Here is a 288,358-nt window from a genome sequence, read left to right on the forward strand (position 1 = left end):
TACTAGGCTTCTATCTTTTGAATCCATCATGGATTATCAGGGGGTTTCCCTGGTAGCTCAGTTGGTGAAGAATCCGCCTGCAATGCAGGAGACCCCGGTTTAATTCCTGGGTCCGGAAGATCTGCTGGAGAACGAACGGATAGGCTACACACTCCATTATTATTGGGCTTCCCTGGTGGCTCAGCCGGTAAAGAATCCGCCTGCAATGCAGGAGACCTGGGTTCAATCCCTGAGTTGGGAAGATCCCCTGAGAAGGGAATGGCTATCCACTCCAGTATTCCAACCTGGAGAATTCCGTGGACTGTATAGTCCATGGGGTTGCAAAGAGTAGGATAGAATAGACTGACTCTCACTTTGATTATCAGGTGACATGATTTAATCACAAAAAAATCAGAGCAGGCAGAGATTGGACACAAAAGAGCAGGCACAATTTGCAGCATAGCAACCCCACCCTTGACTGAGGGTCTGGTTTCTTGTTCTTCAGGAAGAACCCTACTTACAAATGTCAGTTTTCTCCAAGGCCTTGGGCTAAGGCCATTACAATTAAAATTTCTTATGTGCTTTTTACCTTCCTAAGACCCAGGAGAAAAAAGGAAAACTTTATCTTTGTGTTACTTGAAAGAAAATTTAGTGCAAATAAAGATAAACTATTTCTTTACCAAATCCTGATAACCACTTACACTGTCTTGTCATTAATTTTAAATAAAATATTTTAATATGTGCAAGAATAAATATAATAATATTCAGTAATGGAATTCATAGTCAATGAGTGACATCTATTTCACATTTTAACTTTTTCAAAAGTAGAGTAACTTCAAAATTAAAGAGTAATAGAAAAATTTAAGAAATCTCTTTTAAAACTACTTACTTAGATTTTAAGTTTAAAACTCTTATTAAATAACAGAATGAAACTTTTTAACCTATGTTACAGAGAAAGGGTAATTTATAATTTGATGTAAACAATGAGAACATTATTTTGTTAATATTATAAGTCAACTGTGCAAAATTATGATTTTGTCATAAGGTGGAACATGTTGGATTCACATGTTCTCCTTTGACGTCATTTAAATTGATGCCAAGTTTGGAAACTTGTCATTAAGATTGCAATAGTATATACTTATGTTTACTTTAAAAACTCACCAAAAGACTAAGTTTTATACCATTTTTTTTTGCCTTAAAACGTGTTATTACAACCGATTAGTGAAAAAATGTTACAATAAAAGAGATGCTTCTGCAATTTGTTAATATTTCATTTAAAATGTTTCAGGAATGAATACTAAATGACAAGAAAAAACTGAAAGGATGTATCACTGAAAAAGAAAGAATACAATAAAAAAAAAAAAGCTTCTTATCTATACATAAATAATGGCTAAGCTGTTGTATCCTACCGTTCCTCATAAAAGGAGAGGTCATTTTTGTACATATTTTCTGACAGAATGAGGGCAGTCATTTTATCCCTGATTAGTTGAATAATGCCTGGTGGCATTTTCTTCATCGATGCAATGTAGCAATGACAGCCTCATCTGCTGTTCATCCTGACCTTCTTCCCACCCACCCCTTACTACAGTCCTTCCCTCTAACAGACTTAAGGAGATCAGTATGTTCCAAAGTCTAAAAGTAAAATGCAGTTTTCTTCTGACTTACAATACTAAAATGAGACCATTTTCATTAACATTCCCACCTACATTATGCTTTTTAAATGTTCTTTCTAAGAAAGTTATTAAATCTTATAAGAATTAATTCCTCACTAAGTAAAATTTTTGTTTAGATTAAAATTTTTTTTGATTAATAACAACCATATCTCATTTAATAGATGTCACAAATAGTTGTTAAATTTCAAAACTCCATTTTTTGTGCAAACAAAACATAATTATAAGAAGAAAAGGAATAAAAAAATCAAGAATATTAACCTCAATAAACAGCCAACATCATACTTAAATGTGAAACTCTAGAAAATACACTTCACAAATGCTGCTACATAGTGCACTGCTAATGACTGTGAATGGTCAAACTTTTAGAAAAATTTGACCTTTTTTCTCACCTATGCTGGAAGAAGCACAAGCTGGAATCAAGACTCCCCCAGGAGAAACACCAACAACCTCAGATTTGCAGATGACACCACCCCCATGGCAGAAAGTGAAGAGGAACCAAAAAGCCTCCCGCCGAAAGTGAAAAAGGAGAGTGAAAAAGCTGGCCAGAAGCTCAACATTCAGAAAACTAAGATCATGGCATCCGGTCCCATCACCCCATGGGAAATAGATGGGGAAACAGTGGAAACAGTGCCAGACCCTACCTTTTGGGCTCCAAAATCACTGCGGATGCCGACCGCAGCCACAAAATCAAAAGACGGTCACGCCCTGGAAGGAAAGCTATGACCAACCCAGACAGCATACCAAAAAGCAGAGACACTACCAAGATTTAATTTTAATTATATTTTACCTTGATTATATATTTGTATATATAAACTGGATCTATGCTGCTTTTTTATTTTATATATATTTACTTAATTTAATGTCTAAGTAGCAACTATGACTTTGAAGGATATTTGTAAGAGGAAAATATATGAAATTAATATTCACTTAATGATAAGCTAAATACCCATTCAAAACATATCTTTTAATTTTCTTTTTGCATCATCGAAACAAAAAAAGGTAAATTTGAGAATCTTACATATACATAATAAAAGTAAACACATTGTTTTCACCAAAATGAAAGATGTTACTATCTTGAGTTATAGTGGAATATAGCCTGCTTTCTTGAAAACATCATGTAATAACCATTTAGAATAAAGGGTCTTTCTATATAGTCTGAACAACTGCAAGAAATAGATGAAGTGGTCACATTAGCAATGGAAAGATAGCCTAATAAATTTCCCAAAATATGTCTCATGGTCTATTAGTTGTGTTGAATGTTTCATATATGGCATCACGGATTGTTTTTGTTCCTGTAGATTTAGAAAGTACTGTATGAAACAAACTCAAATGCATTTACTTATGTTTACTTGATCTAGCAACAGTATTTAATGTGCATTGTGATTCTTTCATACTTCTAAAATCTAATGAACATGAAACATTTTCCCCAGAGGAGCCCATGAAACTAATTCTCTAACCACATATTCTTCTGGGAAAAAATAATTTAATATATCTTAGGATTCTTTAAAATGATAAAGAACAGCCAAATAAATGGAAACTCAAGGAAGAAAATTATAGTTAGCACATAACTCAAATAATTCATTTCCAAGGTAGAAACTTCATATACTTGTTTGTTGTTGTTCAGTTGCAAACTCATATCCGACTCTTTGCGACCCCATGGATTGCAGCATGCTAGGCTCCTCTGTCCTCCACCTTTTCCCAAAGTGTGCTCAAATTCACATCCATTGTATCAGTGATACTTTCTAACCATCTCATCCTTCATTGCTCCATTCTCCATTTGCTTTCAATCCTGCTCATTATCAGGGTCTTTTCCAATGAGTCTGCTCTTCACACGAGGTGGCCAAAGTATTGGAGCTTAGCTTCAGCATCACTCCTTACAATGAATATGTGGGGTTGATTTCCTTTACAAGTGACTGGTTTGATCTCCTTGTTATCCAAGGAATGCCCAAGAGTCTTCTCTAGCAGCACAATTTGAAAGCATCAATTCTTCACTGCTCAACCTTCTTTATGGTCCAACTCCCAGCTCTGTACATAAAGGCTGGAAAAACCATAGCTTTGATTATGTGGACTTTGTCAGCAAATTGATGTCTCTGCTTTTTAATACACTGTCAAGATTTGTCATAGCTCTCCTTCCAAAGGACTCTCAAGAGCCTTCTCTAGCACCACAGTTGAATAGGATCTGAAGGTCATTTTTGCTTTAGCCCAGGCTTTTCATTCTTTCTGGAGCTCTTAGTAATTGCACTCCACTCTTTCCTGGTTGCTCAGTCGGTAAAGAATCTGCCTGAAATGCAGGAGATGTGGGTTTGATCTCTGGGTTGGAAGATCCCCTTGACAAGGAAATGGCAACCCACTCCAATATTCTTGCCTGAGAAATTCCATGGACAGAGGAGTCTGGCATGCTATAGTCCATGGGGTCACAATAGGTGGACACAACTTAGGGACTAAACCATCAACACCACTTCCCCAGTGGCATATTGGACATCTTCTGACCTGGGAGGTCAGAAGATTGGGGGCTTATCTTCTGGTGTCATATATTTTGCCTTTTCTCACTGTCCATGGGATTTTTCAAGCAAGAATACTATAGCAGGTTGCCATTTCCTTCTCCAGTGGACCATGTTTTGTTAGAACTCTTCACTATGACCCATCTCTCTTGTGTGGCCCTTCATGACATGTCTCATACCTTCATTGAGTTATACAAGTCACTTCACCATGACAAGGCTTTGATCCATGAAGGAGATATTCTTGTTTACAATGTTTGAAAACAGTATCACCAATATCAAGGAAAAAAAGATGTCAGTGTATAACCATCTGATGGCTTTTGCAACTGTCCTTTGTACCTGTAAATCTAGTGGCTAAAAAGGAAGGCAAAGAGCAAACAAGCAAAAGTAAATGAGCATTGGAAGGACTGATGCTGAAGCTGAAACTCCAATACTTTGGCCACCTGATGAGAAGAAATGACTCATTTGAAAAGACCGTGATGCTGGGAAAGATTGAAGGTAGGTAGAGAAGGGGACGACAGAGGATGAGATGGTTGGGTGGCATCACCAACTCAATAGACATGAGTTTGAGCAAGCTCAAGAAGTTGGTAATGGACAGGGAAGGTTGGCTTGCTGCAGTCCATACGGTCCTAAAGAGTTGGATATGACTGAGCAACTGAACTGAATTGAACTGAAGGAAGTCATCTCAAAACTCACTTCTACCTCACAAACTCAAGTGAATGCATCTGTTTGCAAGGGCTTCCCAGGTGGCTCAGTGGTAAGGAATCTACCTGCCAATGCAGGAGACACAAGTTCAATCTCTGGGTCAAGAAAATCCTCTGGAGAAGGAAATAACAATGCACTACACTATTCTTGCCTGGGAAATCCAATGGACAGAGTAGCCTAGCTGGGCTATAACTCACAGGGTCACAAAAGTTTAGAACACAGCTTAGCAACTAAACAATGACAAGAGGAGTCTGGCCTACAAGAGATACTTAAAGCTTTCCAGGCTCTGCAGTGAAGGGCACACAGGAGAAAGGAGGGAATATATGAGGGAGTCTATCCACCATATGGAACACAGCAATAACCAAGATAGTGCAAGTTCATTATTGAATGCAAATATAACATAGGAAACAATTATGGGTTGAACTGTCTCTCCAAAATTCACGTATTGAAGTCCTAACCCCCAGAACCTCACAATGTGTCCTTATTCAGATGTAGGGTCTTTACAAAGGAAATGTAGTTAAAATGAGATTATAACCTAATCCAACACGACTGATGTCCTTTTAAAAAGAGGAAAATTGAACATAGAGACATTCTTAGTAGGATCATGATATGAAGAAACAAAAGTAAAGACAGCTGTCTACATGTCAAGAGGCTTGAAGCAAATCCTTCCCTCGTTACCTTCAGAGAAACTCAACCTAGCTAACGCCTCATTGTTTAGACTTCTGGCCTCCAGCTAAAACAATACAGTTTTGTTATCTAAGCCATGTTATCTGAGCTACTTCGTTATGGTGGCCCTATGAAACTAGTACAGAAACTCACAACCCACTTTTTGCTATTTTATTTAGGTCTACATTGTGAGCAAGCACATATCTAACAGTTAATAGCTTTTTTCTTCATCTACTTTACGTGTTGTAATATTTCATAATACAATTAAATGTTTGAATTATAAACCATTTCCTTTTACTCTATGAGGTTTCTGAGAAGTGAAAGTCGCTCAGTCCTGTACAACTCTTTGCAATCCCATGAACTATAGAGTCCATGGAATTGTCTAGGCCAGAATAATGGAGTAGGTAGCTTTTCCCGTCTCCATGGGATCTTCCCAATCCAGAGATTGAACCCAGGTCCCTCACATTGCAGGTGGATTCCTTACCAGCGGAGCCACAAGGGAAGCATGGGGTTTCTAGGTAAGTCAATTAAATCTAATGGTAGAATATCCTTTTTTCTTTGATTATCAGTTTATTCTGTAGCTGTGTGTTTGTTTGCTGTGTTCTTTTTAAATGCTGGGTGATTTGTATGTCACTAAGCTAAAATAACAATTTTCCCAAATTCCAGGAAACATACAGTCTAATTAAGCTATGTTATAAGCAAATAACTGAAATATAATTTAAAATAACATAAATTCAATGAGAATAATTAAAAAGAAAAAGGTTAAATTTCTGTAGCAACAAAGAATGAATGATGAATATGAATTGTATTTATATATATAAAGAACAAAATGTAACCTTTCACTTTTTTAATTTAATCATTGAAAAATAAATCAGTGGTATATCTTAAGATTTACTTTCACTCCTGCTGGTATTCTTTTCACACAAAATCTGTGTGTATTAATATATATGAATTAGTTTTGACTCAAGGTCTATAGGTTTGTTACTATTATGGTGATTCGTAGTATGTATTTCATTAATAACATTGCTGTTAATGGTTGATTATAAATAATGAGTCCTTAATTTATAAAAACAATATAGTACTAAAAAATTCCATTGAAATGTAACACAGTCACATTGTAATTTAAAGCCAATCTGAATTACAGATTTAATGTATTAGATTTTTCATTTAAATGCATATACTTTTATCATTTAACACAAATGGGGAGATGATACCAAAATAAAATATACTCAAAAGCTTATTCAGATAACCTGACATATAAGAAGACAATTCATATTAGACAGGGTGTGTGTATTTAAGTGACAAGTTATCACGTTTATCAAATGATAACTTCCAATAATTCTTGGGAATGTTAAGATAGGCTTTATAAACACACACAAATACATAATTTACAGTAATTCTTTTATTATAGTTTAATCTTGGAGATGAGGTTAGGGTAATCCCTACTTGTATCTGTATTGTACACTTTGTTTTCTTACTAAAACTAATTTTTAACCAAATTCATATGATTAAAGGGCAAGATGGATAAGCATATGATAAATGATAGGCGGATGTATGGATAGATAAATAGAAGTCATGCTTTTGAGATTTAAAGTTTACATAATTCCACCATGAAGTGCTGTCAATATTTGCCTGATGCATTTATGATCTCAAAAAAAATTAATTGCTAGAAATGGTATGGACCTAACAGAAGCAGAAGATATTAAGAAGAGGTGGCAAAAATACACAGAAGAACTGTACAAAAAAGATCTTCACGACCAAGATAATCATGATGGTGTGATCACTCACCTAGAGCCAGACATCCTGGAATGTGAAGTCAAGTGGGCCTTAGGAAGCATCACTACGAACAAAGCTAGTGGAGGTGATGGAATTCCAGTGGAGCAATTTCAAATCCTGAAAGATGATGCTGTGAAAGTGCTGCACTCAATATGCCAGCTAATTTGGAAAACTCAGCAGTGGCCACAGGACTGGAAAAGGTCAGTCTTCATCCCAATCCCAAAGAAAGACAATGCCAAAGAATGCTCAAACTATCACAGAATTGCATTTATCTCACATGCTAGTAAAGTCATGCTCAAAATTCTCCAAACCAGACTTCAGCAATACGTGAACCATGAACTTCCAGCCATTTAAGCTGGTTTAAGAAAAGGCAGAGGAACCAGAGATCATATTGTCAACATCCACTGGATCATCGTAAAAGCAAGAGAGTTCCAGAAAAACATCTATTTCTGCTTCATTGACTATGCCAAAGTCTTTGACTGTGTGGATCACAATATTCTGTGGAAAATTCTGAAAGAGATGGGTGTACCAGACCACCTGACCTGCCTCTTGAGAAACCTATATGCAGGTAAGGAAGTAACAGTTAGAACTGGACATGAACTGGTTCCAAATAGGAAAAGGAGTACGTCAAGGCTGTATCTTGTCACCCTGCTTATTTAACTTATATGCATAGTTCATAATGAGAAACGCTGGCTGGAGGCAGCACAAGCTGGAATCAAGATTGCCAGGAGAAATATCAATAACCTCAGATAAGCACATGACACTACCCTTATGGCAGAAAGTGAAGAAGAACTAAAGAGCCTCTTGATGAAATTGACAGAGGAGAGTGAGAAAGTTGGCTTAAAGCTCAACATTCAGAAAACTAAGACCATGGCATCTGGTCTCATCACTTCCTGGAAAATATATGGAGAGACAGTGGAAACTGTGGCAGACTTTATTTTTCTCAGCTCCGTAATCACTGTGGATGGTGATTGCAGCCATGAAATTAAAAGACACTTACTCCTTGGAAGGAAAGTTATGACCAACCTAGATAGCATATTAAAAAGCAGAGATATTACTTTGCTAATAAAGGTCCATCTAGTCAAGGCTATGGTTTTTCCAGTGGTCATGTATGGATGTGAGAGTTGGACTGTGAAGAAAGCTGATCGCCGAAGAATTGATGCTTTTGAACTGTGGTCCTGGAAAAGACTCTTGAGAGTCCCTTGGATTGCCAGGAGATCCAACCAGTCTATCCTAAAGGAGACCAGTCCTGGGTGTTCTTTGGAAGGACTGATGCTGAGGCTGAAACTCCAATACTTTGGCTACCTCATGCGAAGTGTTGACTCATTGGAAAAGGCCCTGATGATGGGAGGGATTGGGGACTGGAGGAGAAGGGGATGACAAAGGAAGAGATGGCTGGATGGCATCACCAACTCGATGCACGTGAGTTTGGGTGAACTCCAGTAGTTGGTGATGGACAGGGAGGCCTGGCGTGCTGCGATTCATGGGGTTGCAAAGAGTTGGACATGATTGAGAGACTGAACTGAACTGAATATTGAAAATAATGTTAAAACTCATTTTGATAAATCAGATGAATATTATGACTAGATTGGGAAATAAGTTACTAGTGGTGAGGCAAAATAAGCTATGAAGCTAAAGATATACAAAGCAAGGTTTGGAAATCCTGAATATATTCTTAACTATTTATATCCAAAAATGTCTAATGAAGCAAAAGCAAATAATTTACTTGTATATGCTCAGTTGCTTCAGTCACATCTGACTCTTTGCAACCAATAGAGTGTAGCCTGCCTGGCTCCTCTGTCCATGAAATCCTCCAGGCAAGAATACTGGAGTGGGTTACCATGCCCTCCTCCAGGAGATTTTCCCCAAACAGTGATCAAACCACATCTCTGGCATTGCAGGTGAATTGTTTGCCACTCTGGTAGGCTGCAGCCCAGGGGGTCGCTAGGAGTCGGATATGACTGAGCGACTTCACTTTCACTTTCACGCATTAGAGAAGGAAATGGCAACCCACTCCAGTGTTCTTGCCTGGAGAATCCCAGGGACGGGGAAGCCTGGTAGGCTGCCGTCTATGGGGTCGCACAGAGTCGTACATGACTGAAGTGACTTAGCAGCAGCAGCAGAGCCACCATGGATACCCATCTACTTGCATAATGGAACTCAATTTCTGGTATTATTTAGAATCATCAGTGAAGTTATTAAGAATGCAAATACTGAGTCCTCACCTGATTATTTTGTGGTAAAGAAGATTGAAACGGTAACCCACTCCAGTATTCTTGCCTGGAGAATCCCATGGACGGAGAAGCCTGGTAGGCTACAGTCCACGGGGTCGCAAAGAGTCGGTCACGACTGAGCGACAGAACGGAACGGAAAGAAGATTGAATCAGGCTAATAGTATATGTATCTTTATCAAACTTCTCAGATGTCTGTGTTACTACTAAAATTTAGAAAAAGAATCATTTGTAAATAATGTCTCTTATGTATATTTTTATGAATCAATCTATAATATTTATACATACATTTTCACAACTGGCTAAAATTTAAATTTAATTAAAATTTAAACATTAATTTCACTAGTACACTGGAACTAAAAATGAAGAATTTCTTCTAATACTGAGATAGCTTACAAAAACCAATCAAGGATTTATAAGATAAATATCAGTCATTAAATGTAAACAGAGTCTGCTTATGTCCTCTGAAAGAGATTATGGAGAACTGATAGAAATTATTACTTAAATGAATGGTAGAATTCACCAAAAAGCCCATTTGGGACTTGTGCTATCTGTTTTGGAAGATTATTACTTATTATATCCACTTATTTAAATGATATTAGCTAATTCATATCACTTATGTATTCTTGTGTTGGTTTTGTCAAACTGTATCTTTCAAATAATTTGTCCATTTCCGTCATGTTAACATATTTGTGAACATCAAGTTGTTCATAGTGTTCTTTTGTTATCCTTTTAATAGCCATGTGACCTGTAGAGATGTTCCTTTCATTTTTGATGTTAGTAATTTGTGTATTCACTTTTTTTTTTATCTAGCCTAGTAGATATTTATTGACTTTATAGGTCTTTTCAAATTTCAACTTTGTTTAAGTGTTCGAGTCACTTTGGTTTGATCTTTGTTGTTTTCCTTATTTAGAGTAGTTTTCTTATTCACTTTAAATGCTATTTGTTTTACTTTCTCTTGATTTCAATTTTAGGCCACCTACTGGTTGATTTTGTTTTTGTTGGAGGAGTTGTGGATGTAAAACATCAACACAGTTCCAAAAATAATAAAGCAGCAAGAAAAATGCTCAGACAAGTGTTGTTACTTCTCATTTATATCTATGACATTCTTAACACTCATTTCTTCCATCGCAACCATTCCTTCTTTAAGTGGCAGTCTGCTGTTGGTATAAGAGAATGACTAATAGACCAATGCTACATATTAGTGAGTCCAGGAGTAGGAACAAATAGACACACATACATGCATGTACATGTACACTCAGGTATTTGATCATTTGTTTACCAAAACTGTATTTTTTGGAACAGTAGAAAAATGATGCTTTTATTAAATAGTGCTAGATCCGTTGAATATACTTATGAAATACATCAGTGAATATAATTTCTACTTAACATCAGTATAAAAATTACAGATAATTGCAGATCTAAGTGAGACAGATACAACAGCAAAATATTTAAAATATAGAATAGAAATATATCTTAATTACTTGAGTGAAGAAAATATGCTTTCCACTATAAAAAACACTAACCATGTAAGATTGATAAATTTGATTTCTCAACATTTTAAACTTTTGTTCATATGAGAATACGAAAAAGGTAAAGCCATTGATTAAGCAATTATACTTGTAATACATATATTCACAAAAATATTGAAACCAGAATATTTAATAAGCTTCAACCAATGAAAGTGAAAACAACTGAATGCCCTCATCCCATCATGGACAGAAAAAAGAAATTTCTTTTTTTTGGAAAGAAAATTTTTTAAATGCACTTTACAAAGTAAGATATAAACTGTCCTATATATATATATGCAAATGTACCAAAATTGATAACAAAAGATAAATGTAAATTAAATGTCATGACATATGAAAATTAAATGATATATAACACAGAAAATTAAAAATTAATCGGGATTTAGAAAGAATGCAGAGTAATTGTGCTTATATGCAGTGAAATGGAGGTATAGTTGCTACAATTACTTTGGATAATGACTGACCCTAGTTAGAAAAGCAGGACAGAATTTGAAACCCATAGTACAGAAGTACCCCAACTGGCCATTATCAGTAGAATATATATATATATATATTACACATTTTAACTGTAATTTTATACAAGGAAAAATGACTGATTTTTGCAACAATAAACAGTATGTTAATATCTCTCAGAAAAATCAGCAAATAATGTCAGACACAAAATCTATTTCTCTATGATTCATTCTTTATAAAACATTCAGGAAGAAGCAAATGTAATAAATGGTGATAGAAACTTGAACAGTTTGGGGGCAAGGAAATGATATGATCCAGGTTTCTGAAATGCAAGTAACATTTTATGTCTTGTTATGTTGGATTGTTATAAGAGTGTTTTCCTCTAAAGCTTCATTGAGTAAAAAATAACGAATTTTTTTCTTTAGGTATGTTATTTTGCTTTAGGTATGTTATTTTTCTTTAGGTATGTTATTGCTTCGATAGTTTATTTAAAAATAAATTGGGCTTCCCTGGTGGCTCACTTTATCCTCAGAGGATAAAGTGTCTCCCTGCAATGCGGGAGACCTGGGTTCGAACCCTGGGTCAGGAAGATCCCTTGGAGAAGGAAATGGCAACCCACTCCGGTACTCTTTCCTGGAAAATCCCATGGACGGAGAAATCTGGTAGGCTACAGTCCATGGGACCGCAAAGTGTCAGACACAACTGAGCGATTTAACTTTCACGTTCATGAAATAAAACTAAATTAGAACTTAGATAAAATAACTTTATATAAACTTGTGTGCTTAATCACTTCAGTCATGTCTGACTCTTTGTGAGCCTATGAACAGTAGCCCGCCAAGCTCCTTTGTCCATGGGACTCTCCAGGCAAGAATACTGGAGCCATTTCCTCCTCAAAGGGATCTTCCTGACCCAGGGATTAAGCCCCCATCTCGACTGGCAGGTTCTTTACCACTAGTGCCATCTGAGAAGCCTTTATAAAAATATAACAGGAATCAAATAAGATTATGAAATAATGAGCTGAATGGTCAACTTAGAATATTGTGAAAAAAGAAAAGTATTTCAGGAAATCTAAAATAAAGAGAAAGAAATATTAAAGAAAAAGGTAGGAATAAATGAAACAGAAGAAAATAGAAAACAGATTATTTGAGAAGATTAGTAATATAAAGATATAATTGGCATCACCTAATACAGAAGAAAAACATTGGTTATAAGTATGTGGTATAACTTGTACTGTCATTCAGTGAGAAAAAGAAAAAAAAAATATTAGTATGTGATGCTGTGAAGAATGGCTGAAAAAAGGAGGAAACCAAAACTAAACCAGCAAATTGTTTCAGAATATCACATACATAAGTCAAATGCATATGTATTAATAATAGATCCTAAATCTGAAAAACAATAAAAGAAAATGTATATTTCTGTGATACAGCTGTGCAAAGGGGCTTTATAAATAATTCTTTGTAACTGTCACGGATAAAAGGAATATAGTTACCAAACAACTATTTCTGTTTACTTAAGAACACAATGTATAAAGTTAATGAGCACATGAGATACTGAAAGATAACTGTAGTGTATGAAAATAACAAGAGAATGATGTCCAAAATGTACAAAAATAACCAAGTAACATAAAGAAAACAAATGTAATCAAATCAAAAGGACTTAAAGTCTTTTCTATTGACAAAAGAAAACAAACAAGCTAAAAATGTGATGCCAGGATGAAACTAGTTAATAATTAGAAAAATGAGAGAATGAAATATTACTTACAATGCTAAAACAAAAAGATTGAAAACGAAATGAATGCCATCTGAGAACATACTGCACAATTAAGATATTTCCAGAAGCAGCCTTTAAGGATACATTTCAGAGTGAAGGAAGATAATTCCTGAATTATAATTTAGAAGGCAAGAAGGAATGAAGAAAGCATGAAGTAGCATGCATCTGTTGTTATTTAAATGACTCATTGTATGAAATGATGACAATAAGTTTATAAAATTTGAAAGTTTTACATTTGTTTAAAATTCTTGCCAAAATTTCAGATTTAAACCTTACAAAATATGAAATATGAATTTCAAACCAGAAGAGTAAAAATTTCAAAGTAAATGAAAAATTTGAATAAAAGAAATTAAACTCCAGACTCACAGTGTTAACTCACTATAAATGGGATAAAATATACAAATAGAAATTGTACAAATTTGAAAATAAAATAAGATGAGAGAAAAAAGCCCAAATACGTTAACAAGTATTACAATTGCAAACTGTGTAAAATTGAACTGTGGTGTTGGAGAAGATGCTTGAGAGTCCTTTGGAAAGTAAGGTGATCAAACCAATCAATCCTAAAGGAAATCAGTCCTGAATATTCATTGGAAGAACTGAGGCTGAAACTGAAGCTCTAATAGTTTGGCCATCTGATGAGAAGAGCCAGTTCTTTAGAAAAGACCCTGTCGCTGAGAAAGGTTGAAGGCACGAGGAGAAGGTGATGACAGAGGATGAAATGGTTGGATGGCATCATCCAACTCTATGGACATGAGTCTGAGCAAGTTCTGGGAGTTGGTGATGGACAGGGAAACCTGGTGTGCTGCAATCCATGGAATTGCAAAGAGTTGTACATGACTGAGTGGCTGAACTGAACTGACAGTTGCAAATAGACTAAATGCAGAATTCAGAAAATTAAAAATAATTGTTTATCAGAAAATAAAATCCAGCTGTGTTCTGGCTATCACATATACCCACACCTTAAAAGTTGGAAATAAAAATATTTAAGTGTATATTCTAGGCAAATATAAACATAAGCCTTACATGGCTATATGAATGCCTTTAACATTTGCTTCTATGCACAGCATTTATTAATAATGAATGGAGTCACCCAGGAGAGGGGAAAAAACGGTATAAACATTTATGTTCCTTACATGATTGTCCTAAATATTTATAAAGCAAAAATTCATTCAACTGCTGGTTTGGGTGAATAATAAACACCCAACTAATTGACTGTCCTTCATACAATAACTGAAAGTCCAAATTAAATATAAAAACAACTGAACAAACAAGATTTTGGATATTGAACTAAAGCTGCCAATTTCTATAAAGCTGTCAAAACTTTAAAGAAGGGTTGATGAAGAACTAGTGTTAATAGGTACAGGGGTTCTTTTGGAAATAATGAAAATATTCTAAATTTTGATAGTGCTGTTCATTGTACCATTCAGTGAATACACTGGATACCATTGAATTATATACTTAGTAATTTTATTCATTTATTTATTTGTTGACTGTGCTGGATATTTATTGCCTTGCAGCCTTTTCTCAAGTTGCAGCGAGCAGGGGCTACTCTCTAGTTGTGGCGTGCAGGCTTCTCATTGAGGTGGCTTCTCTCGTGGGGCATGGGCTCAAGGGCACACAGGCTTCAGTAGTTGCTGCTCCCAGGCTCTAGAGCGCAACAGGATGAATGCTTGTGGCACATGAGCTTAGTTGCTCTGAGGCCTGTGGGATCTTCCCAGATCAGGGATCCAACCTCTGTGTCCCATATTGACAGGTGAATTCTTTACCATTGTGCTACTAGGGAAGCCTTGAATTATGTAATTTAAAATGGTGAATACTATGGACTGTTAATTATAATATAATTCAATAAAACTATTCTATATACATAAAGAAAAAATTGAGGACAGGATTGACATAGGATAATTTTCTGTTTTTCTTTGATTTCTAGCCTGAAGTTGGGCCTCAGCTGCAGCACTATATGGGGCAGATATTTTACCCTGATATTTTACAGTGGGCCTAGACTCTGCCCATATTTCTAATTTAGCTCTGAAAGATACAGGCATGAAGCACACAACAATGAGCCCACTGAAGGGGAAAAAAGAAAAACAAAACAAAACAGAGCTAGGATTTGAGCCAAGTATCAATCAAGAATTAAGAGGAAAGAAAGACATTTTCTGGTCTTCCCTGGTGGCTCAGCTGGTAAAGAATCCTACTGCAATGTGGGAGGCCTGAATTAGATCCCTGGGTTGGGAAGATCTCCCAGAGAATGGAATGGCTACCCACTTCAGTATTCTGGCCTAGTGAAATCCATGGACTGTGTAGTACATGGGGTTGCAAAGAGTTGGACACAACTGAGAGACTTTCATTTTCAAAGACATTTTCAGATAAAGGAAATCAGGAGAATCTATTACTGGGAGATGTACATTATTAAAAAATAATTAAAGACATTCTTTAGATGAAGGAAAATCATATTTGAGAGAAAGTCAAATCTTCTGGATTGAATGAAGAATATCAGATATAGCATGTATTGTGGTAAATATAAAAGGTTTATTTTTTCCCTTAGTTCCAGTAACATCCATATATCTTTTCAAAGCAAATTTAATAGCATTATGTGTATGTGGGCTTCCCCAGTGGCACTAGTGGTAAAGAACCTGCCTGCCAATCCAGGAACAGGGGTTCAATCCCTGGGTCGGGAAGATCACCTGGAGGAGGACATGGCAATCCGCTCTAGTATTCTTGCTTGGAGAATCCCATAGACAGAAGAGCCTGGAAGGCTACAGTCCATGTGGTCACAAATATTCAGACATGATTGAAACAACTTAGCATGCACATATGGATACAATACATATGATGTAGGTGGCATAAAGGTCAATGAGATCAGAAAATGGAAATGTAGGGTAACTATATTTTACATAAGACAGAAAAAAATTAACTATTAATGCATTATGATGGAGAAGGAAATGGCAACCCACTCCAGTACTCTTGCCCAGAGAATCCTGTGGACAGAGGAGCCTGGTGGGCTGCTATCCATAGGGTCGCACAGAGTCGGACACGACTGAAGCGACTTAGCAGCAGCAGCAGCAAAGAAGATTTATAGAAAGGAAGCAGCAGAAATACATTATGAAAAGTTAAGGATGCATGTTGTAATACCTTTAGAAATGAAGAAGGAGAAAAAGTAGAGGAAGGGGTGAAAGTAGGAAGAACAAGGGAAAGGGAGGATAAAAGCAGCAAATAGGTGTATTTAAAAATATTAGTAATAATCACAAAAGAGGCAGAAAAGGAAGAAGAGAAACAAAACATGGGATAAACAAAGGGAATTTTTAAATGGTAGCTGTGAATATAGCTATATCAATAATTACACTTAACATTAACAAAATTGTCAAAAGGGACATAAAAGCAAGTTCCAACTAAATACTATATATATTAAATGCATTTAAAAAATAAAAATAGATGTTTTGAAAATAAAAAGAAACATGATATTGCATACAAATCAAGGGAATAAAAAGAATGGGATAATTATATTAATATAAGATAAATTTTAACACAAAAAGTAGTTCCTGAGATAAAACACTTTTTATAATGATAAAAGGACCAGAAGAAAACTAACTTAGAAAACTTTTCTACCGGACTTCAAATCCTATTATAAAATTTTCTGAGTAGTATTAGCAGATGAGTATTAACATAAAGGTTGACATATAAATCAATAGGCTAGAATAGAGAACCTAGAAGTAAATCCTCATGTTTATGATCATTTGATTCTTAGAAAATTTGCCAACTCAATCCTATGGAGAAAGAAAGAACATTTCAGCAACTGTACTGCCATAATTGAATGCCCACAAAGAAGAAAACGGAACAGAACAAAATAATACTTTTACTCTACTTTATACCATACCTCTCAAAATTGAAGTTAATTTAAATATAAATTAGCTATAAAGATTTTAAAATAAAACAGAAGGTCCTAGTTATTTGGAAATATGTTTGGAAAAATTTGTTTCCCAAAAAAATTTGAAAAATTTTCCTGGAAAAATTGCAGAAGAGAAAATTCATATTTGTTTTCCTTTTAATTGATAAATTATTCCTCATTAAAATTGAAACCTTTTGGGTCATCAAACTATACCACTTGGGAAGTTTTAAACACATGCCACATACTGGAATAAAAATATTTACAGAGACTAGATTTGATAAAGATTTACAGTACATAGTTATTTATAACATATATTTTGAATACTTAAAATCAATAACAGTAGTAGTAGTGTTCATCACTCAGTCATGTCCTACTGTTTGTGATCCCATAGACTGTAGTCTGCCAGGTTCCTCTGTCCATAGAATTCTACAGGCAAGAAGACTGGAGTGGGTAGTCATGCTGTCTTCCAGGGGATCTTCCTGACCCAGGGATCAAATCTGGTTCTCCCAGGTTGCAGGGAGATTCTTTACAGACTGAGCCACCAGCGAATAACAAAATCAATAATAGCAAAAGAAAATAGTAAAAGAAAAAAATCCAGTTAAATAATAGGCAGTATTTTAACAGATATTTTATCAAAGGATACAAATGCCCAATAAGCACAAGCAAAATTACTCAACATGATTAGACATCAGGAAACGTGAAGTAAGACTACAATGGGATACTACTATACACTCATCAACATTACGAAATGTTGGTAAATTTCCAACTTCTAGAAATGTTATAGTTTTTGGGTGTATAAAAGTTCCTACATCTTTAGGAAACATTTTAATCATTTCTTATAAAACTCACCCTGTGAACGAGCAATACCACTTTCAGGTAGTTTCCAAGAACTACCTGAACTTCAGGTAGTTTTTCCAAATGCAAAATGTATTTCACAATAGATTCATACGAGAATATTCTTAGAAGCCTTATTTTAATAGCCAAAACTGAAAATTATTTTGTTATCCAACTATATGAGGTGGGAGGTGTGCTTAAGTGGAAAACACATAGCAAACTGAATGACTCTCAAAACCTTATGCTGACTGAGGTAAACTGAGATAAGCGAATATTGTGTGTTTCCATTTATACAGTTTTTAAAATGGCCATTTATGTAGTAAATTGTTCTAACTAAATTTGTAAATGTGCTCATTGTATTTTTCAACTTTAATAAAGTTTAAATATTTTCGAAGTAGAAATCTTATAAATTGGTTATAAAGAAACAACAAAGTAGATATTTCTGTAACCATGTGTCACATATGGATTGCCAAACAAAGAAAACAGAATATTTGTTTCAGTTCAGTTCAGTTCAGTTCAGTCTCTCAGTCGTGTCCGACTCTCCGCGACCCCTGAATCACAGCATGCCAGGCCTCCCTGTCCATCACCAACTCCTGGAGTTCGCTCAAGCTCATGTCCACAGAGTCGGTGATGCCATCCAGCCATCTCATTCTCGGTCATCCCCTTCTCCTCCCGCCCCCAACCTTTCCCAGCATCAGAGTCTTTTCCAGTGAGTCACCTCGTCTCATGAGGCGGCCAAAGTATTGGAGTTTCACCTTTAGCATCAGTCCTTCCAATGAACACCCAGGATCGATCTCCCTTAGGTCTCATCAATTTTTATCTATAAGCAGCATTTAACGTTGACACTCTTGGCTGAAACATTTTTTTAACTTGCTTTTTAATGAACACATGGGCTCTTTCTTTGTTTTTTTAAAACATTTTACCAAGCCCATCATAATTTTCTTTGCTGAATGATCTTGTGTTTTTGACCGTCACTGGAGTGCCCCAGAATCAAGAGATTTTCTTCTCTCTTCTGTTTACAAACATTCTTTTGGTGCACTCATTTTGTCTCTTGCTATAAAATACTAGGTATGTATTTTCAACTCACAGTTGTACATATTTTGACCATACCACTCTTCCAAATTCCAGAATTTTCATACTTAGTACCTCCATTTAGAAGTTGAATTTTGTCCAGAACTTATAATATCCAAATACTGAGTCACTGTAATTTTCCAAAACATTCTATATCTGCATTTAGTTCATTACATAATCATTATTCCAGTTGGCCAAATTAAAAAAAAAAGACTCCTCCTTTATTACTCTTTCTTTTTCTCTAATACCCAGTACTATCTACTAGACTATTCTATTAAATCTGTCTTCAAAATATATTCAGAACGTCGCTGCTTGTCTCAATCTCCATTTCTAGGACCGTAGTTCTAGTTACCATAATTTCTTCCTGGATTTCCTGCACTTGCTTTATGGTTGCCTTTTTTCCACCAAGTCTATTCTAAGAGCAGATAATCCCACTAAAACAGAAGGCAGAGAATGGTGAATATGTTATAACTCACTATTTGATAAGAGTAAAAGCTCAAACTTTACTCCATGATTTAGCTCTATGTCTCTTCTCTGACTTCATCTGCTACAACTCTCACTCAGGTTTGACTACCTCTTTCAGGTCATAAGGTCATATTTGCTATTTTTCAAAACTACTAGGGATATTCCTAAATGAGGGGAATTGTACTGACTGTTTCCTCTGAGAGGGAAGAGTACCTGTTTGAATCCCTCCCTCCCATCTATGATGTCTGTGTACAAAAGTTGCATTTCAATGAGGCCAAGGTTAACCAGTTCATATAGTGCTGTAAATGTTATGTAATGTTAATGATAACCATTACCTCATTTTTTTTTCTCTCATGCAACTTATCATCTCCAATTTACATTTAATTATTTAGTTAGTATATTGATCATTTCTTGCCTGTCATTATAAAAAGTCAACTCACTGGAAGCTGGGAATGTTGTTTATTTTCTTCATTCACATTCAGTTCAGTTCAGTCACTCAATCGTGTCCAACTCCTTGCAAACCCATGAATCACAGCACTCCAGGCCTCCCTGTCCATCACCAACTCCTGGAGTTCACTCAAACTCATGTCCATCGAGTCGATGATGCCATCCAGCCATCTCATTCTCTGTTGTGCCCTTCTCCTCTCGCCCCCAGTCCTTCCCAGCATCAGAGTCTTTTCCAGTGAGTCAACTCGTCGCATGAGGTGGCCAAAGTATTGGAAATTCAGCTTTAGCATCAGTCCTTCCAATAAACACCCAGGATTGATCTCCTTTAGAATGGACTAGTTGGATCTCCTTTCAGTCCAAGGGACTCTCAAGAGTCTTCTCCAACACCACAGTTCAAAAGCATCAATTCTTTGGTGATCAGCTTTCTTCAAAGTCCAACTCTTACATTCATACATGACCACTGGAATTTTCCAAGCCTAAATATCAAGGTTTAAGTTATAGAAGGTATGAATATGTATTTCTCTGGTGACCAAGCTTAAACAGCATTATTTTAGTGTGTCTGTGTATTAAGAAAAAATGAGCTAAAGAATACACATTCTTTTTAGCATGCAAAAGATATTTCTGTAATTTAAAGGCAAACTATATCATTTAAGAATGTAAAATTAAATAATTGATATCATTAAATAGAATATTCTGCTAATAACAAAATTTGGATAGACACTAAAGACAAAGATATATTTAAAACATAATTACACATTTGAAGACTTATAAACACCATCATTAACACAAGAGAAGACTCTACATGGACGTCACCAGATGGTCAACACCAAAATCAGATTGATTATATTCTTTGCAGCCAAAGATGGAGAAGCTCTATACAGTCAGCAAAAACAAGACCGGGAGCTGACTGTGGCTCAGAGTATGAATTCCTTATTGCTAAATTCAGACTTAAATTGAAGAAAGTGGAGAAAACGACTGGACCATTCAGGTATGACCTAAATCAAATCCCTTATGAATATACAGTGGAAGTGAGAAATAGATTTATGGGACTAGATCTGATGGACAGAGTGCCTGATGAACTATGGACGGAGGTTCGTGACATTGTACAGGAGACAGGAATCAACATCATCCCCAAGAAAAACAAATGCAAAAAATGCAAAGTGACTGTCTGAGGAGGCCTTACAAATAGCTGTGAAAAAAAGGGAAGTGAAAAGCAAAGAGGAAAAGGAAAGATATACCTATTTGAATACAGAGTTCCAAAGAATAGCAAGGAGAGATAAGAAAGCCTTCTTCAGTGATCAATGCAAAGAGATAGAGGAAAACAACAGAATGGGAAAGACTATAGATCTCTTCAAGAACATTTGATATACCAAGGGAACATCTCTTCAAGAAAATATGATATACCAAGGGAACATTTTACTCAAAGATGGACTCAGTAAAGGGCAGAAATGGTAGGGACCTAATAGAAGCAGAAGATATTAAGGTGGCAAGAATACACAGAAGAACTGTACAAAAATGATCTCCATGACCCAGATAATCACGATGGTGTCATCACTCACCTGGAGCCAGACATCCTGGAATGGGAAGTCAAGTGGGCCTTAGGAAGCATCACTACGAACAAAGCTAGAGGAGCTGATGGAGCACCAGTTGAGCTATTTCAAATCCTGGAAGATGATGTTGTGAAAGTGCTGCACTCAATATGCCAGCAAATTTGGAAAACTTAGCAGTGGACACAGGACTGGAAAATGTCAGTTTTCATTCCAATCCCAAAGAAAGGCAATGCCAAAGAATGCTCACACTACGGCACAATTGCACTTATCTCACATGTTAGTAAATTAATGCTTAAAATTCTCCAAGCCAAGCTTCAGCAGTACGTGATCCATAAACTTCCAGACATCCAAGCTGGTTTTAGAAAACCCAGAGGAACCAGAGATAAATTGTCAACATCCACTGCATCATCAAAATAGCAAGAGAGTTCCAGAAAAACATATTTCTGCTTTATTGACTAGGAGAAAGCCTTTGACTGTGTGGATCACAATAAACTATGGAAAATTCTGAAAGAGATGGGAATACCAGACCACCTGACCTGCTTCCTGAGAAATCTGTTCAGGTCAAGAAGCAACAGTTAGAACTGGAACAACAGACTGGTTCCAAATAGGAAAAGGAGTACATCAAGGCTGTGTATTGTCACCCTGCTTATTTAACTTATATGCAGAGTACATCATGAGAAACGCTGGGCTGGAGGAACCACAAACTGGATTCAAGATTGCTGGGAGAAATATCAATAATCTCAGATATGCAGATGACACCACCCTTATGGCAGAAAGTGAAAAAGAATTAAACAGCCTCTTGATGAAAGTGAAAGAGGATAGTGAAAAAGTTGGCTTAAAGCTCAACAACCCGAAAACTAAGATCATGGCATTCGATCCCATCACTTCATGGCAAATAGATGGGGAAACAGTGGAAACAGTGGCTGACTTTATTTTTCTGGGCTTCAAAATCCCTGCAGATGGTGATTGCAGCCGTGAAATTAAAAGATGCTTACTCCTTGGAAGGAAAGTTATGACCAATCTACACAGCATATTAAAAAGCAGAGACATTACTTTACCAACAAAAGTCCTTCTCATCAAGGCTATGGTTTTTCCAGTAGTCATGTATGGATTTGAGAGTTGGACTATAAAGAAATCTGAGCACAGAAGAATTGATGTTTTTGAACTGTGGTGTTGGAGAAGACTCTTGAGAGTCCCTTGGACTGCAAGGAGATCCAACCAGTCCATCCTAAAGGAGATCAGTCCTGGGTGTTCATTGGAAGGACTGATGTTGAAGATGAATCTCCAATACTTTGGCCACCTGATCGAAGAGCTGACTCATTGGAAAAGACCCTTATGGTGGGAAAAATTGAGGGCAGGGGGAGAAGGGGACAACAAAGGATGAGATGGTTGGATGGCATCACCAACTCAATGGACATGGGTTTGGGTGGACTCCAGGATTTTGTGATGGATGCGGAGGCCTGGCATGCTGTGGTTCATGGGGTCGCAAAGAATCAGACAGGACTGAGCGACTGAACTGAACTGACTGAAACACTGTCATAATTAACACTTGATTTAAAGTATAGCAATAAAATTTTTAAGTAGTGTAAACTATGCTATAAAGAAGTTACAGTTCTCAATATTTATATTTTTAAATATCTCATGATCCAAAGAAGGAACAATAATCAAAATTTAAATTAATTTGAGATCTCCCATGAGGAATATATATTTTGAGTGCTAGTATCAAAAAAAATTATAAACAGTAAAAATATATTTTAAATGGACTTATAGGAAATTACAAAAAGAATGACAAAATTTAAAAGTGTGACAGATTTTATTTCCTAAAGCTGATTAATGAACTATGTGCTCTTTCAACAATGTAACTGACTATTGATCTTCATTTGCTTCCCTTGAATCTCAGCAGAAACTTAGGTGTATCCATTTAAGTAGACTATATTGGAATGATGCTAAGTCAATTCTGAGTCTTCGTCTTTAAAAGGAGAGTTTCCACCTTTCTTCTCACTCTCTAATGAGATCCCTTGGGGGACATGTAAAAACGTCCAAATACTTTGAAACTTCTGTGCTAAATGAGATCACATGTAGACACAACATAAAGTAAATATTCGCAAAGAACTTCAGCTGTACTGGTCCTTAGCTCTTTGAGTTTTCTCATCACCATTTACCAGACTTGTAAATGAATACATTTTGAGATGATTCCATCTCCTGCCCATCAAACCTCAACAGAAGGTGAAAGTAGTACAAAGACAGATATTGCCTACTGTGTGCTGTCAAAATTTCTGGCTCACAGAATATGTGAGCATAATAGGTATTTGTCAACTTAGTTAAAACTATATTTTCTATTTTCCTTTTTCATATATATTCCTTAGAGTTGAGCAAAACAGGAAAATAGATAAGAGTTAAAAGCTGCAAATAAAGAAACATAACTTTTCAAAGTTCTTAGGACCACATCAGAGCTAGACATAGCTAGATTCTGGAGTCCAGAATCCAGGTGATCTTTCGAACTACTGGTCCCAGCAGTCAATTGTGGACCCAAGTCAGCTGCCAATCCTTTCACTGAAATTGCTTCAAAAATAGTTAATTCCACAGATCTTTCCACCAGATTTCCTTTCATGGTCTCACTTTGAAAGTTAGACATGCACAGCTCCTAAGATTTCCCTTAAAGCTGAAATTCATGAAAATGTTTCAATGACTCAGACTATTATTGACAATATTTTACCTTATCTCCCAGTTCTTATCTATCTTATTTCATTTAGCCAGTTCCAGTCACATTCATGTAAGTCCTGATTTCTATCATAAACTCTTTAACCCTCTAATATTTTAAATAGTACTGTGCTAATTGCTAAATCACTTCTGTTGTGTCCAACTCTTTACCACCCTATGGACTGTAGCCTGCTAGGCTCTTCTGTCCATGGGATTTTCCAAGCAAGATTACTTGAGTGGGTTGCCATTCCCTCCTCCAGGGGATCTTTTGGACCCAGGGATCAAACCCACATCTCTTACATCTCCTCCATTGGCAGGCAGGTCTTTTAAGAATAGCACCACCTGGGAAGCCCCTGTCCTAATTAAACACTAATATAATAATGAGTTTATAACCTATTATATAAAAAAATGTCTATTGCAAACTGGGTTAGAAAGAGCCCCTGGAGTAGGAAATGGAAACCCACTCTAATATTCTCATCTGAAAAATTTCATGGACAGAGGAGTCTGGTGGTCCATGGGATTGCAAAGAGGCAGACACACTGAGCAACTGAGGGTGCACGCACAAACACACACTCACACACACACAAGGCAAACATAAACCTTTCTCTAGCTTGTATTAGAGATTACATCACTGGAAAGGAGACTTTGAAAATTAAAAAAAAGCAAACAACTTATACTAATATTTAACCTTCAAGGATTTTCATACATTCGTCATAGAGTTGCTAGAATATTTTTGCAAAAGATGAGATAATGAATATTTTAGATTTTATAGGCCTTATAGTCTCCATAGCAACTACTCAACTCTGCAGATGCAGTGCTAAGTCAACCATAGACAATACATAAATGAATGACTGTCACTGTGCTCCAATAAAATTGTATTTTCAGTAAAGTTTTAATATGCCAAACTTGTTCCATGAACCATAGTTTGCTGAACATGGTCTGTAGAATAAGGTTGAAACAAATAAAAAGAAAATAATCTGAGAATCTGTTCTACTTTGGATTCTACTTAATTTCAATTTACAAAATTGCTATGTGCAAACCATATTTTATTACGTGTTTCTGTTGGAGCCATTCACTGCTTTCTAATTTGTATCATACATGCATTTTTCTTCTGACACTAAATATCTTAGATAGTCACATTCACTTTTGAAATGCTCAGCCTATTTCCAACAAAAATCTAACTTTGCATATCAGTTGACAAATTACATAGACTCACAATCTCTTGTGTATCAGTTCATTTTATGCTGTGACTATCCTCCCTTATTTATTATTGAAACCTGGTGTATGCATGGGATCCCCTATGGTAAATTGTCAGGGGAAACAGTGGTACATGAAATTCAAATTGATTGAGCCCCACAATAGTGAACTTCAACTTGTCAAGCAAATGTAAGGATTTATTCCCTTTGCTCCATGCTAATAATATAGTGCTTCAAGAGTGAAAAATAGAAAGAATAAATGAAACACTAGTTCAAAGAGCCTGAAGAATTTGTTAACATTCACATCTTGTGGACTTCACCTCTTTTAGGCAATGAAATCTCTGATTTATTTGGTTACCCTTAGAAGAAAACAAATCACTGTGACATTCCTGAAACATTTGTAATTCTATCCATAGGCAGCTTAGAGCCTCTCCTTCATTAAGACTCTACATTCTGTAGCTGCTGTTGTCTGTTAAAGTCACAGGAAACACTCCTGACAGCCAGCTGTTCCTTTCTTATACAATAACTGAACTGCTTAAAGTAAATCATTAGTTGGATTAAATCCACACACATTATATTTGTCACTCAAATGATAAAAGTATTCATCTACAAATATTAGTAATGTGAATTTTGAGTAACATAACATACTTCTCTGAGAGAAGAATTACATTTCATGTTACAAGATCTATTCTTAATTGTACACAGACTTCAAATACTACTGAGCACTTATATAATTACATTTTGGCTTTGAACGCTTTGAACAGTGACTGGTTAAGAAGATTTGTTTGTTATGTGAAATGGTATTATTAGAAATGTTAAAGTGCTATCAGTCAACTGTAGATGTTGATTGTTCATTTAAACAAAGGTTAAATTTAAGGCGTTTAAAATGAATATCATTCTTTTTACTAAGTAAAACATGATATTTTCATATGTGAATTTAATTCAGGCAGGTATTTTTAACTGATATAAGTTTATATATGTTTGGCATCCTTAAATCCCCAGTAATTATATGTGTACCTGTGCGTGTAATTCTTTTTCCTGGTAAATATAAGTCTATAGATAATAGTAGCTTAAAAAATGGGACCATGAACCAAAATGATCAATAAAACAAAATGATTGCTATGATATTAAGATCCAAAATATAAATTTTCCCCATTTCTTTGCAATTAATAATAACGCAGCAACGTATGTTTTAACTTGATTCTGGAAACTTAGGCTCTAAAAATAATTTTGTTTCTGGATTTAGAGCCTTTACATTTAAAGACAATTTTCATGTCTCATGCAAAAGGCATTGCATAAGACATTAGAGAAATAACAGCAGAATTAATGACTTTTCTTGATATCAGTCAATAACTAACATTAGGTTCAGTTCAGTTCAGTTCAGTCACTCAGTCAGTTCTGACTCTCCACAGCCCCATGAATCACAGCACGCCAGGCCTCCCTGTCCATCACTAACTCCCGGAATTCACTCAAACTCATGTCCAAAGAGTCGGTGATGCCATCCAGCCATCTCATTCTCTGTCATCCCCTTCTCCTCCCGCCCCCGACCTTTCCCAGCATCAGAGCCTTTTCCAGTGAGTCAACTTGTCTCATGAGGTGGCCAAAGTATTGCAGTTTCAGCTTTAGCATCAGTTCTTCCAATGAACACCCAGGATTGATCTCATTTAGAATGGACTAGTTGGATCTCCTTGCAGTCCAAGGAACTCTCAAGAGTCTTCTCCAACACCACAGTTCAAAAGCATCAATTCTTTGGCGATCAGCTTTCTTCACAGTCCAACTCTCACATCCATACATGACCACAGGAAAAACCATAGCCTTGACTAGACGGACCTTGGTTGGCAAAGGAATGTCTCTGTTTTTTAATATACTGTCAAGGTTGGTCATAACTTTCCTTCCAAGGAGTAAGCGTCTTCTAATTTCATGGCTGCAATCAGCATCCACAGTGATTTTGGAGCCCAAAAAAATAAAGTCTGACACTGTTTCCACTGTTTCCCCATCTATTTCCCATGAAGTGATGGGACCAGATGCCATGATCTTTGTTTTCTGAATGTTGAGCTTCAAGCCAACCTTTTCACTCTCCTCTTTCACTTTCATCAAGAGGCTTTTTAGTTCCTCTTCACTTTCTGCCATGAGGATAGTGTCATCTGCATATCTGAGGTTATTGATATTTCTCCCAGCAATCTTGATTCCAGCTTGTGCTTCTTCCAGCCCAGGGTTCCTCATGATGTACTCTGCATATAAGTTAAATAAGCAGGGTGACAATATACAACCTTGACGTACTCTTTTTCCTATTTGGAACCAGTCTGTTGTTCCATGTCCACTTCTAACTGTTGCTTCCTGACCTACATACAGGTTTCTCAAGAGGCAGGTCAGGTGGTCTGGTATACCCATCTCTTTCAAAATGTTCCACAGTTTATTGTGATCAACACAATCAAAGGTTTTGGCATAGTCAATGAAGCAGAAATAGATGTTTTTCTGGGACTCTCTTGCTTTCTCCATGATGCAGCGGATGTTGGCAATTTGATCACTGGTGCCTCTGCCTTTTCTAAAACCTGCTTGAACATCTGGAAGTTCACGGTTCGCATATTGCTGAAGCCTGTCTTGGAGAATTTTGAGCATGACTTTACTAGCTTGTGAGATGAGTGCAATTGTGTAGTAGTTTGAGCATTCTTTGGCATTGCCTTTCTTTGTGACTGGAATGAAAACTGACCTTTTCCAGTCCTGTGGCCACTGCTGAGTTTTCCAAATTTGCTGGCATATTGAGTGCAGCATTTTCACAGCATCATCTTTCAAGATTTGAAATAGCTCAACTGGAATTCCATCACCTCCACTAGCTTTGTTCGTTGTGATGTTTTCTAAGGCCCACTTGACTTCACATTCCAAGATGTCTGGCTCTAGGTCAGTGATCACGTTATCGTGACTAACTTGGTCGTGAAGATCTTTTTTGTACAGTTCTTCTGTGTATTCTTGCCACCTCTTCTTAATTTCTTCTGCTTCTGTTAGGTCCATACCATTTCTGTTCTTTACCGAGCCCATCTTTGCATGAAATGCTCCCTTGATATCTCTAATTTTCTTGAAAAGATCTCTTGTTTTTCCTATTCTGTTGTTTTCCTCTATTTCTTTGCATTGATCACTGAGGAAGGCTTTCTTATCTCTCCTTGCTATTCTTTGGAACTCTGCATTCAGATGCTTATATCTTTCCTTTTCTCCTTTGCTTTTCACTTCTTTTCTTTTCACAGTTATTTGTAAGGCCTCCTCAGACAGCCATTTTGCTTTTTTTCATTTCTTTTCCATGGGGATGGTCTTGGTCCCTGTCTCCTGTACAATGTCACGAACCTCCGTCCAGAGTTTATCAGGCACTCTATCTATCAGATCTAGTCCCTTAAATCTATTTCTTACTTCCACTGTATAATCATAAGGGATTTGATTTAGGTCATATCTGAATGGTCTAGTGGTTTTCCCTACTTCAATTTAAGTCTGAATTTGGCAGTAAGGTTACAAACAAGTATATTGTAAACCAGAATTCTTCCCTATGGTTCTAATAATGACATGTAGCCCTATGATACAGAACAGCTATTAGAGCTTTAATTTTTGAGGTTATCAAACTTGGGTCTGTGCCAGGGCACCAATTTTTTCATACCATTTGAAAAGTCCTAAACAAGTGTTTGTTGGTAGTTTGATTGACTTTGTTATTTAGATGGTTTTCTCCTTCAATATATTTTAAACCACAAAATCAAGACTTTAGAGCATGCTCATCTAGCAAATGGGTCTGGGTTAGGTTAGGAGAACTAGCAAATATGGAATATTTATAATTATCCTTAAGAAACATTCAAATTTAAAATGAAATAGAAACCAGTTTCAGAAGAATGAATGAAAGAAAAAACACTTAACCTTCCGGGTTCTGTAGTTTTATCATTGTAAAATCTCTTTTTGCTTGAAACTGTTGTGATTTCAGTTCAAAAAAGTCTAGCAAATGAACCATGAAAATAATATGGCGTTGATCAGGATAATGGATTGAAAAGGATGTAATAAGTATTGGTGATTCCTTCTCAGAGGAAAGAAGCTATCAAACACCTAAGGGCTATTTCAGCCAACAACTAGTGAGATATTTTCACTTCAGTTACCAGGTAAATTTAATCGAGAAGAATCTGGGACTGTGTACTGGACTTAATAATATAGAGTGAAAACTCTAGGACTTCACCAGTGGCTCAGATGTAAAGTGTCTGCCTACCACTCTGGAGACCTGGGTTCAATCCCTCGGTTGGGAAGATCTTCTGGAGAAGGAAATGGAAACCCACTCCAGTATTCTTGCCTGGAAAATCACATGGACAGAGGAGCCTGTTAGGCTACAGTCCATGAGGTTGCAAAGAGTCGGACAGGACTGAGCGACTTCATTTTCAATGAAAACTATAAGGTATAGTATCTGCTGTTAATGAGGCAAACAAGCTACCTATTCCTCCAGGCTTATTGAATTGACCTAAGAATAATACTTCATGGCAAATAGATGGGGAAACAGTGGCTGACTTTATTTTTCTGGGCTCCAAAATCACTGCAGATGGTGATTGCAGCTATGAAATTAAAAGACACTTACTCCTTGGAAGGAAAGTTATGACCAACCTAGACAGCATATTAAAAAGCAGAGACACTACTTTGCCAACAAAGGTCCATCTAGTCAAGGCTATGGTTTTCCAGTGGTCATGTATGGATGTGAGAGTTGGACTATAAAGAAAGCTGAGCACAGAAGAACTGTGGTGTTGGAGAAGAATCTTGAGAGTTCCTTGGACTGCAAGGAGATCCAACCAGTCCATCCTAAAGGAGGCCAGTCCTAGGTGTTCATTGGAAGGACTGATGTTGAAGCTGAAACTACAATAGTTTGGCCACCTGATGTGATGAGCTGACTCATTGGAAAAGACCCTGATGCTGGGAAAGTTCGAGGGCAGGAGGAGAAGGGGATGACAGAGGCTGAGATGGTTGGATGGCATCACTGACTCAATGGACATGGGTTTGGGTGGAACTGGGAGTTGGTGATGGACAGGGAGGCCTGGCGTACTACAGTTCATGGGGTGGCAAAGGGTAGGACACAGTTGAGCGACTGAACTGAAGAACAATACTTGTTAAATATTGCAGTTGGGCGAATGATCCACTCTTCATTGCCATAGATAAAGAGGAGAAATAGACTCCTGTGGAGGTTTATCAGAGACATGAATCTTCTGAATTATAATAAATATATGAATGCATCTGAGATAGTCTACTGAAAACTGGGATAGTCTACTGAAAAAGACCAATATGACTTTTCTTATTTTTTAACTATCATGAAACAGTTGGTTATGTATCCAGTATAGAAATGTATAGATATTTTATTTCTGAAAGTTTTATCTTTTTGTTTGTATAATTTATACCAGAAGAATTGACCCCACTTATCTCATGATGCACATGAGTCTGAGTGAGCTCCGGGAGTTGGTGATGGACAGGGAGGCCTGGCGTGCTGTGATTCATGGGGTCACAGAGTCGGACACGACTGAGCGACTGAACTGAACTGATCTCAGTGAAATGGTACAAATAGTTGTTTATATTTAGAAACATAATTTTCAGCTACAATTGTCAATATTTTAAAAGTAGGTTCAAGGATGCTAATGAGGACTTGCCTCTATCATGTCATTTAAAAATAAACATGAACAGTTAAGATTAAGAAATACAAACAATACAAAGCACCTGGGTGAAAGAATTACAAAAGTAAGAGATAGAAATAACTACAACATAATTATATTTGTAATTATTTACAGTCTGTTAGAATGTGCTTTTAGATCACCTTTACTGGAAAAACTATAAGGTAAAAGTTATATAGATTAATCATATAAATGAATATAAAAATTGAACATCTAAACAGATTTATGTTTAAAATCACATTTATTTGTTAAAGAAAAATGGCAGATATAGAATATGAAAAACAAAGAAAAGTGAATTAATATTTTTGTGAGGAGGAGCTACTATTATAAATAAGCCTTAAAAATGAATGTGTTAAGTTATTTATGTGCTTTTGCTTTCTATTATGAGTTACAGTTCTTTATTTTGTGCCTTTGCAGGGGAAATGGAGAACACATTAATTAATTTTCAAAAATTTTAAGAAACAAATTTTATGGTTACATAGTTTTGTTCCAATTACCAAGAATAGCATACGATTTGGTTTGGAAAACTACTTGATGTTTTAAGATAACTCATTTAGTTCAAGAGAAAACAGAGATGTAATGATAATTGTCTTATTGAAGGGCAACATTACTTAACTGAAATAAAATGCAGCTTTCCATTTCAGGGACTTTCTCTAGGTTCAAGGATTACCTGTGTTTGAAAATCTAATAATTTGATAGGAAACAAAAAGTGTTTCCTATCAAAAGCACAACAATCTAAAGCACAACTTCCTTCAAATCCTGAATAAATTGTCTTCATTCTTTCCATTTAAGAAAGAACCAGGTTGAAGTACAAAGATTGTTTTTACTTGAAAATATTCAATTTCAAGATTTTCCTGTGTAGACAGCAAAATTTTCTTTCAACTCAGTGGACATAGTTGTGTAGCTTACTATTTTCTCTTGTAAGAGAAATGGAATAACATGGAAAATGAAAATTTGAGGCTATAGAGATATTTATTATGAGCTGCATTGTAGTGTAGTTTCCAGAGACTCCATTTGGTTAACTTAATACATAATCAATCTTTGGACATGTGAATTGCAGGTCCCAAGCACTATAAGTTCAGTAAATACTTTCTGTAACATTAAGTGGACTGTGCTTTCAGGCAGGACTTCAAAATAAAATTAAAGGAAATCATGAATAAAGATGATATTTATAATTACATGATTTAAAACAGAGTGTGAACATTAAGGGAAGAGATTAAAATTTACTTGGCTAAAGCTTTGTAAATGTATCAATTATCAGACTCAGGAATGAATGAATGGAATGAATAGAAAAGTAAATAGAATTATTGAGTGCCTATTATATAATAGATGCATTATGCATGTAGTGTTCCAACTAGTCTAATAATTTTACCATAAATTTAGTATCTTAATTCCCATTTTCATAAATAAATCAAAGATAAGTTTAATTTAAAGATTCCGGGTGCTCACTTAAAGAATGAGGACAGTTAAAATCTCATCTAGAGATTTGCTTAGAAGGTGTAAAGTTCTGCAATTGAGCATGTTTGGGAAAGGAACAATGACTCCTACATTCCAGTTTAAGAAAAAAAAAAAATTAAATGATTTTTCTTTAAATTCTCAAATACCTTAACTTGGCAACACTTCTCTAACTAAAAATAAAATCTGAAACTAAAATCTGTATAAATTAATGATTCACTCTCCATGCAGTGTTGAAAATGTTGAAATACTAGTATGTTATGATATCTTTATTAATTTTAGAAATTTACCTCAAAATTGGAAATATGCAAAAAATACTCTTCTGGTAAAATTATCTCAAAATTAAATAGGACTAGAAAGTACTCCCTGGAAGAGGTCATAGAAACCCTCTTCAGTATTCTTGCCTGCAGAATCCCCATGGACAGAGGAGCCTGGGGGATTGCAGTCCATAGGGTCGCAGAGAGTCAGACACAGCTGAAGCAACTTAGCAGCAGGAGCAGAAAGCACTCATAAATGTAAGCACTGAACATACAGAATTGCAAATTCAAAGATATATGTGGGTGTGAAATTATTAATTATGAAAGCATGGATTTTATATGTAAGTCTATGTAGGAAACTCTGCATCAGTTCAGTTCAGTTCAGTTCAGTGGCTCAGTCGTGTCCGACTCTTTGCGACCCCAAACTCTGCATAGACTTAGTTAAATAAGCAGGGTGACAATATACAGCCTTGACGTACTCCTTTTCCTATTTGGAACCAGTCTGTTGTTCCATGTCCAGTTCTAACTGTTGCTTCCTGACCTGCATATAGGTTTCTTAAAAGGCAGGTCAGGTGGTCTGGTATGCCCATCTCTTTCAGAATGTTCCACAGTTTATTGTGATCCACACAGTCAAAGGCTTTGGCATAGTCAATAAGGCAGAAATGGATGTTTTCTGGAACTCTCTTGCTTTTTCCATGATCCAGCGGATGCTGGCAATTTGATCTCTGGTGCCTCTGCCTTTTCTAAAACCAGCTTGAATATATGGAAGTTCACGGTTCATGTGTTGCTGAAGCCTGGCTTGGAGAATTTTGAGCATGACTTTACTAGCTTGTGAGATGAGTGCAATTGTACGGTTGTTTGAGCATTCTTTGGCATTGCCTTTCTTTGGGAATGGAATGAAGACTGACCTTTTCCAGTCCTGTGGCCACTGCTGAGTTTTCCAAATTTGCTGGCATATTGAGTGCAGCACTTTCACAGCATCATCTTTCAAGATTTGAAATAGCTCAACTGGAATTTCATCACCTCCACTAGCTTTGTTCATAGTGATGCTTTCTAAGGCCCACTTGATTTCACATTCCAATATGTCTGGCTCTAGGTGAGTGATTACATTATCGTGATTATCTTGGTCTCATGCGAAGAGTTGACTCACTGGAAAAGACTCTGATGCTGGGAGGGATTGGGGGCAGAAGAAGGGGAAGACAGAGAATGAGATGGCTGGATGGCATCACCGACTTGATGGACATGAGTTTGAGTGTACTCCGGGAGTTGGTGATGGACAGAGAGGCCTGGCGTGCTGTGATTCATGGGGTCGCAAAGAGTCAGACATGACTGAGCAACTGAACTGAACTGAACAGTACTGATGTAGGAAACTGATGAGGCCCAACTTTTATACAGAAGGACTTCCATATCTGCAGTCACAGAACTCACAGATAAGGAGGGCTGACTATAATGGACTTGAGCTTTAGAAAATTTTGATATCCACGGGGATCTTGAATAAATGAACAAAACCGATGGATAGCAAGCTAAAAGTGTGTGTATTATATATGTAAAGCCAAACAACAAAACCAAAATAAAACCCACGAGATTTAGAACAGTCCAGTTTAGGAAAGCTGAGCATGCATTTACTGCTTGGCAACAGATTCTTCTTCCTTCTTAGGAGAAACTGTCCCCTGTTCTGAGTACACAGTGAACTTCTTTGTTTTGCTTGACAGTGTGCATCATATGGCATTTGGCCAGTTCCACCAGGATATCTGTCCCTGCAGGAAGGGAAGAGGATGTTCACCTGCATCATAAGGGGGGTACATGCTATTCATCACCCCAAATCAACTATGGGGAGGGACCTACTGGCCATGGAAGACCTACACACACTATAGATACTGATTTTGTTGTATCTCATTTCCTTTCTTATGTAAAGCATTGCTCTACAAGTGACTTGTGAGTTGAGTCTTTCTTGAAAACTCCAAACTTGTAAGAGTATGCTCACTTAAGTCTGTGAGCAAATACTTCTGATGGTTGGCATTATGACTTTTGCCATCCTTCATATCATGGGAAACCCCACTTGGGACTGGTAGTTTAGATCTTCCTTCCCAACAGATAGATTATCCTGTCTATGTCTGTTATATCTAGTTGTGTGATTCAAGTCCTCTATTTGCTTACTTATCTTTTGTCTAGTTGCTCTGCTGCTGCTGCTGCTAAGTCACTTCAGTCGTGTCCGATTCTGTGTGACCCCATAGATGGAAGCCCACCAGGCTCCCCCGTCCCTGGGATTCTCCAGGCAAGAACACTGGAGTGGGTTGCCATTTCCTTCTCCAATGTGTGAAAGTGAAAAGTGAAAGTGAAGTTGCTCAGTCGTGTCTGACCCTTAGCGACCCCATGGTCTGCCGTCTATCAGGCTCCTCCATCCATGGGATTTTCTAGGCAAGAGTACTAGAGTGGCTTGCCATTGCCTTCTCCACTAGTTGCCCTACTCATTATTAAAATCTGATAATGAAATCTTTATTATTTTAGAAATGTCTGTATCTCCCTTGAATTCTGTAACTATTGCTTCGGATAATCTGATGGTTTATTCTTAGGGGCATATTTTTATGATTAATTGCAATGCATATATTATTTTTTAAATTTTTAAAAATTTTAATTGGAAGCTAATTACTTTACAATGTTGTATTGGTTTTACCATACATTGACATGAATCTGCCCCAGGTGTACGTGTGTTCCCCATCTTGAAACCCCCCTCCCAACTCCCTCCCCATATCATCCCTCTGGGTCATCCCAGTGCACCAGCCCCAATCATCCTGTATCATGCATTGAACCTGGACTGGCGAGTTGTTTCACATATAATATACATGTTTCAATGCCATTCTCCCAAATTTCTATGTTTTCTTAATATATTGAAACTTTTATTAACATATTATGTCTTTTTTGGATCTTGAAAACTTTTTTGATTTAAGTATTTGATTTGTCTTATATTAGTATAGCCCACCCTTGCATGCACACTTTTTCCAGCATTTCCCTACCTATTTATGTCTTCAGATATAAAGTAAGTCTCTTGTAGGTAGCATATATATGAATCATGTTTTTTTTTTTTTATTTCATCCTGCCAGTCTTTTTCTTTTGATTGGAAAGTTTGTCCATGTATATATAAGTTACTTACTGATAAGGAGGGGCTTAATTTTTCTCTTTGTTCTATTATACATATCTTGTAGCTTATTTTGTCCCTCATTTCCTACATTACTGTCTTTTTTGTGCTCAGCTTTTTTTTTTTTTCCTAGTGAAACATTTTAATTCCCTTCTGATGTCCTTTTCAGTATATTCTATAACTATTTTTTTGGTTACCATGGGGATTATATTTAGCATCCTAACATTAAACGTTCTAATTTGAATTTATACCAGCTGAATTTCAATAACATAGTTACACTTCCATCCCCACTCTTTTCACTTATTGATGCCACCAAATTACATCTTTGCACATTTTGTGTCCAAAATCATAAGGTAATCATTTTTAATATATTAGTATCAAATTACTTAAAAAATAAAAAAGAGTTACAATCCAAAGTTATAATAATACTAGCTTTTAGACCAACAATTTTATAATGTATTAGTCCCATAAATCATATAGAACACCAAAAAAAATGGAGCCATAAACCGTTGTTACAATAATGCTAGCTTTCAGGATTGCCCATATATTTACCTTTACTGAAATTGTTCTTTCTTTATATAGCTTTCTAGTTACTCTCTGGTGTTCTTTTATTGCAACCTGCTGGAATCTTGTTAGAACTTCTTTCAGAACAAGCCTAGTAGTAACAGACTTCCTCAGGTTTTGTTTATCTGGGAATATTTCTTCCTCATGTTTGAAGGATATTTCTTACCAGATATGAGATTCTTGCTTGGAAGTTTTTTGTTTGTTTGTTTTGTTTTGTTTATTATAGCACTTTAAATATATGACTCACTGCCTATGACTTTCAATGTTTCTGGTTAGAAAACTACTGATGACATTATTGAGTATCCTTTGTATGTGATAATTCACTTATCTCTTGCACCTTTTGAGATTCTCTCTTCATCTCTGTCTTTCCACGATTTGATTACAGTATGTTTTGGTTTGAACCCCTTTGAGGTCATACAGCATGAAGTTGAATTTTTGGATATTAGTATTCAGCTTTTTCATGCATCGAACCTGGACTGGCGATTCGTTTCACATATGATAATATACATGTTTCAATGCCATTCTCCCAAATCATCCCACCCTTGCCCTCTCCCACAGAGTCCAAATGAATGTTCTATACATCTGTGTCTCTTGGAGGTGGGAGGGGGGTTCAAGATGGGGAACATATGTACACCTGGGGCAGATTCATGTCAATGTATGCCAAAACCAATACAATAATGTAATTAGCCTCCAATTAAAATAAATAAATTAAAAATAAATAAATAAAAATATTCAACTTTTTCAAAATATTTTGGAATTAATTTCATATGAAATGGTACTAAGTTTTCCAAAGTATTTCTTTAATAATGCATAATACCAGGGACATTTCTATTTGTCTCTTATTAACGTTCTGTTGATTTTTAAAATAGTCTTCCTATCCTTCAGAGAAACCATGTAATTCAGTGGGCTAAAAGGAGAACTAATCAATCTGAGATTATTTAATTTCTAATACATATATTTTGCTAATAAAGATGGGTGATTTCTACCTACAATTTATACCATCATCCTTTGGGAGGAAAAATAAAATAATCAGCTAACACATGCATGTAATGAGACTCAAAAAGACTCAGAAAAATACACTATCCAGAAAACCTCCAAACTTCCACTAGTTTCTCAAGGTAAATGTTTAATTGTCAACTGTATTGAAGTTTTTTTTTTTTTTTTTAATGCTGCCTAGCCTTTTCACTCAACAGAGCAAACATTTAATAGTATTTTGGCAAATTTTAGTGATCTTTCTAGTAGTATATCCCCAATACATTAGCTTATTTAATCTATCCAAATAAATAAATGACTATTCTCTTTTGTCTACTTTTGTTTCTTTCTTAGAATGTTTATTTTTTGGCTGTGGTAAGTTGTTGCTACACACAGGCTTTCTCCAGTTGTGGCAGGTGGAGGCTACTTTCTTGTGGTGTGCAGGCCTCTTATTGTGGTGGCTCCTCTTATTGTGGAGCACAGGCTCTAGGCCTGGGCTTCAGTAGTTGCAATGTATGGGCTCAGTAGTTAAGGCAGGCGGGCTCTAGAGCGCATGATCAGTAGTTGTGATGTGCAGGCTTGCTCCGAGACATGTGGGATTTTCCCAAACTGGGGATCAAACCGGTGTCCCTTGCAATGCAGGGCAGATTCTTAACCACTGAGCAATCAGGGAAGCTCTACTTTTGTTTATTTGGGTGCTGCTTTTTTTTTTTTTTTTCCTGTATTATTGTCTGTAGTTTGTATATGTCATCAGGACATTTGAGTGCTCTGAAAAATAAAATTGTAATTACATATCAAAATACTTCTGAAAAATAACATCCTTGGTGTTTCTCAGGGGCAAACATCTTGTCATCATGTTTTGTAATGTATTATTCACAAATAATATTACAGAAGCGGTATATTTACACATTTTAGAAATGTCAAATTTTAAATATTTTTCTTACATATTATACATTTTTATAGTCCTCAGAACATAAAATTTTCCTTTGCTTTGCACGGCATTCCCTACTACCCTGTTGCATATATCCAGATATAGTGTTATTACATGAATTGAGTTCAAATAAATAAAAGTGATCATTTTCTCTAAATACTTACAGAATGACAGTCCAGTTGTCCAGCTTTTAAAACTGGACTTTTCCTCATGTAGCAGGTGTCAGAAAAAAATAAGTTGTCTGAATTATACTGTTGTAAACAAAAACTGATTTCACATTCGCAATGCTAGATTCAGCATTTACAACGAAAAGAAAAAGAAAGGGAAAGAGCCCTAAAATTGAGCTTTTATCAGTGTGTCATGTCTAGATTGAAATCTCTGTAGCATTCTTGAATAACTGCTCTTCACTCCAGATACGAAGATGATTAAAGCTTGATTCTTGCCTTCAAGAAAAGCAGAGTGCACTATCTATTAATGCAGGGAGATAATAAGTATATAAATATGGGAGATGATAGATAACTTGCTCAAAGAGAGTATAAATGAGTATAATAGAGTATGGTAAGCATATTTGGGAGCCCAGAAGAACCAACAACCAGAACCTGCTGGAGCAGAAGAGGAAAAGAAAGGGTCAGGTTATGGAGTTTTACAAAAAAGTTGTCAATTTGGTTCATCTTTTAAGATGATTTCATAGCTTTATGATTTTACCTCTTTCTGAATAAACACACTTATGTGTGCATGAGTGTATACACACACACACAAACACACACAGAGACACACACATGGTTAGTTGTAATGGAGATAAGACTGAAAAAAGTCAGATTAGATAAACACCTTCAAGGGATGTTTTGAGTATTAAAATTTGGTCCTATAATGTTCAGTTGCCTCAGAAGCTAGTACTGCCAGAATGAAGAATATTATTTTCACTTACATTTAATTTAAACTTAAGTCCACATGTTAATTAAATTTTAAGTGCTTAGTAAATAATGACAAGTAGTTATAATCAGGGCTTCAACATTTAAAAGTATATGTGTACCAGGAAAACAGCTTTATAAACCAAAATATGTTAAATAGCAAAATAACTAAAGGAATAATTTGCTTTCATTTTTTCTCCTGATGAAACTTTGTTGGGTAGTAATGAGGTTACTTTATTTATGAAAGTTATATGTTTCAAATGTTAAAGCTGCACAAATGAATAACATATCTTCTGGACCAACACAGATATACTGGTGAAAAATGTGGAAATGTTCCAGTTGATCCAAGGGCTGGAAGTGTACAGAAATGAGAAGGTACCATTGTAATCAAGATCTTCTGTGGTTGTGGAATGACTTCAGGTACTGGATTTTCAATCTCCAGCACACGAAAAAAAATCAGTTCAGCAGTATAATCTATTAAAACTGGAAAGTCCTCTGAGAATAACATAGATCATAGATATGTAACATGACATTTTGCTCATGAAGTGAGAAGCCAAAGTGAAACTGCACAGTTGGTATCAATGTAGAAAGTCACCAAATGCACTGATGTGCCTATTGCCGATGCTTATGGATTACATAGTTTGGGGGGATTTTTCCAAATGAAAATTTTTGTGAATATTGATAGCTTTCACCTCTTGAATCCTAAATACGTTTACATGTTTTTGTTTTTTCATGATCATTAAGTAGTGATAGAAGATTGTTTTAAAGTCTATAATGATTATATTTTATTTTCTTTTTCTCATATACCCTATAATTAATTTCAGGACAATTTGGACCAGTTTACTAGTTTATAATTTCCAAATTATTATCCATATTTCTTTAATCTCATTGTCTGCTGATGAGCGGGGCTGTGCTCCCTCACTGTTAGTTGTTTGACCTGAGGTAGCCCAGTTCTGGGGTCTGCAAGCTCTATGGTAGAGCTCCTGGAGATCTCCAAGAAGAGGACTTATGCCAATACGTGCCTCCTAGGACACTAGTGCCAGTGCCCCCGTCCCCATGGCAGGCCACTGATGACCCATGTCTCCACTGGAGGCCCTCAATCACTCACAGGCAGGTTTGGCTCAGTCTGTCACAAGAATAGATTTCATAGTTTTTCTTCTTTCTCCATGCTCCTCTCGTGGTCCCACTGTTTGATGCTGCGCTTCTCTCTGGGGAGAGGTTTTGGTCTGGCTGATTCACTCTTTTAAACATTTTGTGGTCAGAATCATGGTTCTTTCCTGGGGCTCCCACCTGTCCTGGCACCAGCCAAAGGACAGAGAAGCCTGACATGCTACAGTTCACGGGGTCACAAAGAGTCAGACACGATTTAGTGACTTAATAACAACAATCCTTATTTCAGCTCTACTAATAACTGACAGTGTAATTGTGGACAGGTTATCTATCCTATATAGCCGAAATTCTCAATGCCAGTTATTGCCATTTTCAACCAAGTAATACTTTATTGTTCATATTGTGGGCTGTTGGAGGAGGTGTATCGTGTGTATTGAAGGATGCTTAGCAGCACTTCAGGCTTCTATTCTATTGTTTCCAGTAGTAACCTCCCAGTCATAACAATCAAAAATACTATAAATATCACAAAATATTTTCTGGGGGACAAAGGCATCATGTTCGTAAGTCACAGATATAGACCCTCTTTAAATCCAGTGTCTTCAGCAGTACTATGCATATTTGAAGCTTCAGTTCAGTTCAGTTCAGTTCAGTCGCTCAGTCGTGTCCGACTCTCCGCGACCCCATGAATCACAGCACGCCAGGCCTCCCTGTCCATCACCAACTCCCGGAGTACACTCAAACTCATGTCCACAGAGTCGGTGATGCCATCCAGCCATCTCATTCTCCGTCGTCCCCTTCTCCTCCTGCCCCCAACCTTTCCCAGCATCAGAGTCTTTTCCAGTGAGTCAACTCGTCTCATGAGGTGGCCAAAGTATTGGAGTTTCAGCTTTAGCATCAGTCCCTCCAATGAACATCCAGGATTGATCTCCTTTAGAATGGACTGGTTGGATCTCCTTGCAGTATAAGGGACTCTCAAGAGTCTTCTCCAACACCACAGTTCAAAAGCATCGATTCTTCGGCGATCAGCTTTCTTCACAGTCCAACTCTCACATCCATACATGACCACGGGAAAAACCATTGCCTTGACTAGACGGACCTTGGTCGGCAAAGTAATGTCTCTGCTTTTTAATATACTATCAAGGTTGGTCATAACTTTCCTTCCAAGGAGCAAGCGTCTTTTAATTTCATGGCTGCAATCAGCATCTGCAGTGATTTTGGAGCCCAAAAAAACAAAGTCTGACACTGTTTCCACTGTTTTTCCATCTATTTCCCATGAAGTGATGGGACCAGATGCCATGAAAATATGTAGTTCCTGATTATCAGTAAATGTTAGCTATTCTCATTGTTTTGACTTTGTTACATGTTAATATATAGATATGTTTTTCTTTTTGAAATATGTGTCTATAAATTATAGAGGTATGTTTCATAAAGGAATATTTTATTATTTATAAATTATACATATATGTTTTCTGTGACTGCTAGAAAAATAAATTATGAATAGAGTTGTGACTATATTACATTTTTATGGGAAATGGAAGAATGAGAAGACATGCCTTACTCAAGTGGGTAGGTACAACTCTGTGCTTTTGAGAAGACAGAAATGGCAAAGCCCCAAGAGTAAGCAATAATTATTCTTGTGAAATTTGAAAACCCTGAATATTACTATTAAACAAGGAGATGCTAATTGAGTGAATGGAAATACGTAGTAAATGTAGATGTGCACTGAATAGATAATTTTGGAAGTAAGAATATAGATGTTGGAGCTGGAAAAGTTTTGCCAAGTAGAGACAGGTTGTTATATTTCTTTTTAATATAAGCAATGTTGCACATCGTTTTTGTTTTTGCATCTTAGCTAGACTGCAGGTGAGTATGACCTACCATCAAAAAACAGAACCTCAAACTGAGATAAAAGAAACCATGTTTTAATCTATTCTCATTTGTTACTGAAAGGGGTAGCTATATGTAATATGACTGGGAAATGAGCTCAGCGTCTTCATTATTTTGGGCTACTATGACAGAATACCATTGAATGAGTACCTTAGAGGGAGAAATATTTCTCACAGTTCTAAAGGCTGGCTCAAGGTACCAGAGTTCTGATGCAAATATTGAAAGGGATGAGGATGTCAAATAAAGAACTAGAAAAGTGTGTGCAAAGCTACATGTGATATATTGCATGTTTTGAATGAAAAATAAAAACAAGAATAAATCACGGCAATTGTACAGTTAGTCTATATTATTAGAAGTCATTCTTGCTTTAATTTTTGGAAGGTTAGGGGTAACTACAAGATAGAATGGATTGCAGGGAGGGGGCCTCTGGGATGCTGGAACATTCTGTTTCTGGAGTAATTTGAAAACAGATTAAATATTACTAGATTCTTCTAAATGTACTCCTATGTCATCTCTTTTACCCATAACAATTTTTCCAGATAAGATATAGAATATCATATTTCTAAAAGCACAATTAAAAGCATATTTCTAAAAGATTGCATTGCAATGCTTGCTACCCTGCATAGATTTTTTTCTTAGTTCTAATTAAAATATATATTCTAACAAACCAATATAATATTGTAAAATAATTAGCCTCCAATAAAAAAAGACATATATATATATATATATATATTCTATACTGTCCTCTTTGAAATTATCTTGATGCAATTTAAAATGTTCCAACTTCTCATTTTCTTATACTCTCTGACAGAATTGAATATTCTAAAACAATACATCAAAGTGATATTAGATCCAGACTGGCCTAAGAGTCATGCATGTCCTCTCAATATCTCTCCAAATCCAGTACAGTTTACTCAGTATGTTCTAACTATAGTGGTGATTTGTTGGTCCTCAAACACACCAAGGTTTTCCTATATCAGTGCCTTAGATAAATCAGTTTTGTTTGTCTAAGACATTCTTCCAGCAATACTTTACTTGGTTAAGATAGAGTTTTTATAGAGTTATAAGTGAAAGCTGAAAGGTCACCCAATTAGAGAGGAAATTCATGGTCTCACCATATGTCTCATCCTGCCCCTCATATTAGTCTTTACTCTGTCATAGCACATAATTCATTTCCTTATAACATGATCACAGTCTAAATTTACTTTGCTACTTGATTATTATATTCTCATTTTCTCTCTTAAATGAAGTTCCAAGAAAACAGAAGCCCTGTTTACTTTATTCAGAAGGACTCAGAACTATTTTCTCAGAAACCAAATACCAATAATTATTTTAACAAATTACTTGAAATTATGTTGTATAAAAACTAAAAACCAGTAATATAAATCAAACAAAGATGTTATATAATTTTAGAAGCAATAATAATTGAAAATTATTTGCGTCTATGACCATTTCCTATAAGGGAAAGGATATTATAGGTTGCTTACCTCAAACATCTCATTTTATAAAAAGAAACTGCATATCTAAACAGGTTAAAAAACTTAGCCAATGTCTAATATTTTACAATAATAATTCCTAAATTACTTACCTTTTTCTATAAATTTATTTTTAATGTAACAGTACTTGGATTAAAAAATACTTATCAATATTATATATCCTATTGTATTTTTTATTGAATTAACCAAGAGATGATTAGGTAAAATATAACAATTCCATCTACTTAGAAATCCTTCCAGGGAGTATGAGAGAGCTTTTGGAAAATAAATCATTTGGTGAATGTATAGCAAGTATAAAAATGAATTGTAAGTAAGAATTCATTATAGAAATAACATTGATTTCCAGGTTAGTAGAATGATAGGATACACAGAAAATTATGCTTTGTGATCGCTGTGAACATATCATATATTCAATGTAAAAAGTAAAATTTTTATGTACCAGTCATTTTCAGTCAAGTAATACGAAAATATAACATATATCGTCAAGAAAATAAATTTGGTATGATTATACATTCATTTTTAACAATATTTCTGAGTATATTTTTCTTACATATTTTAACACTATTATCAAGCTACAGTTAAAAACCAAAATCCCATCTTAGCAAGGAACTTCTGCCTTCAAAAATGATTTTGTACATTTCCATGATCAAACCTCCTCTGATGGAAAGCTAATTATAGGTTTCAATATGCACCTGGGTGAAAATTAACTTTTAAGCAGCCTTTAAAATAAATGGTTTTTAATTATTATCATTATGCAAAAGCTGCATAAATGCCTTTAATTGTACTTATAAAGTAACATTTGCTATAATCACCTCTAATATCCAGGAGAAACTACAATGTATTTTTTTCTTTTTATTATTAAAATAAAAATAGAAGTAATCCTCTATTGATTCACAGGTCATTTATGAACACACATATTATAATTGAAATGCATCAACTGCTAAAATTTAACATGTATTAATAGTTACTCAAAATTGAGCTTAAAGTTTCCAGAAAATAAGTTTATTTACTGGAAGAAGATTAAAAGTATTTTGTATTGTATCTTTTTTTTTGTAATTAATTTATTTTTTATTGGAGGCAAATTATTTTACAATATTAAATTGGTTGGTTTTGCCATACATTGAAATGAATTCGCCCCGGGTTTACATAAGTTCCCCCTCCTGAACCCCCCTCCCACCTCCCTCCTCCCTTTATCCTCCCTCTGGGTCATCCCCGCATGCCAGCCCCCAGCATCCTATAACATGCATTGACCCTGAACTAGTGATTCATTTCACATATGACAACATACATGTTTCAATGACATTCTCCCAAATCATCACACCCTCACCCTCTCCCACAGAGTCCCAAAGACTGATCTATACATCTGTGTCTCTTTTGCTGTCTTGTATACAGGGTTATCATTTGAATCTTTCTAAATTCCATATATATGCGTTAGTATGCTGTATTGGTGTTTTTCTTTCTGGCTTACTTCACTCTGTATAATAGGCTCTAGTTTCATCCACCTCATTAGAACTGATTCAAATGCATTCTTTTTAATGGCTGAATAATACTCCATTGTGTATATGTACCAAAGACAAATGGATAAGAAAGCTTTGTATTGTATCTTTTAAGACATAATATTGCTAAAAATTACTGTGTCTGTCTGTGTATGAGTTAGGGAATAATGTTTCCACAATATTTTGCTAAAAGACAAAATATACTAATGGTCTATTTTTATTTACACTTAAAAATTTAAAAGATATGCAAGCAAATTAAAAATACCTTTAAAGTAGCAGCTTGAGGTTGAAATTATGAAAGGGTGGTCAAGAGAGGCAAAAGGTCATGATAATATGAGGTGTTGTAGCAGCTGATTAAACTTTAGTTCTTTTGTGCTTCTTTTGATTTCTCTCCCTCTTCAGCTACTTTTTATAAGAAATGTGTAAAAGATGAGGATGTGGTATTTTAAAAACACTTTCAATTTTTTCACTTTTGGGTTGAAAAACTATTATTCCAGACAATTATTTAGAGTAGTTATCAATGACTAAATTTAACTGTGATGTTTTTTTAATATTGTATGTAATTACAAATCTAGTATCTGTCAGAAAATTCTAACTTTAATTCATTAAATCTTGAATACTTATATCATAAAACAGTGAAAAATAATAGCTACCATTCTAATACTTCAAATTGAAGACAGAAACTATAGCTTGCAGGCATTCTAATTGTTACATTAAATGATTTGGAGGTAGAGGCTAAGATCTGTGAATTTTGATTCTGCTTACTGCTGTTTAATATTATTTCCAGCATTTGCTTGGAATGGAGCCTTTATTAATAAAGACATAATAATTCCTACTTTGACTTTTTTCTCCATTCCTTTCTTTTAATTTTTTTTTTTTTTACATTTAGGCCATGCTGCGTGGCATGTGGTATCTTAACTTCCTGACCAGGAATCAAACCCATACACCCTGAGGTGGAATTCTGTATTCTTAGCTTATTGGACTGCCAGGGAAATCCCTAGTAAATTCTACATTAAGAGAGGCAGGTTTATTTGAAAACTCACTCCCCTGTGGGTCCAGTCTACTTTGGGTTGTTTTATCCTCCTGAAAATCCCTTAAATTGATTCACATAGATTTGTGTTAATAGAAGAGAGTTACTAAACACCAAGTAAATGAGAGGATAACTTCATCTATGAAAACATTATTGGATAGTAATCATTAGTTCATAGATCTATCTCAGAAGAAAGACTCATGGTATATTTGTATATATCAAACAGTAATGGTATATTTTTAGTTTTTAAACTTTTTAATTTTATTTTTAATGGTATGTTCCTCAAAAATGATAGAGATAGAGAGCAAATGCATTTTAATGTAAAATAATGGAGAAATGGCCTGAGAGAAAACTGCTCATGTGAAACGGGACATTTAATACAACCACGGTAGATAATTTTTAACAGGAATAAACAGGTTGAGGTAATAGCCATTCCTATGTATCCATGTAGACCAAGGAATAAAAGAACCAGAATTGTCTTCATCAGTTCAGTTCAGTCACTCAGTCGTGTCTGGCTCTTTGCAACCCCATGGACTTCTGCACGCCCAGCTTCCCTATCCATCACCAACTCCTGGAGCTTACTCAAACTCACGTCCATTGAGTTGGTGATGCCATCCAACCATCTCATCCTCTGTTGTTCCCTTTTCCTCCTGCCTTCAATCTTTCCCAGCATCAGGGTCTTTTCAAATGAGTCAGTTCTTCCTATCAGGTGGCCAAAGTACTGGAGTTGTCTTCATATATGTTTTCAATTAAATTAATTATACTAACAATGTGCTTTACCTTCATAAGTTATATCAGGGCTTCCCTGGTGGCTCAGATGGTAAAGAATCTGCTTGCAGTGCAGAAGACATGAGTTAGATCCCTGGGTCAGCAAGGTCACTTGGAGAAGGAAATAGCTACCTGCTCCAGCATACTTGCCTGGGACATCCCATTGACAGAGGAGCCTGGTGAGTTACAGTCTGTGGACCACAGAATCAACAAGATTTCAGTTCAGTTCAGTTAGGTTCAGTCGCTCAGTCATGTCCGACTCTTTGCAACCCCATTAATCACAGCACGCCAGGTCTCCCTGTCCATCACCAACTCCCGGAGTACACTCAAACTCATGTCCATCGAGTCAGTGATGCCATCCAGCCATCTCATTCTCTGTCGTCCTCATCTCCTTACACCCCCAATCCCTCCTGGAATCAGACTCTTTTCCAGTGAGTCAACTCGTCACATGAGGTGGCCAAAATATTGGAGTGTCAGCTTTAGCATCAGTCCCTCCAATGAACACCCAGGATTGATCTCCTTTAGAATGGATTGGTTGGATCTCCTTGCAGTCCAAGGGACTCTCAAGAGTCTTCTCCAACACCACAGTTCAAAAGCAACAATTCTTCAGCAATCAGCTTTCTTCACAGTCCAACTCTCACATCCATCCATGACCATGGGAAAAACCATAGCCTTGACTGAATGGACCTTGGTTGGCAAAGTAATGTCTCTGCTTTTTAATATACTATCAAGGTTGGTCATAACTTTCCTTCCCAGGAGTAAGCTTCTTTTAATTTCCTGGCTTCAATCAACATCTGCAGTGATTTTGGAGCCCCCCAAAATAGAGTCTGACACTGTTTTCACTGTTTCCCCATCTTTTTCCCATGAAGTGATGGGACCAGATGCCATGATCTTCATTTTCTGAATGTTGAGCTTCAAGCCAAACTTTTCAATCTCCTCTTTCACTTTCATCAAGAGGCCTTTGAGTTCCTCTTCACTTTCTGCCATAAGGGTGGTGTCATCTGCATATCTTAGGTTATTGATATTTCTCCCAGCAATCTTGATTCCAGCTTGTTCTTCTTCCAGCCCAGCGTTCCTCATGATGTACTCTGCATAGAAGTTAAATAAGCAGGGTGACAATATACAACCTTGATGTACTCCTTTTCCTATTTGAAACCAGTCTGTTTTTCCATGTCCAGTTCTGACTGTTGCTTCCTGACCTGCATACAGGTTTCTCAAGAGGCAGGTCAGGTGGTCTGGGATTCCCATCTCTTTCAGAATGTTCCACAGTTTACTGTGATCCACACAGTCAAAGGCTTTGGCATTGTCAATGAAGCAGAAATAGATATTTTTCTGGAACTCTCTTGCTTTCTCCATGATCCAGCAGATGTTGGCAATTTGATCTCTGGTTCCTCTGCCTTTTCGAAAACCTGCTTGAACATCTGGAAGTTCACGGTTCACATATTGCTGAAGCCTGGCTTGGAGAATTTTGAGCATGACTTTACTAGCTTGTGAGATGAGTGCAATTGTGTGGTAGTTTGAGCATTCTTTGGCATTCTCTTTCTTTGTGACTGGAATGAAGACTGACCTTTTCCAGTCCTGTGGCCACTGCTGAGTTTTCCAAATCTGCTGGCATATTGAGTGCAGCACTTTCTCAGCATCATCTTTCAGCATTTGAAATAGCTCAATTGGAATTCCATCACCTCCACTAGCTTTGTTCGTAGTGGTGCTCTCTAAGGCCCACTTGACTTCACATTCCAAGATGTCTGGCTCCAGGTGAGTGATCATGCCATTGTGACTATCTTGGTTGTGAAGATCTTTTTTGTACAGTTCTTCTGTGTATTCTTGCCACCTCTTCTTAATATCTTCTGCTTCTGTTAGGTCCATACCATTTCTGTCCTTTATCGAGCCCATCTTTGCATGAAATGTTCCCTTGATATCTCTAATTTTCTTGAAAAGATCTCTTGTGTTTCCTATTCTGTTGTTTTCCTCTATTTCTTTGCATTGATCGCTGAGGAAGGCTTTCTTATCTCTCCTAGCTATTCTTTGGAACTCTGCATTCAGATGCTTATATCTTTGCTTTTCTCCTTTGCTTTTTGCTTCTCTTCCTTTCACAGCTATTTGTAAGGCCTCCTCAGACAGCCATTTTGCTCTTCTGCATTTCTTTTCCATGGGGATGGTTTTGGTCCCTGTCTTCTGTACAATGTCATGAACCTCCATCCAGAGTTCATCAGGCACTCTATATATCAGATCTAGTCCCTTCAATCTATTTCTTACTTCCACTGTATAATCATAAAGGATTTGATTTAGGTCATATCTGAATGGTCTAGTGTTTTGCCCTATTTTCTTCAATTTAAGTCTGAATTTGGCAATAAGGAATTCATGATCTGAGCCACAGTCAGCTCCTTGTCTTGTTTTTTGACTATATAGAACTTCTCCATCTTTGGCTACAAAGAATATAATCAATCTGATTTCGGTGTTGACCATCTGGTGATGTCCATGTGTAGAGTCTTCTCTTGTATTGGAAGACATTGTTTGCTATGACCAGTGCATTGTCTTGGCAAAACTCTATTAGCCTTTGCCCTGGTTCATTTCGTGCTCCAAGGCCAAATTTGCCCGTTACTCCAGGTGTTTCTTGACTTCCTATTTTTGCATTCCAGTCCCCTATAATGAAAAGGACATCTTTTTTGGGTGTTAGTTCTAAAGATTTAGTGACTAGCAATTAGAGCAACAGCATACATAGTCCAATACTTCATAGGGCTCATTTCACCAAGCACTGAATGAATAAGGGTATATACATTGTTTGTAGTTTGCATAACCTCATTGTGCATTGATTTCTTGGGCTATAGGGCAATAACTACTGCCATGGACAAAACCAAGCGGAAACCTCTGAAACTTCACTCATTCTTTTGTAAATATAAACAAGCTGCATCCCAATGAATGATTCAGTTCAGTTCAGTCACTGAGTTTCCTCCAACTCTGTGACCCATGGACTGCAGCACGCCTGGCTTCCCTGTCCTTCACTATCTCCCAGAATTTGCTTAAACTCACATCAACCAAGTCTATGATGCCATTGAACCATCTCATCCTCTGTCCTCCACTTATACTCCTGCCTTCAATCTGTCCTAGGATCATGGTCATTTCCAATGCATCAGCTCCTAACATCAGGTGGCCAAAGTATTGGAGCTTCAGCTTCAGCTTCAGTCCATCCAATGAATATTCAGAACTGATTTCCTTTAGGATGGACTGGTTGGATCTCCTTGTAGTCCCAAGGACTCTCAAGAGTCTTCTCCAACACTACATTTCAAAAGCATCGATTCTTTGATGTTCAACCTTCTTTACGGTCCAACCCTCATAACCATACATGACTACTGGAAAAACCAGAACTTTGACTAGATGGACATTTGTCAGCAAAATAATGTCTCTGCTTTTTAATATGCTGTTTAGGTCACTCATAGTTTTTTTCCCCAGGAGCAAGCATTTTTTAATTTCATGGATGCAGTCGCCATATGCAGTGATTTTGGAGCCCTCCCCCAAAATAAAGTCTGTCACTGTTTCCATTGTTTCCTCATCTATCTGCCATGAAGTGATGGGACCCGATGCCATGGCCTTCATTTTGTGAATGTTTGGTTTTATGCCAGCTTTTTCACTATGCTCTTTCACGCTCCTTTGGCATTGAAACATGTATATTATCATATGTGAAATGAATCACCAGTCCAGGTTCAACGCATGATACAGGATGCTCGGGGCTGGTACACAGGGAAGATCCAGAGGGAGGATATGGGGAGGTAGGAGGGGGGTTCAAGAAGGGGAACACAAGTACACCCAGGGCGAATTCATGTCAATGTATTAATCTCATGTAACGAGTTGACTCACTGGAAAAGACTCTGATGCTGGGAAGGATTGGGGGCAGGAGGAGAAGGGGATGACAGAGATGAGATGGCTGGATGGCATCACCGACTCTATGGACATGAATTTGAGTGAACTCTGGGAGTTGGTGATGGACAGTGAGGCCTGGCATGCTGTGATTCATGGGGTAGCAGAGTTGGACATGACTAAGCAACTGAACTGAACTGAACTGATGGCAAAACCAACCAATATAATATTGTAAAGTAATTAGCCTCCAATAAAAAAAAATTTAATAAAACCACCACAAAAAAAGAAGCTCTTTATTTTCTCTTCTCTTTCTGCCATAACTGTGGTGTTATCTGCATATCTGAGGTCATTGATATTTCTCCCAGCAATCTTGATTTCAGCTTGTCCTTCATCCAGCCCAGCATTCCACATGCTGTTCTCTGCCTGTAAGTTACATAAGAAAGGCGACAATATGCAGCCTTAATGTACTCGTACTTCTTTTCCAATTTGAAACCAGTTCATTGTTCCAAATCCGGTTCTAACAGTTGCTACTTGACCTGCATACAGGTTTCTCAGGTGGTCTAGTATTCCTATTTCTTTAAGACTTTTCCACAGTGTTGTGATCCACACAGTCTAAGGATTTAGTGTAGTAAATGAAGCAGAAGTAGATTTATTTTTTCTGGAATTCTCTTGCTTTTTCTATGTTCCAATGGATATTGGCAATTTGATCTCTGGTTCATCTGCCTGTTCTAAATGATTGATTAGTACTCTGCCTGAAGAGTCAGACTGGACTAAGTGACTAACACTGTCCTAATAAGTGAACTATCTAAAAAGTAGGGGCATATTATTGCCTTTCCTACTCTCCTCAACTTTTTGTCTAGAGCTGATATTTAACAAATGCATCAATAAATAGAGTATGAAAATTTAAATGTTAAGTGGTCATATTGGAATACTGTTTCCTAGTTGATATGCCTGATGAAATAGTTCCTTTCTCAAACCATGAAACTTATTTTTGACCAATCCCATATTCTTTAGTGCTTACATTATGTATTTAGTTCACTTCAGTCGCTCAGTTGTCTCCAACTCTTTGCGACCCGATGAACCGCAGCACAACAGGCCTCCCTGTCCATCACCAACTCCTGGAATTTACCCAAACTCATGTCCATTGAGTCAGTGATGCCATCAAACCATCTCATCCTCTGTCATCCCCTTCTCGTCCTGCCCCCAGTCTTTCCCAGCATCAGGGTCTTTTCAAATGAGTCAGCCCTTTGCATCAAGTGACCAAAGTACTGGAGTTTCAGCTTCAACATCAGTCCTTCCAATGAACACCCAGGACTCATCTCCTTTAGGATAGACTGGTTTGACCTCCTTGCAGTCCAAGGGACTCTCAAGAGTCTTCTCCAACATACATACATACTTTATTTAAAGTAGAGATGAGGCCTATTTGTCTTTCTCTGTTTAAAGCATAGAATTTTTCACTTGGTAATATCTTTATAATCTTTACATTGACATAAAAATCACAATTATTGAAAACATACGCACAAGAATTTTACAATTTGAGAATGTAGTTGCATTTATAAGATGAATATATTCACACATTTGGAAATACAGCAGCATATTTGGAATAGAATATTACAGTAAATAAGTATGATTTCATGCTGTTTACTGAATGAATATTAGTGAATTAAATTATGATGTTATATTCTTTTGAGATATTTTAATAAGGTGCATTTGAGAGTGGTAAAGCTTTTGAATAGATGATTTTGTTATTTCTTGAATAGTTGGTCACATATCTTAATAAGAAACACCTACAAAATGCATTTAGACCTACCTTTACCAAGGATATTTTGTCAAATATCTAAATATCTAAGAGCTTTATTAATGATATTTTGATATATGTATGTCTATCTATCCATCTATTTACATACATTTGTATCCAACAGCTGGAAAGACTCTAGAAATAAACCAATGTAAAGAGACCCAATTTAAATACAAATAAAAATTTCTTTTAAACTTTTAACTAATATGTATTTAATTTTTATAATATAATTCATCTCTTTGTCAAAGTATATTTGCATATTTATGTGCAGAATCTTATACTGACTACACTGGGTTTGAGAAGACATAGAAATTTAAAAATGTGAAAATAAAGGAAAATATCTTTCCACTCTTAATCTCAACATTCTAATGCACACTTTCCTCATCATCACGTATTATCCATTTGAAATATATCTATTTCTGTATTCACATATAAACATGATATATATGTAAATATAAATATATATATTTCAATATAGTATATTCAAATGTTTAATGAGTAATGTCTAGAAAATATTTTGATTATTGTATTTCCAAAATAATATACAATGTATATTATGAATAACTGAGATGAATGGCTATTTACAAATATTTATCTTTTAATATAGATAACATTGAACTACTGACATAATAGTTTCAAGACATCTGAAATTTCTCAATAACATATTGAACAGAAAGAAAAAAATTACTCCCAAAATAATATGTGAAATTCAATTGTTTGAAATATTGCAATATTCACTTTATAGAATTCAAACATTTTAAATTGTTTTAAGCCAATAGTATCATGAGAGATTTAGTGAAGTAAGAACATCTCATCAAGGATCAGTCCCTTGCAAACATACTGGATGCTATTTCCAATTAACCATATCTCTAATTTCAATTTTTCATTTGCCTCAAGTTTATTACTCTAAATTCAGTGAAATTTTGCTCTTAGTATTTTTACTCAAGCAAAAATACTATTGTTTGTGAATTTCTGAAACATAATAGACAATTATCCTTGGTCAAATTTCATTTAGTGAGTTATTATACTGCTTTGCTGTACATGAGTTAGGATCACTTATTTTTCTTACAGTATGAATGGAATCATTGCTGATTTCCTATGCATATAAGAATTGAATTTCTTCAGATAAATCTTATGTTTCTTTTGTGCCCACAGAGACATCTGGATACTCATCAGAAGTGTAAAAATCCCAACTAGAAGAAAAAAATAAATAATTATTGTTTCTTTTTTATTTTTATTATGGACATAGCAAGTTATGTTTGAAAAAAATAGCTCTTAAAATATTTCCCAAGTATCATATAGTTCTCTATCAATTTTCCTTATTTATATTGTCTAGCATCATATACATCCAATCAATATTGCATGGTTGAATAAACATAAAAGTATAGAAATTGAATTAATTCTACATTTTTTTACACACCACTGCCACATAATACTTCCAAAAAAGAAATTCTTAAAATCCCTTTGAATTTTTCAATAATAGTTTTTCACATGTATATGAAACACTTCTTCTATACACATATATACATATAAGACAAACCACATAAATTCTAATCCACATTTTTGTACAGTGGGACAAGAATGAAATGGAAATAATATATATATCCTTTCTAATAAAAGGAGTTTATTACAATTTAACTTCTTTGTGTGTTAAAATGACCAGCATTCAAGATGACACATTCATGCCCCCAGCTTTCCCTTCACAGATGGATGTGAACACTTGAAGACACAGTATGTACAAGTCTGTGTGCATACATGAGAGTTTAAAGTGAAGTGTTTTATTACCACTTCTTTTTAACAAAAACTTGTTGCTTAATGAATATATCTGGACTACGTTTTCTAGTTTGGATTAACCACAGTTGGGCCTCTCTGGTGGCTCAGTCAGTAAAGAATATGCCTACAATGTGGGAGACCTGGGTTTAATCACTGGGTTGGGATGATTCCCTTGGAGGAAGAAATGACAACCCACTCCAGGATTTGTGCCTGGAAAATCCCATGGATGGAGGAGCCTGGCAGGCTACAGTCCACGGGCTTGCAAAAGAGTTGCACATACTGAGCGACTAAGCACAAGCAAACAACCACAATTATACAGACATGCATAGTAGATAATGTTTCAATATAATTTTATATTGATAAAAAATCCAAAATAAAAATAAAGGCAAAAAAATCCCATTGCAAACATGCCTAATTTCAGTACTACAGCAATTTGTTCTCAGTAACCATCTCTCTTAAAGGTGTATCTACTTTAATCATTAATAAACCTAGGTCTTACCTGGCAATGTTTGAGTCATGATTGTGAAACTAATCCATGATCCAATCTGTTAGATTAAAATGTAAATGTACAAATATTGATAGTCAGTCTAGAAATTTGTTCACTTGTGAACAATTAAATAGGCATTGGTTAGGCATTTTAAAAGCTTAAAACAGTGGACAATTTTAGGTAGAAATATATTTCCCAAAGTTGTAATTTCATTGTTAAATATGATAGTAATTAAAAAACTCATAAAACTATATCATATTCCTAAGAAAATGAAAGACATTATTCCAAAATTTTTATAAAATCAGAGGCTTCTCAAGACATTTAACATGCTGTTTATAAAATTTTCTTTAAATATAGATAGATATATGCACAAATACTATTTATTCTGCAGGGAAAATTGTGAGTGAAATATTCTAATTTCCTATGCCTATAACTTAAATTGAAATCTGTATCATCATCTATATCTCTGTCTATGCCTGTATCTGTAGAATAAACATACATACATATCGTGCATAATCTGTAATACATGTAAGTACTTAAACATATGTAGTTTATATATTATCAAATAAAGTTCAGTTATGTGCATACATATTTAACATACCTCATAGGTGTAGTTAGGACATGAAACCAGGAAAAACATCCATGTAAAGGGATTATAGTTTGGACTTGGAAAACAGGCATTATTTCCTTTTAAAAAATAGAGTACAATGTCAATGATGTTTCCAATTGCAAATACAATCAAATATTTATTATATAATTCTAAATTCCCTACAACAACTATATATCATATGAAATCTCATCATATATTTATAGAAACCTGTTTTACAAATTATTCAAAGGAGACCCAGTTTCAAATGTCATAAACTTTTGACTCAAAAAAATCCTTATCATTTTCTTACAATGTCTACAGCTATGTTGCAGCAAAATTACAGGATGTCACCACAATAATCAATTCCTTAAGTTTTAAAATTAAAAATTATATAAACATTATTTTGTTTATCATAATAGTTCAGCAGTATTGCCTACTGAGATTCACAGTATATTTTAATACTGCTAATATGTTAGTACTTCTAATGTGTTTTAACAATTGCTTGCATCTTATTTTCCTTTAGTGTCAAAGAATATATTTTTGGTTGAGATTATTAAATACCTCAGAACTCTTTCTGTTAAATTACTAATGATCCAGAGGGAATTTCATAAGTATGCCATTTATATCAGAAAAGTATGAAAATCTCTCATAAGAGGATTACAGTGTATATCAGAATAGTTCATATTCAGAAATACCACACAAATTATTTCGGCTCAGTAATCAGGATTGTTATTTACAACTCTCATTATACTTAGCATATTGTCCTTTATTTCAGTTACTTTTTGCCTTTCAAATTTTTCAAGAAACATTTTGTGTAACAAATTCATAATGATATAGAGTTGAACTTTGAGCTGTGACATTTGTAAAAGTAAATGTGAATTATAAAATTACTATATATTCATAGAAAGACTTAATTAGATAACAGATCAACTAATCTCTTTTATTTAAATTCTAAAGTCTTAATGAAATGTAAAATGCTGTTTTCAAAACTGTAAGGATTGTTGAACTATCAAAGTGAAAAATATATTAGGCAATGTGCAAATTTCATGCAATGCTTATTTCAAGATAAGGATAAATATATATGCCATTTAGTAGAACAGATTCTCTTGGTAACATTTATGCAAACACCTTTGTGTAACATTCATATATTTATCAGAAGAAAGATGACTGAGGAACCTATCCATGTTAACTGACTTTCAGAGGCAGAATGTGAACACAAGGTAATTTGGGTTAAAGCCAGTTTATGTCTGTTCAGTTCCTGGAGGAAGTGGAATAATCAGGGTCCACAAATACACATTTCTTCCAGATGTGGTTTGTAGATTAGATAACAACTGTGTCTTCTGACACAGAAAAATATATGTATATAGATATTTTCTTCAGTGTGTTATGTAAGTTTAGATATTAGTACCATCCTAAAGATCAGTCCTGGGTGTTCATTGGAGGGACTGATGTTGAAGCTGAAACTCCAATACTTTGGCCACCTGATGTGAAGAGCTAACTCATTGGAAAAGACCCTGGTGCTGGGAAAGATTGAGGGCAGGAGGAGAAGGGGACGACAGAGGATGAGATGGTTGGATGGCATCACCGACACAGTGGACATGGGTTTGGGTGGAACTGGGAGTTGGTGATGGACAGGGAGGCCTGGCATGCTGTGGTTCATGGGGTCACAAAGAGTCGGACACGACTGAGCCACTGAACTGAACTGAACTGAATCTAATACTTACATTCCTATGAAATGTTTCTCAGTGTATAGTTTCTATTTATAACTAATCTTTTATTGTATTAAGAGTCTGAAGATTTTTTACATTACAATGTTGCAGCTACCCAGACTCTTCTCCAGGTATAAAGGGTTTATTCCACAGCTTCGGGATTTACTGCTGGCAGAAAACCTTTAACTTTCAGCATCCCCTGTGAAGATAACCTGGCTGAAGGGAGCAAACTCATGCAAGGTCACACTCACTTTTTGGTTTACCATTAATCCATTATTGGATCAATGTGGCAAATTGATGACTTAATTCAGAACAACATTGATTTTTCAGCCCAGCTTTAGAAGGCTCCTAGGTTCATCTGATACTCACTGAAACTGTGTTACTCTCAATTTCCTACCCAGACATGATTTCTTTCTTTCCGTCTATCAAATTACCCTAACACAACTCCTGAATGCAAATCTCTGTTTTAGTGTCTGTATCACAGAAAACTGAACCCACGGTATTTGCCACAAGGAATGGCCCCAAAAGCAGATACGGGAATGGCACTTAAGAGTTGAATGACCTACTGACCAGCCTGCACTGAGTGCCACACTGTTGATGGCTGGGGCGAAACAAAGAACTGCTGTCACAAGGTAGCCTTGCAAACATAAAGCCTTTTATCCGCGGTCTACTAGTGTTTTATGCTGTTGTAAAAGGATTGCTTTATTTGGTCCAGTAGAATTTAGTGATAACGTTATTAATGTTCTTGGTAAAGATAGCTAAAACTGAAATGGATAATTAGCACTTAAAAGCCAACTGTGAAAACTGGGAGGCCTCCTTGGTAGTATATTGTATTGGCCAAAAATTTCATTTGGATTTTCTATAAGATGTTATGGAAAACAGAAATTAACCTTTTGTCTAACCCAAAATGAAGAAGCTCTAATCTGCAATGAGAAAAACGAAGACCAGCCCCGGGACTTAATTGCAAGAGTAATCAAGCACCAAAGAACACACAACTCTAATCCAAACCAGGTCTGTTAAGCTAGGTTATCATTCATAGAATATTAGGCTGTACAGATTTTCATGAACTACCTGACCTTGTAGAAATAGGCTGCTCTTTCCTGTTCAAAATTAGCATACTCCTTTAGGGGAGCTAGTGATGCAATCTATAATGCATCTGACTACAAATCAGAAAAATTAGCACACTCCCTTCCTTAAAATTAATACTGAGGCTACTAAATTGCAATATAATCCCTATCTTCCTCATACTCTCTCTTAACCTGTATGCTATAGCTAGTGTGACAGTACCAAATAACCTACCAGAGGTTACCGTGACCAAATAAGAGAAGAAAAAGGTTATCCCCCAAGGGAGCTACAGAACCCAGCCAACATGAACTGGCACATAATAGGAGAATATAGCTGTAATTGGATTCTGTTGATGCTGGATAACAAAGAAATGAAGTCTCTCTGTCGTGTCCAACTCTTTGAGACCCCATGGACTGTAGCCTACCACACTCCTCCGTCCATGGGGTTTTCCAGGCAAGAATAATGGAGTGGGTTGCCATTTCCTTCTCCAGGAGATCTTCCCGAACCTGGATTGAACCTGGGTCTCCTGCATTGTAGGAGGCAAGATATAAAAATAGATAAGGGTTTTCTGTTATTGGAACACTCTTACAGGATATAGGAAATCAGTTCAGTCACTCAGTTGTGTGCGACTCTTTGCAACCCCATGGACTGCAGCATGCCATGCTTCCCTGTCCATCACCAACTCCTGGAGCCTACTCAAACTCATGTCTATTGAGTTGGTGATGCCATACAACCATCTCATCCTCTGTCGTCCCCTTCTCCTCTCACATCAATCTTTCCCAGCATCAGGGTCTTTTCAAATGAGTCAATTCTTCACATCAGGTGACCAAAGCATTGGAGTTTCAGCTTCCGCATCGGTCCTTCCAATGAATATTCAGGATTGATTTCCTTTATGTTGAACTGGTTGGATCTCCTTCCTGTCCAAGGCACTCTCAAGAGTCTTCTCCAACACCACAGTTCAAAAGCATCAATTCTTCAGTGCTCAGTTTTCTTTATAGTCCAACTCTCAAATCCATACATGACTACTGGAAAAACAGCTTTGACTAGACAGACGTTTGTAGGCAAAGTAATGTCTCTGCTTTTTAATATGCTGTCTAGTTGGTCATAGCTTTTCTTCCAAGGAGTTAACGTTCTGCTAAGCTAGTACAAACACATCAATCTATACCTGAAAGCATGAACAAAGCAACAGTCCTCAATAAATGAGGGGAAAAAAGTGTTGTGATCTCACAGGCAAACAGAAAAAGGTGTTAAATTGCTTAGAAAATTGGAAGTCCTTGGGTAGATAGTCTAAATAAGGTCAAAATGGAAGTTCCATTTCCATGGAGGGAAAAAATATGTTCCCCATTTTCATATTCCCAGAGTATTCCCCATGTTTCATTGGAAAACCTAGAGGATATACCATTTTCCAAAGCTATAAGAAAGGTGTTAGTGCAAAGGCATCACCATTACTAAGATTAAGGTTGGCTATCTGACATCCCAGATTGAATATAAGTGATGTCATCTTAGAATGGGATAACTTGTAGTAACTGGGATTAAAGGATTCTTCCCCCTCTCCCAAATCAAATCCTTTTCTATTTGTGGCACTTGTTATAAGCCAAAATAAATGAGAAGTTCGGAAGTTACTTGATCCACAGAAAGCAAGGCTGGTTATAAGAACAGAGTATTCTGAAAGGTTAGAATTGATGGATACCCCAAAATGAATTTCTTAATTTAGACAAAATAAATTTGAGATGAATAGTCCAGAGACATGGGGAAGCTAGTTCAATACAAAATTCCCTATTTCTTTCCCAGGTTTTAGACTTAAACGAGTTACAAGACACTAAACTCATTAATGAAATAACAGTCTGAGACCCCAAGGAGAAAGACTGTAACATGGAAACAATTGTAGATATATAAGCATTCTCATAATCATTCATTAATAGAACTTTACTAAATGATATACGGCATCTGTTCATGGAACTCTATACTAGTGGGAATAGACTATCCCTATGTTTTACAGAATGCTACAAGCTCAACATTCAGAAAACTAAGATCATGGCATTCAGTCCCATCACTTCATGGCAAGTAGATGGGTAACCAGTGGAATCAGTGGCTGACTTTATTTTTCTGGTCTCCAAAATCACTGCAGATGATGATTGCAGCCATGAAATTAAAAGACACTTACTCCTTGGAAGGAAAGTTATGATCAACTTAGCATATTAAAAAGCAGAGACATTACTTTGTCAACAAAGGTCCATCTAGTCAAGGCTATGGCTTTTCCAGTGGTCATGTATGGATGTGAGAGTTGGACTGTGAGAAAAGCTGATCATCGAAGAATTGATGCTTTTGAACTGTGGTGTTGGAGAAGACTCTTGAGAGTCCCTTGGACTGCAATGAGATCCAACCAGTCCATCCTAAAGGAGATCAGTCCTGGGTGTTCATTGGAAGGATTGATGCTAAAGCTGAAGCTCCAATACTTTGGCCACCTCATGCGACGAGTTGACTCACTGGAAAAGACTCTGATGCTGGGAAGGATTGGGGGCGGGAGGAGAAGGGGACAACATAGAATGAGATGGCTGGATGGCATCACCGACTCGATGGACCTGAGTTTGAGTGAACTCCGGGAGTTGGTGATGGACAGGGAGGCCTGGCGTGCTGTGATTCATGGGGTCACAAAGAGTCGGACACAACTGAGCGACTGAACTGAACTGAACTGAAGGGTGGAATGATCGATATATAGGGGATATTTAGTAGATGAACAAAAACAGTAAAAAAAAAAAAAAAAAAAGAACTAAAAGCTAAACATTGAAAGTGATAGAAATATAAAACAGAAGCAGATGTAACATGGTCACCCCACCATCTTCTCACCATCCACAATGTAACAAATCAAATTTTAAACTATAATGCAAGAATAATAATATAAGAAAATTTTCCAGAATTTAAACAAGACATGAGTCAACCAACTAAAAGATCACATCGTGTCTCTGGGAAAACTGGGCTTCCTGGTGGCTCAGATGGTGCAGAATCTGCCTTCAATGTGGGAGAACCAGGTTTTATCCCTGGGATGGGAAGATTCCTTTGGAGAAGGAAATAAATGGCTACCTGCTCCACTATTCTTTCCTGGAGAATTCCATGGACAAAGGAACCTGGTGGGCTACACTCCATGGGATCATAAAGAGTCAAACATCGTCTGGAATTATCAGCTGTAAGACACATCCTATGTAATTCCATACAAAATTAACAGACTTTAGTGATAAAGAAAAGTGTTCTAAGTCTCAAGGCAAAAGACCAAGCCAATTAACCAAGGAGAGATTTCAATGGCTTCTGACTTGGCAAGAGCAACATACAAAGAAAGTTAAAGAGTGGAGTAAAGACACACACACACAAGTCTTTCTCACATGAACATTTTCAGAGTTTGAGAATGTGATGATTTAAAATTTTCAAATAATGACAGCATATTCCACATGAAGAAACTTAAGCAAGTCACCTTGTTAGAGGCTCAGAGTAAAGAATAAAATTTTTATTAGTCATAGGCTTGTCAATGTTAATATTTTTATAAAATTACATTGTGATCTGCTTCTATGCTTAAAAAAAAAATCAGACCATCAGAAGTTTATGACCCCCATGGACTCTAGTCCACCCGGTTCCCCTGTCCATGAAACTTTCTAGGCACTAGAAATATTTTCTAATCTTTTAGCAAAGTACTAAATTCAGTGTTCTCTCAGGTATTGCTATTACACTGCCACTGAATTTGTCAAAGAAGATTCACTTTTATTGAAAAAGCTTCTGAATTTTTTTTTCAATCCTATTGGATTGTAACAGATATTGTGTAAACCAGATTAAGATTGAAAGTTAAGCTAAGAAATTTGGATAGTCATCAATGGATTTCATACTTCTTTACATTTTAATCATGTTTTTTTTAATATGCTTAAAGAAAGTGTGTGTGTGTGTGCGCATGTGTACACGTACACTTCATTTTAGAGAAACCATAATTAGGGAGTATAGTTCAAATATTTTGAAAAATTAGACATAATAAAACAATAATTGGGGAACACAAACCTTAAGTGTTTCCAACTGTTGTTTTAAAAAATAATAATTAGCATAATTCACTCTGGAGAAGATTTAAAAATTGACTAACCTGTGTGACTGGGATGAGCCAACACTACATTGATGAAATGATTTCCAGCTTCACAAATCTGCAAAACATTTCAACATTTTGGTGTGATATACTTGCTCTCTTTTAAAAATATATTTTTGAGTATTCAAATATCCATGTAATATATTCTAAAGACCCCAAAGCATACTATAAGTGTAAGAAGAAGAGAAATTGTATTATAACAGTGAAAGAAGCTGTTGTAGACATATATAGAATCAAAGGAATGAGTCACATTGAGGAAGAGATTTTGAAGATATTCTCAAACCCATTTGATAGCTTTGTTCAGATTGCCTTGTTAATCAGGTCGTGTTGATTATCTGCTCCTTATTTGATACAATGGGTAAATTTTTACACCATCAGTAGACAGGTCTTATCACTGAAGAAGGATTTGGCATAGGTTTATGTATTCCAAGTTTGCTAACACAGTAGCAACCCTTCCACTGCAAGGGTAGTAGTATGATTCCCAGCTGGTCTCAGCTCAGTTTAGAAAACCTAGTATAAGCCATACTGCCCCACAGGGCACTTGTTTGTCTGTCACCTGACCCTTTAGTCATGTACACTTCACTAGTTGTCCCTGTTTAGCACGCTACTATGACCCGCTAAGAAGTTAAACTGTTATTGTCTCCTGGGTTAAAGCTGTTTGAATTTGCAACATGTATCCTCTGAAGATAATCCCTTTGTCTATCATATACATTTGACATAATTTAATGCAAAGTATGTACTCAAGATATAAGTATTATGTTATTTATAGTAGGTTGTGTTATCCAAAATTTTTGTTGTTTAGAGTATCCAACTTTTCGTATTAATATACCCTATAAATTGTACACTGTTTTAACTCAGTGGCTTTAATGCTAAAATCTTTTGCAATATAGTTGATATTTTTTCTTTTCAACAATTTCTGAACGCATTTCTTCACATATACTAATAGTCCTATAGATTTTACTTTCAAGGTGACTTTAACATTGAATAACTGGCATATAATTCTACTCTGAAAATTTTAGGAAAGAAATAGATTGAAAGTGAAAACAAGACTCCATTTATCATCACCTAGCCGCTCCAGTACTCTTGCCTAGAAAATCCCATGGATGGAGGAGCCTGGTAGGCTGCAGTCCGTGGGGTCGCTAAGGGTCGGACACGACTGAGCGACTTCACTTTCACTTTTCACTTTCACACATTGGAGAAGGAAATGGCAACCCACTCCAGTGTTCTTGCCTGGAGAATCCCAGGGATGGGGGAGCCTGGTGGGCTTCCGTCTATGGGGTCACACAGAGTCGGACACGACTGAAGTGACTTAGCAGCAGCAGTAGCAGCAGAACTGTTGTACAAAAAGTCATTTGGAATAATCAACTTCAATAGATTAATTCTCATAGAAGATAATATTAGCAAATATACCAAATGTATTAAAATATTTGAAGAGTTAGAAAATCATGATTGTTAACAATCATATTTGTGCATAAAATAATTGTAGAAGAGACTTCTAGTTTTTTGTTTTACCACTAGAAAGACAAAGCTAAAAATTGAATTTTCAGATTATTATTTTATTTTTGAAATTATTTACATGTTAATGTAATTAAGCTTGTAGGTTTTTTGCTAGATGGACCTGTGTTTGAAACCTGAGTCCTTTGTTTTTCATTGTTAGAGACTAAATGATTTAGATTTATTCCACATTGATCTCACTTCTCTAAGTTTCTGGGTCACATAGTTTCAGCATTACAAAACATATAATTATCAAATTTAATGTCATATTTGTCTAAGTTTTAGGTAGACTATTACTAGAGCAGCCTTGTAGTACAAGGCCATAACTTGTCTTTGGGTGTCTTTATTCCACCAGCACCATGACACCCCAAAATATATAATATACTAAAATAAGAAATATGAGAGAAGAGAATTTTAAAACTGGTAAATAAACCAAATTTTTTATTTTGCTATCTACTAATGAAATGTTTTTCTATATATATATATATTCTATGTGAAAAATCAACTCTATATGCTTAAAGATGATTAGTTTACCATTAATTTAGCAACTCCAGTAGAATTTAAAGAACAGCTGTAATATTCGTAATTTTTACCTTAAGCACTGGTTTTCAAAGTCTAGGCAATGAGTGACTCCAATACATACAGGTGTCAATGCTAACATTGAAGTAAAAGTATTTGATTTAATTTCTTCTTGGGTCAGCACTAAGATTAGGAAATTCAGTCAGTGCTATAAAAGTCAGTATATAGTTTTATCACTGATTAAAATTTCAGGGCACATTAACTTTGAAACACTGGAATATTTCTCAGCATGATTAACACATTTCTCCTGAATTGATTCTTCCCTAAATTAAATATCTTCACTTGGCATATTATATGTTAACCCAACAATTTCATGAATATTAGAGCTTGTGAGAGTTGCTAATAGTAGATTTGATTTAACAGTCCTTAAATTGTAAATTATGGTAGAAAATAAAATATGTGAATACTATCTACTTTGAGCCAGTTATGGCTCCTATGTAGCACATATTATGAAGGAAGTTGTAGACAATCATAAATAGTAAGGAAACATTGTCCAGATACATTTACAGAAGTTATATCCAAATATATCCAAAAGAAGCATGATTTTCTTCACTATAGTAATATAACAAACAAATATGAAAATATTTCTGTTGAGCTGCTCATATACAAATTGATAGTTTGCAACAATTTTATTCAAAAAGTTTAATATAATTAAAAATAAGTTTATATATTTTAAACAACTTACAGAAAGAAAGAAAAGCAACTCACAGATATTACCAGAATTACTGTAGCTGTGAAGAACAAGATGGCCTAGATTTTAAAATTGTACAACAGTCTGAATATACTTAATACCACTGAACTGTACACTAAAAATAGTTAAGATAGTAAATCTTATGCAACTGTTTTTTACCACAATTAAAAGTCACTAGGTAGAGTGTTCTAAGTGAGAAAGAACATTAGAATGATAAATGATAAAAATTCAAAAGGACTTACATCTGAATGCTTATGGGTGGCTTAAACTCAAAAATATTCACTTGTGCTTTATTTTATATACATTTATTGACTACTTGTTGCTCACACTAGCATTAATTTAAAAAAGGTTCAAGATGGGGAACACATGTACACCAGGGGCAGATTCATGTCAATGTACGGCAAAACCAATACAATAATGTAAAGTAATTAGCCTCCAATTAAAATTAAATTAAAAAAATAAATAAAAATATGTATTAATTAGAAAAAAATAAATGGTGTTGAATGATTTAATAGTTCACTCTCTTCTTCAGGATTATCATTAGGTAGATAAATATTAAATGAAATTTCAAGCTTGTAGAATAGAAAAAATCTATTTTACATAGAAAAATCATCTTTTAAAAAATGTTTTCATTCAAAACATTTGTAATAAAAACATTTTTACTCTCTTCAGCACCCTTTGTACTCTCAGTTCACTGAGATTTCCATTTTATTTTTAATCAGCACAACGAAATATTTAACAATGTACAGTGTGGGGAATATTAAATGTTAATAAAACATGAAGAACCTTGGTTTATATATTAGAAGTGACATATTATGCATTATATTGTACTCCATAGATTTTTCTGAAAATGCATGCGTGTGTGTGCATGCTTAGTCATGTCTGACTCTGTGACTCCATGGACTGTAGCCCACAAGGCTCCTCTGTCCATAGTATTTTCCGGGCAAGTATACTGAAGTGGGTTGCTTTTCTCTACTCCAGGGGATATTCCTGATGACCCAGGGGTGATGGAAGTTACATCTGCTGTCTTGGCAGAAGGATTGTTTACCACTGAGCCACCTGGGAAGCCCAAACAGGACTATCCAAATTAAATTCCATTGTTTTCAGGTTGAAAGATGTGACTGATTCAGAATATACAACATTTCAACCTTAAGATTCTTATTGTTTACTACTAGGTGAAGTATCCCCTTGACTTTATCTGCAGTTTCACTCTTTGTGGTTTCAGTTACCCACAGTCAACTGTGGTCCAAAAGTATTGAACAGAAAATTCCAAAATTTAAAAATTCATGGATTTTATGTCGTCGACCATTCTGAGTAGCATGATGAAATCTCAGGTCATTCTACTTTGTTTGAACATTCTCTTAGTGTGCTTAATTTATAAATTAAATTTTGCCATAGGTATGTTGAGAAAAAATACATGGTATGTATAGGGTTCTATAACATGATATGTGATGTTCTATATCATATATATCTCTGATATATGAGATCTTAGACATTCAATGATGGCCTTGGAATGTGTAACCTACAGATAAGGGGAGACGACTATATAGTTCCTTAGCATGTTGGCACTGCGGTGAATGTGCCAGTGGTCAGTGAGCAAAAGGGTTGAGGGAGATCAACTTTCTGGGATATATAGTTTATATATTATTCTTCTAATAAACTTCATCATGTTAAGCATTCTCAGCTTTAAATAGTGAAAGTGATGTATCCACCGGAAAAAAAAGAGAACACCATAATACAGAATTTATTGCCATCAGCTAGTCAGGCTGTCACATTGTGAAAGTAAAATCCTTTTAGTTTCCACAGTAAAAACAAGCAGTCTTTATATTATGACTACATAATATTTTATAGGATAAATATAACCTATCTTATTTCCGCATACATGTTATCCATACAGTTTTATATGTATTATTAATTATTGGCAACTCTAATATCTTATAACTATCATTTAAGCAATTTGATAGTCATTTTACTAATTGATTTGAAACACAGAATCTGCTAAAATGTTTCTATCATTTATAAGCTTGAGCTTCAGATATTTTTATTTTGTCTATTTATAATGATGATAATAAAATAATTATAATTTTGTTATGTTTATTTTTCCTTATTATATATTTCAAGAATAAAAATCAGGATAAATAAATAATTAGAAAAAGTTTCACCTATAAAATATATCAATGCTTCTGATCTTGTGAATTTAGTTTCCTTTTTTATTCCTCTTTGAAGTGTTCATTTCTACTTTAAGGGATAAGACATATCACATACACTGTAACAGTGTATGACAATATAAGCTAATATTATACTGTTTCAGCATTCATGAAGTCTTTTAACTTATGATAATTTATATTACTGTGATCATAAAATTATAGAACTTTATTCTAAATCCTAATCTCTACTCTTTTATTATGGAACTGACATAAAGGATAATATGCATGTATTTCAGAAGAAGTGTATTTGATACATTAATTATTAAAATAAATATATAAATATTGTTGAAAATTATGAATGCCAACCTATGATTTTCACATTGAGTTAATTTTTTAAAGCAATGTAAAATACACAGCAAAGTTGAGGAGAAGTTACAGAGATTTCTCATACATCCCCTCCCCCTGTATATGCATAACCTCCTTCTTTAGCAACACCTTCCACCAGAGTGGTACATATGTTACATTTGATGAACCTGCATTGATACATCATTATTACCCAGTGGCCACAGTTTACATTACAGTTTGCTTGGTGTTGTACTTTCTGTGGATTTGGACAAATGTATGACATCTATATTCTCATATTATATAAAGTATTGTCACTTTACTCTGTACTTTACCCTCCTGTTTATCCCTCTCTCTCTAACTCCCGGAAACCACTGACTTTTTTTTTAACTATCACTACAATTTTGCCTATTCCAGAATGCCATAGGGTTAGAATTACATGATATATATAAGCTTTTCAGATTGGTTTAAATATACCTTTAAGATTTAAATATACCATTAAGTTTTTCATGGATTGATAGCTCATTTCCTTTTAACATTGAATGCTATTTCATTGTCTGGATGTACCACCCTTTATTTATCCATTCACCTATTGAAGGCTAACCATTACTGCTTCCAAAATTTGTCAGTTGTCAATAAATCTGCTTTAAACATCCCTGTGCAAGGTTTTGCATAGAGATATGTTTTCAACTCCTCTGGAGAATACTAAGAAGCATGATTTCTGGATCACATGATAAAAATAAATTTAGTTTTGTAAGAAATGCCGGTCTTTTTTAAATGGCTTTACTGCCTTCATCAGTAGAAATGATAGTTCCTGTTGTTCCACATCCTCTCCAGCATTTGGAATAATCAATGTTCTGGATTTAGACTATTCTAATAGGTATATTATGATATCTTATTTTTTTAATTTGCCTTTCCTTAATGAAAATGATGTGGAACATCTTTTCATATGCTTATTTGTCATTGATATATCTTCTTAGATGAAGTGTTGTTTAAAGTCTTGTTCCATTTTTTACTCAAGTCATTTTGTCTTTTGTTAAGTTTTAAGAGGATTTAAAAAAATATTTTGGATAACCATCTTTTATCAGATGTGTCTTTGCAAATCAGTTTTATATTTTAATAAATTAGTTTATCAGTTATTCCTTTCATGGATTGTATAGCTTTTGTTTTGTATAGTTTTGTATAGTTTTCTGTTTCATTGTCAAGTCTGTGATCCATTTTGAGTCAATTTTGTGATAAGTGTAAGTTCCAGGTCTAGATATTTTTTCTTTTTTTTTTTAACATGTATATATCTAGTCATTTCAGCACCACTTATGACTATCTTGGATCCATTGTATTGTTTTGGCTCTAACCAATATACTTTACTTTTGAAAATGAAAAACTAAAGGGTTTAAATAAAATATCAATCATACTTATATTATTGTATGATAAAATTACACATTTGCTAGTTATTTTGTCCATGAATCTAGTATTTTATTATATAAAAATGCCTATAACAGATGATATTTTAACTCAGTAAATTGTAACTCAAAGTCTGATTTTGGAATTGATTTAATGTTTAAAAATAGGATATCCTTATTTCTCTGACACATCTCTTTACCACAATTTTGGGGATATATGCATTTTTTTAAATCCATAGAGCTTTTATGAAATACTGTATAACATAATAGTATGCACATATGCAATAAGAATATAGTGTAAGAATAGCACATTAAAGTAAAATTTTAAAAATAAATATTTTACACATAGTAACTATGTAGTTCATTATTGTCAAAAAACTAGTGATGATTAGTTTGAGGACTTTTTTTACATTAGCTTTGATATTATATATAAATATATGTATATAATTTATAATTATATATTTTATCGCTGTATTTCAAATGACAATTTTATGGTTATAGTAACAGCTGATTTTAATTTAAATCATTATTTTGCTTATGTATAAGTCAGTTTTAGGTGACAAAATAAGGATAATTATAATAAATTATGATTAAAAATTAAAATATAATATCTATTAATTTATATAATCAATTTCTTAAACTATTATTTTTAAAGCAAGTTATTTAGGAAGCAGCGAGTTCAGCCTCATTTAGGTACAAAACTTGATTCCTTTTTATTTTATTATTTATATCAGATGTATCAGGGACTTTGAGAAGAAACTAAAATGATAAGAAAACATAGAGTCATAGATTTTAAATCTCCAATAAAGAGTAAATTAAATTTTTTTATCGGTGTCTCCCAATAGTCAGAGGAGACGGCAGTGGCAACCCACTCCAGTACTCTTGCCTGGAGAATCCCATGGACGGGGGAGCCTGGTAGGCTGCAGTCCATGGGGTGGCTAAGAGTCGGACACTATTGAGTGACTTCACTTTCACTTTTCACTTTCATGCATTGGAGAAGGAAACGGCAACCCACTCCAGTGTTCTTGCCTGGAGAATCCCAGGGACAGAGGAGCCTGTTGGCCTGCCATCTGTGGGGTCCCACAGAGTCGGACATGACTGACGTGACTTAGCAGCAGCAGCAATAGTCAGAAAAAAATTGTCACGTCCAAGTCTGAGCAAAGTGATGAAAATACTTAAATTTGGTACATCCTTTTTCCTCCCACATTTCTCTTATCCACGAATACTAAATACAAGCACTTCCCTAGCCTTTCTGTGATTTCCACAGCAGGGTCCTGCTCTCCTCCACCTTTATTAAAACCTATCATATGTCATTCCCAGAATCTTCTCCCCTAATCAGAAATTACTGTTCTATGCACAATGTTTTTTTTCAGCTCGATGTTATAAGAGCAACTATAACTACTGCAATGCAGGAGACCCAGGTCTGATACCCGGGTTGGGAAGATCTCCTGGAGAAGGAAATGGTAACCCACTCCAGTACCCTTGTCTGGAAAATCCCATGGATGGAGGAGCCTGGTAGGCTACAGTTCATGGGTTCACAAAAAGTTGGACACAACTGAGCAACTTCACTTCAATTATTGACTATTGTCCCTGTGCTATACGGTAGGCCCGTGTAGTTCATACAAAATTGCTTGCAACTGCAATCCCAAACTCCTAATTTATGTCCTCCCCCACACCACTCTCCCCTTTTGTAACCATAAGTTTGTTTTCTATGCCTGTGAGTCTGTTTCTGCTTTTTATTATATTTTATATTCAACATATATGATATAATATGATATTTGTCTTTCTCTAACCTACTCCACTCAGTGTGATAATCTCTACGTCCATCCATGTTGCTGCAAATGACATTGTTTAATTCTTTCTTATGACAATAATATCCCATAAATATATATTTATATATACCACATGTTCTTTATCCATTCATCCGTCAATAGACACTTAGATTGCTTCATATCTTAACTATTGTAAATAGTGCTAGTATGAATATTGGGATGCATGAATAGAGTTTTCTTCAGATGTATGCCCAGGCATGCAATCGTTGAAACAAATGGCAACTCTAGTTTCAGTTCTTTAAAAAACCTCCATACTGTTTTCCATAGTGGCTGCACCAATTTACATTCCTACCAGCAGTGTAGGATGGTTCCTTTTTCTGTTGAGGAATATTTTAAACAGGTTTCATACTAGGTGCTAAAAAGACAGTGGCACAACCTGTCCCTCTCACAGCCAGCACAGTAGTGTATGTTCTTAACTAAATTATTAATTCTATGTGTATAGACATACACACACACACACACATATATATATATATATATATTTCTGTTTATTCATAGATTAGTTCAGTCTCTCAGTCGTGTCCAACTCTTTGCAACTCATTGGACTGCAGCATGCCAGGCTTCCTGGTCCATCACCAACTCCTGGAGCTTATTCATACTTATGTCTTTAAGTCAATATACACACATACAGAGGTTCATAAGAGAGCTTTTTACAAAGGTAAATGTTCAATTTGTGCCTGTATGAAATGGTGGGGTATAAGTTATTCAGTACAAACTTCAAAAAGGATCTTGTCATATATGTAAATCATGTGTGTTTATCAGTGTATTAGGGACAGGAACAGAGTGAATCTATCATGGGCAAGAATGAGGGAAAACCTGAATGAAGAATAAAAGCATGGAATTAATATACGACATGTAGAACTAAATATGTACCTAATACAGTAATTAAGGCATTTCAGAAATTATGAAGACTCTTTTGTAATCATATTGATTCATATCAGATTCAAGTAATGCATATGTGATGTTAAATAGAGTGATCTAAAGACCTGGACTGAAGACAATTAGTAAAGAGCCCTATTTCATTCACAAAAATAGACTTTATTTTCATTCAGAATTACTTAACAATTAAGCCAAAGTATTTTGGTTGATCGTCAGGTAGAATTGTAAAACTTTTTGCTCTTAGCAATTTGTAAGTTGGTAAATGTGAAGACAACAGGAAGAATTACTGAGTTTAACTTTTTTCCAAATTTTATTGTATTTCAAATAATTCTAATCATCCTTTAAATGAGTTGAACATTTTGAATAAAAGACTTAGAGACTAATGACTTGATTATGGGAAGTTATTTGATTTATTTCACTTAATACCATAATGCACATGTATAAAAATAAATCATATTTTCTATATGACAAATTCTCAAATGCAGTCTATTTGAATTCATAATAATGCCATGATTAGAGCATGAATAGCCAATAATTTAAATAATACATACCAGAAAATTGATAGCAGATACTGCAACTTGCCTGTATCCAAATGCTAGAAGCAGAAAAAGATAAACAACATTCATTTTTTGGATTTACATACTGTGGACATAATTCAGGCAAGGTTTATTGGCTATCACTACCCTCTAAATTGAAAGCACTGTGTGAAATGTAATTGAGCTTTTGGAATGATACTTTTGCAATCTGCAGAGATGGTAATATTCTTGCTTTCTACATACACTTTTCTTCTAGTGACCTAATGATATTTAGAATATAAATGGAGTCTATTCATAATTTTTATTATTAAACTTTTTTAAAGCAGGTTTGATCTATCTTGTTTGTCACTAATTTTTAATGAATTAATTTAGTTTTATTTTTGGCTGCATTGAGTCCTCTTTCCTGTGCACAGGCTTCTCTCTAGCTGTGGTGTGGGGGCTTCTTGTTGTGGTGGCTTCTCTTGTTGCAGAGCACAGGCTCTAGACACAGTGGCCTCAGTTGTGGCTTCAGGGCTCTAGAAAACAGGTCAGTCATTGTGATGTACAGGCTTTGTTGCTTTGCACCATGTGGGATCTTCCCAGACAAGAGATAGACCAGTGTCCCCTGCATTGCACGGTGGATTCTTAAACACTAGACCACTTGAGAAGCCACTTGTTTGTCACTGTAAAAGCACATTAGTATGACCTAGTATGTAAATGAAATCAATAATATCTCTTTTTAATGTTCAACAATAAAAAGAAAAATGCTAATAGTAATAATTTTTCATGTCAATGTATGGCAAAAACCACTACAATATTGTAAACTAATTAGCCTCCAATTAAAATAAATTAATTAAATTTAAAAATAATAATTTTCATTTTTGCATTGATGTTTTGCAACAGACAGTATTTTAAGTGTTTTATATATTTTCAACATAAAAACAATTACATGGAGCAAATACTATTTTTCTGTTTGGTAAAATATATATACATATATATACTTTACATAATTTGTCAAATCTTGAAGAGTAATGGGCAAAATGGAATTTGAAGCAGAGTTCTAAATTCACCTTGTTTATAGTGGAGAAGTTTGAATATAGAAAATAATGAAAATGGAGTTTTCTAATAAGCTCATTATCTATATTAATAGTTGCATTTTTTCTAGTTTTATGTATTGAGTTGGCCAAAAAAAAATCCATTCATGTTTTCCCGTAACATCTTATGGAAAAATTAGAAACTACTTTTTGGCCAAAACAATAAATTGTGTTTATTTTTGTAAACACATCTACAAATACACATTAGTGTAATAATTCATTTTGAATCTTGGATTTTTTAACATAAGAATATATTTAAAGACTTTTCTGATATTCTAAACATTCATTGTCAAAGGTATGATAGAAATTGCATCATATGGTATAATGTGGTTCATAAAATTTAATATGAATATTATATATTTATTAATATAAATTAATTATATTAAATATATTCTAAATATTGCATAGGAGGATCTATGCAATATTTAATTTAAGAGCCAAAAGGAGGGATTTGTTGTAATCAGGGAGATCAAGGAGGACTTTGAATACATAACTGAACTTTTATCTAAAAAGTGAATAGGTGTTAACACATAGAAGAGAGGGGTTCAGAACCATTCATGCATCAAGACTGTGAAGATATGCTTTGTTTTCATTTTTCTGTTTTTTATTTTCAATTCTAGAGAGAATAAATAATGATGTGATAAAAATGTATTGGACCAAAGAGTGTAATTTTAAATTATTTTTATATTTATTTCCCTAAAGTTTCAGATAATATAATTTGAAACAAACTTTCTAGAAAAAATATTAGATACCATTAAAACTGTCTATAATGTTTTTATAATTTGTATAATATTTCACATTTAGATCAGCAAAGCGTAGGTCAGTTTTTCTTGAGTTCTTTTGAGACTAAACATTTTTATATATTAAACTTCCTGTACATGTGCATTCTGGTTTGTAGTTAATAGAATGTTCTTGCCATTGGGCAGTTCAATTATGATAATATATTTTTCTTATTTATTTCAAGTATTGTTCAAGTATGTACAATGATCTTCCTAATGGTATACATATTAGAAATATATACCAATAGATTTCTTTTCATTTAAGTTAATGTGTGTAAATGTGCAGATGCTATTTATTTTATTCAGTCAAATCTATTGAGAATAAGGCTATAAAAATGTTGAACTATTTGTACAGAGAATATAGAAAGAGGTGAAAAAAAATAGTTGATAAAGTGGGCAAAGAACATGATTTAAATTATAACAACATAAAAAAAACAGAAAATTTTAATAATCATGTATGTAGTAAATAAAAAATATCCTGAATGAAACACTTGAGTATGATTTAGGTTGGTCAAAAAGTTCCTTCACATTTTTAAGTTAAAAATAAAGGACACATTTTTCATTTTCACCAAGAACTTTATTGAACATCGTACTCACCATTTTGTTCCACTACCTTCTGCTATTTTTCAAGAAACTTCATAATCCCATCTTCCCAAACCTTTTTGTTTTTTTGAACAAAGAACTATTACAGGTGCCTTTTACAGCCTTACAGGGAATAGAACTTTTTTCCCTTAAGAGAATTCTGTAAAGATCGAAATAAATGGACACCCAGAGGTGCAACGTCTGGTGAATACGGCAGATGTAAAGCTTTAACAGTTTTCGCCTAGTCATCAAAGAAACATGCAGTCTTATGGTATCCTGATGGAAGATTACACAGTTTCTACTGACTAATTCCGGACACTTTTTGTCAAGTGCTGCTTTCAGTTGGTCTAGTTGGGAGGAATAGTTTTTAGAATCAATCATTTGATTTTTCAGAAGGAGCTCATAATAGAACCTTTCTATCCCATCATATACACGGCATCACATCCTTTGGATGAAGACTGGTTTTGGTGTGGTTGGTGGTGGTTCCTTTCGCTTGTCACATAATCACTTCTGTACCACATGATTGCACAGTATCCACATTTCATTGCCTGTCACAATTTGTTTTAAAAATGGAATGTTTCTCTATATGTTTAAATAAAGAATCACATGTGGAAGTGTAGTCAAGAAGATTTTTTTTTCCCCTTAACTTACGTAGAATACAAACACCAAAGCGATTAACATAACCAAGTTGGTGCAAATGATTTTCAGCGCTTTATTTGGATATATTGAATGTATCAGCTATCTCCCATTGATTTTTCCAGTTAGTGTCTCAATTTGATAACTATCAACTGCAACTTGTCTACCCAACCATGGAGTATTGTCCAGCAAGAAATCTCCAGTACAAAACTTTGCAGACCACTTTTGACACATTTGATCAGTCACAGTACCTTCTCTATACATGGTGTAAATCTATTTTTGTGTTTCAGTTGTGTTTTTACCTTTCTTGAAATAATAACTCAAAAGGTGCCAAATAGGTTGCATTTTTGTGTTCCATCTTCAATATTAAAAGGCTGCATAAAAATTCACCAATTTCTATAAGTAATTTTTTTTAAAAAAACTGCACACTGTAGTGACAGCTGTCATAAAATCTAACAGAATTGTTCTGAATGAAGTTAAAGACAATTAAGTGGACTACAGCTATCTTATGGGAAAAAGTAAATGAACTTTTTGGCCAGTCTAATATCAAAAGAACATATATAAAGTGAAAGCACAGAAAAATATGATGAAAAAGACACACATAAAAATACAATCATTGTTTCTTTCTTTTTTATGGGTTAAAAAAGATTAAATGTGTGGGTTAAATGAAAGATTACATTACATTGTAAGCATTCAGGTGTTAAAACTGTTCAACGGAAATAATTCAAAAATTGGCTCAAAACTTCTGCAACTCTTAAGTACCTGAACTTACTACAGCACATAGTTTGATTACAGTGTTTTAATCTAAAATAACTTCTAACTTGTTTAATTAGTATGTTTATTTTCGTTAAATATGATTATTTAATAGGATTCTAAATACTTGGCTGAAAAAGTTTTTATATGTATTTTTACTCTTTTTGTCATAGTCTTTTCTATAATGTTAGTATTTTTGCTTTCAGATTCAATTCTGATTTAGGAGTGGATTTTTAAGTATCTAATTTTAAAATTCTTGTTTAAAAAGTTTTTGTGCTTGTCTATGTTTTCAGATTTAGTTTATCTCATTCAAAGATAATGTAGTTTGTACCACCTTTTTAATTTTTTTTTTCAGATTCCACATATAGGCCTATTTACAAACCAGAAATAGGGTCACAGAGTAAAAAACATACTTATGTTTACAAAAGGGCAAGGTGGGAGAGGGAAAAATTGGGAGACTGATATTAATATATACACAACTCAGCTGGTAAAGAATCTTCCTGCAGCACAGGGGACACCGATTTGATTCCTGGGTCAGGAAGAGCTGCTGTAGAAAGGATAGGCTACCCACTCCAATATTCTTGGGCTTCCCTGGTGGTTTAGATGGTAAAGAATCCACCTGCAATGCGGGAGAACTGGATTTGACCCATAGGTCCGGAAGATCTGGAGAAGGGAACAGTTACTGACTCTAGAATCTTGCCTGGAGAATTCCATGGAGAGGAACCTGGCAGGCTACAGTCCATGGGGTCCCAAGGAGCGACTTTCACTTCACTTCATGTATAAAATAGGGGCTTCCCTAGTGGCTCAAAGGTAAAGAATCTGCCTGCAGTGAAGGAAACCCAGGTTTGATCCCTGGTTTGGGAAGATACCCCAGAAGAGGGCATGGCAGCCCACTCCAGTATTCTTGCCTGGAGAGTTCCATGGACAGAGGATCCTGGAGCACTACAATCCATAGGGTTGCAAAGAGTCTAACACAACTGGAGAGACTAAGCAACACCAGTAAATATAAAAGAGATAATAAGAACCTTCTGTATAGCACAGGAAATTCTACTCAATATACTGTAATGACATTTATAGGATTAGAATCTGAAAAGGAGTGGATATATGTATATGTATAACTGATTCGATTTGCCTTATAGCAGAAACTAACACAATGTTGCAAATCACTATACTCAAATAAAGAATAAAATTTAAAAAAAAGTGTAGAGTAGTCCTTCTTTGGAGAAACAGCATTGGATTTTCCCTGTGGCTCAGCTGGTACAGAATCTGTTTGCAATGCGGGAGACTTTGGTTCAATCCCTGGGTTGGGAAGATCTCCTGGAGAAGGGAAAGGCTAACCACTCCAGTATTCTGGCCTGGAGTATTCCATTAACTGTATTGTCCATGGGATTGCAAAGAGTCAGACAGGATTGAGCAACTTTTTCATTCATTTCATTTTCAATGTGAAACCAAAAAGTTTAACCTTAAATTCTAAGCAAACATTATAAAAGGGAAACAATCACTCTTTAAAAATCTTTGGCAGAGATAATGAATGCAGGGTAGATCTTTTTGTAGACTAAAGCAGAAAAGTGAAATTCTGAGGAAAAAAATTAAATGTAGCAAATGTCATAATCATATGACAAAGTTAGATCTGTTGTATCCCATTATTAGTCTGCAATGCGAGCTAATTATCCTAGGCCCAGACCACTATTGCTACAGACTTAATGGTGCCCTCTAATAGTTAAATGTTGAAGCCATACATTTCAATGTAATGGTATTTAGAGATCCCCTGATACTTCAGTTAGTAAAGAAGCCTCCTGCAATGCAGGAGACCCCAGTTTAATTCCTGAGTTGAGAAGATCCTCTGGAGAAGGAATAGGCTACCCTCTCCAGGATTCTTGGGCTTCTGTTGTGGCTCAGCTGATAAAGAATCCGCCTGCAATGCGGGAGACCTGGGTTTGATCCCTGAGTTGGGAAGATCCCCTGGAGAAGGGAAAAGCTACCCTCTCCAGTATTCTGGCCTGGAGAATTCCATGGGCATGAGCTAATTATTGTAGGGAGCCCACTATTTCTCTAGGCTTAATGGTGCCCCCTAATAGTTAGATGTTGAAGCCATAAGTTTTAATAAAATGGTATTTAGAGATGGAACTTTGGGGAAATAAGTTTAGATGAGGTCATGAGGATAGGGCCCTTGTGATGGGACTAGTGTCTTTGAGAGATGCCAGAGAGCTTGCTTTTGCTCTCCAGCACGTGAGCAGTCAAAGATAAGGGAGGCATCAATAAGTCAGGATGGAGAAGGAAATGGCAACCCACTCCAGTATTCTTGCCTGGAGAATCCCATGGACAGAGGAACCTTGTGGGCTACAGTCCATGGGGTCGCAAGAGTCGGACACCACTGAGTGACTTTCACTTCACTCCACTTCACACAATAAGTCAGGAAGAGAGTCCACACTAGAGAACCCCACCTGCCAGCACCTTGATCTTGGACTTTCCAGGCTAAATATTTGTGAGAAATATTTCCTCTGGATTAAGTCAGTCTGTGGTATTCTGTTAGAACAGTCAGTGCACTCGAAGAAGCTATCAATTTAAGAAATTGAAACTTCTCAGTTCAGTTCAGACCCTCAGTCATGTCCGACACTATGTGACTTCATGGAATGTAACACCCCAGGCTTCCCAGTCTATCACCAACTCCCGGTGCTTGCTCAAACTCATGGCCATCGAGTTAGTGATGCCATCCTACCATCTCATTCTCTGTCATCCCCTTCTCCTGCTATCAATCTTTCCCAGCATCAGGGTCTTTTCCAATGAGTCAGCTCTTCGCATCAGGTGGCCAAAGGATTGGAGTTTCAGCTTCAGCATCAGTCCTTTCAATGAATATTCAGGACTGATTTCCTTTAGGATGGACTGGTTGGATCTCACTGCAGTCCAAGGACCTCTCAAGAGTCTTCTCCAACACCAGTTCAAAAGCATCAATTCTTTGGCTTTCTTTACAGTCCAACCCTCACATCCATATATGACTACTGGAAAAAACATAGCTTTGACTAGACAGATCTTTGTTGGCAAAGTAATGTCTCTGCTTTTTAATATATTGTTTAAGTTGCTCATAGCTTTTCTTACAAGGTGCAAGCATTCTTTAATATCATGGCTGTCCACATTCTGCAGTGATTTTGGAGCCCAAGAAAAAAAAAAATCTGTCACTGTTTCCATTCTTTCCCTATATGTTTGCCGTGAATGATGTGACCAGATGCGATGATCTTAGTTTTTTGAATGTTGAGTTTTAAACCAGCTTTTTCACTCTCCTCTTTCACTTTTGTCAAGAGCTCTTTAGTTCTTCTTCACTCTCTGCCATAAGGGTGGTGTCATCTGCATATCTGAGGTTATTGATATTTCAAATCTGGACAATCTTGATTCGAGCTTATGCTTCAGCCACCCTGGCATTTCTCAGGTTGTACTCTATAAGTTAAATAAGCAAGGTGACAATATACAGCCTTGACATATTCTTTTCAGAAATTGGAACCACTCCACTGTTTCCTGTCCAGTTCTAAGTGTTGCTTCTTGACCTGCATACACATTTCTCAAGAGGCAGGCCAGGTGGTCTGGTACTCCCATCTCTTTCAGAATTTTCCACAGTTTGTTGTGATCCACAGAGTCAAAGGCTTTGGCATAGTCAATAAGGCAGAAAAAGATGTTTTTCTGGAACTCTCTTGCTTTCTCCATGATCCAGCAGATGTTGGCAATTTGATCTTTGGTTCCTCTGCCTTTTCTAAAACCAGCTTGAACATCTGGAAGTTCACGCTTCATGTATTGCTGAAGCCTGGCTTGGAGAATTTTGAGCATGACTTTACTAGCGTGTGAGATGAGTGCAATTGTGTGGTAGTTTGAGCATTCTTTGGCATTGCCTTTCTTTGGGATTGGAACGAAAACTGACCTTTTCCAGTCCTGTGGCCACTGCTGAGTTTTCCAAATTTGCTGGCATATTGAGTGTAGCACTTTCACAACATCATCCTTCAGGATTTGAAATTGCTCCACAGGAATTCCATCACCTCCACTAGCTTTGTTCATAGTGATGCTTTTTAAGGCCCACTTGACTTCCCATTCCAGGAGGTCTGACTCTAGGTGAGTGATCACACCATTATGATTATCTTGGTCATGAAGATCTTTTCTGTACAGTTCTTCTGTGTATTCTTGCCACCTCTTCCTAATATCTTCTGCTTCTGTTAGGTCCATACCATTTCTGTCCTTTATCGAGCTCATCTCTGCATGAAGTATTCCCTTGGTACCTCTAATTTTCTTGAAGAGATCTCTAGTCTTTCCTATTCTGTTGTTTTCCTCCATTTCTTTGCATTGATCACTGAGGAAGGCTTTCTTCTCTCTCCTTGTTATTCTTTGGAACTCTGCATTCAGATGCTTATATCTTTCCTTTTCTCTTTAGCTTTTTGCTTCTCTTCCTTTCACAGCTATTTGTATTTTATGTTGTTTTATAAAATCTAAAATAAAGCTTGAGTACATCATTTATGTTCATTTATTTTCAAACTTAAAAGGTAGTAATTGACCACAAAAAACAACTCTCAATTAAGTGTGAAACATCACATATAATACTATGTGTATTATAACACATTATATATAATACTATGTGTATTATAGCACATGCATAATATATAATACAAAGGCTCTGCTACGAGTGCCTTTTGGACTGCAGGAAAAGATGAGGAAAGGTCCACTGCAGATTTAAAAAATGGAATTCTTTGATCAGGACATGTATGTCTCCCCCAAGAATAGGAAATAAAGGTTTAGGTTTTGTTCCAGTGTGCATTGCACTAAATTGGTTCATCTGCATCAAGGGATAAAATATTTAATAATGTTATAGGAAGTAATATGTCACAGGGGAAAAAAAAAACTTTATTTTTCTTTTTGAATTATATTTTTAAAAATAACAATTATTCATTTAGAAATTCCTGACAGTTTATTGTACATGATCATGTGATTATGTGGAATTGTTTTTTCATCTTTATCTTTTCATTTTACTATCTGTCATTTTTGAGATTTATAATCAACTTATATTTTTTGTTAGTTTCTATGGAGTGAAAATAAATCAAAATATGTCAGTCAAATTTAATCTTCTAATCCTACATAAAAATTTAATGGGGTATGCGTGAAAGCAATTTAAAATTGATATTTTTTCATTATTTTCTTATTCCTTTTTGTGTGCTGTGTCATGCATCATTTCTATGTAGTTTAGAACAGTTTTGATGTTGGCAATTTAGTATGGGAATAGTTAAGAAGAAATTCTACATACATGGTGGTGTATACCGTGGATGATTAATGTAGTAGGCAATCCAAGAAGTGAATCCCCAATAAAAGGCACAACTCTACAAATAAAACAAAATAAAAGTTAAGGAATATATATACACATAACATCATTTGAATCCACCCCTTACATTAATATTCCACATCACAATATTTTGGTATAAAAAGGTTATAAATTTTCTAAGTCTGATAAATGGAATGCTTCTTCATCTAGTCAAGTAGCTAACATCTTAAAAGCACCTATCTGATATCACTAAGAAAATGCATTTCTTTGCTCAACCCTTGTTAATATAAATGAGCATATTATCATATGTGAAACGAATCGCCAGTCCAGGTTCGATGCATAATAAAGGATGCTTGGGGCTGGTGCACTGGGATGAACCATAGGGAAGGGATGGAGAGGGAGGTGGGAGGGGGGTTCAAGATGGGGAACACATGTACACCCTGGGCAGATTCATGTCAATGTATGGCAAAACTAATACAATAATGTAAAGTAATTAGCCTCCAATTAAAATAAATATATTAATTAAAAAAAAGATTAAAAAAGTATATAGAGAAATGTAGCAATGTATTTTAGGAAGACTTTTCAAGAACAGCTTTTGTCTGTCAGGTAATAAATAAGAAGGAAGTAATAAAATAATAAATTAATCTATTAGATAAGATTTACCAATAGTAATATCCCCAAAGTAAATGAATAAAAGAATGAGTTACCTAATGCTTCTTGATTGATTATGAAAAGAAATGGACTAGTTTGGGTTTACTAGGTTGTGATGCTGATCTGATACTAGTGTGATGAATGTTAATACCTTCTTTCAAAAGAGAAGCTAGTCTAAACGATTTTTTGAGGTTTCTAAGAGGTCAGGAGTTTACTGCTGCATTTTAATGACAAAAATAGAATAGCTCCCTCTTCAAAAATTTTATAAAGTAAATATTTGCTAAAACTCAGGAAGGTCTTAAAGATATAATTCATTTTGAAACCAAATTTTAAATAGGAAAATAAAATCAATTTAAATTGTAAAATTGAGTTATACCATATTGTGTAATGTACATTTCCGTCTCAATATTCTGCCGTGTTTCCTGTTTTCTTGATAATCATTTGATGGTTAATAGCATTTATATTCATCATTTTTGGGGAGAGCAAAGATTCTGTCATTACACTGACAACAACCACAAATAGAGGATATAGCATCATCATTTTAGTCATACAAATTGATATTTGTTAGAAGGTTTATGTTTCAGATTCTTCCTCTTCAAGTGGTACTTAGTCTGAATTCAGTGCTAAGTATTTTCAAAGTTAAAGATGCCTAAAACCTTTGTAACATAAGCTCATGGCAAATATTTTATGTAACCTTATTTGTTGGTGGCAGCTCTGATGAACCAGATCACTCAGAAAATGGCATTTCAGCAGTTTAAGATATGCTGATACACCTGAACAGAAAAATCTAAGCTTGAGAGAAATAAGCATGACTAAATGATGATGCAGATGTTCCTATACATAAAATTTATCAAAAATAATTAAAATTACAAAAAATATCTGTGCCCACCTTTATCAAATTTTTCAAAGATGTATGTCCTGCAGAAACCTTGTGAACAAATAAGGTTTCCAAAAGGTATCGGATATAGTGTATACAATGACAGAAGCAGGCCAAGCTAGAAAGAAAATAAAACACAAACCCATTAAATTCCCTTCCAAAAATCTGGATCACCTTATGCATAAGATGTTTTCTTTTTCTTTTTCTTTTTTTTTTTTAGTTTGCGATTACTTTCCTTTCTTTTTTGAAGATAAATCTTTTAAAATTAATTTTATTGGAGTACAGTTAATTTACAACGTTGTTAGTTTCTGCCTTTCAACAAAGTGAATCAGTTTACATATACACTATTTTTTAAATTATATTCCCATATAGATTATTACAGAGTATTGAGTTCCCTGTGCTATATTGTAGGTTCTTATTAATTAGCTGTGCTATATTAGTAGTGTACATCAATCCCAGTGTCCCAATTCATCTTTTCCCCACCTTTCCCTTAATAAGCTTGTCTTCTACATCTAATCTATTTCTGTTTAGTAAATAGGTTCATCTATATTAATATATTGCAACTTTCTCTTTATCAGGAAAATACTGGTTTTGATAACTAAAACACAAATGTTACTTTTCATATTTTTATTTTATTCATTCTAGAAAATTTCTAAATTTAATAATAAAAGTACTGTCACAACAGTTTCTTTAAATTTCCTTCTGATGACACTCAAGATATTTTATAATACCAGTCATAAACAGTATGTTCACATCATTCCAAGGAATATATATATATATATGTAAAGAACTTATAAATGTGATCATATGAAAATGGCTTAAATTTGAAGCAGAAATTTACAACCTACTTAGAATGCATTTGACCTATTATAATATTCAAAAATAGCTTTTTCATTGCCTGGTTGTCCTTTAACAAGTACTGAAGATTGAAAAAGTTTGAATTTCACTTCCTATGGATTCAGTGCAGCTTTTTTTTAGTTTGTTTTCTTGCCTAAGATATTGCAATATTTTGTTTCTCTTTATGTCATTTGTTTTTGTTGCTTTTCTAACCCATAGCCTCCTCTTGTCATTTGTATAATTAATATTTAAAAAGTGAATGTCAAATAGAGTTTACAGATGTATGTTTCCTGTTTATACTTAAAATATATTTCCATTAAAATACATATCAATTTTATTATAAATAAACATGTAAAATTTCAACAACTATCATTGCTATTCAAGAAAATCAATATTTATCAAAGATTATGTACTTTAACCAATAAAGGTTAAGCATAAAAATCAGCATTTCATCTCCAACATGTAAAATCAAACATTGAATCTACACTGTACATTTCTAAAACCACAAGAATTGATGATTTCTGGTACTAATGAGTGACTTTGGGAAAAACAGATATACAAAAACAAAGCAACATACCTAAATCATTAGTTAATATATCACTGTTCATTAATTCATAAAAATAAAACTGCACCTGTTATGGGAGAGATGTTCTATGTGGTGTATAGATCTATGAACAATAGGCAAATTCTGAAAGAAGTGAGGGAGTAGAGTGTATATATTTGGGGGCAAAGCTTTCTAGAGAGTAATAGAAACAAAAGCAAAGGTTCTGATATAGGAAGTTGCATATGGGTTCAAGGGACTGACAAAATCAGTCTCTCGTAACTTGTTGGTTAATTTGTAGAAGTATTTGTATAAATACCTGATAATAGAATTTTACATTTTGTAAGAAAGCAGAAAAATTATCTTTTGCCCAACAATGAAGCAGAGCACTGAATGATAAATTTTAGTTTAAGCTATGATTAAGTTAGTTCACTTATTTAACTTTTATTATACCATTAGTGCATAGAGATTTGCATAGCAGATAGCAATGCCTTAATAGTTGGATATACACCACTTTGTACATTATTGATAACTCACCAAGTTTGATTTCATTTCAAAATATTTAACTATGGTTGAAAAAGTGAAGGTGAAAGTTGCTCAGCCCTGTCCAACTCATTTGAGACCCCATGGACTATACAGTTCATGGAATTCTCTAGGCCAGAATACTGGAGTGGGTAGCCATTCTCTTCTCCAGGGGATCTTCACAACCCAGGGATTGAACCCAGGTCTCCTGCATTGCAGGTGGATTCTTTACCAGTTGAACCACCAGTGAAGCCCTAATTATAGTTGACTTTCATTCAAACATAAAATCTTTCTCTCCCCAGTGCTAAACTAATAGAACATCCCTAAGTAGGTTTGGATCCATTTCTTTTTTCCAGTTGTAATATTTGAAGATTTCTTATGTTTTATCAGCTAAGTTTCAAGATATGAGGATTGTTTAAAAGAAACTTTATACAGTTGCAAGGCAGTCATTGTATCAGGTTTCTTTTGAGGAAGAATACGAAGGCAATGTCTCATAAAAGGTTGTCAGTGTAAGAGATTTTCCCCAGTGGATACTGAATTGGAGAAGGCACAGTGTAAGAATTCCAGGAATTGAGGGAAGTTCAGTAAAAGCAACAAATAGAAGATTTTAGAGCATATTTAAATGGAGTATGAGATATGAAGGATGATCTGAATGTGGGGAGTTCATAAGGTCAGTGACCTAAATAAGGACAAAGTTTTCAAATATCAAAAGCTGTTTTGTTCTTTGTTTTTGTTTGTTTGTTTTGTGTTTGCATTTAAGGCAGATATTCAAACTGTGGATACTGAGCACAGGAAAGTTTACTCTGGCTATTTTTTCATCCCTGATGTTTCAGTTAAAGCTATAAGGCATACATGAATCTAGTTCACTAGATCCCTCTGCTGGGAGGGACCATGGAAGTTTTGAGTATGTTTCTGCTCTCTAAAATACTATTGACTGAATAAAGAACATCTGCATTACATCAAGCCATGGGCCACCATTTCACTACTTGAGGAACATAGAGATCATGCTGGAGATGTGTCCTTAGTCCTAGTGTGCAGAGCTTTGTAAGAGATCCAAAGAATTTGGGGGCAGTTGAGTCACAAAAAGGAGTGGAACCTAGTAGAAAAATGTTCTGGAATATGATTCAAAGTGACTTATAAGAAGTAACATTGGATTATATGTCAGGTGGTTATGTAGTTTGAAATTTTATCTTTTTAATTTGGAGAAATAACATCATCCATCCTGAAACTGAATTGCCTTAGAGATCTTGGGTCTTTTTTTATAGACCTCTACTAGACTGTGAAGAAAGCTGATCGCCGAAGAATTGATGCTTTTGAACTGTGGTGTTGGAGAAGACTCTTGAGAGTCCCTTGTACTGCAAGGAGATCCAACCAGTCCATTCTATAGGAGATCAATCCTGGGTGTTCATTGGAAGGACTGATGCTAAAGCTGAAACTGCAATACTTTGGCCACCTCATGCGATGGGTTGACTCACTGGAAAAGACTCTGATGCTAGGAAAGGTTGAGGGGCGGGAGGAGAAGGGGACGACAGAGAATGAGATAGCTGGATGGCATCACCGACTCTGTGGACATGAGTTTGAGTGAACTCCGGGAGTTGGTGATGGACAGGGAGCCTGGCATGCGGAGAGTCATGGGGTCGCGGAGAGTCGGACACGACTTAGTGACTGAACTGAACTAGACTTTCAATTTCAAAAGTAGTTTCTACGAAAGTAGCTTGTGTGTATATACTCTGAATGATTTCATATAAACAATATATTTGTGCTTTAGGAAGAATGTGGCACTGATGCATTTATCACTGAGATGTTACAAAACATGCCATGCTTGTGTTTAAGAATAGCAACCAACTATCAGTCAATTCCTTTGAGAATGTTGCTGGGTAAAAAAAGAAAAAGGTCCTTTCTCCATGCTGTGATATATATCTGGTGCACATTATTATTATATGTCTGATCTAATAAATGAGGGCAATTACATTTTCCAATAAACTCTCCACCCCAGACTCTTTCTAAATGAATTGGACATTCTCTTCACTTAAGAAAAAGAAAGACTGACTTTCATGTTACCAAAGGACCTGAACAACTTGTCCTATACTAACCTGACCGTGATCCCTGAGGTCCAACCTTTCCTTGCCTCCAGTGCACATGCGCCACACGCTTTCTCTCTGCTCCTACAAAGCATCAAACTTCTATGCACCACAGATAATTTCCATATGAATATTTCTCAGATTTACTAGTTTGGCAATCTCACGTACCTTCAGAAAACATAGAAAATATTTAAACATAACTTTTTTTTATAAAGTCCATCTCAGAACACACATCCAGTTCAGGTTCCTTTCTTTGCATACGCTAAAAAGGCCAATGTAAAATAAATCTGTATGTAATTTTTTCGTGCCTCTGTTCATTCAAAACATTACTATTGTGTTTTTTTTTTTTAAATCATGTAATGTATTAACAGAAAAGATTGAACATCAAAAGACACTCATTATATAACTTAAATTCATAGAGTGAAAAACACAAATGACTATATAAATATATAATTTTAAAGTAATAAATTGTATAAAGGGAAATATTTTAGTAGTATATTTCTCATGGAAGGAATAGAAATGCTAATACTGATAAGAAATATTGAGCTTTATGTGAAGTTTGGATAAGAGATAAGAAAGTGGGAGGCCATGAAGAAAGGTTGGAGGAAGAGAGATGATGTGTGTAGATGCCCTTGTGTGAAAGGGCATGGCAGATATCAGAAAAAGAAGGGTGGGCATTGTGGCTGTAGTACAGAAGTAAGAGTAAATGAAAGATTAATTTGAGATGGGACATCCAGGAGTCAAGTTATTCTCTATCATATAGCATCCCTATGATCTGAATTTTGCTTCTTAATTCACTTAGAGTTTAGGCATTTGCTCAGATTCCTTTTCCAAAAAAATAAATTGGTAACAAAAAAAAGAAAACAATTTAAACAAAAACAAATAAAAATTTAAAAAAATTGATAACTCTACATATCAAAGTAGCATCTTGAATGATATTCTCTTTCTTTTTAATATGATATTTGATATAGGGGACAGAGGTAAAGAATCCACCTGCAATGAGAGACCTGGGTTTGATCCCTGGGTTGGGAAGATCCCCTGGAGAAGGAAAAGGCTACCCACTCTACTACTCTGGCCTAGAGAATATAGTCCATGGAATCACAAAGAGTTGGACATGACTGAGCAACTTTCACTTTCACAGAGAAAGAGGTTATCTCCTCAGTATGTCAAGAATAATATATTCATTCATCTTTGATAAGGTTTGTGTTTTATATCAAAGTTAAATTTGATTTTGGACTTTGATTTACTAACAGTAAATTTTAAAACCTTTTTTTCTTCCAGTTATTAGTTCAGTTATTATTGATTTTCTATGAAATTTTAGAGAAGTATTTATAGTCTGAGCCATATATATGACCTCTTGACTTTGTAACATTAAGCATTTCATTCGCTTGTTGATTGTGATCATAACAGAACTTACCTCCACTCTAAAGTATACTTAATATATTAAGTATATTAAGTAATAGGTACTTGTTTATAAACTTACAAAAATATATTCCCCTAAAAGTAAATCCATGTTAATTGAGTTTACAATATTTGTTAACATAATATCTGTGTATTAGCTTGTCTCCTTCTTAATCTATATGCACAATGTGTATGTATTACTTACTGTACCACTGGATGACATAATCTTCTAGAGCTCTCTTTCATGTCATATATATACGGGATCCTCAAATAAAAGAGGAGATATATTAGCAGAGGTCCTGTGTATTCAGCCAAAAATACCTGAAAAAAGAAAGTGATTTAGTTTAAGCAGTACATGTGATAGCTTCCCTGGTGGCTCAGATAGTAAAGAATCTGCCTGCAATGCAGGAGACCTGGGTTCAATCTCAGTCTGGAAGATCCCCGGGAGAGGGGAATGGCAATCCACTCTAGTATTATTGTCTGGAAAATCCCATGGACAGAGGAGCCTGGTGGATGACAGAACATCTGAGGTCTCAAAGCATCGGACATGACTGAGCTGAGCGATTAACACAGAACTATGATAAACATGTCCCCAGACTTACCTTGCTATATGAACTGGTGAAATGGATAGGTGAGCATCTGTTCTTTAAAAAGAAATAGACTAAGTGCTCTGGGAGTTGGTGATGGACAGGGAGGCCTGGCGTACTGTGATTCATGGGGTCGCAAAGAGTCGGTCACGTCTGAGCGACTGAACTGAATTGAACTGAAGTGCTGTCACAAATAACAGGAAATCTTCCTTACAAAAATTAGCCAAGAGTTAAGGTAAAGGACAACTATAAATAGTAAACTAAAAATATTAGACATAAATATAATGATGTTTTCATAAATAGTACACAGGGATTTTTATTTAATCATATGATTTTTATTTAATCATTAAATAATTTCATTTAATCAAATGCATAAATGCATTTCTCATGTCTTTTCAGCCCCATATTATATGAATCTTCTATGTTAACCATCCATGTCACTAAATGGAATGCGAAATAGCTTTTTGCTGCCATGTCATCTAGAATTCAATCAATTTGAAAGTGAGAGTGTTAGTCGCTCAGTCCTATCTGACTGTTTGAGACTCCATGGACTGTAGCCTGCCAGGCTTCTCTTTCCATGGAATTCTCTAGGCTAGAATATTGGAGTGGGTTGCCATTCTCTTGTCCAGGAGATCTTCCTGACCCACGGATCGAACCCAGGTCTCCCACATAGCAGGCAGATTCTTTGCCATTTGAACCACCAAGAAAGATCAATTTGACCCTTGTTCAAACTGAAATAATTTACTTCTTTCTCCTGGAAATTTTAGATTAATTTTAGTGAGTCTGAGTGAGTAGTTTTAGAGGAATTTTTTCTGAATTTTGGAGCTTCTTTTCGAACTTGCCACAAGTATGGCATCCATGTATGTGGAGAGAGATATCCAATCTATAAACGGACAATCATAAGATTTGGAAAGATAATAGGAAACAAGACCACATGATTTCAAAAAGATTAATTGGCTGATTTTCTGATACCTTTCTGAATCTGGTGAGTGTCCATCATTTGATTTTGTCTTGATGATAAAACCAGGTTAAAGTCACATTCTGAAATTTTCAGTCAGAAAAGGGAAAATAATTTCCCTATGAGTTTTCAAAGAGAAAAGTAGAGAAGAGAAAGAATACAAACATGACAATGAGAAATTGAACTGCCACTTCTATTTTGCTTTGTCTTTGCCAATTTTCATCATTTCTAAAAAGGAAACTTGAAGCTGTACATATTTTGCTCAAATATGCAAGTGTGCACATTGATTATTAATTATGCTTTTATCTCTGTTGAGAATTTTGTGGAGCTACATGATTAAAGTATATGATATATAGGCACATACATATAATTACATGTATATACATACACATGTATAAATAAATATTTATATATGTAACTGTCTTGTTATACCTTTTTAAACAATATTTATTATCTCACAAGGTAAGAAATATTTTTATATGAGGATAAGAATAATGCAGTAAGTTTATGTTTATAAATCCAATAAATTCAGTACTAAGGCAAACTTTTAATGTATTAATTTACGGTATAAAACATTCCTGATTATTCAGATATAAATAAAAATATCTTCTGAATGTCTGATAATAAAATCTAGTTAATACTCTAGAATAATTAAGATAATGATTATTCTAAAATATTCATTTCAATGTCTCTGACCTAGTCAAGTCAATTTTGAACAAATTCTACAGTAAGATGTCAGAAATGAAAGACATGGTAAACAATAGTTAACATGACCAAATATCACTATTTATTAAGTTGATAAACATACTGTCACAAATAGAAAGTTTTTTTTGGATAAGAGCAAATTAAACTACAATCTTATCTCCATTATCTCCTAGAAAAATTGGAGATCCCGCTATCTTACAGTAATATGTTCTACTGCTACTGGTAAGTTGCTTCAGTCGTGTCCGACTCTGTGTGACCTCATAGATGGCAGCCCACCAGGCTCCCCCGTCCCTGGGATTCTCCAGGAAAGAACACTGGAGTGGGTTAATATTTCCTTCTCCAATGCATCAAAGTGAAAGTGAAGTCGCTCAGTTGTGGCCGACTCTTCGCAACCACATGGACTGCAGCCTATCAGGCTCCTCCATCCATGGGATTATCCAGGCAAGAGTACTGGAGTGGGGTGCCATTGCCTTCTCCAATATGTTCTAGGAGACCCAATATTTTATATATTTTATCACAAATATTGTTCATTCTGAAACATGGGGATTAAAAGAATGCCAAAGTATAAAGGATATATTCTGATATAAAAGCCCTGGAGGGTAATAAAAAAAACTTTGGACAATGCATCTTTCAAGAAAAATGTATATTTGGGTGCAGATAGAAAGAATGTTTGATTAAACTTAGAAAGTAATCAGAAAATAGATTTATAATAAAAAAAAAAGCCAGGTATATAAATGTTAATAAAACAGATTTCTGAAATAAAATTGCTCTTCTTTGACTAAAAAAAAAAACAAAAACAAAACTAAAGATGAAATAAATATACAAACAAAATATATATTTACAGGTATACAGCCTATGCAGATGAATTTACAATGATTAGAAACTCCACTTTAATCCAAAATTTATTAGAGATTTTATTTTCAAAATAAGCCTCTTGAAGCTGAAAGTGAAAAAAAAGTTGGCTTAAAACTTAGTCAGTCAGTTCAGTTGCTCAGTCATGTCTGATTCTTTGTGACTCCATGGACTGTAGCACGCCAGGCTTCCCTGTCCATCACCAACACCTGGAGCTTGCTCAAACTCTTGTCTATCGAGTCAGTGATGCCATCCAACCATCTCATCCTCTGTCATCCCCTTCTCCTCCTACCTTCAATCTTTCCCAGCATCAGGGTCTTTTCTAATGAGTCAGTTCTTCTCATCAGGTGGCCAAAGTATTGGAGTTTCAGCTTCAGCATCAATCCTTCCAATGAATATTCACGACTAATTTCGTTTAGGATTGACTGGTTGGATCTCCTTACAGTCCAAGGGAATCTCAAGAGTCTTCTCCAACACCACAGTTCAAAAGCATCAATAAAGAACAAGACCCAGTTTCGCCCACAGTTAGTCTCTCCCATTAAGAAGTTTCCATAAGCCTCTTATCCATCAGAGGGCAGACAGAATGAAAACCACAATCAAGGAAACCAATCACACTGATCATATGGACCACAGCCTTGTCTAACTCAATGAAACTATGAGTCATGCCATGTAGAGCCATCCAAGATGGAGAGGTCATGGTGGAGAGTTCTGACAAAAGGTGGTCCACTGGAGAAAGGAATGGCAAACCACTTCAGTATTTTTGCCTTGAGAACAACATGAACAGTATGGAAAGGCTTAAAACTCAGAATTCAAAAAACAAGAATCATGCCATCTGGTCCCATAACTTCATGGCAAATAGATGGGGGAAAAGTGGAAACAGTGTCAGATTTCATTTTCTTGGGCTCCAAAATCACTGTGGACAGTGACTGCAGCCACAAAATTAATAGACACTTTCTCCTTGGAAGAAAATTTATGCCCAACCTAGACAGTGTATTAGAAAGCAGAGACATCACTTTACTGACAAACGTCCATATAGTCAAAGCAATGGTTTTTCCAGTAGTCATGTACGGGTGTGAGAGATGGACCATAAAGAAGGGTGAGCACCAAAGAATTGATGCTTTCAAACTGGAAGAAGCCTCTCAGGAGTCCCTTGGACATCAAGGATATCAAACCAGTCAGTCCTAAAGGAAATCAGTCCTGAATAGTCACTGAAAGGACTGAAGTTGAAGCTGAAGCTCCAACACTTTGGCCACTTGATGCAAAGAGCCAACTCATTGGAAAAGTCCTTGATGCTGGGAAAGATTGAGGACAAGAGGATAAGTGGGCAGAATGGGAACAGATGGTTGGATGGCATTACCAACTCAATGGACGTAAATTTGAGCCTACTCAGGGAGATAGTGAAGGACAGGGAAGCCTGTTGTGCTACAGTTCATAGGGTTGCAAAGAGTCAGACATGACTTAGCAACTGAAAAACAACAACCAAAATACCAGAGAAAATAATAGAAAAGAAAGTATGGCAATTAATCCAAATGGGACAAGAAAAAAGAAACCAGAAATGGATTATAGGATATGTGAGACAAATTAAAAGAAAACATTAGGCCTGGTGATTAAAAATAGATAATTATTTACAATAAAAATCTGTAATTAAAATGCAAAATATAAAAATGTTAAATGATTAGAAAAACTCAGAAGAAGAACTCATAGGCCGCAGTTCAGTTCAGTTCAATTCATTTCAGTCACTCAGTTGTGTCCGACTCTTTGTGATCCCATAAATCACAGCATGCCAGGCCTTTCTGTCCATCACCAACTCTTGGAGTTTACCAAAACTCATGTCCATTGAGTCGGTGATGCCATCCAGCAATCTCATCCTCTTTTGTCCCCTTCTCCTCTTTCCCCCAAACCCTCCCAGCATCAGGGTCTTTTCCAATGAGCCCACTCTTCTCATGAGGTGGCCAAAGTATTGGAGTTTCAGCTTTAGCATCAGTCCTTCCAATGAACACCCAGGACTGATTTCCATTAGGATGGACTGGTTGGATCTCCTTGCAGTCCAAGGGACTCTCAAGAGTCTTCTCCAACACCACAGTTCAAAAGCATCAATTCCTCAGCACTCAGCTAACTTCACAGTCCAACTTTCACATCCATAAATGACCACTGGAAAAACCATAGCCTTGACTAGACGGACCTTTGTTGGCAAAGTAATGTCTCTGCTTTTTAATATTCAATCTAGGTTGGTCATAACTTTCCTTCCAAGGAGTAAGGTCTATGCTAATATTTCTTACACATGATAGTGAAGACAAGATCCTTTAAAGAAAATATTAATAAATTATGCTGCATTAAAATTGAAAACTTTTTGTACAGCAACAAAAATCCTGTTAAAATGATGAAAAGACAAGCTAAAACTGAGAGAAAATATTTGCAAATCACACATTAGACAAAAGACTTGTATTTAATGTTCTACATATCTACATACAAGTCTTTAGTCTAATGTGTGGTTTGCAAATATTTTCTTTCAGTTTTAGCTTGTCTACATTCACTCTTGCCATCTCCTGTTTGACTACTTCTAATTTGCCTTTATACATGCCTTGATCCAGGTTCCTATTCAATATTGCTCTTTACAGCATTGGAACTTGCTTCTATCACCAGTCACATCCATAAATGGGTATTGTTTTTGCTTTGGCTCCATCCCTTCATTCTTTCTGGAGTTATTTCTCCACTGATCTCCAGTAGCATACTGGGCACCTACTTCATGGGGTCGCAAAGAGTCATACACTACTGAGAGACTGAACTGAACTGAACTGATCTGGGAAATTCCTTATTCAGTATCCTATCATTTTGCCTTTTCATACTGTTAATGGGGTTCTCAAGGCAATTATACTGAAGTGGTTTGCCATTCCCTTCTCCAGTGGACCATTCTGGACATCACCAGATGGTCAACATCGGAATCAGATTGATTATATTCTTTGCAGCCAAAGATGGAGAAGTGCTATACAGTCAGCAAAAACGAGATCAGGAGCTGACTGTGGCTCATATAATCAACTCCTTTGCCAAATTTCCCTACTTGAAGAAAGTAGGGAAAACCACTAGGTCATTCAGGTATGACATAAATCAAATCCCTTATGATTATACAGTGGAAGTGAGAAATATATTTAAGGGACTAGATCTGATAGAGTGCCTGATGAATTATGGACGGAGATTCGTGACATTGTACAGGAGACCAGGACCAAAACCATCCCCATGGAAAAGAAATGCAAAAAGCAAAATGGCTGTCTGAGGAGGCCTTACAAATAGCTGTGAAAAGAAGAGAAGTGAAAAGCAAAGGAAAAAGGAAAGATATAAGCATCTGAATGCAGAGTTCCAAAGAATAGAAAGGAGAGATAAGAAAGCCTTCCTCAGCGTTCAATGCAAAGAAATAGAGGAAAACAACAGAATAGGAAAGACAAGAGATCTCTTGAAGAAAATTAGAGATACCAAGGGAACATTTCATGCAAAGATGGGCTCAATAAAGGACAGAAATGGTATGGACCTAACAGAAGCAGAAGATATTAAGAAGAGGTGGCAAGAATACACAGAAGAACTGTACAGCAAAGATCTTCTCGACCAAGATAATAATGATGGTGTGATCACTGACCTAGAGCCAGACATCTTGGAATGTGAAGTCAAGTGGGCCTTAGAAAGCATCACTATGAACAAAGCTAGTGGAGGTGATGGAATTCCAGTTGAGCTACTTCAAATACTGAAAGATGATGTTATAAAAGTGCTGCACACCATATGCCAGCAAATTTGGAAAACTCAGCAGTGGCCACAGGACTGGAAAAGGTCAGTCTTCATCCCAATCCCAAAGAAAGGCAATGCCAAAGAATGCTCAAACTACTGCACAATTGCACTCATCTCACACACTAGTAAAGTCATGCTCAAAATTCTCCAAGCCAGGCTTCAACAATACATGAACTGTGAAATTCCAGATGTTCAAGCTGGTTTTAGAAAAGGCAGAGGCACCAGAGATCAAATTGCCAACATCCACTGGATCATGGAAAAATCAAGAGAGTTCCAGAAAAACATCTATTTCAGCTTTATTGACTATGCTAAAGATTTTGACTGTGTGGAAAATTCTTAAAGAGATGGGAATACCAGACCACCTGACCTGCCTCTTGAGAAACCTGTATGCAGGTCAGGAAGCAACAGTTAGAAATGGACATGGAACAACAGACTGGTTCCAAATAGGAAAAGGAGTACGTCAAGGTTGTATATTGTCACCCTGCTTATTTAACTTATATGCAGAGTACATCATGAGGAACGCTGGGCTGGAAGAAGCACAAGCTGGAATCAAGATTGCCGGGAGAAATATCAATAACCTCGGATATGCAGAGGATATCACCCTTATGGCAGAGAGTGTAGAGAAAGTAAAAAGCCTCTTGATGAAAGTGAAAGAGAGATTGAAAAAGTTAGCTTGAAGCTCAACATTCAGAAAACTAAGATCATGGCATCTGGTCCCATTACTTCACGGGAAATAGATGGGGAAACAGTGGAAACAGTGTCAGACTTTATTTTTTGGGCTCCAAAATCACTGCCCATGCTGATTGCAGCCATGAAATTGAAAGATGTTTACTCCTTGGAAGGAAAGTTATGACCAACCTAGATAGCATATTAACAAGCAGAGACATTACTTTGCCAACCAAGGTCCGCCTAGTCAAGGCTATGGTTTTTCCAGAGTCATGTATGGATGTGAGAGTTGGACTGTGAAGAAAGCTGATCACTGAAGAATTGATGTTTTTGAACTGTGGTGTTGGAGGAGACTCTTGAGAGTCCCTTGGACTGCAAGGAGATCCAACCAGTCCATTCTAAAGGAGATCAGAACTGCCATATGACCCAGCAATCGCACTCCTGGGTATACCCACCGAGGAAACCAGAATTGAAAGAAACACATATACTCCAATGTTCATCACAGCACTGTTTATAATAGTGAGGCCCTGGAAGCAACCTAGATGTCCATCTGCAAACGAATGGATAAGAGAGCTTTGGTACATATACACAATGGAATATTACTCAGCAATTGAAAATAATACATTTGAATCAGTTCTAATGAGGTGGATGAAACTGGAGCCTATTATGCAGAGTGAAGTAAGCCAGAAAGAAAAACACCAATACAGTATATTAACGCACATATATGGAATTTAGAAAGATGATAACAATAACCCTGTATATGAGACAGCAAAAGAGACACAGATGTATAGAATAGTCTTTGGGACTCTGTGGGAGAGGACGAGGGTGGGATGATTTGGGAGAATGGCATTGAAACATGTATATTATCATATGTGAAACGAATCGCCAGTCCAAGTTCGATGCATGATACAAGATGTTCAGGGCTGGTGTACTGGGATGAACCAGAGGAATGGGATGGGGAGGGTGGTGGGAGGGGGGTTCAAGATGGGGAACATATGTACAAAAAAAAATATATATAGTCGATTTTAAAAAATAAAAATAAAGGAGATCAGTCATGGGTGTTCATTGGAAGGACTGATGCTAAAGCTGAAGCTCCAATACTTTGGCCACCTCATGCGAAGAGTTGACTCACTGGAGAAGACTCTGATGCTGGGAGGGATTGGGGGCAGGAGGAGAAGGGGACGACAGAGAATGAGATGGCTGGATGGCATCACCGACTGGATGGATGTAAGTTTGAGTGAACTCCAGGAGTTGGTGATGGACAGGGAGGCCTGGAGTGCTGTGATTCATGGGGTCGCAAAGAGTCAGACACGACTGAGCGACTGAACTGTACTGATAGATACACAAAAGACTTCCCTGGTGGTTCAGACGGTAAAGCCTCTGCCTACAATGCGGGAGACCCAGAATTAATCCCTGGGTTGGGAAGATCTCCTGGATAAGGAAATGACAACCCACTCCAGTATTCTTGCCTGGAAAATCCCATGGACAGAAGAGCCTGGTTTGCTACAGTCCATGGGAACCCAAAGAGTCGAACACGACTGATCGACTTCACTCATACATGCTCATGCTTCTCTGGTGGCTCAGATCATAAAAAAAATCTGTCTGCAATACAGGAGACCTGGGTTTAATCTCTGGGTTGAGAAGATCCCCTGGAAGAGGGCATGGCAACCCACTCCAGTATTCTTGCTGGAGAATCCCATGGACAGAACAACCTGGTGGGCTACAGTCCATGGGATTGGACACAACTGAGGGACTACACACAGCATGTACATAGACACATTAATGAAGATAAAAATGATGAAAACAGAATGTGATCTTTAGTTAATAGGATTTATATGATGGGAATTATTTTTATTATAATTATATTAATTTATAACTTTATCCTGTTTTCCAATTTATCTTAAGTTCCACAAGACAAGAATTTTCTCATCATTCTGCAGCAAACTCTTGCTTCCTGAAAAATAATATTAAATTATTAATTTTGACCTTGCTAAATTAAAGAGATTGTTTCTCACAAAAAAAGAAAATTTATAATAATGTTTTTATTATAGGAGTGAATTTTAATATTTTATAAATGTGTAAAAATGTTAATTGTGGTAAAATATTGCTTTTGTTGTGCAATTTAGTTGATATAAAGTGGGTGTGATTGCAATGTAATGTGTATATTTTTAGCATTTAATAGGACTGACTCATTTGGAGCCAAAATGTGTGAACCATAGTGTTGATTTAAAAATATCCAGCCTATTTTCGTAGTTCTCTTTGTCACCTAAATGACTTTCCTCTCAGATAAGCTATAATTTTCTAGCACAAATGTCACAGAATTCCACCCTAGCACTTTTTTTCCTCAGTGCTTATTCCAATGATGCAGCTGAAATTTATTATGAATCACAGTTATTGCCACTCTCTCTGACACGGCTTCTGTAGATATAATTCCTTTTTCATCATAAATGTGGGCAAAGATTCTTTGAATATTTTAACCTTTGAAGATCAAAATCTGCTTGTCTAAAATATCTTTAAGCAAGGGTCTGTAGATATTACATTTAAACTCTAAACCCTTTGTTACAATATACATGTGTTAGTAGCTTTTTTGTAAACATAATGATATACTTCACAAAGATTCAGAATCCTCTAAACTTCAGTTCAGTTCAGTCGTTCAGTCATGTGTACCCTTTGTGACTCCATGGACTACAGTACGCCAGACTTCTCTGTCCATCACCAGCATCAAGTTGGTGATGCCATCCAACCATCTCATCCTCTGTTGTCCCCTTATCCTCCTGCCCTCAATCTTTCCCAACATCAGGGTCTTTTCCAATGAGTCATTTCTTCACATCAGGTGGCCAAATAACTCTAAACTTAGTTTTATTTATTTTTAAATGTAACAAATTAGTACTCAAAGGCTCAATAAATCTTGGAGACTAGAGCAACCATTTAGCCAACACCAAAAGTAATTATCTAAATACAAGAAGATAATACAGGAAAAATTGGTGGAAAATTAAAGCATCTGACATTTTGATTAATGAATGTAAACTTGAATTTTGAGATTTAAATAGCAATGTATAAATTATCCTATGTCTTTAATAATTCTAAAATTGATTGTTTAACTATACAGGTAAAACTAAAAACACTATGCTGGCAAAAGAAAGCCATTTTGAATAGAAAATATTAAAAGTAATCACATCACAAATATGAAATAGAATGTGATAAGAAAAAACTTTTAAAGTATGAATAATATAAAGAAAATAGATTAAATTTAATGGAAAAATGAATGATTGCACTAATTTTTGTACATCAGTGTCAAAGTTATTCATCAGATTAACTCTTTCACTTCCTGTCACTAAATACCACATAGCTTCTTGCTACTGAAGATATCCCATCTATCTACTCATTACTCATGAATCCTTCAGTACTTGTGAAGTAGTATCAAGTATTTTCTGTTTCTTAGTTCTCCTGTTTTTTAATATGGTCTTCATTCTTCTAATGCTATTGGATTCAGTTGCCACCACTTTGAAAATACCTCCTTCAAGAAAGTTGAAAGAACACCCCAATCCCTACAACTCAAATAAGTCTTATTTCTTCACTCTCAGTTTTTAAAATGTCCTTTCCACTGTCTTGGGAAATTTTTATTGAATATTCTATCTCCCCTCTTTCCAATGACAAGTGTGTCTTCATTATACTGAGGCTCCTAGAAAGAAAAGATGAAGAAATACCAAGTAACTGACAAGATACAAGGAAAATAGAAATGAGGCCATAAGTCATGAGATAGATTGACATTTAGAAAATAATTATCTTTCTTCTTTCAACCATTTTTTTCCCATTTCTCCAGGTCTTGAATGGAAATTTGGTCACTGATCATAGTAAGAATGGAAGATTTAAAATACCTTTAGTTCAATATTTTGTTTCACTGTGAATTTATTTGACAGAAAATATCCTCTCTCAACAAATCATTCACATCAAAATGTGGGACATCTATATTGCATTTCAGATTGATACTTACTGTAGTCCAGCTGACTTGTTGACCTAGGTCTGTAAAATAGAGTGTGACAATGGAGGAAGCTGCAACACTTTGAATGGTTACGTTGTCCTTCAGAAAGGGCCCACCTTAAACAATAAGGAAATAATATTTAATACAATTTTGAGGCAAAAAAATGATAAATATTTTTAATGTGAAACCAGTGAAAGCTAAGGATAAATTTTACATAGAAATTGCAATTTATAGTAAATCTTTAAAGTAAGATAGCATATGAATAAACCAATTTTATAAAATATACCTGGCAAATTTTCAGATACACAGTGGTTTTCTAATGCTATTTAAACAAAGTACAGATTACCACTAGCTACTACTGTGTTCTGAGAAAAAATGTAATTTTAGATAATATCATAATCAAATATGATATAGTATATTTTGAAGTACAATTTTGTGTGTAAGGAGACATACATATCAACTGTTCTATAATTGATTTTACTGTAAGATGAATTAGATGGCGTAGAATTTTAAAAGTCATCGCAAAGCACCTGGGGATGGGCATGATTCACCTTTCAAAAAGATCATTATGATTGCTGTATGGTAACTGGGAAGAAAAGGAAGCAAAATTACTTAGGAGAAAGTCAAAATTCACCAACCAGGGTATGTAGCTTATTTGGATTAAGATGGCACTGGTAAATATGTTCAAAATTCATCAACCCCAAAAAGTTTGAACTTAGAGCAAGTTTAACCTGTGAGATTCAGGCTGAGGTAATTTTTTGTCCTGAGCACTTAATTGCATTGTAATTTCATTAACTGACAAAAAGAAGAGGGAGGAAATAGCAGATTTTGGGATGAAAATGGAAAATTTCAGTTAGGGTGCATTTAGTGTGAGATATCTATTAGGCCTTCAATTGGGAGCTGTCAAGTAGGCAGTTGGGTGACTGTGTCTGAAGATATTTTCAAAGTCATTAACAGTTAAAGCCATGGGGCATGGTGATATTATTTATGCATGCAGTTTGAAATGAAGGAATACAAACTGAGACTGAGCTTCCTAGCACTCCAGGCTTTTGAACTCAGAGGCAAACATACAGCAAAGATTATTGAGAAGGAGTTTCTCATGAAATAGGAGGAAACAGAAGTGATGATGGAAAGCGTGTGAAAGAAATGTTCTGCTTTTAAGAATGAACACTAGATAAGTTTGCTGTTGTGTACTGAAATATATGTACAAAGGTGTCTTTTTTAGCATTGTTTGTAGTAGTAAAACATTGTAAAAATCTTAAGTATTCATAAATAAGATGTGGATAAATATAATCTGTTTTATTCAAACAAAAGTATATTACACAGAAAGAAAAATGTGTAGATTAGAACTATGTATACCAGCATAGATGCATCTCACAAGTACAATGATATTAATGTTATTGTTTTTATTTGCATTATACTTTATGCTAATCTATTTATGAATTATGTCAATTCTACTCATGTATAAATTTTCTTTCATTCTTTATTATTGAAAGAAAGAGTAAGATATTGAATTTTGAATATCAGGTGATTTTCAAAATATAATATTTAGATTTATAATTATGCTTAGAGTTATTTTGTATAAGATGAAAATAGGCAATTGTTATATATTAATTTTGATAAATCTAACATGAATATAATAAGCTAAGACTTCCTTGCCTAGTTTATGAAATATAGCTTCAAAAGAGGTCATCTTGGTGGGCCAGAGTTAATAACAAATTCTTTAAATCTGAATGGAGTCAGAAATAGGGATACCAAGATTCAATATACTGGGAAGAGTCACTAAACTATTTTTGGTTTAAAAATGGAGAGGGCTACATAGCAAATAATTAAAGTGACCTCTAGGAACTGATAGCCATGAAGGAAACAGGGATCTTTGTCATAAAAGCTAAAAGGTAGATTCTGCCAACAAGACTGAAGGTGGAAGTAGATTTTCTCTGAAGTCTAGATGAGAATTCAGCATAGGGGATACCTTATTCTAAACTTGGACACTTTGAGTATAGAATCCAGCCATATTGTATCTTTGTGCTAATAAATGATTATTTTTTAAAGCTGCTAAATTTGTGGTAATTTGTTGCACATTGATGAAACATGGTTCAAGGTAAAGACTTTGATATCCAGCTGATCAGAATATCATTGTGACAATCACTCATAACAACAAGAAATATTGATAAAGACTGCTGAAAACTTCTTTCCAACATTCACCTATTGACATCATAGTTTCCCACTGTTCTATCCTCTTTGCTGACATCAAAGAACAGAATATTGGCATTTTGTTTTCTAAATGTGGACAAATCAATATTTGGGTGAAACAATGTGAGAGAATCCAGACATATCTTTAGTCATATCACTCTTAGATACAGTAATCAGGAATCCCTTTCCTTGGCATTCTATATCTATGTCCTTTTCCAATGGGAGAGGAATAAGTGGGACCAAGAGAATGCATTTAATAGAGCCCATGCCATTTATACCATAATTTGGCCACTTAAGGCCCCTGAATTTTCTGCCTAAACTTGCTAAAGTAATACATCTTTTGGAGACATTTTCTCCCAAGAATGGGCCCAACACTGAGGTGCATACTTCTAACCCTAGAAGATTGTATAATGGGTATGTGGATTGTTGAAATCGAGGATGGGAAGAGAAGAAGGACCAATTCTACATATGCTTAAACCTTCTATTGAACAAATCTAATGTTTCTAAAAATTAGAAATTTGACCCCATATTTCCAGGACATTATAAATTATATTAATCACAGTAACGAGAGAACACATTTTAGTTACCAGTTTGTATGAAAGATTTATTGCAACAATGGCTGCAATTATTCACCATTACCATGTCAGCATCACTCACAATATGACTTTTAGTCCCTTCTATTAAGAGTTGGTGTTGGTTTCCCCACCCCTTGAATATAAGGTAGCCTAGTATCTTGCTCCAGAGAAGGCAATGGCAAGCCACTCCAGTACTCTTGCCTAAAAAATCCCATGGATGGAGGAGCCTGGTAGGCTGCAGTCCGTGGGGTCGCTAAGGGTCGGACACGACTGAGTGACTTCACTTTCACTTTTCACTTTCACACATTGGAGAAGGAAATGGCAACCCACTCCAGTGTTCTTGCCTGGAGAATCCCAGGGAAAGGGGAGCCTGGTGGGCTTCCATCTATAGGGTCACACAGAGTCAGACACAACTGAAGTGACTTAGCAGCAGCAGCAGCAGCAGCAGCATCAGCAGCAGCAGTATCTTGCTCTGACAAATAGAATGTGCCACAAGGGACCATAAGCCAGTTCTAAGCCCAGGCTTCATGAATTCTTGAGTGCTTATGCTCATTTATTTGCACTTATGAGTCCCCTGTGGTAACAAGGTCAGAACTTTCTGATGAAGCACGAGACCATATAGAGCAGAGAGGAGTGGCTACAGCCATGAACATTCTGGCCAGTCTTCAGTAATCCACCAGCTGACCTTAGCTGTTTGAGTGAAACTAGCCAAGCAAGGCCAAGCCTAGCCCAGCTAAGCAGAAATCCCAAGCAAAAAAAAAAAAAAAAAATGTTGGCTATATTTTCTCATAAAAATAAATTGCTTGTTCTTTTATTTGTGTTCTAGCAGTCTTTTGTGTACAGAAACTGTAAAAGACTAAAATAGCATGATATCATAGGGCATGATTCATAATGCACTCATTCTGGCAAATATACTCTGGCAACAATTATATAATATTCATGCCTTGCTTTGTTTTGGTGTTGTCTTTTTCCTTAATATTAGTAGTTACAACTATGTTTAATGAGGTATTAACCATGCCTAAATCATTATAGTACTCTATAAACATAATCTTACTTACACAGTAGCCAAGAACCACAAAAAGCATATATACACACACACACACAAGCCATAAGTTAGATTCTTTATTAGCTCACTTTACAAAAGAAGATTCTGAATATAAGTAAGTAGAAAGATAGGTTTTAAATTGTGATATTCCAAATAACCTTTGTACCATATCCTGCTTATATTACTAAATTCATAGATTCCTTTTCTCAAATATTTCATCACATTCTTATCAAAGAACACTTGGAGGGTTATACTTTATTCACATCACACACTGGTACACCCAATCAGGTATAAGAGTGAAGAGAAATAAAATGTCACATTCACCAGAAAGGTTGAAGTAACAGAAATTCCCCAGTCCCTTATAACGTCCTTCAAATTGAAATTACATCTGACAGTGATGCTTGTGGTATTCTCAGTTTTTTTTTTTATTTATATAAGAATCAAGTTCAGAAAACAGTACCATTATTTTATTTTATGTTATTTCAGCATCCATGTGTTGAAAGGCACGTACTATGCCCCATAGAAGCAAAAAGAAACAAGACAATGATTCTTCTCTTTAAAACTCTAACTAGATGACAATTTGTCTTGAACACTTGAGTTTAGAAAAATGTGAGACCTCAAGAAACGGTGATTTATAAAAATATTCTGGATACCTATTTTTTCAACATAGACATGTCAGAAAAAGGTGGAATATTTAAGATAGCAATGAAAACAACAAAACATCTTAGAGAAATCCAGAGAAATCACCATTTCTCCTTAAGTGAATATGATATCTAAGAAATGATAGCCTGAATATTAGCAAAGTACCAGAAAAATACAATGCAAGTCAGGATTGTGTAGAAAAATTTAAAAGATTGAAATTTCTTAAAAGATACCTCTTGTAGATTTATTATCATGGACCTGAACTGAATATTCCTCAGAAATTTCCAATCTACCCAGAGATTTTATTTAACAAGTTCAAATGTAAGGTCAAGATGTGATGTCAATAACAATGATTCTTAGCAGGACTCACTTTTGTGTATTTTTAGCATCAGTTCAGTTCAGTCGCTCAGTCGTGTCCGACTTTTTGCGATCCCGTGAATCACAGCACGCCAGGCCTCCCTGTCCATCGTTTATTTTCAAATTTTATGATCAGAAAATAAGGTTTGAAATTTTGAAACACTTGAGGCTCACTAATGGAAACATTACTTTTCCCTATAATTCATTAATTCTGTTCCTCCTTACCTCCCTTATTCTGCTTTTGAACAGGATAAAAGGGAAAGAGAACTGAGCTGTGTCCCTGAGACTGTATTAGGAGGCAGTAGACTGAAGGGATATAGCAGTAAAAGCTTTTGAGACAGAAATATGTTAGTTCAGATTCTGCCTTCAATACACAATGACAGAGAATGTATGAAATTTATTTCTGCAAGATTAAAATTCCTCTACCATAAACATGAAACACTAGCTTTTGAGGAGGCTCAAATAAAACAATATATTTAAAGTATTTATTATAATACCTGCCATTTGGTAAGCGATAAATAAATATTTCCTATTGATGACAGAAAAGGGATTCTAAATTAAATAAATAGATGAGTGAAATTATTTCTTACCACGTTCTAGCTGCAGGCCTACTCGAGAAGGATACCACTGTGGACCTATTCAACGAAAAATGACATTTAATTGTAAGCACAGGTGTAAACATATTTTAAAAGCAATATTTTCCATTAGAAGACAGATTAGATCTCAGGAGGTGATTAAAAATGACTATCCAGTGTTAGAAATGGAGATAGTAGTTATCCTTTACAGGGTAAGCACTATGGATAATTCGGAAGGAAGCATGATGGGTGGGTGCTTTAGGCATGGTGATTTTCTGTTTTTTGGTCTAGGAACTTGTTACACAGATGAATTAAATGTGTGGACATGTACTAAATTAAGTGACCTATGTATGGTGGTGGTTTAGTCGCTAAGTTGTGTCCAACTTTTGTGACCCAGTGGACTGTAGCCTTCCTAGATCCTCTATCCATGGGATTTCCCAGGCAAGCATACTGGAGTGGGTTGTCAAATCCTTCTGCAGGGGATCTTCCTGATCTAAGGATTGAACCCAGGTATCCTGCATTGCAGAGAAGGCAAGGGCAACCCACTCCAGTACGCTTGCCTGGAAAATCCCAAGGACGGAGGAGCCTGGTAGGCTGCAATCCATGGGTTCGTGAAGAGCCGGACACAACTGAGTGACTTCACTTTCACTTTTCACTTTCATGCATTGGGGAAGGAAATGGCAACCCACTCCAGTGTTCTTTCCTGGAGATCCCAGGGGCGGGGGAGCCTGGTGGGCTGACATCTATGGTGGGCTGACATCTATGGTGTCGCACAGAGTCGGACACAACTGAAGTGACTTAGCAGCTGCAGCAGCAGCTCCTGCATTGCAGGTAGATTCTTTACTGACTGAGCTATAAGGAAAGCTGACCTATGTATAGTTTGTGCAATTTGAAAATTATTCTTCAAAAAAAAAAAAAAGTCTTAGATAGCTTCATTTAAAACTGGAGAACTTTGACCGCATTCAAAATTTATTTAAAATTAACATGTGGAAGTGAGTTATTTTCTCTATTAGGAATAAGCCACTCTATGAGAATAGTATGTACTATTGACTTTTAGTATTATGAGCAAATTAATTATAACAGAAATATCACTTTATTGTCTTCTACATATACTATTAGTGATAAATAGAATACTAAAATTTCTATATGATTAGGAAAATCAAAATACCTTTATTACACACTTCCAAAATAAAAAAAATTGATTCACAATTATCAGAATATTTTTATTTTCTCTTAAAATGAATTATTTATTATTACCTTAAAGGCTGTATTGAAAATTTAATTCTTAACTTGAGGTAAAATTTTAAGCAAATTCAATTCATAAATAATAATTTAAGAGTATTGTCAAAGGAATATTCAGTTCAGTTCAGTTGCTCAGTTGTGTCCAACTCTTTGCAACCCCATGAATCACAGCACACCAGGCCTCCCTATCCATCACCAATTCCCAGAGTTCACTCAAACTCACATCCATCCAGTCGGTGATGCCATCCAGCCATCTCATTCTCTGCCGTCCCCTTCTCCTCCTGCCCCCAATCCCTCCCAGCATCAGAGTCTTTTCCAGTGAGTCAACTCTTCACATGAGGTGGCCAAAGTATTGGAGTTTCAGCTTTAGCATCAGTCCTTCCAATGAACATCCAGGACTGATCTCCTTTAGAATGGACTGCTTGGATCTCCTTGCAGTCCAAGGGACTCTCAAGAGTCTTCTCCAACACCACAGTTCAAAAGCATCAATTCTTCGGTGCTCAGTTTTCTTCACAGTTCAACTCTCACATCCATACATGACCACTGGAAAAATAATAACCATGACTAGATGAACCTTTGTTGGCAAAGTAATGTCTTTGCTTTTTAATATGTTATCTAGGTTGGTCATAACTTTCCTTCCAAGGAGTAAGCATCTTTTAAGTTCATGGCTGCTGTCACCATCTGCAGTGATTTGGGAGCCCCAAAAGATAAAGTCTGACACTGTTTCCCCATCTATTTCCCATGAAGTGATGGGACCAGATGCCATGATCTTAGTTTTCTGAATGTTGAGCTTTTAGCCAACCTTTTCACTCTCCTCTTTCACTTTCATCAAGAGGCTTTTTACTTCCTCTTCACTTTCTGCCATGAGGGTGGTGTCATCTGCATATGGAGAAGGCAATGGCAAGCCACTCCAGTACTCTCGCCTGGAGAATCCCATGGATGGAGGAGCCCGGTAGGCTGCAGTTCATGGGGTCGCTACGAGTCAGACATGACTGAGCGACTTCACTTTCCACTTTCACACACTGGAGAAGGAAATGGCAACCCACTCCAGTGTTCTTGCCTGGAGAATCCCAGGGACAGGGGAGCCTAGTGGGCTTCCGTCTATGGGGTCACACAGAGTCAGACACGACTGAAGTGACTTAGCAGCAGCAGCAGCAGCATCTGCATATCTGAGGTTATTGATATTTCTCCCAGCAATCTTGATTCCAGCTTGTGCTTCTTCCAGCCCAGCGTTCCTCATGATGTACTCTGCATGTAAGTTAAATAAGCAGGGTGACAATATACAACCTTGACGTACTCCTTTTCCTATTTGACTAGTCTGTTGTTCCATGGCCAGTTCTAACTGTTGCTTCTTGTCCTGCATACAGGTTTCTCAAGAGGCAGGTCAGGTGGTCTGGTATTCCCATCTCTTTCAGAATTTTCCACAGTTCATTGTGATGCACATAGTCAAAGGCTTTGGCATAGTCAAGAAAGCTGAAATAGATATTTTTCCTGGAAGTTCACAGTTCATGTATTGCTGAAGCCTGGCTTGGAGAATTTTGAGCATGACTTTACTGACGTGTGAGATGAGTGCAATTGTGCAGTAGTTTGAGCATTCTTTGGCATTCCCTTTCTTTGGATTGGGATGAAGACTGACCTTATCCAGTCCTGTGGCCACTGCTGAGTTTTCCAAATTTGCTGGCATATGGGGTGCAGCACTTTTACAGCATCATCTTTCAGTATTTGAAATAGCTCAACTGGAATTCCATCACTTCCACTAGCTTTGTTCATAGTGATGCTTTCTAAGGCCCACTTGACTTCACATTCCAAGATGTCTGGCTCCAGGTGAGTGATCACACCATCGTGATTATCTTGGTCGTGAAGAATATTACACAATTGTTATTTCATTTTCAAAACATTACTTGCTAAGTTGTCAGTAAGAGTAACAATATTGCAGTCAATTCTTTCTAAATTTTCTGCAAAAATTTTCGCAACTTACACATGCACGTTCTCATGAATAAATAACTCATAAGTCAAAACTTGTAATCAGAAGTCAAACTTTATTAGGATTATATCTAAACAAAATTTAATAATAGTGTGGCAAATGAGGAATACACAAAGATTTAACTCTGACATTTGATTTTTTTAATTAGAAAACATTCATGTAAAGACATTTAGCTTTTTTGTGTGTGTTTACTACTAAATGTTTTATTTACATAGCTATTTGTTGTTCTGAAATGTGTGCTAAATTATTTGTTGAAAAGCATTTTTAAATAGCTATATTTATTAATCATACTGAATATCTGCTGCCAAATAAGTATGATGGAAGCAAATGCAAAGAGATATCTACAGTTTAAAATGATTTTGCAATTATGGATATAGAATAAAATATAAAAATTATGAAAATACATTTATATTTGACAAATAGTCATTGACCACCTATGATCATACTTGTTTCCAAGTTCAGTCCATTTTAGTAATATTCATGTAAGACATCATTTTCAATAGCATTTTATGAGGTTTTTGGGCTTCCTTGGTGGCTCAGATGGTAAAGAATCTGCCTGCAATGCAGGAGACCCAGGTTTGATCACTGGGTTGGGAATATCCCCTGGAGAAGGAAATGGCTACCCACTCTAATATTCTTGCCTGGAAAATTCAATGCACAGTGGAGCCTTTCAGGCAAAAGGAAGCCTGCTTTTTACTATACTGTCTAGGTTGGTCATAACTTTCCTTCCAAGGAGTAAACATTTTTTAATTTCATGGCTGCAGTCACCATCTTCAGTGATTTTGGAGCCCAGAAAAATAGTTAGCCACTGTTTCCACTGCTTCCCCATCTATTTGCCATGAAGTGATGGGACTGAATACCATGATCTGAGTTTTCTAGATGTTGAGCTTTAAGCTCTAACTATAAATCTATTTATAAATCTACTTATGAAATAAACATGGCATTTAAAGGTTGTGATCTTTGAACACTGTGTCCCAGAGAAAGAGAGTTACTAATTGCTATGTAAACCTTTAGATTAGTTTCAATCATGTTTTCAAAGAGCAAAACATTTTCTGATATTCTCTATACTTGTTGAGCTTAAATAGGCTGGAAAAACATCAGGAAAAATAGACAGCTAATAAAGGATAAAGGGCATACATTGCATAACGAATTTTAGCATGTGTGAATAGTCCTGAAGATTATAATAATGAGTACATTGGACTTGGACAGCTGGTTCACAGCTGAATTATGACTATGTAGTAGCTCTAATGCATCTACTAGTATCTTAAATTATTTAAGATGTTGGACTCGACTTGTATAACTCCTATTATATTCTACCATGACTTAGAGTTCTATCCTTGATGATTGGAAGAGTTCATAAACTATGAAATAACATCAAATAAGTAGCATCTGCATGTGATTCAAATATATTTATTTTACTAAAATAGGTTTTTCTGAATTGCTGGTTGTGACCATAATGTCTTTAAAGATAGAATTAGTGTTATTATCAGCACTATAAAAAGGGCTAGAATAGCATAGAATAAAATAGAAATGGATTGTCATGGCACTGGGTGCAACATATTAGGATAATTTCTAGATAGACAGGTTCAGTATTGTTTCTTCAAAGTTTCGTTTCAATAGCCTAAATTGTATAGATACATTTTTGGTTTTATATGACTACTGTACATTCTTTATTATGAATCACAGTCAAAAATGTTGGCAACTAAAATGACAACTATGTGTGTGTATATATATATATATATAACTGCATTTTATTGTTAAATAAATAAAATATTTTTTTCTAAAGCTCTCTATTATAGAGTTTTTGCACAAAAATTCACATTAGTGGTTGAATTAAATCCTGTAAGATAAAACGGATTTAAAAGTTTGAATATTTTTTTCCTTCAAAAAGATTTGTTCTTAAATTTTAAAAGATTAAGGAATGGGGTAATAATATAAATTTATCGGATTTCAGTCATCTAAAATATGCAAGAAGTTTTGCAAAGGAGATGAGAGCCTTGAAGATGAGCACAGTGCCTAGCCATTAGAAGTTGACAATGACCATTTTAGAGCAATCATCAAAGGTGATGCTTTTACAACTACATGAGAAGTTGCCTAAGAACTCAACGTCAACCACTCTACAGTCGTTCAGCATTTGAACGGGTGAAATAGCCCGATAAGTGGGTTCCTCGTGAGCTGACTGAAAATCAAAGCAATCGTCATTTTGAAGTGTCATCTTCTGTTACTCTAAGCAACAACAATGAAAAATTTCTTGATTGGTTTGTGACATGAAACAAAAAGTGGATACAACAACTGGCAATGCCCAGCTCACTGGTTGGACCAGGAAGAAGCTCCAAAATACTTCCAAAGCCAAACTTGTACCAACAAAAAAAAGGTCATAATCACTCTTTGCTGGTCTGCTGCTGGTCTGATCCACTACAGCTTTCTGAATCCTGGCAAAACCATTATATCTGAGAAGTAGGCTCAGCAAATCAATGATGTGCACAGAAAACTGCAATCCATGCAGCTGGCGCTGGTCAACAGAAAGGACCCCATTCTTCCCCATTACAATGCCCAACCTCAGGTCACACAACCAATGCTTCAAAAGTTGAACAAATTGGGCTACAGAATTTTGCCTCATCTGCCAAATTCACCTGACCTCTCACCAACCACTTCTTCAAGTATCTTGATAATTTTTTGCAGAGAAAACATTTCCACCACCAGCAGGAGGCAGAAAATGCTTCCCAAGAGGTCACTGAACCTCAAAGCATGGATTTTTATGCTACAGGAATAAATAAACATTTCTTATTGGCAAAAATGTATTGATTTTAAAGGTCCTTATTAATACTTTGATTAATATAGGTGTGTTTGAGCCTAGTTATAATGATTTAAAATTCACAGCCCAAAACCACAATTACATTCATATCAATCTAATATGATTAGAATTCTTCTTATTGAATGTTGATCAGCAGTATAAATTTTAACTTAAATACTTAAATTCATGTTTCCAGATATTCAATTTTAGAAATAATAAAAGTCAGCAATAGACTTTTTTTTCAATAATGAAAGTCAGAAGGCATGTGTTCTGTCTTTGTGTTTATGAGAAGCAGGAAGTGTTAGGCACTCAGTCATGTCCAACTCTTTGCAATCCCAGGGACTGAAAACCTAGAGTTGGTATTAATAGTTAGATTGTACAGACTAAAGCTTGCATAGGTTAAATTATTTAATGTAGTATAGTTTATAAGGTATTAAAATTATTTTTCATAGATCTTGATTACAGATGGAATTGAATACTAACTGAAACCTATATTCAAAGTAATACTGAAAGAGGAAAAATTTAGGAGAAAAAATACTGAAGGAATTTTTCAAAAATAATAGTATCCTTCATGACCTAAAACTTGACTCCCATACTTAAGACTTGGTAAACCTGCCACCTAACCTCTACCCTTTTTATTTGATCACTAATCCTATGAGGAAGGAGAGGGCTTCCCAGGTGACACTAGTGGTAAAGATTCTGCCTTCCAATGCAGGAGACACAAGAGACATAAGTTTGATCCCTGGGTCAGGAAGATCTCCAGGAGTAGGGAATGGCAACCTGCTCCAATATTCTAGCCTGGAAAATTCCATGAAAAAAGGAGCTTGGAGGGCTACTGTTCATGGGACTGCAAAGAGTTAGACACGATTGAACGACTGGGCACACACATTAGGAGGGATAAATTTCGAGAACAGTTAAAGAATAATTAAAGCAAACACTTCATTAATGTGGTGGAATATTCCTGGTGCACCATGCAGAACATTTGGGGATTTCAAGAAAGCAGTGATCAATTTTTGTTGTCTACATCTTGGGTGCTTTGTGATTTCTGTGATGAGACAGGATGAAGAGTAGAAAGAAACAGAATTCTGTTCTTAAAATTATGCTATGCAGGGCTGACATCAGTGACATCAATAACCTCAGATATGCATACGACACCACCATTATGGCAGAAAGCAAAGAGGAACTAAAGAGCTTCTTGATGAAGATGAAAGAGAGTGAAAAAGCTGGCTTAAAAACTCAACATTAAAAAAATGAAGATCATGGCAAGTGGTCCCATCACTTCACGGCAAATAGATGGGAAACAATGGCAACTATGACAGACATTGTATTCTTGGGCTCCAAAATCACTGCAGATGGTGACTTCAGCTATGAAAATAAAATATGCTTGCTCCTTGGAAGAAAGCTACGACCAACCTAGATAGCATACTAAAAAGCAGAAACATTACTTTGCCAACAAAGGTCCATCTTGTCAGGGTTATGGTTTTTCTGGTAGTCATGTATGGATGTGAGAGTTAGATGATAAGGAAGATTGAGCTCCAAAGTATTTATGCTTTTGAACTGTGGTGTTGGAAATGACTCTTGAGAGTCCCTTGGGCTGCAAGGAGATCAAACCAGTCAATCCTAACAAATCAATCCTGAATATTCATTGGAAGGACTGATGCTGGAGCTCCAATACGTTGGCCACCTGATGCAAAGAACTGACTCATTAGAAAAGATCCTGATGCTGGGAAAGATTGAAAGCAGGAGAAGAGGATGACAGAGGAAGAGATGGTTAGATGGTATCACTGACTCAGTTTACATGAGTTTGAGTGAGCTCTGGGAGATTGTGAAGGACAGGGAAGCCTGGCATGCTGCAGTCCATGGGGTCACAAAAAGTCAAACACGACTGAATGACTGAAGAACAACAACGCAGGGCTGGCTCTGTTGAAAAGTTTGGTGGAAGTAAGAAAATGTTGTGCAAGTTCCTATGTGGCTCAGTTCAGTTCCTAAAATTCCAGAACTTCATGTTGGAGAAAAAAGGTGAATTTGTATGGATTGTTCACTGTGATGTGCCACTCGATACAGGTGTTTCAGTCAGAATTAATCTGGGAGATGATAAGTACTGAGAGGAAGAAGCAAAGAAAGACTGTATTTTCTAGATAATTAATATATACAGACTATTAGGAAATATATTTGAAATGCTCAGAAAAATAAATATGCTACATCAACAACCTTTAGTTAGTAAAGACGCAAAAAATGTAACATCATAGATTTTAAGTGTACTAATTATTATTTTCAATAACCCATTTGTAGAAAGCAAGCTGTGCAATTAATGTGTTCATATGTAATATAAATGTGTTGATATTATAAATGTTCATTTTTAAATACATGTATATATAAAATAATTATATATATATAAAACAATATATATCCATTTTAGAGTTAAAAAAGAAAAAAATGAATAAAAATAGTTACACCAATGGATGAATAACAAGACCTTAATACAAAAGAACCATTTATGTTTCAGAATTCTATCTGTAATGATAAAGTCTGGCATAATGTGAATATGCACTAAGGTTATTATAATTCAAAATCTCTTAATGATATTACTTGTATGAAAAGTAATAAAGGAAGGATATCACCAATAGTTGATTAAGATGTTTGAGATTTTGGTGGTAAATTGTTGAGCATAGAATACTATATTTCACGTTCAATGGACTTTTTTCTTACCACAGAAAATGACATTAATAATACAAACGCTAAAATAAACATAATTAGAAGGCCATTAAGATCCTATAGGAAAAAAACACTAAAAAAAAAAAGTCTTTAACTCATGAAACAAACTTGATTTAATCTGAAATGTCTTCCTGAAATGAACTAAAATAACTGCAATTGTAATTGAAAAACAATTGTGAATCCAATAGTTGTTAGGTGCATTTCAAATGACATCCCATTTCAGGATAATCTTGTAAAGCAAGCAAATAAAATGAGTGTAATATGAAATAAAGAAAATGCAAGCACAAAGTGAAATAAAGAACTTAATTTTCCAGAAAACACATGGTAGTAGTCTGCTGTGCTTAAATTCTATGAAACCATATCTGAGCCTTGAGCATATATCTACATGCAACACTTTGAAGAAAACAGGCAAGAGGCAGTTCTTAGAAAACATCAAGCATGGTGACTGATCTTGAAATGTTGCTTTTCATGTGATGATTCTGAAACATTGTATACATTTTATATAAAGAAAAAGATTTATGGGAAAATGGAAGTAACTTTTAAATCCTGAAAAATTATTAATTAGAATAAAGACAAAGTATTAAAAACACCTTTAAGGTTATTTGGAAGAAAGAATATTTCTACAAGGTCGAATTTCACTGAAAGTAGTTAACCACTGTTTTTCTTTCATACATGGGTGAGTGCTCAGTCATGTCTGACTCTTTACAACTCCATGGACTGTAGCCTGCCAGACTCCTCTATCCATGGGATTTCCCAGGCAAGAATACTGGACAGAGTTGCCATTTCCTTCTCCAGGGGATCTTCCCCACTCAAGAATGGAACCCATGTCTCTTTCATCTCCTGCATTGGTAGGCAGGTTCTTTACCACTGAACCACCCAGGAAGCCCTGGTTTCCTCTCATAGACATGTGTTAATGTGAATATTTAGAAGATAATGTAGCATAAATAGCTGTATTTGGTGGGAAGGCGGACTGAAAAACTTTTAAGCCACATATTACTTCTCAAAAGAATATTGATTCAGTTCAGTTCAGTTCAGTCACTCAGTTGTGTCTGACTCTTTGCCACCCCATGAATTATTATTAAAAAATGAGTACCTGAAACTTTGCATTAGCTTCTGTCAATTATCCTAATAGTATATATTTTTAATCCTTGTTAAAGGTAAATTAAATTAAGAAAAATGATTGGCATAATAAGCATAAACTGCTATACATAGCAAGCATAATACTTAAGCATAACAAACTGATAAATAATTTTTCATCATAGAAATATAATAACAAATAATTTTTCATCATAACATCTTACTGGAAACTTTTTGGCCAACCAAGTATATGAACAATAAAAAAAAAAAAGCCAAACATTATTAAATTATTGGTCTAAATTTAATCAATTTAATTATTTAATTTGACTTGATGTAATGGCTAATCTTGTCTAGCACCTAAGGATCTCAATTCTCAATTTACTAACTTTCTAATGTATAATTTTTTTTTTCTGAGTGTTTTCAGTCAGTAAATATCATGGTAAAGAGGAGAAGTAAAATAAAACCAGTAAGTGCAGGAAAAGGAAAATGAATATATGTAGCCACTTTTATTTTTCAATTCCTTGATTGTTCTAAGGTTTACCTGGGACTTTCATTTTATTTATTATTTATTGACATATAGTTGATGAACAATATATGTTAAATATATACAATATAGTTATTCACATTTTAAGGGCTGAGCTCTATTTTTAGTTATGATAAAGTATTGGCTATATTCCCTATGTTTCAGAGTATATCCTTATAGTTTATTTTATATATAATAGGTTGTACCTCTTAATCCCCTGTCTTTATGTTGCCCCTCTCTCTTTCTGTCTCCTGCTTGGTAACCACTGGTTTGTTCTCCATATTTATGAGCCTGCTTTGTTGTTGTTGTTGTTATATTCACTAGTTTGTTGTGCTTTTTTAGATCCGTATATAAGTAATATCATAGAGCATTTTTCTTTCTGGCTTATTTCACTTCTCATAATACCCTCCAAGTGTATCCGTTGCTACATGTGACAAAATTTCATTCTTTCTTATGACTGATATTCCATTTAATATCTCTATATCACATCTTTATCCATTCATTTGTTGGTAGATATTTATGTTGCTTGCATATCTTGGCAAATGAAGTAAATGTAGCTTTGTAGAAATTATGTTACTTCTATAAAAATAGCAAATTAAAATAAAGAAGAAAGCTGATGGACTCTACTCATAATTAGTTTGACTAATCATAATTAGTCAATGATTGTATTTGTTTGGAAATTACATTTCCAATATCATGATTCACTGTATTCACATTGATAATAAATAAACCCTCCAAGGTATGTTTATGATATAAATAGTCAATAATATGTTCAATCGTCAGTGCTTTTTAAAAATAAACATTGGAAATGTAGCATACAATATAATAAATTATCAAAGCCCAAGATTAATTTCAAAGAACATTAGATCTATAAAGCATCTCATTAACTTTATCACATAAATTTATTTAAAAATTAGTAAAGATGTAAAATAAAGAATCAAAAACATGATAAAATGTTGATGGTACTATAAACATTGTTTCATTTGATAAAGTACCAAATAAAATGTATAGAAATCAAATAACTTTATGGCAATAAAAATGTAATGGCATGATTGTATAGCTAATTAGACTAAGCAGAAGAATTTGTCAATTAGAGAATGAACCAGAATAAATTTCTCAGAAATTAGAAAATTAAAAGGAATAAGAGAATATAAAAAACAAATCATGTGTGCATGCTAAGTTGCTTCAGTCATGTCTGACTTTTTGTAACCCTATGAACTGTAGCCCATCAGGCTCCTCTGTCCATGGGATTCTCCAAGCAAGAATATTGGAATAGGTTTCAGTGCTCTCCTCCAGAGGATATTGCCAACCCAAGGATCTCTTATGTCTCATCTCATGTCTCCTGCATTGGCAGGCAGGTTCTTCACCACTAGCGCCACCTGGGAAGCCCTCAAAAAAAAAGGAAAATTGAATGATATTCTGTGCATTAGGTATCCTTAAGCATAAACAACGGAGAAGGCAATGGCACCCCACTCCAGTACTCTTGCCTGGAAAATCCAATGGATGGAGGAATCTGGTAGGCTGCGGTCCATGGCGTTGCTAAGAGTCGGACACGACTGAGAGACTTCACCTTCACTTTTCACTTTCATGCATTGGAGAAGGAAATGGCAGCCCACTCCCGTGCTCTTGCCTGGAGAATCCCAGGGACGGGGGAGCCTGGTGGATTGCCGTCTATGGGGTCGCACAGAGTCGGACACGACTGAAGTGACTTAGCAGCAAGCATAAACAAAGAATTCCATCAGCTATAAAGGTAGACTATAAGTTCTCCACAAAACTTCCTTCCGAAGACAACGAGGAAAGTATGGCAAAATATTTTATCAAGATCTCCATAGATTTAATAAGAAAGTGTAGTATTAGGAAGCTAATATTTGGGAGGAAGGGAATCCCAGAAAGCCCAGCCGAGAAACTGAAGCCACGTTCCCCTAGAAACATCCGCTTATATTGGAAGAGACAGTTGAACAAGGCTTTCCATAGACCCACAAGCCTGAGCAAACAAAAAAGCAGACTTTGTTTCCAGCGAAGAGTTGACTCACTGGAAAAGACTCTGAGGCTGGGAGGGATTGGGGGCAGGAGGAGAAGGGGACGATGGCGAATGAGATGACTGGATGGCATCACCGACTCAATGGACATGAGTTTGAGTGAACTCCGGGAGTTGGTGATGAACAGGGAGGCCTGGCGTGCTGCGATTCATGGGGTCGCAAAGAGTGGGACACGACTGAGCGACTGAACTGAACTGAACTGAAGGAGAATCCCTAGTAAAAGCCCAAAATTTCACTGGTATCACAAAATAAAGAAGTCAAAAAGAGACTGGTTCTCAGAAGGAATGAAGCTGATTTTTGAAGCATCTTACCACTTGTTTGGAATCAAGTGATCTGTAATTTCTTAAGGCCAGCGCTAAAGATTGAGGAAGCAAAAGTAATTCTTCTCTGGAAAGATACAAGTTTACCCAGAGTCTTTAATTACCTCTACATTGTTTCATATTGTCAGATTTCATGAAGGGCAATTAGACTGAGAGCAGAGTTCTAAATGATGGCAACAAGAGATTTTGTCCAAATAACTTCCAAATGAAGTGTTTTTAAAGAAAATGTAAAGCAATAACATTATTATTTAGACAGACAAATTTTTACTTGAGGCCCTTTTTTTTTTTTTGTCTGTTAAAAGATGAACATCCAAAGGATCAACTTTGGGAAAAAGAAATTGATTCCAGAATTGAAATGAGATAAGCTGAACAATACTAAGCAAAAAAAAAAAACTGAGACATAGGTAGATGTAATCATTAATCTCAGATTTTGATAAAAGATTTCTTAAAATTTTAATAATATTATTAGTAAAATTTTATACATCTGCAAAGCCAAACTTTTTATTAATAGAAGCCACCTATTTTCCTTGTTCTGGTATCCAAAGATGTACACAACTTTCTCCTTTCCTGTCTTATAAAAGCTCTGTTCTAGTGGGAACTTCTCATGTGTATAAAACAAAATTAAGGGACAGGAAATATTAACCAGGCCATGGAAAGCTATACAGGAAATGTGGTTGTATCACAGAATGTCCTGTGCATATTGAATTATCACTTTAGTTACACTGTGTTACTAGTACCATTGTGTTCTTTCCAAACAGTAAAGACTACAAGCCTGAACAGAAGGGCAGGCACATGCGTTCTGCTTTTTTGATTAGAAATAAACATCAAGTATTAAAAAAAAATCTTTCTTGATGTGCTGAAATACTTTCTGGTGATTTAATATTGCTGAATCAGTTATTTGTGAGAAATGATTCCTTCATTACAGTAATTCACTCAAACTAAATGAACCATTTTATTTCCTGTATACCATTTTTTTGCAGTCTTATAAATGCCACCTACATAATTAAGTGATAAAGCTAAAATGGAATCAAGGAAACCAGTAGAACTATGTGTGATAGTGTTTATGTATCTGAAAAATAAAGAGAACTCTTTCCTATCTCATACCCTATAACAATCAGAAGAAGTTATAACACTCAAATCAGCATCAACTAATGTGTATAATTTTGCTGACCTTGAAAAGACAAGACATCTGCAAAGGAGTTTGCTATTACAGAGCTCTCAAATAAGAAAGACAAAGTTCTATAATGCTATATAATCAGCAACCACAAAGCAAATCCTCTGTAGGAAAACAGACATGATTCTAAAAATATTTAAAAGCTGTGTAAACAAGTATTCAGAATTAAAGAATAAAGAATATGAAAACAAGAGACATAAAGTAACAAGCCGATTTCACAGTAAAACACAAAGCACAAGGCAAGAACTTATGGGACAGGAAGAAGCACATACTGAGAATGACTGAACTATTTATTTGTCTTCCCTTGTTTAAGCTTATAACCAGCTTGTTCACCTAATCACCTACCATACTTCTAAGGAACCACTAGGGTTGATCATTATGCCTAAATTCCCATTTACATTCCCATTCCCATTTACATTCCCATTCCCATTTACTTATGTTTAACTGTTCAGGAGTCTCAGAGCATCCATCATCACAGGAATACTTTTCTCAATTTGGCTTTGTACAACCACTAATCAGACTTTACTATCTATCTTCTCAGTCTTCTCCAGTGTATTTTAGGGCATTTATAGTTTGTCATCAGCAACAATTTTAAATCAACAACTTCTACTCAAAAGACCCTTAGTATTCTTACTTTACTATAAATAAAACTTTTCTGCATACTCTTCAACTGGTGTGTGTTCTTTTTGCTAAACTCACCCAATCATGAGCCTAAAAGTACATTAGGAATTCTTCTTGCTGTTAAATCCAAAACCTGTATTCTTCATTCTCCTCAGTTCTCCTCAAGTAATGCTTATCACCAGATTTTACTACATAGTATTATTTTGTTATTGTTATCGCCATCTCTGATGGACTGGCATTTCCATCTAAGTCACTGAAGACTTAACTCAGAATATCCTCTCCACCACTACTCATTTACCCTTTGTGTGTGATAGTCACTCAGTCATGTCTGGCTCTTTGGGACCCCATGGACTGTACCCTGCCAGGTTCTTCTGTCCATGGAATTCTCCAGGCAAGAATACTGGAGTGGGTTGCCATATCCTTCTCCAATTAACCATTATAGGTAATTTCAATATCACTTAAATTCCTTCCTTGATCTATTCATCCAAATGTTCTCTGCCTACTGTCTCACTCTTATCCAGAGTCTCATGCTTACCAATAAATATTTCTCCTCCAAAACATATTTCATATATTCTACTTTCTAACGATCACTACCATTCCTTCCTATTTAATTAAGTCAGTATTTCTAGTTCAGATAATTTTTGATTCTCCAAGGACTTCTCAACAATCATCTTAGTATTTTCACTCTGGTAAGTTTTTTTCTTCTCCCACTATAATTGTTCAGTTCAGTTCAGTCGCTCAGTCGTGTCTGACTCTCTGCGACCCTGTGAATCACAGCACACCAGGCCTCCCTGTCCACACCAACTCCTGGAGTTCACTCAAACTCATGTCCACAGAGTCTGTGATGCCATCCAGCCATCTCATTCTCTGTCATCCCTGTCTCCTACCACCCCCAATCCCTCCTAGCATCAGACTCTTTTCCAGTGAGTCAACTCGTCGCATGAGGTAGCCAAAGTATTGGAGTTTCAGCTTTAGCATCAGTCCTTCCAATGAACACCCAGGATTGATCTCCTTTAGAATGGACTGGTTGGATCTCCTTGCAGTCCAAGGGACTCTCAAGAGTCTTCTCCAGCACCACAGTTCAAAAGCATCAATTCTTTGGTGATCAGCTTTCTTCACAGTCCAACTCTCACATCCATACATGACCACGGGAAAAAACATAGCCTTGACTAGACGGACCTTGGTTGGCAAAGTAATGTCTCTGCTTTTTAATAGCTATCTAGGCTGGTCATAACTTTCCTTTCAAGGAGTAAGCGTCTTTTAATTTCATGGCTGCAATCAGCATCTGCAGTGATTTTGGAGCCCAAAAATTAAAGTCTGACACTGTTTCCACTGTTTCCCCATCTATTTCCCATGAAGTGATGGGAACAGATGCCATGATGTTCGTTTTCTGAATGTTGAGCTTCAAGCCAACCTTTTCACTCTCCTCTTTCACTTTCATCAAGAGGCCTTTGAGTTCCTCTTCACTTTCTGCCATAAGGGTAGTGTCATCTGCATATCTGAGGTTATTGATATTTCTCCCAGCAATCTTGATTCCAGCTTGTGCTTCTTCCAGCCCAGCGTTCCTCATGATGTACTCTGCATATAAGTTAAATAAGCACGGTGACAATATACCGCCTTGACGTACTCCTTTTCCTATTTGGAACCAGTCTGTTGTTCCATGTACAGTTCTGACTGTTGCTTCCTGACCTGCATACAGGTTTCTTAAGAGGCAGGTCAGGTGGTCTGGTATTCCCATCTCTTGCAGAATGTTCCACAGTTTATTGTGATCCCCACAGTCAAAGGCTTTGGCATAGTCAATGAAGCAGAAAAAGATGTTTTTCTGGAACTCTCTTGCTTTCTCCATGATCCAGCAGATGTTGGCAATTTGATCTCTGTTGCCTCTGCCTTTTCTAAAACGTGCTTGAACATCTGGAAGTTCACGATTCACATATTGCTGAAGCCTAGCTTGGAGAATTTTGAGCATGACTTTATTAGCATGAGTGCAATTGTGTGGTAGTTTGAGCATTCTTTGGCATTGCCTTTCTTTGGGATTGGAATGAATACTGACCTTTTCCAGTCCTGTGGCCATTGCTGAGTTTTCCAAATTTGCTGGCAAATTGAGTGCAGCACTTTCACAGCATCATCTTTCAGGATTTGAAATAGCTCAGCTGGAATTCCCTCACATCCACTAGCTTTTTTCATCGTGATGCTCTCTAAGGCCCACTTGACTTCACATTCCAAGATGTCTGGTTCCGGGTGAATGATCACGCCATCGCGATTATCTTCGTCGTGAAGATCTTTTCTGTACAGTTCTTCTGTGTATTCTTGCCACCTCTTCTTAAATCACACCTAATCAATGATCTTAACTACTTTGTCTAACTTTCTTGGTTTCATTAGTTGGAAAAATGCTAAACCTTGTTATATTCAAGTATTCTGTACTCTGTATCTGAATCTGAGTCTTTGAATGGTTTTCCATGATGCTGTCACTTCCCTGGTTTCCTTGATGCCATCAGATTGAGCAGATCCCAGTGCTATTTTCAGTTACTTTCTCTAATTACCTGTTTTTGATCTTTCTACCTGAAATTATATTATGGACCTATTAAGATGCTGAATATACGAGTTGACTCACTGGAAAAGACTCTTATGCTGGGAAAGGTTGGTGGCGGGAGGAGAAGGGGATGACAGAGAATGAGATGGGTGGATGGCATCACCAACTCTGTGGACATGAGTTTGAGTGAACTCCGGGAGTTGGTGATGGACAGGGAGGCCTGGCGTGCTGTGATTCATGGGGTCGCAGAGAGTCGGACACGACTGAGCGACTGAACTGATACATTTCTCCTTATTGTTATGAAATATTGTGAAAACTAGTAGCTGTAACAACTTTTATTACCACAATACTACAGTCCATGGTGGGGTCGCAAAGAGTTGAACACGGCTGAGCGACTAAGCACAGCACAACTCATTAGAAGACTACCTGGCACAGAAGAATGTGTGATTTTATAAGATTTCAATAAACATATAGCCTCTTATTGAAGAAAAATCGGCAGAAGGTATGAATGTGCCGTTATTTTAATAAAATGCAATATTAATTGTTTATGATAAATTATTTCCCCTATAGTGATTCAGTGTCTTGTAACTATTTAATTTCAAAGGCTGTGAACTTTGAATAGATTTAAATCCTGAGACTATCTACTAGTTGTCTTTTTTATCTTGAGCAAGTTACCTTTCTGAATCCTATTTTTCTCATATGTTAAGCAAAACAATTTTTTTTTTAAAAAGAGGAACAATCAATAAAGCTATCTCTTAGGGATGTTTTGATATTTAAACGAAATAGTACATTCCAATTACCAAAAACTCTTAAGAACTAATTAAAAGATGTGATATATGTAAGAAAGATTTGTGACTGCTGAAATTAACAAAGATAAGGGGGAAATAGACCATAAACATTTCAAAGGCAGAGCACATGGGCAAATTGAGCCAAGGACTTCCCTGGTGGCTCAGAAGTTAAAGCATCTGCCTGGAATGCAGGAGACCTGGGTTCGATCCCTGAGTCTGGAAGATCCCCTGGAGAAGGAAATGTCAACCCACTCCAGTATTCTTGCTTGGAGAATCACATGGAGGGAGAAGCCTGGTGGGCTACAGTACATGGGGTCGCAAAGAGTCAGACACGACGGAGTAACTTCACATGGACATGGACATGGAAGTAATAATACTGTAATATAGTGTCTATTATTCACATCTTCACATGGCCACCCCATGTACTTCACCATCAGTTACTATTCCTCAATAGTTCAAAGTAATCATTCTTATACAAGTATAAGAATGTATATGAAAAATTGTAAATTTAATATTATGCTAATACAATTCTATTTATCACATATGAATATATCAGTTATAGAAATAGAGAAAATAAATAGAACATGAATAATCTCACAGTCAAAAAAGCTGCTGTTCAATAGGAAAAAAAGCTAAGAAAATGTTCCTCAATTCACACCTCAAATGATATGTTATATATATATATATTGCCACCACTGAGATAAACACACATGCACATGGAGTATGAAGACATTATGAGAAATTCTAAACCATAAAGAGCTTGAAGGTAGTATTGGAGGTAGTAAGGACAATATACTAGAGTGAGTCAATATGTGAGAAAATGTATCCAACTGGAGGTTATTGCAGGCATATATCTATATTACAAAGACTTAAACTGTAGTGATGAAAATTAGCTATTTTCAAATTTCAAAGATATTAGTGGTAGAGAATGGGTAATTTTTTAGTAGTAGTCATTTATTAATAATCAGAGATCCCTTTCAGCAATTTACATTACAATCTCTGAATACAATCTAAGAATTTTAATAAATATACTTGTAACAATAATATGGCTGTATATAAATATACCTACACAACCACACTTATATACACAAACACGAATAGTTACTCTTATAATTGAGATATCGCTAGCAGTGATTTCTAATTTGAGATATTCTTGATAAAAGAATAAAGAGGAAGCACTTGAAGATAAAGGGAAAATGAGATTAAAGGAATAAAACTTCTAAGGATATATAGAGAGGATTACATAGTAAAGCTAAGAATTCCATTTGGATCAAGCCAAAAGAAAACAGTTAAGATAAAGTATAAAACAAAATCTTAAGTTAGATGATAAATGACAAAGATGGGTGGTGTTCTACAGACTATGTATCTCTGTGAGTTCCAGAAACTGGGAATCCTGAAGCAAGAAAGAGAGATGTTTAGAATAGTAGATGGTCAAGAGATTGCTCAAGTCATATTGGCACAGGGAATTAAGATATTGTTGTTCAGAACATGTAGATATAACTAATTTTAATGTGTTAATCATAACATATTTGCATTATATATACAGAGCATCCCAGGTGGAGCAATGGTAAAGAAACCACCTGCTGATGCAGGAGACACAAGAGTCGATGGTTCTGTCCCTGATTTGGGAAGATCCCCTGGAGTAGGAAATGCCAACCCACTCCTGTATTCTTGCCTGAGAAATCCCATAGACAGAGGATCCTAGTGGGCTACAGTCCAAAGTGGACATGACTGAGTGACTGAGCACACAATCATTGTTTGGATTTCCTGAAAATATTTTGTCTATACTAAAAAACACTAGCCAGGAAAGATTGCTTAATTCATATAGATGCAATTGATAATTTTCTGAAAAAACTTTAGAGCATCTCTATACTTCTTCAACTCTATGATGGGAAAAGTAAATGTTTTAATGATCTGTTCATTTTATGATATGCCCTCAGTCAGTTCAGTTACTCAGTCATGTCCAACTCTTTGCAATGCCATGGACTGCGGCAGTCCAGGCTTCACTGTCCATCACCAATTCCTGGAGCACGCTCAAATTCATGTCCATTGAGTCAATGATGCTATCCAACCATTTCATCCTCTGTCTTTCCCAGTATCGGGGTAGTATCCAATGAGTCAGTTCGTATCAGGTGGCCAAAATATTGGAGTTTCATTTTCAGTATCAGTCCTTCCAGTGAATATTCAGGACTGATTTCTTTTAGGATTGACTGATTTGATCTCCTTGCTTTCCAAGGGACTCTCAAGAGTCTTCTCCAACACCACAGTTCAAAAGTATCAATTCTTCAGCACTCAGCTTTCTTTATGGTCCAACTCTCACATTCATTCATGACTACTGGAAAAACTAGAACTTTGAATATATGGACCTTCGTCAATAAAGTAATGTCTCTGCTTTTTAATATGTTGTGTAGGTTTGTCATAGCTTTACTTCCAGGGAGCAAGCATCTTTCAATTTCATGTCTGCAGTCACCATCTGCAGTGATTTTGGAGCACAAGGAAATAAAGTCTGTCACTGTTTCCACTGTTTCCCCATCTATCTGCCATGAAGTGATGGGACTACATGCTATGATATTCATTTTTTGAATGTTGAGTTTTAAGTCAGCTTTTTCACTCTTCTCTTTCACTTTCATCAAGAATATTTTTAGTTACTCTTTGCTTTCTGCCATAAGGGTGGTATCATCTCTATATGTGAGATTATTGATATGTCTCCTGGCAGTCTTTTTTTTTTATCAGTTTAATCCAAGAAAAAGATAAATGTGCATGTGCTCTAAATGTGAGGCAGGGCACCTCAAGGCTCTTGATATAGTTCATACTTCAAAGAAATCCCCCTAATAGCTCAAGTAATTGAAAGCAATTTAAATGGGATCCATTTCTCAACTCAAGGCAACATTTCTTAGGGGAATCTTATAGCACTGAGCAGAGGAGCCCAGGGGCCCAGCTGAGTGAGGAGGTGCCAGAAGGAAGTAGGAGGAAACTTGGAATTTCGCAAAAACCCATCCTTGATCTCTCCTGGAAGTCTTGATTCCAGCTTGTGCTTCATCCAGCCTGGCATTTCATATGATGTACTCTTCATATAAGTTAAACAAGCAGGGTGACAATATACAGCCTAGACGTACTCCTTTTCCAATTTGGAATCAGTCTGTTGTTCCATGTCCAGTTCTAACCGTTTACTCTTGACTTGCATACAGATTTCTCATGAGGGAGATAAGATGGTCTGGTGGTATTCCCATCTCTTTAAGAATTTTCCACAGTTCATTGTGACCCACAAAGTCTAAGGCTTTAACATAGTCAATGAAGCAAAAGTAGATGTTTTCCTGCAACTCTCTTGGTTTTACAATGTTCCAATGGCTGTTGGCAATTTGCTCTCTGGTTACTCTGCCTTTTCTAAATCCAACTTGAACATCTGAAATTTCACCGTTCACATACTGTTGAAGTCTAACTTGGAGACTTGAGCATTACTTTGCTAGTGGGTGAGATGAGTGCAATAGTTCGGTACTTTGAACATTTTTGGCATTGCCTTTCTTTGGGATTGAAATGAAAACTGACCTTTTCCAGTCCTGTGGCAACTGCTGAGTTTTCCAAATTTGCTGGCATATTGGGTGTAGCATTTTCAAGCATCATCTTTTAAGATTAGAATTAGCTCAACTGGAATTCCATCACCTCTTCTAGCTTTGTTTGCATTGATGCTTCCATGGACATGAGTTTGAGTGAACTCCGGGAGTTGGTGATGGACAGGGAGGCCTGGCGTGCTGTGGTTCATGGGGTCGCAAAGAGTCGGACATGACTGAGCGACTGAACTGAACTGAACTGAAGGCCTGCTTGATTTAGCACTCCAAGATGCCTGGCTCTAGGTGAGTGATCACACCATCCTGGTTGTCTGGGTCATGAAGTTCTTTTCTGTATAGTTCTTCTGCATATTCTTGCCACCTCTTCTTAATATCTTCTGCTTCTATTAGGTCCATCATGTTTATGTCCTTTGTTATGCCCATTTTTGCATGAAATGTTCCCTTAGTATCTCTAATTTCCTTGAGAAGATCTCTAGTCTTTCCCATTCTATTGTTTTCCTCTATTTCTTTGCATTGTTCATTATGTAGGTCATTATGTAGGCTTTCTTATCTCTCCTAACTATTCTTTGGAACTCTGCATTCAGATGGCTGCATCTTCATCATCATCTAGCATCATCTTTTTAAAAAGATTTCACAGTTCTGTTTTTTAACACATAAGTTGTTGAGCTATTTTGAAATTTGCTTAAGAAAAAGAAGATTGGAAATATCCTATCAACTATTTGAGGATCATGAGAGGCTCTGTGGACAAAGTCCAATATTTATTGATGTTAATACAAAGTAAAATTTATATAGTTTAATGCATTCTGTATTAATCAATTATAGAAGGTTATTCAATCTGTGTATGTGCTTGTACACATGCATATTTCTGAAAGCTGAAAGTCTTGATGGCTAAACTATGAATATCCATCTTTTTAGTATTCCATTCCGTTCCGTCCCTCAGTCGTGTCCGACTCTATGCGACCCCGTGGACTGTAGCCTACCAGGCTTCTCCGCCCATGGGATTCTCCAGGCAAGAATACTGGAGTGGGTTACCGTTTCCTTCTCCAGGGGATCTTCCCGACCCAGGGATCGAACCCAGGTCTCCCGCATTGGTGGCAGACGCTTTAACCTCTGAGCCACCAGGGAAGCCCTTTTAGTATTAGGATATCATGGTTCCTGAATAACTTGATTAGTGAATATCTGATGAATTAAATTGAATTAGATGAAAATATTCAAGTATCAAAAGAAAAAAAATTTAAGATGAAATTGAAAATACAGATAATTTAAACTACTTTGTTGTGAGGTAATCATGTGGAAACAAATCATCTTCTGTGAAATATAATTTTGTAAATTAACACATATATTTGCTTCAAAATTATAATGATTCTTTCTCTAAAATTAAAGTTTAAGTTCAGTCGCTCAGTCTTGTCTGACTCTTTGCGACCCCATGAACGGCAGCACTCCAGGCCTCCCTATCCAGCACCAACTGCCGGAATCTGCAAAAATCCCTTGTTCATTGAATAGGTGATTCCATCTAACCGTCTCATTCTCTGTCTTCCCCTTTTCCTCCCTCCCTCAGTCTTTCCCAGCATCAGGGTCTTTGCAAATGAGTGAGCTCTTCACATCTGATGGCAAAAATATTGGAGTTTCAGCTTCAACATCAGTCCCTCCAATGAATACCCAGGACTGGTCTCCTTCAGGATGGACTGGTTGGATCTCCTTGAAGTCCGAGGGACTCTCAAGAGTCTTCTCCAACACCACAGTTCAAAAGCATCAGTTTTTCAGCGCTCAGCTTTCTTCACAGTCCAACTCTCACATCCATACATGACTACTGGAAAAGCCATAGCCTTAACTAGATGGACCATTGTGGACAAAGTAATGTCTCTGCTTTTTAATATGCTGTCTAGGTTGGTCAAATCTTTCCTTCCAAGGAGTAAGCGTCTTTTAATTTCATGGCCGTGATCACCATCTGCAGCGATTTTGGAGCTCCCCAAACTCGATGGACATGGGTTTGAGTGAACTCCGGGAGTTGGTGATGGACAGGGAGACCTGGGGTGCTGTGATTTTTGCGGTCACAAAGAGTCAGACACAACTGAGCAACTGAACTGAAAATAAAGTCAGCCACTGTTTCCAATTTTTCCCCATGTATTTGCCATGAAGTAATGGGACTGGATGCCATGATCTTAGTTTTTTGAATGTTGAGCTTTAAGCCAACGTTTTTACTCTCCTCTTTCACTTTCATCAAGAGGCTCTTTAGTTCTTCTTCACTTTCTGCCATAAGAGTGGTGTCATCTGCATATCTGAGGTTATTGATACTAGAACTGAAGAAAAATGAATACTATATGGCATACAATTATAAATGATGCATTAAAGTGAAAGTGTTATTCACTTAGTCATGTCTTTTGCCACCCCACAGACTGTAGCCTGCCAGCTTCCTCTCCCCATGGAATTCTCCAGGCAAGAATACTGAAGTGGGTAGCCATTCCCTTCTCCAGGGAGTTTTCCTAATCCAGGGAGTGAACAGAGGTCTCTCACACTGCAGGCAGATTCTTTACCATCTGAGCCACTAGGCAAGTCCTTATAGCACCCTAAATGAAGAAGAGATATTTAGCAAAGTCTATTAAAATGCTTAATGAATGAAATATAATTCATGAAACTTCACTCTCTTTTCCTGGAATACCTTTTTTTTTTTTCTTTTCTAAGTCATCAAGGATGCATCTAACTGATTGGTCTCTTGTTATTTTCAGGTTAGAGGAGCCTATATAACCCGGAATCTCTGTCCAGTGGTACACTTGTTAGAATTTCTTCAAAGACCAGAACATCAAAATCGACAGGCTTTATTAACTTATCTCAATCTTTAAATCTACATGTAATAGGAAAAAATTGATGAATTTGCTGCCCAATTGTAAAAGGGCCCTATAGTACCTTAGTGATTAAATTTCTAGAAGGGGCATAGCCTTTTAATCCATAGCTTTCACAAAATGTAACCTTGACTGTTATCAAAGAATAAACAACCTGCCAAATTACTCCATTTCTCCATCTAAGTTATTGACAAGATTCATAATTCCTTTTGCTGGAGGAAATTATTAGAGAAAGAATGTTAGCTGCTTCTTGATTTAGTAGTAGATCCATTTTGTAAGAAAAGCATTCTGCCACTTCTTTCTTTGGTGGCATTTATCATTTTTCTAGCTTCTTTTGTTGAAGAGATCAGGGAATTCTACAGCCTTGTCAGGGAGGCTCCTTTCAAATTGCCTAGAGAATACTCATTATTCTATTCTATAAATCCTTCTACTGTGTTATCTTTATTTGAGTTACTCTCTTTGAACCTGTCAAAGTTTAGCATTGTTTTTATCTCCCTGGCCTTACGGAAAAGATGTATAGGCACTTCAACTGTCACAATAAATTATTTATTCTTTCATGTGGCTTAAACTACAGTTGAACTGCTAAATCCACTGTTCCTTCTCTTGCTTTTTTCCTAAGGCTCTGTTTGGGAGCTGCAGAGATAATGATCCAATAGATTACAAACATCATTGAAACTTCTTATGATTTTGTCAAGTAATAGATAACGTGAAAGTGAAATTGAAGTCACTCAGTCGTGTCTGCCTCTTTGTGACCTCATGGACTGTAGCCTACCAGACTCCTCCATCCATGGGATTTTCCAGACAAGAGTACTGGAGTGGGTTGCCATTTCCTTCTCCAGGGGATCTTCTCATCCCAGGAATCGAACTCAGGTTTCCCACATTGCAGGCAGATGCTTTACCTTCTAAGTCATGAAGGAAGTCATACAAGTCATGGGCAAAAATGATTTTGCTTTAGCTTTCAAAAAGTAATTCTATGACAGAGAGCCAGTGCACAAATTACACTTCAGCTATTTGTCATTCATTTTTTTTACCTTAGTTTATATACTACTAACTCTTGTTAGTCACACAATAGAAAATGTCATTAGCAGTTTCAAGCCATATTTTTATTCTTTCCTTTTATTCATATGAATGATTGTTTTTAATTATTTGTTTTATGGTGACATATGGCATTAGCAGAGATTTCAGTTATTGTAACCAATTGAGAACTAGGCTTAGAATGATATCACTAATAATTATTGCATAATTTCTAAATTAACTGTTTAGTTAGCTCCCTACTTTCCAATGCGGAGTAACAATAACTTTTACCATGGAAAATAAATTGGTATTATTTTGATTTCTATCTGAAGAAATTAACAAAAACTTAACTCAGTAAAACAAAGACCGTGGAGATTAATGGTTAGAGTACAAGGTATTGAGTCATATTATATAGATCCCTTAAGTAAATTATATAGTTTGAATTCCAGCTCAGCCATTTATTAGCTCTGTGACCTTGTTCAAGTTATTTAATCTTTTTTAAAAAGACTTTCATCTGTAAAATGAAAATTATAATACTACTAGATGACCACAGAGTTGTAGTTTTTTTTTTTTTATTTGCTATATGGAAATATCTTAGGAGATTCATGACACAAAGTAAGTGTTTGGCAAATTCGACTATATTTGTTTTGTGTTGATATTATAAATGTTAATGCAAGTTAGCTGGAGCTTATCACAGAGATATTATAAGGCACAGTATTTCATAGCAAGTGCTCAACTTTGATGCTGGCTGTAATTTTAAAAACCACAGAACAGTTGTCACAAGAAAAAAGCTTTCCTTTCATTTTCTTCATGATTTCCTCCAATTTTCTTAAACACAATTTTTTTAATCAATTTTGACAAATAAACTGTTAGTCCACATAAACTCCATAAGAAGGAAAATTCCATAGAATTGCTATTCTAATTTCATGGTGGTATTATTTCTGATGATTTTCTTTCTTAAATTTTAGGTATTTATTTTAAGTTCTGCACCCAGTTGCAAATAACAAGCAAATCTCAGGACACTACAGTGGCATCCTATAATTTGAATCAATTCTGACACTATGTACCTGGAGAGAGCATCAGGTTCCACAGGTTAAATGTTATGTCCTGTAAACCTGCCCTTCTCCTCCACCCCCCGCCATCTTCTGATGCCAGTTTCAGGTCTAAGTTCTCACCTACACTTCTAACCAGTTGGCCTCAGAGATTACCATGACCCCTTCCATGGGTTCAATTAACTTGCTAGTGCAACTAACAGAACTCAGAGAAACATTGTACTTAACTACATGTTTCTTTAAAGAAAAAAAAATTATTGGAGTACAATCAATTAAAAATGCGATAGCTTCAGCTGGACTGCAAAGGAACTCAGTCATACATATGCAAGTATCCATAACATGTTTCCTAAAAAGGGATATAACTCAGGAATAGCTAGGTGGATGAAGGGAAAGGTATAGGGAATAGGCACAGAGCTTACAGGAACCCTCTCCAAATCTACACCAGCCTCTCTGAACGCCCTCCATTGGGATTTTTATGAAAGCTTTATTACATGGGCATGATTGAATAAATCACAGGTGTTTTGAAATTGTTTCAATTTCCAGCCCCTCTGAGAGTTCCAAATCTGCTGGCATATTGAGTGCAGCACTTTCACAGCATCATTTTTCAAGACTTGAAATAGCTCAACTGGAATTCCATCACCTCCACTAGCTTTGTTCGTAGTGATGATTTCTAAGGCACACTTGACTTCACATTCCAAGATGTCTGGCTCTAGGTCAGTGATCACGTTATCGTGACTATCTTGGTCGTGAAGATCTTTTTTATACAGTTCTTCTGTGTATTCTTGCCACCTCTTCTTAATATCTTCTGCTTCTGTTAGGTCCATACCATTTCTGTCCTTTATCGAGCCCATCTTTGCATGAAATGTTCCCTTGGAATCTCTAATTTTCTTGAAGAGGTCTCTTGTTTTTCCTATTCTGTTGTTTTCCTCTATTTCTTTGCATTGATCACTGAGGAAGTCTTTCTTATCTCTCCTTGCTAGTCTTTGGAACTCTGCATTCAGATGCTTATATCTTTCCTTTTCTCCTTTGCTTTACTCCTGTCTTCTTTTCACAGTTATTTGTAAGGCCTCCTCAGACAGCCATTTCGCTCTTTTGCATTTCTTTTCCATGGGGATGGTCTTGGTCCCTATCTACTGTACAATGTCATGAACCTCCATCCAGAGTTCATCAGGGACTCTATCAATCAGATCTAGTCCCTTAAATCTATTTCTCACTTCCACTGTATAATCATAAGGGATTTGATTGAGGTCATATCTGAATGGTCTAGAGGTTTTCCCTACTTTCTTTAATTTAAGTCTGAATTTGGCAATAAGGAGTTCATGATCTGAGCCACAGTCAGCTCCTGGTCTTGTTTTTGCTAACTGTATAGAGCTTCTCCATCTTTGGTTGCAAAGAATATAATCAATCTGATTTCGGTGTTAACCATCTGGTGATGTCCAATGTAGACTCTTCTCTTGTGTTGTTGGAAGAGGGTGTTTGCTATGACCAGTGCGTTCTCTTGACAAAACTCTATTAGCCTTTGCCCTGCTTCATTCATTCATCTTGGAATGTGAGGTCAAGTGGGCCTTAGAAAGCATCACTACGAACAAAGCTAGTGGAGGTGATGGAATTCCAGTTGAGCTATTTCAAGTCTTGAAAGATGATGCTGTGAAAGTGCTGCACTCAATATGCCAGCAGATTTGGAAAACTCAGCAGTGGCCACAGGACTGGAAGAGGTCAGTTTTCATTCCAATCCCAAAGAAAGGCAATGCCAAAGAATGCTCAAACTACCGCACAATTGCACTCATCTCACATGCTAGTAAAGTCATGCTCAAAATTCTCCAAGCCAGGCTTCAGCAGTATGTGAACCGTGAAGTCCCAGATGTTCAAGCAGGTTTTAGAAAAGGCAGAGGCACCAGAGATCAAATTGCCAACATCCGCTGGATCATGGAGAAAGCAAGAGAGTTCCAGAAAAACATCTCTTTCTGCTTCATTGACTATGCCAAAGCCTTTGACTGTGTGGATCACAATAAACTGTGGAACATTCTGAAAGAGATGGGAATACCAGAACACCTGACCTGCCTCTTGAGAATCCTGTATGCAGGTCAGGAAGCAACAGTCAGAACTTTACATGGAACAACAGACTGGTTCCAAATAGGAAAAGGTGTACGTCAAGGTTGTATATTGTCACCGTGCTTATTTAACTTCTATGCAGTGTACATCATGAGGAACGCTGGGCTGGAAGAAGCACAAGCTGGAATCAAGATTGCTGGGAGAAATATCAATAACCTCAGATATGCAGATGACACTACCCTTATGGCAGAAAGTGAAGAGGAACTCAAAAGCCTCTTGATGAAAGTGAAAGAGGAGAATGAAAAGGTTGGCTTGAAGCTCAACATTCAGAAAACAAAGATCATGGCATCTGGTCCCATCATTTCATGGGAAATAGACGGAAAAACAGTGGAAACAGTGTCAGACTTTATTTTTTTGGGCTCCAAAATCACTGCAGATGCTGATTGCAGCCAGGAAATTAAAAGACGTTTACTCCTTGGAAGGAAAGTTATGTCCAGCCTAGATAGTATATTAAAAAGCAGAGACATTACTTTGCCAACCAAGGTCCTTCTAGTCAAGGCTATGGTTTTTCCCATGGTCATGTATGGATGTGAGAGTTGGACTGTGAAGAAAGCTGATCGCCGAAGAATCGATGCTTTTGAACTGTGGTGTTGGAGAAGACTCTTGAGAGTCCCTTATACTGCAAGGAGATCCAACCAGTCCATTCTAAAGGAGATCAATCCTGGATGTTCATTGGAAGGACTGATGCTGAAGCTGAAGCTGCAATAGTTTGGCCACCTCATGTTACGAGTTGACTCACTGGAAAAGACTCTGATGCTGGGAAAGGTTGGGGGCGGGAGGAGAAGGGGACGACAGAGAATGAGATGGCTGGATGGCATCACCGACTCTGTGGACATGAGTTTGAGTGAACTCCGGGAGTTAGTGATGGACAGGGAGGCCTGGCGTGCTGTGATTCATGGGGTCGCAGAGAGTCGGACACGACTGAGCGACTGAACTGAACTGAGGGTTCCAACCCTCTAATTACAGCTTGACAATCAGCACTGATCTTTTAACTAGGTCTAGAATGCACTGCATTAACAGGAAAAAACAAAACACCTTTTTGCTGTTGTCACTTAAAAAATTTCAACGGTTTTAGAAGCTCTGTGCCAGAAAAGGGGACAAATAAAATACATATATATTTTATTATAAATCACAATATAACAGCATTCTAATATATTTTGTTAAATTTAAAGGAAGCATGAGCTAGAAACAGTAAAAAAACATGTATTGCTTAAAAAGTTATAAATAACAAAGTAATAAAACTTTTGTTTCAAATAAGGATCCAGGGTATTTATAGTGAATTATCTGGAAACAATTCATCAAGTGTTTGGTATAGTTAATTTGCCAATTATGTATAAGTGTTGATATAGACTTCAAAAATAAGGTTTTTTTTTTTTGATTCAACAGAATAAAAATGTATTTTATTTTTTTTTTTCATTTTGCATTTCTTTTCTAGTAAGATTAAATTTTTTTGTTTATTGAGTCTATGTGTGTCTTCTACTGTAAATGTCAATTGCATATCCTTTCCCTTTTTTATGTTCCTTTTTATTTTTTGGCATGGATAGTTTTGAACCTATACAATACTAGACAAATATAACTTTGAAGATATATAGTAAATGTTATATGATCTGTTACTTAAAAAAAGATTGAATTTCGTTTAATATTCTTGAAATACTCGTTGGAATTTATATGCCATCCACCTTTAAGGCTAGTTTTAATTATAATGATGGTAGAGTGTGGTGTATAGAGAAATGAGGGTGAAAATCACTGATGTTCTCCAGGAGAGACTTCAAGATACAAAAAATACAATGATTACAAATTTTAATGAATAAATAGAGAATGTGCAGCAAAGCGCCTTTTGCCATTTTTCATACATTAAATAAGAAGAAGTGAAATAGGTGAAAGTATATATTTGTGTGCATATATATATATATATATATATATATATATATGCTGCTAAGTCACTTCAGTCGTGTCCTGCAACCCCATAGATGGCAGCCCACCAGGCTTCCCCGTCCCTGGGATTCTCCAGGCAAGAACACTGGAGTGGGTTATATATATATATATTTATAAGCATCTCTTCTTCAAGAAAGCCATTGGTCTTTCTCCGTAGTCTTAACAGCTAATATTATAATTGTAGTTTTCATCCCTCTCATATTTTCACTAGTCTGATTGTTCATTACAGTGTCACCAGGGTGATCTAAAAGGTGACTTATACCAAAGCAGAATTGAACAACATGAAATTTAGAAGTGCATGATAGTCATTTTATAGAATGAGAAAAATCACAGTAAAGTAAGTTCTAAACTAGAACTAAGAAAAATATTAAACTGACACAAGTCAGAGATGTAAGAGGAAGACAAAAAAATCAAGATCGATTTCCAGTAGTCATGTATGGATGTGACAGTTGGACTATATAGAAAGCTGGGTGCTGAAAAATTGATGTTTTTGAACTGTGGTGTTGGAAAACTCTTGACAGTCTCTTGGACTGCAAGGAGATCCATCCAGTCCATCCTAAAGGAAATCAGTCCTGAATATTCACTGGAAGGACTGATGCTGAAGCTGAAATTCCAATACTTTGGCCACCTGATAAGAAGAACTGACTTAAGGGAAAATACCCTGATGCTGGGAAAGACTGAAGGTGGGAGGAGAAGGGGACAACAGAGGATAAGATAGTTAGTAAACTCAGGGAGTTGGTGATGGACAGGGAAACTTGGCGTGCTGCAGTTCATGGGGTTGCAAAGAGTCAGACACGCCTGAGCAACTCAACTGAACTGAAGAGAACAAAAGATAGATATAAACGACATATAAGGGGAAATTTTCCTCTCCCGAAATCTAGTCTTCTGATAAGAGTTATAAATATATATAATTTTCTCTACAAAATTGACACACATTCTTATTATAACTCCAAGGACTAGAAATAAACAGCATTTGAAGTACCTTAACAAAAAATCACTTGGTATCAGAAGCATAAGAAGTGACTGTAAAAAATCTTATAGTTCTAACACTGTAGTTATAAAACAACTGTATATGTAAAATATATAACTACACATGTAATGTGTATTTTTATTGTTTAAATAATTTATGAATTTTCATAAATGTTGATATTAGTAAATTTTAAAATATGTTAAAAAGATGAAATATTAAGGTGATCAACAGATCACTCTTTTTTATAATCATGTATACAGTCACTTCCTAAGTCAAGTTGACCTTAGGAAGAATCACTGCAAATAACGCTAGTGGAGGTGATGGAATTCCAGCTGAACTACTTCAAATCCTAAAAAATGATGCTGTGAAAGTGCCACACTCAATATGCCAGCAGATTTGGAAACTCAGCAGTGGCCACAGGACTGGAAAAGATCAGTTTTCATTCTAATCCCAAAGAAAGGCAATGGCAAAGAATGTTGAAACTACTGCACAATGACAGTCATCTCACATGCTAGCAAAGTAATGCTCAAATATCTCCAAGTGAGGTTTCAACACTGTGTGAATAAAGAAATTCCAGATGTTCAAGCTGAATTAAGAAAACACAGAAGAACCAGAAATCAAATTGGCAACATCCACTGGATCATCAAAAAGCAAGAGAGTTCCAGAAAAACATCTACTTCTGCTTCATTGACTATGCTAAAGCAGTTGACTGTGAGGATCACGACAAACTGGAAAATTCTTCAAGAGATGGGAATACCAGACCATCTTACCTGCCTCCTGAGAAACCTGTACGCAGGTGAAGAAGAAACAGTTAGAACTGGATGTGTAACAATGGACTGGTTCCAAATTCGGAAAAGAGTATGTCAAGGCTGTGTACTATCACTCTGCTACTTTAACTTATATGCAGAGTCAATTATGTGAAATGCCAAACTGGACAAAGCACAAGTTAAAGTCAAGATTGTGGGGAGAAATATCAACAACCTCAAATATGCAGATAACACCAACCCTGTGGCAGAAAGAAAAGAGGAACTAAAGAACCTTTTGATGAAAGTGAAAGAGGAGCGTGAAAAACTCAGATTTAAAACAACAAAGATCATGGCATCCAGTCCCATCACTTCACGGCAAATAGATGGGGAAACAATGGAAACCATGCCAGACTATTTTCTTGGGCTCCAACTCACTGCAGATGGTGACTGCGGCCATGAAATTAAAAGACACTTGCTCCTTGGAAGAAAAGCTATGGTCAAAAGCAAAAATGATACTCAGTTGTGGATGTGCCTGGTGGTTAAAATAAAGTCTAATGCTGTAAATAACAATATTGCATAGGAATCTGGAATGTTAGGTCCATGAAACAAGATAAATTTCGATGTGATCAAACAGGAGATGGCAAGAGTGAACATCGACATCTTAGGAATCAGTGAATTAAAATGGACAAGAATAGGAGAATTTAATTCAGATGACCATTATATCTACTACTGTGGACAAGAATCTCTTAGAAGAAATGGAGTAATCCTCACAGTCAAGGAAAGATTCCGGAATGCAGTACTTGGGTACAATCTCAAAAATAAAAAATAAATGATCTCCATTTGTTTTCAAGGCAAACCATTCAACATCACAATAATCAAAGTCTATGCCCCAACCACTGATGGTGAAGAAGCTGAAGTTGATCAATTCTATGAAGACTTACAAAACCTCCTCAGTTCAGTTCAGTTCAGTCGCTCAGTCGTGTCTGACTCTCTGACACCCCATTCATCACAGCACGCCTGTGCTGTGGCGTGCTGTGCTGTGGCGTTCAGTCAGGGCTCCCTGTCCATCACCAACTCCTGGAGTTCACTTAAAGTCACGTACATCGAGTCGGTGATGCCATCCAGTCATCTCATCCTCTGTCATCCCCTTATCCTGCCCCCAATCCCTCCCAGAATCAGAGTCTTTTCCAGTGAGTCAACTCTTCGCATGAGGTGGCCAAAATATTGGAGTTTCAGCTTCAGCATCAGTCCTTCCAATGAACACCCAGGACTGATCTCCTTTAGGATGGACTGGTTGGATCTCCTTGCAGTCCAAGGGACTCTCAAGAGGCTTCTCCAACACCACAGTTCAAAAGCATCAATTTTTCAGTGCTCAGCCTTCTTCACAGTCCGACTCTCACATCTATACGTGACCACTGGAAAAACCATAGCCTTGACTAGATGGACCTTTGTTGGCAAAGTAATGTCTCTGCTTTTTTAATATGCTATCTAGGTTGGTCATAACTTTCCTCCCAAGGAGCATCTTTTAATTTCATGGCTGCAATCACTATCTGCAGTGATTTTGGAGCCCAAAAAAGTAAAGTCAGCCACTGTTTCCACTGTTTCCCCATCTATTTGCCATGAAGTGATGGGACCGGATGCCATGATCTTAGTTTTCTGAATGTTGAGCTTTAAGCCAACATTTTCACTCTCCTCTTTCACTTTCATCACGAGCGTTTTTAGTTTCTCTTCACTTTCTGTCATAAAGGTGGTGCCATCTGCATATCTGAGGTTATTGATATTTCTCCCAGCAAAATCCTCCTAGACTAACACCAGAAAAAAAAAAAATGTCATTTTCATCATAGATGATTGGAATACAAAGTTAGGAAGTCAAGAGATTTCTAGAATAACAGGCAGGTTTGGCCATGGGGGAGTACAAAATGAAACAGGGCAAAGACTAAGTGTTTTGTCAAGAGAACACACTAGTCATAGAAAGCACCCTTTTCCAACAACAAAGTAGACATCTTTACACATGGACATCACCAGATAGTCAATATCAAAATCAGATTGTTTATATTCTTTTCAGCTGAAGATATTCTATACACTGAGCAAAAACAAAACCTGGAGCTGACTGTGGCTCAGATCATGAGCTTATTATTGCAACAGTCAGTCTTAAATTGAAAAAAGTAGGGAAAACCACTAGGCCATTCAGGTATGTCTTAAATCATTTATGATTATACAGTGGAGGTGACAAATAGATCCAAGAGATTATATCTGATAGCTAAAATGCCTGAAGAACTATGGATGGATATCCATTACACTGTACACAAGGTTGAAGCCAAAATCATCCCAAGGAAAAATAAATGCAAGAAGTCAAAGTGGTTGTCTGAGGAAAGTTTACAAATAGCTAAGGAAATAAAAGCAAAAAGCAAGGGAGAAAGGGAAAGATATATACAACTGAATGCTGAGTCCCAGAGTATAGCAAGGAGAGGTAAGACCTTCTTGAACGAGCAGTGCAAAGGAGTTGAGGAAAACAATAGAATGGGAAAGACTGAAGGTCTTTTAAATAATATTGTAGATACCCAGTGAACACTGCGTGCAGGGATGGCATGATAAAGACAGAAACAGTAAGGAACGAGCATAAGGAAAAGAGATTAAGAGAGGTGGCAAGAATACACAGAAGTACTATACAAAAAAGCTCTTGATCTGGATAACCATTATGATGTGGTCACTCACTTAGAGCCAGACATTCTGGAATGTGAAGAACTAAAGATCTTCTTGATGAAAATGAAAGAGGAGAGTGAAAAAGTTGGCTTAAAACTCAACAATCATAAAACTAAGATCAATGCATGTGGTCCCAACACTTCATGGCAAATAGATGGGGAAACAATGGAAACAGTGACTTACTTTATTTTGGGGGCTCCAAAATCACTGCAGATGGTGACTTTAGCCATGAAATTAAAAAATGCTTACTCTTTGGAAGGAAGTTATGACCAACCTAGACAGCATATTCAAAAGCAGAGACATTGCTTTGCCAACATAGGTCCATCTAGTCAAAGCTATGGTTTTTCTAGTACTCATGTATGGATGTGAGAGTTGGACTATAAAGAAAGCTGAGCACCGAAGAATTGATGCTTTTGAACTGTGGTGTTGGAGAAGACACTTGAGAGTCCCTTGGACTGCAAGGAGATCCAACCAGTCCATCCTAAAGGAGATCAGTCCTGGATATTCATTGGAAGGACTGATGCTGAAGCTGAAACTCCTATATTTTGGCCAACTGATGAAAAGAACCAACTCATTTGAAAAGACCCTTATGATGGGAAAGATTGAAGGCAGGAGGAGAAGGGGAAGACATAGGATGAGTTGGTTGGCAATCACTGACTCAATGGACATGAGTTTGAGTAAACTCCAGGAATTGTTGATGGACAGGGAGGCTTAGAGTGCTGCAGTTCATGGGGTTGAAAAGAATTGGACATGACTGAGCGACTGAACTGAACTGAACTGAATTGACTACTTACAAATCCAATTTTGGTGATGGAATTCCATCTGAGCTATTTAAAATACTAAAAGAAGTTCTTGTTAAGGTGCTGCACTCAATATATCAACAAATTTCAAAAACTCATCAGTGGCCACAGGACTGTAAAAGGTCAGTTTTCATTCCAATCCCAATGAAGCGTAGTGTCAAAGAATGTTCAAACTACAGTACAGTTTTGTCTATTTCACATGCTACTGAGGTTATGCTCAAAATCCTTCAAGTGAGGTTTCAACAGTACGTGAACAGAGAGATTCCAGATGTATAATCCACATTTAGAAAAAGCAGAGGAACCTGAGATCAAATTGCCAACATCTGTTGGATCACAGAGAAGTTTTCTAATGATTCCAGTAAAATACCTACTTCTTCTTCACTGACTACACTAAAGCCTTTGACTATGTGGATAACAACAAACTGTGGAAAGTTCTTAAAGAGATGGGAATACCAGACCACCTTACCTGTTTTCTGAGAAATCTGTATGCTTGTCAAGAAGCAACAGTTAAAACTGAACATGGAATAAGTGACTGGTTCCAAATTGAAAAGGAGTATGTCAAGGTGACAAGGATACTGTCACCCTGTTTGTTTAACTTATATACAGAGTACATCATGCAAATGCCAGGGTGGATGAATCACAAGCTTGAATCAAGATTGCTATTAGAAATATCAACAAGATATATCTATCTATATATATATAATATATATAGCACATATAGTATACATTAGAGTATATATATTTATATAAAATATAATATACTGTAATTAATTTAATTATAATATAATATATACAATATATGATATATATTTATTTATTATATATAGAATCTTCTTCATGAGAAAATTTTTGAGGGCTAATGAGAAATTTTTGGTCTTCATTTATTCATTATGCCTATCATAATGTCAAACACACAAAAAGTATTCAATAAATATTCTGCATCTTTCCTGAAAGAAAATAATGAAATGATTTTCCAAGTTTACTCAAGTACTTTTTAAAAATTGATATATTAAATTATGAGCTTTAAGTATTTTCTGAAAAATAAAACATTGTTCAAATAAATCTAGAAGTATTGAAAATGCTCCTTTGCTTAATCTATAGAATGTGCAACACCGAAAATGAACTCTAATGTAAAGATTATAACTATGCACTTAGGGCAATAATCATTTGTCCTTGTAAGTTCAGGGAATATAACAAATGTTTTCTTCTGAATGTTATGGTGGAGAACGCTGCCCATGGTCTTCTGTGTTTGCCCAGCATAAAAAATCCATTTGCAGTGCAGAAGAGGAGGGTTTGATCCCTGAGTTAGGATGATCCCCTGGAGGAGGAATGGTGACCCACTCCAGTATTCTTGCCAGGAAAAAGCCCATGGAGAGAGGAGCCCGTGGGATCCCAAAAAGTCAGACATGACTGGGACTGAGCACTCATGCTATCCATGTGTGGGGCAGGTGTATATTGGAACTCTGTATATTTTCTGCACAATCTATTGTGAATCTAAAAATGCTCTAAAAATGAAGTTTATTAAAAATTGTTAACTAGTAATTATAGGCATCATCACTATGTTAACAATTATAGGTAAACTAATCAAAAAATTGTAAAAATAAAAATAATTTCATATATATATTTCTCTATAAATAATAATAGGATATCTATTAATGATGAAAATCTAGCCATTAATAAAATTAAATAACAATTTAAATGAAATTTTTAAGTATTCCTATGTGATAGATATTTAATCAGTATAAACACATGAAGTAAAAAAAATGCTCTATATTTGTTTAAGTATAAAGAAATACCTTATATTGATGAATGACTTTCACATATAGGATGTTTCCTGTTAGAATGGAAAGGTTCAAATAAAACTTTGAGTTTTGAAGATTAAAGTGTGAGTTAAAGAGGTAGATATGAAAATGTTCAGGATGAAGGGGTATTTAGCATAGTATTATTTCTGAGTTCTATGTAAAAATATGATTTCCACATACTCTTTTCATTGTAATATTGAACTTATAGGTAAATCTGAACCAATTTGAGAAAACTACTGTAATATAAATACAAAATTATATATAAAACTTACATGCTTTGTGAAATTTCTGCTTAACATCATGAATGGTAGATTTTTGTGTCACCTGAAAAATGGAGAGAATGATTAAGAAGTATTCATTTGTTTGCTTCATATTCATTCAATAAAAAAAAACATTTGTTTAATATGTTTAAAATATAAAATAAGTACAAAATGTCTAGGTTTTGTGTGTAGCTCTCTAGTCACTACATCTATGATGATTTTGAAACATTGCCTCTTTAAGGCTTTTGCCAAAGTTTTGTATTTATACATAACAGCAATAATGTAATGATGTGGTCATCCAAATTTTTATTTCAAAATTTATTTTTATTAATTTTCTCTGCTTGTGATATTCAGTTTCCGATTTCCAAATTGGTGGGACTATCAATAAAAAGTATGAATGAAATCAAAAGAAATAAAGGAAAAGAGTTATCACAGGAAGCCAGGGATAGAAAATTTATTTATACAAACAAAAGAGGGAAATTTTTACTTCAGAATATCATAGGAAAAAAACAAAATATTCGAAGCCTCACAGTTACGTTTTTAAAATGTTCACCCAAAGGTGCCATAGGACCATCAAAAATCTGTTAGATATCTTTTTTTTTAATTCTTTAAGTATATTATTATTATTTAGTCCTAATCTACAGAAATTAAATCTTTCCAATGTTAGAAAAGGGCTTCCAGGTGGCACAGTGATAAAGAATCCACTTGCCAATTCAGGAGATGCAAGAGACACAGGCTCTATCCCTGGGTCAGGAAGAACCTTTGGAGTAGAAAATGGCAACACCAACTAAAAAGGAGAAAAGTGTGTCAGAGGATGAGATAATTAGCATTACCAACTCAATGGACAAGAATTTTAGCAAACTCAGCTAGTGAAGGACAGGGATGTCTGGTGTGCTGCAGTCACAAAGAGCTGGACATGACCTAGCAGCTAAATAACTACAAAAATGTTAGAAAAGAGAATAAGGGAAGATGTTTATTCAGTTAAATAGGAAAATTCATTAGGATAAGAGTGTTATCAAAACACCCCAAACCATTACAGTAGTTTCTGACTTTCTGATTCAGTCCCTAGCCATCTTGGAAACTGAAATTCCCCTCTGCTTCTGATTTCTCATTGACTTACGAAAAACCCAACAATCCTTTAAGGTCTATATCAAAGACATTTTCATGTTCATGCAAGTCAAATATATTTCCTTTCTGTAAACAAATATAGAACTTTGTCTGCATGGTTTATTTTAGTTTTTGCTACATTAAAATCTTCTTATGGCTATTTTGGGGGGATAAAATGAAAAAAAAAGTGTCCAAAGGGATGGTACATAATAATATTAATATTCTAGGCAGTTGTTATTGAAATTATTATATTTAATATGGTATTAAAAATCAAAAGCATAACAAAGAGTGCATTTCTTTTACTATATTCCATTCCATCCTGTAACCAAGTGTGACAAACCATTCAGAATTTTTTCTTATTTCTTCTATTTTTATAGTTTACTAAACCAGAACGTTTCAAGCACTGAAGAAAGATATTTTTTCCATTTGTGTTATGCTTTAAATTACAAAAGAAACCTAAATGATTCTGTTAGTGTGAATTTTAAGTTCTTCATATCATTGTCTTTTCTAAATGTTGGAAAATATTTAAAAATTTCAGAGAGGATAAAAAAATACATATTTATATGCTTAAATATATCATGTTATAATTTTGATTAATAAACTTTGACATTTGAATTATATTTTTTAAAGGTGATGGTTTGTTTTAGCACTATTCACTCCTTTGTTTCATTGCTATTAAATAACCATAAATAACATTAAATAACAAAGCACCATTATATGTTGTGGCCTTTGACAGAGATGCCTAAGATACACATACTATTCTCTGGAGTAACAGATATTTGTTTATCAATATTTTCAAGAGCCATCTACTTAAAAACATAATAATATATAATATAGTAATAAAATTTCATGATTAACAACTCCTCAGTTAGGGTTCACTGTGGGCTCAGCTCCCACTACTTGAGAGCACATAATATTGACTGTGTGGATCACAAAAACTGTTGAAAATTCTGAAAGAGATGGGAATACCAGACCACTTGCCTCCTGAGAAATTTGTATGCAGGTCAAGAAGCAACAGTTAGAACTGTTCATGGAACAACAGACTGGTTCCAAATAGGAAAAGGAGTATGTCAAGGCTGTATATTGACACCTTGCTTATTTAACTTACATGCAGAGTACATCATGAGAAACGTTGCACTGGAGAAAGCACAAGCTGGAATCAAGTTTGCTGGGAGAAATATCAATAACCTCAGATTTGCAGATAACACCAAACTTGTGGCAGAAAACAAAACAAAACAAAAAACTAAAGAGCCTCTTGATGAAAGTGAAAGAGAAAAGTGAAAAAGCTGGCTTAAAACTCAACATTCAGTAAATGAAGATCATGGCATCCAGTCCCATCACTTCATGGCAAATAGATGGGGAAACAGTGACATACTTTATTTTGGGGGGCTTCAGAATCACTGCAGATGGTGACTGCAGCCATGAAATTAAAAGACTCCTTGGAAGAAAAGTTATGACCAACCTAGACAGTATAGTAAAAAACAGAGACATTATTTTGCCAAAAAAGGTCTGTCTAGTCAAGGCTATGGTTTTTCCAATAATCATGTGTGGATGTGAGAGTTAGACTATAAAGAAAGCTGAGCACCAAAGAATTTGATGCCTTTGATGTGTGGTGCTGGAGAAGACTTTGAGTCCCTTGGACTGCAAGGAGATCCAACCAGTCCATCCTAAAGGAAATCAGTCCTGAATATTTTTTGGAATGACTGATCCTGAAGCTGAAACTCCAATATTTTGGGCACGTGATGTGAAGAACTGACTCATTTGAAAAGACCCTGATTCTGGGAGAGACTGAAGACCGGACAAGAAGGGGATGAGAGAGGATGAAATAGTTGGATGGCATCACCAATTCAATGGACATGCGTTTGAGTAAGCCCTGGAAGTTGGTGATGGACAGAGAAGCCTGGTGCACTGCAGTCTGTGGAATCGCAAAGAGTCAGATATGAGTGAACTAGTGAAATGAACTGAACTGAATCTTATGTATACATGCCAGTGGTTCTAACAGTCTATGAAATCCTTGAAGACAATTATCTAGTGTATCGTAGTTTGTGTTTCAATGTGTAACATACCATATAGCATATAATAAAGTGTTAGGTCACTTATGTTGAAGTGAAAAATAAAGCTATGAGCAAAAATTTGCATGAAAACAGAAGCCCCTTGATCTGATATGAAAAATCTTTCACAAGTAGATTACTATGGAAAAGCTGTATGCTTTGTTTTTCACACCAGCATACAGTAAATGACAATCTTCTAACTTGGTGTATACACATTTTTCCCCTGAATTTACAGACTTCCAAGACTAAAATTATGCTACCCTGAAAAAGAGCTGCTTGTGGAAAGTGGGTTATTATTGCAAGCTTTTCACAAAGTTTTAAATTTAATTTTTTTTATTAAGTTACATTTAAATTTCACTTGTTAAAAAGAAAAGCTGCTGACTTTGAATAAATCTTTGAGAACTGCCCTTTTCTAGAACAATTTTAATCAAATACAGCAGAAAAATATATGATTAACCATGAAATGATTCAGACAGTAACTGTGCTCAATTAGCCACAGGATTGTGCTTGGTCAACTCTTTCAGTACTTTAGTTGTACTCAGAGCACAAAAAGAGAAAAATATGATCAGTAATTGAGCATATAAGACTTTCTGATTATTAAATAAATGTCGCTGTAGATTCATTAAAAATTTTTTTTTCATAATGATTTCTAATTTTAGCCAGTTTAAACAACAGGGATCAGCTATCTTTGCAATAATTTATTCATTTTTGTGAATCAAAATTAATTGTGATGTTGTGAGAAAAAAGTATTCTGTCATCTGAAATCCTAAAATTCTCTGCATTAATCTTTCTTTATAATCAGATTGACTTAAAATATTAAGTACAAAAGGTAATTGATGTTTTTAGTTAAACCAAATATTTATCCCTAAATTTCAACAATCATAGTTGAGTTTTGCATTATCATTATTTTTTTCATATTTAAGTTGATGGACTTAGAAAAATATTTTCACGTTAAAGTGCAATTTAGGGTTTGCTTAAATTTCCCCCTTGTGAAGATACTGCAGTATTTCACAAAATAATTTTTTTCACTGTTGCTACCTTTTGAACTTTGAAAGTGGCAATTCTTTTACCATCTGAGCCACAAGAGAAGCTCTTTATATATTATAGTGGGTTATTTTAAAAATGTTTTTTCAGTGTCAAAATAAAATGTATGTATACATACATGTATTTCAGATTTTATTATCATAACAAATGGTTCTTTATATGTTAAAATAACACATTTTGTCAATTATTTTTTTAAAATATAAAAATAAACATTTAAAACAAACATTAATACATAAAATCTTTAAAATTTTCACCATGGGAAGTATCAAAAATATATTATTCTGAATAATTTTCTTTTAAATAAATACTTAGCTCCCAGTAAGTTATGTGTAAATATAAATTTTACCTAGAATTATAGCTTAGATACTCTTTATTTTCTCATTACATATATATATATCATATAAGTATTCTAAATATAAGAGTAGAAAGAAAAGTATGGTTGAAATTATGACTTTGAGTATCTGATTTTATTCTATATAACTATGATATGATTATAACACTGAAGACAAAAATACAGTGTCAATAACCACTTCAATAGTAACATTTAATTTTTATAATCCTTCAATAAAATTAAATATCCTTTAGTGGCTTCCCTGGTGGCTCAGAGGTTAAAGCGTCTGCCTCCAATGCGGGAGACCTGGGTTCAATCCCTGGGTTGGGAAGATCCCCTGGAGAAGGAAATGGTAACCCACTCCAGTATTCTTGCCTGGAGAATCCCATGGACGGAGAAGCCTGGTAGGCTACAGTCCACGGGGTCGCAAAGAGTTGGACACGACTGAGTGACGGGACGGACGGAACAGTGACTAGAATATTCATTTATAGTATCTATTACCAAGTCATTTCTATTTAATATGAAAATAAGTCATTATACATTATGTACCAAACAAGTCGCTCTTTCCATACATTTTTTTCTGCCTTATAGCTTGATATTCTAACATATGGAAAATATGAAAGAAAATGTAAAATTGCAACTAGAGTTTGATGCCCAACTCAGCAGTGGCCACAGGACTGGAAAAAGTCAGTTTTCATCCAATGTCAAAGAAAGGCAATGGTAAAGAATGGGCAAACTACTGCACAATTGCACTCATCTCACAGGCTAGTAAAGTAAAGCATAAAATTCTCCAAGCCAGGCTTCAGCAATGTGTGAACTGTGAAATTCTAGACATTCAAACTGGTTTTAGAAAAGGCAGAGGAATCAAAGATCAAATTTCCAACATCCAAGGGATCATTGAAAAAACAAGGAGTTCCAGAAAAAGATCTATTTCAGCTTTATTGACTATGCCAAAGCCTTTGACTATGCGGATTGCAATCAACTGTGGAAAATTCTGAAAGAGATGGGAATATCAGACCACATGACCTGCCTCTTAAGAAATCTGTATGCAGGTCAGGAAGCAATGGTTAGAACTGGATATGGAACAACAGACTGATTCCAAATAGGAAAAGGAGTACGTCAAGGCTGTATATTGTCACCCTGCTTTTTAACTTATATGCAGAGTACAACATGAGAAACGCTGGGCTGGATGAAGCACAACCTGAAATCAAGATTGCCAGGAGAAATATCAATAACTTCAAATATTTAGATGACACCACCCTTATGGCAGAAAGTGAAGAAGAACTAAAGATCCTCTTGATGAAAGTGAACGAGGAGAGTGAAAAAGTTGCCTTAAAGTTCAACATTCAGAAAACTAAGATCATGGCATCCAGTCCCATAACTTCATGGCAAATAGATGGGGAAACAGTGGAAACAGTGGCTGATTTTATTTTTCTGGGCTCCCAAGTCACTGCAGATTGTGATTGCAGCCATGAAACTAAAAGACACTTACTCCTTAGAAGGAAAGTTATGACCAACCTAGATAGCATATTAAAAAGCAGAGACATTACTTTGCCAACAAAGGTCCATCTAGTCAAGGCTATGGTTTTTCCAGTGGTCACATACGGATGTGAGAGTTGGACTGTGAAGAAAGCTGAGTGCCAAGAATTGATGCTTTTGAACTGTGGTGTTGGAGAAGACTCTTGAGAGTCCCTTGGACTGCAAGGAGATCCAAGCAGTCCATCCTAAAGGAGCTCAGTCCTGAGTGTTCATTGAAAGGACTGATGTTGAAACTGAAACTCCAATACTTTGGCCACCTCATGCGAAGAGTTGACTCATTGGAAAAGACCCTGATGCTGGGAGGGATTGGGGGCAGGAGGAGAAGGGGATGACAGAGGATGAGATGGTTGGATAGCATCACTGACTCGATGGACATGGGTTTGGGTGGAATCCAGGAGTTGGTGATGGACAGGGAGGCCTGGCATGCTGCTGTTCATGGGGTTGCAAAAATTCAGACATGAATGAGCAACTGAACTGAACTGAAAATACAAAATAAATAAAAATAAATGTTTCATTTTATTAAATTAAAAAATAGTGTGTTTTATTTTAAGACCACACAATTTTCCATGGTGAATAGCCCTTCTGGAATATTTTTTAGAATATATGTTTTATTACTTAAGTGAGAATATTTTAGCACTAAAGGAAACCATAAAGACCAAAGAATTATAAGCATATTTGTGAAATTAATGTTTATGATTATCTCTTTGATGATGTTGGTTATGCTTTCCTATTGCAAGTTTGTGAAGTCAAAATAATCCTTGCACTCAGGGAAGTTTACACTTAACACTGTATTACTGAAATAAGGAAGCCCAAATCATGTTTAAATGAAGTGGTTTCTCCACAAATAAAATAGCATCACCTATGAGAAAACTAAGTAATCATTTAAAAAATCTATTATAAATTAAAGTGATCAAATGACAATTATTTTCCTTTCAAAATAATCAACACATATCATTAATAAAAATTAACTATACGAAGAAAACATTTAGCAAATGATTGATATTCTGTTACTTATTAATTATTCAGCCTCATAATCATAGGGAAGAAACTATAGATATATATATATATATGCATTATCCAAATTAATTTATATTTATTTCTTTGCAAAGGTGATTTTTCCATAAATACAAAAGTTCTACCTCAGTACGCAGAGGAATTAATGCTTTTGAACTGTGGTGTTGGAGAAAACTCTTGAGAGTCCCTTGGACTGCGAGGAGATCCAACCAGTCCATCCAAAGTGAGATCAGTCCTGGGTGTTCTTTGGAAGGACTGATGTTGAAGCTGAAACTCCAATACTTTGGCCCCCTGATGAAAAGAGCTGACTCATTTGAAAAGACCCTGATGCTGGGAAAGATTGAAGGAGAGAGGAGAAGGTTATGACAGAGGATGAGATGGTTGGATGGCATTACTGACTCCATGGACATGAGTTTGGGTAAACTCCGGGAGTTGGTGATGGAAAGGGAGGCCTGGAGTACTGTGGTTCATGGGGTCACAAAGAATCATACACAACCGAGCGACTGAAATGAACTGGACTGAACTACAGTTCATCAAAATGTAAATTCAGATAAAACTAAAGGGGAAAAAAAATGTCCATATGATATATTTTTAAATCTAGTTTGAATTTTCTTTATTACAACTGAAAAGTTTCAGGGCTACATTTAAGTGATATAATTGCCTAATAATTATCAGAACAAAATTCTTGGAAAAAGTTAGGATTTACGTGCTTAGTCACTCAGTCTTTTCTGACTCTTTGCGACCCCATGAAATGTAGCATTCCTGGCTCTTCTGTCCATGAGGACTCTCCAGGCAAGAATATTGGAGTGGGTTACCTGCAATACTTTGGACACCTCATGTGACGAGTTGACTCACTGGAAAAGACTCTGATGCTGGGAAATGTTGGGGGCGGGAGGAGAAGGGGACGACCGAGAATGAGATGGCTGGATGGCATCACTGACTCTGTGGACATGAGTTTGAGTGAACTCCGGGACTTGGTGATGGACAGGGAGGCCTGGCGTGTTTTGATTCATGGGGTCGCGGAGAGTCGGACACGACTGAGCGACTGAACTGAACTGAACCATACCCTCTTCCATGGGATCTTGCCAACCCAGGGATCGAACCCAGGTATTCCACATTGCAGACAGATTCTTTACCGTCTGAGCCACCAGGGGAGCACAAGGATTTATAGTCTTTTGAAACAATTTTGATTAAAATATAGTTGATTATCAGTTGTTGATTTGCAGTGACAATGACAAAGACATTTAGTTGTGAAAGGAAAAGTTGATATTTATGAATACTTCAGTAAGTATTGCCATGAAATTATGTTGAATAAAGGCTTAAATATAGTGAAAATACCAATGGAAGTGATAAGTAATAACGAGTTCAGCATTAGAAGTATCTATCAATCTGCATTGTTTATATGTTTCAGTTCAGTTAAGTCTCTCAGTCGTGTCCGACTCTTTGCGACCCCATGAATCGCAGCACTCCAGGCCTCCTTGTCCGTCACCAACTCCGAGTTCACCCAAACTCATGTCCATCAAGTCGGTGATGCCATCCAGCCATCTCATCCTCTGTCATCCCCTTCTCCTCCTGCCCCCAATCCCTCCCAACATCAGGGTCTTTTCCAATGAGTCAACTCTTCGCATGAGGTGGCCAAAGTATTGGAGTTTCAGTTTCAACATCAGTCCTTTCAATGAACACTCAGGACTGAGCTCCTTTAGGATGGACTGCTTGGATCTCCTTGCAGTCCAAGGGACTCTCAAGAGTCTTCTCCAACACCACAGTTCAAAAGCATCAATTCTTGGCACTCAGCTTTCTTCACAGTCCAACTCTCACATCCGTATGTGACCACTGGAAACCATAGCCTTGACTAGATGGACCTTTGTTGGCAAAGTAATGTCTCTGCTTTTTAATATGCTATCTAGGTTGGTCATAACTTTCCTTCCAAGGAGCATCTTTTAATTTCATGGCTGCAATCACCATCTGCAGTGATTTTGGAGCCCAAAAAAGTAAAGTCAGCCACTGTTTCCACTGTTTCCCCATCTATTTGCCATGAAGTTATGGGACTGGATGCCATGATCTTAGTTTTCTGAATGTTGAGCTTTAAGGCAACTTTTCACTCTCCTTTTTCACTTTCAACCAAAGGCTTTTTTATTTCCTCTTCACATTCTGCCATAAGGGTGCTGTAAACTGCATATCTGAGGTTATTGATATTTCTCCTGGCAATCTTGATTCCAGCTTGTGCTTCTTCCAGTCCAGTGTTTCTCATGATGTACTCTGCATATAAGTTAAATAAGCAGGGTGACAATATATGCTATTTATTGGTAATAAAAGTACACATTATTCTCTACTATTGTGCTGTGATAGAAACAGCCACAATATTTTGCAAGTCCTCCCATCAAGAAATAGAATTATTGCCCTCAATGTTAAATTTAAGCTAGCCTTGTTATTTGCTTTCACCAAAAGCATGTGTTGAAAGTGAGACTATGCAAGTCATGAAGCTATGATACAAGAGGCCATTTATTTTCCGTTCTTTCTGCTAACACCCTGATCAGCACCTTGTAACAGAGCCTAAGTTAACTTCCCCAGTGATGACAGACATATGGCCCTGTTGTACCTTTTTCTAGAGCTCACTCTCAAATCAGTCTCCTAGCTACCTGGCAGTGAGCTGGAAGTCTTTGCCAGCCCAGCAGACATCATCAGAACAATTGAATGACTGTATGCTAAACTCCCAAACAGAATAATGAGGTAAATAAATGGCTTTTGTGTTGCTAAGTTTTAGAGTATTTGCTCTCAAATTTTAAAGAGCTATTAAAAACATTAATCATGTAAGGACAAGGAAAAGAAATAGCTCAATTATTTCATTGTATAGGTTACAGACATTCAGAAGAGTGATATTCACTTTTTATAATTTTATATCAGGTTTGTAAATCAACTAAGATATTAACTCTGTTGTGTGTGTGTGTGTATATATATATATATATTGCTTTTTCTCTACTGATAATGTTAAAGAGACATGTAGATTAATTTTAAAAAATACACTCAACTGTCAAATTCTATATACAAAAGTGAAAGTACTATGGTACCACTGTGAAATATGCTATGTGTTTGTTTTTATAATAAATCTGAAACTATTCTTGACTCACACACTTAATTTTTGCTTTTGAAAGCTGCACAAGACAATAAATTTCATCAAAAGCTAAAGCAACACAATGCCAAAAGCAATAACAGAAACAAAAATATGTAGTGCATAATATCTTAAAATGTGAGATTTATTCCCTTGAGATTCAAGGAAATCCCCATTTTAAGATTAATGTTATCTCTTGGAAAATGAGTCATTATGGGTAACCTAATTTCTGAAAACAGGAGTTCATTCATCTACGTCTTTAAACATCAAATATGTAAATCTATCCAATTTGGATACTTTTATTCCTAAAATATATTATTATATATATATATTATATTTATTGCCATTTCAAGAGAAGAATAATTTAAATGTTTTTTGGGAACTGAAAATCTTTGGCAAATTAATTATGTTTAGCAAATATTTGTTCCATTCTTCATTTCCACTTCTTTAGAAAATGATGTTTGTTGTGTTGGACTTGGCTCTTTGACTTGCTTTGGACAGTGGACTGTAGAAAAACTGGACAGTGTCAATTTCAAACATTAGAAATCACCCCATCTATGTCACTTGTATAGCAATTAAAACTAAGACACCCCCTCTCTGTTCACTCTACTTGGAAATAATGATAACAAGAATTGCTTCATCAACCTGGTTTTGTGGAACAGAGAGCTCAGAGTAGTCATAGCTAATTCACATTGGCATGTCATGAGTGAGAATGAAATCTTTGTTACTGTCTATCAATGGTTATTTGGAGTCATTGCTTAGTCTGGGCTGAAAATTGCTCTAAATACATTCAAAAAGTGGTGGGACTGTCTTTTAGATAACTAGATTAAACCTAATTCGTGTGAAAGGACTTCATATCTTACAGCCTTGATAGGTAGATGTTTCCAAAACATTAAAGTTCACTTCACATTTTGAAGTGATTGTCATAAATGTCTTAACAACTACACAAGATTTATACTACATTTTTTAAAATATAAAGAATGTAAAATGAGTTTCAAGCAAAAATAATTAAGGAGGAACCCTATCTTTAGAAAGTTCATATTAATAATTAATTTTTGGACATCAAACCACAGAAGTAGCTGCTACAATTTTTTCTGCATCATTGGCTTACTGTAAATGCTACTCATAAATGCTACTATACAGTGCTGGCCACTAAAAGTAATTGCATTACTTTTCAAATTTCACTGTGTGTATTGAATGTTCACAGACCAATTTATCTTCAATAATTAAACAAATTCATAGTTTATTTCATCTTAGAACAATGAAAAATTTATTATTTAATGTGCCTGAAAATCTGAAAAATGTTTGATGATTAAAGAATCATGAAGCTTCAACACCTTCATTACATCACGTTATATTATATCCTGAGTAAAGATAAGGTATTCTTTTATCTGGAAAGCTGGTCTAATGCATTCTCATGACTTCTAATGCCATATATTTTCATAATCCTCAGATGTATATCTCCCTCAATTTCTTGGTTCATAGCTGCAAACTTGCATATACAACTGAATATTTAACACATCTACATGGATGTCTGATAGTGACCATAATTTTAAACATCCAGTACTGAATGTTATGTGGGTTAAGCCAAAAACTATTTCTACTCTAACGACACTAATATTCAAATGGTTTTTCAAACCAAAATCTTTTTATAAACCATGAAATTTCAACTTCATTATCTGAGAAATCACAGAGTTCTATTGATCCAACCTATTCTATTGATTGTTTAGAAACATCCCCTTTTGCTGACTATTACAGTTATTATCATCTACTATAAATATATTATGTACTCTTTAAACATTTACTGAAGAAATTAATGTCCCATTGATAGATTGAATATGGCAATTTATTGAATTATATGTATGATAAAATATAATAGTTTAAACTTTTTTACAGTTTTATGCATGTGGTTATTAAAATATTTTATTTAAAATTTGTTTTGGGTTTATTTACATATAATTGGCAAGTTAAATAACAAGATATTTAAAATGTATAACAAGATTTGATATACATATATGTTATTAAAACATTTCACCCATGAATTAACTAACACATCCATTATCTTATATATTTAACATTTTGTTTTGTTTTAGGTGGAAACATTTAAATTCTACTCTAAGCAAATTTCAATTATATCATACAGTAATAGGAGGCCTGGCGTGCTGTGATTCATGGGGTCGCGGAGAGTCGGACACAACTGAGCGACTGAACTGAACTGAACTGAACTGAATATCAGCTATAGTTATTATGCTATACAATAGTCCTCTGGCCTTATTCCACTTATAACTGAAAGTTCATACTCTGTTAACAGTTTCTCTTTATTTCTCCCAAACCCCAGACACCAGCATTCACTTTTTTATTCTCTGTTTCTGAGTTCAAATTAAATTTATGATTTTTAACATATAAGTGATACTAGAAGGCAGACACACTGAAATGATAAACACAGGAAACCAGTCGATCTGATCACATGGACCACAGCCGAATGTGGTCCACTAGAGAAGGGAATCGCAAACCACTTCAGTATACTTGCCTTGAGAACCCCATGAACAGTATCAAGAAGCAAAATGATAGGATACTGAATGAGGAATTCCCCAGGTCGACAGGTGCCGAGTATGCTACTGAAGATCAGTGGAGAAATAACTCTAGAAGTAATGAAGGGATGGAGCCAAAGCGAAACAAATACCCAGTTGTGGATGTGACTGGTGATAGAAGCAACGTCTGATGCTGTAAAGAGCAATATTGCATAGGAACCGGGAATGTTAGGTCCATGAATCAAGGCAAATTGGAAGTGGTCAAACAGGAGATGGTAAGAGTGAACGTAGACATTCTAGGAATCAGTGAACTAAAATGGACTGGAATGGGTGAATTTAACTCAGATGACCATTATATCTACTACTGTGGGCAGGAATCCCTAAAAAGAAATGGAGTAGCCATCATGGTCAACAAAAGAGTCGAAAAGCAGTACTTGGATGCAGTCTTGATTTCTGTTCATTTCCAAGGCAAACCATTCAATATTACAGTAATTCAAGTCTATGCCCCAACCAGTAATGCTGAAGAAGCCAAAGTTGAACGGTTCTATGAAGACTTACAAGACCTTTTAGAATTAACACCCAAAAAAGATGTCCTTTTCATTATAGGGGACTGGAATGCAAAAGTAGGAAGTCAAGAAACACCTGGAGTAACAGGCAAATTTGGCCTTGGAGCACGAAATGAAGCAGGGCAAAGGCTAATAGAGTTTTGCCAAGACAACGCACTGGTCATAGCAAACACCCTCTTCCAACAACACAAGAGAAGACTCTACACATGGACATCACCAGATGGTCAACACCGAAATCAGATTGATTATATTCTTTGTAGTCAAAGATGGAGAAGCTCTATACAGTTAGCAAAAAGAAGACCAGGAGCTGACTGTGGCTCAGATCATGAACTCCTTATTGCCAAATTCAGACTTAAATTGAAGAAAGTAGGGAAAACCACTCGACCATTCAGATATGACCTCAATCAAATCCCTTATGATTATACAGTGGAAGTAAGAAATAGATTGAAGGGTCTAGATCTGATAGAAAGAGTGCCTGATGAACTCTGGATGGAGGTTCGTGACATTGTACAGGAGACAGGGACCAAGACCATCCCCATGGAAAAGAAATGCAAAAAAGCAAAATGGCTGACTGAGGAGGCCTTACAAATAGCTGTGAAAAGAAGAGAAGTGAAAAGCAAAGGAGAAAAGCAAAGATATAAGCAACTGAATGCAGAGTTCCAAAGAATAGCAAGGAGAGATAAGAAAGCCTTCCTCAGTGATCAATGCAAAGAATTCGAGGAAAACAACAGAATAGGAAATCAAGGGAACATTTCATGCAAAGATGGGCTCGATAAAGGACAGAAATGGTATGGACCTAACAGAAGCAGAAGATATTAAGAAGAGGTGGCAAGAATACACAGAAGAACTGTACAAAAAAGATCTTCACGACGAAGATAATCACGATGGCGTGATCACCTACCTGGAGCCAGACATCTTGGAATGTGAAGTCAAGTGGGCCTTAGAGAGCATCACTACAAACAAAGCTAGTGGAGGTGATGGAATTCCAATTGATCTATTTCAAATGCTGAAAGATGATGGTGTGAAAGTGCTGCACTCAATATGCCAGCAAACTTGGAAAACTCAGCAGTGCCCACAGGCCTGGAAAAGGTCAGTCTTCGTTCCAACCCCAAAGAAAGGCAATGCCAAAGAATGCTCAAACTACCACACAATTGCACTCATCTCACACGCTAGTAAAGTCATACTCAAAATTCTCCAAGCCAGGCTTCAGCAGTATGTGAACCATGAACTTCGAGATGTTCAAGCAGGTTTTAGAAAAGGCAGAGGCACCAGAGATCAAATTGCCAACATCTGTTGGATCATGGAGAAAGCAAGAGAGTTCCAGAAAACATCTTTTTCTGCTTCATTGACTATGCCAAGCCTTTGACTGTGTGGATCACAATAAACTGTGGAACATTCTGCAAGAGATGGGAATCCCAGACCACCTGACCTGCCTCTTGAGAAACCTGTATGCAGGTCAGGAAGCAACAGTCAGAACTGGACATGGAACAACAGACTGGTTCCAAATAGGAAAAGGAGTACGTCAAGGTTGTATATGTCACCCTGCTTATTTAACTTATATACAGAGTACATCATGAGGAACGCTGGGCTGGAAGAAGCACAAGCTGGAATCAAGATTGCTGAGAGAAATATCGATAACCTCAGATATGCAGATGACACCACCCTTATGGCAGAAAGTGAAGAGGAACTCAAAAGCCTCTTGATGAAAGTGAAAGAGGAGAGTGAAAAGGTTGGCTTGAAGCTCAACATTCAGAAAACAAAGATCATGGCATCTGGTCCCATCACTTCATGGGAAATAGATGGGGAAACAGTGGAAACAGTGTCAGACTTTATTTTGGGGGCTCCAAAATCACTGTGGATGCTGATTGCAGCCAGGAAATTAAAAGATGCTTACTCCTTGGAAGGAAAGTTATGAGCAACCTAGATATCATATTAACAAGCAGAGACATTACTTTGCCAACAAAGATCCATCTAGTCAAGGCTATGGTTTTTCCCGTGGTCATGTATGGATTTGAGAGTTGGACTGTGAAGAAAGCTGAGAGCCAAAGAATTGATGCTTTTGAACTGTGGTGCTTTTTGAACTGAACTGATACTAGATATAATTTAAATAAGCACAGTGACAATATACATCCTTGTCATACTTCTTTCACATTTCTGAAACAGTTCATTGTTCCATGTCTGGTTCTAACTGCTGCTTCTTGACTCGCAAACAGGTTTCTCAGGAGATAGGTAAGATTGCCTGGTATTCCCATCTTATAAATTTTTACAGTTTGTTGCTATCTGCACAATCAAAAGCTTTCATGTACTCAATGAAGCAGATATTTTTCTATAATTTCCTTGCTTTCTCTATGATCCAACAACTGTTGGTAATTTGATCTCTAGTTCCTATGTCTTTTCTAAACCCAGTTTGTATATCTCTGGAAGTTCTCAGTTCACATACTGCTGATGCCTATTTTGAAGGATTTTGAGCAGAACCTTACTAGCATATGAAATAAGAGCAATAGTACAGTAATTTGAATGTTATTTGGCATTGCCCTTCTTTGGGATTGGAATGATAACTGACTTTTTCCAGTCCTGTGGCCACTGATTTCCTAGTTTGCTATCATATTGAGTGCAGCACTTTAACAGTGTCATCTTTTAGGATTTGAAATAGTTCAGTTCTAATTCCATCACCTTCACTAGCTTTGCTCATGGTAAATCTTCCTAAGGCCAGCTTGACTTCACACTGCAGGATGTCTAGCTCTCGGTGAGTAATAACACTGTCCTGGTTATCCAAGTCATTAAGGCCTTTATTGTATCGTTCTTCTGTGTATTTTTGCCACTTTTTCCTAATCTCTTCTTCTTCTCTTAAGTCCTTACGGTTCCTGCCCTTTATTGTACCTATTCTTGAATGAAATATTCCCATGATATCTCCAGTTTTATTAAAGAGATTCAAGTTTAATGGAATACACCTGTCAGAATATTCTAGATTGTGCTGCAGTTTTAAAGCATATACACTATGTTTTCACATGCACTGCATGTATATCACAGGCTGACTGAAGGAACTACTCTGCACAGAATACATTATTTCAAAAAGGTAGGCAAGTTTCATTTTACCATGTTTGTGTGTGAGAACCAGAAAAATATCTTAATAAATAACATTAATATTTACCATCTGATCAAATATGTGTTCCCCTGTCCTTTACTCATGCTGTATGTTTTCGAAATATAACACCAGTTCCTCATGAAAGCAATGAATAAAAAAATTAGCCTTTTATAGTAGTACAGGCCATAGGCTTGTAGAGTACACTCATCTCAGAGGCTGTGCAGAAAAGGCAAACACAGAACTCCTAGTCCTAAGTAAGACAGTTTTAAATGTAAAAACTTTATTTTATTAAACACAGGACAACATAAGAATAAGAAGTGTTATATAGGTAAGGAATTCTACCTCTGGACATAATACTTTCTGGTTTCTGCAACTGAACAGACTCTAGGTGACAAAGTGATAACAAATGCAATAACAAAACAATTTCATTTGTAATGACAAATAGCAAATTCTGTTTCATCTGGTGATCTTGTGGAAGCTTTATGGCTGTAACTACTCGTATAGAAACTAGTATATTTATGTTATATATTGTATATTTACTCTGTTTTGCTGTATATACTGTTTGGGTGTTCCATGAAGACTGATGTAGAATGTAGATCAGTTCATATGTCAGAGATGATGATAACTTAAACTAAGATGGTTACATTCAGTGAGAAGATATGTTTTGTATAGAATGAAATGATTTACTGATTGATTGGATGTAGTAAAGACAGAGATTCTAGAGAGTCAGCAGCTTGATAAACTGGTTAAGGTGAAACTTTCTACCTCAATTCATAAAGAAGTCTCTTCACAGGTGAAATCTCTGTTGATTGGGATACTTGAATTATGTTGCAGTCACTTTCTGATCATTTGATTCTTCAACCTCCAAAATAAATAACTTTGAGGTAATGATGTGACCAGATATGAAAAAAATTGCACATTCAGTCACATGTGCATTTTGGAACTCCACAAGTTGGACACTCATTTTAGGACTGATGCAATGGTGAGTGGTGTGTGTAATTAGAAGAGCCATGATTAGGCAAAGGGGTAGTGGGTGTGTTCCTGAAAAGAAGCAAAACTAACCTTTCAGTCCAGAATTTTTTCTATTACAATAGAGTATAGCCTTAATATCACTTTACTAGGAACTTAGGTATTTTAGCAAACTGTGCTTACATATTAGGTTGGTGCAAAAGTAATTGCACTTTTGCATTGTTGAAATTTGCCATTTGACTTTGGAATGCATTCTTAAAAAATGTGAATATGTTATACATAATTTTAATGTTCATTTCTAGCTTTATGTTTATTTTTGCTAATGACATTACGTACTGTTTATTTTACATTGGATGTGAGAGTTGGACTATAAAGAAAGCTGATCACCGAAGAATTGATGCTTTTGAACTGTGGTGCTAGAGAAGACTCTTGAGAGTCCCTTGGACTGCAAGGAGATCCAACCAGTCCATTCTAAAGGAGATCAATCCTGGCTGTTCATTGGAAGGACTGATGCTAAAGCTTAAGCTCCAATACTTTAGCTACCTCATACATCGAGTTGACTCACTGGAAAAGAGGCTGATGCTAGGAGGGATTGGGAGTGGGAGGAGACGGGGACGACAGAGAATGAGATGGCTGGATGGCATCACCGACTCTAAGGACATGAGTTTGAGTGAACTCTGGGAGTTGGTGATGGACAGGGAGGGCTGGCGTGCTGTGATTCATGGGGTCGCAGAGAGTCGGACACTACTGAGCGACTGAACTGAACTGAACTGATGGCAATAATGTTAGACAAAAAACAAATTCGAGTGATTTTTTAATTCGAGCTCAGAATTGGTCATAAAGCAGTGGAGACAACTCACAACATCAACAATGCATTTGTCTCAGGAACTGCTGACAAACGTAAAGTGAAGTGGTGGTTCAAGAAGTTTTGCAAAGGAGAGGAGAGCCTTGAAGAAGAGGAGCATACTTGCCCGACATCATAAGTTGATAACAACTAATTGAAATGAATCATAGAAACTGATCCTCTTAACAACTACACAAGAGATTGCTGAAGAACTCAATGTCAAACATTCGATGTCATTAGGCATTTGAAGCAAACTGGAAAGGTGAAAAAATGCTATAGGTGGGTGCCTCATGAGCTAACCGAAAATATAAAATAAAATAAAAAATTGTCATTTTGAAGTGTTATCTTCTCTTATTCTATGCAAGAATAATGAACCATTTCTCTATCAGATTGTTACTTGCCATGAAAAGTGGATTTTATATGACAACTAGTGACAGCTAGCTCAGTGATTGTACCAAAAAGAAGCTCCAAAGCACTTCCCAAAGCCAAACTTGCACCAAAAAATGTCATGGTCACTATTTGGTGGTCTGCTGGTCTGATGCACTATAGCTTTCTGAATCCCGGTGAAACAATTATATCTGAGAAGTACGCACAGTAAATCAATGAGATACACCAAAAATTGAAATGCCTGCAGCTGGCATCAGTCAACAGAAAAGATCCACTTCTCCACGACAACGCCCAACTGCACATCACACAACCAGAGCTTCAAAAGTTGAACAAATTAGGCTACAAAGTTTTGCTTCATCCACCATATGCACCTGGCCCGTCGCCAAACACTACTATTTCTTCAAGCTTTTGACAACTTTTTGCAGAGAAAATGCTTCCACAACAAGCAAGAGGCAGAAAATGCTTTCCAACAGTTTGTCAAATCCTAAAGCATGGCTTTTTATGCTACAGGAGTAAACAAACTTATTTTTTGTTGGCAAAAATGTGTTGATTGTACTGATTCCAGTTTGATTAATAAGGATGTGTTAGAGCCTAGTTATAACGATTTAAAATTCATGCTCTGAAACTGCAATTACATTTGTACCAACTTAATACTTAAACTATGACATATATATACCATTAAGTTATCTAATTCTTTTATCAACAGTGACCTAGGAAGATATTAGGTCTACACAATGCCAGAAATGCTATTTGAAAAGTGAAAACAAGTAAGTAAATATATGGCTTTATTTATTTAAAATTACAAAAAACGTATTTGATTTATTTTTCTCCCCACTTTGAAGTAAAGCAGGTTTTCTTTCAGCAATGACTTGAATATCACAGTGTTTATGATTTTTCTTGCTATTTATGTTCTTATCATGTCAACAGTTAAAAAAATTCTACTTAAAATAACTTTTCAGATAAAATTAGTTTCTCAGGAATTTTAGAGTGAAATCTTTTTGAAACTTTCTTATTTATTTGTTTTAATTGGAGGCTAATCAACATTCAGAAAACTAAGATCATGGCATCTGGTCCCATCACTTCATAGGAAATAGATGGGGAAACAGTGTCAGACTTTATTTTTTGGGGCTCCAACATCACTACCGATGCTGATTGCAGCCATGAAATTAAAAGATGCTTACTCCTTGGAAGGAAAGTTATGACCAACCTAGAAAGCATATTAAAAAGCAGAGACATTACTTTGCAAACCAAGGTTTGTCTAGTCAAGGCTGTGGTTTTTCCAGTGGTCATGTATGGATGTGAGAGTTGGACTGTGAAGAAAGCTGATCACCAAAGAATTGATGCTTTTGAACTGTGGTGTTGGAGAAGACTCTTGAGAGTCTCTAGGACTGCAAGGAGATCCAACCAGTCCATTCTAAAGGAGATCAGTACTGAGTGTTCATTGGAAGGACTGATGCTAAAGCTGAAACTTCAATACTTTGGCCACCTCATGCGTTGAGTTGACTCACTGGAAAAGACTCTGATGCTGGGAAGGATTGGGGGCGGGAGGAGAAGGGGACGACAGAGGATGTGCTGGCTGGATGGCATCACCAACTCTATGGACATGAGTTTGAGTGAACTCCAGGAGTTGTTGATGGACAGGGAGACCTGGCGTGCTGTGATTCATGGGGTAGCAAAGAGTCAGACACGACTGAGTGACTGAACTGAATTGAATACCCGTTTGAATGCAGAGTTCCAAAGTATAGAAAGGAAAGATAAGAAAGCGTTCCTCAGTGATCAGTGCAAAGAATTAGAGGGAATCAATAGAATGGGAAAGACTAGAGATCTCTTCAAGAAAATTAGATGCCAAGGAAAAATTTCATGCAAAGATGGGTACAATAAAGGACAGAAATGGTATGGACCTAACAGAAGCAGAAGATATTAAGAGGTGGCAAGAATACATAGAACTATACAAAAGAGATCCTCATGGCCCATATAATCACGATGAAGGATTGAAGTCGCTCAGTCATGTCCGACTCTTTGTGACCCCATGGACTAAAGCCTACAAGTCTCCTCTGTCCATGGAATTTTCAAGGCAAGAGTACTGGAGTGGGTTGCCATTTCCTTCTCCAGGGGATCTTCCCAACCCAAGGAACGAACCGAGGTCTCCTGCATTGCAGGCAGATGTTTCACCATCTGAGCCACCGGGGAAGCCCACGATGGTGTGACTTACCACTAACCTAGAGCCAGGCATCCTGGAATGAAAAGTCAAGTGAGCCTTAGGAAACATCACTAGGAACAAAGCTAGTGGACGTGATGGAATTCTGGTTGAACTATTTGATCTTCATTTTTTGAATGTTGAGTTTTAAGCCATCTTTTTCATTCTTCTCTTTAAACTTCATCAAGAAGCTCTTTACTTCTTCTTCACTTTCCGCCATAACGGTGGTGTCATCTGGGTATCTGAGGTTATTATTTTTCCCACAATCTTGATTCTAGGTTATGCTTTGTCCAACCCAGCATTTCTCATGATATACTCTGCATATAAGTTAAACAAGCAGTATGGCAATATACAGCATTGACGTACTCCTTCCCAGTGTAGAACCAGTCTGTTCCATGCCTGGTTCTAACTGTTGCTACTTGGCCTGCATACAGATTTTTCAGGAGGCAGGTAAGGTGGTCTGGTATTCCCATCTCTTGAAGAATTTTCCACAGTTTGTCGTGATCCACACAGTCAAAAGCTTTGGTGTAATCAATAAAGCAGAAGTAGATGTTTTTCTGGTATTCTCTTGTTATTTTGAGGATCTAAAGGATGTTGGACATGTGATCTCTGGTTCTTCTGCCTTTTCTAAATGCAGCTTGAACGTCTAGAATTTCATGATTCAAGTACTGTTGAAGCCTTTAGCCTTAATTACCTTAAGATTTTAGATAATTTAAAATATATTTTAAATTAATCCTTTAGATAATTTAAAATGCATTTTAAAATAGAATGCTGATTTCTTAATGTTGCCTTAAATTGTCACTCATTTAAAAAATATTTATGGTATAAGGAATAGTTACAGGAAAGAAAGTTGTCACTAGATAACTTTGAGCACTGAGGTTAGTAAAAGGAAAAATTAAATGTTATATTTAAGTAACATTAAGATCACAGCAACAAGTCAGTTAACGATTTTGACAGTTACTTTTCAAGCAACTAAAAAGTACAATAAAATACTAATCTGGACAAGGTTCCTACTTAAAATACAATTTCCTTAAATTTCTTTGAAAAAATAAAATAAAAACCTGAAAATGTCACATCAAAAATATTTCCCAGAAATACATTTTGTAAGCACAGGCTTTATCTATTTTGTTTGAACTGTTAGAATATGAAAGAACCAAAAATTGCTTCACTGTGAGCTTTCTGATAATTACTACAGAATGCACATTTTCAGATTTTGTTGACTTTAGCTAAGTCACTCCATCGTTTTGCTGCCTGGTCTTGTGTATTGTTTGACCAAGCAGACTTCAGTAACCTTAAACTTACCCATCAGAGATTCAGATGCCCTCAGTAACAGCCCAAAGTCGCAAGTAAGTTTTAAGTTTCTGACGCGATTTCCCCTCAGCTCCTCTGATCACAGTCTCATCCACCTGCTAAGCCCTCCTTCTTATGTGTTCCTTAGATAAGTTCCCCACAGGTTTTACCATAGCCCCACTATTTTGGTTTGAATTGGCTAAACTGGCTTTAGTGCAAAAACCCCAAATTACTCCATTCATGGACCATAATGAAGGCATGTGCCCAGGTCCTGTCTCTCTCTCTTTGAACTCTGCAGTGTAGTCCCTTGAGGCCTGCTGGATCCTTCTTCAAGGGCCTGTGAATACTAAACTCTATTTCAGTTTCCTTCCTGGTCTGTTGAAACTCAACTTACCATCTGACAGCATGTGCTCCACATAACTAGTGTTAATTTGACAAATTTATAACATATTTACATCTAAAGAGATTGTTTTAATTCATTACAAATCCAAACAGTAAAATCCCAGTGAAATAGCATTCAGTTGAGTTCAGTGCAGTGCAATCCTTCAGTCGTGTCTGACTCTTTGCGACCCCATGAATCACAGCACGCCAGGCCTCCCTGTCCATCACCAACTCCCGGAGTTCACTCAAACTCATGTCCATCGAGTCGGTGATGCCATCCAGCCATCTCATCCTCTGTCGTCCCCTTCTCCTCCCGCCCCCAACCCCTCCCAGCATCAGAGTCCTTTCCAGTGAGTCAACTCTTCAGATGAGGTGGCCAAAGTATTGGAGTTTCAGCTTTAGAATCAGTCCTTCCAATGAACACCCAGGACTGATCTCCCTTAGAATGGACTGGTTGGATCTCCTTGCAGTCCAAGGGACTCTCAAGAGTCTTCTCCAACACCACAGTTCAAAAGCATCAATTTTTCAGTGATCAGTTTTCTTCACAGTCCAACTCTCACATCCATACATGACCACGGGAAAAACCATAGCCTTGACTAGACGGACCTTGGTTGGCAAAGTAATGTCTCTGCTTTTTAATATGCTATCTAAAGGTTGGTCATCTTTCCTTCCAAGGAGTAAGCATCTTTTAATTTCATGGTGGCAATCAGCATCCGCAGTGATTTTGGAGCACCCAAAAATAAAGTCTGACACTGTTTCCCCATCTATTTCCCATGAAACAGCATTAAACTGAAATAAAATGGTAATAATATATTTATTTCACTTGTAATGTCACATTCTATTCTATTGAAACTGGATGCATATATTTGTATAACCTGTGTGGGCTGTAACATTTGATAGAAACTACTGTATGTTCACTTCATAATTATTGTATTTTGTTATATGAATGGTATTCAGTAAAGATTAAATTAGAAACATATATGTGCATATATATATATATATAGCTTAAAAGTTCAAGTGTAACCTAAAGATGTGCCCAATGATTTATATTTATTTGAATTGTTTTATGAAGAATAGAGATGGGACAAGTACATTTTTCCAGAGCCCCTCCCCTCACCTACAAAGGAAGAGCCTTTCAGGAAACTCAAATTTTTATTCTCCATTGCTTGGCAGTCCCATTCCAGACTAGATTCCCCCCCCCACACACAAATTACTGTATCTAAAGTGGTCTCATTAAATTCAGCAATTAATGCTGCAACCTTTAATATACGGGACACTTACAGGATTCTTCTGTTTTTCTTAGCTGCATTTGACTCTACTGATCTCTCATTTCTCAAATCAATTTTTTTCTTAGTCTTCTGTTATGTAACATTTGACATATTTCTTCTAAATCTCTGCAGCCTTCTCTTCATTTATACCTTTATTTAAAATCTTCTTCATCTCTTTATTTAAAATTTTTACATTTTGGAATCCCTTAGTTTTCTACAGTTGATTCTTTTCCCTTCCAATCCATCACATTGTTCTTTCTTAATTTTATTTTCTCTACTCCAAAGTCTGTAAAGACTACTTATATGATTCTAATCCTCATGTTAATATATTTCATCTGGCCCACTGTCCTACGTTCTATATCTTCAAACACAACTGCTTACTGGTTATCTCACAAAGATGTGCAGTTTAAAATGTACAAACTTGAGTGTTTCCTTCCTCCCTTAATCTCAACTAGTTGAAAAATAATAAGAAAGCAAACTAATAGAAAACATAAAAATTCACAATAAACATTCAATCAGTTCAGTCACTAAGTTGTGTTCTACTCTTTGCAACCCCATGGACTGCAGCCCACCAGGCTTCCTGTCCATCACCAACTCCCAGAGCATTCTCAAATTCATGTCCATCCAGTTGGTGATGCCAAACAATCATCTCCTCCTCTGTCATCCCCTTCTCCTCCTGCCTTCAGTCTTTCCCAGCATCAGGGTCTTTTCCAATGAGTCAGTTCTTCACATCAGGTAGCCAAAGTGTTGGAGCTTCAGCTGATGAGTCATTATAATGCAAACTGAAGACACCCAGGAAGTACAAACTGATGAGTCATTCCAGTGAAAACCCAGGTCTGATTTCCTTTAGATTTGACTGATTGGATATCCTTGCAGTCCAAGGGACTCTCAAGAGTCTTCTCCAATACCACAGTTCAAAAGCATCAATTCTTTGGCGATCAGCTTTCTTCACAGTCCAACTCTCACATCCATACATGATTACTGGAAAAATTTTAACTTGGACTAGATGGACCTTTGTCAGCAAAGTAATGTCTCTGCTTTTTAATATGCTGTGTAGGTTGGTCAGAGCTTTTCTTCCAAGGAGCAAGTGTCTTTTAATTTCACGGCTGCAGTTACCATCTGTAGTGATTTTGGAGTCCAAGAAAATAAAGTCTGTCACTGTGTCCATTGTTTCCCCATCTATTTGACATGAAGTGATGAGACTTGATGGCATATGGGTGGTGTTATCTGAATATTTGAGCTTATTGATATTTTTCCCACAATCTGGATTCCAGCTGTGCTTCATCCGGTCCAGCATTTCTCATGATGTACTCTGCATATAAGTTAAATAAGCAGGGTGACAATATACCGCCTTGACGTACTCCTTTCCCTATTTGGAACCAGTCTGTAGTTCCATGTCTGATTCTAACTGTTGCTTCTTGACCGCATAGAGATTTCTCAGGAGGCACGTAAAGTGGTCTGGTATTCCCATCTCTTGAAGAATTTTCCACAGTTTGTTGTGATGTACACAGTCAAAGGCTTTGGTGTAATCAATAAAGCAGAAGTAGATGTTTTCCTGGAAATTTCGTGCTTTTTTGATGATTCTAGTGGATGTTGGCAATTTGATCTCTGGTTCCTCTGCCTTTTCTAAATTCAGCTTGAACATCTGGAAGTTCTTGTTTCAAGTACTGTTGAAGCCTGGCTTGGAGAATTTTGAACAATACTTTGCCAGTGTGTGAGATGAGTGCTATTGTGCAGTAGTTTTAATATTCTTTGGCATTGTTCTTCTTTGGGATTGGAATAAAAACTGACCTTTTCCAGTTCTGTGGCCACTGCTGCATTTTCCAAATTTGCTGACATATTGAGTGCAGCAGTTTCACAGCATCATCTTTTAGGGTTTGAAATATCTCAACCGGAATTCCATCACCTCCAGTTGCTTTCTTCCTAGTGATGCTTCCTAATATCCTCATGACTTTGCATTCCAGGATGTCTGGCTCTAGGTGAGTGATCACACTATTGTGATTATCTGGGTCATGAAAATCTTTTTTGTATAGTTCTTCTATGTATTCTTGCCACCCCTTCTTAATATCTTATGCTTCTGCTAGATCCATACTGTTTCTGTCCTTTAGTGTCCCCATCTTGGCATGAAATGTTCTTTTGGTATCTCTAATTTTCTTGACGAGAACTCTAGTCTTTCCCATTCTGTTGTTTCCCTCTATTTCTTTGCATTGATTACTGAGGAAGTCTTTCTTAACTCTCCTTGCTATTTTTTGGAACTCTGCTTTCAAACGGGTATATATTTCTTTCGTTAAAAAAAAAAAAAAGCTTTTACTTTTGATTATGAAATATTTTAAATATTTTAAATATGTGAACAATTTGAAACATTAGTATGTCAACATAAATATGTGCTTTAACAGTATAATATGTGCTTTACCAGTTGTTAACATTTGGACATTTACTTCTTTTATGTATGTATTATCCAGTTGGTGGTTTTTTGCTGAGTGATTTTATTATTTTTTTTTCCAGCTGAGAAGATTTATTATTTTTTTTATTTTTTATTGGAGGTTAATTATTTTGCAATATTATATTGGTTGGTTTTGTCATACATTGACATGAATCCGCCCCGGGTGTACATGAGTTCCCCTTCCTGAACCCCCCTCCCACCTCCCTCCTCCCCTTATCCTCCCTCTGGGTCATCCCCGTGCACCAGCCCCGAGAATCCTGTATCATGCGTCTAATCTGGACTGGTGATTCATTTCACATATGATAATACACATGTTTCAATGCCATTCTCCCATATCATCCCACCCTCACCCTCTCCCACAGAGTCCCAAAGACTGTTCTAAACACCTGTGTCTCTTTTGCTGTCTCGTATACAGGGTTATCATTTCCTTCTTTCTAAATTCCATATATATGCGTTAGTATGCTGTATTGGCGTTTTTCTTTCTGGCTTACTTCACTCTGTATAATAGGCTCTAGTTTCATCCACCTCATTAGAACTGATTCAAATGCATTCTTTTGAATAGCTGAGTAATACTCCATTGTGTATAAGTACCAAAAGTTTCTTATCTATTCGTCTGCAGATGGACATCTAGGTTGCTTCCATGTCCTCGCTATTATAAACAGTGCTGCAATGAACATTGGAGTACATGTGTCTCTTTCAATTCTGGTTTCCTCGGTGTGTATGCCCAGGAGTGCGATTGCTGGATCATATGGCAGTTCTATTTCCAGTTTTTTGAGGAATCTCCACACTGTTCTCCATAGTGGCTGTATTAGTTTGCATTCCCACCAACAGTGTAAGAGGGTTCCCTTCTCTCCACACCCTCTCCAGCATTGTAGACTTTTCAATAGCAGCCATTCTGACTGGTGTGAAATGGTATCTTATTGTGTTTTTGATTTTTCTCTGATTATGAGGGATGTTGAGCATTTTTTCATGTGTTTGTTAGCCATCTTTATGTCTTCTTTGAAGAAATGTCTGTTTAGTTCTTTGGCCCATTTTTTGATTAGGCCATTTATTTTTCTGGAGTTGAGCTGAAGGTGCTGCTTGTATATTTTGGAGATTAATTCTTTGTCAGTTGTTTCATTTGCTATTATTTTCTCCCATTCTGAAGGCTGTCTTTTCACCTTGCTTATAGTTTCCTTTGCTGTGCAGAAGCTTTTGATTTTAATTTGGTCCCATTTGTCTATTTTTGCTTTTATTTCCAATATTCTGGGAGGTGGGTCATGGAGGATCCTGCTGTGATATATGTGGGAGAGTGTTTGCCTATGTTCTCCTCTAGGAGTTTTATAGTTCCTGGTCTTACATTTAGATCTTTAGTCCATTTTGAGTTTATTTTTGTGTATGGTGTTAGGAAGTGTTCTAGTTTCATTCTTTTACAATTGGCTGACCAGTTTTCCCAGCACCACTTTTTAAAGATACTGTCTTTTCTCCATGCCTTCAGCATCTCTTCTTTTCTCAGCTATTTGTAAGGCCTCCTCAGACAACCAATTTGCCTTTTTGCATTTCTTTTTCTTGGGGATGGTTTTGATCACTGCCTCCTCTACAATGTCATGAACCTCCATCTAGAGTTCTTCAGGCACTCCATCAGATCTAAACCCTTTATTTGTCTCTTTCACTGTATTATCATAAGTGATTTTCATCTTCAGGATCTTCAGTTGCTCAAACATCATTTTAACATCATATCTACACCCTACCTGCCCCTCATTCTTGACAACCAAACAACATGCACTGTTGTTTCTACCTCCTAAGTGTCTGTCCTATACTCCTAATTCTATTTAATTCACATTAATTGGAGGCTAATTACTTTACATTATTGTATTGGTTTTGCCATACATTGACATGAATCTGCCCCGGGTGTACATGTGTTCCCCATCTTGAACCCCCTCCCACCTCCCTCCCCATCCCATCCCTCTGGTTCATCCCAGTACACCAGCCCCGAGCATCCTATATCAAGCATAGAACCTGGACTGGTGATTCGTTTCACATATGATAATATACCTCCTAATTCTCCTCATCTTATTTACTATCTGGGCCACACATAAACGCCATTTCTCCAGGAAGATTTTCCTGTCCAACAAACCAAGTAATCTTCCTATGTTTACTACACCAATTTACCTTGTTTTTCCTCTCACATTGTATATATTTTTTCATGTAAAGTTAATTTTACAGTGTTCATCTTCCACAGGAAAGAATTAAATCAATGAAATTAGGAATTGTATCTGTTTGTGTTAATGCATTATCTCGAAAATATAGTAGAACACTGGACAATATATCAATAAATATCTTTTGAATCAATAGATACCTGATTGTGATACTATAAAATGTCAAAATACAGAGTAAGAGAATGACCAAATCAGGTAAATTTCAACCATTTTATTTCTAGAGGCATCCTCTAAAACCTAATCATCTATGTTTACTTTCTAAATGGAGTATCATGACCTCATGTATTAGGAGATAAAAATGACATCTTAGCTCCTTACTATAAACAGAAACAGTTCTCTTAGATGGTGATACAATTGGAAAATTGAAATGTGTAGACATAAATTACTTAAATATTTACAACAGTGTATATTCATTTTGTAAATGTCATTCATGAATAGTTTTCTAGAGTACATTAATTTTTTTCTCTACTATTAAAGTGACAGGAAATGCTTATACATCTATTGGGATCTCTCATGGTATAACATAATATAAGTAAGTATGCATATTATTGGGAATATGAGAGTGGGATACAGACTTCTAGAAATTGATTCTGCATATATGGGTCCCTGTGACTATGCTTTCTAATTCTAATGCTTCCTAATCAGTCATGTCCGACTCTTTGCAATCCCATGGACTATACAGTCCATGGAATTCTCCAGGCCAGAATACTGGAGTGGGTAGCCTTTCCCTTTCCCAGGGGATCTTCCCAACCCAGGGATTGAACCCAGGTCTCTCACATTGTAGGCAAATTCCTTATCAGCTGAGCCACAATGGAAGCCCAAGAATATTGGTGTGGGTAGCCTATCCCTTCTCCAGAAAATCTTCCTGACCCAGGAATACAACTGGGGTCTCCTGTATTGCAGGCAAATTCTTTACCAACTGAGCTATCAGGGAAGCCCTTACTAACCATTTCAGGAAGTATAATTATAACTATCATTGAAATGCATAAATTTTTACAGTCATAATAAAAAGTATCAATTTAGTTATTTTCCCACTTCAGTAGAATAATATTTTAAAATGTATTGCCACTATCTAAAATAATGTTCATTTGCAGACAAATAACTGTGTGATAAACACGGTATAGCATTTTGCATAGAAATATAAAATCCACAGATACTCCTGGAAGATAGGTGTTTATCCTACTTTGGTTTGATATTTACCCTACTTGGAAAACCAAGAATCAGAATAGTTAAGTAATATGTTAAGGTGATAAGACAATTATTTGCAAAGCTCAAATGCAGATACAAACATATCTGACTTCAGGGCATAAATCATTGCACTAAATTCTCTCTTTAATCACATTATACATTTGGACTACATATCATGAACAAATATACATGATAGGTCTACCTTTTCTGAAAGAAATATAAATCAGGGCAGAAAGTATTAAAAAATGATTACTTTGGAATCAGAACTGCATGCTGCATTATGGAATTCTCAACCATATATAAAAAAGGTGTGGGCACTGGGGATCTCATGGGTTCATACATATTGATTATGCTAATTACCTCTTTTGGGAGGAACCATTCATTTCAATTTCTTAATTTTTAAAAAATAAGAACATTTAAAACACTTTTTGTCTTTATTATTGGAGAAAATTTTAAATATATTTAATTTCTAGGTTTGAATATTAACTAATGTTATTTTATGTATATATATCTACCGTCTGAGCTACCAGGGAAGCCCTAAGTATGTTTTAATATGCATAAAAGTCTTTCTTTATGTTAAGTGGAAAGGCAAGTAGACATCTTTGTAAAATAAGACCAACGGCCTGAAACATAGTTTACTGGAAGTCAGAAGCCTCAATCATGAAATTAAATAGAAAAAGAATTTTGGCTAGTAAAGGTCAATAATTTTCCACATAATAATGTATGATAGTTAAGAGCAAGCCACAGGATGTATATTGGCCAATTTTTCTTCATCTCTACAAGGGAAGAAGATTAATAATATCTAGATACTTTTCTAGGAAAAGATAATAAGAGACAGATATATTGGACTATATCCAAGGGAAAAGGAAAAACAAAGCAGGCCAAATTTATACTAAAATATGGTGTATTTGAGTTCAAAAGTCATAAACTTTCAATTATATGATGCCTCATCATAAGAAATAGAATGGAGGGGATGAAAGTGGAGAGAAGAAAAAAGAGAGCAGGGATGTGAAGAAGAGAGTGAAAAAATAGAGAAGAAAAGAGGAATAGAAAACAAGGAGAAAAAAGAGGAGGAATGGAAGAACAGGAAGATATTTGTATTTGCATATGCATGAAATTCTGAAAACTGTCATTAGACTATTTTAAGGCAAGTGTCATTCTCATTTTACAGATTAGCAAATTAAAGCACAAATATGCTAAATTACATGTCCCAGATAAAATATTAAAAGTGGCAAAGTCAGACATTAAAAATTCTCAGATTTTCTAACTTAAGTATTAAAAGTACAATTTTTATGAAATCTTACTAGCCTATTATTTTCTCCACAGTTTTCTAGTGAACACTGATATTTTTGCCTTTAAAAGGATTGGAGAATTACTGAGCATTTTATTCATAAGAAGTCTTTTAAATGTTTTTGACAATTTTTACATAGAGTATACAAAATAGGAGATAGACGTCTCTTGAGGTCAAGTTCCTTGGAGAAAAGATTAAAGAAAAAAAGAATGTGATGTTATTGGAAATGTTAACAAGCCTAGCTTTTTAGAGTTCTTTCCATGCTCTTGAATCATTCACTTGTCACCAGATAAGCTTCTGACATTTTAAAAAATAGAAGTGAGATGGGAATAGTTAGCAACTAGAAATTACTCATTGTTACTTTAAAGAAATGTACTTTTCACATGTATTTTTAATGTTCCAAAAATACTTAAAATGATATTTAACAATATTTTTAAAATCTTTTCACTTTTATCATTCTTTATAGTCATACTTGGCTTTCCAAGTGGTGCTAGTGGTAAACAGCCTGCCTCCCAGTGAAGGAGATGTAAAAGACACAGGTTCAATCCTTGGGTCGGAAAGATGCCCTGGAGGAGGGCAGGGCAACCCACTCCAGTATTCTGGAAAATCCCTTGGATAAAGGAGCCTGTAGGGCTACAGTCCACAGGGTCACAAAGAGTCGGACACAATTGAAGCGACTTAACACGCGTGCATGCGCACACACACCCACACACTAACAGTCATATTGGGCTTTTCCACTGGCTCAGTGGTAAAGAATCCTCCTGCTGGTGCAGAAGACGCAGGTTCGATCCCTGAGTCAGAAAGATCCCCTGGAGAAGAAAATGGCAACCCAATCCAGTATTTTTGTCTGGAAAATCTCATGGACAGAGGAGCCCGATGGGCTATAATACATGGGGCTGCAAAAAGAGTCGGAAAGGACTTAGCCACTAAAGGACAACAAGATAGTCCTATTATCTGCAGTTTAACTATTCATGGGAAATAACTATACCAATTAAATATTACCATAGGCATTGCCTTTTTATGAAAGGCTTGTTAGCTCTGTAATCAGAACATGATTCAGTTCAGTTCAGTTCAGTCGCTCAGTCGTGTCCGACTCTCTGCGACCCCATGAATCACAGCACGCCAGGCCTCCCTGTCCATCACCAACTCCCAGAGTACACTCAAACTCATGTCCACAGAATCGGTGACGCCATCCAGCCATCTCATTCTCCGTCGTCCCCTTCTCCTCCCGCCCCCGACCTTTCCCAGCATCAGAGTCTTTTCCAGTGAGTCAACTCGTCGCATGAGGTGGCCAAAGTATTGCAGCTTCAGCTTTAGCATCAGTCCCTCCAATGAACATCATTTGTTAGTAAATTATACACAATACAAAGTTAAATTCTATACATCTTTTTGGGAGCAAGCCAAAAGTAATTTGGGCATTCAGTGAAATGATTTAATTAAATGTTTTTCTGTAAATATATTTACATTTATTTGATTTGTAATTAGATTTAAGTGAGTGTTAATCACTCAGTCGTGCCCAACTTTTTACGACCCCATGGACTGCAGCTCACCAGGCTCCTCTGTCCCTGAGATTTTCCAGGCAAGGATACTGGAGTGGGTTGCCATTTCCTTCTCCAGGCGATCTTCCCAACCCAGTGATCGAACCCAGGTCTCCTGCATTGCAGGCAGATTCTTTACCAACTGAGCTAAAAGGTAAGCCCAAGTTAGATTAGAAAATAGTAAAAAGCAGTATTTTCAAATATTATACTCCTCCATCCCAAAACTACTACTGCTAAACATGAGTGCATTGTCAAATCCACATATCTCTTGAACAGGCATTGAGTTATTCAATAAATAATTGAATAAAATGATTTCTTTGCACCAAGCACTGTTTTAAGTGTTAAAGACACAGGAGTGAAAAAAAAAAAAAAACATATCCTTGACTTTGTGAAGCTAGCATAATAGGGTTAGACCAAATAATAAACAAAATGAAAAAAAGGAAAATAAGCAATATGTTAAATAGTAATAGGTTTCAGTAAAGAAGTAGAACAGGGAAGGGTAATAGAGAACAATGGCAGATTTTGTAGTTTTAAGTAGGTAGTCAGGAAAGGCTCCATGGAAAAAGTGACAGGACATAAAGACCCAAAGGAACACATTGTGTAGTTATGAGTGGAGAATGATGTTCTCTGACATGATTTAACAGTCTAGTTCTGATTGCTATGTAGAGAATATATTGCATGTGCTAAGGACAGAGCAGAGGAAAGATTTAGGAGTGCTGGTGGGAGGGAGAGGCGGTGAAAATTTGTCAGTCCGGATATATTTGAAAGTATCATGATGAAGATGGATTGTATGTGGGCTGTGAGATGAAGAGATCAGTCATGATGTCTCTAAGTGTTTGGCTTGGCCTATTTGAAGGGTATAGTTGCTACTTGTTGATTTGGAAAACTCTGCGGAAAAATTTTCAGGGAAAACCCAATGCTCAGTTTTAGATACTTCAGTTTGAGATGCCTAGTAAAGATCCAAACAGCTGGATAGAGAGATGGATGAATACATAGATACATACATACATACACAGATACGTAGACACAAAGATAAATGGATTTGCATTTCAGGAGAAAAGATAAACTATGATTACATGTTTATGAGTCATCAATAGGCAGATGATAATTAAAGCTATAGCACTCTGTAGGTAAATGATTAAACATGGAGAAAAGTCCTGATGACTGAGTTGGTGACAGTCCACATCTAATAAGTCAATTAATAAAGAAGCAGCAAGAGAAAAGGAAGAAGGCAGCGACATTGGTTTTTTAAAAATGCATGTGTGTTCTCCTGTAACTCAAGTATCAAACATATTTTATGGAGGACGATGTACTTAACAGTGGCAAAAGTTATCCGTATACTGAGTAAGTAAAGCATGAGAATTGACCTTTGGATTTAGTGAGATATTTATCACTGCCTCACTGGCGAACCTCAGCAAGTTCACGTTCTGAGAAGTGATGGAGGCAAATGCCTGAACTCAGCGGGTTTAAAATAGAATGAAAAGAGGAAAATGTGGACAGACATCATCACCAAGATGAAAGTAATGAGAAAAACGAGATAGAAACTGGAGAAGATAATAGAAGGATTTGTGTTTCCTGGGGTGTTTGTGTTTGTGTGTGAATAAAAGAACGTGATTCAATATGCTTTCTTTAATCCAAAGAATTCTTTTAATATTTTTGTCTTATGAATACCTTGAGCAAATATTTTGCCCATTCCTCAGTTAAAGTTGTAGTTTTTAGATGCAAACAAAATTTCTACTAGAGTTCAGCATATATTACTAAAATACATACATCCTATGCATATTTGAAAATTCATATATAACATTATAACAAATTATGTCAATAGGCAACTTTCAAGTGTTTCATCACTTATTTTTTCTATTTTTAGGCATATTAAATTTCTCCTGCCAAATGATTATTAAGCTAGAAAACATTACCTTTCCATATTATGTTCATGCTAAATGTGCTACATATCTTATTCTTACTCTTCACCATAGGCTTATAAAATAGATTTTATTAACTTATGTTCTAAATAAGAGTCCTGGTGATCAGTGCTTCAGTGATTTTCCTGAGTGTTTGATAGATATGAATGATGTAGTAGGTATTTGGTCCCAATATACTTATTGCCAAAATATATGACCTTTAACTTTTACTACTTTATAACTTTTATTACAGTTACTGAAAGACAAAAACCAACTTTAAGTAACACTATTTTTATATACTAGATAGAGCCAAGTATAGTAAGAGGCAATTAACATGACCTACTATTAATATAGCTGCTAATTTGTTTAAGAAAAAAACTGTATTAGACAACAAACACTATTTTTTCATGTTTACAATCATAAAGCAAACTAGCAAACTAATCCAGATTTTTTTCTTTTATATGTCTTGCCATCATTATGAGACAATTTACCAAACTGCGAAATTAAAACAAGACAAAACAAAACCCATTGTACTGACAAGTCAAAGATTTGGATGCAACAAGTTACACATCAGATGGTGTTGATTGTGCAATAAAGGCTGTGAGGAATCCCAAATTAATCCTGTAGCTAGCCTACTGAATTTCCCTAAAGATTTGCCATTAGAGATGCAATTACTGGGTCTCTTAGAGTTCAAATGTGAGATTCTGAAAACAAATGCTTATCTGAAAAGAATACTGGTTTTCTGTATGCTTAAATTTTGTGCAGTTTAACTAATACCTAAAAATGCAGGTCCTGTGTCTTAAAAATCTCAGTAACAGGAAATTCAAATGTAGTAGGGAAATAATTTAGGAGCTCAACATTTTCTCTTTTACTTTAAAATGAATTTCATGTCAAAGTTTGGACACATATCAGAAAAGAAACAATAACATCTCATTTTAGAATCATGGTCATTGGAAATCCTGGGCCAATATAATATCTATTCCACTTATTGTTTTATTCCACCTTAAGTTCATTATATTTTCCTTGTAAGTTTTAAATTTTCAGTAGTGAGAACCTACAAACATCAACAACTTCTGGATGGTAATTTTATTTTCAAAATTTATCCTACTACTGTATGATATAAAAAATCAAACATTTTACTGAGATACTTAAATTGTAACATGCCTGACGTTTGTAAGTTAAAACTATATTATGCATAATTCATATTTATCATTTATACATGACTCCACTGGTACTATAGAGAAAGAATATGATTTAGAGTTCTGAAGTAAAGGTTTTCAATTTCATACATTCCACATATGACCTGCATGAACTTGTAAAAGTTCTCTCTTTCATTTCCACCTGTAAATAGAAGTATTTTCCAACTAATAGACTGGTTACAGTGTTTAATTACTAAATAAGAAGGTGTATATTATGTTCTTGTCAGTTAAAAGCAAGTAAATAGTTTCTTCTCTTCTCCTCTTATCTAGAAACATAACTAGAGCATAGGTAAATGGAATCAGTGATTGAATTTTAATTTTAGAACAATAGTAAAAAAATTATTCAACATGTCTTTAGAGCAAAGTAAAGGAATGTTTTACTAAAATGTCAGTCTTTCCCATATTAAATTCAGGTACTCATGTTTTTTTCAAACTTTAGAAAAACTGAAGATGATTGCAAGATTGTACATACATGTCTATCTACAATGCACATATATGTTTGTGTGTTATTTTCTAACCTAGGAAGTATATATCTTATCTTTTCTTAGTGAAACATCAGTGATATGAGTGTAGAAGAATGATATATTACGCAAGACATTCTTCTTAGGAACTCAGACTGTAGTTTTAAACGGTAATTTAAGTTCCTAAACACTGTAACACTGTAGGCAATTAAATCAATTCTAAACAATTTTCAAATGGCTAGATTTTATCCCATATGCTAAATATTATTTTAATAACTTTTGTGCCTTTTGCCTGCTGTTTTATACAAGCACTATGAGAACTATGGAAATTTGAATATGCAAGGAAATGAATGAAGAGAAAAACCTAGGCAAATGTCATGTAGGCTGAGGTGAGCACTGAAATTTTACCTCCTGATAATGGCCCCAGTGTTAGGAAAAAAACTAGAACCTAATAATTATTAGCTACCCTTTAAATTGAATACGAAAGATGCAGTGGATATCTTTTACAGAAACATAATATGCAAAGAATACTTTAATGTATATGCTAAAGTATCCATCCTACTCATCATAAAATTGGTATGAAAACCCCAAAATATATTTTGGTATAGTCTTTTTCAGCATCAAGCAAGTGATCAAAGATCTTTGAGACAGAAAAGAGAAATTCAAATAAATAAACAAAACTCACCTTGTCCACAATACATATCTGCTTTTTGGTTTGAGCATCAAGTATTTCAATCTCAAAGTGAGTAGTTTTTGAATGTTTAACTGCTGACGTTGATTTTAGAGGGCCTGCTGAGAGTATAAATTGCGACAAAAAATGAAAATTTCTCATGTCATCCTTCAGTATGGACCGTGTAGCTCCTGGAGAAATCAACTCTCTCCTGCGTTCTGAAGCAAGAGACTTGTGCCTTTTGAACATTCTGCAAACTACCAGGAGAAGCTGTCTTGTCAACAAGAGACACATGCAAGTGTGCTCCCTTTGAACAAGTTAAATACTGCTGGTGAAACCTGGAAAGGTCAAGTGGCATGCCATTCCAAGAGTTCAGTTTTATTTAGCAGCCTTGAAAACAATGACTGATCTCTTTCTATATATAACACACTATTGTGAATTGCTGCAGTGTAGATTACTAGTGTTCAAATTATTTCTTGCTTTCTCCTTTTATCTCAGGTTCTTAATATGGTCAGTAGTATCTGAAATTCCAAAGCAAGAAAGGAATAGACAAGAGTAATGCGCTGATCTTCAAACACATGAATTATTCTTGCATTCATATGTAGATATACTAAAATTATCATACTGCTGTCTTATCTTATATCTTATACTGCTGTTAGTAATGTATTAATACCTAGTACATTATTACATAAACACATTTTTTTTGGGCAAATACTTCCTAGAATAAAGATTTGTGCCATATTTTGTATACTCACATATACATCTGATAGAAAATGGATAAATCCTTCATTCCATACGGAGAACAGAAAAACAATAAGTCATCTATGTGATTGGGACATATAGAGAAGAACTTTATAATTTAAGGAAAAGGAAGAAAACCTTATTTCAACACTTTTACACACATTAATTCACAGGGAAATCATTAAATGTATATGCAAAATCAGTACTAAACATCACAGGTCTCATAAAACTAGGTTATGGCAAATTCAAATAAACTCAGAATGAACAATGCAAAGTAAAAAACAACCTAGAAAGAGGTGTTTGTAAAAGACTCCAAGTACTCTGAGACCTGTAAAGAGGGTGAAGGAATAACGAAAATCCAAATTATAGTGTTACTGATTCAAAGGAATGTTAAAGGAAAATATTCTAGGATATTATTTTCAATGAAAACATGAAAAAGAAAACAGTTAAAATAGTAGAGGGGAAATCTATATATCTATATTAGGGAACTAATTTTTAATTTTGTAAATAAAATAATGCAAATAAAAAATAAAATAATGCAATTAAAACATTTTGGACTATGCATTGTGTGCCAGAGATTCAAGTACACATTGTTCAGTAATCGTTTTCATACTCTAGACCACAATTCCACTCAATATTTATTAGTAAACAATAGAAGTCAGGGATGTGTGTGCATATAAGTTTGCGCGTACGTGCGCACACACACACACACACACACACACACACACAATCAGTTTTATCACCATAGTTGTTCAGCACTTTAAACTTGGGATTATCCTTAACATTTTCCTTTCTCCCACACCTCAGATCTAATCCATCAAAAATCCAAAACAGTCTTACCACCATCCCATAGCTAAATTCAGATTATCATTTCACCTGTATTGCTTTTCCAAACTGTTCTCCCTGTGGGAACATTGGTCAATCTATAGTCTTTAATGCAGCTGCTGAAATGATCAGTCTTTATAGTAAAACAAGCAATGTGATTAACTGCTCAACACACTCCTTGAGGATTCATATTTTATTCATATATAGTTAAAAAGCCATTCTGAAGAGGTCTACAAGGCTCTGCATCGTCAGCATTTTGTCATATCTCTGATGCCATTTCCTAAGCTACCTACAGGTCTCAGAGGAGTGTCCAGCACACAGTAGGTGCCCCATACACACATATTAAAGAATCAACTAATAAATAATTGATCAATAAGTATATCTTGAACGTTTAGGCAGAAGGATGTAAAGTAATTACATGGTGAGGTGAACTATTAGTGCATTATACCAAAGTAACATAACTCTGCAACCCATATAATATAATCTTCAGAGATAGCTTCAATTAAAAACATAAAAAAGGAATAGTCAAAGGACACAGGTGTCAAACTGAAAGAGGTCCCATTGCCAACACTGAAATAATTTGAAAAACATAAATACTGATGATAATAAATTCTGACTCAAAGAACTTTGTAAATATCTATCAGTCCATACTGCTATAAATAAGTGATGGAATAAGCGATAAATAAATAAATGGGGACGAGGGATGAAATTTTCCTACATAAGAATTCCAAATTATATATGCAGATAATTTCCACATGAGTGTAAATTTCACTTAAGTAACACAATGAATGGAAGCAGAAAATAGAAGCTTTACAACGAGAAAGAAACTGGCAGGGAGACATGTTTTAACCTAGAGATCAAGTCTAATATCACCATGAAGTCATGTTGATATTACATACTGATGGATATCATGAGATAAGGGCACATCAGCTCTGTGGCATTCTTCCAATAGTTCATTACCTAAGTTTAACCCTGAGAAAGCAGCAAACAAAAATTGACGGACACTCTACAAAAATACCTAATAGTCTCAAACTGTTAAAAATATGAAAAACAAGGAAGCAACTGAGATAAAGTGACAAATCAAGAGAGACTATATAAAGACACAAATAGAAAATGCAATGTAGTATATTGGTTGTTTTCTAAAAGAGAAAATAAATAAGAATAGCATCTGAAATTTAACTAATTGTGTAGTACCAATATCAGTATCTGAGTTTTGATACAATTATGAAAAATGTTGAAATTAGGGGAACTAGGTAAAAAAATACACACAAAAAATTATTCTCAATGTTTTTCTAAACTTATTCTTAAATAAAAAGTATCAACTAAAACATACCCACACATGCAAAAAAAAAAAAATTGAAGAAAGAAAAAAGGGTGTAGATGGCATTATTTATAAGGGAGAAAATTGTAGATTTTTGTCTATACCAGTCACCTATATTAAAAGTTTTCAAAGGAAAAAAATCATTTTGTATATTAGGCTATTTATTATTTCATTAGTATTTTGAAGTAGCTTTAAAAAAATATTTTCTATTTGCTAAGTTTTTTAAAGATTATTGCTAAATAGATCATAATGAAATTAACATCATTAGTTACTACTGGTTTAATACTAGACCTAGGATACCACTTTAAAATAGATAGTTTGAAAATGTTTTTAGTGGAAAACTATTATAAAATGATGCATGTAAAACAGGAATCTTTATTCCAATTGAACTTATAGTAAAATGTGAAGGGAGGCCTTATTGTATCATTGTTCTTTACCCTCATATTTTTCATTTCTTTTTGACAGAAGGCATATCATTTAAATTTATTTTCCATTTGAAGTGCTACTTCTTAAGAGATCACTTTAAATAATAAATAGAGCTGTTTTATATAGCAGTTTTAGTTCACACAAAATTGAGTAAATATATTTATTCCATTCCCTCCCAATATACTATGTACCTTATTATTAATATCTTGCATTAGTGTGAAACTTTTTTACAATTAATGAACTAATATTGATAAATATTTATGAATTAAAGACAATATTTTATTTTAGGTTTTAGACTTTCTGTTTTATAGTCCTGTGAGTTTTGACAAACAAATAATCATGCATCCACCATAATAATATCATACAAAATAGTTTCACTGACCTGAGAATGTCCTATGCTCTACATGTCCATTCCACTCTGTACTCCTCCTGAATTCCTGGCAACCACTGATCTGTTTTACTGTCTTCACAGTTTTATATTTTCCAGAATATCATTAGTTGAAATCATACAGTATATAGCTTTTCCAAACAGACTTTTTAAAATTAACAATACACATTTAAAATTAGAACTTTTTAAAAATTCATTGAATAATACCTCATTATATGTTGTACCATAGTTTACTTATTCATTCATCTATTGAAGGACATCTTTGTTGTTGCTTTGAACATTTGTGCCTTAGGTTTATGTGTGAGTATAATTTTAAATTTATTTCGATAAAGAACTAAGAGTGATTGCTTAATTGAATAGTAGGTCTTTGTTTAGCTTTGTAACAGTCAGACTCTGCTTCAAAGTGTACCATTTTGCATTCCCACCAGCAATAAATGAAAGTTCCAGTTGCTCCACATCCTCCACAGGTTTGATGTTACAACTGTTCTGGAATTTGGCCATCCTAAAAGTGTGATATAGTATCTCATGTTTAAATATGCAATTCTCTAATGACAAATGATATAGAGTATCTTTCCTTATGTTTATTTGCCATCTGTACATCTCTGCTGAAGTGCTTGCCCAGATCTCTTGTCCATTTTATAATTGCTTTTGTATCCCCTACTGTAGAGTTTAGAGAGTTCCTTTTATATCTTAGATATAAGTCCTTTATCATATATGTGTTTTCCAAATTCTTACTCTTTGGTTTGTCTTCTAATTCTCTTAAGAGTACTTTTTGTAAAGCAAATGCTTTAAAATTTAATGAATTCCAACTTATCTTTTCATCATTCATGGATTGAGCTTTTCTGATGTTATTTTCTATAAATTGTATGATTTTGTATTTTATGTGTATGTCCATGATCCATTTTGAGTTAATTTATGTGAAAGGTGTAAGGTCTGTAAACAGATGTTCTTTTTGCATGTGGGTATCTAGCTGCTTCAGTACCATTTGGTAGAAAGACTATCCTTTCTCCAATGGTCTGCCTATAATTGCTTGATTATACTTATGTGGATCTATTTCTAGACTGTCTGTTCTGTTCCTTTGATCTATCTGTCTATTCTTTTTGCCAAAACCACAGTATCCTTATTATGGTAGCTTCATAATAAGACTTGATGTCTAGTAATCTCAGCCATCTAACTTTGTTTTTCTTGTTCATTATTGCAAGTGATATTCTGAGTCTTCTGCTTCTTAGTTCTGATTTTATGATAGATACTCCATGTATTGGGGCTTCCATGGTGGTTCAATGATAAAGAATCCACTTGCCAATACCAGGAGCTGTAGGAGATGTGGATTCAATTCCTGGGTCGGGAATAACACTTAAGGAGGAAATGGCAGCCCACTCCAGTGTTCTTGTCTGGAGAATCCCATGGACAGAAGAGCCTGCCACGCTACAATTCACAGGGTCGGAAAAAGTTTACATGACTGAGTGACTGAGCACACAAGCATGCACTCCATGTGTTTCCACAATTGCATTGTGGATTTAATAAATCATAGTGGATTTTCTAAACTTGAACATCTGCATGTTAACAATGAACATTCTCATAAGATTATAATATTAGAAATTTCCAGAATTGATACACTTTTACTCTAAATCAAAGGCAATAATGCAAAAAGAAAGGACATTATTCCCATCATAGGAAATAACTGTTCTTGGCCTTTTTCTGGAAAATTGTTTATTTCACTGTATTTACATTTTCGCTGATACTTTATCAAGTAATGGAAATTATAATCATCCATACATGTACAACTTCCCTGATAGCTTAGACAGTAAAGCATCTGCCTGCAATATGGGAGGCCTGGGTTAGATCCCTAGGTTGGGAAGATCCCTAGGAAAAGGAAATGGTAACCCACTCCAGTACTTTTGCCTAGAAAATCCCATGAACAGAGGAGACTGGTCAGCTACGGTCCATGGGGTCACAAAGAGTGGGACATAACTGAGTGACTTCACTTTCACTTTTTTCACTTTCATAAATATTTGTGACATTTAGCTACCAAATCATAAAATTCATGAGGCAAAGATTAGATCTAATTTTGTCCATCACTCTACCTTCAAGGCATAGTATAATTACTGGCATATAATAAGTACTCAACACTGTTGAATGAATAAATCATCATGTGAATATTTTTTCTCTTTAATTTGAAATTCTGTGAGTAAATCCTTGAAGACACTAAACCCAGAGTTAAATGGGTCAAGGAGAAATAAATAAGAAGACAAAGACAAACCCACACGTCCTGGATATTTTTGGTTAATGTTCATGAGAAAATCTTGTATATTAGGTACAAAGAATTAGAGTTTAGAAAGTTAAGATGGGAGCAGAATATTAAGCACTAAGGGATACTATTATTGGACCTAGGAACATATATAAGCAAGTAATATGTGTCTAGAAAATAACACTTTTTTAGTGCAAATAGTATGGGTTGAAGAAGTTCCTTGTTAAATAGTCATATAATATCAAGCTTTCCATTATCTGTCCCATTCTAATAACATTATGGATTTCACAAGACTTATGAAATACAAGACACTATGTATAAATTAAATAGAGAAGTTTCTGAAAAATTTGGAGGGCATTCAATAGACACATACAATATATTTTCTCAGTGTTTGTCTCCAAAATCAGATTTATGACTCCCAAAAATCAGATCTTTAATATTTGCTACCCCATCATCCTAGTTAAATATTCAGATTATTCCTCTTCTCTACTTCTCTAAATCTAGATGGTTACAATCATTGGAAAATGAAATTTACTTATTACTACACTGATGGCTGTATAGGTTTCTAACCTAGTGCTATTGGCTCTCTAAAATATTCAAAAGTATATTTATTATTTTTTCCCTATAAAGTTTATATAGTCTTATTTTTCTCCACTTTTCTCAATTTTAGTGATACCAATGAACTATAAAATAGGCTCTGAGTCAGCAGGCTAAAGGCATATAGAAAAGACTTAGTAATATGAAAATAAATTGTTTTCTGAGTCTCCAGAGAATATGAGTTTTCCCAAAAGAATGCTTTATATTTGTTACACAAGCTTCTTAAAGTCCTGAAACTAAGTGGTTAAAAGCACATATGTTAATATTTGAACTAATACATAATAATTGAAAAATCACATATATTTATTGAGTATTTATTTTGGTTACATGAAATAAATTACTTGTAATAGAGAAAAGGATTAAAAGGAAGAAACAGGTGTTCTTACCTTGACAAAGTTTGTTTTACATTTTTGACCAACAAATTAGGATAGTTGGTCAATTAGAAATAATGATGAATAAATAAATCTGTTCAGATTATATATAAATAATAGTTGTTCTATTAAAAATTACTATAGCTGAAATGTAGGGGAAAGAATTCTGGAGTTAAGTTCAGAGATGCAGACTCTTGGTCTACTCTGAGAACATGTGCTGTATGATACTGGATAAATTGAGTAACCTCTCTTACTACTAGTTGTGTCATTCATGAACACATTCTTAGCATGATATTTAATGATCCTTCTAACTGTAATTTCTGGATAACATTTAAATTTTTTTTTCCTATGCTAAAGCTGAAACTCCAATACTTTGGCCACCTCATGCGGAGTTGACTCACTGGAAAAGACTCTGATGCTGGGAAGGATTGGGGGCAGGAGGAGAAGGGGACGACAGAGAATGATCTGGCTGGATGGCATCACCGACTCTATGGACATGAGTTTGAGTGAACTCCGGGAGTTGGTGATGGACAAGGAGGCCTGGCGTGCTGTGATTCATGGGGTCGCAAAGAGTTGGTCACGACTGAGTGACTGAACTGAACTGACTTAACTGAACTGAAAGCCAACCATAATAAAAAAAAAACAAAAGTAGAAATAAGACCTATATAGTTGTCTTTCCCTCACAAAGTTACTGTAGTATTATAGTAATGTTAGTAAAAATAAACTGTATAATTAATTAATTAATTAATTTGATTGGAGTGGGAGTCTCTGTACTGTATTTCACTGACTATGGTGAAATTAAATGGTTTCCTGAAAAGTAAACCAATTGGACTGAGATGTAATCTGTTTTTTTTTTTTAATTGAGGAAAACAGTCTCGTGTGTACAAGGTTCAAGTGACTTGTAAAATTAAAATATCCATAGGAAAAGAAAAGTAAAAAGGGAGTGACAGACCTTAATTCATATTCAGTTTAGAGCAGACTATATATTTCTATTTATCTTGTCTTTTTTGAATTTTGAGTTGAATATTTACCAAAATGTTTTCTTTGAACAATTTATAGAAATTTCAAAGTCCGCACAAACCATTCAATCCAGTATTTAACTCAGCTCTATATGCATCATTTTTCCTTGATTGCACACTGTGTTTTCATTAGAACAGTTGGCTATGCCCTCTTATGTGTTCTCTGATTCTACCCTGGAGAGTTTCCAGACATTCAGGCCTGCCCTTCCTAAAGCTGGCCACATGATTGCAGTTGTCCTCTGATGTGTACTGGCAAGTGCTGTCCTTTATTTTGGGAGCTCAGGCCATGCCTGTTTCTCCTTTCAGGGATTTCTTATCATAAATAGAATTGACCATAGAGTTTCTCTCAACTTTGAAAGGAAAAGTTGTTAAAAAGATCTGAATATTTTGGGATCTATATATTTAGCAACAAACTCACACACTTTCTTTGCAGTTTTATCTCTGTTCTGGTAAACTGTGAGGAAATCATAGTCAAACAAAAAAAATAAAGCTTCATTTGAGAAATAAGAACTTAGTGTGTTCATTTTTTATTATGTACAGCTTTATTTTTCATTGGGCTTGGGAAATTGAGGCCTGTACATTTTTTGGTTCATAGATTTAAAAAAAAAAACCTTAAAAACATCAGAGAGATAAGAGTAAGACAGTACCAACAGGATGAGGATATTAACTCTTCATCCTCATAATTTAAAAATCAATAATATTACTATTATTTAGGTTTCTCATGCACATTTCAAATAATTTAAGTAATGTGAACTGAGATGGTTGAGGTACATTTTTATCTGGATAGAAAGATGTTGACTAGCACTATTTGAAGTATTATCTTGTTTTAGGATTATCTGAAGTTGTAATGTTTACATTTTTGAACACTTTATGCCACAAGGTTTGCATAGTTTAATCTACTGAGAAAACAGCAGAAGTTATATCTGCAGTGAAGTAATTGGTATTCACAGAGTAATAGTCAGTGACCATGTGAGGCTTATCATGGTTCATGCTTATCCACAGAACTGTATAAGATAGTTTTTATTACAGATGCAGAAACTGAGGCACAGAGAATTTAAGTAGCTTTACCAAAGTGATAAAGTCAAAAAGTGGCGTAACTAATCACAAATCGCTATAAGTTCTTAATAACTTTCCAGCATCACCTTTTATGGCTGCATACACACATATCCAGAACTAAATGCATATGTATGGATCTATTATTTAACACAGTAGAATTAAAATCATACAACACATATATGTATATACTACCAAAGTATAATTGTGATTGCAAAATGATAGCTGCTTATTTTTCAATGGCAAACACATAATATCCTCTGTGTGTTAGTATATTTGTGCTTACAAATGAGCATGCATGAATGTGTGTGTGTGTGTGTGTGAAAGAGAGAGAGAGAGAGAGAGAGAGACATGACACAGCAATTGGTGATGTTCTTTGGGGAACTTGTCCTTAATCAAATAACAAACATACTTGTCCCTCTACAGATACATTTGTTTATGCTTGTCTGACTCTCATTCACTCTAACTTTTCCCTGTGAGTCAATTTTCCTGCCATTTCTACATCCTAGACATTCTGGAATTACTTGTGCCATAATGATACCCAGAGTTGCACAATTTTCATAAGGACTGAAATAGGACATCACAGAATCCTTCTGTTTACTCTGTAAGGACATTCTGGAATTACTTGTGCCATAATGATACCCAGAGTTGCACAATTTTCATAAGGACTGAAATAGGACATCACAGAATCCTTCTGTTTACTCTGTAAGGACATTAAAGTGCACCATACTCAAAGTCATATTATTTGTCTTTTGATGTGGTATATTATGCAGTTTGGGGTGAGTTTTCCCAATGGCTCAATGGCAAAGAACTTGACTGTAGTGCAGGAGACACAGGAGATAGGGGTTTGAACCGTGGGTAAGGAAGATCCTCTGGAGGAGGGCATGCAACACACTCCCTGAAAAATTCTTGCCTGAAAAATTCCATGGACAGAGGAGCCTAGCGGGCTACAGTCCAAAGGGCCACAGATTGTACATGACTGAGTGACTGAATACAGCATAGCATTATGCAGTTTTCCTAAAGGAATTATATTTTCTTTAAATATCAGTATTTATCTTAGATAATCTGTTTTTAAAAGAATATAGCACATACTTAGTGTAGTATGACAGGTGCTGAATAAAATTTAATGGATGAACAAATAAACAGCAATATAAAATTATGCTTGACAGTATAAAACAATGGGTAAAATATACAGTTTTATATTAATAAGTAGAGTGAATATTAGTATTTGGTTAGATTGTATGTGGGGCCAGAATATTTCTTTGATTATATTAGTAAAGAAAGATCTAGTTAAGTTTAATACTCAAACTCTGAAGTGTCTGTCTCCTGGTAGAATGTACTGACCACAGATGAACTATGAAATATCAGATATTAGAAAGATATAAAATTCAAGAAATTTTTTGTATCTCCTTTCTTGTCTATGCAATCACACAAATAGTGAAGAATGATAATTCTTTAGAGTAACATCAACTAATAAGGAATAAAAGAGTCACAAAAAAATATTTTACTGTCATATTAAATTTTTTTCTGATAAGAATATTCAGCGGACAATAAAACAGGATACTTACATAGTTTTGACTTATCTACAAAATAATCACAAACTAAAGAAGGAAAGTGGTAATGTTTCCAACAATATATGATAAACTGGTGTCTTCTATCTCCTAATATGATACACATAGGAGACTGTATTAATTCTACAATATTCCTTCCAAAAATAAATTTTCACTTTAATCATAAAGAAATATCAAATAAAAATAAACAAGACATCTGAACTACATTCCTCAAAATTACATTATACAATAATGATTAAGTAACCATTCCAAATGAAGAAAGACTAAAGAAACCTGAGCAATAATTAATATTTATTTCTCAGATGCAGAATAAGGTAGAAATTGGTATAATGCTGTAAAAGATAGATTTGAAATAACAGAAGACACATTGAACTGTATATTAAATAATAGCTTTGCAAAATAATGTTTTAAGTTGGATAATTTTTAGCACAGTTATATAAGAAACTATGTATAATAGCACTTTAATGACTGTCATAGTGAAGAAATTTAAGAGGAATTGAAGAGGCTCTTGAGTGTGAAAGAGTGAAAAAGCTGGCTTGAAATTTAACATTCAAAAAACAAAGATCATGGCATCTGGACCCATCACATCATGGCAAATAAAAGGAGAAAAAGTAGAGGCAGTGACAGATTTTATTTTCTTGGGCTCCAAAATCACTGGGTGGTGACCGCAGCCATGAAATTAAAAGGCACTTGCTCCTTGAAAGGAAAGCAGTGACAAGCCTAGACAGCATATTGAAAAGCAGAGACATTACTTTGCTGACAAAGGTCCAAAGTCAAAACTATGTTTTTTTTTTTTTCAGTAGTCATGTATGGATGTGAGACTTGGACCATAAAGAAGGCCGAGTGCTGAAGAACTGATGCTTTCTAATTGTGGTGCTGAAGAAATCTCTTGAGAATCCCGCTGCCAGGACATCCAACCAGTCAATCCTTAAGGAAATCAACCCTGAATATTCATCAGAAGGACTAATGCTGAAGTTGAAGCTCCAGAACCTTGGCCACCTGATGTGAAGAGCTGACTCTTTGGAAAAGACCCTGATGCTGAGAAAGATCAAATGCAAAAGGAGAAGGGAGTGGCAGAGGATGAGATAATTAGATAGCATCACCAACTCAATGGATGTGGATATGAGCAAACTCCAGGAGGTACTGGAGGACAGCTGAGCCTCTTGTGCTTCGGTGGATGAGGTCATAAAAAGTCGGACTAAGAGACTAAGCATGGAACAGCACAGCAACCTTGTATAACTACTTAAAATTAAGAAGTATTTTTGTTATAAGTGAAGAGTCCCAAACTATATGACTCAAGAGAGATGAAAGTTAAAGATACAAAGATACAAAATTTAATTTATCATATTCTTCTCATTTTCAAATGAGATTAAATGGAAAAAAATTAGTTGAAATTAAGAATTTTCTTCCAGGTATCCATGACATTTTGAAACTTTTAATCTCCTAGTAAGTGTATTAGTAGCTTTGCTTTCTGGTTTGTCTTCAGAGTAATGAATTTCTGTTATGACATTACATCATTTATATTTTAGTGCATTCTACATGTAGAAGGCACTGAAAAATTATATAAATGAATAATTACTATAAAATGTACATTATACCAATACCTTATAACAGGAAAGATGATATTTGCCATAGAATAATCATTGATTTTCTCTTAATTTTAGAATTATTTCTCTTGACTTTTGTCTGTAAATGTTAGTAAATATGCAGGATAATTTTAAACACACCCTAAAATTTGGTTCTAAATATCATATAGGTCATCTGCTAAGGGATGAATATTAATGTGCTTATTATTTAACTGTTAATTGATATAACACAATTTAAAATCTTACAACACACAAATATGTTTCTGTTAATATTATTTTAAATCTATTCAGGTTAATATAACAAAGCATTATATTTATTAACTTATTCAGCTCAGTTCAGTTCAGTTCAGTCACTCAGTCATGTCTGACTCTTTGCGATCCCATGAATCACAGCACGCCAGGCCTCCCTGTCCATCACCAACTCCCGGAGTTCACTCAAACTCATGTCCATCGAGTAGGTGATGCCATCCAGCCATCTCATTCTCTGTCGTCCCCGTCTCCTCCTGCCCCCAATCTGTCGCAGCATCAGAGTCTTTTACAGTGAGTCAACTCGTCGCATGAGGTGGCCAAAGTATTGCAGTTTCAGCTTTAGCATCAGTCCTTCCAATGAACACCCAGGACTGATCTCCTTTAGAATGCACTGGTTGGATCTCCTTGCAGTCCAAGGGACTCTCAAGAGTCTTCTCCAGCACCACAGTTCAAAAGCATCAATTCTTCGGCGCTCAGCTTTCTTCACAGTCCAACTCTCACATCCATACATGACCACTGGAAAAACCATAGCCTTGACTAGACAGACCTTTGTTGGCAAAGTAATGTCTCTGCTTTTTAATATATTATCTAGGTTGGTCACATTCATAAGTCTTATTATTATGTCTGTTAACCTTAAAAGTAGTTAAACTAGATAAGTTACCAAAAATTTGAGGCTTAAATACTTATGTAAAGAAAAGTAAATATATATATATATATATTTGCAAAGGTGAAAATATATATATATATATCAAACTATATATATATTTGATATGTATGAATACATATTCATATATGTCAAACTATGGATAAAATTCATGTCTTAATAATACAAGTAAGAAAATTATTATGTGTTATAAAATCATAATTCTTCACCACTGGCACTGAAGAATTGATGCCTTTAAAGTGTGGAGCTGGAGAAGACTCTTGAGAGTGCTTTGAATAGCAAGGATATCAAACCATTCAGTCAAAAAGGAAATCAACCCTGAATATTCATTGGAAGGAGTGAGGCTGAAGCTGAAGTTCCAATATGTTGGCCACCTGATGTGAAGATCTGACTCATTGGAAAAGACTCTGATGTTAGGAAAGATGGAAGGCAAAAGGAGTAGAGGGCACAGAGGATGAGATGTTTGGATGGCATCATCAGCTCAATAAACATGAGTTTCAGCAAACTCCAGGAGATGTAAAGGACAGGGAAGCCTGGAGTACTGCAGTCCATGGGGTCGCAAAGAGTCAGATGCAACTTAGTGACTCAATAACAACAACAACATAAAATCATTCCTCTTCTGTCCAATATGTACAGAGAGAGACTTTGTTTGGAAAAAATAATCCATACACTCTGCTATTCACTCTCTACACTTCTATATTTAATCATATGAGTGTCTGGAACCTTCTTTTTTTTCTTAACACATTTACCCCACACTTCTCTCTCAGCTATTGAATTTTCCTCACATGCCAATAAGAAAATATAAGCAGTGGTAAGAGAAGTTCTACATCTGTTAATAAACCTGCCTCTGTGTCCATATATTCATACTTCTCTGCACTCATAGTGTAAGACTGACCTTCTCCCACTGAAGGACAGAGCCTCCAAATGTATAGTAATTCCTTTTTTGTTTTGCTGGTTAATAATACTGTTCTACCACTTACTTCTTTGTTTTCTGTGTTATCATTTTTAATTCTTCTTACATTATCATTAATATTAGTTTAAAATTCCATGGACAAAAGAGTCTGTTGGGCTACTGTCCATGAGGGGCATGACTGAGAAACTGAGTGCACACATACACACACACACACACACACACAAATGTTCTAATATCACTTACATTGAAAAATAATCTCTCTTTACCCCATGTCTTCTTCCATCTTGCTACCCCTTATTTCTATGAGTTTAGTTCAGTCGCTCAGTCGTGTCCTACTCTTTGCAATGAACTGCAGGACGCCAGGCCTCCCTGTCCATCACCGACTCTTGGAGTCCACCCAAACCCATGTCCATTGAGTTGGTGATGCCATCCAACCATCTCATCCTCTGTCATCCCCTTCTCCTCCTGCCCTCAATCTTTCCCAGCATCAGGGTCTTTTCAAATGAGTCAGCTCTTCGCATCAGGTGGCCAAAGTATTGGCATTTCATCTTCAACATCATTCCTTCCAATGAACACCCAGGACTGATCTCCTTTAGAATGGACTGGTTGGATCTCCTTGCAGTTCAATGGACTCTCAAGAGTCTTCTCCAACACCATAGTTCAAAAGCATCAATTCTTCTGCACTCAGCCCTCTTTATAGCCCAACTCTCACATCCATAAATGACCACTGGAAAAACCGTAACCTTAACTAGATGGACCTTTGTTGGCAAAGTAATGTCTGTGTTTTTTAATATGCTGTCTAGATTGACCGTAACTTTCCTTCCAAGGAATGTCTTATTTATATGTCCGTGTCTATATAGAAACTCTAACAAATTTTATCTGAAATCCTTGCCCTGTCTTCCTTCATCTCCTTACAAATCAAATTTTCAGTTCTGATTCTTCAGTTTTCAAACCAGTCTGCAGGGTTTAACTGAGTAAATCACAATCTCTATAGCATTTTCAACGTTTGGCCTCTGAGAGTTCATCTCTTCTTGTTCTCCTTTATCACTTGCATTGTCTCCCAAGGATTTTTTTCTTTATGATTCTTTCTGTATCCCTAGATGCTGCCTCTCTTCCCTTGTGTTAGTTAAAGAACTTGCTTTCACCACATAAAATCACTCTCTAAATAATATGATCCTGTCTTATAGCTTTTCTTTTAATCATCAACTATTTAGCACCTGTTCTGTACCAGGCAATAAGATGAGTGGCAATGTTGCCTCAAAAATTTTTGGATCTCTGAGTATTTATTTGAAACTGACCTCTTTATGTAGAGGGTAGGGAAAAAACCTAAGAAAAAGACCACTCCAGATTGGCAGGGCTCACTTTTAAAAAGCAAGAGAATTTACTCACAAGGTTTCTCTTGAGTGGCCACAAGACAAGTAGATTTCCTCATCTGCTTACAAGAACCATAGAATTTTATTTAAAGGGCTTAACTGTGTTCAGTTGCAGTCACATACCATTCCAGATAGCTGCTACACTACATTTCTGTTTCAAGGTTGCATGCTTGGAGCAGCTTTTGGGAACAGGGAAGGCAAAGTGAAAGCACATTCTAAAGAGTGGGAGAGGATGGGGAGCCTCCAGTTTCCCAGGTACAGTTCAAAGGTCAACTGCTGATCATATATTTTTGATGGCCTCCTCCAACAGGTAGAGAAATATGAATGAACAAAATAAACATGTATCCTGCATCCTGGGGTGCACATTCTATTGGGTAGAGAGACCTGCAATATATAGCAAGTTATATAGTGTAGTGCTTGCTAAGTCACTTCATTCGTGTCTGACTCTTTCTGTGACTCTATGGACTGTAGCCTGCCAGGTTCCTCCATCCATGGGATTTTCCTGACAAGAATACTGGAGTGGGTTGCCACACCCTCCTCCAGGGGATCTTCCTGACCCAGGGATCAAGCCCACGTCTCTTACATATCCTGCATTGGTAGGCAGTTTCTTTAACACTAGTGCCAGCTGGGAAGTCCATATAGTGTAGTAGAAGGCAGTACATATTAAGGAGAAAAATAAATCAGTGCTAAGAGGAGTTTTGTAATTTAAAATAAAGGTTACATGGAAGATCCTGAATTGTGGGTGTTATTTGAGCAAAGGCCTGAAGAAAGTGGAATAGTGAGCAACAAATTCTCAGGAAGTCTTATATTTTAAGTGCAGCCTGTGCATGGAGAAAGCATCTCAATTTGCAGCTCCAGCTTTGCTCTATACACAAACAGCACATTCTTGTACCTGATTACCTACTTATATCTCATGTAGATAAACAGCCTAAGAGACATCTCAAGTATGCCATGTAGAAAAATAGAGCAAATGTTCAAAATCCTGATTTTCTCCAGCAAACATCTTCATTTACATTTCAGTAAATGGCATTTCTAGTTTTTCTGGCCAACGTGTATGTATCAATATTTTCTCACAACCCCATAGCCATTCCAACAGCAAATGCTGTTGATTTCATCGTTTGAAAACATCTGGAGTCCAATCATTTTTATAACAGACAATGCTGTGAAGATATCATATCTCTCAAGACATCATCATCTCATTTTGAATAGTCTCCAAACTGCTATTTCTTGTTCTAATGTTTCTCAAAAGCCATTCCCTGTGGAAACCAAGTCTGTCTTATCATTTCCCTAAAAGGTAAATGCAAAAATACCGTACACTGCAGAGTCTTGTATTGCTAGAGCCCCAATCCCATTTCTTTCCCCACTGTTCTCTTTGCTCATTCTGCTCCATCACCCTGATTCAGCTGTTTCTAGAAAACATCAAGCATTTCTCCCCTCAGGTTTGCATCTTGTCTTCAATCTTCTTGGAGTCCAATTACTCAGATATTTGTTCAGTTCAGTTCAGTTCAGTCGCTCAGTCGTGTCCGACTCTCCACGACCCCATGAATCACAGCATGCCAGGCCTCCCTGTCCATCACCAACTCCCAGAATTCACTCAAACTCATGTCCACAGAGTCAGTGATGCCATCCAGCCATCTCATTCTCCGTCATCCCCTTCTCCTCCCGCCCCCAACCTTTCCCAGCATCAGAGTCTTTTCCAGTGAGTCAACTCGTCGCATGAGGTGGCTAAAGTATTGCAGTTTCAGCTTTAGCATCAGTCCTTCAATGAACATCCAGGATTGATCTCCTCTAGAATGGACTGGTTGGATCTGGACTACTTAAAAACTTTTCCAGACCTCTGCTTAAATATCATCATTTTTAAGAGGACATTCCTAATCACTCTACTGGCCAAAAGTCTGTGTCTTACCCTCCATTATTTCTTCTGAGCACATAATACCATTTGACACATTAAAAATGCATTTTAAAATTTTCCTCTCACTTCCACTAGATAATAAGCTCCACAGAGTAGGATATAGTCTGTTTTATTTACCATTGTATCTCCAATAACAAGAATAATTATCAGGCATGTAAGTATGAGAAAAAGTATTTATTAAATGTAATTGAATAAGTTAAACATGAAGAAAAAAAACAGATAGTTTAAATAGAGTGCAAATCAGTGTAGCTGAAAATATTCTTAAGGTTTAGAAGCTTTGTAGCTCTCAAAACCAAAATGGACAAGAGATACAATAATGTGTGTGTATGTAAGTATATTTCTATTTACCTCTACTTTAAGAAAAAATTTTAGACTAGAAATCTCATAAGAGATTCTAGGCTTTTTTGTTTGTTTGTTTCTTCGGTAGATTACATTATTCAGGAGAATAGTATAGAAAAAATAATATTTCTTGGATGCAAATATAAATTGGTATCTTGAAATATCCATAAAAGTGAGAAAAAGAATAGCTATAGACCATCCATCTTTGAAAACAAACATGAACACTGATGAGTTGATATGCTCAGCAACAGTTTAAATTTTTTACAAATGCTTATATGACACAGTGCTTTAGAAAATTCTTTTAGTAATCATGAGATTGCTCTTTCCACTGTCATGTATTAATATATTTTATTTAATGTACTAACTAATAGCCTCTCATTTACCCCCATTCCACATCATAATTATATACAGTGCATGTGTATGTGCTCAGTCTCTCAGTCGTGTCTGACTCTTTGCGACCCATTGGACTGTAGCCTGCCAGGCTCCTCTGTCCATGGGGTTTTCCAGAGAATACTGGAGTGAGTTCCCATTTTCTATTCCAGGGGATCTTCCTAACCCAGGGATCGAACTCACAGCTCCTGCATCTCCTGCACTGAAGGTGGATTCTTTACCACTGAGCCATCAGGAAAGTCCATTATATATATAGTACTTTTGTCAAATTTCCAGATATTCATTTTTCTCATAAAAATCAACTTCTGTCACTTAGTATTTCATATTCTCTACATTGATGCTTACTGGATTGGCAAAGCTAAATGATTTATTAATCCAATTACTTTGATAAATAATAATATTGAGTAGAATATTGACATGGACATTTAGAATCAATAGAAAATGGAAAAAAAATACATTACCGGATCTAATAAGCATGAAACATTTTGCTTGGTATTAAAACAAAAAAAAGACTGCTTACCTTTTGCAGAGTATCAGTATATTTTTAGGATAAAAATTAATACGTACTGACTGTGGCTCAGATCATGAACTCTTTATTGCCAAATTCAGACTTAAATTGAAGAAAGTAGGGAAAACCACTAGACCATTCAGATATGACCTCAATCAAATCCTTTATGATTATACAGTGGACGTGAGAAATAGATTTAAGGGACTAGCTCTGATTGATAAAGTGCCTGATGAACTCTGGACGGAGGTTCGTGACATTGTACAGGAGACAGGGACCAAGACCATCCCCATGGAAAAGAAATGCAAAAGAGCGAAATGGCTGTCTGAGGAGGCCTTACAAATAGCTATGAAAAGAAGAGAGGTGAAAAGCAAAGGAGAAAAGGAAAAGATATAAGCATCTGAATGCAGAGTTCCAAAGAATAGCAAGGAGAGATAAGAAAGACTTCCTCAGTGATCAATGCAAAGAAATAGAGGAAAACAACAGAATAGGAAAAACAAGAGACCTCTTCAAGAAAATTAGAGATTCCAAGGGAACATTTCATGCAAAAATGGGCTCGATAAAGGACAGAAATGGTATGGACCTAACAGAAGCAGAAGATATTAAGAAGAGGTGGCAGGAATACACAGAAGAACTGTACAAAAAAGATCTTCACAACCAAGATAGTCACGATAACATGATCACTGACCTAGAGCCAGACATCTTGGAATGTGAAGTCAAGTGTGCCTTAGAAATCATCACTACTAACAAAGCTAGTGGAGGTGATGGAATTCCAGTTGAGCTATTTCAAGTCTTGAAAGATGATGCTTGAAATGATGCGTGAAAGTGCTGCACTCAATATGCCAGCAGATTTGGAAAACTCAGCAGTGGCCACAGGACTGGAAGAGGTCAGTCTTCATTCCACTCCCAAAGAAAGGCAATGTCAAAGAATGCTCAAACTACCGCACAATTGCACTCATCTCACACGCTAGTTAAGTCATGCTCAAAATTCTCCAAGCCAGGCTTCAGCAGTATGTGAACTGTGAACTCCCAGATGTTCAAGCAGGTTTTAGAAAAGGCAGAGGCACCAGAGATCAAATTGCCAACATCCGCTGGATCATGGAGAAAGCAAGAGAGTTCCAGAAAAACATCTATTTCTGCTTCATTGACTATGCCAAAGCCTTTGACTGTGTGGATCACAATAAACTGTGGAACATTCTGAAAGAGATGGGAATCCCAGACCACCTGACCTGCCTCTTGAGAAACCTGTATGCAGGTCAGGAAGCAACAGTTAGAAATGGACATGGAACAACAGACTGGTTCCAAATAGGAAAAGGTGTACGTCAAGGTTGTATATTGTCACCTTGCTTATTTAACTTATATGCAGAGTACATCATGAGGAATGCTGGGCTGGAAGAAGCACAAGCTGGAATCAAGATTGCTGGGAGAAATATCAATAACCTCAGATATGCAGATGACACTACCCTTATGGCAGAAAGTGAAGAGGAACTCAAAAGCCTCTTGATGAAAGTGAAAGAGGAGAGTGAAAAGGTTGGCTTGAAGCTCAACATTCAGAAAACAAAGATCATGGCATCTGGTCCCATCACTTCATGGGAAATAGACGGAAAACCAGTGGAAACAGTGTCAGACTTATTTTTTGGGTCTCCAAAATCACTGCAGATGCTGATTGCAGACAGGAAATTAAAAGACGCTTACTCCTTGGAAGGAAAGTTATGACCAACCTTGATAATATATTAAAAAGCAGAGACATTACTTTGCCAACCAAGGTCGGTCTAGTCAAGGCAATGGTTTTTCCCGTGTTCATGTATGGATGTGAGAGTTGGACTGTGAAGAAAGCTGATTGCCGAAGAATCGATGCTTTTGAACTGTGGTGTTGGAGAAGACTCTTGAGAGTCCCTTATACTGCAAGGAGATCCAACCAGTCCATTCTAAAGGAGATCAATCCTGGATGTTCATTGGAGGGACTGATGCTAAAGCTGAAACTGCAATACTTTGGCCACCTCATGCGACAAGTTGACTCACGGGAAAAGACTCTGATGCTGGGAAAGGTTGGGGGTGGGAGGAGAAGGGGACGACGGAGAATGAGATGGCTGGATGGCATCACCGACTCTGTGGACATGAGTTTGAGTGAACTCCGGGATTTGGTGATGGACAGGGAGGCCTGGCGTGCTGTGATTCATGGGGTCGCGGAGAGTCGGACAGGACTGAGCGACTGAACTGAACTGAACTGAACTGACGGCTGCTTCAGTAGGCTCACAGATTCAGATCTGGGGTTTTCTCTTAAAAGTTGCTTTACTTTATGGCTTTATGGTCTGTACTAGTATGATATTACATAAAGTGCTAAAGTTTTACATCAGTAAAACAACATATTTATCACATACACACACACTTCTTGGACTCACATGTTCATTCTAGACTACTTTTCAACTTTAGAGAGAGTCTGGCTAACTTTTAATATATGCTTTTTCGACTACTAGAGCAGTTAATATCCACTTATACTGTGTGTTATAAATTTTTAAATTCTGTGTCTGAAATGTTTTCAAGAAAGACACTTCAAAATCATAGGATTTTACTCTTTTGGTTTCAACTTAATTAAGAAAAAACTAAGCCCATTTTAAAATATTGTTTAATCATCATATTTGATTGCACATTCATTTCACTTAATATATATTTTTGAAAAACTGAAATAGAATAATTTTTGGTTTTCTAATAGTTGCATTCTTTAATTGAACATGTTAATGCCAACATGAAACAAATAAACTGATATTTTTAATAAGTTCTCTGGCCTCATCATTAGTCATAATCTTCAACTGTCTGTGGCAGATTATGTTGAAAACTCCATTGTGTGGAATAACTGTTTGCATATTGAGTTATTTTCAACATATCCTCATAAGTTTAGCAAATGACTAAGTCCTATGCTATGAGATAATGTTTGCTTTTATTATAGAAGGACAGAGAATAAGTTCTTCCTTCATTCATACTTGTTAGTAATTGTCTTACATATTGCGGTGCTCCTATGTTGTGTGAATAAATATTTATAATCGTTATATCTTCTTCTTGGATGGATCCTTTGATCATTATGTAGTTTCCTTCTTTGTCTCTTTTCACAGCCTTTGGTTTAAAGTTCATTTTATCTGATATGAGTATTGCTACTCCTGCTTTCTTTTGGTCTCTATTTGCGTGGAATATCTTTTTCCAGCCCTTAACTTTCAGTCTGTATGTGTCCCTTGTTTTGAGGTGGGTCTCTTGTAGACAACCCTCTTACACTGCTGGTGGGAATGCAAACTAGTACAGCCACTATGGAGAACAGTGTGGAGATTCCTCAAAAAATTGGAAATAGAACTTCCATATGATCCAGCAATCACACTCCTGGGCATACACACTGAGGGAACCAGAATTGAAAGAGACATGTGTACTCCAATGTTCATCGCAGCACTGTTTATAATAGCCAGGACATGGAAGCAACCTAGATGTCCATCTGCAGACGAATGGATAAGAAAGCTTTGGTACATATACACAATGGAGTATTACTCAGGCATTGAAAAGAATGCATTTGAATCTGTTCTAATGAGGTGGATGAAACTAGAACCTATTATACAGGGTGAAATAAGCCAGAAAGAAAAACACCAATACAGTATACTAACGCATATATATGGAATTTAGAAAGATGAAAATGATAACCCTGTATCAGTTCAATATGAGACAGCAAAACAGACACAGATGTATAGAACAGTCTTTGGGACTCTGTGGGAGAGGGTGAGGATGGGATGATTTGGGAGAATGGCATTGAAATGTGTATTATCATATGTGAAACGAATCGTCAGTTCAGGGTCGATACATGTTACAGGATGCTTGGGGCTGGTGTGCGGGGATGACTCAGAGGGAAGATAAAGGGAGGAGGGAGGTGGGAGGGGGGTTCAGGAAGGGGAACTCATGTACACCCAGGGCAGATTCATGTCAATGTATGGCAAAACCAACCAATATAATATTGTAAAATAATTAGCCTCCAAAAAATAGAAAAGAAAAATGCTGTAAAAAAAAAATAAATAAACCATCCTTGTATCCCCCCCCCCAAAAAGTTCTTCCTTCAAAATTACATTAATACAATTTCAATATATACCTCCAAAATGCATGCAGGTTAATTTTGAAAAACAAAGACCAAATACATCACCACATTTTTTGTACTGTCATATCATACACTGTTATCTATCAATCTATCTATCCATACATACACATAGTATGCACACACAGACACTATAAACACACACATACATGTGCATATCCTATTGTTCTGTCTTTCTGGAGAAAACCTGACTAATAATATACTATATAATAGGCAAATTCTGAATCATATTTTGAGTTCAACTTACATTCTCCCTCTGACCTAGTCTGTTCCAACTGGACACCAGAAGTGAGTGCAACTGATTTTCTAATTTTCCCTTATCTTATGCTTTTCTCACAATATCTCCAACTTACTAAACATGCTCTATGAACCTTCTAGTAATTGGAGTAGTGGCCAGGCCAGGTCTAGTTGACCAATACTGTCATGATTTATCACGTGAGGAATGATAATTGGATGATTTTACCATATAAAAGTAAATATAAAAGCCATGGGGTTAACCTTAAATTACATCAATCAGATTTTAAAAAATAGCTCTATATGCAAAATTTGTTGTGGGAAATAATTATTTTGCTTAAATCACAGCTGAAGATAATACAACGTAAGAATGATAGCAAAGTGAGGCAAAATTTCCCTTTCTTTCTTGGCTATTACCAAGAAAGTAATTATTTGTATAATCAATTACAAATTTAGAGGGAAAAAAAGTCTATCTTCTTCAGGAAAAAATCTCATACTCAATCTAAATTCCATGCTGCTGCTGCTGCTGCTAAGTCACTTCAGTCGTGTCCGACTCTGTGTGACCCCATAGACGGATGCCCACCAGGCTCCCCTGGGATTCTCCAGGCAAGAACACTGCAGAGGAGTCTAAAAAACAGTCTATTATAGGTCGTGAGAACCAAGTAAATCATGTTACATTTTTACTCTACTCTCTTATTTGTCTTTCTCCAAATTTTTCATCCTTCCAGACTCCAGAATTTCTTCCGTATGCAGGTTATCAATATATGTACAAGCTGTCATTTCTTAGTAAAACTAGAAGCAATCAAAAGAAATATTTCATATATCCTTCTAATCATGAATAAATTTTGTTTCCATGTAAATTGCTTCAGCTACCGTTAAGATGGTTAAACTCTTATACTACCTTCTAAGGCCAACCTCCTTTTAAACTAGAGCTCCTCTCTTGTTGCATAACAAAGACATTGCTCCAGGGAGTATATCCTTTCTCATCTATTGTTTTATTTCTCTAGTGTATCATTAAGATAGAGCAAACAGATGCTATGGATATAATAGCAAAACATTCAACAACATCTCATATTTACCACAAAAAAAAATATATATATATATATATATATTTTCTTTTCTTGACCCTACATTCCCCTTTGGGCTTCCCTTGTCGCTCAGCTGATAGAGAATTCACCTGCAATGCGGGATACCTGGGTTCAATCTCTGGGTTGGGAAGACCTCCTGGAGAAGGAAAAAGCTACCCACTCCAGTATTCTGGCCTAGAAAATTCCATGGACTTTACAGTTCATGGGGCGCAAAGAGTCGGACACGACTGAGCGACTTTCACTTTCACTTTACATTGCTCTTCAGTGACTATTTCAATTTTCCTTCACTCTTGAAAACCAAACTCCTAAATAAACTTGTCTTACTCACTGAATCCATTTCTTTACCTCCAACTGCTACCTAAATTCACTCTAATGAGACTTTTATGCCTACCAGTTCAAAGAAATGTTTTGTCAGGGTCACAAATGGAGCTTCTTTGACTTCTCTTTTTTCATCTACCCCACAACCAAGTCATGTTAATAGCCAGTAAGTTTTTGTTTTTTTTTTTTTAATTAACATACACACACACACACACAATCGAACCATGCCCCTCCGCTCTAGTACAGTCTAATCTGTATCAGTTTCCATACAGCAACCAGGATTTTTTAAAAATTATTTTAACAAAATGAAATCATACCAATAGTCCTCTTAAAGCATTGCAATGGCTTCCCATCTTATTCAAAGTGTAAGTGAAAGGTTTTCTAATGATCTACAAAGCTATTTGCAATCTTCTCCCCACCACATATATGGCTCTCTAATCATTTTCAATCTTCATTCTGTAGTTTGTTATCTTCCAGTACTATTTACTCCCTTTATGGGCACTGAACACACCAAGGATGTTCTTATTCCAAGTCCTTGGCACCTGCTCTTTCCTCCTCCTAAAATCCACCCCGGTCCTCCATGTGGGAGATGCTCACTCTGGCACTTCTTTCTTTTATCTGCTCTAATGTGACATTGTCACAGAGTCTCTGTCTCATCATCCTCTGTGAAACAGTCAGATTTAGCCAAGATGCCTGTCTCTGTTACCAGGCATCATATAACTATCCAGCACACGTGATATATGTGTTTATTTCTTATCCCACCTGAATGTTAGACTCAGGGTTGTAAGAACGTTATCTGTTTCGTGCAGTGACATAATACCTGCACCAAGAATATTATCTGACGCTCAGTAGATATTCAATAAATATTACCAAAATAATGAACAGTGATGCTTACGATGAATGGTGTCAGATTCTTGATCTCCAAAGAGGAAGATTTAGCTTTGGGACCAGGGACCAGGCTTGATCACTCAAGAGCTCTCCCTCCTTATGAATTCCAGACCCTGCTCTCCTCCTTGGGGACCCCCAAACCATTTTTCCTTCTCGGGGACCCTGGACTTCTTAGCAACCTGCTTAGGAATTGACTCTCTCATTCCCCACTTTCCTGTTGGGGAATTATGTTGCCAAGGGAAAGGGGTGTCTTTTTCACTCCATAACTACTTCCTGCTGTTGAGGAGCATCATCCCTAAATTGTTGAGGCAACATATTCTCCTAAACCTTATATTGAGGGTCTCTGATCCAGGGGCCCCAAGTAATATTTCGAGCAGGCTTTGGCACTATAGGAGCCTGGACAACCATTTTTAACTTAAAAGCTTTCAGATAGTTAGAAACAAATCCAGTTACACAGTTACAGGTGCAGGAAGCAAACAGGAAAACAGAACAATGAGAATTATTATAATTAAGATAGTTTTCCACCATGGGGCGCTAGTTAATGTTTCCCAAAGTGAGGTAACTGAGGCTTCGGGAGAATCCATAGTCTGAATCATCTCGTTTATGTATTTAGTAAAGTAAGTAACATTAGTACTCATATCTGGTATATATGTACAACATTGGGTATAAATAGAAGTTTATTTATTTATTTTTAATAGCACAAGTTCCTGCTTAGAATATCTAAGGCCAATCTGTTTTGTAAAACCATCTTTCTAATTTGTATTTTTCAGCATATGGGCTTAAATAGCTTTCTGAGAATCTTGTAAAGCCTGTTGAGTAAAGCTAGTCAGAGCATCAACTTGTAGCATAACATCTGCATTTCCCAGAGAGGGAACAAGTATTGAAGCCAGAAATCATACCAGTGAAATAGAGAGCTTGCCCAATGAGTTTTAAGTTGTGGCAGATTAGCAGTCTTCTCTGGAAGCTCTGAAAATATGAAACAAGAGTAAAATTTAGACCTAGGACGCATCTCCTTATCTATCCATCAGGAAGCCATGCCTATAAAAGAGCCATATATCCAGTAGACCCTGTTTGGAGCAAACCATTGTGACTGAAGGATCTAGTAGCAATCAGTACCTGGCCAGGCAAATGGAGGACCTGAACTTCTTATGTGTAGCAAAACAATCCTTAAACCAAGTTAAAACACAATAAAAATTAAAAGTTACATTATGTCCATAGTTACAGCAGTCCATCTTAGGACTGTTAGAAGTCATCAGATCAAGAAGAGGTGTCACATGATTGTCGAGCATGAAGAGTTGAAGAAAGTCCTTTCCTTGAAGCAGAGGAACCCACCCTGCAAAGCATTTCACTGATGAGGAGGTTGAAAAGCTGAAAGCTGAATCATATAGTTAATTCTAAGGCTTCAGGATCTATGACAATATCTGTGCACAAAGACAGTATGCCATAGAGACAGTCCTTTCTTCTTAGGGGCAGTTCAAGCTCTCATTAAAGATACGGGTACAACTTTAGACCAACTGTCTTGTGCCTCCTGAATTAACTTATGCAGATGCCTCTTAATAATGTCATTAAACTTTTCAACTTTTTCTGAAGATTGCTGTCTCCAGGAACAGTGTAAGTGATATTCAATTCTTAGAGATTTTGATATCCCTTGAGTTACAGCAGCTTTAAAGGCAGAGACATTGTTGCTCTGGAGAATCTGTGCAGCACAAACCTGGGAATAATTTCATGGATTAAAATTTTTATAACTTCCTTAGCCTGTTCACTATGGCAGGGAAAGGCCACAATCTATCCAGTAAAAGTGTCTACCCAGACCTGTAAGCAAGAAAATCCGTTTGTTTTTGCCATATGAGTAAAAGGAGCCATAGCCTCATTTATTATTCATAAATCTTGAACTAGTCTCTATTTATCATTTGACTTTTTCTATACCATAATAGGAATGTTGCAAGGAATTAGTAGCCCTTGTTCCTTTAAATTTTCAATGATGGGCTTTAACTCCTCCTCAACCTCAGGCTTTAGTGGGTACTGCTTTCGATGTGGAAATAGGTGAGGGTCTTTGAGCTCGATAATGATAGGAACAGCATTTTGTGCTTGACCCAGTTTTTCCATCAGCCCACACTCTAGGATTTACAGTTTGCTCAACTAAAAAGAGTGAGTTTCATGTTTATGAAAACAGAGGCCTGGGCCTTGTTCAGTATATCCATCCCCAGAAGGGGTGAGAGAGATTCCAGCACAATCAGAAATTCACTAGAAAACAGCACAGAGTCCCAGTTGTGGCTTGAAGGATGACTGAAATAATAGCATTTGGCTCATCCAGGCAGCCCCATTACAGTAGTGGATCAGGAGGAAAGCAGACCAGGGGCTTCAGTGAGCACAGAGAAAGTTGCCCCAGGATCCAAAAGAACATCAACTGATTGGCCTCCCACAGTTATTAATACCCGGGCTTCCTCAAATGTTATTAGAATGGGGGCTTATGTGGGGATCCCCTGGCACCTTCAGTCCTGATTGCCTTGAGAGTTCAACCCCTGGGGCCTGTGTATCGGAGGACAATCTCTTCTAAAATGTGGTCCTTGCAGACCTGACATGGAGCCAGGGGCAGCTTAGAAGCCTGAGGGCAATCCCACTTGAGATGACCCTCCTTTCCACAGTAATAACAAATCCATCCCTTCTCACCCGGGTCCCTCTGGGTATTTTTCCTCAGGCTGTTTCAGAGCAGGTCTAACAGCCATTGTTGGGGCTTCAGTCTTTCCCTGGTCTTTTTTGCCTCTTATTTTCCTCCTCATAATTTTTTACCATAATATGGCATCTGAGCCAGCTGTAACAGTTTTTCTAAAGACTGATTTGGTCCAAATGCCTGTTTTCATAACTTATGGTGGATACCTTGAGCTGACTAAGTGAGAAATATAACTTTTAAAATCATTCCTCTCTCTGCACTTTCAGGATCAGCGTCAGTAAGCTTTCAGAGAGCCTCCCATAGTCTATCTAGGAATTTCCCTGGAGTTTTCTTCTCTCGCTGTTCTATGTCAGACAACTTAGCATAAAATCTTAGCACGTGCTCACTTGAGTCCTACAAAAATACATCCAGCAAAGTGGCTCTGTTATGGGAACCATTTGGCTCCCAGTAGGAAGGAGGGCTATTTTGTGTTACCTTTTTTCCCTTCTCTCACGTTCAAGCCATTCATCTCCAAGAGTAATAGCTTCCACAGAAACTCAAGCTCTCAAGTCAAGAGTCAGCGTCTGTCTCAAGACATGTATTATATCTCTCCAAGCAAGGTCATAAAGTAAAATTAGTCCCTTAAAGGCTCCTATGTACTTTCTGGATCCTAAAAATAATCTCGACCACATTGTGACTGTTTGAATTTCTACCTGGACTGAGGCAACCCTTCCTTGAAGGATACCCTGATTCTAAGCCTGTTCAATTGGGAGCCCCAGATACAGAGGCAAAGTAAAAGGACAGGAGGGAGCTGAAAGTTTTACACCCAAATCTGTACCCTTAGGACATAAATCTGGTATGTCTCACAGAGAGATAAAGAGCAACACATATGTCATTTCTACCCATTTCCCTTGTTTTCTACAGAACCGGCCTAGTTGTAGAACAGCAATAATTGAGATTTTTCAACCAGCCAGTAGTCCCCATCTTCCAAAGGATACTATGGCCATTTAGTATCACAGAAGATCAGGCGTGTCTTTTTTTTAAATTCTGGGGATCAAACTAGTCCCAACTTTTAAAATATACATTTTAAAAGAGTGGTTCTGGAACTGCCAACTCCCTTCTGTAAGAGAGAAGAAAGCGGCATCCATGGCCGTGACTTCTTTCCTCTGGAGGCATCCCTCCCTGTTCTAGATGAAGTTGTAGATAGACTCTCCACCAAAACTTTCCTTCCCTGGTCGGACTTTGTTTGTCCCTTACCAATGCAGGCACCTTCTTCGTCCCTCTCAGGGTCCTACCATGGAACAGGGGTGGAGATGCACCAAGAGTAGTTTTCTAAGCTAGTACTACAAGGGGAAGCATCCGTCTTCTATGTGCCCGTTCACAGTCCTGAGTACAATCCTGACCGCCATAGAAACAATGAATCATTGCCACATCAACAAGCCACTTGAGAGCTTTATCTAGTCTCCTTACAGCTAGTACTGTCAAAGGAAGAAGTCCACTGTATTCCCAAACTGGGTTTCCTGACCTGTGTTCTCAGAAACCTCATGCTCACTAACAATGTTTCCATCCATATAGTTTGGAGGCACAGCTATATAAAATTGCCTCATATAGTGGTGAGGCACAGGGACTCACTAGTTCTTAGTTCTTAAACGCATTCCTAGCAAGTCTGGGTTCCCATGACTGCCGGGAGCCAGCGAGGGAAATCCTACCTGTGGCAAAGGTCAACTGGGGAAGAGGCCTGATGGACAAAGGCTAATCAGGGCTCGAGGAACCCCCTGGACTTACCTGAGCATCTACCCCAAAGAAAACTGGAGTCTGACTGCTTTACTATCTTACACCTCTTACCAAGTCCTCTAATACTTACAGGGGCTTCCCCCCAACCACCTTTCTCTGAAAACATTAATTCAGAGCTGTAGTTTAATAAAAGTTCTCCTCGGCTTAATAGGAGTGTTCCAATCCAAGCCCCTCTGATAGCTTTCTAACTTGCATGACAAGTTTGTCCGGGCTCTTACAACTATGAGTGTGACTGTTTATAGCCTCCCAGCCATGCAAGGACAGAAAGCCTAATATTCTAAAATACAGGAATCTGTTGAAGAAGTTAAAATCATTAGAATAGTACTAGAAAAGATTTCATTGTTGAATCAATGCTTGCTGCAGTTTCCTCTATTGTATCCTTGGAAATATATTAATCCTTTGATTTAACCACATCAGATCTTAAGTTAATAAATTCCTTTCTTGCAGCTCACTACACCGGTGCCTTATAGGAATGTAACTTTGTTATGTGTCTACCACCTAACTTTAGGAAAGTCACCTTAAAAGAAAAGTCTTTTACTTGCTAACTAACCTATTGTCAGGAGAGAGGGCCATAAAACTGTTAGCAGGCCCCCTGGCCAGAAGATGATGTAAATCACCTAAAACTTTTATCACACAAAAATAAGCCCTGATCCTGATAAGGGTCAAGACTGCTGACCCCACGTGATTTTGGTGTGAATCTATACCTCCCTTTCTCTGTTTCTTATGCGCATAACTTAGGGTATAAAAGCAGCACTGGAAAATAAAGTTTTGGGCCTTGCTCACTGAAGCTTGGTCTCCCCGTGTCGTTCTTTCTCTTTTTCCATCCTTTTCTCTATTCTCCTTTTTCTGGTTGAGATCCTTGGAGCACTGGGCCCTCTGAGTTTACTTATCTGCCTGGGCTTCTAAGACCCACTCGAGGGGGTGCCCTGGTGGGGTGCCTCAAGTGATTCGAGAGGGCGCCTGCGGCCTACGTAAACAGAGCAAGCCCCGTGCTGGGGTTTTATTGGTTTCCAGCGTAAACCAAGGAATCATCAGCCCCTGTCTCTCTCTCTCTCTTTCTCTCTCTCTCTCTGACGCCGACGCCGTTCATCCCGAGGATACCCTGGGTCATATCGGGGCTGGACCCCGATACATGACTACCAAGCTCGGCGTCTAAGTAAAAGTACATAGTAATGGCATGAATCACAAGACCATTGAAAATCTATGATCTGATAGATTAGGTTAGTAGTTCTAATTCCCCACGCAATTATGAAATAGTCAAAGAGACTAGGAAAAGCTGACTGAGAAAGGAAAGTTTGGCCCCTACACTTCCATTTCTGGTTGCTACCCTTGCAGGGACCTTGGGTGTCTCTTGGCATTGACAGATCGGTATAAACCCCCAACAAGACTCCCCTTTTGGAGGCTGCCTTCAGTCATTATGAGGCATCGCAAAACCACAGAGCAGGGCTCATCACTTGGGGCACACAGGGTGTGCCACTCACTCACACAAGCACACCAAAGAGTTAGTAAAATAGAAAACGTGTATAGTGAGAAAGCAGAGAGGCTAGAGCTCTGAGTGTTCTTACCTTGTCCTGAAGATCCTGGACAAGCCCTCAAGATGATAGCTTATGGTGAACAGTGTCGATTTCTTGATCTCCGAAGAAGATTCAGCTTAGGGACCAAGGACCAGGCTTGATCACTCAAGAGCTTTTGTGTAGCAGAGTTTTATTAAAGTAAGAAAAGGGACAGAGAAAGCTTCTAATATAGATATCAGAAGGGGGACAGAAAGTGCCCCCATTGCTAGTGTTAGCAAGAGAATTATATAATTTTTTAAATTGGTTATTACAATTAATCAAAAGAATGTCTCAAGGTTGTAAAAATTTTACCAGACCCACTCCCACAATATACATTTTAAGATAACAGGATTAATCAGAAGGTTTTCAAGAAGGAGAAACTGTCCTCAAGCAGGAGACATTGTTGTTATATAATCCTTCAGTTCAGTTCAGTTCAGTCGCTCAGTCGTGTCCAACTCTTAGCAACCCCATGAACCACAATACGAAAGACCTCCCTGTCCATCACCAACTCCCGGAGTTCACTCAAACTCATGTCCATCGAGTCGGTGATGCCATCCAGCCATCTCATCCTCTGTCGTCCCCGTCTCCTCCGACCCCCAATCGCTCCCAGCATCAGAGTCTTTTCCAGTGAGTCAACTCGTCGCATGAGGTGGCCAAAGTATTGGAGTTTCAGCTTTAGCATAAGTCCCTCCAATGAACACCCAGGATTGATCTCCTCTAGAATGGACTGGTTGAATCTCCTTGCAGTCCAAAGGACTCTCAAGAGTCTTCTCCAACACCACAGTTCAAAAGCATCAATTCTTCAGTGATCAGCTTTCTTCACAGTCCAACTCTCACATCCATACATGACCACAGGAAAAACCATAGCCTTGTCTAGATGGACCTTGGTTGGCAAAGTAATGTCTCTGCTTTTTAATATGCTATCTATGCTGGTCATAACTTTCCTTCCAAGGAGTAAGTGTTCTTTTATTTTATTTTTTTTTTCCAATTTTATTTATTTATTTTTTTCAAGTTGAACAGACTAAATTTCTTTAAACAAACTTACTTATACTCCAGAGTCCTTTAAAAACTTAATAGCATTTATATATTGAAGGTATTTGATTTTCTTGTAACTAGCACTTCAAATGCAACAAACATTTGAAGCAACAAGCATTTGACCCAAGTAAAACTTTCTACAGTTCATAACTTTTATAAATAAAATAAATTAAATGTACAGTGAATAAGTTCTCTGAAATATTTCAATATTTCTGCAGGTTTAGTAACATCGTAAAATACATTTCAACTAAAATTCACAAATCTAAAAACCTGTTAGGCATTTTTAGGCGTTTTAAGATGGAAATGAAGACCAATGTTACATCGTAATATGCCAATTACAAATAGTACTTCAAATAGCAAATACTACAGTTTGTCCCAAACTTTAAAAACTATTCATGAACTCAACACTGAACTATTGATGGCTATGAGAATTGTTTCCTAGCCTTTTTGAAAATTTCAACCCATTTACGTTTAAGGTAATTATTGATAAGTATGATCCCATAGCCATTTTCTTTATTGCTTTGGGTTCAAGTTTATACACTCTTTCTGTGTTTCCTGTCTAGAGAAGATCCTTTAGCATTTGTTGGAGAGCTGGTTTGGTGATGCTGAATTCCCTCAGCTTTTGCTTGTCTGTAAAGCTTTTGATTTCTCCTTCATATTTGAATGAGATCCTTGCTGGGTATAGTAATCTGGGCTGTAGGGTATTTTCTTTCATCACTTTAAATATGTCTTGCCACTCCCTTCTGGCCTGAAGAGTTTCTGTTGAAAGATCAGCTGTTATCCTTATGGGAATCCCCTTATGTGTTATTTGCTGCTTTTCCCTTGCTGCTTTTAATATTTGTTCTTTGTGTTTGATCTTTGTTAATTTGATTAATATGTGTCTTGAGGTATTTCGCCTTGGGTTTATCCTGTTGGGGACTCTCTGGGTTTCTTGGACTTGGGTGATTATTTCTTTCCCCATTTTAGGGAAGTTTTCAACTATTATCTCCTCAAGTATTCTCTCATGGTCTTTCTTTTTGTCTTCTTCTTCTGGGACTCCTATGATTCGAATGTTGGAGCGTTTAACATTGTCCCAGAGGTCTCTAATATTGTCCTCATTTCTTTTAATTTGTTTTTCTTTTTTCCTCTCTGTTTCATTTATTTCTACAATTCTATCTTCTAGTTCGCTTATCCTGTCTTCTGCCTCTGTTATTCTACTGTTTGTTCCCTCCAGAGTGTTTCTGATCTCATCTATTGCATTATTCATCGTATATTGACTCTTTTTTATTTCTTCTAAGTCCTTATTAAACCTTTCTTCCATCTTCTCAATCCTTTTCTCCAGGTTATTTATCTGTAACTCCATTTTGCTTTCAAGATTTTGAATCATTTTCACCATCAAAATTTGAAATTCTTTATCAGGTAAATTCCCTATATCTTCTTCTTTTGTTTGTGTTGGTGGGCAATTATCTTGTTCCTTTACTTGCTGGGTATTTCTCTGCCTCTTCATCTTGCTTATATTGCTTTGCTTGGGGTGGCCTTTCCCTCTTCTTGCAGTTTGTGGAGTTCTCTTTATTACGTAGTTTCTTCGCTGTGTGTGGGGTTGGACGGGTGACTTGTCCGGGTTCCCTGGTTAGGGAAGCATGTGTCGGTGTTCTGGTGGGTGGAGCTGGATTACTTCTCTCTCCTTTAGAAGACAATGGGCTGCTTTTCTGAGAGCCTGATGTCCTCTGCCAGTATTCAGAAGTTGTTTTGTGGACTTTACTCCGCGTTCAAATGTTCTTTTGATGAATTTGTGGGGGAGAAAGTGGTCTTGCCATCTTATCCCTCCGCCATCTTGTTCCTTCCTCCCCAGAACACTGGATTCTTATATTCCACTTGGTCGTGGAGTATCTCTTCCCAGCTGCTCCAGCAAGGCACAGCCGCTGTACCTTACCTTGGACGAGGGGTATCTCCTTAAGGCCGCGCCTCCTGCTTTGAATGTAGATCAGCTCCTCTCGGCCCTCCAGTGCCCAAGCAGCCACCGCCTCCTGAAAGTGGTACAGCTCCTCTCGGCCACCGCCCTAACCCTGGGCGCGGGGTAGCTCATCTCAGCCACGATTCTGCACGCGGTCGGTTGCGCCGGAGCCGGGCGTCTCCCGCGCCTGCGCCGCCGGAGCCGGGTGTCTCCCGCGTCTGCGCCTGCGCCGCCGGAGCCGGGCGTCTCAGTAAGTGTTCTTTTAATTTCATGGCTGCAATCAGCATCTGCAGTGATTTTGGAGCCCAAGAAAATAAAGTCTGACACGGTTTCCACTGTTTCCCCATCTATTTCCCAAGAAGTGATGGGAACAAATGCCATGATTTTCGTTTTCTGAATGTTGAGCTTCAAGCCAACCTTTTCACTCTCCTCTTTTACTTTCATCAAGAGGCCTTTGAGTTCCTCTTCACTTTCTGCCATAAGGGTGGTGTCATCTGCATATCTGAGGTTATTGATATTTCTCCCGGCAATCTTGATTCCAGCTTGTGCTTCTTCCAGCCCAGCGTTCCTCATGATGTACTCTGCATATAAGTTAAATAAGCAGGGTGACAATATACAACCTTGACGTACTCCTTTTCCTATTTGGAACCAGTCTGTTAGTACAGAGTTTAAACTGAGTTGTTTGTTGTGTAATCATCAGTGCTGGGCTTGAAGAAAAAATGTTTTATGTGACTAAGGAATGTAGAGAAAAAAGAATCTTGTCCTTTCCTACTTGAGAATTCCAGACCCCTATCTCCTCTTCAAGAGCCCAGACCCCTCTTTCCTCCTCCCAGGCTTCTTATCAACCTGCCTAGGAATTGACTCTCCCAGATAGATGGATGTAGGGCAAATTAGTCAGATTGTGGTATCAGAAATTGGAACCATTATGCTCTTCCATAGACCAAACTTCAAGGAGTAATTAAAGCATCTAGAAACACATGTGCATTTGAATCAGAGGATATTATCCCAATTACAAGATAAAGTTCAAGGATAAAGCAAGATTCCAAATAAAAGTTGGTTTACTATGAGTTAATGCAGACAGCGTCTCACAGGCTTACTAGTGCTGGGCCAGGGGAAATATAGTTTTAAGTTTAAAGGTAGCTAGCACAGGTAGCGCTAGTAGTAAAGAATCTGCCTGATGTTGCAGGAGACACAAGAGACATGGGTTCAATCCTTGTCTTGGAAGATTCCCTGGAGTAGAAAATGGCAACCCACTCCAGTTTTTTTTTGTCTGGAAAATTCCGTGGACAGAGAAGCCTGGCAGGCTACAGTCCATGGAGTCACAGAGTTGGACGTGACTGAATGATTCAGTAAACACAAAGAAATATCAAAGAGAGTTAGTGGGACTGAAGTGGACAGAAAGGTGCTCCTTTATAAATCATCAGAATCACAATGAGATCTTCATGTACAGATGATGGAGGTGAAGGAGTAGAGTACATGAGGTGATGGATTTCTCAGAGAATCTCCTCAAGTGTTAATGGTATTAAATATTGCTGAAACACTTTTTCTTCCAGCTTTGGCACAATTAAACAATTTTTCCAAGATATAGGATGAAATGAATGATGAATGATTACATTATATTCTCTTACTGTGAATTTTCTGAACTCTTCAGAGTACAGAGGGCTGGTTTGTGGGGATGTCTCTAGTTGGCTTAATGAAAGCCTCAAAAATGTGTTTATAGACATAGTGTTAATAGATTTTTATAAATTATACAAATTTTTATAAATTTTACAAATTATAAAATTTATGAATTATATATAATTACAATCCATTTAATATTACTATTGACATTTTATCTAATGATGGCTAATATTTATCTACTATCTGCTCAACTTGCTTTTTGACAGAGTTAGCTTAAGTTAAAAATATTACCTTCCATATTGTGGAATAATTTGTTATTTTCCTTTCTAAATCCAGTGATTTTTTTTAGTAATAAACTTAGAATACAAATATATATGTATATGGCTGCTTGTTTTTGCTTAGTCACTAAGTCATGTCCAACTCTGTATCCCACCAGACTCCACTGTTCAGGGATTTCCCAGACAAGAATACTGAAATGGGTTGCCATTTCCCTTTCCACAGGATCTACTTGATCCGACGATTGAACCCATGTCTCCTTCATTTGCAGGTGATTATTTACCACTGAGCCACCAGGGAGGTTTATATATGTATCAGTTCATTCAGTTCAGTCTCTCAGTCGTGTCTGACTCTTTGTGACCACATGGACTGCAGTACACCAGGCTTCCCTGTCCATCACCAACTCCCGGAGCTTACTCAAACTCATGTCCATTGAATCGGTGATGCCATCCAACCATCTCATCCTGTCGTCCCCTTCTCCTGCCTTCTATCATTCCCATAATCAGGGTCTTTTCAAATGAGTCAGGTCTTTGCATCAGGTGGCCAAAGTATTGGAGTTTCAGCTTCAGTTTTTCCAATGAATATTTAGGACTAATTTCCTTTAGGATGGACTGGTAGGATCTTCTTGCTGTCCAAGGGAGTCTCAAGAGTCTTCACCAATGCCTCATCATATATGTACACATGTCATTTAATTATTTTGATAGAGTATTGAAATTATGCAATCAAGCATAGAATCTTCTACAGATTTGAATGGAGACTTTTAATCAGGCCATCCCAAAGATAAAGAAAAAAAAAATTCAGGAGTTTAGAAGACAATCAAGCATAAAAATATTATATTTTCCCACAAAAATAAAATGTCTAGGTAGGTTTTTAGCTAAACAGCTATTTTACATAGGCACATGAAATTGATTGAATAGGAAATATAATTTCACCAGATAGTTTTCAATATGATTAAATGTATGAAATAGCATGGCTCCTTCTCCTTTATTAATAGTATTTTTTCAATGATACTGAAAACAAGGGAGTTATAAACATATCACAGCATCCTAGGCATTCTTCAGGGATACCAAGTCTGTCATCTTGAAAGCTAAACAAGAATTTATATAGAGTAGTTTGATTTCATAACAGCAGAGACAAATGGAACAATTTAATGAATGAAGTCTGTCTAAATAAATGAGCTTCTTCGTCTTCAAATCTACACAAAAGTTCCAACCCATATCAGACAAAAATTAAAATTGTGTATAGAGGGCAGGAAAGCTTATGATTCATTTCATTTTCATTGATTAATGGATTTCTCATTTTTGCCAGGAGATAGCTTCAAAATTGCAATCTATGTGAGTAATTAATCGGAGAGTCTTGTTATTTTTCTATCTAACAGGAATGAGCAAGTGACAACTAAAGTTTAGGTAGGATAAATAGGCTTGTTTTTATCATCTTGGTAACATTTTCCCACTATTTTCTTTTCAATTAACATGTAAATGAAAGTGCTAGTGCTACAGAACAGGTATTATAACAGAAAAGAGATTTAGCACATATCTGGTGTGCATTAGAAACACCATAATTTTTTATAACTTAGAGAAAAATAGAAGCAATATTATATTTTTCCCATTTTATCATAGAAATCTAAAAGCAGATCAATGAATGTAAGTTATAGTATATTCATTTATAAATATTATAATATAGAAGTATTCTGTTATCTGTCATTTAATAGAATTATATAGAGGTTTTTTAATCTAAAATATTTCTTGAGAAATTTATAGAAGTGTTGATAGAAAATTTCTCTTACAATATACAATCAGTATTTGCTGGCTTAATTTATACAGGACACTTTATAAAAATACTTGTTGAGGAGATGCTATAGAAAATCAACATAATCAACTAACTAATAATCATTTCTTATATTTAATCATTTTCCAGTATAAGATGTATCTGTAAATATTTACAATGAAACACACACATATATATATCTCACACATGTGCAAATATACTTTCTCATAAACACTTTTCTCAGTTTCTCATCTTTTTTTGTTGTTCAGTCACTAAGTCATATCCAACTCTTTGAGACCCCACAGACTGAGACATAATTTCTCATATTAAATATATACGGAAGACATAACATTGTGTTGTAGGTCAATTATACTGTAAATACAAGCACACAAACTCATGGGAAAAGAGGTAGGATTTATGGTTATCAGAAAGGTGGGGGCAGGGGAAGGGAGTATTGGATCAAAGTGGCCAAAAGGTAAAATTTCCAATTGTAAAACAAACAAGCACTAGAGATGTAATTTGCATGATAAATATAATTACTGCTGCATGTTATATACAATGAAAGTTGTTAAGAGAGTACATCCTGAATTTTCATTACAAGGAAAACTGTTTTTTTCCTTTCATTTTGTCTCTATATTATATGATGGATGTTCACTAAACTTATTGTGGTAATCATTTCATGATGTATGTAAATCAAATCACTAACTGTACACTTTAAACTTATATAGTATCAATTATATCTCAATAAAACTGGAAGAAAAATTATATACATACTATAAATTTATAGTTAATGTGTATGTTCCTTGTTATAATTACCAGTATTCTAGGGTTAATTGGCTAGACACAATTGAAAATCATTTGTCAAGATTAAGGTGAATTATTAAATAGAAACTTTAAAAATATCATCTTTTTGAAATATTGACAATAAATATATGTTTATAATAAATATTTCTATTAGGGAAATGTATCCAACAAAGAAAATCAGAATCAATGATGCTTGATGTTCTTGAGAATGAATGAAACCTACTTTTTCATTTTTAATATTTTCCAGGTTTTGCATGACCTGCACATATATGCAGTGATATGTGTATAAACTGGAAAACAACTTTGGGCCATATTGAAAGGACTGATACTGAAGCTGAAGCTCCAATACTTTGGCCACCTGATGCAAAGAGCTGACTCATTTGAAAAGACCCTGATGTTGGGAAAGATTGAAAGTGGGAGGAGAAGGGGATGACAGAGGATGAGATTGTTGGATGGCATCACCGACTCAATGGACATGAGTTTGGGTAAACTCTGGGAGTTGGTGATGGACAGGGAGGCCTGATGCGCTACAGTCTATGGGGTTGCAAAGAGTCAGACACGACTGAGCAACTGAACTGAACTGAGGTGCCAAGGGATGAATATTTATTGTAATACAACTGAATCACAAGAACTTTTGGCCAAAATATTAAAACAAATTGTGGGTATAAATATAGTAGTGGATATTCTGAGATTAGAGATCTAGGTTAAAAATTGGAACAATAGGCCTCTGGTTTTATTTTACTCCAGATCCACATTAGCAAATAACAGACTCTGAATAAATGTGCTTCCAAAGTGAATGGATAAAGGTCTGTAGATTTATTTTCTCACATATTAATATAAAATAAAATTCCAAAATCATTTTACACCTGCTATTTTTTCTTGTTAATAGTTTGTGGGAACTAATAAAATATGCATAAGATACCTTTCTAAATGTTAAAAAAATAGATTTTATGCATAAAGCATTTCTATTACCTGTCAAAGAAAACTCAAGTTAACATTTGAACTTGAAATGCACAGCAGATTTACCATAAAGATTGTATTGCATTACAGGTGGGCTATATGTATATTTATTAAAAGAAATAAATTTTTTGTCATTTACTGGAGAGTCACTGAGGCAATATTAGGACTGTGGATATGTGCTCTGGAATGAATATTCTCAAGCACAAACAAAACAAAAAAGAGATACACAGTACTTGACTATAAAGCATTTTGAGATTTCTCATTTAGACAAGCAAAGAAGAGGAAACATTCAAAAACAGAAAAAGCTGAGGTTTGGGGAACTGAACCAAATCTTGGACTGGCCTTTAAGTTTTGTAAGTCTTAATTCTATTTTTTCACCTTTTGATTTGGTATTTTGATTGATTTTTTTGTGCTTGATTTGCATCCAGTAGGTTTAATACAGTAGAGAATAATGAACATTACGGCTAGCAGGCAATATGGGAAGTAGGATGTGTGGCAGCACAATTCACTGTGGTGATAAAAAAGATAAATAAATACTGAGATAAGGCTTCAGTGTAAAATGAACATAATTTGAGCATGTGGGGCATGAGGCAAAAGACAAGGGAAAACCAAGCAGGATTCCAGGATCATATAAAGAAGGCGAGGTTCAGGGTAAGAATCTATTATCAAGATAAAGTAAAACATAAATCAGAAAAGACAAGCATCAGTATTTTGTTTAAAATAAATGCAAAATGAAGAGCAGGCAGGAAAATTTCCAAAGCAGACAAAACCATTTTGTCCATATTAGAAAAACTAAGTTTAGCTTATTTCATAAACATTAAGTGAAATTTGGGTTATTTCTTGTTAATACCTCTGAAAATAATAAAGTTAAGCTTTTCCTTCAAATTAGCACGAGGTAGCAAGGAAATCCAACCAGTCCATTCTAAAGGAGATGAATCCTGGGTGTTCATTGGAAGGACTGATGCTAAAGCTGAAACTGCAATACTTTGGCCACCTCATGCGATGAGTTGACTCACTGGAAAAGACTCTGATGCTGGGAAAGGTTGGAGGCGGGAGGAGAAGGGGACGACAGAGAATGAGATGGCTGGATGGCATCACCGACTCTGTGGACATGAGTTTGAGTGAACTCCGGGAGTTGGTGATGGACAGGGAGGCCTGGCTGAGGTCGCAGAGAGTCGGACACGACTGAGCGACTGAACCGAACTGAACTGAACTGAACTGAACCATGTTTAACCAAGCCCTTATCAGTAGGAAAATTTTTATGCTACAGCCCATTATTGGAAAGAATAAACAGCCTCTGCATTTTCACTGTACTGTAACAAAGTGCCTCTGAGCTTCATCCTACGATTGACTTGAGAACTCCCAGTTCACAAAATGTTCATACATGCATAATAAACTGTCGAATACTATTTTATTGATCTGGTAGCTTTAACTTTGCTGTTTATGAGATTTCAACAGCATGGACTGGACTTGAAGAGCAGGCTTCAGGCCTATCACTGCCTTGTGGTCACCACAGCACTCTGAATTCCAGATCTGCTACAGGGAGGCCAATGCCACATGAAAACTAAACTCACATAACGAAACCAGAGAGAAAGAGTCCCCAAACTCTCCTTGTCTGATTAAAGTTGTTTAAGGAACTTGGAATATTTGAACTGAGTAGATATTTTCCTGTTTTCCATAAATCAAACAGATATTCCACAAGTGCTGTGCTAAGTCTCACAGTTGTGTCTGACTCTTTGAGACCCTATGGCCTGTAGTCCACCAAGCTCCTCTGTCCATGGGATTATCCAGGCACGAATACTGGAGTGGATTTATGCCCTCCTCTAGAGGATCTTCCTGACCCAGGAATAGAAACTGCATCTCAATGCATCTCCTACATTAGCAGGTAAGTTCTTTATCACTAGCACCATCTGAGAAGCCCATAATCCACAAGACACATAGTTTATTCACTTTACAGGAGATCAACTTCCAGAGGTCTGAGCTTGTCTCTCTATGATCTGTTATACTTTGGAGTTTAGTTGATTTTTCTATCTTCAGTCTTTTAGAAATAGCTTGAAGTAATTTTTGGCATTTTTTTTTGTATTTATAACTAAAAATAAGTGGATCAACACTATCTGCATCAGGAACAAAATCACCAACGCCAATATGAGTACAAGTCTTTTGAAAAACCATTGTAAATGAGTAATTTTCCATCTAAATAAGAAAAATGTTTTGGAGTTTCTCTCAGTTGCCATATAATTGAACATTATTTATGTTTTATTTTATCCTATCTGTTTTAAAACTTATAGGAACCAAATGAGAAATGTTTCAAGAGTCGTATTTACATAACTTTGTAAGAAAATGTAAACTTGTTTTCAGGGGGGACATATCACATTTTTCGCTTCATTGCCAACTGACAATGGAGAGGAGTGATTGCATTCTTGCCTTAATTTCTGTGTGGTAGAGGCAGGCTTGTTGCTAATCAAGACTTCTTGGGCTCAGGCCGGTCGATATCCGCTTGAGAAGGTGTGCTGGTTGTACACCCAGAAATCCGAGTGGCAGGGACTGGGGAGGCGATAAGTTGCAGCGACCACACTCGCCAAACACCTGGTCACCTGAGCTGCTCGGACCGGGGAAGGCACAAAACATAGACCCAGCCAAGTCTGCACCTTTGTGGAATACCCCAGAAACTGAAATTGAGCCGCTCAGACCTGGGAAGTGCATACAACCCAGTGCCGGCCTTGGACAGTTCCCGGAAGAGCAACCTAGAGCCTGTGCAGTGTAGACTGGGACAACACACACGCTGTGAGCGGTGGCAAACCCAGTGTGGCTGAGACGCTACGAGCAATCCCCACAGACGCCAGAGATATTTGTCTGTAGCGTTCCTCCCTTCCCAGAACAGGACTGAACAACTGAGCCTTAAAAAGTGTCCACCCGCCCCCTAATATCAGGGCGGAAATTAGACACTGAAGAGACCAGCAAACAGAAGCTAAAGCAGAGGGAACCACCTTGGAAATGACAGATAGAGAAGTCTAGAGACTACTCCAAGAATAAGACCAAAAACCAGAGGCAAGAGGCTTAAGTCCGAATCCTGAGAACATCAGAGAACTCCTGACTCCAGGGAACATTAATCGATAGGAGCTCATCAAACGCCTCCATGCCTACACTAAAACCAAGCACCACCCAAGGGTCAACAAGTTCCAGAGCAAGACATACCACGCAAATTCTCCAGCAACACAGGAAAATAGCCCTGAGCTTCAATATACAGGCTGCCCAAAGTCACTCCAAACCCACTGACATCGCATAACTCATTACTGAACATTTCATTGCAGTCCAGAGAGAAGAAATCCAGCTCCACCCACCAGAACACCGACACAAGCTTCCCTAACCAGGGAAACTTGACAAGTCACCCGTCCAACCCCACACACAGCGAGGAAACTACATAATAAAGAGAACTCCACAAAATGCCAGAAGAGGGAAAGGCCACCCCAAGCAAAGCATTATAAGCAAGATGAAGAGGCAGAGAAATACCCAGGAAGTAAAGGAACAAGATAAATGCCCACTGACACAAACAAAAGAGGAAGATATAGGGAATCTACCTGATAAAGAATTTCGAATTTTGATGGTGAAAATGATTCAAAATCTTGAAAGCAAAATGGAGTTGCAGATAAATAACCTGGAGAAGAGGATTGAGAAGATGAAAGAAAGGTTTAATAAGGACTTAGAGGAAGTAAAAAAGAGTCAATATACAATGAATAATGCAATAGATGAGATCAGAAACACTCTGGAGGGAACAAACAGTAGAATAACAGAGGCAGAAGACAGGATAAGCGAACTAGAAGATAGAATTGTAGAAATAAATGAAACAGAGAGGAAAAAAGAAAAACGAATTAAAAGAAATGAGGACAATATTAGAGACCTCTGGGACAATGTTAAATGCCCCAACATTCGAATCATAGGAGTCCCAGAAAAAGAGGACAAAAAGAAAGACCATGAGAGAATACTTGAGGAGATAATAGTTGATAACTTCCCTAAAATGGGGAAAGAAATAATCACCCAAGTCCAAGAAACCCAGAGTGTCCCCAACAGGATAAATCCAAGGCGAAATATTCCAAGACACATATTGATCAATTTAACATAGATCAAACACAAAGAACAAATATTAAAAGCAGCAAGGGAAAAGCAGCAAATAACACACAAGGGGATTCCCATAAGGATATCAGCTGATCTTTCAACAGAAACTCTTCAGGCCAGGAGGGAATGGCAAGACATACTTAAAGTGATGAAAGAAAATAACCTACAGCCCAGATTACTGTACCCAGCAAGGATCTCATTCAAATATGAAGGAGAAATCAAAAGCTTTACAGACAAGCAAAAGCTGAGGGAATTCAGCATCACCAAACCAGCTCTCCAACAAATGCTAAAGGATCTTCTCTAGACAGGAAACACAGAAAGGGTGTATAAACTCGAACCCAAAGCAATAAAGAAAATGGCAACGGGATCATACTTATCAATAATTACCTTAAATGTAAATGGGTTGAACGCCCCAACCAAAAGACAAAGGTTGGCTGAATGGATACAAAAACAAGACCCCCATATATGTTGTCTACAAGAGACCCACCTCAAAACGAGGGACACATACAGACTGAAAGTGAAGGGCTGGAAAAAGATATTCCATGCAAATAGAGACCAAAAGAAAGCAGGAGTAGCAATACTCATATCAGATAAAATAGACTTTAAAACAAAGGCTGGGGAAAGAGACAAAGAAGGAAACTACATAATGATCAAAGGAACAATCCAAGAAGAAGATATAGCATTTATAAATATTTATTCACCCAACATAGGAGCACTGCAATATGTAAGACAATTACTAACAAGTATGAAAGGGGAAATTAGCAACAATGCAATAATAGTGGGAGATTTTAATACCCCACTTACATTTATGTATAGATCAACTAAACAGAAAACGAACAAGGAAACACAAACTTTAAATGATACAATAGACCAGTTAGACCTAATAGATATTTATAAGACATTTCACTCCAAAACAATGAATTTCACCTTTTTCTCAAGCGCACACGGAACCTTTTCCAGGTTAGATCACATCCTGGGCCATAAATCTACCCTTGGTAAATTCAAAAAAATTGAAATCATTCCAAGCATCTTTTCTGACCACAATGCACTAAGATTAGATCTCAATTACAGGAGAAAAACCATTAAAAATGCCAACATATGGAGGCTGAACAACACACTGCTGAATAATGAACGAATCATAGAAGAAATCAAAAGAGAAATCAAAATATGCATAGAAATGAATGAAAATGGAAACACAACAACTCAAAACCTCTGGGACACTGTAAAAGCAGTGCTAAGGGGGAAGTTCATAGCAATACAGGCACACCTCAAGAAACAAGAAAAAGTCAACTAAATAACCTAACTCTACATCTAAAGAAACTAGAAAAGCAAGAAATGAAGAACCCCAGGGTTAGTAGAAGGAAAGAAATCATAAAAATTAGGCAGAGATAAATGCAAAAGAAACAAAACAGACCATAGCAAAAATCAACAAAGCCAAAAGCTGGTTCTTTGAGAAGGTAAATAAAATTGACAAACCACTAGCCAGACTCAACAAGAAACAAAGGGAGAAGAACCAAATCAATAAAATTAGAAATGAAAATGGAGAGATCACAACTGACAACACAAAAATACAAAGGATTATTAGAGAATACTATCAGCAATTATATGGCAATAAAATGAATAACCTGGAAGAAATGGACAAATTCCTAGAAAAGTACACCTTGCCAAAACTGAACCAGGAAGAAATAGAAAATCTGAACAGACCCATCACAAGCACGGAACTAGAGGCTGTAATCAGAAATCTTCCAGCAAACAAAAACCCAGGTCCAGACAGCTTCACAGCTGAATTCTACCAAAACTTTAGAGAAGAGCTAACACCTATTCTACTTAAACTCTTCCAGAAAATTGCTGAGGAAGGGAAACTTCCAAACTCATTCTATGAGGCCACCATCACCCTAATCCCAAAACCTGGTAAAGATCCCACAAAAAAAGAAAACTGCAGGCCAATACCACTGATGAACATAGATGCAAAAATCCTTAACAAAATTCTAGCAATCAGAATCCAACAACACATTAAGAAGATCATACATCATGACCAAGTGGGCTTTATCCCAGGAATGCAAGAATTCTTCAATATCCGCAAATCAATCAACGTAATACACCACATTAACAAACTGAAAAATAAAAATCATATGATTATCTCAATAGATGCAGAGAAAGCCTTTGACAAAATTCAACATCCATTTATGATAAAAACCCTCCAGAAAGTGGGAATAGAAGGGACATACCTCAACATAATAAAAGCTATATATGACAAACCCACAGCAAACATTATCCTCAACGGTGAAAAAATGAAAGCATTTCCCCTAAAGTCAGGAACAAGACAAGGGTGCCCACTCTCACTACTACGATTCAACATAGTTCTGGAAGTTTTGGCTACAACAATCAGAGCAGAAAAAGACATAAAAGGAATCCAAATTGGAAAAGAAGAAGTAAAACTTTCACTGTTCGCTGATGACATGATCCTCTACACAGAAAACCCTAAAGACTCTACCAGAAAACTACTAGAGCTAATCAATGACTACAGTAAAGTTGCAGGATATAAAATCAGCACACAGAAATCCCTTGCATTCCTATACACTAATAATGAGAAAATAGAAAGAGAAATTAAGGAAACTATTCCATTCACTGTTGCAACGAAAAAAATAAAATACTTAGGAATATATCTACCTAAGGAAACAAAAGACTTGTACATAGAAAACTATAAAACACTAGTGAAAGTAATCAAAGAGGACACTAATAGATGGAGAAATATACCGTGTTTGTAGATTGGAAGAATAAATATTGTGAAAATGAGTATACTACCCAAAGTAATTTATACATTCATTGCAATCCCTATAAAGCTACCAACGATATTTTTCACAGAACTAGAACAAATAATCTCACAATTTGTATGGAAATACAAAAAACCTCGAATAACCAAAGCAATCTTGAGGAAGAAAAATGGAACTGGGGGAATCAACCTGCCAGACTTCAGGCTCTACTACAAAGCCACAGTCATCAAGACAGTATGGTACTGGCATAAAGACAGAAATATATATCAATGGAACAAAATAGAAATCCCAGAGATAAACCCACACACCTATGTGCTGGGAGCCAGCGAGGGAAATCCTACCCGTAGCAAAGGTCAATTGGAGAAGAGGCCTGACGGGCAAAGGCTAATCAGGACTCGAGGAACCCCCTGGACTAACCTGAGCATCTACCCCAAAGAAAACCGGAGTCTGACTGCCTTACTATCTTATGCCTCTTACAGAGTTCTCTAATACTTATGGGGGCTTCCCCCCAACCACCTTCCTCTGAAAACATTAATTCAGAGCTGTAGTTAAAAAGTTCTCCTCGGCTTAATAGGAGTGTTCCAATCCAAGCCCCTCTGATAGCTTTCTAACTTGCCAGACAAGTTTGTCCGGGCTCTTACAGCTACGAGTGTGACTGTTTACAGCCTCCCAGCCATGCAAGGACAGAAAGCCTAATATTCTAAAATACAGGAATTTGTTGAAGAAGTTAAAATCATCAGAATAGTACTAAAAAAGATTTCATTGTTGAATCAATGTTTGCTGCAAAGTGTCCTCTATTTATTGTATCCTTGGAAATACATTAATCACATATAGAGAATATAAGTAATAGCCTTTGATTTAACCACATCAGATCTTAAGTTAATAAATTCCTTTTTTGTAGCTCACTACACATTTGCCTTATAGGAATGTAACTTTGACATGTGTTTAGCACCTGACTTTAGGAAAATCACCTTAAAAGAATATAAGACTTTTTCTAGCTAACTAACCTTTATTAGGAGAGAGGGCCATAAACTGTTAGCAGGCCTCCTGGCCAGAAGATGATGTAAACCACCCAAAACTTTTGTATATCACGAGACATACAAAAATGAGCCCTGATCCTGATAAGGGTCAAGACTGCTGACCCCGCGTGATTTTGACGTGACTCTATACCTCTCTTTCTCTATTTTTTATGTGCATAACTTAGGGTATAAAAGCAGCACTGGAAAATAAAGTTTTGGGCCTTGCTCACTGAAGTTTGGTCTCCTCATGTCGTTCTTTCTCTTTTCCCGTCCTTTTCTGTATTCTCCTTTTTCTGGTTGAGATCCTTGGAGCGCTGGGCCCTCTGCATTTACTTATCTGCCTGGGCTTCTAAGACCCACTCGAGGGGGTGCCCTGGTGGGGTACCTCCAGTGATTCGAGAGGGCGCCTGCAGCCTACGTAAACAGCAAACCCTGTGCTGGGGTTTTATTGGTTTCCTGCGTAAACCAAGGAATCATCAGCCCCTGTCTCTCTCTCTCTCTCTCTCTCGCTGATGCCAACGCCGTTCATCCCGAGGATACCCTGGGCCATATCGAGGCTGGTCCCCGATACCTATAGACACCTTATCTTTGACAAAGGAGGCAAGAATATAAAATGGAGAAAAGACAGTCTCTTTAACCAGTGGTGCTGGGAAAACTGGTCAGCCACTTGTAAAAGAATGAAACTAGAACACTTCCTAACACCATACACCAAAATAAACTCAAAATGTATTAGAGAGCTAAATGTAAGACCAGATTCTATAAAACTCCTAGAGGAGAACGTAGACAAAACACTGTCCGACATAAATCACAGCAGGATCCTCCAAGACCCACCTCCCAGAATATTGGAAATAAAAGCAAAAATAAACAAATGGGACCTAATTAAAATCAAAAGCTTCTGCACAGCAAAGGAAACTATAAGCAAGGTGAAAAGACAGCCTTCAGAATGGGAGAAAATAATACCAAATGAAGCAACTGATAAAGGATTAATCTCCAAAATATACAAGCAGCTCCTGCAGCTCAATTACAGAAAAATAAATGACCCAATCAAAAAATGGGCCAAAGAACTAAACAGACATTTCTCTAAAGAAGACATACAGATGGCTAACAAACACATGAAAAAATGCTCAACATCCCTCATAATCATAGAAATGCAAATCAAAACCACAATGAGATACCATTTCACACCAGTCAGAATGGCTGCTATCCAAAAGTCTGCTGCTGCTGCCTCTGCTAAGTCACTTCAGTCGTGTCTGACTCTGTGTGACCCCATAGATGGAAGCCCACCAGGCTCCCCCGTACCCAGGATTCTCCAGGCAAGAACACTGGAGTGGGTTGCCATTTCCTTCTCCAGTGTGTGAAAGTGAAAAGTGAAAGTGAAGTTGCTCAGTCGTGTCCGACCCTCAGCGACCCCAGGGACTGCAGCATACCAGGCTCCTCCAACCATGGGATTTTCTAGGCAAGAGTACTGGAGTGGCTTGCCATTGCCTTCTCTGATCCAAAAGTCTACATGCAATAAATGCTGGAGAGGGTGTGAAGAGAAGGGAACCCTCTTACACTGTTGGTGGGAATGCAAACTAGTACAGCCACTATGGAGAAGAGTGTGGAGATTCCTCAAAAAACTGAAAATAGAACTGCCATATGATCCAGCAATCGCACTCCTGGGCATACACACCGAGGAAACCAGAATTGAGAGACACATGTACTCCAATGTTCATTGCAGCACTGTTTATAATAGCCAGGACATGGAAGCAACCTAGATGTCCATCTGCAGACGAAAGGATAAGAAAGCTTTGGTACATATACACAATGGAGTATTCAGTTCAGTTCAGTCGCTCAGTCGTGTCCGACTCTCCACGACCCCATGAATCACAGCACGCCAGGCCTCCCTGTCCATCACCAACTCCCGGAGTACACTCAAACTCATGTCCACAGAGTCGGTGATGCCATCCAGCCATCTCATTCTCGGCCGTCCCCTTCTCTTCCCACCCCCAACCTTTCCCAGCATCAGAGTCTTTTCCAGTGAGTCAACTCATCGCATGAGGTGGCCAAAGTATTGCAGTTTCAGCTTTAGCATCAGTCCTTCCAATGAACACCCAGGATCGATCTCCCTTAGAATGGACTGGTTGGATCTCCTTGTGGTACAAGGGACTCTCAAGAGTCTTCTCCAACACCACAGTTCAAAAGCATCAATTCTTCGGCGATCAGCTTTCTTCACAGTCCAACTCTCACATCCATACATGACCACGGGAAAAACCATAGCCTTGATTAGAAGGACCCTTGTTGGCAAAGTAACATCTCTGCTTTTTAATGGAGTATTACTCAGCCATTAAAAAGAATCCATTTGAACCAGTTCTAATGAGGTGGATGAAACTAGAGCCTATTACACAGAGTGAAGTAAGCCAGAAAGAAAAATGCCAATACAGTATACTAACGCATATATATGGAATTTAGAAAGATGGAAATGACAACCCTGTATACGAGACAGCAAAAGAGACACAGATGTATAGAACAGTCTTTGGGACTCTGTGGGAGAGGGTGAGGGTGGGATGGTTTGGGAGAATGTCATTGAAACATGTGTATTATCATATGTGAAACGAATCGCCAGTTCATGGTCAATGCATGTTACAGGATGCTTGGGGCCGTTATGCAGGGATGACCCAGAGAGAGGATAAGGGGAGGAGGGAAGTGGGAGGGGGGTTCAGGAGGGGGAACTCATGTACACCCGGGGCAGATAAAAAAAATTTCTGATTAGTAGCACTGTGAGAAGAACACTGGCAGTAAGAGACAAAAGTAATTTCAGACAGTTGCCATAGGGTGCTTAAAGAGACCTGGACAAGACCAATATGTAAGCAGACACTGCCAAAAGGAAGCCCTTGACACTCACTATGCAAGAATAGTAGCATGTCTGTCAGTACTCCTCAATTCTTGGAGTCAAAATGTGAAACCTTCTAGTTAGACATTAGATCAGTTTCATTCAGTTGCAGGGTGACAACAGCAACTTCTAAATCTCATCTGGAAAATAATACACAAAAAAATTGGTGACATTTATTTATTTCCTTTGTTGAAAAACTGGTCACGATGGCAATGTATATATATGCATATCTTCTCCTTTCTCCTCTGAAACTTTTGCAGAGAAAATAATAAAAAGATACTTTAAAATACTACAATTAAAAATCATGTATAGGATTGAGGAGATTGTGCCTTTTTGAAATACAATGAGAAAACAAATGTGAAATGTCTTTTAATGTCTACTTTATAGTCTTAAAAGGATTCAAAACAACTACAAGCAAAAAGAATCCACAAGTGTTTGTGTGTCCATGCACACACACACACACATACACACACACATGCAAACACACATATCCAGATTCTATTCATAACAGTAAAGATAGTATAAATATATAACAAATATGAAAATAGTGCATAGAAGATGGAAGATAGGATCAAAATTTCAAAACATTCTGAAACTTAAGAGAAAAATTAAATAACTAATTTCAATTTACCTAAAATGTTTCTTTTGTGAGAGACACCATTATTCTATATAATGCTAATATCATAGAACCCAAACCTAGTAAAACTAGCAAAACCGCAATATTAATTTTAAATGTGTCCCTATATCAAAATGTTATATATTAAAATATCTTAGAATCAGTTAAACACAGTACATGAGGATATATCCCAGTTTATAGAATGGAGTGGCATCATTGAAATTATATCAACTACTCTCACACTTTATATACATGAATGTGTTTATTGACACGTGAGTCAAATAAAAACTCCAGGTATTTTTTGACCTTAGAGAAATCCTTCTGAAAGAGCAAATTATATAATAAAAAGAAAATTAGTTCTTAAACATAATAGCAATTAAAGCAGGTCTTTCCTACTAGATGTTAAAATACGTATAAAATATACTAGGATTTATACATATACTAGGATTTATACATATACTAGGATTTATACATATAAAATATACTAGGATTGTAAGAGGACACTATTACAATAAGATTAGTCAATGGAAGTTAAAATAAAATGAAATAAAAACTACTGGGAATAAAAAGTAGATACACAAGAAACATACCAGTAACCTATCGGATGAAGATGAGTCATTTTAAAAATATGTCACAAAGGACTTCATCCAGAATTTTAAAGATATAATGGACAGTGTAGGATGTTGGAATCAAATCTGCTCCTTGGAATATTCCTTCCGAGTTTGGTTTCCAATATCATCTATAGTAACAAACATTTTTTTCATCCTGTATTTCATTTCTCACAAAGTAAGGATATTATGAAATAATCTGCACTTATCTTAGTATTTCCCTTTATACCTTCCTCCATATTATTAATAGTGGTTTCCAAACTCTTTCTTGCATGACTTCCTCTGTGGTGTGTGTAGGGCCAGATTCAATCCCTGGGTCGGGAAGATGCCCTTCCCAGAGAGAAGGAAAGAGAATGAAGGCTACCCATTCCAGTATTCTTGCCTGGAGAATCCCATGAACAGAGGAGCCTGGCAGGCTATAGTCCATGGGATCATAAAGAACTGGACATGATTCAGCGACTAAATACGCATACACATGGTGAGCCTATGTCACTTCTGGGAGTAAGACTCTAGACAGCTAGTCATCTACTTTACTAAAAGAAGCCCTACAGTTACCTGTTTAGCATCCTGGCCTAAGAAAATTAGAGAAATTCACCTGCCCATGAAGATTGAAGCATTGTTATTTGACAAGGCAGAATATCTGAATTCAGGATACATTTGGTGATGCCAATTCACATTAGTATTCTTTTTTTTAACTTAACAGTTGTCAGAAATTTCCTAAGACTGTAAAAATGCTAGTTCAGAATCACGAAAGAAATCTTGTTCAATGAATACTTTTAAAAGGACAAGAAAAGAAAAAAAAATACTCTTAAATTACAGCCAATAAACCTTGTCTGTGTTAGTATACAGCTATAATCAGTCCATTCTAGAGATCAGTCCTGGGTGTTCATTGGAGGGACTGATGCTCAGACTGAAGCTGCAATACTTTGGCCACCTCATGCGATGAGTTGACTCACTGGAAAAGACTCTAATGCTGGGAGGGATTGGGGGCGGGAGAAGACGAGGACAACAGAGAATGAGATGGATGGATAGCATCACCAACTCGATGGACATGAGTTTGTGTGAACTCCGGGAGCTGGTGATGGACAGGGAGGCCTGGCATGCTGTGATTCATGGGGTCAGAGAGTTGGACACGACTGAGCGACTGAACTGAACTGAACTGATATTACCTTAGATAATTTACATTCCTAAAAACCTTTTCTAAAATTAGTGGCAAAAATCCTTAAGTGGCCTAAAAGACCCTCATCTATTCCTTGCTTTCTCGATAGCTTTATCATGTGTTGTATTGACCTTAATATCCATGTACCAGCCATGCTGTCTTCTTTCCTTTTTTAAAAAATGCCATCTTCAAAATATGGCTTCAGAAGTCACCCTGGTGGCCATGTATGGCTCTTGAGACCCTTAGATGTGTGATCATATATGATGACTCCATTTCAGCAGTTTATCTCTTTCTTTTTCATTTTTATTGGAGGCTAACGTGCCGCGAGAGACGCCGGCCCCGGCAGCACAGACGCAACAGGAGAGACGCCGGCCCCGGCGGTGCAGACGCGACGCGAGAGACGCCGGCCCCGGCGCAACGAACCATGCAAAGAGGTGCGGCCGTGAGGAGCTACCCCACGCCTGAGGCCAGGGCCGGCGGCCAAGAGGAGCTACCCCACTTCCAACAGGCGGTGGCTGCGTGGGCGCAGGAGGGCAGAGAGGAGCTACTCCGCGTTCAAGGTCAGGAGGGGAGGCCTTGAGGAGATAGCCCTCGTCCAAGGTAAGATACAGTGGCTGCACTTTGCTAGAGCGGCTGGGAAGAGATTTTCCATGACCAAGGTAAGAGAAACCCAAATAAGACGGTATGTATTGCTAGGGGGCATCAGAGGGCAGACACACTGAAATCATAATCACAGGAAACTAGTCGATCTGATCACATGGACCACAGCCGAATGTGGTCCACTGGAGAAGGGAATGGCAAACCACTTTAGTATACTTGCCTCGAGAAGCCCATGAACAGTAACAAAGGGCAAAATGATAGGATACTGAATGAGGAATTCCCCAGGTCAGTAGGTGCCCAGTATGCTACTGGAGCTCAGTGGAGAAATAACTATAGAAGGAATAAAGGGATGGAGCAAAAGCAAAACTAATACCCAGCTGTGGATGTGACCAGTGATAGAAGCAAGGTCCGGTGCTGTAAAGAGCAATATTGCATAGGAACCTGGAATGTTAGGTTCATGAATCAAGGCAAATTGGAAGTGGTCAAATGGGAGATGGCAAGAGTGAACGTCGACGTTCTAGGAATCAGTGAATTAAAATGGACTGGAATGGGTGAATTTAACTCGGATGACCATTATATCTACTACTGTGGGCAGGAATCCCTTAGAAGAAATGGAGTAGCCATCATGGTCAACAAAAGAGTCCAAAATGCAGTACTTGGATGCAATCTTAAAAATGACAGAATGAATTCTGTTCGTTTCCAAGGCAAACCATTCAATATTACAGTAATCCAGGCCTATGCCCCAACCAGTAATGCTGAAGAAGCCAAAGTTAATCGGTTCTATGGAGACCTACAAGACCTTTTAGAACTAACACCCAAAAAAGATGTCCTTTTCATTATAGGGGACTGGAATGCAAAAGTAGGAAGTCAAGAAACACCTGGAGTAACTGGCAAATTTGGCCTTGGAGCACGGAATGAAGCAGGGCAAAGGCTAAAAAAGTTTTGTCAAGAGAATGCACTGGTCATAGCAAACACCCTCTTCCAATAACACAAGAGAAGACTCTACACATGGACATCACCAGATGGTCAACACCGAAATCAGATTGATTATATTCTTTGCAACCAAAGATGGAGAAGCTGTATACAGTTAGCAAAAACAAGACCAGGAGCTGACTGTAGCTCAGAGCATGAAATCCTTATTGCCAAATTCAGACTTAAATTGAATAAAGTAGGGAAAACCACTAGACCATTCAGATATGACTTCAATCAAATCCCTTATGATTATACAGTGGAAGTGAGAAATAGATTTAAGGGACTAGATCTGATTGATAGAGTGCCTGATGAACTCTGGACGGAGGTTCGTGACATTGTACAGGAGACAGGGACCAAGACCATCCCCATGGAAAAGAAATGCAGAAGAGCGAAATGGCTGTCTGAGGAGGCCTTACAAATAGCTGGGAAAAGAAGAGAGGCGAAAAGCAAAGGAGAAAAGGAAAGATATAAGCATCTGAATGCAGAGTTCCAAAGAATAGCAAGGAGAGACAAGAAAGACTTCCTCAGTGATCAATGCAAAGAAATAGAGGAAAACAACAGAATAGGAAAAACAAGAGACCTCTTCAAGAAAATTAGAGATTCCAAGGGAACATTTCATGCAAAGATGGGCTCGATAAAGGACAGAAATGGTATGGACCTAACAGAAGCAGAAGATATTAAGAAGAGGTGGCAATAATACACAGAAGAACTGTACAAAAAAGATCTTCACGACCAAGATAGTCACGATAACGTCATCACTGACCTAGAGCCAGACATCTTGGAATGTGAAGTCAAGTGGGCCTTAGAAAGCATCACTACGAACAAAGCTAGTGGAGGTGATGGAATTCCAGTTGAGCTATTTCAAGTCTTGAAAGATGATGCTGTGAAAGTGCTGCACTCAATATGCCAGCAGATTTGGAAAACTCAGCAGTGGCCACAGGACTGGAAGAGGTCAGTCTTCATACCAATCCCAAAGAAAGGCAATGCCAAAGAATGCTCAAACTACTGCACAATTGCACTCATCTCACACGCTAGTAAAGTCATGCTCAAAATTCTCCAAGCCAGGCTTCAGCAGTATGTAAACCAGTGAACTCCCAGATGTTCAAGCAGGTTTTAGAAAAGGCAGAGGCACCAGAGATCAAATTGCCAACATCCGCTGGATCATGGAGAAAGCAAGAGAGTTCCAGAAAAACATCTATTTCTGCTTCATTGACTATGCCAAAGCCTTTGACTGTGTGGATCACAATAAACTGTGGAACATTCTGAAAGAGATGGGAATCCCAGACCACCTGACCTGCCTCTTGAGAAACCTGTATGCAGGTCAGGAAGCAACAGTCAGAACTGGACATGGAACAACAGACTGGTTCCAAATAGGAAAAGGTGTACGTCAAGGTTGTATATTGTCACCGTGCTTATTTAACTTATATGCAGAGTACATCATGAGGAACGCTGGGCTGGAAGAAGCACAAGCTGGAATCAAGATTGCTGGGAGAAATATCAATAACCTCAGATATGCAGATGACACTACCCTTATGGCAGAAAGTGAAGAGGAACTCAAAAGCCTCTTGATGAAAGTGAAAGAGGAGAGTGAAAAGGTTGGCTTGAAGCTCAACATTCAGAAAACAAAGATCATGGCATCTGGTCCCATCACTTCATGGGAAATAGATGGAAATACAGTGGAAACAGTATCAGACTTTATTTTTTTGGTCTCCAAAATCACTGCAGACGCTGATTGCAGCCATGAAATTAAAAGACGCTTGCTCCTTGGAAGGAAAGTTATGACCAACCTTGATAGTATATTAAAAAGCAGAGACATTACTTTGCCAACCAAGGTCCGTCTAGTTAAGGCAAGGGTTTTTCCCGCGGTCATGTATGGATGTGAGAGTTGGACTGTGAAGAAAGCTGATCGCCGAAGAATCGATGCTTTTGAACTGTGGTGTTGGAGAAGACTCTTGAGAGTCCCTTATACTGCAAGGAGATCCAAACAGTCCATTCTAAAGGAGATCAACCCTGGATGTTCATTGGAGGGACTGATGCTAAAGCTGAAACTGCAATACTTTGGCCACCTCATGCGACGAGTTGACTCACTGGAAAAGACTCTGATGCTGGGAAAGGTTGGGGGCGAGAGGAGAAGGGGACGACAGAGAATGAGATGGCTGGATGGCATCACCGACTCTGTGGACATGAGTTTGAGTGTACTCCGGGAGTTGGTGATGGACAGGGAGGCCTGGCGTGCTGTAATTCATGGGGTCGTGGAGAGTCGGACACGACTGAGTGACTGAACTGAACTGAATTATTTTACAATATTATATTGGTTGGTTTTGCCATACATTGACATGAATCTGCCCCAGGGGTACATGAGTTCCCCTTCATGAACCCAGCTCCCACTTCCCTCCTCCCCTTATCATCTCTCTGGGTCATCCTCGCACACCAGCCCCGAGCATCCTGCAACATGCATTGACCCTGAACTGGTGATTCATTTCACATATTATAATATACATGTTTCAATGACATTCTCCCAAATCATCCCACCCTCATCCTGTCCCACAGAGTTCCAAAGACTGTTCTATACATCTGTGTTTGTTTTGCTGTCTCATATACAGGGTTGTCATTTCCATCTTTCTAAATCCCGTATATATACTTTAGCATACTGTATTGACATTTTTCTTTTTGGCTTTCTTCACTCTGTGTAATAGGCTCTAGTTTCATCCACCTCATTAGAACTGGTTCAAATGCATTCTTTTTAATGGCTGAGTAATACTCCATTGTGTATATGTACCAAAGCTTTCTTATCCATTCTCTGCAGATGGACATCTAGGTTGCTTCCATGTCCTGGCTATTATAAACAGTGTTGCAATGAACATTGGAGTACACGTGCCTCTTTCAATTCTGGTTTCCTCGGTGTGTATGCCCAGGAGTGCGACTGCTGGATCATATGGCAGTTCTATTTCCAGTTTTTTGAGGAATCTCCACACTCTTCTCCATAGTGGCTGTACTAGTTTGCATTCCCACCAACAGTGTAAGAGGGTTCCCTTCTCTTCACACCCTCTCCAGCATATTTTTCATGTCCAGTCAGAATGGCTGCTATCCAAAAGCAGTTTATCTTAGAATACTCAGGAAAAAGGGCTCGTCCACGCATTATTTTTCTCTTTTATAGACTTTTATGCTACTCTAGACATATTCTTTAACACATGCCTTTAATTGAGCAATTCATTGGCAAGTAAGTATCTCTCAGATAAATATTGGAGCATGTATTTTCAAATTTTCTTTTATTCAACTAAACCTAGAAACATATTTAAAGTATAAAAATCCAATTGTGTATTTTAACTATAAGAGATTTGGAATCATATTAAATGTATATACCCCAATGTTCATCGCAGCACTGTTTACAATAGCTAGTACATGGAAGCAACCTAGATATCCATTCGCAGATGAATGGATGAGAAAGCTGTGGTACATATATACAATGTAATATTACTCAGCTATTAAAAAGAGCACATTTGAATCAGTTCTAATGAGGTGGATGAAACTGGAGCCTATGATATAGAGTGAAGTAAGTCAGAAAAAAAAACAACACCAATACACGATATTAATGCAAATATATGGAATTTAGAAAGATGATAATGACAACCCTATATGTGAGACAGAAAAAGAGGCACCGATATAAAGAACAGACTTCTGGACTCTGTGGGAGAAACCGAGGGTGGTATGATTTGAAAGAATAGCATTGAAACATGTATATTACCATCTGTGAAATAAATCAGCAGTCCAAGTTTGATGCATGAAACATGGGACTCAAAGCTGGTGCACTGGGACAACCCAGAAGGATGGGATGGGATGGGAGGTGGGAGAGGGTTTTGGGATGGGGCACACATATACAGCCGTGGCTGATCCATGTCAATGCATGGCAAAAACCACCACAATATTGTAAATTACCCTAAAATTAAAAAAATTGATTAATTTTTAAAAATGTATATAAGGTCATATTACTCCTACAAGTATATTTAACCTAAATACAACTATTAAATCATATTGACTTAAACAACAAATGTTTTATATTTTGCATTGCATCAGACAATGCAAAAATAAATATTTAAAGTGTAGCACATCTTTGTATGTTTCTATTCATTATATAGCTGTATATATCCCCTAAAGTAGCATAAAATAAACCTAACAACCATCTAAGAGAACTTTTATACATGAATAATTTCAGTGCTCTTTAAATGTTCTATCAATTATGTTTACCTTTGTTATTTGGGGGTGATATAAATAAAGCCATTACATTTCAGAACTGCTTAATAATATATAACACTCCCAGGGTACTTGACTACTTGCTGCATAAAATCAAAGAGAGAAAGAAATATTTTGAACTAGATAGATACTAATGAATGTATATTATAACCTATAAACTTAAAATTGCAATCTATGATAATATATCCAAATTTTAAGTATTTTTTCACATTTCTAGCATAATTTTTAGAAAGAAAATGATTAAGGAAGAAAAGTATTTGTAGGAATTCAAACTTTCATCTAATTAACTTGATATCATGGGGAAAGTTATTTTTTTCCAGATATCAATAGGGCAAATGGCACACACACAAACACAGACACATATAATTCTTCTGGGGTGATGATCAAGCTAATGTATCCTAGCAGAGTAATTGACACTTCGTTCCACTTACTTGCTATTTACAGAAAACGAGATTATGGTTTTAGCAAAATATTTAAAAAAAGAAAAACCCACTATATGAGTTTATTTTCAACTGTGAGGTGTGCATACTCAAAAGATTTGTAGTGAAACTTAAAATCTTTCTGAATTGATTTTGATTTAAAAAAGTATAGTCAATTTAAATTGTGGCTGTTAGTAAATGATCACCCAGATGACATTTGTTATTTCAGAGGAAGAAAAAGCCTCTAGAAGAATGGAGATGTGTCTATATCATAAGGAATTAGTAAGAAAAAAAAATAAACAGCAAAGAATTGAATACTATTAGGCATACAGTCAAAATTAGTGTCCTTCAGGAAAGAAGTATTAGTATCAGGCTATGGCAAAACTGGGAATGCATGAAAGAAACTCAACATCTTTCTCTCAAAGGGCATTAAAAGAAGAGATGAAAGTAATGGATGTTACAGCTGTCCAAATGTTACTTAAAACAATCATGTGATAGTCACAGATCATTTCAGTCAGTTCAGTTCACTTGCTCAGTCATATCTGATTCTTTGCGCCCCCATGGACTGTAGTACCCCAGGAGTCCCTGTCCATCACCAACTCCCAGAGCTTACTCAAACTCATGTCCATTGAGTCAGTTATACCATCCAACCACCTCATTCTCTGTTGTCCCCTTCTCCTCCCACCTTCAATCATTCCCAGCATCAGGGTCTTTTTAAATGAGTCAGTTCTTCTCATCAGGTGGCCAAAGTTGTGGAGTTTCAGCTTCAACATCAAGCCTTCCAATGAACACTCAGAACTGTTTTCCTCTAGGATGGACTGGTTGGATCTCCTTGCTGTCCAAGGACTCTCAAGAGGCTTCTCCAAAACAACAGTTCAAAAGCATCAATTCTTCAGCGCTCAGCGTTCTTTATAATCCAACTCTCATATCCATACATGACTACTGGAAAAACAAAAGCTTTGACTAGATGGCCGTTTGTTGGCAAAGTAATGTCTCTGCTTTTTAATATGCTGTCAGGTTGGTCATAACTTTTCTTCCAAGGAGTAAAAGTCTTTTAATTTAATGGCTGCAGTCACCGTCTGTAGTGATTTTGGAGCCCCCAAAAATAGTTTCCACTGTTTCCCCATCTATTTGTCAGGAAGTGATGGGACCAGATGCCATGACCTTAGTTTTCTGAATGTTGAGATTTAAGCCAACTTTTTCACTCTCCTCTTTCACTTTCATCAAGAGGTTCTTTAGTTCTTCTTTGCTTGCTGCCATAAATGTGGCGTCATCTGCATATCTGAGGTGATTGATATTTCTCCTGACAATCTTGATTCCCACTTGTGCTTCATCCAGTCCAGCATTTCTCATGATGTACTCTGTATATAGTTTAAATACATAGGATGACAATATATGCCTTGCCATACTCCTTTCCCGATTTGGACATGTTGTTACATGTCCAGATCAGTTAGAATTTCCTATTTAAATAATTTGAAAATATTTGAAAACAGACTTTAAAATATCTAATGGAATGTTGGCACCAAACCCAATATTTTTTATTCATTTAAATTATTTGTTTATGTTGTCCATTCTAGGATCATCTACAACTTAACATGCAACTTATATTCAGTGGGTTATTATAAACCTTTTGGAAATAAGAGATGTGTCTATGTTGACAATTTTATTAAATTTTTATGTTTAAAAACATAATAAATGTTGATTATTGTAGATAGGAGAAGGCAATGGCAAGCCACTCCAGTACTCTTGCCTAAAAAATCCCATGGATGGAGGAGCCTGGTAGGCTGCAGTCCGTGGGGTCGCTAAGGGTTGGACACGACTGAACGACTTCACTTTCACTTTCACACATTGGAGAAGGAAATGGCAACCCACTCCAGTGTTCTTGCCTGGAGAATCCCAGGGACAGGGGAGCCTGGTGGGCTTCCGTCTATGGGGTCACACAGAGTCGGACACGACTGGAGTGACTTAGCAGCAGTAGCAGTATTGTAGACAGGTAATCAATAAGCAAATTACTTAGGTAGGTTCATGTTAGTCTTCTTTTTTTTTCCTTAAAATATTCCTATAAAAGTAAATGGATAAATGTCTATCAACCATGAATGAGAAAAGTATGATACCCAGAGTTACTAAATTCAAATTGCCTTTGTACAATGCCAGTTAGAAGAAAAAGTTACCATTTATTCTTTCTCTGATAAGTATTAAGAACATATACTAAATATGTGTTATCTTTAAAAATGTTAATATAACACAAGATCACAATATATGCCTTACCCAGTCACTCCTAATTAATCCCCTATACCACTAAGTTATGATATATGACTATTGGAATTTTATAGGGCAATTAAAAACATTTGGTAATAAGAAAAGCAATACTTATAAATGTAACATCTTTATTACTTAAAATAACACTACTTGATGTAACATCTCAGAATAATACCTAAGTAGAAGAAAAATTACATCTTTGTAATGGAATAAAAATGTTGACTATCCTGATTTCTACAGATTAATTTCAAATAAATGTGAGTTAGAAGTCTTTAGATTAAAAATTAAAAAAGAAAATGCATGGATCAGTAAGCAACATGAGTAAGAGTTAGCAGAAGTATTAGCAAAGATTAGAAATAGATAACAGAAAACATAGCTATTTAGTTACGATATATTCAAATACCACAGTTAACACTGAAATCAAGTTGAAAAGAGAAAAATATAAAAATAAAAGTTGATCTTAAAATATGAGCAATGAAACAAGAAACCTTAAAAATCAACAGGTTACTTTACAAAGAACAAAGTAGAATTCCTAGGCAGTATAACTATATATTTCACAATTAGTAATTTGATCATTGTCTAAAACAGAGTAAACAGGGTAGATATAACAGAACTAAGAATTAAAGTATATATTTAAATTGAGAAATAATCAAAGAAGAAATAAAAAGTATAGCAATGAAATAAGATAAATAAATGTAAGTAAATTTTGAGGAAAAAAATCACCTGAAAAATTGTTTGAAAATGTCTGATAAAACAATATGGAAAGGAAATACTAACATATAAAAAAATGTGAAGATATGTTAACATGAAAAATGTCATAATGAAAAAAACATTAAAAAAATGGGTACCTAGATAATATGAAGGACTTCCTAGTAGTGCTAGTGGTAAAGAATCCACCTGCCACACAGGAGATGCAAGAGACTTGGGTTCAATCCCTGGGCAGGAAAGATCCCCTGGAGTAGGAAATGGCAATCAACTCCAGTATTCTTGCCTGGAAAATCCCATGGACTGGCGGGCTACAGCCCACGGAGTGGCAAAGAGTTGGACACAACAGGGCACACACATATACACACACACTCACTCACTCACAAATAATGTGAAATGTTTAATTTGAAAACATTATTTCCTTTTTCAACAATTCAAAGTTATTAGTAGTGATAAGAATAATCTTTTTGGTTGTATATAAACATCACAATCCCTCTTTCACTCCCACACTCTACTTACCACATTTTCCAGTCCTGTATTATATACTAATCATGCTCATAGAAGTATCATTGATTTTAGGGAAAAATTCTATTTGGTGACATAAAGTTTTATATAATCCCCTTTCTTAGAAAGTTTAACATGGCAAGAATCTCCAGTGAGATAACTAGTACTTTTTGCCTTTTCCTACTGTTCATGGGGTTCTCATGGCAAGAATACTGGTGTGGTTTGTCATTCCCTCCTCCAGTGGACCACGTTTTGTGAAAACTCCTCACTATGACTGGTCCATCTTGGGTGTCCCTGCGTGGCATGGCTCATAGCGTCACTGAATTACACAAATCCCTTCATCACGACAAGGTTGTGATCCATGAGGAGGCATGGATGATTATTGTTTTACTTTATAAAACGTTATGAAATTAATGTTGGTACATTTTCAGTATAACTGGATGAATCCTCTTGACATTATTATAGTGACTATAGTTTTCACTCAAAACTACAAATATGATTTTCTAAATACTGGCTCCGTTCCGTTCTGTTCAGTTCAGTCGCTCAGTCGTGTCCGACTCTGCGACCCCGTGGACTGTAGCCTACCAGGCTTCTCCGTCCATGGGATTCTCCAGGCAAGAATACTGAAGTGGGTTACCATTTCCTTCTCCAGGGGATCTTCCCGACCCAGGGATCGAACCCGGGTCTCCCACATTGGAGGCAGACGCTTTAACCTCTGAGCCACCAGGGAAGCCCACTATTTATTCAAAAAGAATGACATGTAATTAGAGCTATGATTCACCTTAAATGCAAAAAAAAAGATAATAACTTGAAAATAAGTTTCATACTATAATCGAAAAAGAGAAAACCAGATGGTATATAATTCTAATTTTGAAGGAAAAATGCATAAATAAATTTCACACTAATGCTATGCTACGCTATGCTGCTGCTACACTAAGTCACTTCAGTCGTGTCCGACTCTGTGTGACCCCATAGACGGAAGCCCACCAGGCCCCCCCATCCCTGGGATTCTCCAGGCAAGAACACTGGAGTGGATTGCCATTTCCTTCTCCAATGTGTGAAAGTAAAGTCGCTCAGTCGTGTCCGACCCTTAGCAACCCCACGGACCGCAGCCTACCAGGCTTCTCCATCCATAGGATTTTCCAGGCAATAGTATTGACACTAATGCTAGTAGTTTCACAATATTTTAAAAATTAAACATTTACCAGTCATTAAAAAATAATAATTTTAGAGGTTTTTTTTGCATTTAAATCAGCCATGTCACAGTTTTAAAAAATGTTATTAGTATGTCTCTTGGCAGATTATAAGAGAAAAAGATTTGAATTAAAAATAGGTACTTATTTCTTTGATGACACAGTCAAAAGTGTGGTTGAGAAATCTGGATATTTAAGGACTTGTAAAAAGTGATTAATATTTATTAAGGGATCATTATATGTCATGCATCATTCAAAGCATAGATATTCCTTATGTAGTGCTACCTTCCCTGTGAGAAACTTTAGACTGTGAGATGGATGAACACAAAATTAGTGAATAACAATCTCTTTTAAGTTTCCAACTCCAAATTCTTTGTATAAGGTATCACGTATCCTCAAATTATCAAATTTACTAACACTTGCTCTTTGGCACCACATAACTTTATGGAAAGAACTATATTACAATATCAGTTCAGTTCAGTCGCTCAGTCGTGTCCGACTTTCCGCGACCCCATGAATCACAGCACGCCAGGCCTCCCTGTCCATCACCAACTCCCGGAGTTCACTCAAACTCATGTCCACAGATTCGGTGATGCCATCCAGCCATCTCATTCTCCGTCATCCCCTTCTCCTCCCACCACCAACCTTTCCCAGCATCAGAGTCTTTTCCAGTGAGTCAACTCGTCGCATGAGGTGGCCAAAGTATTGCAGTTTCAGCTTCAGCATCAGTCCCTCCAATGAACATCCAGGATTGATCTCCTTTAGAATGGACTGGTTGGATCTCCTTGCAGTATAAGGGACTCTCAAGAGTCTTCTCCAACACCACAGTTCAAAAGCATCGATTCTTCGGTATCAGCCTTCTTCACAGTCCAACTGTCACATCCATACATGACCGCGGGAAAAACCATTGCCTTGACTAGACGGACCTTGGTTGGCAAAGTAATGTCTCTGCTTTTTAATATACTATCAAGGTTGGTCATAACTTTCCTTTCAAGGAGCAAGCGTCTTTTAATTTCATGGCTGCAATCAGCATCCACAGTGATTTTGGAGCCCAAAAAAACAAAGTCTGACACTGTTTCCACTGTTTTTCCATCTATTTCCCATGAAGTGATGGGACCAGATGCCATGATCTTTGTTTTCTGAATGTTGAGCTTCAAGCCAACCTTTTCACTCTCCTCTTTCACTTTCATCAAGAGGCTTTTGAGTTCCTCTTCACTTTCTGCCATAAGAGTAGTGTCATCTGCATATGTGAGGTTATTGATATTTCTCCCAGCAATCTTGATTCCAGCTTGTGCTTCTTCCAGCCCAGCGTTCCTCATGATGTACCCTGCATATAAGTTAAATAAGCACGGTGACAATATACAACCTTGACGTACACCTTTTCCTATTTGGAACCAGTCTGTTGTTCCATGTCCAGTTCTGACTGTTGCTTCCTGACCTGCATACAGGTTTCTCAAGAGGCAGGTCAGGTGGTCTGGGATTCCCATCTCTTTCAGAATGTTCCACAGTTTATTGTGATCCACACAGTCAAAGGCTTTGGCATAGTCAATGAAGCAGAAATAGATGTTTTTCTGGAACTCTCTTGCTTTCTCCATGATCCAGCGGATGTTGGCAGTTTGATCTCTGGTGCCTCTGCCTTTTCTAAAACCTGCTTGAACATCTGGGAGTTCACGGTTTACATACTGCTGAAGCCTGGCTTGGAGAATTTTGAGCATGACTTTACTAGCGTGTGAGATGAGTGCAATTGTGCGGTAGTTTGAGCATTCTTTGGCATTGCCTTTCTTTGGGATTGGAATGAAGACTGACCTCTTCCAGTCCTGTGGCCAGCGCTGAGTTTTCCAAATCTGCTGACATATTGAGTGCAGCACTTTCACAGCATCATCTTTCAAGACTTGAAATAGCTCAACTGGAATTCCATCACCTCCACTAGCTTTGTTCGTAGTGATGCTTTCTAAGGCCCACTTGACTTCACATTCCAAGATGTCTGGCTCTAGGTCAGTGATGACGTTATCGTGACTATCTTGGTCGTGAAGATCTTTTTTGTACAGTTCTTCTGTGTATTATTGCCACCTCTTCTTAATATCTTCTGCTTCTGTTAGGTCCATACCATTTCTGTCCTTTATCGAGCCCATCTTTGCATGAAACGTTCCCTTGGAATCTCTAATTTTCTTGAAGAGGTCTCTTGTTTTTCCTATTCTGTTGTTTTCTTCTATTTCTTTGCATTGATCACTGAGGAAGTCTTTCTTATCTCTCCTTGCTATTCTTTGGAACTCTGCATTCAGATGCTTATATCTTTCCTTTTCTCCTTTGCTTTTCGCCTCTCTTCTTTTCACAGCTATTTGTAAGGCCTCCTCAGACAGCCATTTTGCTCTTTTGCATTTCTTTTCATGGGGATGGTCTTGGTCCTTGTCTCCTGTACAATGTCACGAACCTCTGTCCAGAGTTCATCAGGCACTCTATCAATCAGATCTAGTCCCTTAAATCTATTTCTCACTTCCACTGTATAATCATAAGGGATTTGATTGAAGTCATATCTGAATGGTCTAGTGGTTTTCCCTACTTTATTCAATTTAAGTCTGAATTTGGCAATAAGGATTTCATGCTCTGAGCCACAAGTCAGCTCCTGGTCTTGTTTTCGCTAACTGTATACAGCTTCTCCATCTTTGGTTGCAAAGAATATAATCAATCTGATTTCAGTGTTGACCATCTGGTGATGTCCATGTGTAGAGTCTTCTCTTGTGTTGTTGGAAGAGGGTGTTTGCTATGACCAGTGCATTCTCTTGACAAAACTCTATTAGCCTTTGCCCTGCTTCATTCCGTGCTCCAAGGCCAAATTTGCCAGTTACTCCAGGTGTTTCTTGACTTCCTACTTTTGCATTCCAGTCCCCTATAATGAAAAGGATTACAATATAAGAGCTGCTTTCATTTGAAATTCATCAACAAACTTAGAAAGTATATCATTTCTTACAGAATAAATTAAAAATAAAAGCTTACCAAGTTATGAAAATAAATTGTAATACATATTAATGTTTATGTTCTCCAATTTTTAAAAATTTTAGCAAGATTGGCATCTCTGAAATACCCAGATATACCAGGTTTGATACTGATAAATGTAACTTAACAATAGGAAACATGTTCTTTCCAGAGGAAAACTTTTTATTTTATTCTCCTCTGTAAGACTTGGCTGTCAGTCAGTCAGTTCAGTCGCTCAGTCGTGTCCGACTCTTTGCGACCCCATGAATCACAGCACACCAGGCCTCCCTGTCCATCACCAACTCCTGGAGTTCACTCAAACTCATGTCCATCTAGTCGGTGATGCCATCCAGCCATTAAAGGACACAACATGGAGTTTATCACATCAAGCTTTAATTTGGTAATAGAGAATTTGCAACAGCACATGCTATAAAACTTCTCCTTAATAGTCAATAAAACCAGCAAGAGTCATTACTTACTACCTGATAGCTAGTCAGTTTTCAAATTACAGAATTCATTTGTCACACTCCACTTAGCATATCTATAATTTTCCAAAAAGAAATTCCATCTTCAAGCAGTTATTTTAATGAGTGAAGGATTAAGTGCTAAAATAAATGGTGATATAAAGGAAAGGTGAAAGGGAATTATATCCTGTATCTTAAGACAAAAATGGGGATCACCTGGAGGTTCATATCTGTTTTCTCAAAGATTTTATTTAGGAAGATATGAAACCATAAGAAAATAAATATCACTGCACTATGTTCAAGCATGGTTTCAAATGCATCTGTGAATCAGATATTTGTAGTGGTAGTATTTATTATAAGTAATCCCAAGCAGCATACAAGGACAGAAGAGGTGATTGTTACTATCCACTGAAGCAAATCTACATCTGTATGGAAATGTAACTCTTGCAGTTACATGCATCAATACAGTAAAACAAATCTACCAGAACTCTTGTCACATTAAATCTTACTTTTTTCTTTTTATGCAATAGAATTTAAATAAATGCTTTAATTTATTAAAACATTTATAAATTTAGTAATTTATTGAAACATTTAATATACACGAGATTATATAAATTTTCCCAGAACAATTTTGTCACTTACTGTGTTGCAGGAAGGGGAAAACCTTTCAGGGCCTGAGAGTGGGTTTTTGTCTAATACTTGGAAATGAATTGTCCAAGGAGATACACATGCTGAGAAAGCAAGAGATTTTATTGGGAAGGTCCACCTGGAAAGCAGTAGGGTAAGGTAACCCAGGAAATGGCTCTGCCACTGTGGCTCACAATCTTGGGTTTTATGATGATAGTATTAGTTTCCTGGTTGTCTCTGACCAATCATTCTGACTCAGAGTCCCTCCGGGTGGTACACACACTGCTTAGCCAAGATGGATGCCAACGAGAGGGATTCTGGGAAGTGGTTGGATACATGGTGCCTCCTTTTGACCTTTCCTGAACTCTTCTGGGGGTGGTAGCGTATTAGTTCCGTGTTCCTTACCAGGACATCTGAGGACCTCGTGTTATAAAACAACTCATGCAAATGATTACTATGGTGTTTGGCCAGGATGAGTGGTTTCAGTTAGTGTGCCTCCCCTAACAACTGGACCTAGGTTGGGATAGTAATAAATTACAGTTTAGAGCAAAACGAAGTTGAAAAAAGAAACTGTTACATATTAATAATACACTTCGTTCTAAGTGTCAGGAGAACATTTTCTGAGTTGCTGTACTGTGACAAAGTTGTCATGGAATGGTGAAAATAATATGAAAGGGAACAATTTGATATTATAGTATGCATTAGCGGTGTTACAAATTCTTACCATTTTTAGACTGTGAAAATTGCCTCAAAGTGAAGATGGACAGATTACTTATACCGATTGCTTCTCTGTGGTACTGAAAACTGAGTAGGCTCTTCTCATTGCATATTACAAAAAAAATTAAGTGTGTACTTTGTGTCAAAATATTGTTTCCCATAATCACACTCCTTCCCTGTATCTCTTGTGAAATGAAATGTTTTCTGCTTTATGCTCTACCAGTAAACAAGCCTTTTCTAATGCAAATTTCTGACCCCAGGTGAAACAAATCCAGCTATTTGGAAGCCATCAGCTACTACCTTCCCTTAAGATTGGGGCTTCCCAGGTGGTACTAGTGGTAAAGAACCCACCTACCAATGCATGATGTTTAAGAGATTTAGGTTCAATCCCTGGGTCAGGAAGATTCCCTGGAGAAGGAAATGGCAACCCACTCCAATATTCTTGCCTAGAGAATCCAATGGACAGAGGAGCCTGGCTGGCTATAGTCCATTGGGTCACAAAGAGATACGAGGACATGACTGAAGTGACTTAGCACAACACAGCACAAACGCTGAGGAGCTGGGGTGATGTGAGAGGTGGCCATCTGCCACATTTGCCATGTCTTACATCTCTTATGATAAGCAAGGAATTAGTATGTGAACTAATTGGACTTCTCTGTTGAACTATTGGGCTTCTCTGGTGGCTCACATAGTAAAGAAATCACCTGCAATGTGGGAGACTTGGGTTCAATCCCTGAGTTGAGAAGATCCCCTGGAGGAGGGCAATGGTCACCTACTCCAGAATTCTTGCTTGGAGAATCCCTGTGGACAGATGAGCCTGGACAGTTATATTCCATGGGGTCGCAAAGAGTCAGACATGACTGAACGACTAACCAGAGAGAGAATGTGACTGTAAAGGAAGCAAGATTGGCCCCAGATAACTAGATGCATATCAAAGAAATTATCTCAGCAAGCCCCGACATTTGCATCTTCCCATAAGTAGAATATAGCTAAATCTCTTCACGTGAGAGATTCAGTTTTCTCCTAATTAACAATAATCTTTTAATATTCAGATTACCTGCCCCTTGTTGCAAACTTGTATATAACCTGGCTCCTCCCCTGCCTCCTTGTAAGCAGCTCTCTCGGGGTCACCTGAGATACGGTCTGCTGGGTTTGAGTCCTAACATTCCCAACAAATAAAATCTAACTCTTAAATTTTAGGTATGGCATATTTTTTAGTTGACACTCTTTTTATTTGAAAATTTATCTTTCAAAACTATTGCTCATGTTCATATTCTTGCCGTCAAATTCCAGTATGCACTGATGGCTCTGTGATTAGAGTTTCTCTATGTATTAGGACTTCAGAGGCTGTTGAGCTGGACTTCTACAATGTCTGAAAAGCCTTTGAGAAGATAGAGTCTTTAACTCACAGAGAATCATCTAAGGACAAGAGTTTGTTAACAAAAGTATGGTTAGTAATGTATGATTTTTTAGAACTTTGATCTTTCTTCATCACAGAAATCTTATCTCTGTTACTATATCCTAGCAAGGGAAGGAAGACAGTTGAAATAATGAATGAATATAACTGAAAAGAAAATTCTTTATATTTTTTTTGTAAGGGATGAATGACATAACAAGTTGTCTCAGGACCAGGGAAATAGGTAGAATGTGAACTTGACCATACGGAAAGAAAACTGGACGTGGGTCTGCCCTTAGATACCAAAGAGAGGCACTGGGAATAGACACTGTGTTGTATATTTACATTGATGAACTCAATCTCAATTTTTCTTGTAATTTTAGAGCACAGTTACATTGCTCGTCTCATTATTTTAATACAAATTTTGAATACAGGAAAAAGAGATGTTCTTCTCACAGAAATTACCACTATCACAACCAAGCAGGAACATTTTCTTCCCACATTTTCTAATTATAATTTAAAATCTGAAATTCTCAAAAATAACTAAAAGTTAAATGATTCTTTTCAGTTCTTGAAACTTGTTTCTGTAATTATTTTTTTCTCTTTGCCAACAAAGTTCGTCTAGTCAAAGCTATGATTTTTCCAATAGTTATGTATGGATGTGAGAGCTGGACTATAAAGAAAGTTAAGCACCAAAGAATTGATGCTTTTGAATTGTGCTGTTAGAGAAGACTCTTGAGAGTCCCTTGGATTGCAAGGAAATCAAGCCAGTCCATCCTAAAGGAAATCAGTCCTGAATAGTCATTGGAAGGACTGAGGCTGAAGTTTAAACTCCAATACTTTGGCCACCTGATGTTAATAACAGACTCATTTGAAAAGACCCTGATGCTGGGAAAGATTGAAGGCGGCAGGAGAAGGGGACGACAGAGGATGAGATTGTTGGATGGCATCACTGACTGGATGGACATGAGCTTGAGCATGCTCTGGGAGTTGGTGATGGACAGGGAAGCCTGGCGTGCTGCAGTCTATGGGGTTGCAGACTTGGACATGACTGAGCGACTGAACTGAACTGACCTGAAATATTCCCTGCTAGGTTGATGGGTTTCAAATCCACACATGTAGCTCCACCTGCTGATTATAATCCACATTCTTAATATGGGTAAAAAAGAAATATCTGATTCTCTTTAGATTTCTCACATATATCTTTGGCAACAGCTTAAAATTTCTGTAAATTTAATATTTAATGAATAAATAAAGATAAAACTTTCATCAGTCATTTTGTGAAAAACTGTACCTTTGGCCAGTTTATCCAACATATTTTTCTTTAAAATAAAGCTATGTCACTTATACTTTGGCTTAGTTCACTCAAAGCTCTCAAGAGAGGAAATGTACTTATAATTCAATAACTTTAAAGACCTCTATAATCAAGAAAATATGATTGTAGAGCTTATCATCACATAGCACAAAATCAAATTACGCATTTAATACTAAAATTGAATTCTTGTCTAAATGTATCAGGAATAGACTTGGAAGCAAGGTAAGCTAAGGGCAAACATTTTCATTAACTTTCCATGAAACATCTGACTTATAATAACTTTTACCATTCATTCATATGTTAAGTTGTAATACATTGTCAAGTAATATATTCCAAAATATTTAATTCAAGTGAAATTATTTCAAATAATTTAATCTGAAATTATTCAAAAATAATAAATGTGTTATCACTGAAACTTTAAAGTTAATGAACACTCTGGGGGCTTACATTAAGAACCAGTGTATCAGAGTTCAATTGGAGGAGCTAAGTCACTTAGTGATATTTATATTAATAGATATAACATGGAATTTGTCACAGGAGGTGCCCTTACACAATTGTAGTAGCCATTCAGGTATTCCCTGTAAAGTTGCTGTGCTTATGTCTGATGCTGGAGCCTAGAGTTTCAGGACTGGTACTGAGAATGTGTATAATAATAATGGAGAACAAAGACAAGGAGGACTCCATGAGAATGGACTGAAGCCCACATCAGCTTTTGCTGTTTCTGGTGTTGATGGTATAGGTATCTTGCAGGAGAAGCTTCTGCCATTTCCTTGGGAACTAAATGCCTGGCCCAGAAGGTGAAAAACTGAGGACTGTTCAGGGGACAGGGAAGAATTTTAGTCCTGGGTCTGTAGTGTCATGCTAGGAAGATGAGCCACCAGTTGAGTGACAGCATGTATGAACTACACATACCTGTTCCTTCATTTTAGCCCTCCAAAACTTGCACAAGAACCTCTAATGTGGCCAATCTAAAAAGGAATCATTCACAGAGTGGGAAGCTGGGAAATGTAGATTTGCAAAGCCAAACTGACACATTAACAAGCTACCAGAGCCAATAAAATATCTGATTCTACTTCTAGGTCCTGAATTTCAATCCCCAAACCATCACTTTTATTAGTGTCAATAAATTTCTATTTTGATTCCAATGACAAATGTATGCATTAACACATAGGCAGTTACTTCAATGTGGTATGTAAAGATGATCATTTTCTTAAACTCTAAAATTATCAAATAGAACTTCTCTAATACTTATTAGGTAAAGATAATTTATACAATATTTAGATAAGAATAATAAGAGAGCTAATCACAGTTTTCACTGATTAGAGGAAGAGGGAAAGAAAACTATTTTCTTATTTGTTCAAAGAACAAAATTAAAAAAAAAAATATCTGAGGTGCCTGTCCACTATCTTTACAGGGGTCATGAAGCAGTCCACAGGTTTAAGGCATGGTGTGGCTGAATTAGTTAACGAGCAGAAGGGAAGCTGGAAGAGACATCCATCCCCAACTACACTACACTGGCAGAGTCTCCTGCTGAGCCACCTGGGAAGCCCAGCAAAGGAAGAGAACATGGAATTTGATGTTGGACAGACCCAACTTCAAATCCTATCTACTTCATTTGGCTACTGCTGCATGGTGATCTCTTCCAAGTCTTTGTCCAGCTAGAAGACACAGGCTCCAGCTGAGTGAGAGCCCCTTCCCAGGTCCTGCCCTGGACCCAGAGATGAAGCCCTGAGGTTTTGGAGTGGGAGCACTGACTCCAAGACCCTAGACTACCAGAGAAATAACCCTAGGTAGTACCAAATAGTGAGAACTCACAAAAAAGAAGCCAACTGAATACAAGACACAGTATCACCCAACCAACAGTAGCAGCCTGTTCAGGACACCTCATCTGAAAAACAAGCAAGACAAAAATACAAACACAAGCAGACAGGATTACTACCTCCTTCAGCCTTGCCCACCAGAGGAAAAACAAACAGATAAACAAACAAACAACAAATTTCAGCACAGATCTCATCCTACACCAAGCTTACACAAACCACTGGGCCAAACTTAAGACAGCAGAAGCCAAAAGGAAGAAAGAATTAAACCTTGAAGACTTGGAAATGGAGACCTCAAACATAATAAGTTAAAAAATGAAAAGGCAGGGAAATACTACCCAAATGAAGCAACAAACTAGAAACACAGAAGTCCAAATAAATGAAGAGGAAATAGGCAAACTGCATGAAAAAATAATTCAGAATAATGATAATTAAGATGACCTAAAACCTTGAAAATAAAATGGAGAAAATGCAAGAATCAATTAACAAAGACCTAGAAGAATTAAAGAATAAACCTACAGAGACAGACAGCACAATTACTGAAATTAAAACTATTCTAGAAGGAATCAATAGCAGAATATCTGAAGAAGAAGAAAGAATCAGTAAGCTGGAAGATAAAATGGTAGAAATAAATTCTTAAGAGGAGAATAAAGTAAAAAGAATGAAAAGAAATGAAGATCCTCTCAGAGAACTCTGGGACAAAATTAAACACACCAACATTTGAATTATAGGGGTCCCAGAAGAAGAAGAGAAAAAAAAAGGTATGAGAATATTTTTGAAGAAATTATAGTTGAAAATTTCCCCAACATGGAAAAGGAAATAGTCAATCAAGCCCAAGAGGCATGAAGAGTCCTATACAGGATAAACCCAAGGAGAAATATGCCAAGGCACATACTAATCAAATTAACAAAGACAAAACACAAAGAAAGAATATTAAAAGCAGCAAGGGACAGTCAATGAGTAACATACAAGGGAAACCCCATCCGTTTAACAGCTGATATTTCAGCAGAAATATTGCAGGCCAGAAGGGAATGGCAGGATATATGTAAAGTACTGAAAGGGAAAAACCTACAACCAAGATGACTACCCAGCAAGGATCTCATTTAAAATTGATGGATAACTCAAAAGCTTTTCAGACAAGCAAAAGTTGAGATAATTTAGTACCATGAAACCAGCTTTACAACAAATATTAGTGGGACTTATATAGTCAAGAAATACAAGAGAAGAAAAAAAGATCTACAAAATCAACCCCAATTAAGAAAATGGCAATAAGAATATATATATAAACTTTAAATGGAAACAGATTCAATACTCCAACCAAAAGACACAGACTGGCTGAATGGATACAAAAACAAGACCGATATATATGCTGTCTATAAGAAACACACTTCAAAACTAAAGACATATATAGACTGAGAGTGAGAGGATGGAAAAATATATTCCATGCAAATGGGGACCAAAAGAAAGCTGGAGTAGCAATCCTCATATCAGACAAAATAGACTTTAAAATAAAGAAGATTATAAGAGATATGGAAAGACACTACTACATAATGATCAGTGGATTAATCCAAGAGGAAAACATAACAATTGTAAACATCTATGCACCCAACTTCAAAACACTAACATAAGACAAACACTAGCATACATAAAAGGAGAAATTGACAGGAATACAATAATAGTAGAAGACTTTAACACCCCACTCACACCATGGACAGATCATGAAAACAGAAAAGTAATAAGGAAACACAAGTCTTAAATGATACATTAGATGAGACAGATCTCATTGATATCTTCAGGACATTCCAAATGAAGAAGAATACACCTTCTCAAGTGGACACAGAACATTCTCCAGGATAGACAACACCCTGGGTCACAAATCAAACTTCAGTAAATTTAATAAAACTGAAATAATATCAAACATCTTCTCTGATCACAACACTATCAGACTAGATATCAATTACAGGAAAAAAAAAACTGTAAGAAACACAAACACATGGAGATTAAGCAACACATATCTAAATAACAAACAAGTTATGGATGAAATCAATAAGGAAATAAAAAACTTTCTAGAAACAAATAAGAATGAAAACACGACTTAAAACTTATGGGATGAGGCAAAAGCAGTTCTAAAAGGGAAGTTTATAGTAATACAATCCTACCTCAAGAAACAAGAAAAAAGCATTGACTAGACAACCTAACTTTACACCTAAAACAACTGGAAGAAGAAGAAGAACAACAACAAATTAGTAGAAGGAAAGAAATCATAAATTTCTGAGCAGAAATAAATGAAAAAGAGATGAAAGAAATAATAGTAAAGATTAAAAAAACTAAAAGCTTATTCTTTGAGAAGATAAACAAAACTGATGAACCTTTAGCCAGACTCATCAAGAAAAAAAGAGAGTTTTTGAACTGTGGTGTTGGAGAAGACTCTTGAGAGTCCCTTGGACTGCAAGGACATCCAACCAGTCCATTCTAAAGGAGATCAGTCCTGGGTGTTCATTGGAAGGACTGATGCTAAAGTTGAAGCTCCACAATTCTTCAGCCATCAGCTTTCTTCACAGTCCAACTCTCACATCCATACATGACCACAGGAAAAACCATAGCCTTGACTAGACGGACTTGGTTGGCAAAGTAATGTCTCTGCTTTTAAATATGCTATCTAGGTTGGTCATAACTTTCCTTCCAAGGAGTAAGCGTCTTTTCATTTCATGGCTGCAATCAGCATCTGCAGTGATTTTGGAGCCCAAAAAAATAAAGTCTGACACTGTAACCCTGTATACGAGACAGCAAAAGAGACACAAATGTATAGAACAGTCTTTTGGACTCTGTGGGAGACGGCGAGGGTGGGATGATTTGGGAGAATGGCATCAAAACATGTATATTATCATATGTGAAACGAATCGCCAGTCCAAGTTTGATGCATGATACAGGTTGCTCGGGCCTGGTGTATTGGGATGAACCAGAGGGATGGGATGGGGAGGGAGGTGGGAGGGGGGTTCAAGATGGAGAACATATGTACACCTGGGGCAGAATCATGTCAATATATGGCAAAACCAATACAATAATGTAAAGTAAAAGAAAAAAGAAAGAAAAAAAAGAGAAGAATCAAATAAAGGAAATTAGAAATGAAAAAGGAGAGGTTGCAACAGACAATGCAGAAATACAAAGGATTATAGCAGACTATTATGAACAACTATTTGGCAATAAAGTGGATAACCTGGAAGAAATGGACAGATTCTTAGAAAAGTTCAAACTCCCAAAACTGAACCAGGAAGAAATAGAAATGATGAAAAACCTAATTACTAGCACTGAAATTGAAGCTGTGATCAAAAATCTCCCCAAAATAAAAGCCCAGGACCAGATGGCCTCATAGGAGAATTCTATCAAATATTTAGAGAAGAGCTAATACCTATCCTTCTAAAATGCTTTCAAAGAGTGTGCATGAAAGAACATTTCCAAACCCATCCTATGAGGCCACCATCACCCTGATACCAAAACCAGACAAAGGCAACACAAAAAAGAAAGCTACAAGCCAATATCACTGATGAACATAGTTGAAAAATTCCTGAACAAAATTTTAGCAATCAGAATTCAGCAATACATCAAAAAGCTCATACACCATGATCAAGTTGGGTTCATTCCAGGGATGCAAGAATTCTTCAATATATGTAAATCAATCAATGAAATACACGATATTAAAAAACTGAAAGATAAAAACCATATGATCATCTCAATAAATGCCTAAAAAGCCTTTGACAAAATTCAGCACCCATTTATGATTAAAACCAGAGGGATAGGATGGGGAGGGAGGTGGCAGGGGGTTTCAAGATGGGGAACATATGTACACCCGGGGAAGATTCATGTCAGTGTATAGTAAAACTAATACGATAATGTAAAGTAATTAGCCTCCAATTAAAATAAGTTAAAAAATAATAATAATAAATTTAAAAAAAAAAAAAAACCTTCAAAAAATGGGCATAGAAGGAGGCTACCTCAACACAGTAAAGGCCATATATGAGAAGCCTACAGCAAACATTCTCAATGGTGAAAAACTGAAAGCATCCCCCCTAAGATCAGGAACAAGACAAGGGTATCCACTTTCACCACTATTATTCAACATAGTTCTGGAAGTCCTAGCTACAGCAATCAGAGAAGAAAAATAAAAGGAGTCCAGATCAGAAAAGAAGTAAAGCTCTCACTATTTGCAGATGATATGATACCGTACATAGTGTGTGTTAGTCGCTCAGTCATGTCCAACTCTTGGCGAACCCATGGACTGTGGCTCACCAGGCTCCCCTGTCCATGAGATTCTCCAGGCAAGAATACTGAAGTGGGTTGCCATTCCCTTCTCCAGAGGATCTTCCTGACCCAGGGATCGAACCTGGGTCTTTGCATTTCAGGCAGATTCTTTACCCTCTGAGCTACAAGGAAGATCCCAATACTGTACATAAAAAACCTAAAGATAGTATCAGAATATTACTAGAGCTAATCAATTAATTTAGCAAAGTTTAAGGATACAAAATCAATACATAGAAATAACTTGCATTTCCATATATTAACAATGAAAAATCAGAAAGATAAATTAAGGAATCAATCCTCTTCACCATTTCACCAAAAACAATTAAATATCTAGGAATAAACTTACCTACAGAGACAAAAGTACTCTACACAGAAAATTATAAGACACTGATGAAAGAAATCAAAGATGACATAAACAGATGGAAAGATATTCCATGTTCCTGGGTAGGAAGAATCAACATTGTGAAAATGACCATACTACTAAACAAAATCTACAGATTCAATGAGATCCCTATTAAATTACTAAAGACCTTTTTCACAGAACTAGAACAAGATATTTCACAATTCTTATGGAAACACAAAAGACCCAGAATAGCCAAAGTAGTATTGAGAAAGAAGAACACAGTTGGAGGAATCAACCTTCCTGATTTCGGGTTATACTACAAAGCTACAGTCTTCAAGACAGTATGGTACTGGAATAAAATGGAAATATAGACCAATGGAACAAAATAGAAAGCCCAGAAATAAATCCATGCATTTATGGGTATCTTTTTTTGACAAAGGTGGCAAGAATATACAATGGGGCAAAGATAGCCTCCCCAATAAATGGTGCTGGAAAAACTGGACAGATACATGTAAAAGGTTGAAATTAGAACACTTCCTAACACCATACAAAAAGATAAACTCAAAATGGATTAAAGACCTAAATGTAAGACCAGAAACCATAAAACTCCTAGAGGAAGACATAGGCAGAACATGTGATGACATAAATCAAAGCAAAACCCTCTATGACCCACCTTCTAGAGTTCAGTTCAGTTGCTCAGTCGTGTCTGACTCTTTGCGACCCCATGAATCAAAGCACTCCAGGCCTCCCTGTCCATCACCAACACCCAGAGTTCACTCAAACTCATGTCCATAGAGTCAGTGATGCCATCCAGCCATCTCACTCTCTGTCGTCCCCTTCTCCTCCCGCCCCCAATCTTTCCCAGCATCAGAGTCTTTTCCAGTGAATGAACCCGTAGCATGAGGCTGCCAAAGTATTGGAGTTTCAGCTTTAGCATCAGTCCTTCCAATGAACACCCAGGATCGATCTCCTTTAGAATGAGTTGGTTGGATCTCCTTGCAGTCCAAGGGACTCTTAAGAGTCTTCTCCAACACCACAGTTCAAAAGCATCAATTCTTCAGCTATCAGTTTTCTTTACAGTCCAACTCTCACATCCATTCATGACCACTGGAAAAACCATAGCCTTGACTAGACGGACCTTGGTTGGCAAAGTAATGTCTCAGCTTTTTAATATACTATCTAGGTTGGTCATAACTTTCCTTTCAAGGAGTAAGCATCTTCTAATTTTATGGCTGCAATCAGCATCCGCAGTGATTTTGAGGCCCAAAAAATAAAGTCTGACACTGTTTCCCCATCTATTTCCCATGAAGTGATGGGACCAGATGCCATGATCTTCGTTTTCTGAATGTTGAGCTTCAAGCCAACCTTTTCACTCTCCTCTTTCACTTTCATCAAGAGGCTTTTTAGTTCCTCTTCACTCTCTGCCATAAGGGTGAACGAGGAATTCCCCAGGTCGGTAGGTGACCAGTATGCTACTGGAGATCAGTGGAGAAGTAACTCCAAAAGGAATGAAGGGATGGAGCCAAGCAAAACCAATACCCAGCTGTGGATGTGACTGGTGGTAGAAGCAAGGTCCAATACTGTAAAGAACAATATTGCATAGGAACCTGGAATGTTAGGTCCATGAATCAAGGCAAATTGGAAGTGGTCAAACAGGAGATGGCAAGAGTGAACATAAACATTCTAGGAATCAGTGAACTAAAATGGACTGGAATGGGTGAATTTAACTCAGATGACCATTATATCTACTACTGTGGGCAGGAATCCTTAAAAAGAAATGGAGTAGCCATCATGGTCAACAAAAGAGTCCGAAATGCAGTACTTGGATGCAATCTCAAAAACGACAGAATGATTTCTGTTCGTTCCCAAGGCAAACCATTCATTATTACAGTAATCCAAGCTTATGCCCCAACCAGTAATGCTGAAGAAGTCGAGGTTGAACGGTTCTATGAAGACCTACAAACCTTTTAGAACTAACACCCAAAAAAGATGTCCTTTTCATTATAGGGGACTGGAATGCAAAAGTAGGAAGTCAAGAAACACCTGGAATAACAGGTAAATTTTGCCTTGGAGCACGGCATGAAGCAGGGCAAAGGCTAATAAAGTTTTGCCAAGAGAATGCACTGGTCATAGCAAACACCCTTTTCCAACAACACAAGAGAAGACTCTACACATGGACATCACCAGATGGTCAACATCTTCTAGAGTAATGGGATTAAAAACACAAGTGGGACCTGAGTAAACTTAAAAGTTTTCCACAGCAAAGGAAACTGTAAGCAAGGTGAAAAGACAAGCCTCAAAATGGGAGAAAATAATAACAAATGAAACAACTAACAAAGGATTAATTTCCAATATATACAAGCAGCTCATACAACTCTATACCGGAAAAACAGACTACCCACTCAAAAAATGGGAAAAAGACCTAAACAGACATTTCTGCAAAGACACACAGATGGCTAACAAACACAGGAAGTGATGCTCAACATCCCTTATTATCAGAGAAGTGCAAATCAAAACTAGAATGAGGTATCACCACACACCAGTCAGAATGGCCATCATAAAAATGTCTACAAAAAATAAATGCTGGAGAGGGTGTGGTTACTAGGGAACACCTTGCACTGTTGGTGGGAATGTAAATTGATATAGCCACTATGGAAGACAGTATGGAGATTCCTTAAAATAAAATCACCATATGACGCAGCAATCCCACTCCTAGGCATATACCCTGAGGAAACCAAAATCGAAAAAGACACATATATCCCATTGTTCAGTGCAACACTATTTATAATTGCTAGAACATGGAAGCAACCTAGATGTCCATCAACAGACGAATAGATAAAGAAGTAGCAGTACATATACACAATGGAACATTACTCAGCCAGAAAAAGGACACATTTAAGTCAATTCTAATGAGGTGAATGAACCTAGAACATATTATACAGAGTGAAGTAAGAAAAAGAAAGATAAATATTGTATTCTAATGTATATATATATATATATGGATCTAGAAAAATGGTCGGAGAAGGCAATGGCAAGCCACTCTACTACTCTTGACTAGAAAATCCCATGGATGGAGGAGCCTGGTAGGCTTCCGTCTGTGGGGTCACACAGAGTCGGACAGGACTGAGCAACTTCACTTTCACTTTTCACTTTCACACATTGGAGAAGGAAATGGCAACCCACTCCAGTGTTCTTGCCTGGAGAATCCCAGGGATGGGGGAGCCTGGTGGGCTTCCGTCTGTGGGGTCACACAGAGTCAGACACGACTGAAGTGACTTAGCAGCAGCAGCAGCAGAAAAATGGTACTGAAAAATTTGTTTACAGCGCAGCAGTGGAGAAACAGACATAGAGAATATACTTATGTAAATGGGGAGAGGGAAGGAGAGGGTGAAATGTATGCAAAGAGTAACAAGGAAACTTACATTAGCATTTGTAAAACATATAGCCAATGGGAATTTTCTGTATGACTCAGGAAATGCAAACCGGGACTCTGTATCAACCTAGAGGGGTAAGATTTGGAGGGAGACGGATGGGAGGTTCAGAAGGGAACGGATATATGTATACCTATGGCTGATTTATGTTGATGTTTGACAGTAAACAACAAAAGTCTGTAAAGCAATTATCCTTCAATTAAAAAATAAATTAATTAAAAATAATCTGAGAAGCTAAGCATAATGTAGCAGAAACTTTATTGTATATATCTTAAACAATCTGTAAAATAAATTCTAAAAGTGTTCTATTTCTTAAATTTATAATTTTCTCTGAGTCATATAAATCATAGTTTATGAGCTATCATTTTTTTCACAAAATAGAATATAATGATTTTATAAAAATTTTCTCTTTCAGATGATGAAAATATCCATGATTACTCAGTTTAAAAGTCAAAGGGGTGCATCTCCTTTGTGGAAGGAATATCTGTTATTGAATACTTCCTCAGTGTAAAAAATCTGATACACATCATAGAAAGTTGCCAATGGAATACAAGCCTATAGTGCCCTACTTTTGTGTCTCTACATCATTTAAAAAATTCTATCCAGGTTGATGTTTATAAATTCTCTATACTTTTAGAAAATTTTTGATAAAAAACTATATTGTAATTCTTTTCTTAGACAACCTGATAAGAATTATAATTAAACATATGAATATTGAAAATACCAATAGCTCTAACCAGTGTGTGTATAAAACTAAGATTAAGTAACATCTGACCTCCAATGTTAACCAGCCCCACCACCTTAAGAACTCTTCAATACTTAACTGGGAATGTTTGAAGAGTGTCTAATATCTTAACAAACTTGGCTTCTGTCTGGGTAACTGCTGGCCTCAATTGCTTCTATTTTTTCCATTTCACCTCTTCCTGGCCTCTGCTATCTCAGGATTTCCTGTCAACACTCACCCTCAACTCACTGCTCTGATTGCTGGCTCCATCAAGTGAAAGTCCTCTGCTGACCTCAAATAGAGATGGACTCAAACTGTTACCTCTAATCTTCTGAAAACTAAGAGATAGGCAATGTCATGATCAGTTACAAGATTCTCATAAAACTTTTCATGGATCTTATGAATTTATATAGTTATATTATCTAGCAAATACTTGTAACAGATTTTTTTTAAAAAAAACATGTATTATTGTTATTTAAAGGAAAAGAAGTAAGAAATCAATCATATTCAAAATTCCATAATTTCAATTTAGTTATCCCACCTAGAAGAAATTTACACAATGTGAAATTTATAGTTGTATATTCATCAGATTTGAAATCTGATCCAATTTTCTTAATTACTTTATATTCCCATGAAATTGCTTTTGTATTTCAGTGAAATTACTTAAAAAGCTATGCATTCTAACTGAATGAGTAAGTATTTCTTATAGAGGCCCAATTAAAATATAGCCAATTACTTATATGAATATTGATTATACACAAGATTAATTTGTTATTGTTTCTATGGTAAATATATTTATAAAAACTATGAATTTGTGACTATTTTTTCTTGACATATGTATTCTCGAAATAAAAACTAGTCCCCGATTCATAAAACTGGGTAGAATAGATACTAATTCAGCTGAACAATAATGAGCAATAATCATGATATTGATAATGGTATAATAATTATTTGTATGGTAAATTCAGTATGCTAGGAACTGTTCTAACCAAAAAGGGGCTCAAAATATAGTTTATAAAATGTAAAATGAAAGGACGTGAAGTAAGAAGGGATAGTGGGGCACAGTGTGTAACAAAGCTGGGCTGTGTTTATTAAGGGAGTCCTCAGCTGAAAGTAGCCTTCTATTTTTTTCTGTTTCTTCTTTTATCCAACAACTCCTGTTTCTTTAAAAATCAAGCTATAGAAAGCACCATTACCTACTTTATGGAATGATTTTTCTCCCCACAGCAGCAATAATCCAATTTTTACTGTTTGTCCTCCTCTGTGCCCTCAGACTATGACTCTCCAGGACTGCATTCTTCCTTGCCAGCTGGTTTCTTGGACTTGGCAATGGAATATAATGATATTAATGGAAGACTGGAGGGGAGAATGGAGAGGTTGTCTCCCTGATTAGGGGCACGTTTTCTGGCCTTGGAGATTTCCTTCTGGAGGGCAGCTTCTGGGCTCTGGGAATACTTATTCTTCCCATGGACCCCTGAGGTCTAAGGATGATAACAATGTTCCACAATTGCCTTTCTCTGAATGTTTCAAATCAGTTCAGTTCAGTCGCTCAGTCATGTCTGACTCTTCACGACCCCATGAATTACAGCACGCCAGGCCTCCCTGTCCATCACCAACTCCGGGAGTTCACTCAAACTCATGTCCACAGAGTCGGTGATGCCATCCAGCCATCTCACTCTCTGTCGTCCCATTCTCCTCCCGCCCCCAACCTTTCCCAGCATCTGAGTCTTTTCCAGTAAGTCAAATCATCTCATGAGGTGGCCAAAGTATTGAGGTTTCAGCTTTAGCATCAGTCCCTCCAATGAACACCCAGGATTGATCTCCTTTAGAATGGACTGGTTGGATCTCCTCGCAGTACAAGGGACTCTCAAGAGTCTTCTCCAACACCACAGTTCAAAAGCATCGATTCCTCAGCGATCAGCTTTCTTCACAGTCCAACTCTCACATCCATACATGACCACAGGAAAAACCATAGCCTTGACTAGACGGACCTTAGTTGGCAAAGTAGTGTCTCTGCTTTTTAATATACTATCAAGGTGGGTCATAACTTTCCTTCCAAGGAGCAAGCGTCTTTTAATTTCATGGCTGCAATCAGCATCTGCAGTGATTTTGGAGCCCAAAAAAATAGTCTGACCCTGTTTCCACTGTTTTTCCATCTATTTCCCATGAAGTGATGGGACCAGGTGCCATGATCTTCATTTTCTGAATGTTGAGCTTCAAGCCAACCTTTTCACTCTCCTCTTTCACTTTCATCAAGAGGCTTTGGAGTTCCTTTTCTTTTTCTGCCATAAGGGTAGTGTCATCTGCATATCTGAGGTTATTGATATTTCTCCCGGCAATCTTGATTCCAGCTTGTGCTTCTTCCAGCCCAGCGTTCCTCATGATGTATTCTGCATATAAGTTAAATAAGCAAGGTGACAATATACAGCCTTGACATACTCCTTTTCCTATTTGGAACCAGTCTGTTGTTCTATGTACAGTTCTGCCTGTTGCTTCCTGACCTGCATAAAGGTTACTGAAGAGGCAGGTCAACTGGTCTGGTATTACCATCTCTTTTAGAATTTTCCACAGTTTATTGTGATCCACACAGTCAAAGGCTTTAGCACAGTCAATGAAGCAGAAATAGATGTTTTTATGGAACTCTCTTGCTTTCTCCATGATCCAGCGGATGTTGGCAATTTGATCTCTGGTGCCTTTGCCTTTTCTGTAACCTGCTTGAACATCTGGGAGTTCACAGTTCACATATTGCTGAAGCCTGGCTTGGAGAATTTTGAGCATGACTTTACTAGCGTGTGAGATGAGTGCAGTTGTGCAGTAGTTTGAGCATTCTTTGGCATTGCCTTTCTTTGGGATTGGAACGAAGACTGACCTTTTCCAGTCCTGTGGCCACTGCTGAGTTCTCCAAATTTGTTGGCATATTGAGTGCAGCACTTTCACAGCATCATCTTTCAAGATTTGAATTAGCTCAACTGGAATTCCATCACCTCCACTAGCTTTGTTCGTAGTGATGCTTTCTAAGGCCCACTTGACTTCACATTCCAAGATGTCTGGCTCTAGGTCAGTGATCACGTTATCGTGACTACTTTGGTCTTGAAGATCTTTTTTGTTCAGTTCTTTTGTGTATTATTGCCACCTCTTCTTAATATCTTCTGCTTCTGTTAGGTCTACACCATTTCTGTCCTTTATCGAGCCCATCTTTGCATGAAATGTTCCCTTGATATCTCTAATTTTCTTGAAAAGATATCTTGTTTTTCCCATTCTCTTGTTTTCCTCTATTTCTTTGCATTGATCGCTGATAAAGGCTTTCTTATCTCTCCTTGCTATTCTTTGGAACTCTGCATTCAGATGCTTATATCTTTCCTTTTCTCCTTTGCTTTTCGCCTCTCTTCTTTTCACAGCTATTTGTAAGGCCTCCTCAGACAGCCATTTTGCTTTTTTGCATTTCTTTTCCATGGGGATGGTCTTGGTCCCTGTCCTGTACAATGTCATGAACCTCCATCCAGAGTTCATCAGGCACTCTATCTATCAGATCTAGTCCCTTCAATCTATTTCTAACTTCCACTGTATAATCATAAGGGATTTGATTTAGATCATATCTGAATGGTCTAGTGGTTTTCCCTACTTTTTTCAATTTAAGTCTTAATTTCACAATAAGGTGTTCATGTTCTGAGCCACAGTCAGCTCCTGGTCTTGTTTTTGCTCTCTGTATAGAGCTTCTCCATCTTTGGCTGCAAAGAATATAATCAGTCTGATTTCGGTGTTGACCATCTGGTGATGTCCATGTGTAGAGTCTTCTCTTGTGTTGTTGGAAGAGGGTGTTTGCTATGACCAGTGCGTTCTCTTGACAAAACTCAATTAGCCTTTTCCCTGCTTCATGCCGTGCTCCAAGGCAAAATTTGCCTGTTACTCCAGGTGTTTCTTGACTTCCTACTTTTGCATTCCAGTCCCCTATAATGAAAAGAACATCTTTTTTGGGTGTTAGTTCTTAAAGGTCTTGTAGGTCTTCATAGAACCGTTCAACTTTGGCTTCTTCAGCATTACTGGTAGGGGCATAGGCTTGGATTACTGTAATATTGAATGATTTGCCTTGGAAACGAACAGAAATTATTGTGTCGTTTTTAAGATTGCATCCAAGTACTGCATTTCAGACTCTTTTGTTGACCATGATGGCTACTCCATTTCTTCTAAGGGATTCCTGCCCACAGTAGTAGATATAATGGTCATCTGAGTTAAATTCACCCATTCCAGTCCATTTTAGTTCACTGATTCCTAGAATGTTTATGTTCACTCTTGCCATCTCCTGTTTGACCACTTCCAATTTGCCTTGATTCATGGACCTAACATTCCAGGTTTCTATGCAATATTGCTCTTTACAGCACCGGACCTTGCTGGTCACAACCACAACTGGGTATTGGTTTTGCTTTTGCTCCATCCCTTCATTCCTCTTGGAGTTACTTCTCCACTGATCTCCAGTAGCATACTGGGCACCTACCAACCTGGGGAATTCCTCATTCCGTATCCTATCATTTTGCGCTTTAATACTGTTCATGGGGTTCTCAAGGCAAGTATACTGAAGTGGTTTGCCATTCCCTTCTCCAGTGGATGACATTCGGCTGTGGTCCATGTGATCAGATCAACTAGTTTCCTGTGATTATGATTTCAGTGTGTCTGCCCTCTGATGCCCCCTTGCAATACCTACCGTCTTATTTGGGTTTCTCTTACCTTGGACGTGGGATATCTCTTCACAGCTGCTCCAAGAAAGCGCAGCCACTGCACCATACCTTCGATGAGGGGTATCTCCTCAAGGTCGCCCCCCTGACCTTGAACGTGAAGTAGCTCCTCTCAGCCCTCCTGCGCCCGCCCAGCCATGGGCTATTGGAAGTGGGGTATCTCCTCTCGGCCACCGGCCCTGGCCTCAGGCGTGGGGTAGCTCCTCAAGGCCGCGCCTCTTTGCGTGGTCAGTTGCACCGGGGCGGCATCTCTCGCATCTGCACCGCTGGGGGCGGTGTCTCTGGCGTCATGCCAGATGGATAATTTTTGTGTGGGGCTGTTCTGTGCCTTGTAAGGTGAATACCACATGCTTGACCTTTCACTAGACGTCAGTAGCACCCCATACCCCATCATGACAGCCAAAAATATATTTTGTCATTGACAAATGTCCTCTGGGAGCAAAAATCACGTACCACATCAAAGGATTCTTCTTTTGAACTTTTTTTAAAGTCATGAATTGGATTCTGGTTTCTACTGTGAGAGTAACCAATACATCATAGGACTCTACTCCACATTTCATACTCTTGAATAATTCTCACTTCTTTTAAAAATTATCCATTATTGTCTTCCCCGAAACTTCATTTTACCATTCTCTTGTCTTGAAAACTGTTTAGAGGTTGTACTTGTTTGCATCTTTTAATTTTTCCATTGTTTAAAATATCGTTATTTAAATAGAAATGATGAGAAAGAAATAACTATTCCTGGTATTCTGTTTATTATCAATGATTTTTATTTCTCATTATTTATGATTTTCACTAAGTGAATATCTAATTTGGTGAACATCTCATTGAGTTGGATTTTAAGGCTTTCTGATATCAAATTTAATCTGGATAATTATATTGAATTCCATAAGAATGTGAGATCTGAAAGTGGTATAATTTTAGTTTTAAATATTGTAAAAAAAAATTGTATTTTCTGGTATCTAGTGTCTTTGTTTTTCTAGCCCAAGTCACCATAGTGATTTTTCTTATGAATCTCTCCCAAGGAATAATATTATGAAAATTTTCAGAAAGCATAGTGAACATGTAACATACCACTCTATTACCATCTTACAACTGTAGATTTTACAATTTATCTATGTTTGAACATAAAGAGCAGACTAAAATTCTTTAAGAAAACAACATGGATTATATAAAGAGCAGACTAAAATTCTTTTAGAAAACAATATGGATTACAATCAATAATCAAATCTGTTCCTACCCAGGAAATTAAAAGAATAGTGACTCAAGATTTCTCAGACAAATAAAGACCATTTTGATGGTAGGTGTAAATTCTGTTATTTTTGGCTTTTGAGTTGTGACATATGTTGCTATTATTTTTAGAAATAGATTTGTTATGTATAAAGTTGTTTTAACTTAAATGAAGTTTAAAAAGCAGTTTTCTTCAGGTTGAGCACACCAGTTTGAGAGAACCAAAGAACCATAGACATGTAGCAGAGAAGTAAATACCTATAATATTTGGTTTGCAACTCCGTGCCCCGTAGTTTGCCAGGCCCCTCTATTCATGGGATTCCCAGGCAAGAATACTGGAGTGGGTTGCCTTTTCCTTCCAAATGCAGGTATCAAACCCACATCTCCTCCATTGGCAGCCAGGTTCTTTACCACTGAGCAACAGGGAAGCCCAACCTATATCTCCTGCTATTTATTATTCCAATATAAAAAGATATTACACTAAAGGCAATTAGCTAAATTTTATCTGTTGGTGCTGTGATTAGTTGCTCAGGCATGTCTGACTCTTTGTGATCCCATAAATTACAGCCCACCAAGTTCTTCTGTCCATGGGGATTCTTCAGGTAATAATAGTAGAGTGGGTTGCCATGCCCTCCTCCAGGAGATCCTTGCAATCCAGGACTCGACCCAGGTCTTCCATATTGCAGGCAGATTCTTTACCAGTTTGAGTTACCAGGGAAACCCAAATTGTATCTGTTAACATAGAGTTATTTATTGAGTGTAATGTATGCAACATTTTAAGTTCAAAGAATGGAAGGGGGGAAAAAAAGAAAACCTGTATTAGACTAATTTGTTGTTGTTCAGTCACTCAGTCATGACCAACACTTTGCCACCCCATGGACTGTCACACAGCAGGCTTCCTTTCCTTAACCATCTGGAGTTTGCCCAAACTCATGGAAATTAAGTTGGTGATGCCATCCAACCATCTCACCCTCTGTTAAACTGCTTCCCCTCCTGCCTTCAGTCTTTCCCAACATCAGGGTCTTTTCCAATGAGTTGAATCAAGTGGCCAAAATATTGGAGCTTCTGCTTCAACATCGGTACTGCTCATGAATATTAAGGGTTGACTTCTTTTAGGATTGACTGGTTTGATCTCTGTGCAGCACAAAGGACTCTCAAGAGTCTTCTCCAGCATCACAGTTCAGAAGATCATTCTTCAGTGCTCAGCCTTCTTTATGGCCCAACTCTCGCATCCATACATGACTACTGGAAAAACGATAGCTTTGACTATATAAACCTTGGTCAGAAAAGTAATGTCTCTGCTTTTTAATACACCATAGGTTTCCCATAGCTTTTCTACCAAGAAGCACGGTCTTTCAATCTCATGGCTAGAGTCATTGCCCACAGTGACACTGGAGACCAAGAAAATGAAGTCTGTCATTCTTTCCATTGTTTCCCCATCTGTTCGCCATGAAGTGACAGAACCAGATGCCCTGATCTTCGTTTTTTGAATTTTTAAAAAATTAATTTATGGTCAGTCCTGGGTGTTCATTGGAAGGACTGATGTTGAAGCTGAAACTCTAATACTTTGGCCACCTGATGTGAAGAGCTGACTCATTGGAAAAGACCCTGATGCTGGGAAAGATTGAAGGCAGGAGGAGAAGGGGATGACAGAGTATTAGATGGTTGGATGGCATCACTGACTCAATGCACATGGGTTTTGGTGAACTCTGGGAGTTGGTGGTGGACAGGGAGGCCTGGCGTGCTGTGGTCCATGGGGTCATGAAAGAGCCGGACACGACTGAGCAACTGAACTGAACTGAACTGAACTGAAGGATAATTGCATTACAGACTTTTGTTGTTTTCTGTCAAATGTCAGCATGAATCAGCCATAGGTATACATATATCCTCTCCCTTCTGAACCTCCCACCCATCTCCCTCCCCATCCTACCCCTCTAGGTTGATCCCTAATCCCGGTTTGCCTTTCCTGAGCCATACAGCAAATTCTTATTGGCTATCTGTTTTAGAAATGCTAATGTAAGTTTCCATGTTACTCTTTCCATACATCTTACCCTCTCCTCCTCTCTCCCCATTTACATAAGTCTATTCTTTATGTCTGTTTCCCCACTGCTGCCCTATAAATAAGTTTTTCAGTACCATTTTCCTAGATTCCATATATATGTGTGTTAGAATATAGTATTTATATTTCTCTTTCTGACTTACTTCACTCTGTATAATATATTCTAGGTTCATTCACCTCATAAGAACTGACTTAAACGTGTTCCTTTTCTGGCTGAGTAATGTTCCATTGTGTATATGTACTGCTACTTCTTTATCCATTCGTCTGTTGATGGACATCTAGGTTGCTTCCATGTTCTAGCAATTATAAATAGTGTTGCACTGAACAGTGGGATATATGTGTCTTTTTCGATTTTGGTTTCCTCAGGGTATATGCCTAGGAGTGGAATTGTTGCGTCATATGGTGATTTTATTTTAAGGAATCTCCATACTGTCTTCCATAGTGGCTATATCAATTTACATTCCCACCAACAGTGCAAGGGTGTTCCCTAGTAACCACACCATCTCCAGCATTTATTTTTTGTAGACTTTTTTTATGATGGCCATTCTGACTGGTGTGTGGTGATACCTCATTCTAGTTTTGATTTGCACTTCTCTGATAATAAGGGATGTTGAGCATCACTTCCTGTGTTTGTTAGCCATCTGTGTGTCTTTGCAGAAATGTCTGTTTAGGTCTTTTTCCCATTTTTTGATTGGGTAGTCTGTTTTTCTGGTATTGAGTTGTATGAGCTGCTTGTATATATTGGAAATTAATCCTTTGTCAGTTGTTTCATTTGCTATTATTTTCTCCCATTTTGAGGCTTGTCTTTTTACCTTGCTTACAGTTTCCTTTGCTGTGGAAAACTAAGTTTAATCAGGTCCCACTTGTGTTTTTATTCCCATTACTCTAGGAGGTGGGTCATAGAGGGTTTTGCTTTGATTTATGTCATCACGTATTCTGGCTATGTCTTCCTCTAAGAGTTTTATAGTTCCTGGTCTTACATTTAGGTCTTTAATCCATTTTGAGTTTCTCTTTGTGTATGGTGTTAGGAAGTGTTCTAATTTCATTCTGGCTGGGATAGTACTCTTTAATTTGATGTGTCAGGCACTTAAAGTGCCACCCTGCATGGCGTGCTACCCTGTAGTTCAGTGTGTCATGCATTTGAAGCGCCAGCCTCTCTATTGTTCAGCTGCCTATGCTGGTGTTTGGGGAGAGAGAGGCTATGGTGATGGCTCCACCTGCTATGCGTGACTCAGCAATATTGCCTTTCTTCCATGGCTGCCTGGCTTTCCTCCACAGGCATTTCCCACCACAGTCTCCTCCTTCACATCCCCTTGATTCATCTCTCCACCATCAATGGCAGCCTTTATTCTGGGATTGCTCCACAATCCCTAAACTTCAGTTTTCAGCCACTGTACCTTCTAGGGGACCTGTGTCCCTTTCCAGGGTATGTATGGCTGCAGCAATGACTGCCTGATTCTCATTCTATTTAGCCTGTCATAGATCAACTGTTTCACTTTCAGCCTTAAATGTTTCTCCTCTGAACTCAGACAATTGCCCCGATGTGGGGATCAGACTCCTACTTCAGTTCCCCAACTTGCCGAGGGCAGGTCCAGTGCTACTAACAACAGTCATGTTTTTCTCCCTAGTTTCTTCATCCTACTGAGTTTTCTTTGGTCCATATATTTTTTTCTGTTGGTCAGGTATTCCTGTCTGCTCTTAGCTGGTGTTCTGCATGCAATTCTGTGTCTGAAGGTATATTCCTCCACCATCTTGTTCTCTTGGATGCTGAGTTTTAAGCCAACTTTTTCATGCTCTTCTTTCACCTTCATCAAGAGGCTCTTTAGTTCCTCTCCACTTTCTGCCATAAGGGTAGTGTCATCTGCATATCCTAGGTTATTGATATTTCTCCTGGCAATCTTCCAGCTTGTGCTTCATCCAGCCCTGCATTTTGTGTGATGTACTCTGCATATAAGTTAAATAAACAGGGTGACAATATAAAGACTTGATGGACTCCTTTCCCAATTTTGAACCCATCCATTGTTCTATGTCTTGTTCTAACTGTTGCTTCTTGACCTGTGTACAGGTTTCTCAGGAGTCAGGTTAGGTGTTTTGGTATTCCCATCTATTGAAGAGTTTTCCACAGTTTGCTGTGATGCAAATAGTCAAAGGTTTTTGCATAGTCAGTGAAGCAGAAGATGTTTTCTGGTATTCCATTGTCCCTTCTATTATCCAATGGATGTTGGCATTTTGATCTCTGATTCCTTTGCCTTTTCTAAATCCAGTTTAAACATCTGAAAGTTCTCAGTTTACAAACACTTGAAACCTTGCTTGGAAAATTTAGTGCATTATTTTACTAACGTGTGAAGTGAAGTGGAATGAAGTGAAGTCACTCAATCATGCCGACTCTTTGCAATCCTATGGATAATAGCCTACCAGGTTCCTCCATCCATGAGATTTTTCAGGCAAGAATAATGGAGTGCATTGCCATTTCCTTCTCCAGGGGCTCTTCCAACCCAGGGATTGAACCCAGGTCTCCCTCATTGTAGGCAGACGCTTTACTGTCTGAGCCACCAGGGAAGTTGACTTGTGAAATTAGTGTCATTGTGCAATAGTTTGAACATTCTTTGCCATTGCCCTTCTTTGGGATGAAAATAAAACCAACCTTTTCCAGTCCTGTGGCCCTCACTCACCTCCAGTAATCATAGTTCTTCCTTACGTCCACTCAGCCCTGGGATCGTTTGGATTTTGCTATTTCTAATTGTTGATTACCTCACAACCCCTTGCTTATTTTGCTAGTAAAGTTTTCCAAATTTACTGGCATAGTGAGTGCAGCACTTTAACAGCATCATATTTTAGGATTTGAAATAGTTCAGCTGGACTAGTTTTGTTACTACCATGTGTTAGTAATTAGTCTTATTACCATGTATGAAAGTGCTTGCAGTATAACCATAAAAATTCAACAAATGCTCATATAGATAAAAAAAAGATGATATGTTATTGTGCTGAGTCACAAAGAACACTGAATTCACTTCAAATGATTCAAACTACAGGATTCTAAGACAAACCTCCTTTTCACAGGTGGATAAATAAACAAGGGGTTGTGAGGTAATCAACAATTAGAAATAGTAAAATCCAAACTATCCCAAGGCTGGGTACACATAGGGAAGAACTATGATTACTGGAGGTGAGTGAGGGCCAGCACTTTGGAAAAAGGGCTGCAGTCTAGGAGGAAAGCAGCAAAATGCTTGAGATGTAGTGCAGAAATAGGAAAGGAGCAAAACAAACAAACAAACAAAAATCCATTTACAAGCAAAGAAAAATTTAAACTCTCTCTTCTCTGTAACTCCCATAACCTGAAGGTACATCCCACTGCATGAACTTCCAGGAAGCCAACTGGTAAGGAAATTCTTGTCATGTTCTCCTTGGGATGCAGCCTCTTAGTTGCAGAGTAAGGTGAAGACTGTCAGAGGATGGGAGTATGAGGCAAATGGAGAATAGCCGGTAGAGTACCCTTGCTGATTTCTAATGCACCTATAAATTTCTCCCCCAAATTTTGCATTTTTAGTTAGTCATTTTGATGGTAATTCAGAAGGAACAGTAACAAACAAATATCTTAAATGAGTTTGTAGAATGAGATGAACTTTCTGCTCTACCAACACACATACATTTTAGTTATGAAAAAAAAAAAATTCCCTTATTTATAATTCCTTAAACCTAAGTTGAACCGAAGATTTATCAGCATACTTTTATCTTTGTCTCTTTCATTGGAAAAAGCTAGCACTGCTATCTAATAATGGATCATCATGGTTTTTGTATGTTATGAACTCCACTTTTTTAAGCATAAATAATTAGTATTAATGAGGTTTGTATTTCACTTTCTCCCCTTTTTTTGGGCTTCCCAGTGGTGCTAGTGTAAAGAATCACCTGCCAATGCAGGATATGCAAATGACGTGGGTTTGATTCCTGGATTGGAAAGATCCACTGGAGTAGGAAATGACACCCCACTCCAGTATTTTTGTCTGGAAAATTCCATGGGCAGAGGAGCCTGGTGGACTATAGTCCATAGGGCCACAAAAAGTCGGACATGACTGAGCAACTGAGCACATACACATTCCCTTCTTTTTAATTAAAAAAAAAGTAGGTAATATGTATGAAGAGTTTACTATGAGCCACATATCATATAAAACTTTGTATACATTATTTACTTTAATCATATAAATTATATTTCTGGTTTTCTCTTATCTGCATTTTATGGAAGAGGAAACTTAGGCTAACAAACTAGCCAGGGCTTATTATAATCAAGGGGCAAATTTATTTCTTGAACAAAATCAAACTAACACAAAAAGTCATTTTCTTAATTATGCATTTTTTTCACTCTTAAAGTATCCATATATCTAATTAGTATCCAGAGAGTTTTACTTAATTCTCTAATCTTGTTATTTAAGATAACAGGATTTATTAATTTAAATTTGTTTTATTAATTTAAAGCTTTATAGTCCCAGAGAAATAGCAGTGCATTCTAGGAAAACTTTGTGGAATCTATTGTTATCACTTTTTTACTATGATCTGTAGCCAAATATAAAACACTTGGCTGACAACACACACAAAAATCATTCTTATAGATGCACATATCTTTCAAGAACCATTTAATTTCTGGAGACTGGACAGTAATGATGTCCTAAGTCATATTGTTACTCACACTGGAAGCCAAGTGTGAGTAAGAGTCTAGCATTAAGATGTTTATTAGGAATACACTGTTGCTATCAATACCAACAGAAAGAAAGGGAGCAAGGGAAGTCAGGGTAGCTCAATAGCTGCAACACACCCGTTAGAAGCTCTGGAGTTGAAATGATCCATCTAAGCTGTCCGGTGCTGAGCTGGAATGAGGAACCCCTTAAACCCCGTTTTTATGTCCCCCCATCAATCGTTAGTCACCCAAGGAGGGGCATGAGCATGAGCTGGGTACTCCACAGCAGATACCATCCTAAAAGTTCTGATAGCATAAGGCTGTCAGCAAATGGCATTCTAGAAGCCAGGGAAATTTATTATTCCTTGAAGGGAAATCTGGGTTGTACCTCTCTGTTTCCATCACAGATGTATTGTCCTACTGAGAAAAACTAACATTAGCAGTAATAAAGAGGGCTTCTTTCTTCTTAAACTTGAGTATATTTTGTCCTAAAAGTACTAGATCATATGATGTGTCTACACATTTGTATGTGTCCATCACATCTATCGCCTTTTTAAAATTTACCTAATTCATTTTACATATCAGGTTTTGAATTCTTAAATTGCTCAAACATGCCAGTAACCAATAGCAAAGTTTGCTCTTTCAGCTTTCATAAACACACAACAATATAACTTTCAAATATTCTCAACCTTTTTCCAAATACATGGTGGATTTGTTGTAAATTTGTGGTTTGCAGACAAATCTTTATTTATTGACTACTGCAATCGAGAATGTAGCAGAAGGTTGTTCTGACTACTGGAGCCTGAAAATCCTGTGCACCAACATTAAAACTATGTGGTTTCTCTGCAGAAAAAGCTTTCCCTTCCTCTCTCTAGCCAGTTAAAACAATGTAATTAGAACAGAGGAAAGAAATCTGAAGCTCAAACAAAAGCTGTATTGTTTTGAAGTTTAAGGGTGAGTTTGTACAAATTTCAAAAACTAATTAAGCAGAACAGGTGATATTTAACTACTCTAAAACTTTGAAAAAGGAAAATTGATTTTTATCTCATTGGATTATATTACATTTTCATACTGAATGACACAAAGCACTTCTGTTACTTGTCTTACAGATAAGGTAAATACACTAGCTGCTATTCATTCATGAAACCCTACCTTTCAAAATTTCATAGAATGTTATTCTAACATTTTATTATTGAACAAATATTTTGATAGGTGATTATATTCTAGAAGACAAACAGAAATATATATCCAACCAATCCCACTACGCAATGTAGACATAGAAAATAAAGTGTAGAAGTAATGGAATGTATCCACAGGTGAATTCTACCTGTGTCTGATGTAGATTAAGATAAATGGAATCAATAAAGCTTAATTAAAACTTTGACCATTTAATATTTTTGTCAGTCACAAAACTGAGGTTCTAGGAATTCAGTAATCATTTCAATTCATTTCATCTCACCTCTCCAAAATTATTAAAAGGCTAAGGATAAAAACACAGAAGCCCCATAGAAACATTAAACCATCAGAAACCTTAAGAAAAATTTTCTAAGAAAATGGGGCAGAGAGTAATATAAAAGTATAAAAAATATCTTATTCTCTGAACTATAATCCCCCTTCAATAGAAAAACACCATTTTAACTGATTGTTTCATTTTGCATTTTGGGTTTTGATCATAAATAATGTGATAAAATGCTTAGAAGGAGGCAGGAGTTCGGAGAGACAGCTAAAAGTTAATCTTGAAAAATAATTTTTATCCCCACAATTTTAGACTGTTACTGTGCTGGTGGGAAATATGAGCTAAAACAGAATGGAATTGGGGGGAGGGATGGTAGAAGGGATTTGTAGAACCTCTGTGAATAAGATCTAGAGGAGAAATGGAGTACATTAAGAATTAATAACTAAAAATAAAATTGCTGTCTTACTGCAAATTGTATTATTGCTATAATTTTCTACTGTACTTCACTCCTCAAGGAGTTAAGACTGCCTCTTAAAATGAGTGAAATTCAAATACTCAATATGCCCTAAAAAGTTAATAAGTGATTTTACCCTAACCACCTTTCTGATCTCATTTCTTACCTTTCTCCACTATAGTTTATTCTGTTCTAGCCACACTATAGCCATTGCAATTTTCTAAATATTCGAAGTACACACACAGCTAAAGCCTATCGTTGCATCTTATCCTCTGTCGCAGATATCTACAAGGCTTGCTGGTCACTACCTTCAGTTATCTATTCAAATAACTGGGTGGACTTCCTTGATATTTATCAAATTTCACCACCCATTGTGATATTTGTCATTTATTTTATTTTTTTTTCAGAACTATTATCACTTGTGACATAATATTGATTGATTTTTATTTTCATTGTCCATTATCACTCATTAAAATATTTTATTCATCTTACCATCTAGCCTATTCTGTTAATTCTTGTATCCTAACATGTGAAAGAGATTTAGTAAATATTTATTCAATGAATGAGTTAATGAATGTATGTACATATCACCCTACAGAGTTTTTAGTAAAAAATGAACTTTATTTTTTGTTATAAAATTAGATATCCCTTGGGAGACAGAGGGAAGCATCCACCTGCATCGCAGGAGCCACAGGAGACATGGGATCAATCCCTGGGTTGGGAAGATCCCCTGAAGAAGGGCATGAAAACCCACTCCAATATTCTTGCCTGGAGAATCCCCATGGACAGAAGAACCTAGTGGGCTACAGTCCTTTGGGTTGCAAAGAGTCAGACACAACTGAAGCAACTCAGCATGCACACATGCGAGATAGAATGAAGTATTAGTAGAGCCCCATGATAAATGCAGGGTGGCATTAGCTCATAGCTGCTTCCATGGTAATCAGTAGTAAGTTACTCCAAGAGAGCAGAAAAGCATCTCAAAGATTATTTATACCCTCGTGCTAATAATGTACAGAAAAAAGGAAATTGAGGAATTTCATATACTCATCACTTACTAAAATGATAGCTATATACTCTAAAGTAATTTGAGTAAGTGCTGTACCTTGGAAATTAAATAATATGCTTCAGATAATATGGCTTTATGCTGATTTAATAGAAAGATAGAAAGTAACAGAACCAGATGTCCTGATATAGGAAAACAGTTCGCCAAAGGTATTATTGTTCCCTGATGAAATTTACCAGGAATTGAAAAACAAATGATTTAAGAATGAAAATACTAGGAAATGTGGGATTCCCTCTATGTATATTCAAAGAGCAATTATATCCCAGTCAGGTCTAAAAAAAATCTACAGATTAACCAAGACAAATATTTAATTCCAGGCTGTCTTTGCTACTTTTCTCTAAGGCTCTTAAAAAGTTTTATTTTTTTTCTAGAATGTCAATAACAAATCTAGTCAATATTCTCCCAATTGTAAAAAGGTAAATTTGCTACTAGAAATACAAAAAACTCTTGGGAATTAGATTTCTCCTTTAGGCCACTGATGTGTCATTCAGTGAGAACAACTAAAAACAGAAGATAGACACTTTGTTCCAGGGCACGCCAGTAAATCATTGGTCCCATATATCAAATAAAGTAATTTCTAATTGTCTAGAACCATTAAGTTTTAACTGGTAATGTATTTTAGAACAAATCTTAGAAAAGGCTTTAATTTACCTGTGAATCTGGAGTCTAAAACAAGCAGATTTTTGACATGTGAATTCCTCTGTTTACTATTCTTTCCACATAGACTATATCAGGGTTTATCACACAGCTAGTGCTTCAGTAAACATGTGGCATAACTGAGAGAGTGAGTGAAGTCTATGCATAATTTTATGAGTGTGCTGCCTGGGAAAGGAATATACTTTAACTCAGTTCTAGATTGACAAGACATTGGAAAGTTGAGACTGACAATGCCATGCCTTTTTAGATATAGCAACAAAGACATAATCCATGAAAAAAAAATTGATAATCTGGACTTCATTAAAGTGAAAAACTTCTGCTTTAAGAAAAAAATTATCAAGAGAATGAGAAGAAAAGTCACAGACTGGGAGAAAATATTAAGCACCTGAAAAGAGGCTCCACATCATTTCTCACCAAGGAAATGCAAATTACAATGAGATACCACTAAATGGCCAAAATCTAGATCACTAACAATATTAAATGCTGGCCAGGATATAGAGAAAAAAGAACTCATTTATTGCTGATGGAAATGCAATATTATATGATGCCACAGTTTGGCAGTTTCTTACAAAACTAAACATGTTACTAACATAGGGTTCAACCATCACACTGCTTGGTATTTACCACAAGCACTGAAAAGTTATGTCCAGAGAAAACTATGCATCTGGATGTTTATAGCAGCTTTATTCATAATTGCCAAAACTTGGAAGCAACCAAGTTCTTCAGCACATGAATGGATAAATAAACTGTGATACATCCAGACAATAGAATATCATTCAGCACTGAAAAGACATGAGCTATCAAGCTATGAAAAGATACAGAGGAATCTTAACAGTACATCATTAAGTGAAAGAAGCCAATCTGAAAAGGCTACATGCTGCATGATTTCAACAATATGACATATTATAAAAGGCAAAAACTATGGAGATAATAAAAAGATTAGTATTTGGTGAATAGGGATTAGAGATGAGTAGGCAGAGAAGACATGAGTTTTAGCACAATGGAAATACTTTGTATATTCTAATGGTAGGTGTATCATTATATATTTGTTAAGCCAAAGCCTTTGACTGTGTGGATCACAATAAACTGTGGAAAATTCTGAAAGAGATGGGAATCCCAGACTACCTCACCTGCCTCTCGAGAAATCTGTATGCATGTCAGGAAGCAACAGGTAGAACTGGACGTGGAACAACAGACTGATTCCAAATAGGAAAAGGAGTATGTCAAGGCTGTATATTGTCACCCTGCTTATTTAATTTATATGCAGAGTACATCATGAGGAACCCTGGGCTGGAAGAAGCACAAGCTGGAATCAAGATTGCCGGGAGAAATATCAGTAACCTCAGATATGCAGATGACACCACCCCTATGGCAGAAAGTGAAGAGGAACTCAAAAGCCTCTTGATGAAAGTGAAAGAGAAGAGTGAAATGGTTGGCTTGAAGCTCAACATTCAGAAAACTAAGATCATGGCATCTGGTCCCATCAATTCATGGGAAATAGATGGGGAAACAGTAGAAACAGTGTCAGATTTTATTTTGGGGGGCTCCAAAATCACTGTGGGTGCTGATTGCAGCCATGAAATTAAAAGATGCTTACTCCTTGGAAGGAAAGTTATGACCAACCTGGATAGTATATTAAAAAGCAGAGACATTACTTTGCCAACAAAGGTTCGTCTAGTCAAGGCTATGGTATTTCCAGTGGTCATGTATGGATGTGAGAGTTGGACTGTGAAGACAGCTGATCACCAAAGAATTGATGCTTTTGAACTGTGGTGCTGGAGAAGACTCTTGAGAGTCCCTTGGACTGCAAGGAGGTCCAACCCGTCCATTCTAAAGGAGATCAGTCCTGGGTGTTCATTGGAAGGACTGATGCTAAAGCTGAAACTCCAATACTTTGGCCACCTCATGCGACGAGTTGACTCACTGGAAAAACTCTGATGCTGGGACGGATTGGGGGCAGGAGGAGAAGGGGACGACAGAGGATGAGATGGCTGGATGGCATCACCGACTCGATGGACATGAGTTTGAGTGAAGTCCGGGAGTTGGTGATGGACAGGGAGGCCTGGCGTGCTGTGATTCATGGGGTCACAAAGAGTTGGACAGGACTGAGCGACTGAAATGAACTGATACAATATATGGGGCTTCCCCAGTGGCTCAAAGGTTAAAGCGTCTGCCTCCAATGCGGGAGACCGGGGTTGAATACCTGCGTTGGGAAGATCCCCTGGAGAAGGAAATGGTAACCCACTCCAATATTCCTGCCTGGAGAATCCCATGGATGGAGAAGCCTGGTAGTCTACAGTCCACAGGGTCGCAAAGAGTCGGACACGACTGAGCGACTTCACTTCACTTCATAGAATGTATAGCACAAAAGTGAACTGTTAGGTACACTATGGACTTTGGATTATGATGCATCAATGTAGATTCATCCTTGGTAAAAATTTACCATTCTGGTGAGTAATGTGAATTATGGGGAGACCATGCCTGTGTCGGGACAGGTAGTTTATGATAAATATCAGTACCTCCTTTGCAAATTTGTAGTCAACCTAAACTTATGAAAAATAGTCATTAAAGGAATAAAATAAAATAACATCTAAAATACAAACATTGATACCATTTTATACATGTGAAAGACTAAACTAAAGCAGTCCTGAACACCCTGAATAAATTTCTTGAATTACATAAATAAAGATATCTGACCTGATATTTCAAGTGCTGCTGCTGCTGCTGTTGCTACATCACTTCAGTCATGTCCTACTCTGTGTGACCCCATAGATGGCAGCCCACCAGGCTCTGCCTGGTGTCCCTGGGATTCTTCAGGCAAGAATATTAGAGTAGGTTGCCATTTCCTTCTCCAATTCAGGAAAGTGAAAAGTGAAAGTGAAGTCTCTCAGTCGTGTCTGACTCTTTGCGACCCCATGGACTGCAGCCTACCAGGCTCCTCCGTCCATGGGATTTTCCAGGCAAGAGTACCGGAGTGGGTTGCCATTGCCTTCTCCAGATATTTCAAGTGAGATTTCTCTAATATGCTTACAACAAAACCTAAGTAAGAGCTGCTGCTGCTGCTGCTGCTAAGTCGTTTCAGTCGTGTCCAACTCTATGCGACCCCACAGACGGCAGCCCACCAGGCTCCACCATCTCTGGGATTCTCCAGGCAAGAACACTGGAGTGGGTTGCCATTTCCTTCACCAATGCGTGAAAGTGAAAAGTGAAAGTGAAGTCGCTCAGTAGTGTCCGACTAGTAGCGACCCCATGGACTGCAGCCTACCAGGCTCCTCCATCCATGGGATTTTCTAGGCAAGAGTACTGGAGTGGCTTGCCATTGCCTTCTCCGCTAATTAAGAGCAGTGGCTATTAAATTTCAAGTTATCAGATTTCCACTATAATCATATAGTGGAAAAAATTTGAAGTCACAAAGAGGTGGACTAAATCAGGAATATCTCTTAAAATGTGACCCATAAATTACATGCATAATGTGTAACAGGGGAGACTTTTAAAAAATGCTGACTCTTAAGTCAAATTTTACTTCTAGTCTGCTATTAGGAAATTGTGTTAACACACAATGCCCCAAATCATAGTTGCTTTAAAAAAAGAAAGATTATTTATTCATCTAAGGTGATTAATATAGTCATCATATGAGGGGAGACCTCTGCCTCAGTTTATTGTGAGGAAAGGACAAATAACTTTCAATTAAATGCTTCAGCCCTGAGTACCACAGTTGTCATGTCTGATTGGTTAGAACTGGTCATCATATCACATAACTTTAAGGGGGTAAAAAGTATAAGTCTCCTGTCTCTGGAATAGACAAAAGAGAAACATTGGTGAAACCTCACCTATAGAATCCAAATTTCTGGATAAGGGGACGAAAGTTCTTTCCTTAAATTATTTTAGCAAGTTCCATAAGCACAAGGAAATTTGATAACCTCTAATCTGAATCTATTTCTACTGGAAAGAAAGAAATCTGACTTGAATTGGATCCTTTTTCTCATATAATTCAAGAATTTGATTCTAAATATTCAGTTATGTTTCAGTTTGTCACCTAACTGGAATGGTCTCCTAACTTTCAATGTCACTATCAATATAAAAGTTAAAATATACCATTTTGCTAGTTCATAACATCAGCATATAAAAGCAGAAAAACAGCATTCATTCAGTTTTCATTCTGCTGATGATCTGTCTTAAAAAGTTTTAGTTAAGAAGTGGTGGCAGAGGAAATACATTTCTATTTATGAAGTTCCTGAAAAAGTAAGTTATCTCCCACATATCAGGCAGATTCTTTACCATCTGAGCCAGTAAGGAAGCCCAAGCTATTTACACTACATAATATATGTGGCATGGTCATCTTAGCTACCCCAGTAAGCTGAGGATTTCATTCTCCCAATTTGGGGACTTTGCATTTATTTTTGCAGAGTTGCCTCGGAAGTTGAAATTAATAAGAAAATCAAATGTTGTGTTTGTTTTGCATATCTCTTAGACCTGATTACTAAACCTAAACAGACCAACCAAATAATTAAGGCTAAAGAAGAAATGGGATCCTTTGATAATTTAGTGCCATCTGTAAGATCACATAATGATTCTGCTAATAAATATGTAAAGAAAACTGCTAAAAGTGTCTAATGACTATTAAAATGAGCCTTATTAAATCTGCCATTAGCAAAGATGAATAAGAGAAGAACAAAATACCTTGTGAAACTGCTTTATGTGAACCACCAGAGAGGATTACAAAATTTTATGACTTGAGGCATTTCTCTCACAGCACGTCATACTGATTTTTTGATTGAGCCATTTGACAGGGTAGATGGCAGGTCACAGCTGAAAAGACACCTGGTGTTAGGCATTACCCATCACTCATATGACAAAAAGCGTTGGGAGCTTAACTTTGCAATGCTCAAACACATGCTGATCAGGTTCTGTACCTAACACTGTATCAGAAAATACAACAGAGTGTTTTCATGGACTGAAATTGAGTATGTCCACATTTTGGGTAAGGCTGTCACAATCAAGTTTCCCTCAATGACTTGACTAATGCTGACAATCAATTGAATAATTCAGATACTATTTAATATGAATGAGGAGAGAATATCAAGTTATCCAATTTAATTGATTTAATTAGCATGATGATTGTCAATTTTCCACCTCGGATTATTACTTTAGATGGGTAAATATAGTTCAGTTCAGTTCAGTTCAGCTCAGTCACTCAGTCGTGTCCGACTCTTTGTGACCCCATGAATCACAGCACGCCAGGCCTCCCCGTTCATCACCAACTCCTGGACTTCATTCAAACTCATGTCCATCGAGTTGGTGATGCCATCCAGCCATCTCATTCTCTGTCGTCCCCTTCTCCTCCCGCCCCCAATCCTTCCCAGCATCAGAGTCTTTTCCAGTGAGTCAACTTGTCGCATGAGGTGGCCAAAGTATTGGAGTTTCAGCTTTAGCATCAGTCCTTCCAATGAACATCCAGGATTGATCTCCTCTAGAATGGATAGGTTGGATCTCCTTGCAGTCCAAGGGACTCTCAAGAGTCTTCTCCAGCACCACAGTTCAAAAGCATCAATTCTTCAGCGATCAGCTTTCTTCACAGTCCAAGTTCAGTGAACATTAATTTATGAATCATGAAGATGAAAACACATACATTGAAAGAGAGATATATTGGCATGTAATTTTTTTTTTTTTACTAAAACTGGCAATCATCTTTATCCTTTAAATTTTGCTTGAGAGTTCTAGCACATTATATTCATTGATTAATTTTATCTAGTTATTTTTGTTTGTTTTCAAACATCAGTCAGAATATAGAGAAATTTTACGTAGAAAAATATTTTAAGGGCTGTGTGATACTTTTACCTGGATTAGAAAAAAGCCATAGTTTATAAAAAAGATACAGATACGTTTATAAAGCATATTTAAAACATAAACACGGTTTATTATCAAGTTATTTTCCTTTTTAGATTATCCCTTTTATAGCTGTCAACAATTGACAAAGGATAAAATGGATTTTTTTGTCACTTGAATGTTCAAATGAATAGATATTCAAGCAAGTTGTCATATATTTTCAAAATCTAGCACAAATAAAATCTATTTCATGACAGATATAGAGATATAATTTTAATCACATATGGAAAAAACTAATCTATAACACTTCTGTAAAGAATAAGATATTCATTTTCAGTTGAACTTTATTTATATTTAATCAATATTTAATGAAGCTATCTGACATTAATTTTATACCGCATTCATTATGTAGGAGCAATTGCAATCAATATTCCTATATATTATCTAATATGTAAGTTGTTCAAAATATGAAGAGAGTACCTATGCACACATATTAGATGATTAATTAAAATATATATACATTATAGAGAAATTAATGTTGTAATTAGTAAGAACATGATAACATAAATATCCAGTTCTTAGTAATTACAAGTGTAAATTAAAAACAATGTATTAGTGGTTGGTTTATTGTTAACTTTGAGAGTCTGTTAAACAAGCAAATCTAATTATGAACTGTGAATCTGGAATAACTTGAAATAGCATTGGAAATTATCTTGTTGTAAAAGCTTATTTCTTCTTTTCCTAAAATCTCAAGGTTTACAATTAGCTTGTCTCATTTTCATGTGCATGAAGATATCTCTCCTCTGATGACAGTGCCAGAAAACTAGTTTTGGGGTGTGTAAATGAAATGTTAAAGGTAGTTTGGCCTGACATGTGCATGGCTCTCATTAATGACATTCTAGCTAATTTTAGTGTTTAGATTTCCTCTAGGCAAGTTGTACATGGGAAAGGAGATTTGGAAATTCTGAGAGACACATCTTTCTATCTCACTGAATTCCACTCCTGCTGCTATGTGAAACTTTATTATTATTATTATTGCTATTATTAACTTTCTCATAACTTAAAAGGTCTTTATGCACATCAAAAATGAACATAGTATTAAAGTAATAAAAGTGGGTGAAGAGGAATGATTGGAGAGAATGGAATTGTAGCATGTATATTATCATAAGTGACCAGTCCAGGTTCGACGCATAAATTTTCCTCTGTTCAAAAAAAAAAAATAAAGTAATAAAAGTGACCAGACAAACAAGCTTATTTATCTTAAATACTACCAACTGTTAAAACTGACGTTCCTCTTTGTAGTTGTTGATGTTTTTGTTGTTGCTACTGAATTCATAAATTTTCGTTTTAATTTTGTCATCCCCAAAGAGCATGAGTGGAGTCTCAAATTGATAACACCTTGAAAATTAAAGGAGAAATAATTGAAGTTGTTTTTTTTTTAATTGAAAAATGTTTAAACGTAGAGAATAGTTGTGAGCATAGTGCAAATAACTACTGATACTCATTATTGAGTTTCACCTAGTCTAATATTTTCTGCATGTGAGTTATTCTATCTTTCCTTTTCTCTCTCATAAATATGTGTACATGCATATATACAGATGAGGAGAATGTGGCAACCCACTCCTGTATTCTTGCCTGGAGAATCCCACGGAAAGAGGAACCTAGCAGGCTATGTTCCATGGGGTCACAAAGAGTCTGACAAGACTAAGCAACTGAACACACAGACATGTATACATATATAGACATAGGTACATATATATAGCAGTCAGTCAGTTCAGTTGCACAGTCGTGTGCAACTGTGTTGTGACTCCATGGATTGCAGCACACCAGGCCTCTCTGTCCATCACCAACTTACAAGGTTTAACCAAACTCATGTCCATTGAGTCTGTGATGCCATCCAGCCATCTCTTCCTCTATTGTCCCCTTCTCCTCCCACCTTCAATCTTTCCCAACATCAGGGTCTTTTCAAATGAGTCAGTTCTTTGCATCAGGTGGCCAAAGTATTGGAGTTTTAGCTTCAGCATCAGTCCTTACAATGAATATTCAGGACTGATTTCCCTTTAAAAGGACTGCTTGGATCTCCTTGCAGTCCAAGGGACTCTCAAGAGTCTTCTCCAATGCCAAACTTCAAACGCATCAATTCTTTGGCACTCAGTTTTGTTTATAGTCCAACTCTCACATCCATACATGACTACTGGAACACCAAAGCTTTGACTAGATGGACCTTTATTGGCAAAGCAAGGTCTCTGCTTCTTAATATGCTGTCTAGGTTGGTCATAAATTTCCTTCCAAGGAGCAAATGTCTTCTAATTTCATGGCTGCAGTCATCATCTGCAGTGATTTTGGAGCCAAAAAAAAAAAAAAATAGTTTGTCATAATTTCCACTGTTTCTCCGTCTGTTTGCTGTGAAGTGATGGGACCAGAGGCTATAATCTTTGTTTTCTGAATGTTGAGATTTAGGCCAACTTTCTCACTCTCCTCTTTCACTTTCATCAAGAGGCTCTTGAGTTCTCCTTCACTTTCTGCCATAAGGGTGGTGTCATCTGCATATCTGAGGTTATTGATATTTCTCCCAATCTTGATTCCAGCTTATGCTTCCTCCAGCACAGCATTTCTCATGATGTACTCTACATATAAGATAAATAAGCAGAGTGACAATATACAGCCTTGACATAATCCTTTCCTGATTTGGAACCAGTGTGTTGTTCCACAACCACTTCCAACTGTTGCTTCTTGACCTGCACACAGATTTCTCAAGAGGTAGGTCAGGTGGTCTGGTATTCCCATCTCTTTCAGAATTTTCCACAGTTTATTGTGATCCACACAGTCAAAGGCTTTGGATTAGTAAATAAATCAGAATAGATGTTTTTCTGGAACTCTCTTGCTTTTTTGATGATCCAGCAGATGTTGGCAACTTGTTCTCTGGTTCCTCTGCTTTTTCTAAATTCAAGTTGAACATCTGGAAGTTCACGGTGTATATTTAACCATTTTTAGAACTACTTGAGAATGACTTTCAAACATTGATAAATTTCTCCTAAATGCCTCAGTGCATATTTGAGAAAAAAATTTATATAATTATGATAAAACTATAAAAATCACAAAATTTGATATGGAGGATCTATTATAATCCAAAATATGAATTTACTGAAATTTTGCCAATTTCACCCAAAATTTCTCTCTTAGAATGTTTCTCATCCAAGATCACACACTGAATTTATTTATCACTTTTTCCTTTATCTCCTTTAATTTTATTGATCTATCAGTTATGTTTTTCAAAACTTGGATATTTTTAAGACTATACACCTTTTTTTGGCATTTCTTTTTCCTGGGGATGGTCTTGATCCCTGTCTCTTATACAATGTCATGGACCTCCATCCATAGTTCATCAGGCACTCTGTCTATCAGATCTAGTCTCTTAAATCTATTTCTCACTTTCACTGTATAATCATAAGGGATTTTATTTAGGTCATATTTGAATGGCCTAGTGGTTTTCCCTATTTTCTTCAATTTAAGTCTGAATTTGGCAATAAGGAGTTCATGATCTGAGCCACAGTCAGCTCCTGATGTTGTTTTTGCTGACTGTATAGAACTTCTTCATCTTTGGCTGCAAAGAATAAAATTAATCTGATTTTGCTGTTGGATGCCATGGTTGGATGGCATGACCGACTCAATGGACACGAGTTTGGGTAAACTCCAGGAGTTGATGATGAACAGGGTGGTCTGGCATGCTGCAGTCCATGGCATCACAAAGAGTCGGACATGACTGAGTCACTGAACAGAACTGAGACACCATTTATTGTATAATGTCATACAGTTTGGGTGTGTCTGTTGGTTTCTTATCATTTCATTCAGGATATTCATTTTGGACCATAATGCTAAAGAAGTGCACCTCTTTAGTGCATCATATCAAGAAGCATATGATATTTAAATCAATCCTGTGTTCATGATGTAACTTTTGGTGACTTGCTTAAATAGCATCCTCCAGATTTCTTTCTATATAGTAACTTCTTAGTTGTGGAAGACTAAGTAATAGGAATGGAATGATAATTTGAGACAATATAAATACCCATCAAATAAACCATCAAAGTTTCATTCCTTAGTTTTAACATGCATTATTTCATAATCCATTGTTACCATGATTGCCGCAAAATGATGACTGCCATTTTGCTGTTATTAGTTGATATTCTGCTGTAAGGGGAAAAGTTCCCTCTCTCCAAATTTAAAAATATTGTGTATCTTAGACTGTAAGAATCTTATTGGATTAAATCCATTCCCAAATTATCCCAGTTTAGTCAATGAAAGCTCATTCATGCTAGCTCCTTTGAATTTTTTATACATTTCCAAATTTTTTGAATATTTCCTTATTTATTTTTTTCCAGAAAAAAAAAGATACTCCAAGCTTATCTGTAAACTTTTTATGCCCTCACTCTGGAGTTATTAATTTCTTTAAGAATATGATTCTGGGAAGAGGGAAGAAGATGGCGGAGGAATAGGATGGGAAGACCACTTTCTCCCCCACGAATTCATCAAAAGAACATTTGAACGCTGAGTAAATTCCACAAAACAACTTCTGAATGCTGGCAGAGGACATCAGGCATCCAGAAAAGCAGCCCATTGTCTTCAAACAGAGGTAGGAAAAAAACATAAAAGATAAAAAGAGAGACAAAAGAGGTAGGGACGGAGCTCTATCCCGGGAAGGGAGGCATAAAAAAGAGAGAAGTTTCCAAACACCAGGAAACACTTTCACTGGTGAGTCTGTGGCGAGCCTTGGAACCTCAGAGGGCAACATAACCAGGAGGAAAAAGAAATAAATAATTAAAACCCACAGATTATGCACCCAACAGTAACTCCCAGTGGAGAAGCAGCGCAGGTGCCCACATCCGCCATTAGCAAGTTAGGGCTGGGCAGGGAGGAGCCAGATGCATTGAGGACCCGGACTGAATGCTGTTAGGGCAATCTGAGAGAGCCA

The 288,358-nt window shown here is 36.6% G+C and overlaps 1 protein-coding gene across 3 annotated transcripts; it reads right to left on the reverse strand.

The window, feature by feature from the left end:
* Positions 1-49,380: 49,380 nt before the first annotated feature.
* Positions 49,381-179,835, reverse strand: TECRL (trans-2,3-enoyl-CoA reductase like). Of its 3 annotated transcripts, none has more exons than XM_055434601.2 (13): positions 179,557-179,834; positions 142,952-143,003; positions 105,348-105,392; positions 99,958-100,061; positions 88,627-88,742; positions 83,052-83,157; positions 81,497-81,569; positions 72,414-72,457; positions 62,499-62,556; positions 55,620-55,705; positions 55,031-55,076; positions 53,828-53,951; positions 49,381-49,748 (listed from the first exon to the last, which is right to left on the reverse strand). In XM_055434601.2, exons 1-13 carry the CDS (start codon positions 179,788-179,790, stop codon positions 49,673-49,675), a joined length of 1,164 nt encoding a protein of 387 aa, XP_055290576.2. In that variant the 5' UTR covers positions 179,791-179,834; the 3' UTR covers positions 49,381-49,672. The 3 variants fall into 3 exon arrangements, with proteins under 3 accessions (XP_055290576.2, XP_055290577.2, XP_088692494.1); XM_055434602.2 differs by lacking the exon at positions 49,381-49,748 and adding an exon at positions 50,129-51,383; XM_088836368.1 differs by lacking the exon at positions 49,381-49,748 and having other exon boundaries at positions 51,390-53,951; positions 179,557-179,835.
* Between the last annotated feature and the right edge of the window lie 108,523 nt (positions 179,836-288,358).

Source organism: Moschus berezovskii, chromosome 5, assembly GCF_049115385.1.
Source record: "Moschus berezovskii isolate FMDL1 chromosome 5, NW_MosBer_1.0, whole genome shotgun sequence".
In the NCBI taxonomy this organism is placed as follows: Eukaryota; Metazoa; Chordata; class Mammalia; order Artiodactyla; family Moschidae; genus Moschus; species Moschus berezovskii.

Bases quoted from the DNA above. Each gene is read 5' to 3' on its own strand.
- TECRL (XM_055434602.2), bottom strand. From the start codon at position 179,790: ATGTTCAAAAGGCACAAGTCTCTTGCTTCAGAACGCAGGAGAGAGTTG. The intron at 100,062-105,347 runs GTAAGAAATAAT...TTATTGTTTAAG, and splicing joins AGGCCTGCAGCTAGAACGTG to GTGGGCCCTTTCTGAAGGAC. The intron at 62,557-72,413 runs GTATGTATTATT...AATGTTTTGCAG, and splicing joins TATCTGCTATCAATTTTCTG to ATTTGTGAAGCTGGAAATCA.